Raw genomic sequence first — 243,793 nt, forward strand, 5'->3', positions numbered from 1 at the left:
GATAGACATTCAAGTCATCAGAGGAAATGGCCACACCTTGGAGAAAGAACTGGAACGGATGAGGCCCCAAGCCTACTGCCCCAGCTTGGTCAGCACAGGCTCTTATCCTGTCCTTCATTTCCTGATTAGCCTTCAACACTGAGGACTGGCAATTCCCTATGCCATGGCTGAGTTCTTGAGCTTTTGCTGTCCTAATCCTGGAGATGCAGCTCATGTCACCTCCACTGGGAGGCTGATCCTACCAGAGCATATCAGATGAACCAAGCAAGAAAACTAGAAATTGTCATATTTGCATGCAGTTATTAGCTCTACCCAGTAAAGTTTCAGTGTGTAGAATGGAAAACATTAAAATTAGATGGAATCTTAACTAGTCCAATACCTTCCTTGTATAGATAAGAAACTGAGGCCTAGAGAGTGGCAATTTCTTATGGAGATCACATCAGTGGTTAGAAGTGCAGCCAATGCTCTGTCCAGGTCACATGGATAGATGCCTAGTCTTCTATAGACTTCTATAACTTAAAGGGAACTGAGAAAGAAAAAAATGGGTATCACTGTTTAACTCATTGCTGCCAAAATTCAAGCTATATATTCTCAAAAGAGATTAGAAATAGTAATGGCATCTTTTATGCAAAGGAAAGCATAAAAATATAGGTATATATACTTAGAAATTTATTAATTTATAATAAGCTATATACATCTACTTGCTTCTAAAAATTAGCTCTTACAACTTTAACTTTTAACAATAAAATACACATCGTTAAAATGTCCATACTGCCCAAAGTGACTTACACATTCAATGCTATTCCCATCAAAATACCAATGTCTTGTTTCACAGACCTAGAAAAAAATAATCCTAAATTTCATCTGGAACCAAAAGACTCCAAACAGCCAAAACAATCCTAAGTAAAAAGAGCAAATGTGGAGGCATCACATTATTTGACTTCAAATTGTACTACCAGGCTATAGTAACCAAAACAGCATGGTATTGGTATAAAAGTAGAGACACAGACCAATGGTACAGAATAGAGAACCCAGAAAGAAAACCATGTAGCTATGACCAACTGATCTTCAACAAAGCAGACAAAACACACGCTGGGGAAAGGAAGCCCTATTCAATAAATGGTGCTGAGAAGATTGGATAACCATATGCAGAAGAATAAAACAGGACCCCTATCTCTTGCTATATACAAAACTTAATTCAAGATGGATAAAAGACTTAAATGTAAGGCATGAAACCATAAAAATTCTAGAAGAAAACATAGGAAAAATTCTTATAGGGGAACTTATGACCCCAAAAGCAAATATAGCAACAACAAAAATAAATAAATGGGACTTAGTTAAATTAAAAACCTTTTACACAGCAAAGGAAATAATAAATAGAATGAAGAGACAACCTATGGAATGGGAGAAAATAGTCACAAACTATACATCTGACAAAAGACTAATATCCAGAATCTATAAAGAACTCAAACAAATCAGCAAGGAAAAAACAAACAACCCCATCAAAAAGTGGGCAAAAGATGTGAGCACAAGTTTTTCAAAAGAAGATAGACAAATGGCCAACAAACATGAAAAAATGCTCAGTATCACAAATCATCAGGAAAATGCAAATTTAAACTATAATGAGATACTACCTTAATCTTATTGGAATGGCCATTATTAAAAAGTCAAAAACATTAGATGCTGCCATGGATGCAGAGAGAAAGAAATGCATATACACTGTTGGTGGAACTACAAATTAGTACAACCTCTATGGAAAACAGTATGGGAATTCCTCAAAGAAAGAAATGCAGACCTATCATTCGATCCAGCAATCCCACTGCTGGATATCTACCCAAAGCAAAAGAAGTCATTTTATAAAAAAGACACCTGCACTCGAATGTTATTGCAGCACAATTCACAATTGCAAAGATGTGAAATCAGCCTAAGTGCCCATCAGTTCATGAGTAGATAAAGGAAATGTGGCATATATACACCATGGAGTACTACTCAGCCATAAAAAGGAATGAAATAACGTTGTTTGCAGCAACTTGGGTGGAATTGGAGACCATTATCCTAAGTGAAATATCTCAGGAATGGAAAACCAAATACCATATATTCTTACTATTAAATAGGGGCTACACAATAGATATACATGGGCACAAAGAGATATAAAGGACATTGAAAACCGGGGGAGGGGAGTGGAAGGGGCAGTGAGGGATAAAAACTTACCTATTGTGCACAAGGAACACTATTCTGATGCTGGGCACATCAAAAGCCCTGACTTAAGCATTATACAAGGTATCCATGTAATAAAAACATTTGTACCCTCTTAATATTTTGAAACAAAGAAAAAAACAATAAAACACATATACAATAGAATAGTTTAAAAATAAAGATGAATAAATGAGACGTAGTATATCAACTAAGGAACACAGGAGATAATTAAGTCAGGAAACTGGAATAAGATAATTACTATGAGTATTAAATTTAACTCTGAGATTCTTAGCAGCCAATACAAAAAGGAAAACTAATGGATTAAAAACTCATCTGTTATCTGTTTAAAGGAACAATTCCAGTTCTTCCAGTGAAACAAACTGTTTCCTGGCACTTAATTATAAGAGGACTTCATTGCATGTGTTTTTCTTTAAAGGACACTAAATAATGCAACAGACAATGCCTTTGATACCATCATGTAGAAGATGCAGAACTGGTCTTCCTGTACCAAGTTACTCGGGTAGAAGTACAATATTAAATTCTGGGAAGACATTTTTTTTTTTTTTTTTTGAGACAGAGTCTCGCTTTGTTGTCCAGGCTAGAGTGAGTGCCGTGGCGTCAGCCTAGCTCACAGCAACCTCACACTCCTGGGCTCCAGCGATCCTTCTGCCTCAGCCTCCCGAGTAGCTGGGACTACAGGCATGCGCCACCATGCCCGGCTAATTTTTTATATACATATCAGTTGGCCAATTAATTTCTTTATATTTATAGTAGAGACGGGGTCTTGCTCTTGCTCAGGCTGGTTTTGAACTCCTGACCTTGAGCAATCCGCCCACCTCGGCCTCCCAGAGAGCTAGGATTACAGGCATGAGCCATCGCGCCCGGCCTGGGAAGACATTTTTAACACATGTGTAGGTTAGTATAAGGGAGCTGGCACAAAGACAGCAAACCTGGAAAGGAAGAATGATGCGGTGGGGAGGTAACATTTTAGATCTTGGATCCTTCTTTTGTGGCTAACAGGATGAATATAAACATTTGCACACACAGAGTGTGGAAATACAAGTTTCCCTCCACAGCCTCTGGAAATTTGGTGATGCTGAGAGCAACTGAGGCCTCATTTACAACTCTGCAACCTTGCAATGTTTGCTAGCTTGAGTGGTCGCAGGTATTTTGAATGCTACTCTTCTTGCCATGTTTACAAACTGAGAAGCTAGGGATATGGTACAATTAAAATCATCTGTTTCAGGAAGCAGGCGAAGTCGTGGTAGCATAACTTACCAAAATAGGTAAATTTCTACTTATCTCAAGGTATGTGGTTAAGAACAACCATTGTCAAGCCTGAGGAACTGGAGTGTGGGGTACTGTAGGGCAGAGGAACCAGCGAGTCAAGGTGGCTGGGAGGAGCAGAGGAGAGAGAGCAAGTTTGGTAAACAGCCTCTTTAAGCTTGTGCCTGGTCAGATTCACAGGTCCACTCCTGTGGGCCTTGAGTAAGGCCCATGTTCTTATGTGCAACTACTTTAAAGATACAAATCAAGCTAGCCAATAATAGATAGAATATGTTCTCTCCTTCTACCTTCATAAACACACCTTCAGAATGAGCTAGAAATTTAGCTTCAAATTTAGCACCTCAAATTCTGTGAGTCCCATAGGCAGCCCCATCTCTTCCCACCTTTGGCTTTATCCCTCATTGCAAAGGGCCTCATGCACATGAGTTTGGACATCCTAGTCTACGTGTACAAGCTCCTGTTGTAACCTCCTAGACAGCCACACAGCTGCCCCATTGGGCCACCCCATGTCCCTGGGATGCACAGAGCAGAGGCAGAGAAGAAGGACCCAGGTAAGGGGACTGTGGAGGGCTTGAAAGCAAGCTCAGGACATTTGAGCAGGGGATTCTGAGATTGTAGATGTTTAGAGATGGGGTATGGGTTCCACATGACACACACATCTCATGAATAAGGGTGCAGCCAGAAAAGGGCCATAGTAGAGTCTCTAGCCTTGGCTAAAAGTAGTGGTAAGGGACTACACACTGGTTGTAAGTACAATTTCATGCAATATTTGCCCACCAACATCCCCCTCCTCATCTCTGTTGTGCACCCAAGTTGATTCAGCTGATCTGGCTCTCTGGTGAGGATCTTGTACTCTCTCATTACTCTACACAAGTCCTTTCTAAAGCTGCACCATTAGTCAAAAATGACTGACATTATTCACAGATGATGGAGCATCTAGCATCCTCCCCTACCAGCACTCCCAAAATATCCAGAATGCTCCTCCTGCTCTGCCTTCTCACTCAGGGCAGCCTCGCTGGCTCCATCTGCCAGGTCCCTCATCCCAGTGTTTACTCAGCCTCCCATCCCTCCTGTGTGACCAGTCACCCACCCATTTATGGCAGCACCAGTGCTGTCCATGGTGCTGCTCACACGGTCTTGTTACTCTGGATGCTATGGCAATCCTGAGTACAGGTCAGTCCCTTGGGTCTGTCTCATTTGGGTGCTGCTTCTTAAAAACGCCCAAAAGATTTCTTTCCCTCGGGATTTTGCAATGGCAAAAAATGAATGAGTGAAGGATGTGGGCTTTGAAACAGATCTGAATTTGAAACCCAGATCTTCTACTTACTAGCTTTGTGAACCTCAGCAAGTTATACAAACTCCCTAAGCTTCAATTTTATCACCTAAAAAATGAAGAATACTCATTTTTTAGGTTTACTGTAAGAATTAGATGAACTAATGTATGTAAAATGCTTAGCTCACCGCCTGGTACATGGTAAATGTTTCATAAATGTCAAGATCCTCGCTTCAAAAGTATTTTTAATAAGGTCATTGCCTCTAAAATCTATAGATACTCCTCCTAAGTCTGGGTTCTCAGTTTAGCATTCAGAGCCCTTTGGCAGCTGCCTCGGTCCCCATCTCTTGTCTGTCCCTGAGATGACTTTGACTTTCTTGTTCCTGCCAAGTAATTTCCATACATCCCCACAAGTGACTCACACTTTCTGGCCTCCGTGGCTCTGCTCTTATTATTCCAGCTGCAGTGTGTTCAGCCCCTGATCTGCTCTTTTCACTGGACCTCCTCTCTCCAATCCCAGGTCTTCATTTATCTCAAGCCCTGCCTCAGCACTCACCTTTTCCAAAGAACCCATGCCAGACTTCTCTTTGCACTCTCCTTTCCCCATGCGGTAGATTGTGTTTCCAACAATAGCTGCAACTGACCTCTCTGATCCCACAACCTCTGTTGCAATGTGACCTTGACAACAGCTGAAGTCTATTTTTTCTCCCCAACCTGGGTGGGCTCTGTGACTGCTTTGACCAATAAGATGTGGTCAGATGTGGCTTCTTGTATTTCTGAGCCCAGGCCTTAGGAGGACTGGCAGTGTCCATGTTATACCTTAGAATGTTTACTCTGGAAAAGGGAAACCTTGTCAGGCATCTGACTATGCTGAGACTGCCATGCCATAAGGAAGCCCAAGCTAGCCATGTGAAAGCCCATTTGGGGAGAGAAGGGGCCTGCCCAGCTGTAGTAGCCATCTGTGGTATGCAGGCTCGAAGACAGCCTCAGTGATCCCCACCTCCTGGTATTTGCACTCTTGTCTGATCTCCTCCTATTATATTACAACATACAACCAGGATTGGTCTGTGTGACCAACAACACATGGCAGAAGTACTTATTGGTATATCACTTCCAATATTAAGATCTAAAAAACTATGGTCTCTCTCTTTTTCATCACTTGCTCTGGAGAAATCCAGCTGTCACTGCCATGGATGTTAAGTATTAATAAGTTGCCACAAGTCACTTCATAGCTCAGGCTGCAGGATTTCAAAGCCCAGATGATTAACTACATGTTCTATCTCCTGGTAAAATTCAGAAAGGCTCCAAATGTACTTTCTATTGCTTAGAAATAATCCCCCAACCCCACTCCACCTCACACATGAGTTCATGCATATTTTAGTTTCTGAGTGAAACGGCATTAGACTTATCATACTGCAAACTTCATTTAGTGAAGCCAAATACCACATAGTATATAAAGTTGAATTATTTATTTTTATTGTTTCCAGTGCTTGGCCCAAGAATCTTGTTTAATTTCTTTATCTACATCTTCAGGTCATTCCTTCTTCTGTAGTGTAAAACAAAACAAAGCCAAAAAAGGTAGGAAAAATATTTCAGTTAATAACATTGGTCAGTGCTCCTTCCTGACTTTTTTTATTTCTCCTCATTTCATTTTGGTATGCAGATATGCATTGAGTGAGTTAGCTGTAACCTTATGCCAAACAACATATAAATTAATCTATTATAACACAGGATTCTACTTTGGGGCTAAGATGCTTGTGCTCTTTTATGCCGCTAATGCCATGGTTTGGTTGCTTTTAACTTTATTGTATAAATCTATTTTACATTTCTGTTTTCTCTCTCTCTCTCTCTCTCTCTCTCTCTCTCTCTCTCTCTCTCTCTCTCTGTCTCTCTGTCTCTCTGTCTCTCTCTCTTTTGAGACAGAGTCTCCTGGGCTTGAGTGCAGTGGCATCATCATAGCTCACTGCAACCTCAAACTCCTGGGATCAAGCCATATTCCTGCCTCAGCTTCCTGAGTAGCTGGGACTTCAGGCATATGCCCCCATGACCAGTTAATTTTTCTATTTTCTGTAGAGTTGGGGAGTCTGCTTAGGCTGGTCTTCGATCCCTGGCCTCAAGCAGTCCTCCTACCTCAGCCTCTCAGAGTGCTGGAATTACAGTCATGAGCCACCAAAGCCAACTAGTTTATGTTGCTGTTAAGTATGAGTGTTAATAGAGTGGTAACTTGCTGTTGGCTTCTCAGTGGCCTCCTATTTGCAAAGCCTCCTATGCTATGCTCTGTGGGGGCTAAAAGAAGCTATATTAAGGAGGGATCTGGCCCTCAAAAAGCTTCAATCTGGTGGTGGTTAGTAAGTTTACCAGGCTCTCTGGGTGGGACAGGGGGAGGGGTAAAAAGGAATTCATTCATTCTCCAAATATTTTTGTAGCACCTGCAGTGTTGCAGGCATTGTTCAAGGCAATTGGAGCTCATGAGTGAACAAAACAAACAATGAGAATGTGAGGCTTACTCCCATGGGAGGAGACAGGCACTAAATAACAAGCTTAATGTATCAGAGTTATCTCCAGCTAGAAGGTGATACATATTTGCAAAAAAATATATAGCAGGATGAGGGGGAAGGGAGTGTCTTCTCTTTAGTGCCTTTTATAAATTAGACACTTCACAGGCATTCTTGATTATCAAAATAACCCAATCCTATAACTGGAAAAATAAGAAAATTTGAGTTCAGGGAAACTAAGACATTTTGATCTTTATAATCCAAAGGCCACCATATCACTATACCATGAGATATCCCCCTTTAAAAATGCTAAAATAAAGACACAGCACAGTTAAATGGAAGCAGATAGAAAGCAGTGAATTCTGAAGGAGTTGACAGAAGGCTTCATGATAGAGGTGACATCTGAGTTGGGTCTTAAAAGAAGAAAGGGAGGATAATGGCAGAGGGAACTTAATACATGAGTATATATCTATTTCAAAACATTGACTATTCAGCTAAAACCCATATGAATGTATGAAGATTTTATTATCTGAAACATGAAACTTCAAAAGGTTTTCCTGCTGAATGGGAACTTATTTTCTAAATGCCAACTGAACTTCACAGCACTTATAGCATTCAAATAAAATGCAAAGAACATAAAGCAGCGCTCTTATAATAAGGAATGGCCAAGTCAGCATTTTTAAAATTAAAAAAGCCTGTGGCTGTGAGCCAGAAAGACTTGTCCCAAGAAGGACATAGCTGGGACCCATGCTCTGCCTAGGCGTGCACTTTCAGATGGCCTCTCGCAGCAGTGACTCCAGGACTTTAAGGAGGGTCTGCAGTATGACCTCCCTTATTCATTCATTGTATGTTGCAGAGCTCTGCCAGTGGCTTCTCCCATTATGGAAATTGGAGCTATTTTTTTTTTCAGGTCTGTCTTTATTAATTGTAATGTTTTGGCTATCTTCCAAACTATCTTCTAAACTGAGTGCTTATATGCATTTGCTGAAGAATGTGAATTGAATTTTTTCCATTATCTGACCTGTGTTCTTCTTAAGTATGATGGACTTTTTTCTAATGTTTCTAATAGTGGTTTTCTTTTTGTTTGCTTCAATTGAAGTGTAATGTACATACAGAGAAGTGTAAGAATCGTAAGTGTACAGCTTGATGAATTTTCACAAAGTGAACACACTTAGGTAACTGGCGCCTAGATTAAGCAACAGAACTGTTCCAGCATCTCAGAAGCCCTCTTACTCTTCCCCGATCACTATTCCCCACCCTCAAGGGTAATCAGGACACAGCTTTTAGTAACAATGATTAGTTGCACCTGATTTGAACTCTACATAAATGTTAATGGAATCATATTGTGACCCATTGATGTATCATATAGTACAGCAGTCCTCAACCTTTTTGGCACCAGGGATGGGTTTCATGGAAGACAATTTTTCCATGGGAGTGGGCAAGGGGAAATGGGAGCTCTGGCGGTGATGCAACTGATGGGGAGCAGCTGTAAATACAGATAAGGCTTTGCTCACCAGCCGGCCCCATACTTCCTGCTGTGCAGCACATACACTCACACACACGCACACGCACTCACCATTCCTAAGTTTCATGGAAGACAATTTTTCCATGGACTGGGGTGTGGGTGGCAGGGGCCCCAGCGAAGCACTGTGGCTGGCTTTCTAACAGGCCATCACAGCCCAGAGGTTGGGGACCGCAGATATTGTACATATATACTATAGAGGAGAGCTGGATACTTTCTAGACACCTCTCGTATATCATAGAGTATATATTCTGTCCTGTCTGGCCTCTTCCACTCAACATTATGTTTGGATGTGCAGTTGACAGTGGCTGCATTTTGTGCATTCTCAAGTTGTATAGTGTATCCATAGTGTGAATAGGACACAAAGTATCTATCCATTCTACTGTTGATGGCATTTAGATTGTTCCCAGTTTAGGAAAAAAGCACTTGGTTGACTGCTTTATATTCATGAAATTTATATGTGATTGATAAGAAAAAAATTACTATGCTGTTAATGGATAGTCAATCGCTACAAGCAGAATTCTAACTTTAAAAAAATTGTATTAGCCAGTAAGCCCCTTGAAAACAAGATCTAGATAGGAAAAATAAGTTCAAGAGTTCTATTGTACAACTTGGTAACTGGTTAACAATATATTGTATTCTTGAAAAATGCTGAGACTAGATGTAACTAGTCAAAAGTAACTATGTGAGATAATCCATATATTAATTAGCTGTATTTGGTCATTCCACCATGTGGGGATAGTTACCTAAGGTTCTTGAAATAATACCTGACACACAGTAAGCACTTAATCAGCCTTTGTTATAAAGTACTATCACTCATATTGTAGACTTTAGTTAAATGATGCCCAAATCATTCAATTAATGTTCGTAAAATGTCTAGGGTTGAAAATATGTTGTAAACTGTATTATTTATTTGATTTCAACTCAGAGTGACCATCTTTTCTTTCATGAGTAAACATGTTAGAGAGGTTAAAGGGAAGTACACTAACCCAATGGGAAAACATCACTGGTATGTAGGAAAGAGAAGATACAGGAGAATCCTTTGAGTTATCTCTAGGGGATCTCCATTGTCAGAGCTTGGGGGATCATGAGCTGGATGAGATGAGCCCTAGATAATAACGGGGTTCACCCACAAGGGCTGGAGAATGCTGTAATATACATGGATAAAGCAGTATTCCTTTACTCATTTGTACATTAGTCACTCATCCATTTCTTGATTCCTCCCTTTTTTTCTATCAAGGATCTACCACCTTAGTATTACCCAATTCCTGATCAAACCTCTCCAGAGCATTAAATCTCTGACATTAAATCCTGTTCATAAGCCCCATTCTCAGTACATTCTCAGCATTTTATTTGAATGCACTGGAATATAAGCATCAATAGGAAGTGAACTATAACAATTTGGAATTGGACCAGATAATAGAGTAAAGCCAAGATGAATCTTTAATTTGGAAATATGTGATTTTCTTCCTGCTCAACAAATATAGATAAGTTAGTTCTCTTAGGAAAAGCCACAGGAAGGAATCAAAAGTCTCTACTATCATCTGGAGTAAAAAATAATAATAAACAGGCCATATCACAAAGTAAAGTTTTAATATATATGGCTGTATGCAAATGTAAAATGTTTGTAGTTTTTAAAATTAAAAGCATAGTCAACATAAAGAAAAATTAAACAATGGAAATGTGTAGCAAATATAACAAATAAAAGGTATCTTTATAAAATATTCACACAAAACATTAAGAAAAAAGGTAGACCTTAATATTTGATATGAATAAAAAATTCACAGAAGATACATGTAACTGGTAAGCTAATATAAAAAAATTTCAACTATACTAGTAATAAAGGAATGCTAATAAAAAGAAAATAACTCAGGGTCTTCAAACAGAATTCAACAGCACATCAAAAAGATAGCACCATGATCAAATGGGTTTTATTTCAGGGACACAAGAATGATGCAACATATGCAAATCAATAAATGTGATTCACTACATAAACAGAATTAAAAACAAAAACCATATTATCATCTCAGTAAATTCAGAAAAAGCATTTGATAAAATTTAGCATCCCTTCATGATAAAAACTCTCAACAAACTAGGCATAGAAGGAACATATTTCAAAATAATAAAAGCCATATATGACAAACCCACAGCCAACATTATACTGAATGGGGAAAAGTTGAAAGCATTCCCCTTAAGAAATGGAACAAGACAAGGAAGTCTACTCTTACCTGTTCAACATAGCATTGGAAGTTGCAGCCAGAGAAATCAGGCAAAATAAAGGAATAAATGGCATCCAAATTGGAAAAGAGAAAGTCAAATTATCTGTTTGCTGATGATATGATCTTATGCCTCCAAAACCCTAAAGCCTCCTCCAAAAGACTTCTAGATTTGATACATGCAATTCAGTAAAGTTTCAGGATACAAAATCAACACAAAAAATCAGTGGTATTTCTATACACCAATAATAACCAAACTGAGAACCAAATCAATAACTCAACTGCATTTACAATAACTATAAAAAATACCTAAGAATACATTTAACTAAGAAGGAGAAATATCTCTACAAGGAAAACTACAAAACACTTATGAAAGAAATTGTAGATGACACAAACAAATGGAAAAACATCCCATGCTCATGAATTGAAAGAATTAATATTGTTAAAATGACCATAATGCCTAAAGCAATTCATAGATTCAATGTAACTTATATCAAAATACCAACATCATTCTTCACAGAATTAGAAAAAACAATCCTAAAATTCATATGGAACAAAAAAAGAACCCAAGTAGCCAAAGCAATCCTAAGCTAAAAGAACAAAACTGGAGGCATCACATTATCAGACTTCAAATTATACTACATGACTAGAATAACCAAAACAGCATTGTACTGGTATAAAAACAAATATGTAGTAGATCAATGGAACAGAATAGAGAACCCAGAAATAAAGCCACATACTTACAAGCAACTGATCTTCAACAAAGCAAATAAAAACACACACTGAGGAAAGGACACACTATTTAATAAATGGTGCTGGGAAAATTGGATAGGCATATGCATAAGAATAAAAATGGACTCCTATCTCTCACCTTATACAAAAATTAACTAAAGATAGGTTAAAGACTTAAATGTAAAACCTGAAAATAGAAAAATTCTAGAAGAAAACCTAGGAAAAATTCTTCTTGTTGTTGGTATAGGCAAAGAATTCGTGACTAAGACCCCAAAAGCAAATGCAACAAAAACAAAAATAGACAAATGGGACTTAAACCAAAAATCATCTGCACAGAAAAAACATCAATAGAGTAAATAGACAACTTACAAAGTGGGAGAAAATATTCACAAACTATACAACTGACAAAGGACTAATATCCAGAAACTACAAGGAAGTTAAACAACTTAACAAGAGAAAAACAAATAACCCCATTAAAAAGTGGGGACAGGACATGAACAGACATTTCAAAAGAAGACATGCAAATGGCCAATAAACATATGAAAAAATGCTCAACATCATTAATCCTCATAGAAATGAAAATTAAAACCACAATGAAGTATTATCCTACACAAGTCAGAATGGCTATTATTAAAAAGGCAAAAAGCAATAGTTGTTGGTGAGGATGCGGAGAATAGGGAATGCTTATACACTGTTCATGGGAATGTAAATTAGTACAACTTCTATGGAAAATAGTACGGAGATTTCTCAAAGAACTAAAAATAGAATAGCTATTTGATCTTGCAATTCCATTACTGGGTATCTACCCAAAGGAAAAGAAATCATTACATCAAAAAGATACCTACACTCATATGTTTATTGTAGCACTATTACAATAGCAAAGATATGGAATCAACGTAAGTGTCCACCAATGGATGATTGGATAAGGAAAATGTGGTGTATATGTATATGCCATGGAATACTACTTAGGTATAAAAAAAGAATGAAATCATGTCTTTTGCAGCAGTATGGATAGAACTGGAGGCCATTGTCTTAAGTGAAATAACTCAGGAACAGAAAGTCAAATACTGCATGTTCTCGCTCATAAGTGATAACTAAATAATGTGTACACATGGACATAGAGGGTGGAATAATAGACTCAGAAAGGTGGGAGGATGGGAAGGGGTGAGGGATGAGAAATTATCTAATGGGTAAATATATACACTATTCAAATGATGATTACACTAAAAGCCCAGACTTCACCACCACACAATATATCCATGTAACAAAACTGCATTTGTATGCCCTAAATCTATAAAAATCTTTAAAAAATATTCCCCTTGATTAAGTCAGCAAATGTGTTTACATGATAAAACCCAGAGATATTGAAGGTGGAGGTGGTAAAGATGTAGATGAAAGACTAAAATAATATAATCCTTTGGGATTTAACAATATATGTCATATAGATGATTATGACTTTAGGTGCAATAATTCTATTTCTGTAAATCCATATTAAGTGTTCAAAAATCTATAAAACCTAATCAACAAAAATATCTATGATAGTATTTCTTAAACAGTGAAACATTCTCAAAATTAGAAGACTGATTATATATTCGATTCCATACAGCAATGAAAAATAATGTTTAGATAATTTGCAAAACGACAGAAGAGCTCTGTAGTAATTTTAAGTGAGGGACGCAGTTCATAAAATACAGCATGACTGCAATGATGTAAAAACCATGTTAACAACTAACTCTGAAAAGTCCATACAAATCTAGGCAACACATAAAAGACAAAATATATCAAAATAGCAAAAAAAAGCATTTGTTTCTGTGTGGTAAGACTATGAATAAGGTTTTCCTCCTTTCAGTTTGTCCATGATTGTATTATTCAAATGATCTGTAATAAAAATGCTTACTTTTAATATCAGAAAAAATTTTTTGGTAATTATAAAAGTAAACAGGAGGAAAGGAAAATGTGGGAACTTTCACTTGTTTGATTCTCTGCAGAATAATGGATCGATTTATTTTATCTGCATTGTGGCCACCTGGGCATTGTGAGGAGCATGTGTGTCAAATCCAGGTCACTGCCCAGGCAAAGTTTCTCTCTACTACAGCATCTTGGCCTGTAAGACCAAGTCCTGACACCATCAGAGGCCATAATTAAAAAACAAAACAAAACCCCAAACCTTTGATTGCTTGCTTTTTTGCAGTCAAGTCTGAGAAATTTTTAAGATTCATTTTTCTCTTTAGTATCAAAACCTCCCTAAGATTCTGAAGCCCCAAGGTGTCATGACTGCCAGGGACTTGAGACCTGGTACTGGGAAGAGTGCGTACTGTGTTTCATTCCTGTGAACCCATCTGATGGCCAGGGTGGGCTGGATGAGTGGGGGATGTCACACATTACCTGTGCCCAACACATCATGCTGCTCACGTCTCAGACTCTGTAAGTGGGGTCCCAACCAAGGTCTGTTGTCCTCACCAGCAGAGGTTCTTATTAAAACTGAATCCCTGCAATATCTCCCCTTTGAAATCTGCTTTCTTCCAACAAAATCCAATTTGAAACTAGCTGTTACTTCAAAATAAAGTATAAGAAATTCTGACTACTATAATAATGCTTATTAACCTCTCTTGGAGGGTTTATATTTATATTAAATGTTTATATATGTATATATTTCTATAAATTATATAATATATAATACGATACTATACTATTATAATAGTGTATATTATGTCATGCTAATATTGAAATATTAGTCCCAGATTTTTTAAAAACTTGCAATGGAATTTCAGACATTGTAATTAAACAACGGGAGAGAGATTTTAGGAGCCAGGACCTCCCACACATTCCATATCACACTCCATTGATGTATAGGCTGGCTTAACCTGAAAATTGTGCAAAATATCTTAATTCCTAATTTTTCAATACGGGCCAGAAAAAGGAGTAGAAATACTCAAGAATTCCGTACAAATATTGTGGATTCTAAAGTCTGTAACAAGCATCCATGCCTGAAGAAAGCTGACCTTTTTTGTTTCAAGTGTCATTCATCCTTTTAGCTCAACCTTCAGGTCATGAGTCTATGACACATTGCTCAACAAAACTCCCCGACTGACACAAGCTATGTGATACAGTGCTAGTCTCTGGAATTGAAATAAGAGAAATGTATTTTCAGCCAGAATGCGCTAGCTATCAGACCAACCATCAGATACTTGGATCCCATGTGTCTGGCGTTACATCTCGTTCAGCTCTTAGTCATGGACTGGGAGAAGTTAATTGATGAATGTGGGACACTGTGAAGTTTATCTGTTTTTAATCTAAGCTAAACTAGTCAAAGATCAAGTGTGACCTTTTTATCATGGTCCATAATCATTTTGTAGGAAATAATTTTATAATGGTTTTGTTCTTTACAATAAAAAAAGGATTCCGGCTGGGCGTGGTGGCTCACGCCTGTAATCCTAGCACTTTGGGAGGCCGAGGCGGGCGGATTGCTCAAGGTCAGGAGTTCGAAACCAGCCTGAGCGAGACCCCGTCTCTACTATAAATAGAAATAAATTAATTGACCAACTAAAAATATATATATACAAAAAATTAGCCGGGCATGGTGGCGCATGCCTGTAGTCCCAGCTACTCGGGAGGCTGAGGCAGGAGGATCGCTGAGCCCCGGAGATTGAGGTTGCTGTGAGCCAGGCTGACGCCACGGCACTCACTCTAGCCTGGGCAACAAAGTGAGACTCTGTCTCAAAAAAAAAAAAAAAGGATTCCATCACTAGTTCTTTTCTGGAGCTATCATTTTGACGAAACACCTATGGTGTTTTGGTTTTTGTTTGTTTGTTTGTTTTTAGGCAATTCAGTTGTGCTTCCTTAATACTAATTCTCTATTAATTTTGAGACAAGCTTTGGAGGGGCAGTGTGCATTTTGAGGAGATCACTGTGTTTTGGATCCATATAGCTTGTGACTGGCAAGTCAAAACTGTTGAGCTTCAATTTCCTTGTCCATAAGAAGATACCAGTATCTGCCCTACAAATCTCATAGGCCATGATGAGGATCAAATGAAATATTATGTGTTAAGGTATTATAGAAATGAAAATCATTAATAATAGTTAATAAATGTTTTAAAGGTTGAGGTAATTTGAAAATAAATTGGACAAACTATTTAATCTTTCAGACTTAGTTTCCTTACCTCTAATGCATGTCAATGCCTACTATTCAGGGTTTGGGGGAGAATTAGGGATTATAACACACATAAAAGCACAGAGCAATGTGTCTGGCTGCAATGATTATTTTCATTATTCTGGGTTAAATGAAGTTAAGGTCCCACCAACTGAACTAAAAATTTTGATCAAAGTTTATGGCCAACCTGGAAAATTATGGCAAACAGAAAAAAATATTTTTTCTTGAAATGGGATTAGTGTTCATGAGTAATTTGAATTATTCAATAACTTATTTTGCTGTGTCCTTTAGTTCACAGGAAAGTACTTTACAGGGACTATTTGATGGCCATATCTTTATTTTAGAGAGAACATTTCTTTTAGGTATGGTTTAAACTTGTTTCATGCAGAGATACCATTTTATGACATATTTGATTTCTCCTCTTATTTGCATTTATGTGTTTGATAAATTTACTTTGAGCCAGGCATTATGTCTAGATTAATGGCAGGAGTGCAGATGCATCCAGGAAATTGGCTATGGTGAGAAGAAAGGTATCCAGGAGAATTCTGAAACTGTTTCTACAGCTGAGCTGCCACAATTAAAATGACCAGGAATAACCAAGGCTTATTCTGGGTCTGATGTGAATATGGCCCTTTTCCAAAGGGAGTCCATTTCAGATCTTTGGTCTACCCTGGGATGAACCAAATCCCCCCATCAACGCAGGAATGAACTTGATGCCACACGTGGGTCTTCTACTGCCAGGACAACTCCAACCTGTCTCCTGTCCAGCTGTGACTTACATTCCAAAGCCAACCAGAACAAAGTCAGGTGTATTTGCTCCACCTGTCACATCTGATTAAATTCTCATTTCTACAGAGCAACAGCTTAGAATGGAAAGAAATAAATGTTGGCAAAGACACACTTATAAATGGTTATTAGAATATAGACATAGACAAAGAATTTCATAAGAGCTGAAGGAGAATATTCCAACAAGTGCTGAACATTCTTTCTTTTCATTATTATTATACACAATTAAATTTGGAACAGAATAAATTAGGAGATGATTTGCCTTATAATATTAACGTGCCTAGAAGTTAAAATTTGAAATCAGTATTACAAAGCAAATCTAATCACAGTTTAAAATATAAGCAAGAATACTTCACAGTCACTTCAGAGTATTAAGATATATACTTGTAGATTTTATAAAACTGTATTTTCATACTCTTTTATAATACTCTATGCATCTATTCAAATTTGGAATGTTTTTACCATGAATGCACAGGCATACCTTGGAGATTTTGTTCCAGACGCCTGGAATAAAGCAAATAACACAATAAAGTGAGTCAGATACATTTTTTGGTTTCCCAGTGCATATAAAAGTTATGTTTACACTATACTGAAGTCTAGTAAGTATGCAATAGCATTATATCTAAGAAAATAATGTACATACTTTAATTAAAAATACTTTGTTGCTAAAAAGTGCTGAGGATATCTGAGCCTTCAGACAGTTGTAAATTCTTTGCTGGTGGAGGGTCTTGCCTTGATGGCTGCTGAATGATCAGGTTGATGGGTGCCGAAGGTTGGGGTGGCTTTGGCAATTTCTTAAAATAAGACAACAATGAAGTTTGCTTCATTAGTTGGCTCTTCCTTTCACAAAAGATTTCTCTGTAGCATGCGATAATGTTCGATAGCATTTTACCCACTATAGAACTTCTTTCAAAACTGGAATCAATCCTCTCAAACTCTGCCACTGCTTTATCAACTAAGTTTATGTACTATTGTAAATCCCTTGTTGTCATTTCAATAAGTTCACAGCACCTTCACCAAGAGTAGATTCCATCTTAAGAAACTACTTGTTTTGATCACTCATAAGAAGCAGCTCCTCATCCATTCAGGTTTGACCATGAGACTGCAGCAATTCAGACACGTTGTCAGTCTCCTCTAAATTCTAGTTCTCTTGCCATTTCTACCCATCTGCAGTTACTTCCCCCATGGAAGTCTTGAACCCCTCAAAGTCATCCATGAGGGTTGGGTTAACTTCTTCCAAACTCCTGTTAATGCTGATATTTTGACCTCCTCCTATGAATCACAAATGTTCTTAATGGCATATAGAATGGTGAATTCTTTCCAGAGGTTTTCAGTTGGCTTTGCCTACATCCATCAGAGGAATCACTATCTATGGCAGCTATAGCCTTAGGAAATATATTTCCTAAATAACAAGACTTGATATTCAAAATCACCCCTTGATCAACGGGCTGCAGAATGGATGCTGTGTTAGCAGGCATGAAAACAACATTAATTTCCTTGCACATCTCCATCAGAACTGTTGGGTGACCAGGTGCATTGTCAATAAGCAGTAATATTTTGAAAAGAATCTTTTTTTTCTCTGAGAGATGTGCGACTCTTCCTTTCACTTGAATATTTACAGGCCAATTTTAATATTGTTATGTCTCTGAGAATAGGGAGGCTGAAGGAGAGGGACAGAGACTGGGGTATGGCCAGTTGGTGGAGCAGTCAGAACACACACAACATTTATCAATTAAGTTCACCATCTTTTATGGGCACAGTTTGTGGCACCCCAGAATAATTCTAATAGTAACATCAAAGATCACTCATCACAGATCACTATAGCAGATATGATAATAGTGAAAATGTTTGAAATATTGTAAGAATTACCAAAATGTGACAAAGAGACATGAAATGATCACATGCTATTGGAAAAATGGTGACAATATACTTGCTCGATGCAAGGTTGCCACATCGAGAACTATTAATAAAATAAAATCTTAAGCCCTTCAGATGACTGATGGAATGGACCCCTTTTTGGCCAAGGGGACCCTGGAAATACCCTAAAGCTGAGTTTTGGGCCATGAGAAGAGAGGTCAGACACACCCCATCATTCTCCTTCCCTTTTGGAGATATTTTTTGTAACAAGATACTAAATCATCATCAGGCTTAAGGCTATGCAAGGCAAAATGTAAATCACACCTGCAGGCCATCTATTTGCTTAACAGATCACTTGAGTTTTAGTAACTGTCTGGTGGCTTGCCTCTGATTAACAGACATCCTTGTCTTAAGACATTTTAAGCCTTTAGACAAAGCTTCAGTTCTTTAATTCATTGCAAATCAAACAGTCTTTAGACCTACCTATAACCTATAAGCCCCTGCCTTTTTGGACCAAGCCAATGTATGCCCTCTATGTATTTTCCTAGAATCTTTCATGTATTTCCTATTTCCATGAATGCATAAAACCAAACTGCAACCCAGCTACTGTAGGCACCTTTTCTCAAGACCTCTTGAAGCCATGTGCTCTGGGCTGGTCACACACACTGGGCTCAGAATAAATCTCTTTAAATTATTTTCAAGGGTTTGTTGTGGTAGTTGTTGTTAACTCCTTTGATTTGTAAAAAAAAAAAAAGTAATATCTGCAAAGTGGAATAAAATTAGATATGCTTGTATTAAATCATTTTCAAACTTTTGTAAGAGATCACAAATATTTTGACCCATGATAGACAATGGAACATTATGTTACATGTTTTTCTATTAGTTTTATTACCAAAGTTAAACAACTAAAATCATTTCCCCATATCATTTTCTAATAATTTCTCAAAGCCTGGATTTTCCACCTTCATTCTAGCAAGGAACCTGGTTCAGAAATAGCCAGGTCAGAAAGGAGATGAAACCCTGCTCTCTTCTCAGCCCAAATTGTATTCTGGGTAAGTGTAATAAAACCAGACTTTTCTTCTTTGTATTCTTATTTTGAGGATAAGGAAGCAAACATTATTACTTTTGTTAGCTCATATGTATTGAAGCATTATTACATGCAGAATTATTTAATATACAGCATACAGAGAGGCATGGAAACCTGACCCCTAAACTTTATGCTACTATGTTCATTCACTTGAAACTTTCTTTCCAAAATGGGCATTTTGACATAAATGTACATCAAGAGAATTGTAAAAAGGGGTCAAGTAATTAACACAATGACATTCATGCCAAATGCAAAACAAAGACACAATATTTTCTTCACAAGGAATTGTGTATAATTTGGCTCATTTTTTACCCTGTTAGTATATAAAACCAGGAAGCAATACTTAACTGAATAATTCAAATGTTCAGATGAAGTTTCTTCATCTCTGAATCCAGTAGCTTAGTGGCCCCTAAAACATTTATAAAACCCACAGCCATCTTTACCTAATAATAATTAGGTAGTTTTTTTTTTTGGTATAATTTTTAGAATATGGGAAAGAGAGAACAAGGTGTCTGATGGTTCTATGGTTTGAATGTTTGTGTCCCTTCCAAGATTCATACTGAAACTTGATGCCCAATGTAACAGTATTAAGAGGTGGGTCTTCAGGGGGTGATTAAGTCATGAAGGGGAAGCCCTCACAAATGGAATTAGGTGCCCTTATAAAAAGACTTGGTGGAGGGAATTTATCTCTTTTGCCCTTCCACCTTCTGCCATGTGAGGACTCAGGATTCTTCCCCTCCGGAAGATGTAACATTCAAGGCACCATCTTAGAAGCAGAGGCCACCAGACAACAAGTCTGCCAGCACTCTGATGTTGGACTTCCCAGCCTCCAGAACTGTGAGAAACAAATTTCTGTTCTTTATAAATTACCCGGTCTGTGGTATTTTGTTATAGCAGCACAGACAAAGACAGATGGTCACATAAACTTGAGTACCAGGGTTTGATTGTATCTGAAAACAAAAGAAATGTTGTTTTTCTATGTTCAATTTCTATTATTGCTTTATAGCTGTCTACTCTGATGACTTGGCAAAAAATTCTGAGAAGTAGGAAAGGCTCTTTATGGAGGACCACGTCATAGACTTGGGTCAATTTGAAGATGAAAGTACCAAAAGTAATATTACATTTCTTACCATGGCAGTCAGCCAAGTCATTGGGCTTGCTTTTAATTAAACCCACATACACTCTTACAGCAGTACAGAGAACAAAGCAATTTCTCTTTGGCCTACATTGGCTTTTCTGACCACAGAGCAGGCCTTCAGATTTACATGTTTTGGAGAAATGTGGAGTGTTGCCCCATTTATCTGCCGTGTTGCCCTGCCTCCTGAGATATAAGTGCTTCCTTCACAGTTTGGTTTAACTCTATGAACACTCTATATGGTCTGTTAACATGATGTGTTTCACACTGGAAAATAAAATTAGTCCATGCGTTCATGATATGTGATCACATTTATCCAGTGAGAAGGCGATTGTCCCCTTCATGGGACTCCCTTCCTCTCTGGAGCTGAGGAACTGTTTATCCCTATTGTAAGCATGTTTGTCTGGCTCTATTCTTCCATGTGTTTGTGAGAGTCTCTAGATTTTGTGTCCCTCCTTCCCTAGGGAGAAGCCAGGAACTCTTTCCCAGCTTTCCTTGCAGCAAATGCATAGGTATGCGTCCCAGGTTAGGCCAATCCTAGAACGCCTGTGTGAAAGGCTTCGCTTAGGAAGAAAAGAACGTGGGAAAACAGACACTGACTGTGCTGTGGGCATGTACTCGCAGAAGCAGTGGTGAGGATGCCTGGCTCTTTGAGGGCAGCGGTGGTGAAGGTTCTGGCCTTCCGCCAGTGCTGGGGTCACGGCTTCGTACCCGGAGTTGGTGGCTGGGGGATCTTCCCCTGAGCAGCCCGCGGTGTGGTTTGAGTGCTTACACCCACCAGGTAGGCTGTAAGCGGACCCTGTGTTCCTCTCAGAGATAACCGTGAGCTACTTAATATCCTTTAATAAATTCCTTTTCTGGTTAAATTATCGTATATTGTTTTATTTATAACTAAGAACCCTGAGCGAGATACAAATGGGTTTTAAAAATGTGTAAATAATAAGATTTTTTATTCAACACTACAATTTTATAACCTTGCCTCTCCCAGAGACTTGCATTTAATTCTTAAAGGGCCTATTCTTTTTGTACTCTGAGTGTTTTGAAAACACATTTGAGGAGATATAAACAACTTTTAAACAGTTTTACATGATACCCTTAGAGTGATTCAGAAAGGCAGATGTATCCTGGATGCCTATTAGTTTTGTCAATCATAACTTAACATAAACAATCTCTAAAGAAGAATAAAATACGTAGTGACAATAAAGGAGTGGGAACAAGGGAGGGAAAGAACAGAATAGCATGAAGAATGCTGCAGCATAAACAGGAGACTATCCTCTTACATTACACAAGTTTTTTGTGCCAAGTATTCTAAGCCCAGACTGCTGCAGAATGTGGAAGGGAGATTAAAGCTACTACTAGACTTCCAGATAGGACAGGAGAGTGTGGAGCAGAAATCTGAGAAAGCACTGGAGGAGAAAGCAGATTCCAGATCTCCAGGTAAAGGTCTTCTCCAGGGACACTATGGTGCTCAGGTTCTGGCAGTGAGAGGAGTTGCTGAGCCTTCAGCCAGAGCTTCTCCCTGCGTGCAGGAGCCTTCCGTAAGGGATGAGCGTGGCAGAAAACCAAAGCAGCACAATCAAAAAGAATAAACAATGTGTGCATCAAGCTTTCTATGTAAATAGCTGTTTCTACTTGGAGAGAATCCCTTGACTGAGGGTCTCTGTTTGAGTTTGCATATTGCATATCACTTGCTCCATCATCATCCACAAAAGCATTTATTAAATGCTCCTCTTTGTGGGGTATTGGGCTAGGTCTTACTCAGAGAAAATCAGGAAGAAGTTGTTCCTGCCCATTAGGAATTTATAATTCAAGTCTCAAGGAAGGACCCCCATTCCTGCTCTCCTTCTCCGAATCCCTCATAGTAGAAATCTACTTTGTATCTCAGCAAGAACTGGATTGAGATGATTGGAAGGTTGTGATCAACCTCTCCCTAACCTTTCCTTTTTAAAATATCAGTGTTCTGATAACATCAAAATACTCTATGAACTGCTAATGTGTTTTTCTATTGTTGAAGTGATTTTAAGATCAAACACAACTAAATTCTAAGAATAGTGTATTCTAAGAGTAATCAAAGGAGCGACATAGAAAGCTATTTTCCTTCCTTTTTCTTGTATTAGATCTAAAAGAAACTTAAAAAGGAAAACAAACCTTGTAATTTATTACTGTCTTTGATATGTGAAAGTTTGGTTTTGATGTTGATAGGCTCATTTAATATCACACTTTCGACTTCATGGGAAAAAAAGTCTCTGAATGTTCTGGTTCCCCAGAATTATTGCATATAATATAAACACAAGATTTCAAGTAAGAACAAAATACTGATCTGAATCTTCAGTGTATGTATCTTCTGCAAAGAAGAACATTTGTGGTTTTTAAAATCTTATATTATCCCTTGCCTGTTAAAATTTTCTTAGAATACATTACCCAAAAGCAACCTATAACTAAAAATATGAAATGGAATAGACTTTTTAAAAAGTAAAATATTTATTTTTAAATGCCTTGCATCAACATCTTTAGGATAGAAAACTAAACATCTGTCAGAAAATAGAAGACCAGAAATATTAAAAATGAAAGATTTATGAAAAAAATCATTTATCCTATCTCTCTATGCATGGGGATCAAAAGTATCAAGTTCATATAAGCACAGTGATTACATTTATTTAGTAAGCCATCTGCCTACTATGAATTTTAAAATTTATTCTTTCTGATTAAAAAGAAATACCTCATTTTTTATAAATAATGCAGAAAAATATAAAATAATGCTGGCTGGGTGTGGTGGCTCAGGCCTGTAATCTTGGCACCCTGGGGGGCTGAGGTGGGAGGATTGCTTGAGCTCAGGGGTTCAAGACTAGCCTGAACAAAAGTGAGACCCCGTCTCTACCAAAAAGAAAGGAGGAAAAAATAAAAACCCAGCCAGGCATTGCAGCATGCGCCCGTAGTCCCAGCTACCCAGGAGGCTGAGGAAGAAGGATCGTTTAGAGCCCAGGAGTTATAGGTTGCTGTGAGCTAGGCTGATGCCACGGCACTCTAGCCCAAGCAACACAGCAAGACTTTATCTAAAAAAAAAAAAGAGCTGGTGAGGTTTTACCAAACCTGTATAAGAGGGTAAAGTATAACTAAGACAAAATAAATCATTTGCATGGAAGTATCACAACTTTCACTGATACTAAGAATGAAAGAAAAACTCCTTGGGTTGTTCAACTTGAAGGGTATGCTGCCTGGCCTAGTGAGCAAAGCCCTTGCCACCAACCCCACACTATTGACATGGCTTTTTTTTTTTTTTTTTGAGACAGAATCTTGCTTTGTTGCCCAGGATAGAGTGAGTGCCGTGGCATCAGCCTAGCTCACAGCAACCTCAAACTCCTGGGCTCAAGTGATCCTCCTGCCTCAGCCTCCTGAGTTGCTGAGGCTACAGGCATGCACCACCATGCCTGGCTGATTTTTTCTATATATATTAGTTGGCCAATTAGTTTCTTTCTATTTTTAGTAGAGACGGGGTCTCTCTCTTGCTCAGGCTGGTTTCGAACTCCTGACCTCTAGCAATCCTCCCGCCTCGGCCTCCCAGAGTGCTAGGATTACAGGCGTGAGCCACCTCGCCAGGCCTGACATGGCTCTTATAATATCTTATGTGCAGCCTGATGGCATAACACAGATACATGAGCACAATTAGTGTAAAAGTGGCAAAATGCAAACTAAATAAATAAATAAATTCCGAAGGGGATAAAAAGGAAAAACATCTCAGGTATATAGTAGCTCTCCCAGATTGTCTGACATAACGCAGGTGTAACATTCAAAGTATCTGATGAATACATTGCCTGGTCTTCAAGTCCTTCATAAATATTTTTTTATGACACTTGTGCTTTTGATAAGAAATGAGCAATACAAGTTTTGAAGTTTGAATTGCTGTCTGCCAAGAATCTGGGGTGCAGATTTTCTACATCAACACCATATGCTTTGAGAATCAACCAAGGAGGACAGGGGCTGCCTCCTCTTACAGGCCATCTGGCTGACTTCATGGCCGCTCCATCTGTCTGAGCAGCTCCCCTCGTGTCTCCATCCTCAGGCGGAGCTGGGGCTGTGCGAGTGCTGGAGAGTGACCCTTGCCTTTGGGGGTCTCTGCACATTGCACGCTCTGCCTTCCCGTCAAGACTCTGACATCCCTGATTGTTACTGCACTGCCCTGTAGTGGAGATCTCTTGTCCTACACAGAACCCCTCCTCTCTGTTCTCACATTCCTCGGGGTCCTGGTGAACGTGTCAATCAGGGTGCTCTTGGCTCACCCCTTCACTTCTCATGTGTCCCAGGCTGGGCCTTTCAGACTCTCCTGGGAATTCTAGGCTAGTTGCAAAAGGACTAAATGCAGAGGTAGCTGAATCATTCCAAAAGCAGATCCCTGAAAGAGGCTTCTGTGAGATTCATCTCCTGGCTCCTGTCTTTCCCAATCCTGGATCTTCAGTTCTTCCTGTGACTCTGTTTTCTTCCAATCTCCCAGTTTTATTCCTATCACTCTCTTTCCTTTTTTGGGCTCAAATTAGTCTCAGGATCATTTTCTGTTGTTTGCAGACCCTACATTGATATGGGACACATACCTGGATCCTAGCTGTGTGTCGCCCCTTTGGGTTCATATCTCAGTTGTAATGTCTGCTGGCTTGTCCATTTGGCTGCATTCCTGGAAACTGTCTCCCAAGTCTTCCTCCATACTCTGCAATTTGGAGTCCAGTTCTGCCCCACACCTGAGACCAGCTCAGGTCCCCAGGGCTCCAACCCACTCCCAGGTTGCTAGGCTGCTGTCATCCTGGGAGAGGAGACTGCATTTTTGGGGGACTGAGTTCCTGGGGAGGCTGAACTCTCATCAGAACTCTGCTGCCCACCTGCCAATGGTCCAAGCAGAGTTCTGCCAACTTTCTGTCCTTACTCTAGAAATCCTCAACAAGTGCTCTGTTTATGCACAGGTATTTCCAGGTAGGAGGAAGAGGAACTACCCTCACCTCCCCCCAAGGAGAAAACCGTGCCTTTGGCCTCATGCCACGCTTTGTTCTATCAGGCAGGTGTCTACTGTCCCCAAGGCCACAGCCCTCTGTGAGGATATAGATAGCAACTTGTGGTGGCACTTTAGTCTCTTCTCCCCTGAGGGGAATCCAGATGTTCTCTGTAAATAAGAATAATGAGCTCTGCCTTCTCCAGTACTCTGAGGTCTCAGCACAGTCACCTCTGTGAGCATTGCCTATTCCTACTGATCTCTGAGCTCTTTGTCTCTGGGTGTCTGGAATTTGTCTTCTTCTGGAAGGGTGGTATGTGGAAGGCAGCTTTGGAAATTTTATTCTACCAAGATGATGTCTGGCCTGCACATCAAGTTCTAGCCATATTCTGGTACTTTATGAAGACTGTGCTCTGTGGTCTCCTGGTCTTAATCCAGCTGGATATGTCAAGAAAATCTCTTTGCTGAGCATTCTGAGAGCTGGTGATCTGGAATGTCCTCCACCCACTGTGCCACTTCTGCATTGCCTCTGGGACAACCTGAGGAATTGTGTCTTTGAGATTTCTGGTGAAAATCCTAGACCAACTCTGTTCTTCGAAGTGGTCCCTGTGCCTATATCCTCAGAAAGTCTTCAGAGATGAGCCACCTCTTTTGGAAATAGGAGTTATACAGCATTGAGGTGACATTTGAGGCAGTGAGCCAGAGGGACAAGAAGGAGCATTTTTTAGGGCACCCATTAGTAATGTCACCCCACTTCCCATGGGATGAATGAGAAAGAGGTGGAAAGAAGGGTAGAAGCTTTTCCCCCAGCACTTCTGAGAGAGCAGGCAAGTGTCCCAGAGCCCCAAAATACAGACCTTTTAGTAAATGATGTCTTACACCTAATGCTAAAATGAGGCTTCCTACACCCTCTCTTGGAATTGGCAATAGCCTAGGATAAGCTTGATTTGACTTTATTCAGTCACACAAGTGGGAAGCTGCCTTCTTGGGATTTGTAGAGAATCCCTGGCAAGTATGTGGGGAAGAGGCACTAAGCTTCATCTGACCCTTTGGGGACTGTTTATAAAAGAAGCTATAGTCCTGAGCTGCCGGTGCATATAAAAATTAGCTCAAATTACAACATGGGAAATTGAATGTCCATATATGATGCATTGTTATGCAGGAAATGGTTAACAGGGTACCCAGAAATCTACTCTTGGAATTGAGAGTGGAGTGAGGGGATGAGTAGTTTTTAAAAGCATTTTTATTAGCAGGAAACAGCATTAGTTTAAGTGTAGAGAAAGAGAAAACACAAATTAGACAAATGATCAATACCAAATGTTTTCATCATTAACATTCATGGTGTTTCTGCTTTCTCAAAATAAAAAGCCACTTGTGACCCAAAAGTTGGTCAGCACCAGTACCTATGGATTGTGCTAAAAATAGAAGTGAACCGAACTTCCTGAGAGCTCACCACATGCATCTTTTAATAGCTAGATCACGTAGGGAAATCAGTGTATCTATTATTAAAATAGAAAAGCCGAGTGTTAGAACGCTAATTTGGAGCAGGAAGATTACACAAGTCAAATTCTGAATATGAAAATGATAATTCTCCCTTGAGCAGGAAAATAATTTAATAGAACTCAATGTATTAACAGACCCGTGGTAGAATGTGAAGAGGAAAATCTAGCCAGTGGGGACTGTGGAAGACCCTATGGGAATACTCAGATGTGAGCTGTAAGTCACTGGGATAAAGAGGATCCATAATACTTGCTATAGAGCTTAGAGCAGTAGTAGAAGTCACTGAAAGAAAAAGAGAAAGAGAAAATTCAGAGGGATTACTCTTGTCACAAAGGGAACACCTGTGTTTTCTTAACTAAATCAAAGGAAAACTTCGGAATGCAGGAGGTTTCTCAGGATATTGCTGTGCTATTTATTTCCCCTCTAAAGAAGGAAGGCATTGCAGAATTTAAAGCTGTGAGTCTTTCCTATAGAAAAGACTCTTGATAATCCTTATTTTGGAAAGGAAGGCTTAAGAGGGAATGTAGATGATTAATTAAATGTTTGAACAATTCTTTAAAATGTATTTAACACCTTTCATATGGAAGGCATTGTGTTGGGAAGTTTGTGTGTTTTAATGCTCTACAAGATGTGGTGTCTTTGCCCTCAAAAGCTGTGGTACTACAGGAAATGAGATAGAATTATTTATAACTAAGCTGGTAAGTGATGAGGGCCATATATACAATTGAACCCGAGAGTTATCAGAGTGGAGAGCCGGGCAGGACACTTTTGCCTAGAATGGTTGACAAAGGCACAGTAGAGAAGGTGGCAGTGAGCATAGTTTGAGTAACTTTACACAGCAGGAGAGAAACTTGATGAGTCTTTGGGGTGTGGCAATGAGTTCATAATATATGAGGTATAAGATTCAGATTGAGAACACTGGGATAAAGGGCTGGGAAGGAAAACTGGTGCCATATTACAGACAGCTTTGCATGGCCGGTTGTCTTAGTTTGGGTTTAGCATCTGAGTACATGTAGTTTACTGGAGAATAGATCCTGTGAAGTTTCAGTTAGGAGGCGGGAAAGTTAGACAGCAAAGAGAGGGAAGTCAGTAAAGGATTGATTAATGGGCCAGTTACCACTACGGACAACTGGGCTCTATCCCACTGGAGACCCTCTGGGCAACTGTGTAGAATATTCCTCAGAATTGTCCCTCCTGAGGTGAAAAAACTGAAATGCTTATCCATTCACTCCTATCCCTGTTTGGTTGAGGGTTCGTGGGCCCACTGGGGCCCACACTGTGCAAGCACTGGGGTGGCCAAGGTCAGAGATGGGTCCAGCCATCCTGGCCCATAGTTGTTCAGAGCTTCCTCTGCAGCGAAGACTGTCTGGTGAGCATTGACTTGAGACATATGGACAGGCTAAGGAGTTCATACTTTATTTGGAGGTATTGTGAAGTCATTAGAGATTTGGAGCAGACAAGTTACCTACACACAGCTGTGCTTCTCCTAGGGGTCTCCAGTCCAATCACTGAGACCCCACAATTCTGTATGAAGCAGTTCCAGTCTTCTCTGCCACCATTTAGGTATCATGGCCTCCTTTTCCTGGAACTGAGACCTTGTATCTTATCAGTTTGCACATGCACTGAAGCTAGACATTTTCTGAGTGACAAAAACTTCCTTATTCTAGACGTGCAGGTAATATGGGAACAAATAACATAAGGGGGACAGTTATGGGCCCACAGAGCAAACCCATGGTACAACACTGAATGGCTTAGCGTGTACTTCAACTCATCTCTCTTCCTCTTGACAAGAAAGTCTTCCAGACATCAAATCTGCCTCTTTTATCAAGGAATGTCTCTTGTATGCCTTTCTACTCCCCTTTCCTATCTCTGCCTTAAAACAAACTCTTAAGTGACACACTACTGTCCCCTCTGAGCCACCAAAGGAGGCTAGAGACCTCTTTAGATTCTCTTTTGTTGCCCCCACCAGGGCCAGCTTCTTTCCTGGTGACTTGAGAAGATGCTTCCAGAACTTGAGTTTTCATTTTCAGCCTTCCACCTTGACTCCTAAAGTTTCTCTTTTGTATGCTAAGATCCTGGAGCCATTCTGGCTTTATGTAAATATTTGTTAAACACCCTCTATGATGTAGTAACTGTGCTAGAAATTTGGGATACGACAGATGGAGACATCCTTCTTGTTTTCCCAACATAAGTGAAGTTGACACACAGCACAGCTCAAATCAGTAAACATTTGTGGAGTATCTGTTATGTGCCAGGTACTCTTATAGAGCTAGGGAGAGTGGAAGTTTAAAAATGCTTTCAGCTGTGAGCAAAAGACTGTAACTTAAAGTGGCTTTTTTTAAAACAAGGAAATATATTACAGCACACCAGAGGTGGGGCTGTTCCAGGCATGGTACACCAAGGCTCTGGCTCCATTTCTCTGAAATTCACTTGGCACTTTTATCCTTCACGTGTTATGTCATTAGACTCCCTCTCCTCAGTGATTACAGGACATTTTCAAAAGGTCTGTATATCATATTCAGGCAAATAATGTCTGAAAACAGAAACAGGACTTCTTTTCTTCATTTATATTTTCAAGAGTGAGGAAATCTTTCCCAAAAGCTCTCTAGAAATCTTCTCTTCACATCATTGGCCAGAATTGTGTAACCAATCCATGCCCAGACCAATCACTGAAAAGAAAAATGGAATTCCATATTCCATGACCTATTTGGACCAATCAAAAATGTGATGAGGGAAGCCCTAAAGCACATGGCCATGTGGAAAACAGTGGATGCTAGTGTGCTGTGGGGGTCGGAGGTCCAGGTGGGAATCTCCTGAGCCTGAGGGAAGAAGAGGTAGTGGAGTCGTGCATTAGCTCTGAAGAAATTAAGGCACTGGAAACCTTTTGACCAAGAGTAGGCAATGGGGCACTAGCCACTGGAGCAAGCCACTTGCCAAACTGTGCGGGGATGGCAAGCTCTGTGGGAGCTCTGTAGCTCCTTGGGGCATTTGGTCACCTGTGCAATGAATTTTGGACACAGAGGAGGCTGAAGAGCACACTGAAGGAGAGAAACAGAGATGGGGCCCTTCAGGGTCTGAGTCTGGGCTTAAGCACCCCACTGACAGAACCTGACCGTCAGAAAGGGGACTTAAAAATTTTTTTAGGAAGTCACTCTAAAGCAAGGAACCCACCCAGGCATAGGTCAGGGAAACAGAGCTCTTGTTTGCCCAAGACTAAAGGTGGTACTGGTTGGAATAAATATCTTTGTGTACATTAAATTGCCAATGACTAAGGCAAGATTAGTGTTTAGGGAGTAATCTTGAGTCAGGAGCTACAATTGTCATGAAAGGTGCAGAGGGACTAGAGGTGTGAGCATAGCAGAAATATTTAAGAGCCTCATGTTCTACCAACTGAGTTAACTGGTTGCCAGCTGAAATATTTAAGACAAATCGGTGAATAAACTGATGAGGTGAGATTCAAAGCTGTAGGTTTTAGGGAGAAGGGATGAAGAATGTTCTGGAAGCAGCAGTCAGGAATGGAAAAGATGCCACCTTCCTACCTCCAGACACATTGATGCAAGAACTGGAGAGAAAAAAAAAAGCCATCACTTTTTTTGGAGAGGGTTCTGTGGGAGCAGTCTCTTTGGAGGGCAAACCAGACACCCATTAGAACAAGGAGGTGAAGAAAGCATTTAGAGAAGAGGTTGAGGATATGGGGCATTTTGCAACAATGGGCTGTGAATCCCAGAATGCATAGTCAAAAGGTCTCAGGAGTTGGATAGGGAGAAAGGGACAGAATACAGGATGTTCAGGCCTGATGAGCATTAGAACGTAGGAGATGAAAAATGCACTTGAGATTCTGAGGCTCCTTTCAGTAATATATGAATAGGCATTAAGGGCTTAATGAGATGGACATTGGTAGACTCAAGACATACAGTGCTGGGGAAGCTGTGAGTGCTGGAGGAAAGAGTAGGTGTCTGTGCCTTGCTTTTAATTCCTGATGGTGGAGATGAGGAGAAGTGGAGAGGCATGCACTTAATCCAAGAGTATGGGGCTCTCTTTAGACCTCCGTTGTCGAAGCCATGTGTTCCTGTGAACTTGCAGAGCATCTTACAGAACTAGTGGTCCAAATCTCAGCCTTTGGAAACCTTGCTATGACTACTAAACAGGGAACTAACATTTACTCTATACTGACTATGTGCCAGGCATTGTACTTCTTGGTTATATATTATAAAATTTAATCACCACAGCATCTGTATTAGTATGAATTATAAAGGTCATTAAATCAGAAATGTCTGATTTCGAATCAAAAGTTTAGTTTACTATATCTCAAACAAGAAGCAGTACAGTAATCAAAGTATACTCCTAAACCATCGAAGGAATATTACCATCTTAATGGTAGCTTGTTTATGACAGCAGCAAAAAAGCCTGGAGAGTGAGTGGCCATAAAATTGCGAAAAGCGTTTTCCACAGCTTGTTAAGAATGGAATATTTTTCCTTGCAAGAAATGGTCCAAATCCTGGAAGAAGTGGTAGTTAGCTGGTGGAAGTTCTGGTGAATATAGTGGATGACAGAGTTTCCAAGTCCAGCTTCTGTAATTTGAGCAGCATTGTTTATGTGACACATGGTCGAGTATTGTCATGCAAGAGGATTGGCCTATCTCTATTGACCTATCTCGGCTGCTTAGTTGCAAGCATCCTAATCATTTCATCCCGTGGTTGCAGTAGATGTCCACTGTAATCGATTGACCAGGTTTCATGAAGCTGTAGTGGATAATACTAGTGCTAGACCACCAAGCAGACACCACTAGCTTTTTTTGATGAATATTCATTCAGTTTTGGACTATTTCGGCACTTCATCTTTATCCAACCATTGTGCCAAATGCTTGTGATTGTCAAAAAGAATCCATTTTTCATCACACGTAACAATACAGTGTATAAATGGTTTGCCTTTATGTTGTGACAGCAAAGAAAGGCAAGCTTCCAGTCGATTTCACTTCTGATGCAAGAACCCATCTATCCAGCTTCTTTACCTTGCCAATTTGTTTCAGATGGTCCAATATTGTTGGAATAGTGACATCAAACCTTGCTGGTAATTTACGTGTAGGATGGATTTGCTTCCACTACAGCTTTAAGCTCATCATTATCCACCTTGGTCTCAGGTCACCCATATGGCTCATTTGCAAGATTAAAATCATCAGAACAGAACTTCTCAAACCATTGACATACTGTGTGTTCATTAGCCACATCCTTCCCAAACACCTTGTTGATATTTTGAGCTGTCTATATTGCATTGGTTCCATGATGAAACTCACATTAAAAAATAACACAAATTTTAAACTTATCCATAGTTTCACAAAATTTCTCTAAAAAATTTTGACAGATAATCACAAGCCAAAATGTGTGTTTGAAAGAATGAGGATGTACCTTCACAACAATAATATAATACTAAAAAAATAAAACAAAACAGGAAGTGTCAAAGTGAAATGTAAGATATATCAACTGTCAAACTTAGTACTTAAGGAAATTGGATATATCATACTTAATAACCTAATATGATACATAGATTATATATATATATATATATATATATTACCAAAACCCCCTTGCAGATGTAAAAATAGACCTTTCATGCTCATTAGGTGTCTTTGATGGCTTGTTTTCTGGCATCACAAGAAGATACCCTGCACTGAGGAATAAAAGTCCTGATTTGTAGAAGGGTTGTGATTTTGGAACACTTGGATTTTGTGGTGACAGGGCAGGTGTACCCCCTTACCCTCCCTCAGCTTCTACAAGACAAGTGTTTTTAGAAGACAGAAAACATGTCCTTATAGCAAAGGTGTGAGTAAGACTAGCCTGAGTGCTGGATCTAAGAGGTCCCAGGGCCACGGGGTGCACCAGGCAGGACACTAGAACCAGAGTTGCTTTGGAGGACAGGCCCAGGAACCAGTGCACACCATTGTCACGAGAATGTGTTTTTTGTGCTGCACAGACACAACGGTAAAATACCCTTTTCCAACACAATCTGGTCCTACAATGAATATTTCCTTAAACACACAATTGGGATTTTCCTAAAAGAGCTGTTACCCTCAAGTGCATCAAGACAAGAAAATCCACTTCTTTAAATATCTTCCATAGACATCACAGAAGATTTAAGGAGACATCATAGCATAAAGCAGGTTGATCATTTTTAAGGTTCATTTCATGGTTTTCTGAACTTCTGTTATTTGAAGAAACAATACATTATTCTTGTGACAATTGGGGGAGGTTCTCAAGAAGGTACCCATTTGGGAGCTCTGAATTACCAGCACATTTTGCAGTTGGGAGCTCAAAACTTTTTATATAATATGTGGGAAATCCAGATGAGATTTATGATTTTTTTTTGTATCATAATTTTATTTCTAATGCTGGATTCATAGGCACTCCCCTTGGGGTACATCTTCCTTCTCATGATAACGACACAATAATTTTAGCTTAAATAATTATTTAATATAAGTAAATTTTTTGCTAAGAAGAATCCACAAAATACAAATGAGCACAGTCACTAAATTTCTTGTTGCCTGACCATCTCACAGCACCACATATGGTTTCAAACTGCAAAGCCTTTAACCAAAGACAGAGCAGCACAAGGAGCGGCTCAACAGGACACGGAATCATAACTTAAGAATTCCAGAGCGTCTGAACCCGAGAGGAGAGGAGGGATAAAGAGAGGCCGAGGATTGTCTCCATTTTCTTCTCGCCACAGTATCGTGCACAGTCGCAAAGCTCAAGTTACAACACCGCCCGGGGCGAACCACCTCGTCGCCACCAGCTTCTCTGGGCAGGAGGCTCCCGCCGGGGCACATGTACGTGTAATAATATTTATATCCACGCAGCCATTCATTCAGTCATCCAGGCATATTTACACGGATGGAACACATTCGCGGAGATTCGATGTGTGCGTTGAAGTTCTATCTACTGCAGCCGTTACCCGCGCCGCGCTTTGTCTTGCTGCTTGTCACCACCCCTAAGAGCAACGATTTCGGGGAAGGCACACCGGTCGCTTCCCACCCCACCTGGGTTCCGTGTGAGCACCAAGCGGGTGGGGGCGGAGTCGTGGGGATGCTCTGCTTCCCGCAGCGTCTGGATGGCCCCGGGTTGGTGACGCCCTCCCATGCCGCCGCGGGGTGGGCGCGCCAGGCATGGGTGTGGCCTCCCAGGGGCGACTTTCTCTCCAACCGCCTGGCCCGCTGCTTTGGAACAGTGAAGCTCGAGTTGGGGTCTCTAGCACGCCAAGAGGAGAAGTGTTTGTTCCTGAGAACACAAGCAAAATTCTTGTGGGCTTTTTTTTTTTTTTTTAAATATTTGGCAGTTTTTCCCCTAAGGGGCCACTTCTAATGTCTGCCTGTGAGTCCAGTTGTTTGGCCCTACCCGGCATTGGGGAGACCTCAGACACCCAGCAAAGTTTCCTTCTGTTTGCTCCTGCCGTGCCCAAGTTTCCTCTCGACTAGTAAGACAGCGTGGGGTTGGGGGCTGGGGAAAACGGTCAACCTAGCCCTGCCTGGTGGCTCCCTGGAAGCTAAGTTAAAGTTAACAAGTCAGTCCCAGGCCTAGAAATAGGATGCAAATCCTCTTACATCCAGCACTAACAGGATCCAGCAGCCAGAATTCCCTAGCGTCTTGCTGGACTCGACGGGGGCGCCGCCAAGTGCGCCACGCACTGTCACACTCGGTGTCTAATTAAGGACTGGCGCCCCTCTCCTCCCAGCTGCAAACTCGGAACCCTGACTTCTTCAAAAGTACCTGCCACTTGGAGGTGGCCCCGCCTCCCTGTCCCTCCCGCCCTGGCCCCGCAGAGCAGCAGCGCCTCAGCACCCAGACTTGCCAGAGCGCAGCGAGTGGTGCGCCGCGCCCGCCTCCCCCGCGCGCCGTGCGCCCTCCCTGCGCACCGTTCGTACTCTCGCCACGCCGCCGCCCGCCACTGCAGCACCGGGGGGAGGAGGAGGGCGGAGGAGGGGGAGGAGGACCGCAGCGTGCAAGCCGGGAGCCACTTTCCCGCCCCTCCTCTCGGCGCTGACACGCTCGTAGGAGTCACCACTCCGCGCGCTGCAGGAGAGAGTGGCAGACGGAGGCGGCCCCGGGAAGCGAGCCGGAGCGTCGCCCGCACAGCGGCGGCTGCAGTGCTGACACCACTCGGTGTGGGGGGGTCCCCGACGACTAGAGCGGTGAGTGAGGTGCCCCCGGCAGCATTGCCGAGACTTCCTGCCGCTGTTGGATTTCCCTTCCCTACCTGAGCGCTGCAGCCTGGGGAACTTTTTGCAGCCTTTCAGAAACGCAACTTTGCCCCACCTGGCCCCAGGGAAGCGGCTGCAGGTGCCCGGGGCTGCCAGGCGGGAGCCTTTGTTGGGGCGGAATTGGAAAAGTCGAGGTAAAGAGAAGAAAGTGCTCCCCTGTTCGCGGGGTTAGATCAGGGGACGCGGGAGCACTTTACCCGGGATTCCCTGGGGTCTTGGGTGGGCGGCAGCAGGGATGCAGGGACCGCATCTGGAGGGACCTCCACGCTCCTTTGCTTGTGTGTTTCGACGGGCAGGGGGTGGCTGATTCAAAGGAAGCAGCCCAGGGCGCCCGCTGGGTGCCCGACCGGTCCCCTCACTGCAGCCCTGGGCTCAACTTTTTGGCGGGGATCCCTCTGCAGACGTGCGGGTGGCGGGAGAGTAGAGGCAGCCGCCGGAGGCGCCGGGGGAGCCTGGAGGAAACACTGATTTTCAAACCCTTCCATATAAATTTCTGAAACTGCTGTCTAGCGGCTACGTGAAAGCAGGAGAGGGATGGTCGGCAGGGGAGCCCCGCCGGGCTGTGGCTCTTTGTCCGTTCCTTCACTTCCCTACACTGCGCCTTCATTCAGCAGAAACCTACTGAGCGCCTACTGTGCGCCTGGCGCAGGGACACGACTGATGGGTGTGAAGCTCAGCTAGGGAGAGGGATGGTCCCCAGTAAATAAACTACTGTGCTACTTCAGAGGGCGATGAGGGCAGTGGAGGCGGTCAGCCAACCCATTTGATCCTTTCTCTTGGTGGGCTTTCCCCCCAACCTCCGCCTGGGTTCTAGACTAGGAACTCCAGCGCGTCGCGGGGACCGCCCTGGGCCGGGCCCAGGAGGACTGCGGAATGTGGGGAAGAACTTGGCTCAGGGCAGCTGGCACCCCGCAGCAGACGCACGATGCGGAGCATATCTGTGGGCTTGCGGGGACCTCAGGCGGCGCGTGCGGGGGCGGAGAGGGAGGGGCTGACTCACTGGGGCTGGAGGTGCCGCCTGGACGGCCTGAGCTGGGGGCGCTCGCGTCACCTGCTACGTGTGCCAGTGATGCAAATGCAGACCCGCGGGGGGCGGGCGTGGGCGGAGGTTGGGGGCTGGCGAAGGAGTTTCCGTCTGGGAGTGCGCGTGTGTGCGTCAAAGGCTCTTCGGTGATGGATGCCCCGTGGCGCACCCGGCGCGGACAGAGGCGACCCGGCGGGGCGGCGAAGGGCGGGTGGACTGCGGCGACGCGGGGCGGCGAGGAAAGCCCTGCAGGGCCGGGGCTGCGGGCGGGCGGGCGGCTCCGCAGTGCGCCGCAGTGCCGGGAAGGCGCCGCAGCAGCCCGGCGCTCCCCGGGGGACCGAAGAGATGAGGCGTCTTTTAAGGCCTCACGACAGGGATGCCCTGATGGTCTTCCCTCCCGCTGAACCTGCTCCCTTCTTACTTCACTGACTGACAGCGCGAGAAAGTAGTTTCAGTTTAATTCTTATCCTTCATCCTGGAGAATTTGGCATTAATCTCTTAGGCGTTCACTCATTTTCAGTGGCAAGTTCCAAAAGGCCTCGTGCTCGTGGCGAGTTTTCATGTGAAAGCTTCGGTGTTGGGGTTGGTGAGGTTCTGTAGTGCTATTCCATTCCTTCACCATTCTTTGGGATTTTTGGCAGGAGGCCTGGCCTCTAAGTGGAGTTCGAGAATGGCTAGGAAACAATGTGCCGCATTCCTCTTCTATAACATAAAAAGACGTGTTAAAAGCACTACTGATAATGCACTCGCTGGTGGAAAAATAAAAAGCCCAATCCACGTTCCATTCTTTTCTTTTTCTTTTTTTAAGACCACCTTCTGGAAACCCAATGACAAAGGTGTTTCAACTGGCTTTCCTCAATGACCCCACATCTGCAGTATGTGAGGCGGAAGGATGGAGGGGAGCCTGTCTGCAAGGAAGGAAGAAAGAAGGGGAGGAAGGGAGGAAGAAGCAGTTATCTAGGAACCCAGAGACTAAGGTCCCCAGTCCGTATTTTCACAAATATTATGTTACATCACCTTGGGCAAGCTACTTATCCTCTTAGGTTCGTCTTCCACATTTGAGAAATGTGAAAAAAATAGCCCTTATTTACCTTACAGAGTTGTTTTGAGGATGGAAGAGATCATTTCACAGAGCTTTCGGAATACAAATTCTCTATGAATGGAAAATATTATGAAACAAAGTCCCCTCATGAAAAAAGAAACAATTTTATCTTTTAAAAAATTCTGGAGACTTTTCCCAGAATTGTTCCTTTAATGAAATTTGGCCTTCAGTGGCAGCAAATGCAGACTGCTTTTCCTAGCAGTCTAATATAAAATCAAATGCTATTAGCTTCTGACTGTCTGGAGAAAGAATAAAAAAAAGCTGTGGATCACATTGTTTTTGGTGATGTAGCAGAGAAATCAAATTTATTTTTCATGACCCACTGACAGTGAAAGTAGCTTCCTCTGGTCTGAGCAGCAGACTAGCCTAAGAGCTTTTAGGTAAAAATCCTATTCATTATTAACCCTATAATATTCCATAAGTGTGTAAGATGCTTCAAAGAACAGGATGCAGTCCCCAACCTCCAGGACATTACTGCAAAGACGTCATAATGTGCAATAATATATTGCATGACCACAAGTACTAGAAAATCCATTTCCTATGATTAGGAATATTTACTCTTATCTTAAGTAAACTTATTGATGACATATTCTATGAAAAAAAATATGTGATTTGTCAAAATGCCTTCTTAACCAGACCATTATATTGTTATTCATATGATCCTACATAATGGTAGATTTCTGTGAATAGTGAAAGTGAAAATGCCATTTTTATTCTATGTAGTTGTATCAGGGGAAAAACCTACAATTTAAAAATGGGCTTCTTGGTTCCATGTTTTTGAAGTTTCTTTCTGACCCTGGTTCACAGCATGCATATCATCATTTATTTATACACAAAGTCATAATTTAGATTGTCTCTTTGTAAATCTAGGAGAGGCAGCTGTCCAGCAGTATGTAGTTTTGATAAACATTGTTACATTGTTTTTGGTTTTGCTTTGCTTTTTCAATCTCTGCATAATTGAGCAACTAGTGTAAAATGTTGCAGTGGATTGAATTTGGAGCTTCTTTATTTAAGACAGCTGAGAATAGCAATAGGAATGAAGTTACTATTTTATTCTTGCTAGAAATGTCTTAATGGGATATAAAGACATCATTGAGTTTTATCACAAACACCCCCTCATAATTAGGGATGGTGGGTAGTTGTGTACATCATGATAGATTCATCTGTTGGGAAGAATTGAACAAAATGAAATAAATGGACAGGAGTGAATTGGGTGGTTTGATCCTTTCTAGTTCTAATATTCTTTCCTTTCAGGAAATAGGGAAATATATGATGAGTTATATTTACATTTGAACTTTGCTTATAAGTAGATAATAAAAAAGTGGCTTTTTATTAACTCATGTTGAAATGTTACATGGAGCTATAGGGTCTGTTTTTGTAGAGTAAATGGTTTATTAGATTCTATATTATGCCATTAGAAGTACAGATTAAAACATTTCGAAAGGTAAAATTTGAAAAATAATTTCAGCTTAACATAAAGCAGATAATCAAATCAATTTAGCATAAAGTAGATAATCATATCAATTGAGTATGACATTTTAAATGTTTTCTGTTGGCCACCTAATGCATATCATGCTTGCTCTATCTTTTCTCATAGACAATATGGAATGCAAATGATTAAGAATGGACATTATAGTGATGGGCTTCAATCTTCTGACAATCTTATGCCCTCTTGTAATTCAAGAGTATAGTGATATTTATGACAAATGAGACCAAGCACTTTCTTTTACCATTTGCCACTATTTGAAAATCCTATGAAATTAGAATCTTAATATAGCCACATAGACACATGATTCTCAAATAGTTGTGTGTATCATACTTTCTTGGGGCTTGTTCTAGTGGAGGTTTCTGAGTACCATCCTAGACATTCTAAGTTAGTGGCTCCATGGTTGGTCCCAGAATATACTGTTTATGAAGCTCTGTCCAGTCGGTTGGGTACCATCATTAGGACACCACACTTCCAGGAGCACCTGAACGAGTACTAGACAGCATGGCAGAGACCCAGAAAGCATGGGCTTTAAGCTATATTGTTCTCTTTAATATTTATTGAGTATCTGCTGGAAGCTCTCAGATGAATCACATTCTAGCTGGCAAGACAGACTTAAAAGATAGCTTTGGTAAAAGTCACAGGAGGAGTGAGTGAGAGAGGTGGTTGGGAGGGACTCTATGGAGACAGTTGTATATAGGTGTATAGGTGGTCCCTGCCAATTATGTTGCTGGTCCTTTTAAGCTCTGCATATTTGTATACAATGCCTGCATCCAGAACATTATGTCTAATCTGCATGATGACTGTGGGCCTCTCATTACTCAGAGAACTTGTGATTTGCCCCAGACTCATGGCTTATAATCAACTAAACCAAGTAATCAGACACCTAGTCCCATTTTCTTTCCACTACCCCATACCTGTCTTCACCTGATTATAACCATCTGGTGTGTCCAGACCATTGGATGAACATCAGGAGAATTTTTTTTTTTGAGACAGTCTCACTCTGTTGCCCAGGCTGGAGTGCAGTGGTGTCATCATAGCACGCTATAGCCCCAATTTCCTGTGCTCAAGTGATCCTCCTTCCCAGACTTAGGTCTCCTATTAGGTGACTTCAGTGGGTCTTCCCTCTATTATTGCTCCTCCAATTGCTGAATAATAGGAACTTAAAAGTTCTCAGTCTGCCTTTGCAGACAACCAGGAATACCAGTAGCTTGTGTTTGAGATGCTATCTCCTCTAATATTCAGGTTTCAAAATCTGCAAAATCATGTGAGATAAATAGTGATCTTAGGGGGTTAAGATTTTTCTAAGAGAAATATCTGACATGTTTTGTTCTTTACTTTAAATTACCTAGCTGAGTCACGCAGCATGGGAACCTCTGCACCAGGGAAGAGCCATGCATTTTGGCAGTGGGTACAGAAGGTGACCCACTTTGTCATTTCAAGTTCCATCTAGCCTCTTTTAAAATATACTCATTTTAATATCACTTTTTAGTAGTTCTAAGCATGGTATTTTTTTCTATATTTCATTTTTGTGCTTATGTGTGTTCATATTTCAGAAGTGACATTCTAATAAATCCTTGGTGCCATTTTCATGTTTGCCCTCACATCATTATTTTCAATGCCTGACAGCATGCTCCAGTTAATGCACATTAAACACATTACTAGCTGCATCAAACACAAAAGTAAGTTAAGTATAAAGATTATTTTTTGAAGTATTCAGTTAAATCTGCAGTCTGTTTCCTGTTGGCCACATCAGTGTGAAGGTAGAAATAATAGACTCACAATAGCATCTGTATTCATTTCTCTGGTTCTATTCCTACCTCACTTGTGTATTTCCCAGCCTGCTTCAAAGATTTCTATAGTCTGCAGGGATCGCTCCTGTAGTTCTTGTCCCCTGCTCTGGTTACCTGCGGCAGCATTGCTGTCACCTGACCTGCCTCTCACTGCTCAGAATGCTTTGGTGCCAGCGTTGTGGAATCCGCTGACACTGCCTTGTGCTCTTAATGTCCCTGCCGCCTGGCAGGGGTAGGGAACCTGTGGCCTTGGGGTAATATGTGGCTTTCTGGATCCTTCAGTGTGGGCCTTTGACTGAATCCAAAATTTACAGAACAAATCCTTTAAAGGGATTTGTTCTATGAAGTTTGGATTTGGTTCAGGGGCTGCACTTGGGATCTGGAGGGCCACATGTGGCCTTGAGGCTGTGGAAAGTTCCCCACCCTTGGATGAGGGCTGGTGTGAGAATACTTCAAGTGATACAGTGTCCTGTATTCACAATCAATTGCCCCCTCTGATGCTGGCCCCCTGTCCTAGGACTATAAAGAGTATGCCTCAAATTGCCCTTTGCTCAGGGTGAGCTCTTTCTTGGGAGACCTCTTAGTCTCTCCCTTTTGACATGCACAGAGGTAGCAGCATACATCCAAATTTTATACAGGATGTTCATTGCATCATTATTTGCAGTAGTGAAAAATTAGAAGCAACCTACATGTCCATCAGAGGCTGAAAAGATCAATTGCGGTTCATCCTAATACTGAAAAACTATTGAAATGAATGAGATGAATCTACATGTTCTAAGATGGAATTATTTTGAAAATGTGGTTAATTTAAAAAATAGCAATTTATTGACCAGAGTATATAGTATGCCTCTACTAAAAAGAATTTAAGGTACAATACAAAGCCTAGAAGAATAACAACTAAGCCCTTATCTTTTGGGGGTAAGAGGAAAAGGACCTTACACATTTTACTTTGTGTATTTCTGTATTGTTTGAATTTTCAACAACAAGCACATATTATTTTTGTAATTAAAGCAGCAGTAGAGGTGGTAAGTATTAGTTTCAAGGTGCCCCTGTGATGCTATTTTTCAAATATGTTTAAGTATTAATGTTTTCGTGGCTAAAAAGCATTGCCAGTTTTTCTCATGGATACTTTTTCAAACATTAATATGGTAATGTCTGAAAAAGTAAGGTCGTCTAAGTTGTGAGACCATAAATTACTTCAGTACTCTATAAAACTATTTTCATTTTGAGCAAAAAAAGGAACACACCTAAAAACATCCGATACAGTGACCCTTGAGCAAAGATTGCTGATTGCTGACTCAGGTTATCAGAGCTGAGGACCAACCACTCCCCAACCCCCATCCTCAATTAATCTTGCTTGTCCAATAGCTGTCAAAAGTCTGTATTAATACCCTGAATATTTTGCTTTTAGGGACATTTTTCATTCTACTATGACTGTGTATTTGATGAAATTGAAGATCGGCAATTTTTTATCTTCTCTTGCCATGGGCCTGGAATGTCCTCCCTCCCACCATCTCTCCTCCCTCCCACTCCCAGCACACACACATTTATTTATGGAAAAGTTTTCTAGTTGTCCTTAAAGCCTCTGCTTAAAGAGGGGATGGCTAATGGGTACAAAAATATATTTAGATATCGGTAACACAGCAGGGTGACTCTAGTTAACATTAATTTGTTGTATATTTCAAAATAACTAAAGAGTAGAATAGGAATGTTCCTAACACAGAGAAATGATAAATGCTCGAGGTGATGGATACCCCAATCACCCTGATGTGATCGTTACACATTGTATGCTTGTATCAAAATATCACATGTACCCCATAAATATGTACAACTATTATCTATGCATAATAATTAAAAATTAAAAAAAAAACCTCCAGGTGGCTAAATATTTTTCGGTACCAGTTAATTTTTCCAACTACTGATAGAATAAAGGCAATTTTCTTTCTTTTTTTTTTTTTTAAAGTCCCTTTCATCACCCTCCACAGCAGAAGTAGGGTCCCTCTCTCGGTCCCTCCCAGGCCCTTGCAGCCGCAGCTGTTAGTGCTTCTCACACTGTGTCATCCTGGCTGCTTTATGTGTGTTTTCCTGCTAGACTCTACGGCCCATAAGCTTTGAGGGAAGAGGCCAAATCATTGAGATCTTTGTAACTCCTGGCACTGGACACATCATAGGTGCTGGAACTATTTTAAATTATTTTTAAACCTTTTTTTATTAAACTATAATATACAGAAAGAAAAGTGCACATATTACAGGGAGATAGCTGAATTGATGTTCACAAACTGAGCACTTTACTGTAAAGAGCACCCATTTATGAGACAGAGAGAATATTCCTAGTGCTCCAGACACCTCTTGTATGCCCTGCCAATCATGGCCATCACCCACTGTCCTGACTTCAGTCCTCTTGGTGACAGGTTCTCCTCTCCTGCTCCAAATCCTGCTGTTCTGTGCCTGTGGTCTGAGAAGCGGCTTGGTGGAGTCTTACTACTGCCAGTGGACATGAGGATGGCATGACTGTGCCCAGAATGTCGTCTCTAGGTGTCCAACCTTCCAGTCCACAAGTTTCCATGTAGAGGCAGAGAAAACAATCCCTAATTAATTCTAAACAGGGTCGTCTGGGCTGTAAAGCAGCTTTGCTTGTGGCATGATTTTAAGTCCCTCATGAACAGTTCTGTCATTCGACCTCCATGCCTTCTCCAGAATCTCATACAGTTGCTCTTCAACAGGCCTTTTTCTTCTAACCCTTCACATTTGAACTCATTCCACTGGGTCAGAAAGCAACAAACTAACTTCCAACCTCTTCAAATTCCTCTTCTATCAGCTGGTGTCTGGACCTAGTGGTCTGGATACTATGCAGTCCATTCACCTGTCTCACTATATACACTAGATATTCTTAATTCTTAGCACAAGATCAAGAACACTCATTGGAGAGCCCTGGCCTTCCATCACAGTATTTTTTTCCCTGTAGATTTGCTTCTAATGTATTGCCCATTGACATCACTATTCCAAGAAACAGTTTTAAGGAACTTCCTGTATGTATTTTAAGGCTGTTGTCCATTATATTACCCATTGCCCCATTCATGAGGATCTATTCAACAAATATTTTTGGAGTATCAGTACTATAAAAAAAACTGTGATCCTTCTGAGTACTGATTTTGTTGTATCAATTAAATTCATCATAGTATAGTTCTTATCAGTAGAAAACATAGATCATTAGTATGGAATTGTATGCATATGATAAATATATACATCTGTGTAACCAAAAGTATATCTTCATCACCTTAGAAAGTTCCCTGTGCCCCTTTTATTCATTTCCTCCTTCCCCAGAGGTATGGTCCTGATATCTATCATCAAAGATTAGCTTTGTTTATTACTTGAAATTCATATAAAGGGAGTCATACAGTATGTACTCTTGTGTCTGTTCTCTTTCATTCAACATAATATTTTTGAAAAGATTCGTGTTTTCATGTGTATCAGTAGTCCATTCTTTTTGGTTGTTCAGTAAATAGTATTACATTATGTGAATGTACCACAATTTGATTCTCTGTTCACCTGTTAGTAGATATTTGAGTTGTTTTGAGGTCAGGGCTATTATGAACAAAGCATCTGTGAACATTCTTATGTTTGTTTTGCCACATAAAGTAATAGTCACAGGTTCTGGAGATCAAGAAGTAAACATATCTTTGGGGAACCATTTTTCTGCATACCACGCCATCTGTATATCTTCTCTGGTGAGGTGTCTGTTCAGACCTTTTGCCCGTTTTCAATTGGATTTCTTGTTTTCTCACTGTTGAATTTGAAGTTTTCTTTGTATATTTTGGATACCAGATATGTGTTTAATCAGATGTGTTTTGCAAATATTTTCTCTCAGCGTGGTTTGTCTTTTTTATATTATTAACATTTGATGAACAAAAGTTTTAATTTTAATGAATTTCAACTTATATTTCATGGTTTGTGATTCTAGTGTCATATCTAAGAAACTTACCAACAAATTCAAGGTTACATAGATTTCCTTCCATGTTTTTTTCTAAAAGTTTTATAGTTTTGCATTTTTTATTTGAGTCTGTGATCCATTTTGAGTTAATTTTTGTTTAAAATGCAATGTATAGTTTGAGGATTTTAAAATTTTGGTTTGATTTATTTGTTTAGAGATGAGGATCTTACATATTGTCCAGGCTGCATTTGCACTCTGGGGCTCAAGCAATCCTCTTGCCTCAGCCTCATGAGTTGCTGGGACTGTAGGCATGCACCACCATGCTTGGCTTAGGTGGTTTTTTAAAAATATTAATACACATTATTTTTTTGAGTGGTTTACAGAGAAATTGAGAGTAAAGTCCAGAGTTCTTGTTGTGGCCTGTTTACAGGATGGAGGATGAACACAGAACACAAAGAAAAATGTGGACACACATACAGAGGGTTGACTCAAGTGTTAATACCCCGGTCAGTTTTATTTTTATACTCTAAAAAATTAAAGTTAGTTCCTTGTACGTAACCACCCAGGCATTTCAGCAATGGCCATAAATTCCAGAATACATAGCCTTAGGGAAGCAGGATATCCCCTGGCTCAGAATTTCCAGGTGGTTGCTGTAGGCGCCAGGCATAGATCACGGACCGAGATTAGCAAGGATGGACAAGGCAGCCACAGGGGGCATTTCTCATCCCCAACTTCTCTTAGGGTGATCCCTTAAGATCTTAGGCTGATCCCTGGCGGCTGTGCCTGGCTTAGGTCGCCCCTCCCTTGAGGAGTCTTACCCGTCATTGACTAACCAGCCATCTTATGGGGCTTAAACAGCAATCACAGGAACAATGTGTTTATCATGTGGCCTCCAGACCCCTAATGCCATGGGGCTGGGCAGCTCTTGCTTACTTGCAGCTCAGGTCCTTTGTTATGCCTCTAGGCAACAGCCTTGTTTATCATAGGGACCTTGTCCAGAACACATTACTTTTAAATGCTCTGGGCAGAGCATATATATTACTAAATTTAATTCTTAAACCAGGAAAATATAATGTCAGTCTCCTACAGTTCTCATATACCTGCCCCTGCCCCAGTTCCCAGTTTCCTGCATTAGTGTAGTACGTTTGTTACAACTGATGAGCCACTATTGATACATTATTATTAGGGTTCACTCTGTGTTGTATATTCTATACATTTTGACAAATATATAATAACATGGATCCACCATTATCATTCAGTATTATACAGTATAGTTTCAGTGCCCTAAAAATTCCTTGTGCCCCACCTATTCATCCTGCTACCCCCCCCCAAACCCCTGACAACCACTGATCTTTTCACTATCTCCATAGTTTAGTCTTTTCCAGAATGTCACACAGTTGGAATCTTATGGCACCATAGCCTTTTCAGATTGACTTTTACTTAGCAATATGCATTTAAGATTCTTCCATCTCTGTTCATAGCATGATAGCTCATTTCTTTTTATTGCTGAATAATATTTGTTGTATGGTTGTACCACAGTTTATCTATTCATCTGTTAAAATACATGTTTGTTGCTTCCATATTTTAGAAATTATGAATAAAGCTACTATAAACATTCATGTGCAGGTTTTTGTGTGGACATAAGTTTCAACTCATTTGGATAAATACCAACGAGCATGATTACTGATTTGTCTGTTTAGTTTTGTAAGAAACTGCAAAACTGTCTTCCAAAGTGACTAGACCATTTTGCATTCCCACCAGCAATAGATGAGAGTTCCTATTGCATTATTTCCTAGTCAGCATTTGGTATTGTCAGTACTTTCAAATTTAGCCATTCTAATAGATAGGTAGTGGTATTTCATTGTTTCAACTTATAATTCCCTAATGATATATGATGTTTTTATTTATTTTTATTTTTTATGAGACAGAGTCTCACGCTGTTGCCTGGGCTAGAGTGGCATAGCATCAGCCTAGCTCACAGCAACCTCCAACTCCTGGACTCAAGCGATCCTTCTGCCTCAGCCTCCCTGAGTAGCTGAGACTACAGGCATGTGCCACCATGACAGGGTAATTTTTTCTATATATTTTTAGTTGTCTGGCTAATATCTTTCTATTTTTAGTAGAGGCAGAGTCTCGCTCTTGCTAAGGCTGGTTTTGAACCCCTGACCTTGAATGATCCGCCCACTTCAGCCTCCCAGAGTGCAAGGATTACAGGCGTGAGCCACCGCGCCCAGCCTCCTAATGATATATGATGTCGAGCATCTTGTCATATGCTTACTTGCTATATGTATATCTTCTTTGTGAGGTGTCCATTCAGAGCTTTTGCCCATTTTTCAATTGGGTTATTTTCTTATTGTGGAGTTTTAAGAGTTCTTTGTATATTTTGGATACCAGTCCTTTATCAGATATGGGTTTGTCTTTATTATCTTAACTGTCTCTTGTGGAGCACAAGGCATTTTTAATTTTAATGAAGTCCAACTTATCAGTTTTTCTTTTATGGATCATGCTTTAGGTTTTGCATCTCAAAAATCATTGCCAAACCCAAGATTAGCTAGATTTTATCCTATGTTGTCTTCTAGGAGTTTATATCTTTGTGCTTTACATTTATGGCTACAATCCATTTTGAATTAATTTTTGTGAAAGACATAAGGTCTGTATCTATTAATAGATTCATTTTGTTGCATGTGAGTGTCTAATTATTCTGGTACCATTTATTTAAAGAGAGTATCCTTTCTCTGTTGAATTGCCTTTACACCTTTGTCAAAAGTCAGTTGGGCATATTTGTGTGGATCAGTTTCTGCATTCTCTATTTTGTTATACTTAGCTAGGTATCTATTCTCTTTCCAATACTATACTGTCTTGATTATTATAGCTTTAAATCTTGAAATCATATAGAAGGAGTTCTCCAACTTTGTTCTTTCTCAGTATTGTGTTGGCTTTTGCCCTCCTATATATATTTTGGAATATATTTGGAATCAGTTTGTTGATATCTACAAAATAGCTTGTTGACATATTGACTGGATTGCATTGAATCTATAGATTAAGTTGGGAAGAATTTATATCTTAATATTTCATCTTCCAATCTATGAACACAGACTAGTATTATTTTTTAAATTATATTTTTCAATTGTCTGTTATTGGTATATATAAATACAGTTATTTTTATATTGACCTTGTATCCTGCAGCCTTTATAAATTTATTAGTTCTAATAGTTTTTTCTCTCCCTTGGTAGCTTCCTTAGGATTTTCTATGTACACAATCATATCATTTGCAATGAGTGAGAGTTTATTTCTTTTCTTTCAAGCTTCATGCCTTTTTACTTCTTTTTCTAGGACCTCCAATACAATGTTAAATGGAAGTGGCAAGAGAAGATATCCTTGATTTTTTCCTGATCTTAGGAGGAGGACACATTCAATATGTCATATTGAGTATGATGTTGGCTGTTGGGTTTTTAAATTTTTTTTTCTTATCAGATTGGATGAATTTCCTTCTGTTTCTAATTTACTAAAATTTCTTATGAAAGCATATAGAATTGCATCTATCCAGTTCTGATTAATTAGCAAATCAATTTCTTTAATAGGTAAAGACTGTCCAAGGTTTCAGTTTCTCTTTATGTCAACTCTGGTGTGCTGCATTTAAAAAAGAAATTTGTCAATTTTATCCAGGTTGTTGAACTTATTGCATGGTTAATAATCACTGGTTTGTTTTTATCTTGTGGCCCCTGTGATTATTGTATGTTATTGTATTTCCTTCATTGTTTTGACTACTTAGAAGCTCAGTCAAATTTTATGAAAAGCCTTAATCCCTCCTTTTTGCCTGCCTTTACATCAGTTTGTCACGATATAGGAAGCTTTCATATTTTATTTCTCAAGATGATGGTAGGGGAGTGAGTTCATGAAATACACATTGGTATGATTTGTTGAAGGGCTTATCTAATACCCAGCAACTCATATGGGTAAGACTAAGTATTGTATGTTTATATAGCACTGGTTAACTTCTGCCTTTTCCCTGGCTTCCACCTAGTGTTTCTTTTTCTTAATATCCATCCATTTCATGTCCACATCATGAATTTCTTTTTCTTTTTCCACATGCGTCAATGCTATTTATACATCATGAATTTCTTATTGGCTTTTTCTATTCTTCTTTTAATCATATTTGCCTTCCCTCTACACTGAAAAAAGAAAAGAACATAATCTCATTTGTTATACCAGACATTCATTGCCACATCATGCTGCCTAATCAACCACTAGAAAAGTTTGTGACATAAAGCAATAGTCATTTAGTTTCACCCATGAATCTGTAGATTGGCTGAAGGCTAACTGATCTAGATTGAGTTTGGCTGAGTATTCTTCAAAATGCATGTTGGGTTCAGGTCTTTCATCCTCCTGGGCATAATAGGTTACCTAGTTCATGATGTTTGCATAGAGAAGGCAGAAGTATGTGAAAGTTAAGCAGAAATATGTGATGCCTTGTGATGGTTAATTTCATGTATCAATTTCACTGGGCCATGGGGTGCCCAGATATTTGATTAAACATTATTTCTGCGTGTGTCTATGAGGGTATTTCTGGACAAGACTGCCATTTGAATTGGTAGACTAAGTAAAGCAGATTGCCCTCCCCAGAGTGGGTGGGCCTCACCCTATCTGTTGAAGTCTTAAATAGAATAAAGGCTGAATAAGAAAAACTTCTTTCTCTCTGTCTGATTTTCTTTGAGCTGGCACATTGGTCTTCTGCTTTTGGATTCAGACTTGAATTGAGATTATACCATTGATTCTCTTGGGTCTGGACTTCTCAGCCTCCATAATTGCATGAGCCAATTATTTATAATAAATATCTTTTATTATATCTACATCTATATCTATACATATCTATATCCATATCCATATCCATGTCCATCCATCTCCTACTTGCCCTGTCTCTTTAGAGAAACCTCACTAATATATGCTTCTTAACTCTAAGCTCAGAGCTAGTGACTGTCACTCAGCCCACATTCCATCGACCAAAGACCTACAAGGCACGGGACAGTTCCACATAAAGTGTTGCCTTGCATATTGTACAACTTTCCAGTGTCTCACCTGACATCCATTTAGGCAAAAAAAAAAAAAAATTGTTTCTAATCATTTAAGCCTTAAATTGTATCCTGTTTTATATGTAAACATGGTATTTTTTGCATAATTTTGATATGTATTAAATTTTCCAGAAGTAAAACTACTTGTATATCAAGGGAAAACTATATTTAAAATCTTACTAAGAGTTGTTTATCATTTCTGCTAATCACATCACCAGTGGTAACAAATCCTATTTGCAATATTTAGTTGCTAATAAGCCCACCTATATTTGTCTACATTGGCGTTTGTTGCATTTGTGGTCAGTAGCTAGCATCTCATGTCTCCATTTTGTATTCAAGAGTTGTTACACTGGAACATTTACAGATTTTAAAACATAATTGGTTATTATTTCTTCTATTTCCCCTTATTACTCTTAGGGCATTATATTGCTATTTAAATTTACATGTGGAGGTAGGTTATTTTTATCTATGAATATTACTTAATAAAGCATTGCTCAATATATGTTATTACTAGTATTGTTGAACTGCTCTAAATTCTCTACATTTTGGCACTACATGTAGGAAGCTGACTTATATTCAGGGGTGGGAGGGGCAGGCTATAACACACAGAGCGCTCTTCCATCTAGCACTGCATCAGTGAAAACATATTCTTGCTGTGAAGATTGCTGCATTCTCCTCTCTCTGGCAGTAGTCGTGGAGTGTAGTGTGTGAGTGGCTCACCTACAGAGATGTGGTGTCTGGAGAACACGTACAAGCCTTTATCAGAATTCTACTCTGAGGCTCACCCGAAACCCAAGCAGTCTGAAGGGGTAGGCTGTGAAGGCCTTGAGTTTTTACTGTGCAGCTCTAATTTTGATTAGCTATGGGTAAGAACAGAGGAAGCTTAGGGCACAGAAGAAACAGATGTGTTCAAAGATGGCTGCTCTAACAACTGCGGGAGATACCCAGTAAGAAACTGGTGGTTTCTTTCTAACAGTGTTTTTTAAATCCTGTTGTTCTAGATAGTGTTTCCTGTGGGATTCCTCTGCCTGGGTCTTCTTTGCATGAGGGTGGGAGCCTTCTGACTTGCTTCCAGAAGAGAGTCTTACAAAGGAGAGGCTTAAAGCTTGGTGACCTATCTTGCTCCATAAGTTCAAGGATATAACATTTTCCTATCAGTTGAAACTGATTTAAGGGTAATTCAGAAGGGATAAATCAGAGGACATTGAAAAAGTGACCCAGGAATAGTAAATGTTGCTCTGTGTGCCTTTTTATCTAAAGTTGGACTATTGATAAAGGCATCATGCTCTTTATCTGCAGCATGCAGAGGACAAAGTTGTTGGGGCAGAGCTCTTCTCTTTTATTGGTAAATACATTACAGCTAATGGTTTTCCCAAACATTCATTACTGTGGACCTGGATATGTAATGACCGTGCCTGTTTTTGGGATACTGATGTGTATGCACAAGAAAATTCAATTATATTCAAAGGCAGTAAATGCAAACAAACAAAGAAACAAACCTGTAAAAGTTAACATCCACTTTCCAGTAAGCCTGAGGAGAAAAGCCAGTGATTAATATGAATAAATGTGAGAGTTATGAATACTGGCCATTCTATACCTATAGCTTTACGTAATACAAAAGAATAACATGATTATTAAGGGCTGACATTAAAAAAACCTAATGGCTGTGAAAGATTTGGAGGCATTGGAGCTCCGCCTAAAGTTTGTACTGATGTGGGGGGGAATCTGAGCCAAGATTAAAGGGATGTTTTGCAATGAATAACTAATTTATTTGCTCCCAATTTGGGGGCCTTATGCACTCCCTTATTATTACCGTGTTAGTTCCTATGTTGATTACAATGTCAGACATTTGGGGTAACATCATATTCTATTTAATGAAGCTCCCAAATAAGATGAAAAATAACAGTTCATGCTCTATCTGACCTGCTGGCTTAGAATTTGAAGGTTTTTTTTTTTTTTGTTTTCATTTTCTTACTAGACTATTTTAAAATTGGATACTGCAAAATTTAACACATTAATTGCCATATGGGTTGTATTTAACTTAGGCTAGTTTTGAGCCTGGGGCCTTATGAAGCATGTGAAGACTCAATTCTCCGAAACAAATTCAATAAGTATGTTGTGAGTCACATATAATTCAATTGGCGTGCAGTGTAAAAATTGATTCTAGCACTGTGTGAGTTGCATATAACTCATGCATAGAAGACAATAAAAATAACAAATTTGTCATCAAATTAGAAAGGATTATTTTGTTTTCCAAGTTTTTATTCTATTTTCATAATAAAGCAGCATGGCCCCAGGGAGGAAAAAAATTTTTTAGTATGGTAGTCAACGTGTGAAAAATCGTATAATGAGCTATCTTTTCCTAGATTGTGGTGCAATAAAATGTGTAACCTAAGCTCTTGAGGCTCCTGGTGATGTTTGTGAAGTTGCTTTTACTGCATCTTCTGCTTGCCCTATTAATGCTTTCTTGTGTGTGTGTGTGTATCTTGTCTTCATTTCCTCTTGCTAGTAGTGATGAGTTGTGACATCTTAACTCGGGAAACCATACATTGTTAAATGCCTTCTCAGGCTCTTCTGATCACATTGTACTTTTCTGCTTGGAGGGGTTTCCTCTTTCCCTGGAAGGATAACGAACCACTGATTTTAGGTCTAGCTGACATATGACAACACAACACTCTCTTTCCTAACAGTCTCCACTGTCTCTTTGACTGACAGCATTGGCAATCAGGATTTCTGGCTTCTCAGTGTAGCAGCTTCTCAGGCCAACCATTAGGCTCTTTCTCAGCCTGAAGGCCTTTTAGGTTTGTAGTCAAGATAGTTCAGCTTAACCTTCTGATAATGGTGAGAGGGGTACATATCATATTTTATGATCATAACAGGTTTTCCATGTTTTCGTCCAAGCTGGGTTTCTCACTCAAAATTCCAAATTTAATTATAAGAACTAGCATATGTCTTCGTGTGTGTATTACTTAGGCTAACAGATTTCGCATGTCGTAGAAGTGGTAAAATTGGAAGTTGATGGTCAGAATTTTGGCTCTTATTTGAATTTTTTAAAATGTGCCCAAAGTCTCTAAGTATACAGCCCTGTGTGTTGATAATTAATTTTATCAGTTGCTGCGCACAGACTTTTTCCTAATTTAAGCTCCATCTGCAGGACACACCACCACAAGCCACACCAGTTTTACTTACATTTATTAAGGCAGAAGAGAAAAAGGGAAAGTAAGAGAAAAGTACCACGGGGGAAGAACACAAAAGAGTAATCATACCACTAGGATCCCATTATCAGCACCGGAGGCTAATCATCACGGGCAGTCTCTCTCGGGCAGTCTCTCAGGCAGCGGTGAAGGCAACAGGCTGGGATGTCAAGCAGGCAGGCCACAGCAGGGAAATGTTAGACAGAGAAGCATCAGTGAAGAAGTGGCTCGGGGACTTTCTTATACTGTTTATATAGTGGTTTGAACAAAGGAAGGCTTTGGCGCCAAAAAGGCATATGCTCTGGTCACGTGAGGTCTCGGATCTGGCCAGGAACCGAGGCCTGTAGTGACTGGTCTCACATATCAGTTCCAAGCATGAGCCTAGGGTAAACATCCCTGGACAGCCCCGGATAAACAATCCTACGCAGCCCAGGAAGTCCAGCATAAACATCCCTGGGCACATAGCTCAGAGCTGTCAATTCCCATTTCCTCAAGAAGTGGCCAACTTCTCCAGAAAATGGGTACGTACCTTGAGCCTTGTAAATTTATATGACCCCAAGCAGGCCTTAATATTCTATACCTCAGTACACCCTGTCAGAAAATTGGCCAAAACATTTTATTTGTAAAATGCTCCGGAAATATTTATTATGTCAATTAACTACAAAACTTGCAAATGTTTATTAACATTATTAAATATTAAGATAATAGGAAGACAGGACACTTTAGATAAATCATGACATGTATTTTTTAGTCTTGGTTCATGGGCCTTTGAGTTAATTGAAGGTCAAGTTTGGCTATTTATTTGTTTATTAGCTCATAAACTACAGATATGCTAAATGAAATAAGTAAAACTCCACAGTATATAATCAAACTAGCATGAAAATTACATTTCATCCAATTCAGCACCAGTTATTGACCTTAAAGGGCACTGTTTCTTATGGGTTCATAAAAGGTACTGGAATTTATCTGGAGATAAGAAGTCAGACAAGTGATTTAATAACAGTCTTTATATTTAAAGGGTAAATGCACAAAAGATAATGTCTACCTTTTCTTCTCTTCTTAAATAGAAATAGAAATTTCACTCAATTTCAATCAACAAATTGATCATCTTCCTTGTGCTAGGGATATGCTATGCTCATTAGGGAAAATTAGGTGGGTGGGATACAACCTGTGATCTCAAGAAGCATGCAGAGCAGTGAGGGAGGGCTCAGACAAGCTGTCCATCACTACTATGAAACTAAGAGTGAGAGTTCAGTAAAAGCAGTCCAGAACTGCATGGTGGTTTGAAGGTGGCAATTGGACATGTGCTTCAGGCAGGGTTTCTGAACTTTAGCACTGTTGACATTTTGGACCAGATAATTCTTTGCTGTGGGGGGCAGTAGGTTAGCTGTAGCAGTTTGGCTTAATTTGAGCAGGAGTTATCTTTATCAGAACTACGCATTTAGAAAGATTAATTTGAAATCAGGTGTACAGTGGCTTAGGGCAGTGGCATCCTTGAGGTAGAGATACCAGTTAGGAGTAGCCAATTTCCATTACTTCTTAGAGATGAAACCCTGTTCTTCATCATGCTGCGAAACGGCTAGCCCACACAGACTTATCCCATCTCTGTTATGTGCTAGGCACTGCTCCACAGTGCTGCTGGGGGTAGAACTTCCTAACAGGGTCTTTGGCCTTCAGTTTTGTCCCTCTTCATTTCATTATCCTACCTGAGTGACCTTTGTAAAACACAAAACACCATATCTATTCTTGTGTTTAGTATCACCAGAGGCTCCCTCTTCCCTTAATATAAATTAGCAATTCTTTACCAGGGCCACATTGCACTCACTTGTGTCCTTTGATGGCACCATTATCCCCTTCCACCTCCTCTGATCCTTTCTTCCTGCCTGGAGGCTCTCCACCTCACCCTCCAACCTGCAGCTCACCTACCTAATCCCCACTCACCATCTCTCAGGACTCAACTAAAAGTCATTTTTTTGTGAAGTCTTCCCAGCTCCAGTTTAGGCACCTTCCAGCATACAACTGGAGCGCTTTTTCTTATCCAGTAATAGCACTCATGATTCTGTTTTGTGAATGTACCTTTCCTTGTCTGTGTTCTTGAAAGTTCACTCTCATGGACCCAGGAGGTGACACAGGGCTTGGCACAATCAATCAATATTTATGGAATGAATCAGCATTTGTATTTTTTGTTATTTCTGTAGATTTAAGGGGCACAAGTTGAGTTTTGTTACATGTATATATTATATGGTCAAGTCTGAGCTTTTAGTGTACCCATCACCTGAGTAGTGTACATTATACCCCATAGGTAATTTTTCCTTCCTCACTCCCCCAACCTCCCTGCTTTTGAGCCTCTAGTGTCCATGATACCACTCTCTGTGACCATGCATAGCCATAGGTTAGCTCCCCCTTATAAGTGAGAACATGTGATATTTGACTTTCCATTCCTGAGTTACTTCACTTAGGATAATGGCCTGCAGTTCCATCCAAGTTGTTGCAAAAGACATTATTTCATTCTTTTTTGTGGCTGAGTAATACTCCATGGTATATACATATATACCACATTTTCTTTACTCATCAGTTGATGGGCACTTACGTAGATTCCATATCTTTGCAGTTGTGAATTGTGCTGCAATAAACATACGAGTGCAGGTATCTTTTTGATATAATGATTGCCTTCAGGTCAAGGAAAGTAGTGGGATTGCCACATTGAATGATAGATCTACTTTTAGTTCTTTGAGAAATCTCCTTACTGATTTCCATAGAGGTTGCACTAATTTACATTCCTACCAACAGTGTATAAGCATTTCCTTTTCACCACATCTGCACAAACATCTGTTGTTTTTTGACTTTTTAATAGTGGCCATTCTGATTGGAGTAAGACGGTGTCTCATTGCAGGTTTGATTTGCATTTCTCTGATGATTAGTGATGTTGAGCATTTTTTTCATATGCTGTGGGCCATTTACTTGTATATCCTCTTTTGAAAAATGCCTGCCTCTTCATGTTATTTGCACACCATTTTGCCCACTTTTTAATGGGGTTGCTTGGTTTTTTTTTTTTTTTTTTTTTTTGCTGAGCTGTTGAAATTCCTTGTAGATGCTGGGTATTAGCCCTTTGTTGGACAAATAGTTTGTGAATATTTTCTCCCATTCTGTAGATTGTCTACAGAATTATTTCTGATATTGTGTAGATATTTGGATAGATATTTTTTATATTATATAGATAATTTTTAGTTTAATTAAGTCCTATTTGTTTATATTTGCTTTTATTGCATTTGCTTTTGGGGTCTTAGTCATAAATTCTTTGCCTAGGCCAATGTCCACAAGAGTTTTTCCCAGGTTTTCTCCTAGAATTTTTATGGTTTCAGGTCTCACATTTAAGTCTTTAATTCATCTTGAGTTAATTTTTGTATATGGTGAGAGACAAGGTTCCAGTTTCATTCTGCTGCATATAGCTATCCAATTTTCCCAGCATCATTTATTGAATAGTGTGTCCTTTCTCCAGTCTATGTTTTTGTCTGCTTTGTCAAATATCAGTTGGTTGTAGGTGTATAGGTTTATTTCTGGGTTCTCTATTCTGTTCCTTTTATCTATGTGTCTACTTTTATGTCAGTACCATGCTGTTTTGGTTACTACATCCTTTAATTTAAAGTTAGGTAATGTGATGCCTCCAGTTTTATTCTTTTTGCTTAGGATTGCTTTGGCTTTTCAGGCTCTTTTCTGGTTCCATATGAATTTTAGGATAGTTTTTTCTAATTCTGTGAAAAATGACACTGGTATTTTGATAGGAATTTCATTGAATCTGTAGATTGCTTTGGGCAGTCTGGATATTTTAACAATATGGTGAATCAGCATTTTAGAAATGAAAAGGCTAAAGCTCAGAGAACCTATGTTATTTGTTCAAGGTCACAGAGCTTTATCTAATGGATTTATACCTATCTGGCTTAACAACCCAGGTTTTTCCATACACCAAGGGATTCTTTGTGTTAAGTGGAGCCCTGTAAGAGCACTACAGAAACTCACTTGGCTTAGATGGTTTACTTGTAGCCTTGCTGAGGGATGTTCAATAAATATTCATTATTAATCAAACAGAAAACATGACCCTGACTTTAGCAGTCTCTTTCATTGATGTGCTTCTGTGATTATCACTAACCTAGGACTACCAAGGCTCAAGTCCTGTCTGTGCACATCTAGTGGAGAGATAGAGATTTTTTTCATTAGTTTGGTTCATTAATATTCTACTGGACATTTACACAAGTGCTTTTAGTTGCAGCACCTGGTATGCATTACTGTTCCCTCGCCCCATTCTCATATAGTTGTCAGTCTGCAAGATCATATAGGGATATATAAAAAAAAACCACCAAGGAGTATGTAATAATGCATAATTAAAACTGCTAAAATATTCAGTATGTTGTTTAATGGATTTCTAAACATCTTTGATTCATTATTTACCATTCTTTACTTAGTCCTTATGCCTTTTTGTAGTCTCTGAAATGCAAAGTGGACAAAGAAGAAAGTCTGATATATTATTCACCTGCATCTAAGTTCATTTCTAATTTAAAGACTGTAGTAAATAGCTTCACATTTTTCTTGAACATATAGAAATTTAAAGAATAATTTATAGAACAAAATATTTTGAGTAGTATAATGCCGAAATTATTTTAAATATTAATTCTCCTTCATTATGTGTCTTAAAAGGGTATATAATGATTGTAGCAAAGAAACCTAAAGTTCTTTTCTTTCAGATCTTGGTTAATCTCTGTGGTTTTCACCATTACCACTTCTGGCCAACCTAGTTGGGTTTGCATGTCAGCCTGTGGCATATAAAGACAGCCATAGCTTCAATGGGAAGGTGTATGCTCTGCTAGCAATATGCTAATTACTTATATTAAGTTGGATTAATAGACTAATAATAATAGCAAATATTTATTGAATGCCTGAGTGCTCTTTGTTAGAGCACCTAGACTGTTTATATACATTATCTCATTTAATCCTCACAATTCCACATGATTGGTATAATTAAACTTTAAAGTGTTTTCTGTTGAATTCTACTAAACATTTAAGGATGAAATAAGACCTATTATACATAAGCTTTTCTAGAATATAGCAAAGGAGAATACAATTTCCAACTAATTTTATGAGGCCAGTATTACTCTAATACTAAAACCAGACAAAGACATTACCAGAAAATAAAGCTACAGACCAATATCTCTCATGAACATAAACAAAAATAGCCTCAATAAAATACTAGCAAATTGAGTCCAGAAATTTATAAAATGGGTAATACATCATGATCAACTTTGTCCTTTGTAATTTATGGATGGCCCTAGAAATATGTTCATTTCCAAGGCACTTTAACTCATTTGCCAGCATCAGAGTAAAAGTCAGCAGAGGGGAGTGACAGGATTTGTGAAGCAGTAGGTAGCACTGTGAGCACTTTGTGTATGAATGAATGAATGTGATGGCTGTTATTAATAACTGTTCTAATGTCAGTCAGTATTGGCCAAGCCTTATTGGAAAGGAGCTGGCCAGTGTGCTGAAATGCACACCACCACCATTTCCCCAACTCATTTAATTATGGAACAGCTGAAACTAAATCCAGGGAATAATTCTCAGTTATTATCTTTCTTTACTTATCAGTAATTCTCACTATGTCACCCAGACTGGAGTGCATGATCATAGCACACTGCAGACTTGAACTCCTGGAATCAAGTGATCTTCCCACCTCAGCCTCCCAAGTAGCTGGGACTACAAGTGTGGGATACTGCACCCAGCTTGTCCCTTCCCTCTTGTGCTAATTATTAAGATACTGTCTCTCAGCTCCAAGCCTACCTTTCTGTTTATAATGCTGGAGATGGGACTCTGCAAACTAGATTTCTGAGATAGCTCCACATTAGGAGATACTAGAGGGAGATACTAAACGGAGCTGGAGGAGGAAGGGGGCTGCTCTTTCTCCTTTGCTTCCCATGAGCTTCTTGTCTGCATGTGGCTCTTGTGAGTGTCATGCCTTAGAAAACTTCTTCACCCGACAAGAGGCAGTTCCTTCCTGTTGCAGCAGATGATTGCAGTTCACAGGTGTTTCCCCAACAGTTGCAGAACCTGTCTGTGTGGGTTGAATAGGGTCCTCCAAAAAGTCATGTTCCCCAGAACCTCAGCATGTAACCTTATTGGGAAGTGGGGTATTTGCAGATGAAATTCATTACGATGAATTACTGGATTAGAGTGGGCCCTAAATCCAATGACTGGTGTGCTTATAAGACGTTTACGTGAAGACAGAGGCAGAGATCAGGATGATTCATCTTCAAGCCAAGATGTGCTAAGGATTCCAGGCACCCACAAGGAGTTAGGAGAGGCATGGAGCAGAGAGCAGACTCCCCCTCAGGGCCTCCATAGGGATCCTAGCCCTGCCACCAACACCTTGATTCCAGGCATCTAGCTTCCAGAAACAATAAATTTCTGTCGTTTTAAGCTACCAGGTTTGTGGCAATTTATATGGCAGCCCTAGGAATGAATACACTGTCTCATCATAGCCCCCTCACAGCCACAAGAACCAGATAGCTAGCACTCCCCCTTTTTAGCAAAGGCTTTCCAGAGCTACGGGATCCCTCCTTGGTCCCTCAAACCAGCCAAGCTGCACCTGCTTCTCAGAAGTCTGAGTTTTAACTCTGTAGGGCCCTCCCTCTAAGCTTATTCACTAACTAAAGCTCATACCTTTGCTCCCTCAGCCCCAGAGGTGGTAGTTTTTTCCTTGAAATGCTTACCTTCATGATACTTTACAGTTTTCTTTTTACCCTTTTTGTTATCTCTTTAGCAACTTAATATTTAATAATTACTTACATTAATACTCTCCATTCAGTCTCCTGGCTGAATGCTGACTTATGAGCACCTCCCGGATGCTCTTTCACCATTAATTTCCAGTGAAAGCATACTCTTTGGTCTTCTCCTGACACATAGGTCCCCTCTCAAGCTACTTTGCTGGTTTTTCCTCTCTTAGCCTTCCAGTGATCTGGGGTGCAATCCTCTCTCATCTCTCTTCTCTGCCTACATGCACAGTCTTGAGGATCTCATCTGTTCTTACGCCTTTGAAATCCAGCCACATGCTATTGGCTTTGAAATGTATACCTTTGGCCCAGTGCTCTGCACACTACAAGTACTACGTACTCAGCATCCCCACTGGATGTCTCTTCAATAGCTTAAATTCAATATGTCCAAAAACTGAACTGCTGGTACCTTCTCTGTACCCCCAACCAAAACCTGCTGCTTCTGTGCCCTACCCCATCTCAGTTGATGGAAAATTCATTCTTTTTCCTCCTCTCTTCCTCTCATACTCCACATCTGGAAGCCCTTGTGCTTCTACTTTCAAATTAAAGCCAGAACCTGACCACTAATTGCTGCCACCCCCACTACTTCTCCTCCTGTTTGAATCACCTGAATTCCTGAGGTAGCCTCCCACCTATCTCTCTACTCCTGCTTGGGTCCCTCTGGAGTCCATCCTCAGTGTAGCAGCATCCTCAGAGCAGTCTCTTAAAATGAAGTCAGATCATGTGCCTTCTCTGCTCAGATTCCTATAGTGTCTCCTCATCATACTAACAGCAAAAGCCAAAGTCCTTACAAATGTCCACAGGGCTTTGCATCATCTGACCCCTTGTTACCTTTCTGAGTTCATGTTCTGCTCTTTCCTTTTCTTACTCCGTTCCAACCACACTGGCCTCCTGTCTGTTCCTCTAATACACAAAGCATGCTCCTGACTTAGGGATTTTGTTTTGTCTTCTCTGCCCCGAACACTGTTACTCCATAGAACCTCTTGGATGACCCTCACCTCCTTTAAGTCATTGCCTAAATCCCTTCTCCTTAAGGTTTGCCCTGAATCCCCTAGTTATTACCACAGCCTACTCCCTCCCTACGATCACTCCCCCTTGCCTTACTCTTTTCTTCCAGGCATAGATCATCTTTTAATAAACTATATGATTTATTTTAGTATGTTTATTGTTTATTGTGTTTCTCCCTGTGCTAGCATGTAAATTCCTCAAGGCAGCAATCTTGCTTGTCACTGTTGCATCCCAAGTGCCTAGAATAGTGCAGAAAGTCAGTTAATTCTGTTGAATGTTAAAAGAATGAATGTATTCAGATCACCAGTAGAAGCTCAAGAGATGTGTTATACACTTAAGTTAAAGTAGACCACAAAAAAGAATCCACAAAAGAATTAAATACTGCCAGAAACAACTAAATAATCCAATGACACAATAAGCAATTCCAACATTAGACTTCTTAAGAAAACCAGTGAGCAATGAAAAATGAAATAATTAACAAGTTTTGAAGGATTTTAGTTCAGGAGCAACAGAATGTTGCAAAATGTGAGGATTATAAACTTTTCATTTAATTCCAACAAGTTGAGAATGATGAGACCTTGTTGCTTTTGTGAATTCTAAATGTTTAACATTCAGTTACACTTATTAATATTTCTCTCACCTATAATATACTGAACACAGTTCAAGAAATGTTTTATGGAATATGGGACTGACACATGAGTCAGACTTTGCACATACATATTTACATATAACAAGCAGATAATAATTTATAGTTTTCAGATGATTTTAAATTACATTTTCATTTGATACTGTGTTTGATGGTTAAGAATTAATTACATAAGATATATAAGAGGCTGGGCTACGTGGCTCATGCCTGTAATCCTAGCTCTCTGGGAGGCCGAGATGGGAGGATCGCTTGAGTTCAGGAGTTTGAGATCAGCCTGAGCAAGAGCTAGACCCTGTCTCTCCTAAAAATAGAAACAAATAATTAGCTGGGTGTGGTGGTGAGTGCCTGTAGTCCCAGCTACTCAAGAGGCTGAGGCAGGAGGATCGCTTGAGCCCAGGAGTTCGAGATTGCTGTGAGCTAGGCTGATTGCTGTGTTCGAGATTGCTCATGGCACTCACTCTAGCCCAGGAACAAAGTGAGCCTCTGTCTCAAAAAGATATAAAATAAGATGTATAAGAGTATCTGAAGGCCATAAAGAAAGAAATTTTCTTAACAGGTTTAATTTTTACAGTGTTTTGTTAAGGTCAATCATTTAAAAATAGTGTTTAATTCTTGAAATCAGTAAGATATCTACAGATCCGTTTAAACTTTACATTACACCTACGTATGCAAAAATCACATTTCCAAAAGGTCACTCACATTTAGTCTATACAACACAGTAGGCAAATGTTGCAGATATTTGTTTTCCAGGATACTTTTTGGATGTGTTTGTCTTCATGGAGCATAGGAAACCTTTTTTTAGGGTCACTGACTCGTGATTGGCAGAGGGTGGGAAATCAGCAAAAGGTCATGTGATGTGAAAGCAACTTAAGGATTTTTTTAGTATTTAGAAAGCATTTTTTAAAAAAATTCTCCCATTTTAAAAAGTAATAACAGAGACAGGGAATTATATAATAATACAAAAATACTAAAGTAACTTCTGTTCCATAATGTGGCCAGTTAAAAGAGAAAATGGGAGTGATGTCCCCCATGTAGGGATAAAAGAGGACACAGAGAGACTAGGCAAAAGAATTTGGAAGAGTCACACAGAAAGGCAATGATAGAAACATGGGACCAGAGAGTCTGAGGATTAGATATGCTAAGATTAGAGACATGGGCAATATTTGCAGAACTTGTTCTAAGGATGCTTTAAAATTTCTATATTTTTATATAAAATATTAAAGCATAAGTGTTCTTAGAATTCGGTTCTTCACCATATTAGAGGGGAAAGTGCCTTTCTCTTTTGAAAAAACAAAATTTTTTCTATAGAAGAAAAAAAATTTTTTTTCATTGAGTAATCATAATATCATTTAACCTTTTGAGGATGGGAAAGACAATGTTTTGGTTTCAAGGTAAAGCCTTAAATTATCTTTTGCTACTTGATCTAGGCATCAAATGGAAATAAAATATGAGTCCAGTATTCCCATCCTAAAGTAAATGGAGATAACTCATTAGTTTGGTTAAATTGTGATAAAACAAGTTGCTTTGGTGGTTTGGCATTGTGTAGACAAAGAAGAGATTGACTAACTTATAAGACATCTGCTGTTGTTGTTTTGTTGGAGCTCAGCATTGTCCTTTTGACTTTAGAGATGAAGTGAATACCAAGGTCCCCCAGCTAATAACTGGTAAACTAGGGGTGTGAGTACAGGCTGTCTGACTTTCTTTCTCTTTTGATGGTCCTTGTGAATATATGATTATGGAACCAACCATTTTGCTGTTAACTACTCAAAGGGAGAGACTCAAAAAAAGAATTTGTGTTAGAGAACTAATTTTCAAGTCTTACCTACTTATGGTATTATTACATATGACTTGAAGATACATGAAAGTTGCAGTAAAAGAGGAGGAATGAAAGGAGAAAAGGAAAGTGATAGGATTGTTCATACCTGCTCATAAATATTCTATTTTTCTTCTTTCTATTCTAATATCTGAGGAGGTGTAATGGGCTCAGTCTCTTGAGTTTATAAGAATCTTGCCTTTACTATGTCACATGAGCAGTATCTATCTGAAACTCAAAGTATCTACAGATCTCATTTTGAGATCTAAGAGGGAATGATTATAGGAAAAACACTAATGAAATATGTTATAATTCTTCTTAAGTATAATCAAATATGGGTTCCTTTCATATACAGTCAGTTCTGTAATAGGATGAGTGTTACAGGTTGAATTGTGTCCTCCCAAAAGATATGTTGAAGTCCCCAAAGGATATATATGTTGAAGTCCTAACCCCCTGTACATGTGAATGTGACCTTGTTTGGAAATAGGTTTTATGTAGATGCAATCAAGTTTAGACAAGGTCATTAGGGTGGGCCCTAGTATGAAAGGCTGGCCTGGGGCAGAAGAGGCCCCCTTTACTTGAAATGAAGGGCATAGAGTGTGATTTGTTGGGCTCATTTGGAAGTGGATGGCTTGGATGGTGGACAATATCATTTGGTGCCTCTTCTGTGACTGCAGGAAGTAGGGGCATGAATGTCCTTGGCAGTGCAGCATGATCAGAAATCCACTTGGGTAGAATTGCTGCATTTGCATATGAAGTTAGTAGGCAGGGCGCTCTCTCAAGCAAAGGCATGTTCCTGAGTGAGCTATTAATCTAATTCAGCAGACCCTCTGGGTTTATGGAGCCTCTGACTTGTAGGAATTGTGCTGAGGCACACATTTGATCACTGCCCTCGATGATGGGTGCAGAGTGAATTGTGGGGAGGGGGTGAGTCTTGCAGCCTATCAGCACCGACATTGCAATGCGGCTCTGTTCCCAGTTTGTGGCTTATGGAGAAATTAGAAATTGAATTCTGAAGTCAGGATGGGATGAAATACATCCGAAAGCTGGCACAGTGTAGCCTGCTTACCATTTCAGTGCTAAGAGCATGGGTGTTTGAAGTTCCTCATGGCTGGGCAGCTGAAAGAGAGCAGAATTCAGAGCCAGAAGTCTTAGACTGGGGTTCACATTGACTAGAACTGGCTCTATGTGACTCGGGGCCAGTCCCAGTACATCTCTCCATCTCAATTTCGTTTTCTATAAGATCTGCCCTAAGTACTTATGAGGATCAAATGGTATAATGTAGGTGACATTACTTTACATACGTTAATGTGCTTATGTAGATGACACCCCATGAATGCATGTCCCTGAAGATCCAAGGGCTAGGAGTTGAATATTGCCTGTACTGTGGTTTCTGTATTAGGCACCAAGCGAGGAAACGTTTTGGGTGGGCAGGGAGGGATGCAGAGGGAGCAAACAAGTCTGACTGACTCCGCTTACATTTAGAGAACCTTTTAGGATCTTTGAAATCATTAGAACAAAAAGCTCTCACTTAAGTAAAAAATTCAATTTAAAGCAGATGAAACCACTTCCTGCCAGGGGGAAAATAGCCATTTACTTTTTATTTTATTTTATTTTGCTGTTTTTTTTTTCCCCCCAGACTTGTAGGGCTAGTCCTAAAAGTCCAAATGTCTCAAATATTCTGTCAAAGCCCAAGTCACTGATCACTTTCATAGCAGCGAATCTTTCAAAGTCTGGTGCACACACCTACTGGTATTGCTTTCAAATAGAATCCACTATAAGGCAGAGCCCACACTCAGCCTGAAGACCTTTCTGCCTCCTAGCAGATGAGCAGAATGCATCCATCCCAGCCCAGGTGACCTGGCCCTTTGTGTGCCCAGCACCCCCACGGCATGCTGTGCATCTTCCAGATAGCAGTAGCAGGGTTGGAGTCCCTACTTAGAGTGACTTCTGAGGGCCCAGGCTGTGCCTCCTTGTTGGTCTCCGCACCGTCCCCTTCTCCTGCTGCTGCCGCCTCAGGCTCTCAGTGACTGTGCCAGACTGATGACGCCAATGGCCTTGGAGTTATTTTTTTAATAACCCTTTGGATGATAAGTTTCTTCCCAAATTCTTTTCTTTTCCTTTTCTTTTCTTTTCTTTTCTTTTCTTTTCTTTTCTTTTCTTCTTTTCTTTTCTCTCTCTTTCTTTTTAATCTAGACTTGTCTTTCTTAAAGAACCACATATGATTTTCTTGTGATTCTAGCAAAGGTGGTTATTAATGAGGGATATTTAAAACCACTTCGTGTGAATTATGCTAGAGAGATTGAGAGAGGGTAAAAGTAAGGCACTTTTTCCAGCAAAGAAATATATTTCGTCCTTCTCCCTCCACTCTGAGTATTTTCAGCAGTGTCTTTCCATTTAGAGAGTGACCTATGGGACCGCTATAATTAGATTCGTTGCTGCTGATGGAGACCGGAAGACAAAGGCAAGCATCTCTCTCCAGACCGTGCAGCCATGGCAGAAACCGTTTGCTACTCAGTGATAGCATCAGGCTAATTCGCCTCCCCAAGATTAGACCAGGAAACATCAAAGTTAATTTGCTTTCCTGGGATTGTAGGGAGAGGCAGTGGTGTTTGCCCTGCCCCTGTATTGTGTGAGTCATGTTTGTTAGCAAAGAAGGCTTTGGTCTTTTGTGAGTGGACCCTCTGTTGGCAACACCAGGAAAATGCTTTCATCCTTCATGTGGGTCGCCCCTAATGAGAGTTCCCTGACACTAGTTCTGAGGAGGCTTGTTCTAGAAGAGTCTTTCTCAGTGAAGCCCTTTAAGGTCAGATAAGTCTGGGTGATGCCACCCTTCCCCTTTCTTGGAAGGTCACAATCCACATTAGCACATCAAAGGCTCTGAGGAGGCCTGCAAAAAAGAAAAAAGAAAAAGATTTAACTTTGCTTAATTTAGTATTCTATTCAGTCATTTAACAAATAATTTTAGAATATGTCCAGCATTCTTCCAGGTGTTGGAATTTAGCTGAGAACAAAATAGAAAAAGTTCCTTTTCTCATGGAGACTATAGTTTATGAGGAGAGACAGACATGAACAAATAAGAAATATGTCATGACGTAGGGACAAGAGGATGGGACGTTAGCACCTGGAGTGTTTTTAGTAGGGGAGTGGTGTTTTCTGCCATACCTTTGGATAGGATTTCTCATTGCTGTTGTGATGAGAAGAGACTCAAAGGAGCAAAGGTAGAACCAGCAATACCAGTAAGAGGCCCTTACAGGGTTCAGGTGATAAGCGATGGTGGCTGGGGCCAGGTAATGAGCCATGGAAGTGGTGAGAAAGTGACATGTGTTTCCTTTGACATATTTGGCCCTATATCTTTTTTTTAGGAATACTTTTTAAATATTCCTTGGAATGAATTTCAGAAAACAATGTTGTGTATAGTCAGATGTCAGTCATGTATTTCCATCAATCACAAAAGTGCATTTATATCTTTTTCCAGGGTGCTAATTTGTAGTGGATAACAATGTCAGGGAGTTGAGACACTAAAAGCTAATGGAAGAAACAGAAATCTTTAATGTTGGAGAATATGGTCAAGGTTGAGTTACACTGTTGGCCCCAGAAGCATGACAGTTGGAGAAGGCATTGGAAGTCAGGTTTTGTTTTCACTTTTGTTTATTCTGCATCCAACACAGATGCAGGAGTGCAAAGGACTTTCAGTATATGTTTGTGGCTTTTTAAAATTTCAACCTATATCTATCCCCTAGGATTCCTACTATGTCCTTTAGTAAACAAGTGCTTGGTCAGTGAATGCCTCTACTTGTTCACCCTTTGCCTGGCTAGCTCAGTTTAGATCCCGCTCTGCCCATGATACCCATAATGCCATGTGCCAGCACATGGCTCTAATCCCATTGTAGGACACCTATCTGTTTGTTTGCTGGATGTTCCCACCAAATGGAAAATCCCTTGATGGTGAGGGCCTGTACCTTTAATTTCTGTATGCATACAGTCTAGGGACAGTATGCACCCTACTGTGTGGCAGATGCAAAGTAACAGTGCATTGAATGAGTGAATGAATGAATGAATCTTCAGCATGACCTTGGGTACTAAGAATATGAGGTGAAGCAAAACATGGCTCCCTCCCTTGCAGAGCTTGTAGTGTTACGGGGTGGATGGATGAACCCTGACTCCTCTTGTGACTGCTGCTTTGGGGCCAGGTCAGTTCTCATACATTGGTGGAATACGCAGTAGCCCATTTGGGAGGAATCAAACCAAGAAGTCCCTCCTGTCCCCCAATATCTATCTTATAAACCCAACTACCGTGCTTGAAGTTCCACAATTTACACATTTTCTTGGACTAAGGAATTAAAAAAGAAATACCTCAGAGAAGGAAGGAGTACTTTAGGAATTCCTTAACCATTTATTTATATGTTGGGTATGAATTAATTTAGCAGCTTTTCCCCCCAATGACAGTAAAGAAGAGGGTTTTTTGGAAAAGAGAGGAGAAAGCACCCATTTGCTCTCCTTTTATGCACCAACAGAACCCTGGGCAGAACACGGAAGGCTGAATAAATGAACGCTCCAGTTCTCTTCCTTGGCAGAGGGCTCAGTGGGGACTTGCACACCACTAAAATATCTTGGTCTCAAAGCTTCACCCTCTTATAGCTACAGGGCGCTGATGCGGCTGTTCAGAAAGTCTCTGGTGCCTCCCTTCTGAAGGCCACAAGCAAGGGAAACAATGAGTACAGCATCCCCTGGGGATAATGCCCTGGGGGTTAGTTTCAACAGGAGGGGCTCAGTTTCATCAGGAGTTGTGGAAGTAAACAAAAGCAGCTGCTTATATCCACCACCCCAGGAACCTTGCAAAATGAAAAGTTTACTAAGTCAAATGTAGACAAATCAAAGAAAAAAGCTGTCATTTCCAGGCAGTACAAGGAGAACAGTTCAAGCCCTGGGGGCTCTGTTTCCTCCCCTCGTTGACATCTCCGGGAGTTTCCTGAGGTCCAGGAAAAAGTGTTTTGCCCTTATCAATGTAATATGAAAGGGGCAGACTTGCTAAATCGGGCTTTGCCTTTAAATTGCATTAGAACTCTCCAAGTATGCTAATCGCATTGCCCTGATTCCCTCAGAAAAGGCAGACAAGTAGACATTCTTCTTGGAGCTTTCCTTTGCAGGCTGCACCCCAGGGTGTGTAGCTCAGCAACAGCAGTAAACACAATGGGTGAGCCTTTTCCGAGAAGGGCACGGCCAACTGGTGTTTAACAATCATTTTTCCTTTCAAAAAAGGAAATTGCTAGCATTATCACTGCTGGATGATGAATTATATTTATAAATCATATTCTTTTTATTCTTCTTCAAATTCACTTAATCTAGCATTTACTGAGTAGATACCACATACCAAGTTTTGCCTTTTGATGTTATTTCATCTTCACAATAGCACTGTCCTTTCCCATTTTGCACTAGTGTCCCAAAGCTAGTGGATGGCAAAGGCAGTACCAGAGCCCAGGTGTGTGTCTGACTCATAAACGAGATCACTGTTTATGTCTAATAATTTAGGTCATTTTAGCATGTCCAGGACACCTCAAGGGATGTTGTAGAGTTTCTGTATAAATTTAACAGCAACTGTGTGTTTGCTCCACTGAGGTAGTGTATGGATGATGTAACTGCTTTTGGTTTTCCATCTTTGGGTGTGAGGGCACTTCCATCTTTGGGCCCAGCACTGGAATTTGACTGGCTCTATAGCCAACTTGTAACTTCGTAAGTTAGGAGTATCTAGTTTATAGATTGTCTGAGTCCCTTTTTTTTCCTTCTACTTCCAGTGATGGGCAAGGAGAGGAAAGGTAAGCTAATGTTATTTTGTAAGAGCTCTGTTGAGAGATTGAGCGAAGGAAAAGGGGAGATGATCACAGGTACTTGTTAAGCACCTCCCAGGTGCAACTAAGAGTTGGCGTTTTCTCTTTGCTCTGTCTGTACTGAGGAACTTTCCCTCTGACTGTCTCTCTCCTTCCTCAAACTTGTCTTTAAAGACATTTAATAAATGCTGCCTTTATTTTGAAGTTGTCGTATTCATCATAAGATGATTGTCAGAGTAAAAAGGGTAAAAAAATGTGAAAGAGCAAGGCTAATGAAATCTAGTAAAAGAGAGAATCACCAATGTTTAGGTAAATGTTTAAAAGAACTCCTTGTTTTATACTCCACTAAGCTACATTCTTCTAGATCTTGTCACTGCCCTACTCTAAATCCATCTGTGTTAGACTAAAACCTAAGGCCCTTACTGTGACCCTCAAACCCTGGGCAGTCTATCCCAGCCACTTCCTTGATACCCTCTCCCTGACTCTGCTCTGCCACCCGGCCTCCTTGCCATTCTCAGCTCAAGGGCCTTTGCTCTTGCTGTTCTCTGTGTCTGGAAAACTCTGAGCCCCTGGTAGCAGCATGGCTTATGCCTTGGGTCTTAATCAGGCTTCTCTTCAAATTCCTCTGTTCAGAGTCTCCTACCCTGACTGTTCTTCCCAGAATAGCAGCATCTCCTGCATTTGCTAACTCTGCACCACCCAATAGAGTAGCTACTAGCCACATGTGGTCACTTAAATTTAAATTGCCCCATTCTTATTGGACAGTACAGATATAGAACATTTCCATCATCATGATTGTTCTATGGGATAGAGGTGCTCTAACCCCGTACCCTGCCTTATTTTTATTTGTAGCACTCACCACTGCACGGAATTACTTTTCTTTGTTTTGTTATGTCTTGCCTCTAGAAAGAAAGCTGTATACCCTCAGGGACCTTGTGTGTTTTGTTCAGTCTCTGATTTTCAGCTCCCTGAAGAGTGCCTGGCACACCATGGCTGCTGAATAAGTACTCGCTGAATGAGTGATTGGATCTTTAATCCCAGGGGAGATAAGCAAAATTGTTAAGGGAAGTCTCCTTCCTGGCTTTGTTTCTCTGTGAGTGTCCCTCACGTGATTCATTCGTCCCAGTGAAAGAGGAAGAACTGACCACATTCACTTTGAGTGGTCATTACCACATTCACAGTTGGTCCCTTTCAAATCTAGTGGTGTCCATTTTTGAATGCTGGATCCATTTAAACCATCTGCCAGAGTGTCTTTGGTCATTTCGAGGAACAGAATGCCTCACTGTTACCTAAGAGTAGGAGTTGTATATGACAGTTGGTTTTATCACTGCTTATGCTTTATCATGCAGATGATTTTGATGCTCCTCAGGCATTTGTCTTCCCCAACGGGTGATAGGGCCCTAGTAACTACTTAGGGATGGGAGCCTGAAGTCCTGTGCTGTCCCGGGGCTCCTCTGAAGGCACTCTCCCAGCCTTCTTGCAGGAGCAACTTTGCAGGGAGAAGGGCTCAGGTCTGCAGAAGGCTATGGAGAGGAAAACTGAGCTAGGACTGTCAGTGTGGTTGAGAGCCTTCCCTCTGAATTATCCTCTAGCAAGTCTGATGCAGTATTTGTAGCTCATCCATTTCTATGCCACGAATGAAATTCAGAGAGTTGCTTCCTGCGGTTGCTGATGTTTTACTGCAGGAGAGAGCACATTTCCTGATCTACCCAGTGGGTCTGGCAGAAACTAAAGTTTGTGGCCAGGATATATATCATGGTTTTGAGAAACCAATAGGAAACTATACAAATAAATATATTTTTTTAAATGTTTACTTATATATGTATATATGTATGTATCTTTTTCATTAAATAACTGACACAGTAAATGAAGAAGAAAACACCTAAACTTCACTGAGTTACATAAAAGACAACTTTGATAATAGCTATATTCTATTTCTGAATGAGATGACTGTTTTAATACTTTCAGTTCTGGAACTAATTTATACACTTAATACAATCCTAATGAACTAGGTGACTTAAAATAGAGAAATTTATTCTCTCACAGTTCTGGAGGCTGAAAGTCCAAAATCAAGATATTAGCGGAGTTGCACTCTCCCTGAGAACCTCTTCCAGCTTCTAGTGAACCCAGGTGTTCCTTGGTTTGTGGCAATGCTAATCTCTGCCTTCATCTTCATCTCCCCGTCTGTATCTGTGTCTTCTTTCCTTTGTCTTTATAAGGACTCTTGTCCTTGGATTTCCAGACCACTTGAATAATCCGGGATGATTTCATCTCAAGAACCTCAACATAATTATATCTTTTTCCAAATAAGGCCACATCCACAGGTTCTGGGCGTTAGTACATCCTTCTGGAGGCCACCATTCAATCCACTATACACCTCACACAAAAATGGATAAAAGATTTCACAAGAAACGTTCAATTTTACAAGTAATCGAATGCAACTTAAAATGTTAAAACATCATTTTTTTTAAACTAGTCTCGACTTTGAATTTCCAATCTAGGTGAGAACATGACCACATTCACTTTGAGTGGTCATTACCACATTCACTGTTGGTCCCTTTCAAATCTGGTGGTGTCCATTTTTGAATGCTGGGTCCATTTAGACCATCTGCCAGTATGGTAGCATCTGCCAGTTTGCAGTATTGGAAATAATGGCTTTCCTACGTGCTTCTGGAAGTTATAAATTGCCACAACCTTTCTGAAGGGCAATATGATATTATATATAAAAACCTTCACAACTAGGTCTTCCTTTTGACCTCAGAAATTCTCAGTAGGATCTACCACATGAGTATGCATCATTACATATTAATAATACTCAAATAATATAAACAAATACATGCCCCATGACAGGAGACAGGTTAAATGAATTATGGCACACCATAAATACAAATGGTATAAGGATATTAAAAAACCTGAGAAAAATGTCAATATAAAGGCACGATTAAAGCAGGTTTACATGTGTCAACCTCTGGGTCAAGATGGTGGATAGAGCACATGCTAAATCCCCTCTCCTCCATCTTACATCCTATTTCACATGCATGGATGATATATCAAAATACTGCTTGGATAGTAAATAGCTGACCTCAAAGGGAAGAAATAGAAATCCTCAGATGCCAGAAATGGGAAGGCATAGCAGTTTGTGGGCACTGACGCTACTTTCCAAGGTATGACAAGGACATGGACAGCAGGCAAGCTGAGAGCCAGGAATACACTGCCCATCCCCACCTAGAAGAAGGGACAGTCCACAACTGTGCACCACATACAGGTCACCCACCTGAGATACAAACCCTGAGCCCACCATTATCTCAGCACAATGTGGAAATCTAGAACTGAGCCACTGATCAGAAAACCAGCTCAGAAGTTCATGACCCCTACAAACCTCTAGCAGATGCAACCTCAAAACCCTAAAGGAAAATAACCCAAACAATAACAACAAAAAACCCTATAGGGAAGCCTCCACAATGCAGGGTCCAAGCTCTTCCTATAGAAGAGTGATTCTGAATTTTTTGTTCTAGTTTCAGGACTCATTTTTTACTCTTAAAAATTATTGATGACAAGGGAGCTTTTCTTGGGTTATATCTATTGATATTTACTATATTAAAAACTAAAACTGAGAAACTTTTAAAACATAAGAATCTATAAATAAAGCAATAAGGTATTGGATATTTAAAAATAGCTAGACAAGAGGTTTTTGATTGTTCTCACCACAGAGGAAGAATAAGTGCATTAGGTGATGGATACGCTAACAACCCTGGTTTGATCATTACACAATGTTTATATGTGTCAAAACATCAAATTTGTACCCCATAAATATGTACAATTATTAATATAATGTGCCAATTAAAAAAATTTTTTAAAGAATCTGCAAGTGCACATTTTATTAATCATCAGAGCAATGATGTTGCTATTTATCATGTAGCCTCTGAAAATGGCACTGTACACTCATGAAAAAATGAGAATAAAAAAATCAAATAACATTCTTCTGTTGTTATGAAAATTGTATTGACCTCACAGATTTCTTGGATAATCTTGGTGGTTTTCTGGGAATCCGGAGACCATACTTTTGAGAACCACTACTACCAAAGATGGGCTCACAGCCAAGAATTATTAAACGTGTGATAAAGTCCTGTCCTGTTTGAGATAGTCACTAACGTAACAAATGGGAAAATTCACACTCAAATAGTTAGAGATAATAGAGAAATCCAAGAAGGCCTTCAACTCTAAATGTACAGTATGTTCTAAATCAATCACTTCTAAATATTAGAAGTAAAATTGCTGATTGTTAAGAGTTGACATCTCTGGGTGATAGAAATATACATAGTTTTTATTTTATTCTTTAGGACTTTCTGAGTTTTCCAATTATTGCTTTTTTCCCAATTTTAAAATTTTGATAAAATACATATAACATAAAATTTACCACTTAACTATTTTTAAATGTACAGTCAGTGGTATGAAATATATTCACAATGTTGTACATCCATCACCACCAACTGTCTCCCTCTTTTCATCTTGTTAAACTGAAACTCTATATCCATTAAACAAGAACTCTTCATTCCTCTCTTCTCCCACATCCTGGCAACTACCATTTTGCATTCTGTCTCTATGATTCTGACTACTCTAAGGATTTCATATAAATAGAATCATACAGAATTTGTCTTTTTGTGACTGACTTATTTCACCTAGCTTAATGTCCTCAAGATTAATCCATGTTGTGACATGTGTCAGAATTTCCTCCTTTTAAAGACTGAATAATATCCCATTGTATAATGTGTGTACATCACATTTTGCTTATCTATTCATCAGTTGATGGACATTGGGTTGCTTCTATGTTTTAGCTACTGCGAATAACGCTGCTATGAACATAGATGTATAATAAATATCTTTTGGAGAACCTGCTCTCAATTTTTTGTGTATATACCCAGAAGTGGAATTGTTGGATCATATGGTAATTCTATTTTTTTTAAGGAACTGCTATAATGTTTTCACAGAGGCTATAGGATTTTATATTCCCACCAACAGTGGGCACAAGGGCTACACATCCTTGCCAACACTTGTTATTTTCTATTTGTTTGTTTTTTGCTAGTAGCCATCCTAATTGGTGTGAGTTGGTCCAATTATTTCTCAAAAAAACATGTTTTAGTTTTATAATCAGAAAGAAAATTTTTATGGTAAATTGAATTCAGATATTTCCTCAAATGAGGCCACTGCCCACTTTGACTCACCTGAGAATATTCCTTCTACTAGGAGGTCTAGGACCTTCAGAAAAGTTCATCTATGTACACGGGTTTGTTATTTGCATAAGGCCTTTCGATTTAACTAATCTGGAGCTTGTGGAAATTTGGACAACTGCTGAGGTCAAGTTTACCCTGGCTTAGTAGATCCATTCTTCAAAGAGTAAATTAATTGTGTCAAAATTGCATTTACAAAAGAATGTTAATGTTAATATACTTAAAGTCAAACTTTCCAGGCTCTTTGAATGACTTATTACTTAAAAATATGCAGATATGCTAAACACTCTATTTTTATAGCAAGTCTGCTTAAAAATTGTAAGCGATTACATTTGGAAAACTTAGTTTCAGTTTTTGATAGACTTGAAAGAAATAATGTGTTTTATTTTAGAAATATTATAATATTTTAATGTAGATTTTCTCGCTTTTATCCTGCTTCCCTCAATTAATTCTAATTAGAGAGTGTTACAGTATTTTATACTAGAGATGTTAGAATTTTAAAGGATTTTAGTGTTCATCGTAATATAGTATTTCCATAGTGTATAATGAGGATTGTTTATTGGCGTAAGGTTGACGGTGGGAAATTCTGTCATTAGGAAACTTTGGAGAAGGTGGAGTAACAAATTTAAGCAAGGTTCTTTATAACAGGCTTTGCATTGTGACTCTCCTAGAGAAGGACATATGAAATATAAGACAGAAACTTCCCAAATTTATAAGACCATAGAACTTTTCCCCCTCAGAGCAAATTACAAATTGTACTTTGGAGACTGCTGGTCCAGACAACCCTTCATAAAGAAAGGGGACATCAAAGAGTTGGCTCTCTTATGGTGCTTGTAACATTGCTTTATAGATTTATTCTACTAGGTTCCTGTTTTCAGGAAACTTACACTGTAATGGGGAAGACTATCCCATATATCGAGAAGCACAATGGAAGACATGGCTGAATGCCAGGAGGAAACCAGCTGCACTTAGCTTAGAAGGTGTGATTAGGTCGAGCAATAATGAAAGGAAATCATGTCATGAAAGAAGTGGCTTTTGAACTGCACCTTGAAGAATGGGAATTCACACATATGGGGAGTTTAGAGGGTTGGAGGGCAAGAGGCATCCTTAACTGATAAACATCTGAGGTCAAAGATTTGGATAGGCTGGGATGATGGGTCAATATCTATGTCTTCATCTCAAATATGTGCTCAGTGTGGAGAGCTCCATGGACAGCCTCTCGGACCCCCCCACCCCAGGAAGGAGTCCTGTGTAGCCCAGTCTACCTGAATTGGGAGGAAGGTGTGGTGTCAGCAATAAAGTTTGGGTGCAATTATTTGATCAACTGGCAATTCGGTCACCATTTGTCTGCTGTGTTGAATGTCTGCGTTAGATCCAAGCTTAGGAGGAGAGGAGAAGAGGGTTGGTATATAATGAACCTCTCTGCCTAATCCCAGCCCACTAGACACCAGCAAGTACGGATCCCTGTTCCACCTGAGTGTGGGCTGTCTTCCACCACAGCTCTGCTGTTTTGGCTCTGCTTTTCCAGTGCAGGCTCCCGTTTCCACTAAAAGATAGTATTGTAGTGGGTAAGTGCTTGGGCTCTGGAGTAGGTTTGCCGAGGTTTGAATTCTTACTAAGCAGGTTTCAATTTCCCCATCTGTAAAATGGGAATTTTAAAAGTGCCAACCCCATACTATTGTTGTGAGGATTATTTTGCAATGCTACGTCTGAAGGGCTCAGCACATGGCCGACATAATAAGAGGTTAGCTATTATTGCTATCATTACTCTATGAGTGCACAATGGCTTTAAAGCTGTATAGATAGTTATTAGAACAATAGACTTTCCCAGCCTCCAGAAGATTCTAGAATGTTTTGAGGATGAGGAGGAGCTATCTAAGATTTTTTGATGAAAAACATCTGTGTATGCATGAGGGTTATGTAGTTTGGGAGCTTGTGTAGGATAGTTTTGAAATAGTAAACAATGTTATTGGATACATACTGTTTGTCCTGAACCATCAAAGAAGAAAAAAAAAAAACCAAAAATGTGTCTTGCCAGAATAACTCTCATTTATGTGTGTAACTTATTTTTTTATATTTTACATACTTGTGCAAAATGATTATCATATCTTCACTATATCAGATACACTTTGCTGTGAATGTTATTTGGTTTAAACAGCGTTTCTATACATGTAGTTTTTGATCTGCCATGAGCCCGACAGCTCAGCACGATGAGCAGGGCATGTAAACAAGTATTTATTACGTGCATATTGTAGGAGGTACTGTCAATGCTCTGGCTCCCATTTGTGTCTCTGGGCTCTCCCCACGTGGCTTCTGTGTGCCTTTGCTTCCTCCCGCCAGTGCCTTACCTCTTCTTCAGAGGACTGTCCTAGGGCTGTTAGAACTGCTTTGCCTTTCTTTGCAGCGAGGGGGAAGCTCCTGCATTCCACCCTCACCCCTGGGGGGCCTCAGCCTACAGACTTGCAGGCTGCAGGCCTGGGGCTGTGAAAGCCCAGCACCTCCGCCTTGGGTGAGGAATGACGCTGAGGCCTAACTTACCTTCCGGAGTTTCTCTGCCAGATCAGGCTGAAGCTCCCTCCATGGGACTCTGCTTGAAATTGCAGTCCTGCTTCCATCGCCCCCTCCCCAGCCTGCATGCCCCCCACCCCTTGCACTTTGGTAAATGTTCTGCACCTGACTCTTGCAGCTCAGCCTGCTTCGGGGAAACTGAATGAAAAGCACTTACTATATTATGTCAAATTCTGCCCCAGAACCAGTGTAAATGAGTTATTTAATCTTTACAACACTGTAAGATAGTTATTACCCTTATTTTGTGGAGAAGAAAACCAAGTTGAGTAAATGAGAAGGGGCATCACGTACTTAACCAGAAGTTATTAGCGTTTCATGGCTTTGCCTGCTTCCCTGCCCTCCTGGCCCGCTAGCATCTTATTTAACGCAGCTGTGTCACCTTTTGAGGTACAGCCTCCATCTTGGGGTCATTTATCTGAACAAACAAGACCACATTCTGAAATTATTATCCATATAAAGCACAACACTGATGAAAGATATCACAATACTTCTCTTTATTTATGAACACACAAGATGATGGAGAGGAGAGGTTTAGAAGACAATGTCAGCATAGGCAAAGAAAGTGACCAGAATGAGTAGGAATAAGTCTGCCGTGTTTCATAAGACCTCAGTGAGGTCTTATGCGGTGGGTGAAGATAAGGGACAAGCATTTGACATCAGACTCATCTGAGCTGGAGGGCAGCACCTCCTCTGACAAGTTTTGTGACCTTGGGCTAGTTATTTATTTTTTTGAGACAGGATCTCGCTCTGTAGCCCAGGCTAGAGTGCAGTGATGTCATCATAGCTCGCTGCAACCTCAAACTCCTGGGCTCCAGGGATCCTCCTGCCTCAGCCCCCGTGGTAGCTGGGACTATAGGAATGCATCATATACCTGGCTGATTTTTCTATATTTTGTAGAGATGACGTCTTTTGTAGAGCTGATGTGTAGCTCAGGTTGGTCTCCAACTCTTGGCTCAAGTGATCCTCCCACCTCAGCCTCCCAAAGTGCTGGGATACAAGCTGGAGCCACCACGCCCAGCCTGGGCTGATTATTTAATCTCTCTAAGCCTTAATTTTCACATTTATAAAACAGAGAAAATAATGTTTATTTTGTAGGACTGAAGTGAGGTTTAAAAAAACAATAAAAGGATATACACAAAGTTCTTAGCACAGTGCCTGACATATAATATGCACAAAATCAAGGTAGTTGGTTTTGTTTTGTTTTTCATTGAAATAGTACCTGGCACATATTATGTAGTGGTAATTTATTTCAAAAAGAAAAGAGTATTTTCTGCAAATATTGACGATGCTATAAGCAGCTGCTGGTGGACCTTCTTACAGGGCACACCTGGTATATAGGCCCCACCTAGAGAACTCCTGCTTTAATGCAGGCGTGACCTTCCAGTACAGATGTCAACCCACCATTTTGCTAGTGATCTCTGGAATGAGCCAAGCTTTTTATCAGAGAGAGGTAACAGCCATAGACTATAACTCTGCCTCTGACTAATCTGCCTACTAGCCAAGCATCCAGCACATTTTCCAAGAATGCTTTATACGGATGATACAAATTTATTTCTGTGTGTGTTTAACTTTGTATTTTGAGATCATTGTAGATTCACATGTAGGGAAGAAATAATAGAGATCCCCTATACCCTTCATCCAGTTTCCCTCAATGGCGACATCTACAAGTATCTGATTTTGTATAGAATTTTAAAATGTCTTCACACTTGCCCTTGTTGAGGGCAGCACTGAAAAATCTTTTTTGCTTTAGTGAGACTATAAACTAAAAAGCCAAATCTTTGCCATCAAGGATTTGAAAATTTAGCTGGAGCTTTGATTTTGGGGATGAGGAACCTGGAGTCAAAAAGAGAACTTATGAATGAAAAAGAGAGAGAGAGAGAGAACTTATATACACACATGTCTTATTTTGCTCCAGAATTAAAACCAAGATTTTTTGCAAAAAGCATTTTTAACTGGAGATGGATGTTTAATCATGAAATTCTTCTTTACTTTATTTTTCATTGCTCGAGTGATTAGATTACTTTAGGAATTAGAATTGTCTACTTTTTAAGTCATAAACATGACATGTAAGACACCATGCCTGTTGCCTTTTATAGAAGTGGCTTCTACCCAAGGACCATTTGGAGGGTAAAAGCCCCTTAAACCATGTGATAAGAATATCTGTGGCTGAAAACAAAAGCAGAAAATCTAAATGCAGTCAATTTATTTACCATTTCTTAGAAAAAGCTATCGCAGAAGCTTTCCATTATGAACAGCACCGGGGTAGTGCATCATGGGGGTTCAGGCTCTACTTTCAACTCAGCTGTCTGAATCTCCCTCCATGGTATTCCCAGTGTTGCTTATGTGTCCTGTCTAATGTCATTGTCCATTTTATGGCTGGGATGGCAGTTTGTTTTATTCATTGTGTGAAGTATTTTAATTTTGCTGTTAATTTTTAAAGTAGGAAACATCTCTCAATTTCCAACATTATCCTCATTCTCCCTCTCCCTTCCTTTTTTTTCCTGCCTTCTTGGGTTTCTAAGCACCCCATCCTCACCTCTTCTCTCACCTTTTTCCCATCTTTTCTTACTATCCCTGTGGATTTTCCCATCTCTCCTTGCCTCCCATTCTCTTCCTCTCAGTTCTCCAAAAATAAAGAAAAGGGAGAACAAACAGGAAAATCCTTTATTAAAACATTTGGTTAAAAAAAAAACACCTTATAATCATGTTTATTTTAATTTCATTTTGTCGCCTTGCAAAATGCAGGTCATGCTTCTGTTTTGCCTACTGGGCATGTGTAGGTTTTCAGTGAAAATGGAACACAGTCCTTTTACAAACAAACATCTTTTTGTCTTTATTGCTGTGTTGGTTTGTGATATTTGGATACGTGGTGAAGTATGTGTTTGTAACATCCACTTATCAAATATTTTATAATGGGCACAAAAAGAAAAAGTAAAAATGACCATTGTATAAATCCATGTTTGGAATGGTGCTTCAGCTTAGGGCTTAGAGAATTAATGATTAATTAATTAATTTAAAGTTTATATCATCCACATGTAAGGATGGGCCTGACATTGGCTCACATGAAGCACTGGAAGAGACAGTTCAATGCACAAGAGAAATAAGTGTTAGCAAGAGGTCAGCCCGAATTTAAGGAGCCAAGACATGGAGGGCTATCAGTGGGAAATAAAACCAAATAACAGGCTGTGTATAGTGCAAGACAGCAGCTAACTGGAGTGGCAGTAGGACAAGGTGGGAGGGGGTGTGTGCATGTGTGTGTGTGTGTGTGTGTGTGTGTGTGCAGGGGGTGTCCAGAGATGAAGAAAATAGAGATAAAGCTGGAGCAGTTACAGGGTGGGGTTGAAGGTACATCACCTGGGCTTACCAGTCCCTGCTTGCCCCGGGGGTGGTTTCTGAAAGGGCAGACCCCCCACTGAGCAAGGCATATGCTCTAACTCAATATCAAATACATCTGTAAAATCATCCAGTGAATTCTGCCAGTTTCCTACAGGTATGACTGCTAGACTAGGGGAAAATACTCACTGTTGGTCTGAGGTGCCATGGGAGTCTCTGTTACCATTTGTTGGGAGGAAACACAATGAAAATCGGGAGGAAATGTAATTTTACAAATATAACTATGGTTTGATAGCAATTATATATGGAGCTTTTTGCTTGCTTTTTTTTTCCTAGTGTGAGGGAATAAGATCCAGCAGGATTTTTCTAATACTCAAGTGATTGCCTTTCAGTATGTGTGTGTGTGTGTGTGTGTGTGTCTGTGAGCAGTGACATTTTTCTCAAGGTATATCCATATAGCACTTTATAAATGTGTTGGGTGTGCTTTTAAAGGGACAAGATACTCTGTTTTATTCTCAGGAGAATGCCCTGGGGCCTTACAGGGTCATGTTACCCTTGGGGCAGAAATCCTTACAACAGTAACAGTAAAAACCCTAAATATTCCAAGTGCTATTCACACTTAAGCATAGAACCAGCATAAGATGTACTTGTGTACAGTGAGATCAAAAAATGAAAAGCTAATTCTGTGTTTTCGTCTTTGGGGCAGTAAAAAGAGACCAAGAAGTAGATGGTGGAAAGATATGGAAAAGGAATAATAAACATCTCCTTTGGTTCTTCTTCTTTTGCAGTTCTGTTTTAAACTCGAAGTGGATGATGCTGTCAGGGCTGAACCACTGAACAGAGCTTGTGAAAAAGTCCCATCTTCGCCTTGGCCAGCGGTTGAGATACGATGGAAGACTCTTACAAGGACAGGACTTCACTGGTGAAGGGTGCCAAGGACATCGCCAGAGAGGTGAAGAAACAAACAGTAAAGAAGGTGAATCAAGCTGTGGACCGGGCCCAGGACGAATATACCCAGAGGTCCTACAGTCGGTTCCAAGATGAAGAAGAAGAAGATGATGACTACTATCCTCCCGGAGAAACCTATGATGGGGAAGCCATTGATGACGAGGGCTCAAGTGAAGCTACCGAGGGTCATGATGAAGATGATGAAATCTACGAAGGGGAGTATCAGGGCATCCCCAGTATGAACCAAGGGAAGGACAGCATAGTGTCGGTGGGGCAACCCAAGGGCGATGAGTACAAGGACCGACGGGACCTGGAGTCCGAGAGGAGAGCTGATGAGGAAGAGCTAGCCCAGCAGTATGAGCTGATAATCCAAGAGTGTGGTCACGGTCGCTTTCAGTGGGCCCTTTTCTTTGTCCTGGGCATGGCTCTGATGGCAGATGGCGTGGAGGTGTTTGTCGTTGGCTTCGTGTTGCCCAGCGCTGAGACAGACCTATGCATACCGAATTCTGGGTCTGGATGGCTAGGTAAGTGCATTGTGTCAGTGAGATTCTGAAACTGGCCTATTTGTTGAGCACAGTTATCAAAGTATAGAATCAATACTTATCTAGAGCACTGTGTTTTTCCCAACCAAATTTTTATTAAGAAAAATTTTAAACATACAAAAGAATCAAAATAATTATACAATGAGCACCTAGTATATATCTATCCCTAGATTCAGTAGTTAACGTTACTATACCTTCTTTATCACCTATCTATCCATCAATCCAACTTGTATTTTAAGTGTTTCAAGATAAGTTAGAGTATATTTTAACTTATACTGTTATAATAGTTGCATTGGTTTCTCCTTTAACTTCCAAGGATATGCCCTTGGAATTTAATAAAGCTATTATTTGAAACTTACTTGATACCTTTCTAAATACAGAGGTTAATTCTATAAAACTTTGACAAATGTGGTTTCAAATTTTATGTATAATACTGTGGTTTAAATATTTTTAGATCCCTACTAATTTTTATTTTTCCTATAAACTATGTATATGTTTGCTTATTTTTTCTATTAGCCTTATTCAGAGAATTTTCTCTAGGCGACTTTTTATCTTTATCAGGGTTATACTTTTGTGCCTAAACTGGACAAACTTCATTTCCTCATATGATTTAAAATCCATTCCAAACCATATTAAGATTTAAATTATATGTTGAAAGTAATATGACCTCTCTATAAAATATCTCGACACAGATTTGATTTTTGTTTTAGAGTTACCATGCACTTAGATTCCTATTCTTACAAAGCTGTAGTTAACACTCCCTGAATTTGTGCAAGGGAAAATAAGAAGGCAAGAAACATGTACACAGAGAAATAGCCTCAACAGTTTAAGAGTCTACTTCAAACAATTGGTACATAAAATCACAAGGATTTTCAAACCCCTTTTGCACATTTATATCCATATTAAATCTTCATGTGTTTCAAAGTCTGTGAAAGAAAATAAGAATACTTAGTATCTATATTTCCAAGGAAATTCTTTAAACTAAAACTTGAAAAACAAAAGAATACAATTTTGTGGAAACCTAGTGACTTTGTTAACTGATGTTATAATCATTTATGCTGAGAGATGTGCTGTGTGATTAAAATTAAATGCCATTTCCTAACTTGCTCTATGACAACACAGGAGAGATAATCATGAATGAGAAAAGTATTTACATCTGTTATTCCTTCAATACTTGCTTATTTTATATGCTGCCCTCCTAGTATTTGTTTCTTTATGCTTAGCAAAAAGAAATGGGTCCACGAAAGCAGATTGTGAAATGTGAAGGGGTGGAGGTCGGGGGGCATATTTTGCATATTTTTGCTGCTAGACTCATTTGTGTGTTCAACTATCAAAATGCAGACATCACCCCCATTCAGAGAAGGGTCCTTAGTCATTCATCAAATTGATCATGTCGGCAGATGTGTTTTGTATCTAGCACTGTATTCTGTTTTTGTTTCTTTCCTTTGATGAGCAAGTACATGCGCTATACGCCTGGGTGTCAAAATGTTTATCAAGAGTTTGCTAAAGGAGTATATCAGCCGAATGTTTAAAGAAGATAGATCCTCAGAAATACATCCACACCAATGTTTAATAATTGCAGGCTTAAATTCAGAATAAAAATCTTTTCATGCTATGATCCTAGCTTTTATATTGGAAACATTAGAGAAAAATCTAAACCAAGCTTGCCCTTGTGCCTTTATCTTCTTGGTGCTGAATCAAAGCACAGTATTACATATGGTTCTCTTATCAGTCTATCCTCTAGACCCAGAAACCCTGAGGATGGCACACACCCCCAGGTGGCATTCAGAAGTGTAGATAATGCTGCAGAACAATTGGAGCACAGATATTTGCATCTGCCCATAAATGTTGCCTGCTTTAGTGAATTAAAAATGTGTCCCCAGGAGTGTATAGTTTCACTCAATGTTGTGAGTCCCCAACAGAAGCATTTTAATAGTTTCATAACTGTGCCTTCCAGACTTGCATTTCAATTATTTTGCCATTGTAATTTCACTCATAATTGCATTCTAACAGAGTCTTTTTAGACAAGCATTTAAATTGTTTCGCCATTTTCATTTCATCGAATAATAGCTTTGTAATATAATTAACACACTAAGTCATAGCAACAGGATCAAAATGCTAGAAAGATGGATGCATGACCCAGGTTTGGTGGCATTCTGAGGATGTAGATCTGCAAAATAATTTCTCATTTGCTTCTGAGCATTGTGTCATTTTCCTCAAGGAGGAACAAGAACAAAAATATGACCCAATTTCTGTTTTAATTATTTGGGAGATTGATCCTCCCTTTGTGTTTGCTACAAGATTGACTTAAAGGTAGCCAAGGGCATACCGTGTGTGTGTGAGTCAGTGTGTATGGTCTGTGTGTATATATAACACTGTTAATTGGGCTGGAAGAAGTTAGAGTAAATATTTAATTATCTAATGAAGCTCTTTGGGGACACCACTGCAGTCATTTTAAGATAATCCATTCTCTGTTGCCAAAGTCTATTTATTAAGCATTTATTGTGTGCAAAGCACAATATTACTGTAGGGGATAATAGGACAGAGAGACAGACAGACAGACACAAGGTTTCTCTATCCAAGGAAGTTATGGTCCAATATGGAGAAATCACAGATGTCTGCAGATTTCCAGTCTACGGAAGCAAGTATCAGTAGTCACAAGAGAAGTGTAAATAAAGAGACTTTGAACAGGGAGAACACAGTAAGGAGTAAAGCCCTGACAGAGGCAATGGAGAGAAGGAATGGACTTGAGAGCTGTTCTGGAGGTAGAATCAGTTAGAACACTCATTGATTCATTTGAAACAGGGAGGAGGAGGGCACTGGTAATGAAAGAAAAGCAGTTCATTAAATAGGTAATACACAATACAGGTTTTAGCAGGAGGGAGAAAGATGAACATATTTCGTTTTAGACATTCTCACTGCAAGGTCTTTGAGAACAATAGAAGAGGAGTACCAATGGGCTACTCCCCATGTGGGCTGAAATGCCCAGAGGTTTGGAAGTCATGTCATTTAAGACAACACTGCCAATGACCTTCACCAGGGAGAGAATGGTTTCCTGCTAAACCCTCTTTATGGGGCTGGGAGTAGAGGAAGACATCATTAAGGAGGCAGAGAAGGAGAAGCCAGAGAGAGAGGAGCAACCAGAAGAAAGGGGAGGTCTGGAAGTTTCTGGAAGAAGGGAAGGATGTGTAGCTCTCAGGTGCTGCAGAGTCTTGAGGTAAAAGCTGAAACCAGTTTCTCTGGTCTGGCTTTAAGAAGTTATTGGCTGTTGCAAATGGCTCTTAAGATGAACACAATAAGCACAGTAAACACAATGAGTCGGGCTGGGATCTTTTAAGTTTGTGTATTGAGTGAAGTGAAAACATGGCCTCAGGATTCCTAGCCCCTGGTCACAGAGCAGGGTTTTATCAGACATCAGGCTTCTGCTGTCCCATTGCTGTGGCTTAGAGTGGATGCTGCGGGGGGGAGTGAGCCCTCTCGGACCATGACTGACTTAGCTCCTGTCCCTGGGTTGTTGAGTGGGCACAGACTGGGTTACCTGCAATCATTTCTGACTCAGCCATACCGTGGCTGTAGCCCATTAGAACAGAGCAAGTGCCTTGCTGGTGGCTCGTCCCTTACACCATCGGAGAAGCTGTCCTCCCGCTCCCTGGCTTATTTCCTCCTAAGACCTACCTGGTAAAGCAGACACATTAATCATTACTGCTGGTTCAACTGCTTTCTTGCTGAGGGTTACAAAGGTGAGTAATATTTAGGAACTAAAACATCGTCATGGCCAGATGTTGAATTGTACCAAATAGATGGAAAACAACATATTCTAACCCGAATATACTTGATAACTAAACTTGAACTAATTAATAGCTAAATATCTTGTATGTGTTTCTTTTATCCTTTTCAAGGCAAATAGCAACTGTGACCCCTAATTCCCACATGCATTGGTAATTTTCAGGACATGAGTTTTAGCAGCATAGTTGGGAGAGAGCTAGATTTCTGTAGTATGAAAAGTGAATGGTGTTAAGGAAAACAGATGTAGCAAGAACATTTTATTAGATAAGCATTAACTGAGCACCAGCCATGAGCCAGGTACCTAGCAAGGTTACATTGGGAGGAGATTCTGATGAGTATGTTATGTTCTTTGTCAGTCAGGAACTTTTTTTTACAATGTGACAAATACATTTGTAAAGAGACAGATTTTAGTATACTATTTATTTTCTATGAGACAGATACTGAATAAAATGCTACAGGATCACAGAGGAGGTTTGCCGTTGGGAATTGGTGGAAAGTCATCTAGGAATTGAAATTTAAACAGGGTTTTGAGGGATGAATAAAAGTGCACCAGGTAGATAAGAGGGAGAATGGCTTTCCAGAAAGATGTTGTAGTTGTCAAAGGGCCTGGTATTTGCAGGGAACATGTGAAGCTCAGTGTGGCAGGGTGGTGGTGTTGGAGCTGACAAGTCAAGTTGTGGTTTGGCCGAGACAGACTCTAGAACACATATTCCACCTTTTAATCCTGTGTTCTTTTCCAGTTCCCTAATGTTTTCATTTGAAGTCCTATTGATTGGGATATCTTCTGGAAGAACACAAAGCTGTCAATTCTTGGCAAAAATACACCACTCTGGTATCTCAGGCATGACCTAGAAATTCACTCTCCAGCAGTCTAATCACCTGTTGAACTTATACATTTTTCTCTCCTTTCCAAAACCCTAAAATAGAGTATCTCCTGTTTTTTTTTTTTTGTATTTATAGACAGTACATAATGGCAACGGTCACAAATGAGAAATTTTATTGCCTCGGAGAATTAACCTATAAAATCAGCCATATTGCAAAGTCATCTTAAAGAGGCAGAGTAGAAGAAATGAAAATAAAGAAAAAGAATGTCAGACCCAGGGGAACGGGAGTTTTTGTCTGTATTGTTCACTTCTGTGTCCTCCCTGCCCAGATGAGCGTGTGGTGCATTGTAGGGTCTCGGCAAATATTTGTTGAATGAATGAATGGCAGTCTCTAAGATCTTTAACCCTTTGCGGCATCCTTGAAGATATGAATATATCTAAAGTAAGAATGTGTTATTTTGAATAGGAACTCCTCAGCAGTGAGGAACACAAGAATGTGAGGTCACAGATGCAACTATTGGCAGTGCCCTTCCAAATGCTGCTCGGGGTTAGAGTACCCTTAACCTCTGATTTGGGGGCCATCTGAATCTCTAATGGAGGGAAAGGTAATTAGGCACACTTGGCTTGGAGTTCATGAAAACAAGAATCCTGTAGCTAAGACCTCTCGTTCTAATCCCATGCTCCAAAGCAACTTGAAAACTTCAAGTTCAGCTTTCTCTGGAGTTTGCCCATCAGAAATGTGCTTGCCAAAACATGTCAGTCTTCTTAAAGGTTTTGTTTTTCATTTTAGTTGACCAGTTGGCATTCTAGTTTTTCTTCCATCAGTCTTGGTGCTTCTGAGAGATAGATCTGTCCTCAGTGCACTGACCCATCTGGTTTCTGAGCATGTAAGACTCAGGTCCAGACCAGGACCGAGAGGAAGTAGCTCACATGCTATAGAGACCCACTTGGGTGGTCACTTGGGTTTCCTGGAGAAATATCCCATCTGCAGTACATACTAGTTTTCCTTTAAAACGTCTGCAACATTAGCTAGAGTTGATTGGCACATTAAGTAAAAAGTCCACCAAGAACATCAAAGAATTAAGAAGCCTATATTTGTACATATGATTGGAATTTGACTTGATTTTTTTTTTATTTTTTAGAATCTCTTGAAAGTTTAAAAATTTTTTCTAAATAATTCTAGAGTAAATACTGATTCTTGCAAGTTTAGGATAGATTTTTTGATAGAAATATATGGATATTTTTGGATAGAAATATGTAATAGAACCATGGTTCATTTTCCTTAATACTTAATACTTTGCTATCAACTGTGTCAAGTCAGACTACTTGGCATTCCTATATCTTCCCTTGACAGCTGAAATGTTCATTCTACAGAAATTTATTGAGTGCCTACTATATGACAAGCACTGTTTAGCCTCCAGAAATATAATAGGAAATAAAACAGAAAATATCTCTGGTAGACCTTAAGTATGTCTTTCCACCTCTCTTTCTATAGTTTTTACCTAGGTGGGGGAATTCCTTAAAATATGCATCTCTTTTGCTTTGTTTGCCACTTATAGAAAGGGCAGGTTCCTTGAGGGCAGAGCTGGATAGATAGGACCTGAACCATCACTCCTTAATTTCTCTCTCTCCATCCTTCCATATGTTCCCTTATTCCTTTAGGGATTAACAAAAGAAATATTCCGTTGGGATTTCTAGCTGTTTTGTTGATAGCTATGTCTGAAAACAACCAGCTTCAAGTTTCTTGAGATCTCTCTTTTTTAATTCCAATGACTGTTGTTTTCCACTGGACCACAAGCAGAGTGCAGTGAGTAGCTCAGCTTGCATTGAACCAGTCTTTTTAGAGTGTGTATAACCCCGCCCAGTGTTGCCAGGTAGACTGGCATATCCAACCTGATAACAAAGAATGACAGAGTTTTTCCTCTTATACCTTTATTCCAAATTTTTGATCATTTGGCATCTGGGTATGCTTTAAATTTTAAGACCTGTAGCTTTGTACCCTAAAAGCATACACTGCAGATTTTAGGATCAGCAGCTCTGTACCCTGCCCAACCCCTTTGTCCTTGGCATCTACCTTGGTATCTCCGATGGAGCTTTGATCTTTGTTACGTATGGGCCCTCTGGCTCTGTTTAGCCTCTTGGTTGTCATGGGGATTCTAATTGGAATGAAAAGTTATTGGCTCACGAGTACATCCTGTCCACCAACACGAGCAAAATCTCATTTGGATTCATTATTGCAAAATTAGAAAAGAAGATTCAATAATTTGTCACCATCATGGTCCTGGGTCTTATTTCTCCTGGTCTTTGCATTGTCCTGGGAAGAGAGAGGCTTCCGACATCTGCGTAGAGTTGGACCAAGCAGCCTGAAAAGACTCTTGCATCCAAAGAGTCTGATTCATTTTCACAGGACAGAAAGCATACGGAAACTCCATGCCTCTTCTGGAAACTTACCAATAATTAGTGTCCTGGGACTGTGAGAGAGAGAAGGAAAATGTCCTCCTGCCATCCTGAGGGTCTTTGGGAACTTTCCATAATACAGCTTTCAATCTGAAGGCCGATTCCTCCACTCTTGCATCCTGGATTTCTGTATCCCTACCTCCTAGAACACTCTTGGGTAAGGATTCCAATTCCACAGGAGTACTGCCCTTATGTATATTGATTCGGACTGGGATTCTACCTAAAGTCACTGGAGAACTCACTGATATGTTCTCAGTTTGGAGAATTTGCTCATGTGGACTTTGGTTTAAATAAGGCAATCTGAATTGTTAATCATCTAATGAGTAGATCAAGCCAAATACAAATAACACTCATAGGTGTGATTTCCAACTATCAAGACACAATTGCACCCTTTCATGGAAAAGCTAACATTTCAGTATTCTCACATAAACGAGTAAGATCCTTTATAGCACCCAGTCTTCCTGCTGAATGCTTCAAAGAGGAGGAAACTATTCAATTTTACATTCATCTTTAGGAATTAGTCTGACAAATCACTGAAATAAATATTCATAACACATTTATTTATAAACTGACATTTTTAACCTTAAATTTAGAAATTTCTATTTGGCCTTTAAGATTGCATGGGGAAAAAATAAAAGAGGTTCATGGGTGTAGTTCTTAAACCTTCAATTTCAAAACAGAAGTCTCTAATTGAAGAAAATTATGAGGGAAATTTTGTAATGGAAGGAAGTTACTTAAAAATAGAAGGTAATGATTTTTACATTATTTTCACATCTCTCTGTTTTGATCCTAGTTAATTACTTATAATCATAGCTTCAACTATTATATAATATGGTTTAGTTGATCTTTGCTCACCTAACATTATTTCCCATAAACATTTTGGAGAATCAATACAGTTACTTATGGACCTTAGTGAGTACACAGCCATTCATATTTCACTGTTGCAATAACTTGCTTAGCTATCCTATTGCTGAGCATTTAAATATATCTAGTTCTTTGTTTATTATATGAAAATAATGCTCCAATTAATATCATTATTAAAATGACTCTTTTGTTTGGGACACTTACTTGGCATGTTTTTCCAAAAGTGGAATTGAAACAGTTATTAGTGAGTAAACAATATTTTACTTCCTTTTGCAAAAAACCATTAACAAAGTAATATTGAAAGAAGAAAAGAACATGAATATTCAATAATGCCAGAAATGCCAAACAACATAGGCCCAGGGGAGTAGTGAAAGCTGTGTAAGAAGTCCTTTGCATATTCCCCAAATATGGTGCCTTTTCAGCATTTTTTAAAGGAATTTGGTTGCAAAGATCATGATGAAAAGGCGTTAGTGCACACGAGGGCAAACCTTATTGGCCACATGATGAGACACAGAGAGGATAAAAGGTGTCCCATTTTATGTATTTACCCTCCAAAAAATGAAGTAGCCTCCAATCCCATACTGAAAACTAAGCTCCTTCTCCCACATCCAACTGTAAGCCAGCATTTCTCAACAGAAGCCCCTTAAAACAGGGACAAGCGTTTGCTGTGTGATGCTGTGTCACACGCTGTGAGATATTAAGTAGCCGTGGCCTCTGCTCACCACATGTGAGCTCTGCCTTCCAGACACATGCCTGAAACATGTGCCTTGATGCTCCCCAGACACAGGCCCCTCAAACACAAATTTCCAAAGGTCCCCCAAATGGGCAATAGGCCCAGGGTTTGGCCTGTGGTGGTGGCATTATCACAACAGCAGTGGAGACTGGAGTCTGGTGGGAGAGACAGAAGAATCATTTCTTGTGCTGGCTTTGTGCCCTCCTGGTAGTGGTTCTGCATCTTCTAGGATTGTGGTTTTAACCTCAACCGTCTCCTATTAGATTGAATATTTCCAAAATATATTGAATATTTCCAATATATATTGAATGTATCCACCTCTCTTGAATATTTCCCTAACTAATATGTGTTGGAAAACCAAGCAGGTCAACAACTGAGCTGTTCCTAGAGATGTAGACCTTAGAAAGAAGAAGCAATTTAGTGGTCACATAATCAAACACCCTCAATTTGAAGAAGTGGAAAACTGAGGGCAGGTAAGGGGGACATATCTTGCCTGGGGGCCCATTTCATTACTAGTGAGATAGGAATAAGAACTCGGTAATCTAGTTTCCAGGCTGGGGTTTTCTTTTTCAAAAAAGCGCACAGTCTCAGGTGGTGGTGATGGTTGCACAATAATTTGAATGTCCTTAACATCACTTAAACATGCCAAGTAAGTGTCCCAAACAAAAGAGTCATTTTAATAATGATATTAATTGGAGCATTATTTTCATATAATAAACAAAGAACTAGATACATTTAAATGCTCAGCAATAGGATAGCTAAGCAAGTTATTGCAACAGTGAAATATGAATGGCTGTGTACTCACTAAGGTCCATAAGTAACTGTATTGATTCTCCAAAATGTTTATGGGAAATAATGTTAGGTGAGCAAAGATCAACTAAACCATATTGTATAATAGTTGAAGCTATGATTATAAGTAATTAACTAGGATCATAACTAGGAATTGTACGCTTAAAAATGGTTAAGATGACAAATTTTATATTATGCATATTTTACCAAAATTAAAGAAAGGAGTTTTTCTATACATATTAGGAATGAGCAAATTTTTAAAAATATTAGAGTATTGTTTATGTCTTCCATTAAATTTCTTGTTTCACTATCAAGATAGAGCGTAGAAACAGATAAGCTGATAGTTGAGACACTGACGAAAACCCCAGTGAAAGCATTCTTCATGGCCAACATATGTTGTGGGGCGGGCTCAGGTCACATCGTGCCTTGGCTAGTCAGTATACAGATAGATTTAAACTCTTGTGAATGGCATTCAAAACTCTGCACAATCTGGGCCTAATCTACTTTTCCAATCTTACCTGCCACTCACTCTCCTCCCCCAGATACTCCAAGGTTAGGGTAGTCAGGGTTGCCTGACGAAATATAGGATGCCCAGTCCAATTTGTTCTATTTTCTGTGTCTCTAATGTTTTCGAACCCAGCTCAATTTGAATGAGAGAAATAATAGAATAATTTCTTAGTATGTCTCATGCACTATTTGGGACATTCTTATGCAAAAAAATTATTTACCTTTTATCTGAAATCTAAATTTAACTGGGCACCTCTAGTGGTGATGACAGCAGGAGGGAGGAGAGACTAGAGTTGTGTTTTGCCGGCTATGTGCCAGGCATCACCATATCAATCATATTAATTTCATTATCTCATTTAATCAGAATCACATCCAATCCCAGACCTTCTGAATCAGTGCTAGGGGAGGGGCCTGGGAAACTGCATGTATAATGTGTGTCTTATGAGCATGCCAAGTGATTGTTATCCCAAGGGAAGTTTCAGAGACACCACCACCTAGATTAGGGCTTCCCAGACATAACTGTGCAAAGAGTCACCTGTGGTTCTTGTTGAAGTGCAGGTTTTGCTGGTGCAGACCTGTGGTGGGGCCTGTGATTCTTCATCCTGACCAGTTCCTGGGGATACTGAGGCTGCTGGCTGTGAACCCCACTTTGAGTAGCACCGTGCTAGGCCCCGTGACCAAGGAGCAGCAGCATCCCCAGAAGTTATGATGACGAAGATTATAAAATGATATTATGATTTTACACAATCTGGGGATGTAAGTGGAAGGGTTTTTCTTATTCACCACAAATTGCAGTAACATCCATTATATGAAGGGTATCTTATGTACCATTTTTGAGGAAAGACTTTTTTCTAAAAAGTAAATGCCTTATTGACAGCTGAGGGATGCACATTTTTTTCTGTGCTCTGTGGGTATTGGCTTATTTGCACTGGTCTTTCTTCTACACAGGGGGGGACATCAGTCTGTAACATATTTACAGCTGTGAATCCCAGAATGGACTCCAGATGTGCAGGGCACAGTGTGACTCGGCTTTGTGGAAATAGTTTCTCAGTGCCAGAATCATGGTGATAAAATTATAATGTGATTCCTTCAGTTTTCTTCCTTCTCTTAGCTATGTGATATTGAATGGTTTTTCTGAGTATCTTAGTTTACTCAGCAGAATCTACTTAGATTAGAAATTTTAAAGGTACAACTGTGTCAAAGAACTGACTGAAAACTAGAAGAGGTAACTAATCTGCTCACAGGGACAACAGAAAGTCATGCTGTGGGAATCGCTTCAGGACACTCCCAAAAGGAGGCATTTTAGGGAGGTGACAGGAGGTCAGCTTCTGAGTGTCCTTTATCTGTTTATTTAATATCAATTTATTTTCTAATTAGTACTTGTGAGATGAATGGAGGCTAGATTAGAGACATCTTTGTGGAATACCACCTTTCAAAACTTAGCAGTTCTCACACAGAAGGAACACCGGCAGGGCCCCGTCCATTCATTCATCAAATTCTTACTGAGTCGTGTGAGACACTGCACTCTGTTGCGTGGCAAATACAACCATCAACCAAATACAAACTCTTTGCATAAGATGCTTGTCATTAAAATGGTACAGGAGCAGGAGGCCTGAGAGATTCCTTCTGGTTGAGGGAGGAGTGGATTATTATTATTATTTTTTTGAGTCAGAGTCTCATTCTGTTGCCCAGACTAGAGTGACAAGTCATCAATGTAGCTCACAGCAACCTCAAACTCCTGGGCTCAGGCGATCCTCCTGCCCCAGCCTCCTGAGTAGCTGGGACTACAGGCATGCACCATGACGCCTGGCTAATTTTTTCTGTTTTTAGTAGAGACAGGGTCTCACTCTTGCTAAGGCTGATCTTGAACTCCTGAGCTCAAGGGATCCTCCCGCCTCGGCCTCCTAGAGTGCTAGGATTACAGGTGTGAGCCACTGTGCCCAGCCTGGATTTTTAAAAAGTTTCAGGAGACTGTGGTATTTGAGCCACTCTTTGAGTTGGGGGTTGAATTTGGACTTGCAGAGATGGGGCTGGGGAAAGGGTGTTTCTGGGAACAAGCTCAGAATAAGCTGAGTAAAGGCACAAAAGGGTGAAAATCTTGGATTGAGTATTATAAATAGATATTGGTTCAATTTTGTTGAAGTGGGGCATGCAGAGGGAAGCAGTTGGACAGGTGCATTGGGACCTACCTGTTCATGGAGAGCTTTACATGCATTTACTCCAGTGCCAGTGAGAAACGGTTGACATGTGAGCAGAAGAGTGACATGGTGAGATGTCGTCTGGAAGACTGCTGTGTGTGGAACAGATTGGAGAGGGATGAGCTCCAGGCAGGGGAAGCTGGTGAGGCACATCTGGAGCAGTCCAGCTGTTAGGTGATGCGGGCCTGGCTGTGGGTGATGGAGAGGTCAAGGTGTTTGTGAGCGAATTCCTGGACCGTGGACTTTAACAACCATGAGCTCTGGGAGCAGGGGGAGGAATGTGCCATTTGGCTCTGGATGTTGTGCCTTCATTAGAGTTTGGAGCTGTGGGTTTGGTGGGGAGGAGAGGGGAGGCTATATGTTGGAAAGAAGTTTGGTTACCCTGGACTATAAGGGCAAGAATGAAATGTGTCTTCTTCGCAGACTACCCTTAGCACATGCAGCAGAGCTTGGGTGGCAAGTGGTGCCCAGCAAATTTTTGTTGAGTTTGAGTTGCCAACCAGGCTGTCCAGAAACTGCCCCAGAAGGCATTTAGAAGTGGCTGCTGGGGCTTGATGGGGAAATAGATCTCTCTAGTCTGAGGGCTGCCACAGAGCCCACAGGAAAGAGAGGGGGCTAGAGATAGATCTTTAGCGAATGCTTTAGCAAGTGAGAGAAGAGAAGTTGTAAAATAAATGGTTTGGAGGTAGGGAAAGTCTGAGATGTCTGGAGGCCAAGAGCAGAGAGGGGGTCAGGAAGGAGCAGGTGGGCTGATGAGTGCTTGGGGCGAGGAGAGACTCAGAAAAGGACACTGAAGGGGGCCCACAAAAGCTGTTCCAGAGGGTGGTAGGGACAGACATCAGAGTGGGATTAACTGCTCAACTCAGTTTGGCTGTATGTTTTCAAAGGGAAGAAAAATCAGTGTTTAAAAATTGGTTATATTCATAAGTTTCTTTGGCATATTTGTTTTTGGATAATACTTCTAATAACATAATTACAACCTAGACTACAGCATCTGAAACAATATTAGTCATCTTCTGCCAGGGGAATTTTGCGTATTTGTAGCCATTTTCTAGTCCTTCTGTGTCATTATGTGCCACTACCCACATCCAGGATATATATACAGGAGATAAATTGGCAAACAGGAACAGCCTGGATCAGCTGCTTTGCCACATTTTGTTTATTTTTCCAAATTGAAAAACTGTATCAGTCACAGGTACCTCTGGATTCAACAACAGAGTTACCTTTGCTGAGACGTTAACATTAGGTAGTCAAATAGCAATTATAAAGTGGTACGGCATTGCCCAGGGCAGGTGTGTGGAGGGGGAAGGCAGCTGCCAGTTGATCACTTCTTCCCTTGGTTTGAGCCAGCTCCCATCAGAGGATCCACACACTACAACTTTTCTGCTGGGTGGGTAAAGAAGCTTCCTCTCCCCCAGCACCTCCCAGCCCCGGGCATACTACCTCTGTAACGTAGGGATGAGGCAGCAACGTGGCTGTTTCGTGTGAGGTTTACCCCTGCAGACGGGTACCTGCACGCTACATATGTGGGATCGTGGGTCATATTTTCACCCTCGAAAGGTGGTGAGTTGTTCCCCTAGACATGCCATTATTTCCCCCTCAGATACCAATAAAGACTACAGCCATTACACAGGACTGCATCCTGGACGGACCACGCTGAAGCCTCGGGGGAAACCCAGGCAAGGCCAGGATATTGCCAGGTTCTCCCCAGCCTGGGGAAGGTTGCTTCCTCCAAACCCACCAGGGTGTCTTGAGGTTCTTTTTGATAGAGTCACCCAAGACTTTCTCCAGCTCAGACTCTGAAAGGAGTTCCCAGGAATGTGCTCTTTCCTACGCTTCCTTTCATCTTAGTGGATGGACTTGAGACTGGAGGGAACCTGTTGGGAGGCTGAGCCCAATAAAATGTGGACCACCCCATCCTTCCTGAAGTTGGATCTTCCTGGTAGCTCAGCATCCTTCTGGATGTCTCTCAGATCTCCTAATATTCCTCCGGTATCCTTCTCTCTACCTCCTAAAGAGAGACTTCCCAACAGTTGCCCTCTGGTGCTTGCTATCTGTGTGTGTTTCGTGACTCAAATTGTCTTTCTTTACTCAGTCATCTAGTGGATACTTACTTAGTGTGTTCTCTGCTCCAGGTTCCAAACTAGGTGGCGAAGTTGCAAAGATATGGTCCCTGTTCTTGGGAGCTTACAAGCCAGAGAGGGAAACAGACATGTAACAAATTAGGGCACCAGTACCAGGGAGACTCAAAAGAAGGAATGATTGGTACTCTGAAAGGACAAGGGCAGGACTGGAAAGATTTAATAGAAGCAATCCTAGGCTTTTCTGATGAGGGCCTATGGCTTCGAATGTCTTGTTGTATATTTCCATTAGGATGTGCAGGAAAGAAGCACAGAAGAGACAAAGGCTTTGAGGCAGAGCTGGAATTAAATCCTAGATCTGTCATTTAGGAGTTGTGAGCTTCAGTTTACTACTCTGGAAAAAGAAAATAAATAGTATTCTTCATCTTGCAGATTAAAAAAAAAACAAACCTATGAGGCCAGGCACGGTGGCTCATGCCTGTAATCCTAGCACTCTGGGAGGCCAAGGTGGGAGGATCCCTTGAGCTCAGGAATTCGAGACCAGCTTGAGCTCAGGAGTTCAAGACCAGCTTGAGCAAGAGTGAGACCCCGTCTCTACTAAAAATAGAAAAATTAGCCAGGTGTCCTGTTGCTCACCTGTAATCCCAGCTACTCGGGAGGCTGAGGCAGGAGGATCACTTGACCCAGGAGTTTGAGGTTGCTAGGCTGACACCATAGCACTCTACCCAGGGCGAGAGATCAAGACTCTGTCTCAAAAACAAACAAACAAACAAACAGCAAAAAACAACCATGATCGTCACTTTCCCAGAGGCTCTCATCCTTAGCTCCTGACCTGGGGTGTCAGTGTGATGACAAGAATAAACAGAGTAAAGGCTCTCAGGCTCCATTAGTGACCTGTCAGTAGTCATGGACTATGAAGTAAAGGAAGGATGGACTATAAATTTGTCACCTTAGAGAAGTGCTGTGAGGATTGGTGTATAAAACCAGCTAGGACTAGAACGGTACTAATAAATACATCTCCCACTCATTGTCAAGCTGCCGCCGGAGAGCCAAACGCTCACTGCCCAAAATGCCATGTTCCCTCCCTTTTCTTTCATGGCTGTCAGTACTAATACTGTCCTCAAGGGCCACTCAGCATTAGTTCCTGCCTTCTCCCTTTGCTCCCTTCATATTAACTTGCCTTCTCCTTCTGTTAATGCTTGAAACCAGTCATGACCTGATTTGAATGTGGAAGAAGTTGCGACAGTGGCCAGGGGCCATTGGGAGCTGCAGATTTGAGATATCTTAAACATCCGTTGTTTGGAGCAGGATTTTCCTACAGGAAATTTGTGCATTCGTTCAATGGGGATAAAATCACTGGATGACATCCATCATCTGAATCAAAATTCACCCTGAGTTCTACCTTCATCACATTCCAGAACACACGTGTCAGAATTTGCACTGCAGACTCCATGGGCACCTGGAACCCTTAAGAGGAGACATGAATGTTTCACTTCCACCATGATAGCATGAGTTCTGTGGACCTGCTCTACCTCAAGACTATGAAAATTATTAAAGAACAAGAAACCAAACACTTAAAGTCTCTGGAAGTGGCCATATGGACATTCAGCAAAGGAAGGAATATTTATTCAAAAAAATCTATTAAAAATCAGTGACAAGATGGAAATTCGTGGTACTTGAAAGAAGACTTCCACCTTTCTTCCCCAGTCCAAACTCAGGGAGATGGAAATTTCACTCCATGCTGGTGTAGCCAAGAACAGAGGGCTCCTTCTACCCTAGCTCCTAATTGGAGAGCTATCTTCCTGGGAGGGAGAGAATGTCAGCATTTCTCATCCTGCCCTCAGCAACCTGTTACTGAGCTAAGTTCCAAGCAAACGTAGCCCAGAGGTACAGGGTTCCTTCTTTCATCCAGCCTCCAACCACAGGACAGAGGCACTACCTTGGGCATGGCATGCTGAGAATACTGTTACCCTTGCCTTGCTTGAAGCGCTGTAGTTTCACACAGGGAGATGCGAGGATGAGAAGACCCCTTAGGATACTGCCCTCCCAGCACTGACAATTCAGCTACAAGAGTAGGGGTGTCACTCAGTGAAAAGCTGCAGCCCCAGCTCCAGAGCCCTAGCTCAGAGACTTTGCCGTGGGAAAGGTAGGTTGTAAAACTAAGAACTCCCAGTATCTTAAAGGAACTGACTTTGTTTGCAACAAAATATGGGGAAATTCATGCCTAAGAGTGTTCCCCAAAACAGTGAAGGTTACAGTGAAAGTCATTTGGGACAAGATTGATAGTTTCATTGGATATATAAGTTAAACTGTAACTACACTAGCCATGAACAATCTGAAAATGATATTAAGGAAACAATTCCAGTTAGTTAGTTAGTTAGTTAGTTAGTTAAGACAGGGTCTTGCTTTGTTGCCTGGGCTAGGGTGCAGTGGTGCAATCATAGCTTGCTGCAACCTCAAACTCCTGGGCTCAAGCCATTCTACCACCTCAGCAGGAGAAATGAGGATCCAGAAATGAACATACATCTGTCATTAATTGATTTTTGATTTTTGACAGGAATGCTAGGACCAGCCAATGTGGAAAAAATAGTCTTTTCAACAAATGATACTGGGACCACCGGATAGCAGCATGCAAAAAATGAAGTTGGAACTTTATTTCGCAACATATATAAAGATTAACTCAAAATAAATCAAAGATTTAAATGTAAAAAGTGAAACTGTAGAACTCTTAGAAGAAAATGAAATCGTCATGACCTTTGATTGGCAAAGGATTCTGAGATCTGACATCAAAATGCATGCAAGAAGAGTATAAATAAATTGGGCTTTATAAAAATTTAAACATTTTGTGCTTCAAAGCAACAAAGTGAAAAGACAGGCCACAGAATGGGAGAAAATATTTGCAACTTATATATCTGATAATGGACTGTATCCAGAATATATAAAGAACTCTTATAATGTAATAAAAAGGCAAATAACCCACTTAAAAAAATCGCAAGAAACTTCAATAGATATTTTTCCAAGGAAGATTTCCAAATCTGGAAAGCAAGGAAGCACACATAAAGACGCTTGGCATCATTAGTTATCAAGAAATGTAAATCAAAACCAGATAAGATACCATTTCATGCCCACTAGGATGGCTAGAATCAAAAAGTTAGGTAATAATAAGGATTGGCAAGGATTTGGAGAAATTGGAACCCTCATGCACTGCTGTTATGAATGTAAAATGTTGCAGCTACTTAGGAAAAAAGGCTGGCAGTTCTTTACACAGTTAATTATATAGTTATAATATGACCCAAAAAATTCTACTTCTAGGTACATACCTAAGACAAATGAAAACAGTCCATAGAAAAACTATACAAATGTCTATAGCGACATTATTCATAATAGCAAAAGGTGGAAACAACTCAAATGTCCATAAACCAATAAATGGATAAATAAATGTGGTATATCTATACAATAGGATATTACTTGGCCATGAAAGGAAAGACATGCAGATACATGCTACAACCTGCACAAACCTTGAAAATATTATGCTAAGGGAAAGAAGCCAGTCACAAAAGACCACATATTATATCATTCAATTTATATGAAACATCCAGAATAGGCAAAGCTATAGAGACAGAAAGTAGATTATTTGTTGCTCAGGGCTGAGGAGGATGAGAGGATGAGGGGAGGAGATGACAACTAAAAGGTAGGAGGTTTCTTTTCTAAGTGATGAAAATGTTCCAAATATGAATGTGGTAATGGTTGCACATATCTGCTAATATATTAAAAACAATTGGATTTTACCTTTTACATGGGTGAATTGGATAGTATGTGAACTATATCCCAATAAAGCTTTTTACAAAAAAAAAAAGAAGAGTAGGCATATAAGGTTGCTTGGGAAATTGCCTGCCTTGTAAATTTAGGCCAGGTATATCTGTGTAGATTCCTGTGAACAGTGCCATTTTAATTATTATATAAAATCCAGGACAGAAACAGTAAAGTGGTGGGATCTTATCACCTAGTTCTCCAATTTAAAATTAAACCTGTTACTCAGTTCTATTAGCTGTGGCCTACATTTCCATGTCACTGATCACTTTACTCTGCCTATTTATAGTCTTTAGACTGAGGCTCTTGGATAAGTTTGGCTTAGAAAGGAAAAAAAAGCTATTTTCAGAGTAATAAGTTCTATGAGCCAGTAGGTTAATAAAATTATAGCAACACCAAAGTATAAAACAAATTCTCATTGACGTGGTAATGGGAGGGGACACGGTCAGATAATGATATTCTTGAGGTTGAAGTAGTGTTAACTCTTTAGCCCTAGTACACTTGAATGTTTTTTTTTCTGAAATGTTCAATGAATGCTTCCAAGGAAATGGCTGTATATTTTATTATTGTTCTGATTTTTGATGTTGTGATGCTTAGAAATATTGTAACTCATTTTAATGACTTAGTGATGACGATAGCACCCATGGTACACTGAATGCCGTAGAGAGCAAATAAAAGACAGGTACTAATTCACTGGGGCCTTTGGGCTGGGAATCAGAAGTCCAAGGTTTCTTACTAACCAGGTCACTGATTGCCCTAGTCCAGACTCATCTACCCAGACTCTGGACTGGGTACATCTGGATTATACCAGATGCTTCCTAACAATCTTATCAGCTCCAGACTCTGTGATGCTAAGATCCTGAGAAAGATGAATCCTCTCTATGTATTTTAAGCAGAAGAAAGTTAGTAAAAAGTGCTGCATACATTTCACATGCCATCTTATCAGATAATTGGATATTTCTGAGATTTAACTGACCTTAGATGGGTTGAGCCCTGACTTGCTTGATCCTTTCTTTTCACTATGGATGCATTTCCTCCACCTCTTTAGCAGTCTGTAATCCTGATGGCAGTATTTTCCAAACTGGATCATGTAAGGTATTAAAGTTTGTTAGATCTCTTTACTGGAGGACTTCTCAGAGCCTTTAATATGCTAATTTGAGACAATTGATACAACTTTTTCAAAGTGAATAGACTATGATGAAGCCCTTTATTTCATAAACTACTATGAATACTTCACTGAACTAGAGTTTGGAGGAATCCAGTTTAGAGGCTTCTCCAAACCAATGTCAAAATTCACCTCCCCCAGGAAATGTTCTTTGGTTGCTCTGTGTTTATTCATCCTTGGGTCACCTGTTCTTGGCACAGTTCCTGACATTATAAGGCCTGGCACATAGTTATTACTCAAAGTATGTTTGTGGAATAATGATTGAATGAACAAATAAATGTGTACATGGTAGACTATTGCCAGCTATTCTCCAAGCTAATCAATATTTATGCATTAAGTTTGCATAGTACAAATTAGCTCTGCTTATGAATGATTTTTCCCATGAACCAGAGTTTCAAGTTTGAGGTCTGAAAGGTGCTGCCATGCCAGCTAATTTGTAACCCTGTTTACAGGGTTAAAATACCAGGTATTTTATTTAGTGGTGTTGTCCTGACCCTGCCCAACCCCGCCTTCCAGCCTCACGGGCAGAGCCCCTTCTCCATTTTGAGCTCTTTTGTTCACATAGATCAAGCATTAAAAATTTTCATAATGAAAACCAAATTAGACCTATGATGCCCCATTATTATAAATGTTCTGCTGTGTGTGGTCAACACCTTCCCTGGGTTCTTGAACCTCATGCTTTCCTCCTTCTGCTCAGAAGAAAGAATGAACTTTTATTAATATATATTCCTCTTGAGTTTCTATATGAGCGCACGAGGAAGAGTCTCTGCAAATGCAAAGGTAAATGTCTCCTGAGCCCTCGTGTTAGGTACAGTGGGGCACACATTGATGTTGGAGTTTCCTGACTGGCAGACTCCTCTCCTACAGTTCTCATGCCCAATAGGTATGCCATAAATACTTTCACCCTACTGTCTTCTGAGAATAGAGAAAATATTTATTCACCCGCATTTACCCTTCTTTCAGCAGACAAAGATGGGGATTGTTTATGCCCTAACTCAGTTGTCAAGTAAAAAACTCTAACTTCCTCTTTTCTTAAAGCCCTTGAAGCGTGCAAGTCATGTGGGAATAATTTGTTTTTAAGGTGCCATGTTTCCTATAAATACTCTAATGTTATTTAGAAGTGGTAAGGGTTATTTTACTCTGGCTCCTTTGATACCTTTCAGAAAGAAACTCATGAATTCTTAGAGAATTACCTTTTTCCTTTTCCAGATAGTTTCAAGATCATTTTCCACACAACAATCATGTACATTAGGGACTATTGCTCATGTCAGGAAGACATTTACAATCTATACAATAGAATAAAAACTATGTTGTAGAAAAAACAATTGCCAAGGGAAAAACCAGCCAGATTTGAGTGATGCGACAAATTTAATTTGTGTCACCTCAATTTTATGTGCATACAGTTTGAGTTCTGCCAGCTGAAGACATCACAGCTTAAATCCTCTGATTTAGCTAGTTTTATTTTTTTATAGCAAGACTTTTTCAACTTGACACTAAATTCTATTTAGTATTTTTATTCAGAATGCCATGGCCAGGCATTGTGGCCCATGCCTGTAATCCCAGTGCTTTGGGAGGCTGAGGTGGGAAGATCACTTAAGGCCAGGAGTTCAAGGCCAGCCTGGGAAACATAGTAGGACCCTATCTCTACAAAAAATTTTAAAATTAGCCAGGCATGGTGGTGCATGCCTGTAGTCCCAGATACTTAGGAGGCTGAGGCAGGAGGATCACTTAAGCCCAAGAGTTTGATGGTGCAGTGAGCTACAATCATGCCACTGCACACTAGCCTAGGTGACAGAGAGATACCCTGTCTCTATTAAAAAAGAAAAAGAATTCCATGCAAATAAATTATGGTTTTGGCACTCTGCTTGTCATCTTTTGTTCTTTAAGATATGCTACTGCTGGGGATGGGACTCATGGCCTTACTATTGAGGAGATATACACACACGCACACACACATACCTACACACATATACACAGTCATCCCTCAGTATCTGTGGGGATTGGTTCTAGGACCCCACAGTTACCAAAATCCACAGATACTTAAGTCCTTTATATAAAATGTGATGTAGTATTTGCATTGTATTGTTTAGGGAATAATGACAAGAAAAAAGTCTGTATATGTTCAGTATAGATGCAACCATCTATTTTTTAAAAAATATTTCTATCCAGTCAGTCAAATCTACAGATGTGATACCCATGAATACAGAGGACTGACTGTGTGTGTGTGTGTATAAATATAAATAAAATATATTTTTAATAGTTTAAGACTCACAAGAAGTTGCAATAACAATACAGAGAGTCCTGTTTACCTTCATGCAGCTTCCCCCAATGATAATATCTTACATAACCTTAGTGTATTGTCAAAACCAAGAAATTAACATTGGTATAATACTGTTAACTCAAATACAGACTTTTTCACCTTTTGTTTTGTTTTTTGGTTTGTTTGTTTCGGAGGAGGGGTATAGTTTTAAGAAATACAGGCCGGGTGTGGTGGCCCATGCCTACAATCACTTTGGAAGGCCGAAGCTGGAGAATTGCTTGAAGCCACGAGTTTGAGACCAGCCTGGGCAATGTAGTGAGACCCTAGCTCTACAAAAAGAAAAATAAAATAAATCTTATCACAGATATAGATTTATGTAACCTCACAGTACAGTCAGGATCCAGATTGTTTCATCACCACAAAGAAACTCCCTCATTTTACCCCTTTATAGTTATACCCTGTCCCCAACCCTAAGCCCATTCAACCATTAATCTGTTCTCCATCTCTATAAATTTTTACTTTGAGAGAGTTATAGAAATGGAATCATATAGTATGTAACCTTTGAGATTGGCTCTTTTTTTCACTCAGCATGAAGCCCTTGACACCTACCAGTTGTATGTATTAATTGTTTGTTACTATCATTTTTTAGGTAGTATGAATAATATCTATCAAGCTGCATTTCTTTGTTTGTTTGTTGTTAGGTAAGACTAAAGTCGGCAAGATCAAGCCAGGAGCTGAGTAGATTCAGGAACTGGGAGCAAACTGGGCAGAGGTTGGGGAGGCTGCAGGACAGAGTGGGAACTGGGTTTGAGAGGGAGGGCTGTGGCCATGTTCCACACAGAACCAGGAAGTGAGACCACATCAGAGATATGCCCAGGACCAGCACTCAATCTAGAATTAGGTGTCAGAGGCTGGATTTGAAGCCCTGCAGTTTGGCTCCAATGAGTGGCTGGTAAGAAAGAGACTTCAGACCCAGGAAGCAGAATCCTAGTCTTTCTCAGCTGAGTTATACCCAAGTTTTTGTTTTTAATTCTGACCTAGAGAAAGCACCTCACACCACTTTTTGGTCCTGAAATGATACAGGAAATTCAGGAGTTCAGTATGTGGGACAGAGAAAACAGCTCCTCTTCTTGAGGCTGAAGTCATGGAATCTACATTATTGGATATAGCCTCTAATTGCTTTCTCCTTGCAACGAAATCCAATCATTTGTAAATCTTGGTTGGGATGTGTTAGTGGGAGGGTCCCTGTGTTTCCTGTATAAATGTATACAGATGTCCAATCACCCTTGGGCCTCTTGACCCTGAACATAAACCACTGATCTCTTCTAGGCAGAATCAAAATCCATGGCCCAGAGACACCTAATCCCAGTCCTACACGGGGAGGGCTTGTCTTGACTGTGTTCACGGGAAGTTTCCCTCTGCAAGTGCAGCCCTTGCTGGCCCTCTCTGACATACCTCCCTTTAGCTGACTCAACCCCATGCTTGCCCAGCTATAATTGCTGCCAGACCCCTCCTGCCCACCATAACGTCTCACCCTGAACCCCTCCTCGCCCTGGGTACGGGTCAGAGAGTAACGTGTGGAACTCCTTTACTATATTTAACCATGTTGGCCAAAAGAAGCAGAAGAAATGCTCATGAAATTTTTAATCTCCATTTGGAAAAGGCGTCATGAAGGGTAATGGTGATCTTTGACCAAATGCCCAAGAGGCAGAGGGTTCCCTGCACTCTGTATGCTGCCTCGCTCTCTTACCCCCTCACTTTGCGTTCTCAATGCCCCGAGGTGAATATATCTTCCCTTCTTTGTCAGCCCTCATTTCCCTCTCCTAAATTCCATTCTTCTATGCATGCATTATAAAGTTCAGAGAACAAAGGTTCTCACCGGATTTAAAATAAAAATATAAAAGAATCTCCCTTCTCTGAAAATATGTAGGTTATAGGAGTTTTAGTAGTTCTGACATGATGTTCCAGGGACACTCCAGTGACAGATTTAACCCTGAGAAAATCCCCTCTCCTGCTCTTTTGTTGCTAAGACTGCCTGTAGAGACCATTGCTTAACTAATTCTTCTGGTGTAATATTCATCTTGAAGACCTCATTTGGTGCTAATGGAGCTGTGTTAAGTACCCGAGCAGGTCTCCCCTATTTTTCACTATTAATTAGTGAACTGTTTATATAAAGTATGGCTGACTTAATGGGGTCCCTGAGTCAGACAGTCCTACCTGGGCATGAAAGAAAAATATAACAAAATAAAAGCATAAAATATATTTTCTTGGGCAAAGTAGAAGAATGAATCCCTTCTAACCCTTTGAAGAAGAGTTCTGAATGTATGCTGGAAATAAATTCATCCAGGAACACAAGGTGATGAGCAGTTGGTGAAATCTGGCTGGTGGCTCCATTTAGAAGCACTCAGATTCCCAGAATCACTGTGACAATATGATGGCTGTCATTTCAATTTACTGATGTGACAAGACTGGCTGAGGTCTGTGTGAGTAGTGCACTGTACTTAGCATTTAGATATGATGTAATATTCACAGGAACCCTCTTAGTTGGGGAGGCAGTGAGCAGGATGGTAAAAAAACTAGGAATTAAGGATATTATAAAGGCTTAAGTAGGTGTATTTATCTCAGGCTTGTCAGTTAGGATTTTGTTTCTAAAGCTGAGAGAACTACCGGATCAAAGAAGATAGAATAAAACTGATATGTTCCTCATAGCACCAGGGGAATCCATCAACTGCATCAAACCATTACCTGATTAGCAAAAGCTTGGGAAAATCCTGTGTTGACTGAAGGCTAGCATATTAATGCTCTTAACTGGTTCCTTTACATGGAGCCAATTAAGGAAGTTGCCAGGCACTGCTGATGCTGCTTGGAAACCAGTCCTGGCAACCATAGCACGTGGAATTTGAGGGGATTGAGAAAGGTGGCACTAGACGAATCAGCTTGCTAGGTAGCAAGATAATTTGGCTGGTTGCGAGAACCATGCTGGTGGAATAGCGGTGTTGATCTGTGGAGAAGTGTTGTGGTTGGTAGGAAAGAAGTGGTTTCCCAAGAGAGGGTCAGAGATAATCTTCTGGAGCGCTGGGTGGCAGCTATTAGAAATCAAACTGCACATAAAGGTTGTTGGTCAACAAAACCTTTGCCCACAGATATGTTGATGTGACAACCAGTCATCACCTTAACCCCATTTTATGAAACCTACCTGCCTCTGGTGTTTATGTTGGAATGGGGGTTAGTAATGAAAGGGCAAGATCATCTCATAATGCACTTGCTCCCAATAGGCCTGCAATTTGTGGCTCTGATGGAGCAAGAAAGAGAGAGACCCTGAATCCTCATTGCCATGGGACTGCCACTCCCCACTAGGGCCCTAAGTACAGAGGATGCCATAGACTGAGGGTCCGCAAACTTATCTATGAAGGACCAGATAGTAAATGCTTTAAGCTTTTCAGGCCACCTGTGGTCTCTGTCACAAATTCTTATTATAGCCCTTTTAAAGTATGTTAAAAAAAACCCAAAACATTCTTAGCTCATAGGCTGTACAAACACATGGTTTTTTGGACCCTTGCTATAGACGTGTACACTCTTTGTTACTAGCTAAATATATGTCTCCAAATTTGGATGTGGTCTCCTACCCTGATGAGCTGGGATTCCCTTGTTCATCTAGTTTAACACCAAGGCGTCAGCTGCCTGCTTCATGCCTCCTTGGTCAGCACAAATGCTGATACCCTGGTTACTGCTATTGCTGTGAGTATTAATGGCTCAGAGCCAAGAGTCTCATGTCATCTGGCAGCATCCATGAAACTGGTAGGCTAACATACTAGCTTTCAAGTAAGGTAAAAATCTCAGACCCTTCACAGTTCTTGAGAGAAGCAGGAGAGAGTAGAAGGTTGGGGGGAAGGGAAGAAAAGGGGGTGCATGGGAGAAAACATTCTATGGAAGAGAGATGATCCAATGGAAGGGTCATATCCCCATCCCAACTACCCTGGCCTCATTTTTAAGTCTTCAAAGCTTAAATTTTGTCCTTCACAGAATCTCAGCCCTTCCTTTTGGGATAAAATGAGCCTCCCCTGGAGACTAGAGTTTGGCAACAGCAAGGTGGGTACCTGAAACACAAGTTGTGATCTCATATAGCTCTTTATTGTAAAACAAAAGGAAATCTGACCAGGATTAGATTTTACTCAAATGGCCCAGAGTTTAGGTATAATTCAATTAAAATGGGAATTTATCCTTTAAAGCAGGATATATATATATATATATATATACACATATATGTGTGTATATAGTTTTAACTAACTATATATATATATATATATATATATAACTATATATATAGGTTTAACTAACAAGAAAAATTGACACTGAATCTAATAGTGAATTTTAGACATTAGTGACAGCCATCACTGTTGAAGTGCAGAGAGAAAACTGAATCTAACACAGAAGGGTGTGTTAGAATTTCCGCCACATTCTAGACAACTTCCTATTTGTGGATGGATTTGCTGATGGAATACTCTTAACCCCAATCCTGAGTGCACTGTGCCTTAGAAAAATTATCCACAATTGTATTTTAAATTGCTAAACAATTAAGACATAAGATCTAGAAAATCACATAAAATGTATTATTTCCAACAGCTGAAATCAGAACTCTTGAGATAAAAACTAACCAATACAAACCAGGGATTTAGAGAGTCAGAGTCACTTTGGGAAAGGCAGTGTGTGGGCCCCTGAGAGGCAGAGTTGGAGTCAGGAATAAAAGCGTTAGTCCAGCCTATCAAACTTGCCTGACAGCACCGCTGTACCTCTGACAGCATCTCTATGATGGAGCAGGTTGCAGGTGGCGATGGCGTCATCCTGAGGTCTGAACGAGAAAGTGAATGCAGCACAAAGCCCTGCGATCCCCACCCCTAATACTGCTCCATTCCGCTTGGCTTATCTGCACGCACAGCTGTGAGGCTCCAGCCTGACCCCAAGGAGCAATTCGTTATTGTGACAACACTTTATGCACAATGCTCTCCCGTGCCCCAACACACACAGGGAGCCAAAGTTAAATACATTTAGTCTGATTTGTGCTTTGAGATTTAAATGTTTTTGATATTTAGGTGGTTACTGATTTACCCCACTGTGGAATCTCAAGATGAGAAAAATAGGAAGGGGCCCTGGGGGTTCTCGATTTGGGGGAGGATGGTTATGCAAGTAGAAAACCATGGTAGTGAATCTGCTTGCTGCCCAGGTTCCTAAGAAGAGCTGCTCTTCTGTCTCATCCTGTCTCTGAGCTTTATTAATCAGCCACGTTGCGATTGGCATGCTCCAGAGCACACAGGGTTTATGTCCTTGTTCGCTTCTCTCTAGGAGCTAATTAATATATTTGTTGATGAGGAAGTGCTCTCTACATACGTGTTTCTTCTCCTTGCATCATAATCAAGTCTCCTGCCTTAAAACCAAGTCACCCACCACCACCACCGCCAGCTATATAACACCCTCTGCTTCAATCCTGGTCCCCATTTACTTAGCCCCGATCTTTTCCTCACTGTAAAAACCCATTCATTAAAATAAAACAAAAACTCAAAAAATCTTTCCTAGGATTATGTGGAGAAGACGTGACAGGAACAGGAAGGAGAAATTTATAGCATCATTCTAGCTCTACTCACGATTTATTTTATGCCTTAATGTAGTTGCTTTTGATGTTTTTCTTTTGAAATAATTTGTACTATTAAAAAGAAATATTATTAATAACAATTAAACCATTTTGATCTTCCTTAAAACTGAAAGTGGAAAAATATATATAATTCGTAATACTGTAGTTCTTATAGTCTGGGCAGCCCAGTGAATGAAATGTTTTTACAAGCGTTTTAGGGTCTGGGCACAGTGGCTCACACTTATAATCCTAGCACTCTAGGGGGCTGAGGTTGGGAGGGTCACTTGAGGCCAGGAGTTCAAGACCAGCCTGAGCAAGAGTGAGACCCCATCTCTACTAAAAATAGAAAAAATTAGCTGGTGTGGTGGTGCATGCCTGTAATCCCTGCTATTTGGGAGGCTGAGGCAGGAGGCTTACTTGAGCCTAGGAGTTTGAGGTTGCTGTGAGCTAGGCTGACGCCACGGCACTCTAGCCCAGGGTGAAAGAGCAAGATTCCGTCTCAAAAAAAAAAAAAAGTGTTTTAGGAAATACAGCAGTCCCACCATTGAGTTACATCCCAAGACACTGTAGTGGGTGCCTGAAACCACGGATGGTACCAAACCCCTATATAAGTGAATTATGTTTTATGGCTTCTCGGCCTTTTGGCTAAGATCAAGTGTAGTACCTGTTTTTATTGGTTTAATGTTTTTTCCTTTACATACATACCTGTGATAAAGTTTAATATAAATTAGGCCTAGTAAGGAATTAATAATAACTAGTAATAAAATAGAACAATTATAACAATATAGTGTAAAAGTTTTTTAAATATGATCTCTCTCAAAACATCTTAATATTTTTGGACAATGGTTGACTGCAGACAACTGAAACCATGAGAAAAGCAAAACTGTGGCTAAGTGGGGACTACTGTGCTATTTCAGATGTGTGTTACTCTGTAACAAACTACCCAAAGTCTTAGTGGCTTTAAACAATAATCAGTTTATTATATCTCACATTCTTTTAGGTTAGGAATTTTGGACAAAGCTTGGCTGGGTGATTATTTTGTTCTTTGTGGTATCTAAAGAGGTCAATCAGTGGAGTTTTGCTGGTATTAATACATGGTCTCTTCTGCAGGGTCCAAAATGACTGACACCTTGGCAGGGGTGGCACCTCCCTGTGACCTCTTCAGCGTGGCAGTCTCGGGGTACTCAGAGCTATAGATGGTGGCTTAGGGCTCCAAGAACTATTGTTCTAGTAGGCAAGGTGGAGGCTATACTGCCTTTTATGACCTAGTCTTGGAAGTTACATAGTATCACTTCTGTCGTACTCCATTGGTTCAAACAGTCACCCAGAATCAAGGAGAGGTGGCATAGATGCCCCTTTTTGATGGGAGGAGTGTCACAGAATGTGCAGCCATGTTGTACAGCCATCAAACACGGACACAGGAGACTCTCTTCTATTACACGTTAGAGTACATTTTCTTTTCTTCCTTTTTCAGAGTGTAGTATTTCCAAAATACTGTTCTCAACATTTGAAGTTTTGTACTAGTGGCTCCCAGTCTTTGGGATTTTAAAGTCCAATTAAAAAAAAAAAAAAAGAATGAGCAGGATTGACATAGGAAAGCCAACTCTTTATTTTACTAAAGAAGGACATTTAAAATATAATTGCAACAACACAATTTTCTATACTATCATTTTATAAAACAAAAGGCATATTCACATCAAAATAATAGGAAGGACATATCCTTAGAATAAAGGACCTTTGTTTAAATGAATAAATTTATTTTTATGAAAAAGGAATATCATTTTCCTTGTTTTTTTTTCATCTCATGGTAGGCTGGTGGAAACTTTCTCATGAAGCCTGTCCTATGGATATGCATTTGAGAATCACTCATCTAGACAAAAGGTCTTAAGTACGCCATTTATCACACCTTCTTGGGACACTCAAGATTTGACAGTCAGAATTTCATTTTTGCACCACTTCCAACAATTGCATAGCTGTATGTGAGAAGGACTGCGGTTTGAGTTAAACCTCCTATGTTAAATTAGCCAGGTTTTGCTGATTATTTTAAATGTGCCTTAAACAGTATAGTCTCATGGAGTTTTGGAATAAGATGTTATAAGACACAGTTTCTGCCAGGGGCCAAATTGCAAATTAGCCATAGAGATAAGACTGATGCTTATGAAACAGTGACAAATAATACAAGTTAGAATGTGGGGGACAATATGTAGAAGTTGCAAACCAGAGCAATCTAGGTGTCTTCACAAAAATGTGGAGGTGAAGTTCAAGGTACAGGATTTGGATAAGAGGTAAGAAAAAGATGCTGCACGTATGATTAATTGAATAAGGATTCATGGATAAGAATGACTATGGTGTGTTTAAGGGACATCTAGGGGTTTGAGGGTGTGTTGTTTTTTTAATATGTCTTAGATTTTAGAGGAGAAAACAGAAAGGATTCAACATTCTTTTTTGTTGTCGTTTTTGACACACAATATAATTATTGATTAAAATTCCTACTTTTTTTCTTACTCAAAGTGATCACATTTTTCCCTCCTAAGCTGAGAAGCAGATACTAAATAACAGCTTCAGTCCTGTGGGTCAGCACCTGGATATTTGGGTGACTTTCCCTGAAATGCCTAGCTGTGCTTCTGACAGCTTGGGATTGAAGAGTCCATGTGTGATGCTTCATCACTAATGACAGAATAAATCTCAAGCTTCAAGTAGTGCTGCCCTGAATTCACCTGACTTTGCCAGCAGCAATGGATTAAGAGCAGCATCCATTAGTTCAAGGTGGACCCTGATATGTACTCACTCACTGCTCTGGGCTGACAACTTAGGCATCTGTCTATTTTGGGAAACAAAAGGTCATATCAGAGCATCAGAGATGGCCGGCTGAATTTTCTCTTTTGCCAGAATCTATTATGATCTAGTCTGTTTGTTACTTTGATATCTGCCTAAACTTAAACAACAACAACAATTAAAAACTTTACAGGTAATTTTTCAAAAGAGGGGTCTTGGAGGACTTGTGCAATTATTTTCTGATCAGTATTGGTCAAGCACTGTGTGATCTATGAGTCCATTTCAGGCCTGTTTCTCTGCCATGCATGGTCACGTTCCTGGCATTGTCTGGACACCCCTGACTTACACAGCGAGTGTCCTTGCCCTTCCAGTTGTTATAAAATATGAAAAGATTTAACAGAGACATAGATCAAAGATTATTTTCTGGTTCTGTTCCTCTAAAATACCAGTTCCTTTTAGATTGTTATGCTCTGTTTGATCACTGTGCTGACAAAAACCCTTTCACTGTAGCTATGCGTAAACCTGAGAAGATTAACACACATCTCATGAGACTGCGTTCGAACATTTTCTGGCATCAAGACACACGATAGCACTGTTCTTCCGAAACAGCCCACTTTTTCGGTAGCACAAGCCCTTTGCTGTGGTCTCTTATATTTGTGGCTTGGTTTCAGGGCAATCACATCTGTATTAATGTGCTTGGCGCCTTTCTTCTCTCTTCACTGCTATCCAGTACTGGTGCATTTGTTCCAGTTCCTTCCAGTCCAGTGATGTCAACCCTCTTGCTCCTCTGAATTGCAGTTGCACTTAGCACCATCCCAGCCACCCCTTTCTCACTGCCCACTCTTCTTTATTCTCTGCTTTCGTCATTCCTACTGGCCTCAGACTGCTCTTTCAGACCTTGCCAGTGACCTCTTCCAGGACAAGCCCAGAGGTCTTTCCTGAGCCCTTGTGCTCTGGGCACTGTGGGGCAGCCTTTCTTTTTCTCCTTTTCCTCCGAGATGTTCTCTGCTCTACCTGGACGCTCTGTTTATTTTCTTGTCCACACTTCCTTGTCTCACTGCTTTTCCTTCTTGCTCTCTAAATGTGGCTACTTCTCAAGGGTTCACCCTTGGGTTCCTGTTCTTTCTTTCATTTATTCTTGCAAGGAAATCGATGGTCCACACAGCTCTCAGTGGCCGAGATAGGCTGCCACCTCCCAAGCAAGTTTCTTGTTTTCCTGCCCCCCAGCCTTGGTGTTAAGCTTTATATTGCTCTCAGATATCTCCACTGCCTGTTCAGTTATTATACATCCACCCCCAGGCAAACTTTCCCACTATAGGCAAACTTTTCTTCTAAAGCAGGGGCTGCAGACTACAGCCTACAGGCCAAATCTGAACCTCCACCTATATTTGTAAATAAAGTTTTATAGGAACACAGCCATGCCCGTTTGTTTACATATTGTCTGTGCCGGGTTTCATTCTGCAACAGTGGAGTTTCATAGTCGTGATAGAGTTTCATAGTTGTGAACATCTTCCTCTCTTGTTTAAGACATGGCCCCTCTTGGGCCTGCCCTCCTCTTGTGTTTCCTTTATTAATTATATTACAACTTTATCCTAAGCTGAGGTCCTCAGTGTCAGCTTCTCACACATCAGTTTATAACAACTATGGGCTCTTTTTTTTTTTTTTTTTTTTTGAGACAGGGTCTTACTCTGTTGCCTAGGCTGGAGTGCAATGGCTCAATATCACAGCTCACTGCAACCTCCAACTCCCAGGCTCAAGTGATCCTCTTGGCTCAGCCTCCTGAGTAGCTGGGACTACAGGTGTGCACCACCATGCCCAGCTAGTTATTTTTATTTTTTTGTGCAGACAGAGTCTTGATATGTTGCCCAGGCTGGTCTCAAACTCCTGACCTCAAGCAATCCTCCCACCTCAGCCTCCTAAAGTGCTGGGATTACAGGTGCGAGCCACCATACCAGGCCTGAACTATGGACTCTGACTACTGAACATGCCCCCAGCCTTCCCTGTCTTCTCCAATCCTGTGCCCCTGCCTTAGACCATGCCGCCATCCTTTCATCCCTGGACTCGGAGTTGTCTGCTCGGTGATACTCCTTCAGCTGGTCTTCCTTCCGGGGCCGGGGCCAGGGTCAGGTGAGGAGAGTGAGGTGTGTGGGGTGCAAGAGGAAAGGAAGCACTCACGTTCAGGGTTGTGCAAATTCAGAGTCACACCTGAGAGTGAGGCCTCCTTAAATGTGGTGCTCCAGGCACTTCAGAGGCCTCCGTGACCTGCCCTAGTCCCACGAACCCTCCTCCTACCCCCCTCCCCTCCTCTCCATCTTTCTCCCTTGTGCTTTATGCTCTACCAGGGGTCCCCAACCTATGGTGAGTTGTATAATTATGTCATTATATATTACAATGTAATAATAATAGAAATGAAGTGCACAATGTATGGAATGTGCTTGAATCATCCCGAAAGCATCACCCCTCCCTGGTCTGTGGAAACACTGTGTTCCATGAAAATGGTCCCTGGTACCAAAAAGGTTGGAGACCATTGTACACAGTTGCTGAAATGGTCTTTTCAGGCATGGATGGTGTCCAATCTGTTTCTCAGTTGCGCAAAGAACAAAGCCCAATCTTTGAGTTGAGTCGAACTTGCCTTCCAGCCTCCTCTCACCTTCTCCCCCAACCCTGAATTCCACATTTTTATCTACCCTTAGCTGCCTAGAGTCTTGGGGTGCTGTGCTTTGACATTCCTAGAAGCCTTTGAATGGGATCTTCTTCCTTCCCTTGGAACTTTCCTTAGAGAGTTCCTTTTACTTGGAGACTTTTTATTCATTGTTCAAAATCCAGCACAACCATCATCCTCTATGTGAAGATTTTCAGAATTCCCCAGAACTAATTAAGTAGTTTCTTCCTTTTTTCCCCTTAAGCATAATATACGCACCTTAATTATAGCACGTGTTTCATTTTGTGGTAATTAATTTTTTGCATGTTTTTCATCTCCCAGGAAACCAAAAGATCAAAGCCCCAGCTTTATATTAGAATTGCTTGGGAAGCTTTTTAAAAAGTCACCTGAACACTACCCCAGACCCAGAACCTCTGGATGTGGCCTTGGCATCATGGTTTTGTTCTTTTAAAGCTCTCCAGATGATTCTAATGTGCAGCTGACGTCTGAAACCACACTGTGCTAGGCCGTGAGCAGCTGCAGGGTGAAGGCCGTGTCCTGTCCATATTCGTGGGCCTCTCCTCCCTTTCTGTCCTCATGCCTCGAAAGATGCCTGGCTTGCGCTGGAGCTTAAGCAAGAGTTGCGCAATGAATGACCACCTGCTGCATTTGTTGAATCAGTGATCCGGCTCATTGAGAACAGGTTTAGTCAATTACCACTTTGCTCCCTCGGCACAGAACTTGGAGTTCAGGAAGTTTGCAGAAACAGGGATCCCCTCGGTGTTGAACTGACATGTGATATTCATGGTACACCACAAGTGACTCGTTTTAATGTTCTTGATTCCTAAGACTTGTTTTTTATTGCTTCGAATACCAAGGGGTCATAATTGCCTTTTGTGGGGGGAGGGGTGCAGAGACATACACACAAAAAATTTTTTTTACTATTTCTTCCCCTATCCAATGGGTATACTGTATACTGGCCATTTGAGAAAAGATGTTGGAGAGTAGATTGGGCTTCATTTTTAGGACTCTTCTACAGTCTGCTCACTGGATTCAGCGAAAGTGCTTTTGAGTGCCCAGGTGGACTTAGAGAGCAAGTGGCACTTGCTGCCTGGCATGGCATTACCTGCCTGTACAAGCCACTAGCTTGAGTCTCTGCCTGGACTGGCAAACTTAAATGTCAGATTTCCAAACGGAAAAGTCAGAGATGTGTCGTAGACCACATCTGATATTTACAGTTCTTTCTAGCTAAGGTGAACTGACTTTTGTTATAAATATTCTCCCATGCAAATTAGAAAGGAGGTTGTTTCCCTTTTGTACATATGCCTTCGATGTTATTACTTCCTTTGGTTTTATTTGATTTTGTGAAAGTCTACAGATGTATTTGAATACAAGTTGGCCCTTACCTGTGGCTACTAAAAATAGTAATTGAAAAAAAGGGAGGGCTTGGTTTTAGAAGCCTATTAATTATGTATTTGGATAGTGTCGAATTCCAAAAATTTTAAAAACTAGATTATTCTCCCACTGTTCTTTCAGGTGACTTCTTTTGAGAACTTGAACTGAAAGAGGCAAAAATTGTCATATCACTTTCTCCACCATTCCAGAACCCTCCTTTTTTTCCTGTTGTTTCTTTGCCATCACTATTTTTGTTTTTCCCTTTTTCTCTTTACCTCACATCAACAGTAATATTAATAAATGTTGCTTATTGAACAACTATGTGTTTCACAGTACTGAGTACTTTATTCATTGAATCATTCAAAAATCCTGTGAGGTAGGTACTGTTGTTAGTCCCATTATACAGAGGAGAAAACTGGGGCACAAAGAAATTAAGTAACTTAAGGTCACTCAGTCAGGAACTGGTAGAACAGGGATTCAGATCTAGGTCATCTGTTACAAGAGCCTGGGCTCTTAACTACCTGCTGCCTGACCCAAAGTTCAGAGTAGTAAATGGTAGTGGAATAAATGGGAAGGATACTGCATTCGATTAAAAAGATAATAACAGTTCTTTTTCTTCCCCCACCTCAATCTCCATTGCTTTAATAATGGGTTTACTTCTCAGCCCCTTTAATCAAAGAATACATTAGAACAAGTATTGGACTCTCAGGATATCATATTATCATTTCTAAGTCAGGCACAGAATTCAAAACCAGCAATGAAAAGAAATAGCAAACTGTAGATAAAGAGGAGATGCTGCAGGCTTCTTAGCATTGGGCAGGGGCATGCGGGGCGCTGGGGAGTGATGGTGGCCCCTGGAATTCGTTTTCTACGGATTTTAACCCTGTGAATACAGCAGACTGTATCATTCTTTTCAACTATTTCCAGAAATATCATTGCTATTCAGAAAGATTTATTATTATTTCACTTTGACTTTTACAATTTTGTGTTAACCTAAGAAAATCCTTATGAAAGGTGAATGTGATTGTTGCCTCATGGAGATTATTTATTACTTAATTCAGAATACCACCACAGAGGTTTTTCATTGAAAATCAATTTACAGGCTGGGCGCGGTGGCCCACGCCTGTAATTCTAGCACTTTGGGGGATGGAGGCAGGAGGATCGCTTGAGCCCAGGAGTTTGGGGTTGCAGTGGGCTATGATGACACCATTGCACTCCAGCCTGGGTGACAGAGTGAGGACTGGTCTCTTAAAAAAAAAAAGAAAGAAAGAAAGAAAAGAAAAGAAATTCAGTCTAAAGGGTGCATTGAATTTGCCATGGATAACTGAAGTGTTTAAAACAAGTTTTAAAAAACCAATTGGCTAAAAGTTGCTATGAGAAAAACACTATATACCATTTCCTAAAATTGTTTTCTTTTGTTTAAATGTGGTTTAAAATGGTATTTGGGGGAAAGGCGTACACCCTTAGGGATTGTCAGAAAGAATCAAAAGCAGCTTAGCAAAGAGACAGAAATGGAAATGTGATATTTATCATGGGAAATGAGGGTATATTAAAGAAAATAGAACCAGCCCTTGTGTTAAAAAATGCCTTAATGAGGAAGTCACACTTGAGGCACTTTTTAAAAATTATTCGTATAAATTTAGGGGATACAAGTACAGTTTTGCTATAGGGATATATTAATTTTGATCAAGTCTGGGCTCTTAACGTAACCATCACCCAGATAATGTAATGTATATTGTGCCCATTATTGAGGTATCTTTGTTGCCTTCTAAAAGCCTGAGAAGTTGGACTGGCCAAGAATGGCCTTTGCCAGAGCTGTGGTAGGAAGAGCAGGTTGAGTTTATGTCTCAGGTCAGATTCAACCTCCTGAAAGCCCAGCCGCATTAAAATCTTCATTAAGTTCATGAAAGCATCCTAGAGTCACAGCCTGCCCTCTCTAAACATCTCTCTCCTGGAATTGAAGTGGAGGTCTGCCCCTCGTCCTGAGGAAGGCAGCTCCCAGGGGAGGTGAGCAGCTTCTAAGTCCACAGCTCCTCCTGTCTTTGGAGTGAAAATATTCTGCAGCCGGGATAGCCTCCCTTCAAACATGTAGTAGCCACATGCAAACTTTAAGTAAAGGACGTATTAGAGAGGTTATCTGTTTTAATGAAAAGCACTTTCGGACTCTAAAGTGCACACAGATCCCTTGGGGGTCTTGGTCAAGTGTAGATTTGGGGTCAGTGGAGGAGGCGGTGCCCTAAAAACCTGCATTCTAACAAGTTCCCCACGGGGACAGTGTTGCTGCTCTGGGGATCATACATACTTTGAGGATCTAAAGACCTGATTTCAAGTTCTGGCTCCCCACAACCTCAGTTTTCCCACTGTTAAAATGCAGGGCTTTGGAGTAAGACACCTTTTAATTCCTCTGGTCTGCTGCATCGCCAGGCCTGGAGAGCAGAGAAGGCTGGTGTTTGTCCAGGGCGCAGATCTGCCCTTGAGTTTCCGAGGCCTCCCTGTTTTAATGCTGTGAAGACAAAATGGAAAGGTGAACACACACAAGGCAGGAAATACAGTTTGTATTCTGACAGCCCCAGAGTGATTACAGTCACTCACATCATACCTTTGCCAACGTTCGGAGGTTTGGCTTTAATTAGATCACACGGTCCACAAATGAACATTCTAATTGTGCTGTGTGGGTTTCAAGTAAGCTGTTGGAGAGGCTGAATGCTTTCCATAGCATGCCCGGTGGAACAGCCCAATCTCCAATACGAATCCAGCACAGTCACAATAGATCACTACCTTTAGAATATTAAACATATTTTAAACCAGAGTAGAAGTGAAGATACAGCTCGATATTACATTTTTTATGCTAACCCTATCAGTTGTGGAGGAATTCAATGTCACCTTGAAATCTTTCTTATCCTTTGGATTCCCCTCAGATGTTCTCTTCTTAGTGACATCTTCCCAGAGGCCACCTCAGAGTCAGGAGCCACCTGCCCCTCTGCTCACATTTCCCCTCCTATGGAGAACACTCATCACAGCTGGGTGCAGGCTGGTTTAGTCCTGTGCATGTTTGTGTCCCTCACTGAATTACAAGCTCCTTGAGCCACCCTGACACAGTGGAAAGAATTTGGAGGACTTGGAGCCCAGGTGCATGAGTTGAGACTTCTGCATTGTCTGTCCTGGTTGGATGCCCCGTGGAGGCCGTGGAAGTTTCTCAGCCTTAGTTTTTGATAAGCTACTCTGCCCAGATTGTAAACTCAGGATTGTCCTCTCAGCAGTCTGAAATTCCAAGTGCCCCCAGGGCCAGGGTGGTAGGAGGAATGTGGGAAGTGGTGGATGTTGTAGTCTAGAGAATGGTAGGGACCTTGGTTAACCTGCCTTGCCCCAGCCACTCAGATTCACTTTCTTTAAACAGAATAGGGGTGAAGTCAAACAGATACTGTAATGCCCAGCTAGAGACCTGGCTTCCCAACACCTGGTTCCTGGTTTGCACATAAGGGTGCCCAAGTTGAGCTTAGCAGAAAGAACAGTGATGATATTCAAAATAATTAATAACAAGCCAGGCTTAGCCCTGGTACAGGCCTGTAGTTCCAAGTACTTGGGAGGCTGAGACGGGAGGATCCCTCAAGCCCAAGAGCTGGAGTCTAGCCTGGGCAACATATCGAGACCCTATCTCAATAAAAAGAAAAGAGAAGTAAAAGAAAGAATGAGCATAGCCTGGGAATCAGAACAAATGTTTTGTAGCACTAGGCATTGTCCCGCAGCAGTAGGTTTTAACGCTTTAGTTGCCAGATCAAGGGAAAGTTGGGGGTGTCCCAGTGGAGGGGCCCGGACAGTGGAGCCTGGTGCATTCCAACGGAATGTCAGCCCTGAGAAAGACCTCCAGGCTTTGATCAGAAAACTATTATTTCACAACCCTGATTAGCCACTTAGTGGCTGTTAGATCAAGTTGAACAATCTCTCTAAGTCTCAGTTTCCTCATCTGTGTGAGTGCTTAATAATACCCACTTTGTAGGATTGTGATGAGGATCAAATGAACCGATGTGTGGAACATTCCTCTAAGAATGCCTGGCACAAACAGATGCCATCAGGGGCTGTTGCTTACTATTATCATTAGAATAAGTGATTATTGATTGAATTCAGATAGCTTGCCTCAGTATTGCCCTGGATTTTTGTAGTCAAGTAAGTATAGTGGGCCACAAGAGGTCTTGGGTTAATGTTGGTGCCATGGCAGCTTACCCTGGGGAGTGGGGGTGTCTGTAGGAAATACGGGTATGGCGGTGGGGATGACTACAAGAAAGACCCCCTAGTCTTTATATCATAGCAGCTGTAGGCTGCTCCTCATCTATGGAAGTTCACTTCCTGATTTGTAGACATTTATAAAGACACAGATGTTATGAAGAGGAGCCTTAGCTACTTATCTTCTGAGAGGCATGAGTGGCAAACTTGAATCTATTATGCTATAAATAGGAGATGTGCTACACAGGCATTTCCCTGGGTGAATCTGTCTGCTTTTGGAATTCCTTGCATTGTGCTGACACATTCTTTAAATAGTCTTCTGGGCATGCCTTGGGTCTCATGACACCAGTAATCTCTATTGAGAAGGATGATCTGTGCATAGTCTGCCCTGCAGTCCAGAGAAAAACATGTCATCCACACCCAGGCAAAGGTTGACTATCACCCTCTTTGCAGTACCCCGGTCTCAATAAGGACAGCTTTTCTTTGGTCTTATTTTGCAATTGCCCCCAATAGTCACCATTCGTTTAGCTATCTGCAAAGCAGCATCTGCATGTGATTGATGTGAGTCAGGTCTCCAGACCTTGCCAAGCATTTTCCATTTTGCTCCATTAACTGTGTGTTTAGCAACCTAATTTGAGGGTAAATGTTTAAATAGGATATTTCCCAAACTAATCTAAAGCAATTAATAAGCCAATGATTTTTTACCTTCTAACCTCCATGCTACAGAGTATCTTGAATGTGCCTTTGAAAACAAAACTTGAATGAAGCAACAGAAAAACCAGAAATGGATGAGATGAGCATCTGCTTTAGTGCTACATCCAGAAATAACAAATTTCTGTTCATTAATTATGCCCTAGACATTTTACACCCTTTTAGAAACCCTCCTAAACTGACATTTACCACATCTAATATTATTTCATCCTGAGAAAGATCCTGGACAGGGTTTGTGAGGGTCTGATTTTTTTAGAAGAAGAAAATGAATTACAGAAATCAAGTGTAGTCTCACAGTGACACCAAGAGAGGCATCTATCTAATGTCCAATTTTCTGTTTGTTTCCCTTAAGGATCAAAGCTAACTATGATAAGCTTAGTATTTCCCATCCTTCTAACAGCTCTTTCCCTTCTCTTTAACCTCCTGTTTCCAAGAGTCTTCTCCTATGAGCAGAGTTACAGACTATTTTTAAATTAACTCTTGTAATCTCTAAACTCACCTTCTCTTGCTTCCTAGGAAGGGCCAGGGCTTCGAGAGGGACTAGAAAGAAAGAACTCACAGATTCTTCTAGGGGGTCTTAAGGGTCTGATCTTGGCACAGGTCATCTGCTACAGGCAGAGATTTGAAGCAGGCTGGGGAGACCCACTTTGACCTGGGAGCCCTTGACTCGATCTCCCATCTTGGCCTTGTGATGGTGCAAGCCTGGGCATCTGGACCAAAGGTGACTTGACTGTGAGTCAGATTCCAGGATTGTGACCATTTTGTCTTACTGTGCATGAGATGATAGAGGAAATAATTTTGCATCAGCCCTTGCAGTCAGTCATGGTGGCCAAAGGTAACCCACGGAGCTTGCTTCCCAACCTGACAGCTGATAACTGTGTCCTGAAGGATATGTTTTTAAAGGAAATTTTCCCCATGCAAAATGCTGGAATGTATTTTGTTCCTTGTTCATTTGCTGTTACGTGTGTCATTTACTCCCAGTCTCTGATGTCTCTCTGTTTTCTGTGTGTTGCAGGCAGCATAGTGTACCTCGGGATGATGATGGGGGCGTTCTTCTGGGGAGGACTGGCAGACAAAGTGGGAAGGAGACAGTCTCTTCTGATTTGCATGTCCGTCAACGGATTCTTTGCCTTCCTTTCTTCATTTGTCCAAGGTTATGGCTTCTTTCTCTTCTGTCGCTTACTTTCTGGATTCGGGTAAGGTTTTTCTCCTTCATATTTTATAGTAATGTGTTTATTTTTCATAATTGAACATGTTATCCGCTCTAGAGAACCTCATCACCAGAAAATTATCACTTACCACATCTCCCTCCCAATCTTTGTGTTAGCCTTAGAAGCCACAATGATGGTTCTTAGAAATATAATTATCAACCTTTAAATCCTGGGGAAAAGGGAACACACACCTATATTCTCATAGCTGATTGTTCTAATGTTTTTATTCTAGGAAATATTGTTTTAAATGCAATGCTGTTTCTATAGCAAAACGCATTCATGCATATATGTTTCTTCTGAAAATTTAATTTAAGCAGGAAGTAGCTCTGGTCCTACCTATTATGAACTAATTAAATGTTCAAACCATTCAAGCATGCTCTTAAATCTAGGATTTAGAGTGTCTCACATAAATGTGGTTTCATTGATCTATGCTAACTTAAGAGATTTAACTAGGTAGAAAGCCTCCTTGGGACATGGTAGGCTCTTTTTGCAAGTTCCTGACTTCTGTTGAATGATCAGAAGTTATGCTATTAGCCAAGTGCAGTGGCACAATAAAGCCAATGGTGCAGTCATTATAGAGCTTAAGATACTTATTACTATACTAAATGAATCCACAAGCTTAGGAAAACCCAATAGCTCAATTAGGAGAATATGAGAAACTCTGCTTTAATAAGGAAAAAAAATAGTTAAAATATAAAATGTCTAATTCATGCTTAAGAACTTAGAGTCATTCTTTTCAAGGTGTCTAGCATAAAATGAATCTATAAATATGATATAAAATTTTTCAAAATAAACGAAAGTGAGGGAGATAGGGCTGGGTTATGAATTTGAGAAGCTACCAGTTGTGGCTGTTGATGATACCACCTCACAACCTACAGAGCAGAACACAGTTTTGTGAAAAGAGAAGGACAGAGGACTACGGCATGTCTTTCTTAATTACGCAGAGTAATACTCATAGGCTACATTCCACACATGTTGACCACTTAGCAAATATTTGACTAACTTGCACAAATTTCAGGAGCTTTCCTTAGAGTGAGGACAATGCATTCCAGTAAAACAAGATGGTTGGAAATTTGGGGAAAGTGTAAACTATTTTATCCTTGGGAAAAAATGATCAGAATCAATCACTTGCTTTGCAGTGGTGGTAGTGGTGGGAAAGTTCTTCTCCTTTGCCCGGCACCCCTCGGTGCTCAGTCTGAGATTGGCTGCGTACCCCGCTGACTTGCGGAGGCATTTGGACTCACAGGGCTGCAACAGACCTAAATGTTGAATGAATAGAAATATTTGAGGAAGAATAGGTGTTATGTGGGTCTGTTTGTTAAAGGACCTTTTCAGTGAGTAGGTCCATAGGATAAGACATGCTTGCCACTAGGAAAGGCCAAGCCTTCCTTCTCCCTCTTATTACCTACTCATACCACTGGCCTGTCAGGAGAAGCCTGATAGCCTAGGAGCTGGACTTTCCAGTCCTTTCAGTTTGCAATCTACTCTGGGAAACTTCAGCAGTATCCAGAGACTCAAAAGTACATGACTGTGGTCAAATTACTATAGCAATTTTAATTGCCAACCTGGATTGTAACATGATCAACCCAATTGAATGTAGAGAAAAAATGACATTATGGTGGCTGCAAAATACTCCAAACCAATGGACTGTCCAGAAGCTAATTCAAGGGTGGTATAGAAGTGGAGACAACTTGGATATATTCTTAATATCATCCTCATCCCTATTGCAGACAAATCATCCATCCTTTAGCCCACAGGTCAGGGATGCTGGCCTCTAAGTAACACAGTTTACCTGGCAAAGCACAAGCTGTGTCTGGCTAACTCAGCTAGACTCTGTAAATTGTGGTACCAGAGGCTATAGCACTGTGCCTTTGTGAAGTTGGCACAGGACTGGGAACCAGGAAATCCAAGTGTGTCCTGCTCCTGCCCTTGACTGTGGGACCTTGGGAAGATGCCTTAGCTCTCCAGCCTGGTTGTTCTTTTGATCTAGCCCAGTGCAGTGGTATATACCTGTATTCCCAGCTACTCGAGGGGTTGAGGATGGAGGATTGCTTGAGCTCAGGAGCTCGAGGCTGTAATGTGCTATAGTCAGGCCTGGGAATAACCACAGCACTTTACCCTGAGCAACATAATAAGGCATCATCTCTAAAAAAATAAAAATAGCCAGGCATGGTGGCTCACACCTGTAGTCTCAGCTGCTTGGGAGGCTGAGCTGGGAGGATCGCTTGAGCCCAGGAGTCTGAGCTATTGTGATAGCTACAGTGAGCTATTGAGATGTGATCACACCACTGCACTCCAGTCTGAGCGACAGAGGGAGACTCCATCCTTAAAAAAGCAAAAAATTTTAAAAATAAATTAAAATTCCAAAAAAGAATAGACTGACTTGCAGGTACCTATGGCAATTGTCTAGTTAATCATGAAGTGAAATAAATAGGAAGTCTACTAAATTCTTACTTGATCTGTACAAACAAAGAAGTTCTATATCAAGTAAACAAAAATCTAACTTGAGTCATAAAAACAGTGAGTCATGGCTCCTTAATCAATTCCCAGACTGGAGCCAGTTTACAGACCTAGACTGTGGAATGAGGCCGGGTCCCCTTGACGAAGGACCCCTATGTACTGCCAAAAATGTATACTGTTAATTTCTTTTCTGGCCCTCCCCAAAAGGAACTGTGCCCTTTTAACAGGATGAGTGTGCATGGGGGAGAGAAATAATCAGATTTCTCAGAATTTATGGACACTAGGTCTGAACTGACACTATTTCCAGTAGACTCAAAGCATCACTGTGTCCAGCAGTCTGCATCAGGGCTTATAGAGGTCAGGTGCTCAATGCAGTTTTAGCTCAGGTCTGTCTCACAATGGGCCCAGGGAGTCACTGAATCCATCCTGTGCTCACTTCCCCAGTTTGGGAATGCATAATTGGAATAGACCTACTCAGCAGCTGGCAGAATCTCACATCAGTACAGCACCTATCCACCAGTTCCATTTACTGGCAACTTTAGAGCACAAAGAGAAGGAGAAGTTCTAGGTCAGGAAGTCCAAACTCTGCTTTTTGCAGATGGAAGTTCAGTGGTGGAGTCAGTAATGACTCAGCTAGGGCTCAAGTTGGAATGAAGTCCCTTTTAACTTGCAACTCTGTAAATAAGTAAACTGTACATCGTGAATGCAAGGTTTAGATGTCTTCAAGTTGGTTTTCTTGCAAATGCCACAGGTTTCCAGTTGTTTTATCCTATTTCATTGCTGAAGCATCATTAGCAATCCTGTTTCTGCATATAAAGAGGACTGGAGGCAGATCTTGTTTTAGACTGGGTTAATGATTTCGTTGTCTCTAAATGTGCTTTCATTTTAATTCACCACACCAAGTCATGAGTATATCTTTTTAGAAACATAAATATGTCTAGCTGTCATATTGTGTGGACTTTAAATATTTATTCAATACAAACTGATTTTTCTGCCCAGGGTCAACAGTGTTTTGTGGGAATGAGGAATAGGGCATCACCAATTAGTCATCTGTCTCTCACTTTCCTAAATGAATATCACACCAAGGAACAGACGCTTTCCTCCCCTCTTTTGTTACAGAAAATTAGAAAGATTAGAAATGGAGTTGGCATCATTGATTCATTTTCATTTGCCCCAGAATTAAATTATTTGTATCCAGTCACTGTTAATTATGGGAATTATCATTCTTTAGATGCCAGGCAATATCAGAATTGGATCTTCTCATTGAGGGCCTGGCACTGCTAAGCATGAAGGTCAGAAGAAAAATATAACCGCCAAAGAAATTAAAATGAAATTTCAATGTGTCTGTATATTGTAAGTGAAAGAATAGTCATTTCTCCTTCTGTGAATGGAGACTGACAAATGCACGTTTCATAGCTATTTGCAATATTCATTCATTAACTATATTAAGTTATAGCGAGAATGCCTTTGGCTCTGTAGAAATGATCACCATTCACTGAATTCTTCAAAGTGCTTTGTATATAGCATCTCATTTATTTTCATAATTGTTTTGAATAATTAAGTATGCAAAAATATTATGCCTCTTTTTTTAATTAGGAAATTGAGACACAGATAGATTACTTTCAAATGTTCAACAGATCCCTAGGTCTTCTGATTTTTAATCTGATTCCAAACTATAAAGTTTTCCCTTCAAAGTAGTTTTTCTTATAGATCCTCATAATGATCATTGCCATCGTTATTCATGGCACCTTTTAGGTGCTGTGAGAATGCATTCTTCCAAATCTCTTGATGGCTAGATAATTGTTTTTCAAGACAACATTAGAATCCTGGTCTAGGACTACACCATTTCCCTCAGTGGCACCAGATCTGCTGCCATGGATATGTAGACTTCCAAACAGGAGGTTCGGGGACTTAGGGCCCCAATCAGGTTGCAAACAAGGGTTGGGGAAGTTGAACTGAAGCTGTTTTCTTAGCAATGCACTGTTTTTACCCAAATCATATATTTACAGATCAATATTTTTTAAATAACCAAGTTTTCTGCCAATTATTCTATTAATAGTTTGCATAATATTGAGAAAATAACAACTTTCCATATTAATATTTGAATTGTGGCATTGGAGATTGGAGGACTAAAGCTACCTAAAGCATCCATCCTTTAGCACTGCCACTGGGCATAGGAGTTTCCCGTTCTTGATTTGACGATAGGCTCACTTACCAGTAAGCTCAGTAAGTGTTCTTCTCCTATTTCCATTTTGATTACTGATAACAAACACATGCTTTCCAATCAATACGGCAGCCTTATTTTCTGTGCCAATCTAGCCTATTCTGAGGCTGTTAGGTCTGTGCCCTTTCATCTAAGCCTCTGAACAACCTCCAAGGGCCTGTGATTCTATTTACTTTCATAAAGCAGAAGATACTGAAAGGTCCATCTTTGGGGCTGGTGCTTTAATTCCTTATTTCTGGGTCCCATTTAAAACAGAATGGATTGGTTCTGAAGTGCTATGCAATTTGCCTGGCAATTCGGTGTCTTCCTTTTTATTGATTCTGACTAAGGATTAAAAGGATATTTTTCATGCAAGTTATTTGTAGTTGTGATTCCCAGGATAGACTAGACTCACTATTCTTTGTATAAGTCCATAATACTTGTCTTACTAAAAGCTGCTGGAGTCAGCTCTTGGTGGACTCAGCCCTCTCTGCTTATTATCTGTATTGAACACATGACTTTACAATGATTATTCAACTCTCTCCTTAATCGTGTTCTTGCATAATACCCCACTTTCCAATGGAAACAGGAAATGGAAGATTGAGGTAAAGGACTGCTTGACAATCACATGGTGCAGTAAGTTAGAATGAAATGACTCTTTGTTACATGCTCACTGGAGAATTAAAGCAGAACAGAATTACACAGTGGAATCCCTCCTCAGGACAAGAAGTCGTCAGACATTCCAAAATTTCTCCCCTAAAATGTCATTCTCCAAGTCATTTTAAGTACAATTACTCCTTTTATCTATAACCTCCCCCTCTCATTGCAGAAACCTGAACCCCTCTCTGTCTTTGAACAGCCAGCATAAATCAGTATGATGAGTGTGTTAGTCCACTTGCCATGCTATAAAGGAAATGCCTGAGGCTGGGTAATTTATAAAGAAAAGTGGTTTATTTGGCTCACTGTTCTGCAAGCTGTACAAGAGGCATGGCATCAGCCTCTGCCTCTGGTGAGGGTTTCAGTCAAGGTGGAAGGCAAGGGGGGAGCAGGTGTGTCTCATGGCCTTCAAGAGAGGAACAAAGAGAGGAGGAGGTACCAGCTCATCTAAACAACCAACTCTTCAGCAAACTAATTAAAGGGAGAACTCACCCATTATCATGTGCAGGGTACTAAGCCATTCATGAGGGATGGGCCCCCTGCCCCACCATAACCCAGACACCTCCCACCAGTCCCCACATTCACTGGGGATCAATTTTCAACATGCCATTTGAAGGGGCCAAACATCCACACCATATTCACGAGGTTGCAGGGACAAATCATCCACAACCGGGTTGCCACCTGAACTGGAGCAATATGAGGCGTGGCTGGGAAATTTGCGGGAGTTAGGACAGTCAGGCTTCCCAGTTTCTCAGGGAGGTTGGTGCAGACAAGCAGTACTTGGCCCCATCATACTGCTGCGCTAAACTGATACAACTTACCTGCCTCACACTTCCCGACAGAGGATAGATTTTGTCTGTAGAAATAACACATTCTTTGCCTTACATATCAATCTCATTTGCCTTAGATTATTGAGGATAATAAATAAATATGTTTCCTGATATTTACAAGATGGCTAGGACTGAGCCGCGTGCAGACCTAGTGAGGTATTGTGTGTGTGCATCCATGTGCACACACGTGCACTTGTGGAATGTATTCAATACAGAATATTTTCGTTTCTTTACAGTTCTCTAATGAAAGTTGCCAAAACCTAAAATTAATATTAACTTATTAACTTAGAGAATAACCCCAACACTGAAATTCCAAATGTTAACATTCTATTTCATTTACGTAAATTCAATTATTTTGAATCTGACTAATCTACCAATATAGAGTGTGGATTTCAATTATTATTCCTTCTGTACCTCTAATACTAAGGAGAATTAAGATTTTACTTTTTAAAATAGCTAATGAAATAGGCTTAATATCCAATACTGGGAAAAATTATTTATAAGCCACTTGGATCTCATTGCTTCATTTATGTAAACATTCCATCAAAAATGAACTTTAAAAAATGAACTTGAGCATATTTCAACAGTAACTAACTGATCATTGTATAAATGAACAATAAGCTGTCCACATTATCTGGATTTAAGGCTGTGTTGCCCATGAGGTAATGTAAAAAATAATTTTGTGCCTTATATTATTGACTTTTACACAAAGCCAATTATGTTTCCCACATTAAGTCCCCATTGCAAGAGTTTCCCAGCCTTAGCACTACTAATATTTTGGGACAGATAATTCTTTTTGGTGAGGAGCTGTCCTGTTCATTGTAAGATGTTTAGCAGCATCTCTGGCCTCTACCTGCTAGATGCCAGTAGCATGCCCTGAGTTACAACAACTAAAAATGTCTCCAGACATCTCCAGATATCTGCAGGGCTGGAGGTGGGGCACAAAATCAGCCCTGTTTAAGATCTACTGATACATGGGGTTCAAGGGCTGCCATTTAAATATTTTGTATCTCTTCGTGTATTCTCGGAAATTATATCTTAGTGAAATAAGCAAACAAAACAACAAATATTGAGAATAGTAATGGGAAACTCCTTTTTTTAATTTATAAGATTTGATGGCTAGGGAGTGGCAGCTTTTTCTTATCTTCAAGAGTTAGCATAAGAGCCAAATCATACTGTGAGCAACATGAAAGCTCTTGATTTATCTCTTGTCTAAATTCTTCTTTAATGATTACCGCATCTGCAACATTTTTCCGAAAGGCACACAGGTGTTGTAGACACTCCTGGAGTGCCCAGTGGGATTGCCCAGTGTCTTCTGACCAGTTCCATGTGAACTCTCCCTGTGAGAAGGACCATCAGGACATCTGGTCAAGGAATGAACATAGCAACTGAGGACAGAGTAACCTAGGACCTCTTTAGGGGCTCCATTGCTGTCAAAACTTCCAGTCCAGCACCCTCAATTTCTTTTATGGTCGTGTTGACCCAGGAAGTAAGGTGCATGTTTCTATTCATTAGAGATGTTGAAGTTATCAGAACAGATGACTCCAGGAGACATGATGTGCCAACTCCAACACTGGAGAGTGTGAAATTCAGTTCTTTTGAGTAAACACTTAGTGCATGTCCACTGGGCCAGGTAATGGGATTCAAATATGAATATAGTCCCCACCTTCAAGGTGCTGATTGGGTGTGAAACACCAGTAATAATAATAATAATGATAGTTCTTTTCTCTGCTTAAAGGATATCATAGTAAGATGAGGAGTAATGTTTTCACCCAAATAGATGATCAGCTCACAAGAAGAAATGTGAATGCTTGGGATGTTTTACAGATCTCTGAGTCTAAAGAACTTCACAAGGATTTAAATAGAATCCTTCATCAATTCTGCAGACTCACTTATTCCTCAGTACGCTATTAGAGCTCTTCACTGTCTCCTTTATTGATACAAATAGATAGTGAGAGACGTCCATGCAAAAATAACCACCTTAAAAAGAGGTAGTGAATTAAAATCAGCTGGATTGCTTATAAATCCTGAAAAGTTGGTATTTTCTTATGCAACAGTGATTTGTTTAAAACTAACAGGCAAATTTTCCACTGGAAACTTTAGCCACACTGGAGTACATTTATCTTGGTTCAGAGGGACTGGCAAATCTTGACATGTAGTCTTGTCTTCGCAAAGTGTGAGTTTTAGCTATTACATACAGAACATTCTCAATCCTGATGAAACATTAATTAGGATGTGAAAAGTCAGTAAAAACTAGGACTCTTTTTATGCATTGAAAAGTGAAGTAGGGAACTGGGATTTCATGGTGCAGAGTGTAGAATTTTTCACATCAGATGAAAAAAAAGGAATAGCATTAAATGATTTATGACACAGACATTTTATTTCCCACTAAAAATTGTGTGTAATAATGAAACCATGTAAAATCTGCTCAACATATTGTTGAATTTTTAAATTCAACTATTAATCACTATCCATGGTATGAGCTCCTCAAGAAACTAGGCACGAGAACTATGTGAGTCTAATATGTTCTGCTCCAGAGCCAGCTCTGAGCACCCACCACATGCATTTGTTTCTTGTTTGAGGGTTTGGTTGATGTCCATGGACCTGGTTGTCTGCCTTGTGTGATGATGCTAAGTCACCATGTCTGCATTTGAAGACAGGTGGAGTCATACCTCTAGGAATTTTAGGTAGAATCACTGTTATCATAGCCCAGAGAAACAGATATAGATGCTTTAAGTCTGTGAATTTTAAACTCCTGAACAGCAACTCCCACTAAGAAATATACTGTGACCCATTGTATATTACATATATGATATTACACATTATAAATATGTTTATAACACAAATAAAAAATTTATGAAATGATACTTATGCTTATCCTTATTACTTGTGTGGCACTTAATATTTTCACCACTATCTCACTTTTTTAAATGCTGTTTACAGCTACTAAATTCATTTTGCAACCACTGGATTGAAAAACAATAGCTGAAGTGGTCTGCCCATATCCACTGATGGATAACTACAGCATCACTTTACTCAGAGGCAAACATATGAAATGGTGCCATATTTTGATGTACCAATTGATGCAGAATGACATTGTAAATCCTGTGGTTAATTTGGTACATCCAGTTTGCTGCAAAAATGGCCTTTCCCTAAATTGCATTTGGTAAGGTCACTGCCAGTACTTCCTTATCATATCAAAGGCTCTAAGAAAATCAATTATTGCCAAATGGATAAACAGTTTTCCTTGACATCAAATCTGCATGAAATGTCAATAGTCATTTACCTTACAGAAATGAACATAAATGAATCAGTACATACTTCTTAACCATTAGATCAGATGTCATCTTGACAACCTACTTATGTTGTACAACTTCTTAAAACATATTTATTTTAAGAATTCACGGGCACATGCCTGTAGTCCCAGCTACCCGGGAGGCTGAGGCAGAAGGATCACTCGAGCCCAGGAGTTTGAGGTTGCTGTGAGCTAGGCTGACGCCACGGCACTCACTCTAGCCTGGGCAACAAAGCGAGACTCTGTCTCAAAAAAAAAAAAAAAAAAATTTCTCTCAGGCCCAGTACAGCTGTAATCCTAGCTCTCTGGGAGGCTGAGGCGGGAAGATTGCTCAAGGATAGGAGTGCGAAACCAGCCTGAGGAAGAGCAAGACCATCTCTACTATAAATAGAAAGAAATTAATTGGCCAACTAAACACACACACACAAACACATAATAAGCCGGGCATGGTGGTGCATGTCTGTAGTTCCAGCTGCTCAGGAGGCTGAAACAGAAGGATCACTTGAGCCCAGGAGTTTCAGGTAGCTGTGAGCTAAGCTGATGCCATAGCACTCTTGCCCTGGCACCAAAAGTGAGACTCTGTCTCAAAAAAAAAAAAAAAATAATAATAATAATAAAGGACTTACTTACCACAAAAAGCAGGGTGGGAGAGATAATAATTTCTCTTTCTCTCTCTCTCTCTGCCTCTCTCTCTCTCTGCCTCTCTCTCTCTCTCTGTCTCTCTCTCTGTCTCTCTCTCTCTCTATATATATATGTCTGCTATAGACAGAATGAGAGACATAAGCAGGGAGGGACAGTTAAAAAATAAAGATAAAAAAAATAATAAAAAAAAAGAATTCACATTTGTTTGCAGTGATAGTAATAATTTTTCATACTACTTTACTTTTTGAGGCAGTGGTTCCTAAAACTTTAGGGTCAGGACCTATTTGAAATTCTTGTGAAATCTATAACCCATTTCCCTAGAATGGACAAAATTTTGATTCCAAAGGACCCTTGTTGACAACCCTTAACCTGAGTAGAGGTCATTGTTTGTGTCATCTCCTCAGAGTTCAGTCAGCAGCTCTTACAACTAGCTCCTACTGGAAGGAAGCAATGTACTCTGTTCTATTGGTATCTAAACCACTAGCTCCTTATTTGGTTCTACCAGTGTCCCTTCCACATGTATTCATTCAGAAATAATATCTACTCGATTGGGACTAGAGCTGATCTAGGAAGTGACCCCATTGGTTCTGTGTTTGTCAACACATCAGCCTTATTGGGTGCAAGACCAGCTTCTGTGGGGTAGCAGTGAGCAAGAATAGATCACTAGAAGAGTTTGAAGCTGTTTCCAAATTCCTACATCATGTGCAGAACATAGTAGGGCATCTCTTTTTAAAAATGAGTTAATTAAAATGTTCACTAAATTATACCAAATTATTGCAATTTTTGATAAATAACATGTGGAACATTCAACACTGAGCAGAAAACCCATCCGACTCTTAAGCTAAGCACTATAAACCACATGAGAAGGGCACCACTGCCACCTTTTGGTAATGTAGCTTAATTGCAGGTTTAAGTTTTTGGAAGGATAATAAACCGGTATTAAATATGAAGACTGTAATTTTAAAGTTATGAAATGATGGGAACTATACCTTCTTTGATATTCTGGAATAGGGAGAGAGCATGTATTGTCAGGGCTTGCTTTGGCTCTGCCCTTTGCATCTCACATTAGCTGTCCAGGCCCCAATTTCATGTATTCTCTGTATCTCTTGGCAGGATTGGAGGAGCCATTCCCACCGTGTTCTCCTACTTTGCTGAGGTCCTGGCCCGGGAGAAGCGAGGGGAGCATCTGAGCTGGCTCTGCATGTTCTGGATGATCGGTGGCATCTATGCCTCTGCCATGGCCTGGGCCATCATCCCACACTACGGTAAGAGGCTGGCCTGGCACCAGCTGAGTGGGCACTTGGTTTTGCTTCAGGTTCCATTCCCATCTCTTTCCTCTTCTAAGTGCTGGTTTGAGAACAACATTGTCATCGTCGTGTTCCTCTCTCATGGTGACCGGTTTCCCCCTCTGTACAGAGATCTATATAAAGTCGGACCATTTAAATGAATATAATAGGGAGAAAAAACTATTTATCTACTGTATTCTCACAACACTTCTGGTCATCAAAATGTGCAGAGGTGTTTTTCCCCACCAGCCAGTTGTCTAATAGCTGAGTGTCCTACAATTTAACTCAATTCTGACACTATATTCTGACACTGGGGTTACAGTCAGATCCCCCAGATGAAGAGCTCAGTCTCACCAGAGTGTCCCCAACTTCAGATGCCAATGCATGCCCCGGCCTCCAGAACTTCTAAGACTAACTACTATAAATTGGGGATTCCCAGGACTCCCCTCCTCAGATTCAATCATTTGGTAGAATGGCTCACAGAACTCAGGGAAACACTTAACTTACATTTACCAGATTATTATAAAGGATATTATTAAGGATACAGAGGAACAGCCAGATGAGGAGATACACAGGACAGATAAGTGGGAGGGGTGAGAAGCTTCCATGACTTTCCTGGGCTCACTACTCATCAGGCATCTCCACATGTGTTCAGCAACCCAAAAGCTCTCCGAACCCCATAGTTCAGGGATTTTTATAGAGGCCTCTTTATAAAAACTACATAGGCAGTCTCAATTATTAACTCAATCTGCAGCCCCTCTCCCCTCCCAGAGGATGGGGGTGGGGCTGGAAGCTCCAAGCTTATGATCATGGTTTGGTCTTTCTGGTGACCACCTCCCATCGGGGAACCCAGCAAGAGATACCTCATTAGAACAAAAGATGTTCCTATCACCCAGGAAATCCCAAGGGATTAGGAGCTCTGTATCATAAACCAGGGATAAAGGCCAACATATATGTTTCTCAGTATAAAGCACAATATCATAGTATACTATTGCATTTTGCTGTTTTTAAAGCCATAATTTTCATTTATTTCCTATGTGCTATCAACTCTGGGGCCTCCCCCGGACCCTCCAGCCTAAGTGGAGGTGAGAGGACACACAGATCACCATCAGCATATAAGGCAGCATGGCTTACAGTTGTTCTTGGGACTGTCATGCAAGTCAGACAAGTGCCTTTATTCATCCCCTCTGGCCCCAGTCAAAGCTCAGCCTGGCATCAGCCTCACCTCTTCCAGTGCCCAGAACTGGGATGGGAGCAGGAAAAATCCTGGCTTCTCATGGACCATGGATATGCAGAACTTCAGAGGTGACTCTACCCGTCCACGCTTTCCAGATTCCCTCCCCAGTTTCTCCTAAGCACTTACTGTTCCTGCCACCCCAGAGTTCTTATAGGTTTCATGGTACTGGGCAATACCCTCCTCCTCAGAAGCCAGAAGTTCCAAGTGGCTTTGTCCACAGTGAAATGCAAAGAAAGGTCAATAGAATCCAGGAATCCAATTCAATATACAAGGAAAGGAGAGGGAAGTGTTCTAGTTACATTTGTGTGTGTGTGTGTGTGTGTGTGTGTGTGTTTGTGTGTGTGTGTGTGTGTGTGTGTGTATGCGAGCAGACTAAAGTTTGCAAAATAGGAATACTATAAAAATTAAAACCACATGTGACTTCAAAAACTCACTCTGCTCCATCTAAAATTTAATCAATATAAAAAAATTAGATTTCAAAAACTCACTTTTGCTCATTTTTCGATTTTTTTGCTTTTGTTTTAGAACAGAGCAATTTTTTATCGTAAAACATAGTTCTGTTAGGAAACAATCTGAGTGAATTTGATTCATTGCTAAAATCAGACAGAGACTTTAGTATTCAGGTGCATCATAGTTTGTTTTACCATACTGATTGGTGATGTCACACTCTTTCTTTTGATAAACCTAAAAAGATACATGAAAACCAAAATTGTGTTTAACAAGTAGAACAAGAACAAGACATAAGAAATTGGTTACTTGGCCTGAAGAGAAGTTTTCTTGGATGAACATTTAAGTCGAGTTTGGGGTGCCAACCTCAAGTGATAGGTTTCTCATCTTCAGACCCTTTGGTCACTTCTGGACCAGAGATACCCTCACCCAGGCAGGTCCACATACCGACCATGAGGTTTGTCTTCTGTCACCATCTGAGGAATTAAAGGAGATTTTCCTCCTTTGTCTGGGACCTGAGGACCTCAGCCACCCTCAGAACCTTCCTCTGCAGAACAGCGTCTAACTTATGCCCCACTTAGCTTATGGTTCCAATGGGAAAGCCACTCAGGAATTGCTTTATAGGAACTATGTTTAAGGAGGTGAAAAGGAAGTGCAGAGCTGAGGCAGAGTCCAGCTAGACCCATCTTTACTCCCAGAGCCGCCACTGGTCCTGGTCCGTCCACAGGCAGCCCTTGTGCAATTTGTTAATAAAACAAAGGGTCCCCTCCTGGTGGATGCACTTGCCATCTCTGCCAGGTATTTGCACAGGACTAAACTTAGCAACTTTACACAACAGCATAATTACTTATTTTCTCTCTCTCTCTTTTTCCTTTCTTTCTTGATTCTTGGATTATTTCATGGTCCGCCTGCAGGCCAGTCTTGTTTTCTGTTCAGCCTCTGATGACAACATAGCTTCTTGGCTCTCTGGGTTCATTGCCTCATCCTTCCCATCCTCTCTTCCGATCACATTGCTCACAACCTTGCCTGCTGGCCTTCTTAAACTCATAACTCAGACTGGCTCCTGCAGTCTGCATGTGTCCACCAAGCCTGGGCATGACTGTTTTTATTTTTGGTTCTTTCTCACTGGGGATTTGGTTCCTCAGACTCTGCCCTTCACACATGCCTGCCCTTGAACTGTGGTTGGCACCACATTTTTTCTCTTGTCTTGCCAGCGGTCAATCAATGAATGAGCATGATCTCCACCTTTATTTTTCCAAAGTACATATAAGATACTTTTTGTTTCTAGCAAGAAGGGCTAATTCTTATACAACTGGGATGAGTGAGGGAAGGTTGGAAATCATAAACAATGCATGAAAAGTTACAAAAACTATCACAATACAACAGAATTAAATGTCTGAGGCTGACATCAACTTTTATGTTGACAGTACCTTGAGAAACAATGACCTGGTTAGAAAATCAGTAACATAAAATATTAAAACCTTACACCCTTGCTTTGTTGAAGGCTTTCCATGGCCAGAAGTGTTGCAAAAACAACAAATTATTTCAATCAATCCTGTCTGCAGATTAGAATGAACAGAGAAGGTCTTTTAAAATGCCCTTGCTGTTATACTCTTACAACTTGAAGAATTTTAAATTTTTTTTTTAAGTTTAACTTTAAAAATCCTGTGCTGCGACTTCTGGAGTGATAATGATGCTCTCTCTATATATCTTGATGGGGCTGGGGTGGGGGATGTTCTGGGGTATTCATTTGTATTAATAAAAATCATTAAAGCTGGGTGCTTAAGGTTTGTGCATGTTACTATGTGGATGTTATACTTTTTCATAAACACTTTTTAATAAATTTACCACTTTCCCCACACCCTGACAATACCCATGCTTTTGTCCTACCCCAGATCAATCAAATCAGATTCTCTGAGCTGGGGACTCAGCATCAAGAATTTTTAGGTTTTTTCCAGTTTCATTGAGAAATGATTGATGAATAAAAATTGTATATACTTGATGTGTACAACTTGATGTTTTGATGTAGGTATATTGTGAAATGACCACAGATCAAGCTAATTAACATATCCATCCATCACCTCGCATTGTTATTTTGTGTGTGTGTGTTTGAGGAGTGAAAACACTTAAGATCTACTCTTAGCAAATTTCAAGTATACAAGAGGTACAGTATTGTTAATTGTAGTCACCATGCTATATATGAGATCTCCAGAACTTATCACCTTGTAACTGAAAGTTTGTACCCTTTGACCATCAGCTCCCCATTTTTCCAACCCCCAGCCCTTGATGACCACTCTTCTACTCTGTTTCTATGAGTTTGACTTTTTTAGATTCTACATGTAAGTGAGATCATATAGTATTTGTCTTCAGCTTATTTCACATAGCATGACATCCTTCAGGATCATCCATGTTGTTGCAAATGGCAAGATTTCCTTTGTTAAGGCTAAATAATATTCCAGTGTGTGTGTGTGTGTGTGTGTGTGTGTGTGTGTGTGTGTGTACATACAAATTTATAGTTTTATAGCTGTTATAGTTTCAGGTCTTACATTTAAGTCTTTAATCCATTTTGAGTTGATTTTTGTGTATGACATAAGAGAAGGTTCCAATTTCATTCTTTTGCATATAGATATCCAGTTTTCCCAGCAAGCACCATTTATTAAAGAGACTATTCTTTCTCCATTGTGTGTTCTTGGTGCCTTTGTCAAAGATCATATATGCATGGGTTTATTTCTCAGCCCTCTATTCTATTCCACTGGTCTATGTATCTGTGTTTATGTTAGTACCATACTATTTCAATTACTATAGCTTTGTAATATAATTTAAAATAAGATAGTGTGATGTATCCAGCTTTATTCTTCTTGCTCAGGATTGCTTTAGCTATTTGACATCTTTCATGGCTCCGAGCACATAGATTTTAGGATTGCTTTTTCTACTTCTGTAAAATGACATTGGCATTTCAGTAGGGATTGCATTAAATCTGTAGATCACTTTGGGTAGTATCATTGATATTAATTCTTCCAATCTATGAAAACAGAATATCTTTCCACTTATTTGTGTCATCTTCATTTCTTTTATCAGTGTTTCACAGTTCTCAGTGTACAGATCTTTTACTTCCTTGGTTAAACTTATTCCTAAGTATTTTATCCTTTTTGATGCTTTTGTAAATGGGATTATTTTAATAATTTCTTTTTCAAATAGCTCATTATTAGTGTATAGAAATGTAACTGATTTTTGTTTGTTGATTTTGTAACTTTACTGAATTCATTTATTAGTTCTGTCAGTTTTTTTGTGGAGTCTTTAGGCCCATGGACAGAAGGGGCTCTTCCTTGTTTCTGAGTGTCACTTTTCGGTATTTGTGGCAGAGCTGTCAGTGCTCAGAGCCTGAGCCTGATGCCATGAGACTTGAATTCCGGCTCCAGACAAGCCTTTGATGCAAAGTCGACCTTGAGTGGGTTGCTAAGGATTCCAGAAGGAAATCTAGAGGGATTCTTGTGAAGTCAGCCGTGACATCGGGAAGGGCGTTTGATTGCTCCAACGGCCAGTGAGTTAAGACATGGGCTGTGGCCAAGAGCTGCTGATCGACAGTGGGGTCAAGCTGGCCCACTGCGATCTAACTTCTGTATGCGCCTGGGACAGTGATGGTGTGTCCTTCACATCACTGCTCTTGGAGTTGAAGATTTCCCCAGGGACAGACAGTTACCAACATCTGAAAGTTCCCAGCATAAATGCTCCTCTCCCACCTCTGACAAAGCCTTAGGAGGCTGTGGTTACACCCACACCTGGCCTGCCCGCCACCTCTGTTCAGGACTTCTGGCCTGCCTGTTTCTCCCCCTGTGGCAAAGAGCAGTCCACTAGAGCAAGGGAGGAGGAAGAAGAGCAAACCCAGAAGAAAATTCCCTTGCCTCAAAAATCAGATGCCTGCACCTACAGAAACAGGGTGTTTAGAAGACATGGCTCTTCCTCACCCATTCCTACACCCCTTCTCCAGCCTAGGCCTATAGACCCACAGTGGGTCTGGAAGAACAAGCCATATTTTCAAGAACAGATAGTTCAGGTGTAAAGGTTCTCTTTCAGCCTTCCTCCCCTTCCTCCCTCTCCTGAAGCTCTCTAATAATCAGGACACATCAGCAGTTAATGGAAGCCCATTGCCTTGGGGAAATGGGAACCGGAGCTGAATCAGAGGCACTTTCCTCCTTGGCTAAGAGCTTTCATTTAGGCCCAGGCTTTGGAGTTGCTGCCAGACTGCGACACTGTCCGCTCCATTAAACCCTCTGTCATCATGTTCTCTTTTAGATTCGCGTGCACAACAGATGAGGTGTTCTCTCTTGCTGCGTGCATTACAGTGTGTGGCAAGGACATTCAATTAGCTAAGTGGTAGGGTTCTCCTTTTAGCATGAAATGCCTCAGCTCTGAAAGCCCACAGAGCACTGGGCTGTACCTGGCACCTAGAACAGACCCAAGGCCTCTGTCTGGCATATTCTATCTTCAAGATCATAGTGTCACCCTCCCCAGGTACAAATAGCAAGAATCTGACACCCCTAACCTGCCGGCAAGTACCACCATGGACCCCAGAGGTTCCAGGGGCAGCAGCAGAGGCAAGCATTCTCATTAGCAAGGGCTCCAGGGCCCTGAGTCAGGCCATAGGTAGAGTGGTTAACAGCACAGGCTCAGAGGTGAGGCCCTGGTTCCAAGCCACCTCTGCTACTCTCTAGCTTAGTCACCTTTGGAACAATTACCTAGGCTCTCTGGTCCTCACTTTCCTCATCTATCAAATAGACATATTACTAACACTGTTACCTAATAGGATTGCCACATTATTAAAGGACTGCTTAAAAAGTGGTTACTTTGCACAGTGCCTGGCATAAATGTTCATTAAGTATAGTCTCATGTTTTCACCTGTGGGGCTGAGTTGGGGTTGGAGAGAAAGATTTAAAAAGAGAAAGATTAAAAAAATTTACTCACCTTTTCCTAACCATGTTTATTCAACCATTTGCCTATCATTTGAAGTTGTGGAGATAAATAAAAGGTACAGGAGCAGAACTTGTGAGGCATGCCAAAGTATTCTGTGCCCACTCCTCCAGGGTATCAAAGGAGGCCTAAAATGATAGCTGGGGTCCCCCTCAGCAGGACAGCCAGGACAGGCAGGTTACAGGTGGCCCTGAGCCCTGCCCTTTTTACTTTGTCATATTTCACTGAGTGTCACAACCCCAAAGATTTTATGCTCAAGGGTCACAGTGAGACATTACAAGGGGAATCAATTTGATACATTGACATATACCACTATAATTTCTTAATTTGATCAGTGCTATCTTTCATCTCAACAATATGATTCTTGGCTTCAGATTTCCTTCTCTCTGGTTCACTTTTCCTTATACAGTAATAAGATACATCAGCCAAACAGTCATAATAAAGTCTTTAAGAGCTTAAGAAAAATGCATATGAGAAAAAATGCAGGCCAGGCGTGGTGGCTCATGCCTGTAATCCTAGCATTCTGGGAGGCCGAGGCGGGCAGATTGCTCAAGGTCAAGAGTTGGAAACCAGTCTGAGCAAGAGCAAGACCCCATCTCTACTAAAAATAGGAGGAGATTAATTAGCCAACTAAAAATATATAGAAAAAATTATCCAGGCATGGTGGTGCATGCCTGTAGTCCCAGCCACTTGGGAGGCTGAGGCAGAAGGATCGCTTGAGCCAAGGAGTTTGAGGTTGCTGTGAGCGAGGCTGATGTCTCGGCACTCTAGCCCGGGCAACAGAGTGAGACTCTATCTCAAAAAAAAAGAATCTTCCTGGAAGTCCCACATAAATCCACCTTAATCTCATTGGCCAGAATTTCATCACAATAAAAGCACCTCTTGGAAATATACAGTAGCCCTCCACCCCAGCAGCAAGGAGAATGCAAATCAGAATAAAGAGGAGGTAAGGACGCAACTGGCCATCTGTGTTGCACCATTTCATTCTTCCTTTTGAAACTCTTTTAGGAATCCTGCTGCCTTTCTTAGTTTAAGCATGGTCCTTCCATGTTAGTCAGTTTTTGGATGCCAGTAACAGAAGGGTACTCTGGCTAACTTAGCCAGAACAAGAATTTATGGGAAGGCTATCAGGTAGCTCACGAAATGTCCAGGAAGGCTAGAGAATCAGGCTCAGAATATGGCAGGCACCAAGTGACTCATTCCTTAGATAGGCAACATGGCCCATCAGCAAACTCAAAATTTCAGCACTCAGACCCAAAGAAAACACAGCTTAAGAAAAATAAGACCAAATTATACAACTTCTGTTTATAGTGCACCAAGGAACTTTTTTTCCTTTTATGTTTTTTTTTTTTTTTTTGGTTGTCAAGGTCTACTTTACTTGGATTTTTAGTAGGTTTTATATTCCTTTTATGTTTTTAATATATTAAAAAGCAACTAGTACAAATGCTGTGGTAATAAAAAGGATCCATATTTTTCAAGGAATGAATTTTTATAAATTCTGCAACGAAAGGGAAACAATATCTTGATACATAAAAGTTTCCTTAAACAAGAATTTAAAATTTTAAAATCAGAAAATGTTAACTAAATTCTTTCAAAGTTTCAAACACAAAAGCAACCTGTACAATCTCCATAAAATGTGTTCTTGTACACGTGATGGGCACTTTGAAAATGTTAAAATTTTTAAAGTTTGAACGACAGAGGCAGCACTTACAGGCTTCCTGAATCTTTTTTCCAAAAAAGTATACTTGCAGTGAAACATTTTACCATTTTATATGACCATACATTGACATTTTTGTTCTTTCTGAAAAAAGGGACTTATACTAACATTGTATTTTCAATGTAAAAATATGCATATTGAGATATTTAACTTCCTGAGTGACTTCAGTGATACACACATAATTTAATGAACAAATTCTAAAATTTTAGAATGAAACAGTATGTGTAGATTTACACTTTTATGTTCACCTAGGGTAAAACTCAAGAGAACAGCACATAATTTATACTTAAATTCCCTAAGAAGTTAAGCAATATGATTTATCCCCAGACTTTACCAATAAGCTGGCCAGGTGAGGTAGCTCATGCCTGTAATCCTAGCACTCTGGGAGGCTGAGGCGGATCGCTCAAGGTTAGGAGTTCGAAAACAGCCTGAGCAAGAGTGAGACCCCCCCCCCCGTCTCTAGTAAAAATAGAAAGAAATTAATTGGACAACTAAAACTATATAGAAAAAATTAGCCAGGCATGGTGGTGCATGCCTGTAATCCCAGCTACTTGGGAGGCTGAGGCAGGAGGATTGCTTGAGTCCCAGGAGTTTGAGGTTGCTGTGAGCTAGGCTCATGCCACGGCACTCTAGTTCAGGCAACAGAGTGAGACTCTGTCTCAAAAAACAAACAAACAAACAAACCCCGAAACCAATAAGCTTTCTCAAATGTTAGTAAAATCAATCACTGAAAAGTTCTATTTTCTTATGAACAAAATACCAATAGCCATTTCAGACTGTCAACTTGGATGTTTTCTATGACATACACCAAAATCTGACTCACTAACAAGGAATTATTTGCAATACAAAAAGATAACAAATAATTAAAACATATGCTTTGTCATACAATCAATTTGTATAATTCACCCCTTCCCAAAGTGTCTAAAGTGATTAGGAATTGTGACACTTTCTTTTGCATAAAATCCTTTCTTCTTCATAAAACCCTGAGGCGAAAGGTTATTAATATGACAAAACTGGAACCACAATTCTTCTCATTTCTGTATTAAATTTTAACTAGGTTTTAAAAAATTTATAAATAAATGTGGCAACTTCTAAAGCTGCTCTGTACAGTTTTTCAACAAAATTATTTCCAGATCAACTGAGTCAAAGGGCCTAAAATGGCCCTAACAAAGTGTCTTTTGAACACTTGATAGTGCCGAGATGAATGCCACTTTCTGTATCTACTACTATCTCTTCCGTCATCATAGTCATGGCTCCAGCCTTCGTGAACAAGACCCTATCTAAAAAAAAAGAAAGAAAAAAATTAGTTTAAAAAAATTAACAGCAATACCAAATGCTGGTGAGGATGCAGAGAAACTGCATCTCTCATGCATTGCTGCTGGAAACAAAAAATAATAGGACCACCCTGGAAAGTGGTTTGGCAGTTTCTTAAAAAACTAAACATACACCTAAAATATAAGCCAGTCATTGCACTTTTGGGTATTTATCCCAGAGAAATGAAAACTTACATCCACACAAAAACTTGCACGTGATTGTCCATACAACTTTATTTGTAACAGCCCCAAACTGGAAACAACCAAAATATCCTGTGGTATAATACCATAGAATGCTACTCAGCAATAAAAATAAACAAACGATGGATACAAAGGCTTGTGTGGACCTCAAGGGCATTTTGCTGGGTGAAAAAGCCAATCTCAAAGTGCATTTTTATACAACATTCTAGAAATGACAAATACAGAGATGGAGAACAAATTAATTGTTAGCAGGGGCTAGACAGGGTCGGGGGAGGGAGTGGGTGTGACTCTGCAGGACTCACATCAGGGAGAACTTTGTGTTCATGGAATAGTTTAGTGTCTTGATTTCCAAAGTTGTTATATGTGAGAAAATGACATAGAACTGTACATACACATTATATTAATGTCAGTTTCCTGCTTTGGAAATTGTACTATAGTTATATAAAATTAACTATTTTTTCTTTTTGAGACAGGGTCTCACTCTGTCACCTGGGCTAGAGTGCAGGGGGCGAGACCACAGTTCACTGTAACCTCAAACTCCTGGGCTCAAGCAAGCTTCCCACCTCCACTTCCTCAGTACTTAGGACTACAGGCATGCACCACCATGCCTGGCTAATTTTTTTTATTTATTTTTGGTAGAGATGGAGGTCTCACTATGTGGCTCAGGCAGGTTTCAAACCCCTGGCCTCAAGCAGTCCTCCCGCCTCAGCCTCCCAAAGTGCTTGGATTACAGGTGTGAGCCACCACACCTGGCCTAAGTTTAACTGTTGAGAAAAACTGGGTGAAGGATGGGAGCTATCTGCACTATCTTTGCAATTTTATGTAAGTCTACAATTAATTCAAAGTAAAAAGTAGAAAACAAATGAGTAATACCTTTTAAAAAAGAATTTTTATTTATTATTTATTTATTTATTTTGTAGAGATGAGGTCTCCCTATGTTGCCCATGGTGAGCTCAAGTGATCCTCCTGCCTCAGCCTCCCAAGTAGCTGGGACTACAGGTGTGCACCACAGCCAGCTAATTTTTCTTATTTTTCGTAGAGACAAGGTCTCCCTGTGTTACCCAGGGTGGACTCGAACTCCTGGCCTCAAGACATCCTCCAGCCTCAGCCTCCTAAAGAGCTGGGATTACATGCACGAGCCATTGCACCTAGCCTATAAAGTAATTTTTACATATATCATCTTATTTATTCTAATAATTGTGGAAGAAAACCCAACAGTGTTATTCCCTTTTTATGAATGGAGAACCTGTTGCATAGAAAGTTAGTCATTTCCCAAAGTGACATAGAAAGTGGAAGATTAGACATTAGAAGCAATCTTTCCATCCTCATTTTTTAAAAATGTTCTCTAGACATGACAAAGCTAAGAAACTTCCCCAAAGAGCAACGCAGGTTTGGAATGTTGTCTGGAACCATTTTAACCACTTCTGCAGCGTGCAGATATGGCCCAGATGGCAACGCCCCTCATCTGTCCAGGTGATGCTCCCACTGCCCCTTTCCAAGCATTCTGAGACCCGAGCTTCAGTCATTTGCCATAAGAAAAGCAAATCACATGCAAAATTCTTTGTTATTGAAAAAATTATCTTGCTGAAGATTTCGTAAGAGACATCTATAACCCACATCTGGTCAATCCTCATTTGACACTTGTGTTTCCCTCAAGGGTAGCATCACATCTTCTCTCTCTTCCTCCCCACACAGCATGTGACTTAACTGGCTCCTCTCTCCTTCCCCCAGGAGTCTGACTGTGCTACCCATCCCACTCTCCTGAATGTGCAGAGAAATCAGCTCTGCCCAGCTTCTGGCTCCAAACTTGCATCCCCCACCTGTATTAGTCTGCTCGGGCTGACCACCCTGGGCAACAAAATACAATAACTGGGAGTGGCTTAAATGACAGAAATTTATTTCTCACAGTTCTGGAGGCTGGAAGCCTGAGATCAAGATGCCAACTGAGTTGGTTTCTGGACACCTTCTTGCAGTGTTCATACGTGGGGGGCAGGGGCTGTCAGAGAATGGAGGGAAGGGAAGAGGGGCATTGCTCTCTTTTTCGCTTCTTATAAGGCCACAGTCCTGTTGGATCAGGGCCCCACCCTTGTGACTTCATTTAACTTTATCTCCTAAAGACCCTATCTCCACTTTCAGCCACATTGGAGGTTAGGCCTTCAACACATGAATTTGAGAGACACAATTCAGGCCATAGAATTACCCATTGTGATCTTAGCAAAGGGCCCTCCAGTTATTAGAATTACCCCCCAACCCTTTGAAGGCAATAGGGGTTTTTCATTTTTTTCTAATGTTTTTATTGTTAGAGAGCTACTGCAAACCTCATTTAAAACACTGATCTCTTTCCTGTCTAAAATAAGGTCTTACAATAAGATTATGGTTCCATAAGAATTCCCCATCTCATTTCTCTGCACATTCCATATCCTGAACCAGACAAAATGCGTATGTGTACGTGCACACGTGCATTTCTTTGAAAAGAACAGTTCTGAAAATACCCTTGCTGGGCTGAATTTATCATTAACCTAATTAGATCCTTTATCCAAGGCTTATGATTAACACCATTACCAAGTCTTGGCATCTAACTGCTGTGCTTCTAAATTAACTTTCACCTGGAAGGACATAAAAATAGTCATCACTTTCTAAAATGTTCCTTGTTTGAGTGTCATGATCATTCCCCAGATTTTCATGAATAATATTGATCTGGCTTAGAGGGCAAGAGAGACTTACTGTTTGTGGAAAGGCTGAGAATACTTCCCTCATATCTCAGGGTGCAAGTTGAAGAACCTGGATGTCATTTTTCATCCATACACACAGTGGGATCCCCAGAAGGAATACTCCCTTAATTTGGCCATATTGTTAAGGTGAAAAATTGTGGAACTACCCACCTATTTTTTATAAACATGATATTCTCTCATTTGTAAATATTAAGCCAAATTTTACTTTTATATAAGCTACCAGCAAAGGCATGGGTGCTGAATGACCTATCAGGTGCCTGTTCTCTTATGGGCTTAGTGTTTATATTTGATGCAGCTGTCTTTCTGTCAAAATCAAGTGTAGATTTGCCCTGAGTTGCTTTTAGAGGATCTCGAGGGTCTCTGGGTATGGCATCTCAGTCAATGCAGTGAACCACACTGGACCACTGCCCCACACTGAGGATTCCTATATAATCCCTGAAAAGCACAATTAACTGCCTAGAATGGAGCCTTTGAAGAATAGTTTGTTAAATAATACAGAGTTTGAGGTTGAGAGCATGATGGGAAATTTAATTATGCAATGAAGTAATTTCTAAAGGGCTCCTCCTCAACTTTGGAAGGTGATTCTTTAGGAAGTGCCTGATCTTTTATGTAACATTGGAACATATTTCCACTTGAGGACAAATCAAATTGCATGATGCTCTGATTCCTCATTCCCATGCTCAATCTTCAAGGAGCCCTTCAGCTGTGCTGCCCATCACATTGTGGAATGTACAAGATGAAAAAGATTCAGTTGGGGCTTGGGCAGGACACTTGCAAAGAGTTTGGAAAACAGTGAGCCTAAGAACTGGGTAGCGGGGAGATGGCAGTGGTCAGCCTTGAAATCTGGCAAAATCAAAGGAGGCAAAGTATGACAAAAGAAAAAACAGTGTGTGTTAGAGCAGAGTGTGATGGTCACTATAGATCTTAACCAAACAAGAAAGTGCTCCTCTGTAATCTAGCCGTAGTAGAAGAGGTGAGCTTTTTAAGCCATTTGCGTATCCCTTGCCCTGTCTTCTCAATGATTAGCAGCATATGCTAATTAGGTGGCTGGCATGGGTTAGAAAATTGGCCATGGAACACATATATTTCTCTGTCTAAATGAGCTGATGAAGAAGTGGATTCTACGACGTTGCCTCCATTACCATGAAACAAACTGGGACTGAGCCTTCATTTAAATTACTTGGTGAGGATGTAATGTTGCATTTTAGATTTGGCAAACATTTATTGGACAACTGCTGTGTGCCTGGGCCCATGCTGGGAGCCAGAAGTGCTTCTAGGCTGAGTGGGGAGAATGGAGAAACATCTGCTCTGGGTAACAACCAAGACCCCTGAAGATGAAAAGCCTTGCTTCTCAGCCCCCTGTTCCAGCCTGTAGGTTCAAAGCACCCCCTTTCCTCAAATGCTGTGCTGGACTGGGGAGTTCAGCCTTGCTGGGGCCACTTGGAATTCTGCTCTGCTCTTTAATATACAATATACAACTGGTGTTACTAGTTAGAGGGAGATATACATCAGCTTGATGGGCTGGGTGGAGGGCAGGGGAGGAGCAGAAGGAAGGGAGGATGGATGAATTGGGAGAAGTCCAAGGAGTTTGAGATGACCAACTTAAATATCTTAGGGACCAAGCAGGTGACATAAATAAATTAAGCTGGCAGAAGAGGGAACAAAAGCAAACAAGAGAGCTCATACCCTCTCTGTGAGCTGCACACAGCAGATTCTAGCCATACAGATATTGAAGCCCAGTGTGGCCAGATCTGATTTCCCAGGAGAAGGCAGAATTCTGGATATTTATATGAAGTCCCTAAAATTTTTTAATTATCCTCATAGGGACATAATTTACACATGTGTTAGGTAGAATAATGGCTTTCCAATGATGCCCGTGTCCTAATCCCTGGAATCTGTGAATATGTTAAGTTCTTTCTATAGCAAAAGGGAATTAAGGTTGCAGGCGAAATTAAGGTTGCTGATCAGTTGATGTTAAAATAAGGAGGTTCTAGTGAATTAGCCAGTGTGCCCAATCTAATCACAAGTGTCCTTAAGACTGAAAGAGGGAAAGGGAGAAGAGAACCAGAGAAGGGGCAGCATGGGAAAGACTCGGCTTGGTGTTACTGGCTTCAAAGATGGAGGACGGGGCCATGAGCCAAGGAATGTGGGCACCTGTGAGAAGCCGGAAAAGGCAAGGAAACATATTCTTCCCTAGAGTCCATGTAAGGAACACGGCTCTGCCAACACCTTGCTTTTAGCGCAGTGAGACCTATTTTGGACTTGTGACCTCCAGAACAGTAAAATAGTTTGTGTTGTTTCAAGCCACCAAGTGTGCAGTACGTTGTTGTTGAGCAGTAGGAAACTAATAGCACATGCAGTGAAACTCACCAATTTTAAGTGACGAGCTTTGACATATGTGTACATTTGTGTACCTACCACGCCAAGCAAGATATGGAGCAGCTCCGTCACCCAGAAATTCCCTCGTGCTTCTTTGCCATCAATTCCCTTATACCACCCCTGGCTCCCGGTAAGCAAAGATCTGCTTCCTATCTTTTCTAAAATTTCCTATAAGTGGGATGGTACCATGTGTGATGTTTGTGTCTGGCCTCTTTGAGTCAGCATAATGCTTTTGAGATTTGCCCGTGCTGTTGGTATTTTGGTAATCTGCTCCTTCTTACTGCTGAGCAGTAAGTAGTCCATAGTATGGGTGGGCTGTAGTTTGCTGATCCATTCACCAGTTGATGGACCTTTTATGTTGTTTACAGTTTGAGGCTATCATGAATAATGTCGCTGTTAACATTTGAGTACAAGTCTTTGTATGAACAAAGTTTTTATTTCTCTTGGGTAAATACCTAGAAATGGGATTGCTTGGTCATTTGGTCAGTATATCTTTAGCTTGATAATAAACAATTAAACTGTTTCTAAAGGGACTCTTCCATGACCCTCCAATGCTTAAGTGTTGGCTACTAACTCAAAAAGTTTTCAAAATGCTGTGTGGACCAAACAGAATGCCTCTGTAGGCAGGTGCCTGATTTGGCCAGAGAGCTGCCAGGTTTAGGACAAGCAGAGCTGCACTGGCCTGGAGGGGAAGAGGAGGATGATGGAGACAGAGTGCGTCTCTCTTGGAGCCTGAGTTGGGGGAAGAGTCTCAGAATCAGGAGAAAGGCAGGCGTGACGCCCATGGGCACTGGCCATAGGGCACCTGGGATGATGCAGTTGTGCCTTAAACCAAAGGGAATTGAGCTGGGCCCTGGGAGGAAATAGTCCCAGGAGCCAGAGGGAGCAAGAGCTTAGGTTTCAACAGAGGGTGGAGGTGAGCCAGAGGTCAGCCAGGGGTGCCCAAAGGGGCAGAGCCTGTGCAGCAGCCTGACGAAGGGGAAGAGAGGACCTCAGGGGCCTTCAAGAAGGGATGGCAAGATGCCAGGCATCCGACTGGCAGGTGGTGACACCTAACATGACAATTACATTGGTGGTTTATGAGGATTTTCAGAAGCATCATCTCATGAAGCAGACATTATAAAATCAAATGACGGGACAACTGGTTCTACACAGAGGCTGGCCAGGCAGAGGACAGCAGCAGTGAACAAGCAGCAGGGTCAGCTCCTCTGGGGACCGTCTTCCCTGCCATGGATGGTTTGTGCGAGGATGCTCCACGCCAGTGGTACAGTCTCTGTCATGTAGTGGACGGGGGGGGGGGGGGGGGGTACGGTGAGAGAAGAAAAAGGAAAGCAAGGCAGTGGATGGGGCACCCTTTCTCACTCCAAGGTGGTACCAGAGGAACCAAGTAGAAGGAACCCAGGGGCTTGCCAGGGTGTCCTCCCACCCCCTCCTTGTGCCAGGTGCAGGTGCACACCTCTGCCTTAGAGAATTTTCTTCATAGCTGCAGTAAAAACAATTATAAGTTGCTTTAGTACTCTAAGCAATTTCTGGATTCTTCGAGGCCAGAGATGGAGTCTTAGTCCTCTTTGTAAACGTCGTGGCACTGAACTCAGTGTCTGAGCCAGACAGGCCCACAGTGAGTGAGTACTGGATGGAGTCACAGAGCCCTATAATAAATGACCCGCTCCAGGGTGTTGGTCCCCACCATACAGCTGGTTGAGACAATCGCTTCCGGTTCTGATCAGTTTTATTAAATAATCTTGTGCTGTAAGGTCCTTTTTTTCCTTTGTGAATTGGCATTTTTAGGAGTTAGTTCCCACCCTGGTGGTGGCTCTGGCTGACGGGCTTGCAGGGGTGGGCGCTCGTTTTGTTCCTTGGCGTCTCACTTAGCTCAGACCTCTGTCGGAGCTGCCGCGTGGACTAGCAGAATCACAAGCAGCTCTCCCACTGCCCGGGGTTTTGTCATCGCTAAGCTACTGCTAGATTATTGTAATTGAAAATGGTTCTCAGGCTTCTGGGGTTTTCTTTCTCTCTCTTTCTCTCTCTTTCTCTCTCCTTTTTTTCTAGCCCACGGCTCACATTTCAATTCTAAAGCATTGTATCAGTGGCCGTTGCGGGCTGCTCGAGGGAGCCAGACTGTTGCATTTATTTAACGTGTCAGGCATTCATTAGGCACTGCACCATCAGAGCGAATTTCCCTGCTATTAAGAGTCAACTCCAGCCAAATCAGATTCACTTGGGCGTTTCTTAAAGGAAAGCCTGTCAACATGGTAACGGTTCGAGCGGGGGCTAAGACTCATGGCTGAAGAATGACAGGGCAGAAGATGGGCTGCGGTGACCTGGGAGTAGTTGGTCTGTCGCTCACAGTAGAAGAACCGCACAGCGGAGAGGCCTTGGATGATCAGAAATGTGACTGTCGTGCGTGGTGGGAGGGCTGTCTGATGCTGCACTCTGGGAGTGCTTGGCAAGAGAGTGGGGAGGATGGAAAAATCCAGAACTGAGAAGCTAGAAAATTAAGACAAGGAAACTGTAAGTCTGCCCTCCAGACTTCATGGTTTTATGTTTGAGTCTGAGGCCACTCTCCCAGGGGGAATGAGAGGAACTGAGACGTGAGAGTATGGGAGAAACATCCCCCACTTGAATAAGAGATTTGGTGTCAGTAGCTTTCTTTACTAACATTTATTGAATGTTTATTATATGCCACACACTGTTCTAAGAATTGAATATATTCTCTAATTTTTACAACCATCCCATGAAGTAGGTACTGATATCTACATTTACAGGTGAGGAAACTGAGGCCCAGAGAAGTTAAGTGCCTTGCCCAAGGTCACCCAGCTAGTAGAATGGAGGAGCTGGAATTCAGATCCATGCAGCCTGTCTTCAGATACCGCACTCGTTGGCTTCACTGTTGTTTCCCATTCTGCTGGGCTGACAGCCAAGAAGCCACTTGTACTTCGTGTGGCCCATGCCCAGCTTTCTGTCAAAGACTCCTCCAGTTCAGGGGCAATGCACTTTCCCACCTCCCCCAGGATGGGTCCTCCAAATGGCCCAGCCAGGAGAGCAGGGAAATTTCTAGAACCGATATTTCCACAAATTGTGGCTGAAAGTGGAAACCCCACTGACACCCACTGTCCCCACCCCTGCCCCCTCTGTCTGCCAGGCTGAGGACCCCATCCTGGTAAGAGATAGCAACATGGCCATTCAGAGCCCTCCGCAGCCCCATCTGGCTTTGCAGTGCCCTTCATTGCTTCAGAGCCTGAGGATCCCTGGACAGACAAGCTTTGCTCCCAACTTTCAAGTTCCTTCCATCAGGCTGGATGATTAGAAACAGGCAGGAAGAGAGTGAAATGGACAATGACCAACTGCTCCTTCTGGGCGGTCAGCCCAAGCCCTTGGCCCTCTTATTTTCATCTGGACTTGGGGCAAGTCTTTTGGTGGGGTCAGTTACTAGGAGCCACATCAGCTGCCCCTTGCTTCTTTAGGACTCTTTCCCACCTTCATGTTTCTCTGCATGTAAATCCCTTCCTTGTCAGTTCTGAGCCTCCAAGTTCCAAAGCTAATGTGTGGTTGGCCCCTGTCCTTCCTGTTTAGAGAGGGCTAGATGACCCCAGCACAGGAGAGAAAGGATGTGTGTAGACAGTGCTCTTATCCCAGGGGGTCAACTGGCAGGAGCCAGAGCCCTCCCTTCCCCTCAAAGCCATGCTGAGGCTGGGCCTCAATGACTGAAAACTAAAAGCAATGGAGAGGATGAGGAGGCTCAGGGGAGTGGCTCAAACTGAGATTCTTCTAACGTACATGGGGGCTTGTTTGCTGGTGCAGTCATTCTGTAGAACAGTCTGGTGATGCTCTTAAAATATGTGAATATATACACACTGGCCAAAGCATACTTCACCCCTAGTATATACCCACAGAAATTCCTATGTAGATGCATAATGGGCCACATAGAAGGATGTTCACAGTGATGTTGTTTGTGAAAAGAGATAACTGGAGCAATCTGCCCATCACTAGGGGAATGGGTTTGTAAAAGGTGGTGCAATACTTTGTATATATACTGTAGAGTTCTACTCCACAAAAAACAATGGTGATCTAGCACCTCTTGTATTTTCTGGATACAGCTGGAGCCCATTCTACTGAGTGAAGAATCACAAGAATGGAAAAACAAGCACCACATGTACTCACCATCAAATTGGTATTAACTGGTCAACATTTAAGTGCACATATAGTAATAGCATTCATTGGGTGTTGGGCAGATGGGAGGGGGAAGGAGGGGATGGGTATATATACACCTAATGGGTGCAGTGCGCACTGTCTGGGGGATGGACACACTTGAAGCTTTGACTCAGGTGGGGCAAAGGCAATATATGCAACCTAAACATTTGTATCCCTGTAATATGCTGAAATAAAAAATTTTTTTTCTTTAGAAGCCATGTATAAATTTTTAAAAATACTTTGTATAAATTAGAAACAATTGTGGAAACAGCATATATCATAAAAACAGTGCTGAGTGGGGGGCGGAGCAAGATGGCGGACAAATAACACCGCCAGACAGAGGGTCTCTGCAGAAAAGACAGATTCTAGCAGAAACTAGAGGAAAGAAGCAAGAAGACGAGCATACAGCAGACAAGGGCCGGAAGGAGGGGTACCTGAGACCCCGGGAGACTCCACGGGAGGAGGCTGCGGAGGAGAACTGGAGGCTGAGACCACCGGAGCAGCCCGGAGACCAGCGGCAAGGGTAGGTGGATTTGCTGTTTCCCCTCCCCTGCATTCGGGACTGCTGGTGGGCTCCCCAGTGGGTGGAGAGACCTGCGGACACCAGCCCAGAGACTGCCGCCGCCTGCCAACAGTGAGCCTGTAGCAGACGTGGCACCAGGTTCCCAACTTCCTCCAGGCACCTCCGTGTGCACGGACCCGAGCCGTGCGGCAGGCGCCATATTGCCTCCTCCTCCCCTCCGCCGACCCTACCCGCGGCTGCCCAGAGAGACAATACAGCCACCAGCCGGAGGCACCTCTGGGAACAGGACCTTCCCGTTTGGGACCCCGCCCGCCCTCCCAGGTGCTGCTGGCACCATGTTCCCAGGAAAACGGTGCCGACTCAGAGGCTGAGAGACATAGACCCAGCTTGGGCTCCCTGTGGGTGAATTAGGACCGGAAATCCTCTCCCTGGTGGGAATACAGTTTGAACTCTGGGACCCAGAGGTCGGACCTGCAGACCAGATCCCCTGCACCAAAGGCTAGCATTGCCCGGGGCACAGAAGGGTTATACGTGAACAGCCTACTGAGGTCTGTGTGCCTCCAGGGGCGGATCGGCGTCCTAGAGGGCAACCCTCCTCCCAGGAGGAGGCCGTGCGCCCAACCCAGGTGGCGTTCCTGTGCAGGGAACCTCCCCGCCGGCATCACAGTCCGGGGAGGCCTGGTGGCTTGTGGTCTGGCCTGCTGGCAGAGGCCCAGGAGTAGCTGGGAGTTGGGGAGGGTGGAAAGAAGCGAGGCCTGCTGCAGACTGCGGGTCTCAGACAGCCCCACCCCCACACCCAGACTTTCTGGCTGAGCTGGACCATTCCAGCCCCGCCCTGACAGCTTTCCCCGGATGCAGAGAACAGAACTTTGACCCCTGCTAACGGCCTGAGGGCAGGCTTCCCCAACCCAGCTCCGCCCAGAACAAGAGCTGATAACAGGACTCAAAATCAACACCATAGCCTGTTCCTCCAAGCAAACACCACCTACTGACAGGGACGGCATCTTGCACAGCCTTTCCACGGCACCCACTGACTCAATATACAGGGAGTGGTCCAATTTCACCCACAGGCACCACCTAACGCCTCAGAATCTAAACAAGGTGTGTGAATACCCAAACAATAACCTAAGGAAAGAAACAACAACTGATCGACATGGGAAGAAATCAGCGAAAGAACTCAGGAAATATGAAGAACCAAACGGAAAACACACCCCCAAAGAGGAGCACCAGCCCCCTAGAAACGGACACCAACCAAAATCAGGCAACCAATATGACAGAAGAGGAATTTCGTATGTGGAACATAAGAACACTCACCCAGCTGCAACAACAACTCAATAACCAACACCAAGAAACCACAAAAAGTCTCCAGGATATGAGAAAAGAAATAGACACATTGAAGAAAAGTGTAACCGAACTCCTGGAAATGAAGAATCAATTCAAGGAACTACAAAATACAGTGGAAAGTCTCAAGAACAGGGTAGATCAAACAGAAGAAAGAATCTCAGAGCTTGAAGATAACACCCTCCAATTAAATAAATCAGTCACAGAAATAGAGCAGAGAAACAAGAGAAAAGAGCAAAGCCTACAAGAGCTGTGGGATTATGTGAAGAAACCTAATGTGAGGGTCATAGGGTTACCAGAAGGGGAAGAAGACAACACTCAAGGGTTGGACAAGCTGTTTGAAGATATAATAGAGGAAAATTTCCCAGGCCTTGCTCAAAATCTTGATATACAAGTTCAAGAAGCTCAGAGGACCCCTGGGAGATTCAATGCAAACAGGAAGACATCACGACATGCAGTCATCAGACTGACCAAAGTATCAACTAAAGAGGCCCTTCTAAGAGCTGTAAGACAAAAGAAGCAAGTAACATACAAGGGAAAGCCAATTCGAATAACATCAGACTTCTCTAATGAGACTTTACAAGCAAGGAGAGACTGGGGCCCCATTCTCACTCTTTTGAAACAAAACAATGCCCAGCCTAGAATATTATTCCCTGCAAAACTAAGCTTTGTATATGAAGGAGAAATAAAAACATTCTCAGACAAGCAAAGGCTCAGAGAATTCACCAAGACAAGACCAGCTCTACAAGAAGTACTTAAAACAGCGTTATGCACGGAACATCATAATAATAACCCACGAATATAAAAACAACCAAAACCCAAAGATATTAAAGGCCAGATATTACAATGGCTCAAGACAGAAATCATAGCAACAACATCCAACCCAACAGAATGATCAGCAATCTACCTTACCTATCAGTTATCTCAATAAATGTGAATGGCTTAAACTCTCCACTCAAGAGACATAGGCTGGCTGAATGGATAAGAAAATACAGGCCAAGTATATGCTGTCTTCAGGAAACACATCTAACCTGCAAGGATGCATATAGACTAAAAATAAAAGGGTGGAGATCAATATTCCAAGCAAATAGAAGCCAAAAGAAGGCTGGTGTGGCAGTTCTAATTTCAGACGATTTAGTTTTTAAACCAACAAAAGTAGTAAAAGACAAAGAGGGTCATTATATAATGGTGAAGGGCACAGTCCAACAAGAAGAGATAACAATTTTAAATATATATGCACCCAACTTAGGTGCACCCAGATTCATAAAGCAAACCTTACTGGAGCTAAGCAAATGGATTAATAGCAACTCCATAATCGCCGGAGATTTCAACACCCCACTGACGGCACGAGACAGATCCTCCAAACAGAAAATTAATAAAGAAATAATGGACTTAAACAAAACTCTAGAACAATTGGGTCTGACAGACATCTACAGAACATTCTACCCAAAATCCACTGAATATACATTCTTCTCATCAGCTCACGGGACATTCTCTAAGATTGACCATATCCTAGGACACAAAGAAAATCTCAAGAAATTTAAAAAAATAGAAATCATACCATGTATCTTCTCAGATCACACTGGAATAAAACTAGAAATCAACCCTAACAGAAACTCACATTTCTACACAATAACGTGGAAATTAAACAACCTCCTACTAAATGATTACTTCGTAAATGAAGAAATCAAGACGGAAATAAAAAACTTCTATGAAGAAAACGACAATGGAGAGACAAGTTATCAACTCCTCTGGGACACAGCTAAAGCAGTTCTGAGAGGAAAGTTTATCTCCATAAATGCCTATAACCAAAAGACAAGATGAGCACAAATAGACAATCTAATGAAACGACTCAAAGAGCTGGAAAAAGAAGAACAGACCAACCCCAAACCCAGCAGAAGAAGTGAAATCAACAAGATCAAATCAGAACTAAACGAAATTGAAAACAGGAAAGCTATTCAGGAGATTAATAAAACAAAAAGTTGGTTCTTTGAAAAAATAAACAAAATTGACACACCATTGGCTAAGCTAACGAAAAGCAGAAAAGAGAAATCTCTAATAAGCTCCATCAGGAATAAAAAAGGAGATATCACAACTGATCCCAAAGAGATACAAGATACAATTTATGAATACTACAAAAATCTTTATGCACACAAACTGGAAAATGTGGAGGAAATGGACAAATTTCTAGAAACACACAGCCTCCCTAGGCTCAACCAGGAAGAAATAGATTCCCTGAACAGACCAATCTCAACAGCTGAAATAGAAACAGCAATTAAAAATCTCCCTAAAAAGAAAAGTCCCGGTCCAGATGGCTTCACACCTGAATTTTACCATACTTACAAAGAAGAACTAGTACCTATCTTGCAGAAACTATTCCACAACATCGAGAAGAACGGAAACCTCCCCGACACCTTTTATGAAGCGAATATTACTCTGATGCCAAAACCAGGAAAGGATGCAACAAAAAAAAGAAAACTACAGACCAATATCCCTAATGAATATAGATGCAAAAATTTTCAACAAAATCTTAGCTAACCGAATCCAGACACTTATCAAAAAAATAATCCACCACGACCAAGTGGGCTTCATCCCAGGGATGCAGGGATGGTTCAACATACGTAAATCTATAAATGCAATTCACCACATAAACAGAAGCAAAAACAAAGACCACATGATTCTTTCAATAGATGCAGAAAAAGCTTTTGACAAAATTCAACACCCTTTCATGATACGAACACTTAAGAAAATAGGCATAGAAGGGACATACCTAAAAATGATACAAGCCATATATGACAGACCCATAGCCAACATCATACTGAATGGGGAAAGATTGAAATCATTCCCACTTAGAACTGGAACCAGACAAGGCTGCCCACTATCTCCACTTCTGTTCAACATAGTGCTGGAAGTCTTGGCTACAGCAATCAGACAGGAAAATGGAATCAAAGGTATCCAAATAGGGGCAGAAGAGATCAAACTTTCACTGTTTGCTGATGATATGATATTGTATCTAGAAAACCCCAAGGATTCAACCAAGAAACTCCTGGAACTGATCAATGAATTTAGTAAAGTCTCAGGATACAAAATCAATACACAGAAATCAGAGGCATTCATATACGCCAACAACAATCTAATTGAGAACCAAATCAAAGACTCAATTCCCTTCACAATAGCAACAAAGAAATTAAAGTACCTAGGAATATATTTAACCAAAGAGGTAAAAGACCTCTACAGGGAGAACTATGAAACACTGAGGAAGGAAATAGCAGAGGATGTAAACAGATGGAAATCCATACCATGCTCGTGGATCGGCAGACTCAATATCATCAAAATGTCTATACTACCCAAACTGATCTACAGATTCAATGCAATACCTATTAAAATCCCATCAGCATTCTTCACAGATATAGAAAAAATAATTTTACGCTTTGTATGGAACCAAAGAAGACCTCGAATATCAAGAGCAATTCTAGGCAACAAAAACAAAATGGGAGGCATTAATATGCCAGATATCAAACTATACTACAAAGCTGTAGTAATTAAAACAATATGGTATTGGCACAAAAACAGGAACATTGACCAGTGGAACAGATGTGAGAATCCTGATATAAAACCATCCTCATATAGCCATCTCATCTTTGACAAAGCAGACAAAAACATACGCTGGGGAAAAGAATCTCTCTTCAATAAATGGTGCTGGGAAAACTGGATAGCCACCTGTAGAAGGCTAAAACAGGACCCACACCTTTCACCTCTCACAAAAACCAACTCACGCTGGATAACAGACTTAAACCTAAGATATGAAACTATTAGAACTCTAGAGGAAAAAGTTGGAAACACTCTCCTAGACATCGGCCTGGGCAAAGAGTTTATGAAGAAGTCCCCAAAGGCAATCACAGCAGCAACAAAAATAAATAAATGGGACATGATCAAACTACAAAGCTTCTGCACAGCCAAAGAAATAGTCATGAAAGTAAACAGACAACCTACAGAATGGGAGAAAATTTTTGCATCCTATGCATCCGATAAGGGACTGATAACTAGAATATACTTAGAACTCACGAAAATTAGGAAGAAAAAATCAAATAACCCCATTAAAAAGTGGGCAAAGGACTTGAACAGAAATTTTTCTAAAGAAGACAGAAGAATGGCCAACAAACATATGAGGAAATGCTCAACATCTCTAATCATCAGGGAAATGCAAATCAAAACCACAATGAGATATCACTTAACCCCAGTGAGAATGGCCTTTATCAAAAAATCTCCAAACAATAAATGCTGGCGTGGTCGCGGAGAGAGAGGAACACTCCTACACTGCTGGTGGGACTGCAAACTAGTTCAACCTCTGTGGAAAGCAATATGGAGATACCTTAAAGCGATACAAGTGAATCTACCATTTGATCCAGCAATCCCATTGCTGGGCATCTACCCAAATGATCCAATGACACTCTACAAAAAAGACACCTGCACTCGAATGTTTATAGCAGCACAATTCATAATTGCAAGGCTGTGGAAACAGCCCAAGTGCCCATCAATCCAAGAATGGATTAATAAAATGTTGTATATGTATACCATGGAGTACTATTCAGCTCTAAGAAACAATGGTGATATAGCACATCTTATATTTTCCTGGTTAGAGCTGGAACCCATACTACTAAGTGAAGTATCCCAAGAATGGAAAAACAAGCACCAGATATATTCTCCAGCAAACTGGTATTAACTGAGTAGCACCTAAGTGGACACATAGGTGCTACAGTAATAGGGTATTGGGCAGGTGGGGGGGGAGGGGGGCGGGTATATACATACATAATGAGTGAGATGTGCACCATCTGGGGGATGGTCATGATGGAGACTCAGACTTTTGGGGGGAGGGGGGGAAATGGGCATTTATTGAAACCTTAAAATCTGTACCCCCATAATATGCCAAAATAAAAAAAAATTAAAAAATAAAAAAAAAAAAAGAAACAGTGCTGAGTGAAAAGAGTAAGAAAAAATGAGGACTAAATCATGTTGCTGTTATGTAAATGAAAAGACAGACAACTTAGTTCAAAAGGATTTATTCAATTGCAAATCCACAATTAAGACAATTGCCTTTGGGAGTGGGGGTGGAAGGGAATGGGAGTGGAGAATGTTGATAAAAGGGATAAATGATGATGTATCCTGTTTGCGCAGTGCTGTAGGTGGTGTAGTAGTGGAGAGGGTAAATAATTCAGTCCTCTGCTCCTTAGGTCCTAAGGTTGAAAAAGAAAATAAAATGTGAAGGGTTTCACTGGGTTTCACTACGTGAATAATATTATAATATTGTCTGATTCTTAGTCTGTATTTTCTTACCTACACTCCTGCATCCTTAGGTTCTCCAAGCCTCAGTCTTGACACACATCGACCAGAAAATGTTCACTACCTTTACTTGTAACATAACATTCTGAGGTCCTATGCTAAGTAATTTGTAAAGGTTGAACAGTGGATTTAGAGCTCTCTGAGTGACATTTCTCTGCCCGGTGCAGGAATCCACAGGGTTAGTTAGCACCTGTGAATATAGCATAGTCACAGTCATTTCCAAGGTTGCAAAACCTTCCCCATCAGTTTTCTTCAGGCTGCAAAGATGCAGGTGTTGTACTTACCATGTTGCTCAATAGATCACTAAATCTTTTTCCTCCAAAGTGAAATTGTGTACCCTTTGATAAGTATGTGAGGTGATGGATTTGTTAATTAGCTGGATGTAATCATCCCACAGTGTAAACATATTAATATATCAAATCATCACATTGTACCCCATAAATATATAACACATACAATTATTTGTCAATTAAAAATAGGCAGGTTTTAATGTATTGATGCTGCTATAGCTCATGGCTGATTTTATTTCATCTGGCATTGGGAAGTTTGTTATTGAAACTTTTTTTTTTGGTCACAACAATGAAACTGCATTAATTCACAACATGGAGGGACAAGCTTTTTTAGGGAGATTTCTGTATGTATAATTCTTCTAAACAAATGCTCTTTTGTTTCTCTAAAGTGTCATGCATTGACATAAGCCAGGATGTGTATGGACATATCAGTCTGATTTACAGTATTTGACTGTATTGTATTATTCAATAAATGCTTAAATTTAATGGAACTGGTAATTTAGAAGCATCTATGATACATTTCTAGAACTGGCTAGCCACAGCAATTTAATATTTTACTCTTTTTGATCTAACAAAATTAAGCGTATGTATCAGAAAGTCATACTGAGCAATACAGTCACCATTATTTCATATATGTATGTTTCTGAAGAAAATTATGACTCATTCTAAAGCCCAATTCCAGATAACACACCCATTTTATCAAACTCAGCATAACATATTCAAGATTTGCCTGCAATGGTCTTATACAAAAGCTCTAGCAAATTCTCAGAGGAAAAGTTTTTTGGAGTTTTTAACTCAGTAAGAATCAAATGCTTTGTGTCTTTGATACCGTAACTTCCAAATTGGAGGAATCCAAAGAGATGAAGTTTTATTCTGATATATTGTTCTGCTTCCTCAATGGAGCAGAAGTTTGAGCGGCAAATAACAACCTGATTTCAGGCCTCTGTTTCTACTGGTCGCCTGTAGCGTCATTGCCACAGTCCTGAAAAAACGAGCATCCTGGCACTCCGCACGAGTATTATCAATCATAGTTCATTTTAGGGAAAAGGTTATTGATTTGTTCATTTTTTGCCCTTCCCCCTCTGGTGCAGACTTTAGTGGGAAATTGGAGCTTCCTTTATGCAGTATATTATAGCCAATCAAAAGGGTGGCCTGTGCTTACCTGATTTATAATGAAAGGTGATACGGGTGAGTGATTTCACACTGCTCATCCTGCAGTGAGTGTAATCAAGAGATAAAAGCCAGAGGAACTACACCTGCTGGCCAGCCTTCATCTCAGTTATTTACTGCGTGTCCTAAGATAGGGGCATTTGGTATGGAAGAACTAACACAGTTAAAGGCAATGCATTTGTGTTTCATGTTGCTTTTATTTTTTTTTTATTTTGGCATATTATGGGGGTACAGATTTTAAGGTTTCAATAAATGCCCATTTCCCCCCTCCCCCCAAAAGTCTGAGTCTCCATCATGACCATCCCCCAGATGGTGCACATCTCACTCATTATCATGTTGCTTTTAAAGCCAGCTAACATTCAGATTTTTTTGTAGTTATTAATTTGGATTTTTGTTGTTGTTACTGTTTTTTTTCCCCATTTTTTATTCAGGTAGATTTAGGGGGTACAAGTGGTTTTTTGCTACTGGGATGAATTGCATAGTGGGGAAGTCAAGGCTTTTAATATGCCATTCAATATTTTTCCACAAAAGCATCAGAAAATAATACAATACAAAGGGAGATTTACCCATGGAGGGAAATAAAGTAAATAAGAAAGTGGTGATGAGATATTTAATGATACCTTAAAAGACATAGTGTCAAGGAATAAATGAATATCCTTAGTAGAATGCAGAGATGCCATGAAATGTCTTGGCAGCAGGATAAACAAGGTTTCGTTAGATTTTCTTTCCTGTGAGGTTATGGATTTTTCTGAGGCGTGATGTACATTGGTTGGTGAAGGGAAACAGCAAAGCTTTCTGTATCAATGCAGAGAGAAAGTATTTCTAAAGCTGTGACATTTGTAGTATGGTAAATATAGTCACGGAGAGAGATTGAAATTACAAAGAAAAATAATACAAAATGTTATAAAAATTTAAATTTAAATACAAAGAATACTGTATTGCAACTCATGTTTGTAGTGTGGGCAAAAACTCAGGACACAGAGTCTTGTCATTGAAGTGTATTATAAATGCTTATATTGAAAATCAGGCTATCAATTTCACATGGCATTTGCTTAGTGCAAAAACTGAATTAAGATTAAAAATAAGCAATAAAACGTCTGTTGGCCCATTTTTTGATCCAGAGAAAAACATCATGATTTTACAAATCCACATTTTTTTCTTTTCCATTTAGCTCACAGATACATTTAGTACATTTCATTAATTGTGTCTCCTGCAGCTGAGCATGACTGCCTTTGCATCTAAATTGATTAAAGTGGAGAAGAAACAGTTGGTGATATGAGCTATCTTCCCCCCCCACCACCAATCCTCTATGAAATTAAAGAATTTCTATATTTTAGAAGACAGAGAGATAGTAATCTAGAAACTGTATGCCGCTGAGTTCAGTTAGGGGATCCGTGTTTTCTTATAGAAAAACAAATCCCTTGCCTCGGCTGAACTGTTTTTTTCTCTAAGATAAAGTGAGATGACTTTTTGGTGGCAGCTGCTGCGTGCACCATGTCAGCAGCATGCTGACTTTAATACAGCTCCTTAATTATCGAGCAAAACTGGCTCTGTGGCACAATGGATAGCACATAAAAATCACTTTGCAGCTTCAGAATATATTTTATCTTAATTTTTTAAATCAAAGTAACGTGTCCATAGTCCTAAAAATCAAATACCACTAAGAGATTATAGCAAAAAATAGCAGTTTCCACCCTTTCCCACCCTGGTTATCTTCTCAAGGATAACTACTTTCAGCTCTCTGGATATATCCCCCACCGTTTGTTTCTGTTCTCACTTTCTGGAATGTCTATCCATCGGGTGTTGAATCACTTGGATGGATTCTCTAATATTTTGATCTTATCCTTTCTACTATCTTCTTTTTGTCTTTTTGTTCTACTTTCTAGGAGCTTTAACTCTACCTTCCAACCATTCTATTGTTTTCATTTCTGCTATTGCTGTTTTTTTTTTTTAATTTCTGAGAGCTCTGTGTGCGAGTGTTCTTTGCCCTTTGTCATGCAAGCTATGATCCTTTTGTGGCTGTATGTATGTTCTCTTACATCGCTGGGGATATTGACTATGCGATTATTGGGGGGTGATCAGTGTTTTGTTCCCTGTATCATCTGTTCTGAGTTGTTTTTTCCTTTTGCTTTGGTCTCTCTCTCATGGATGACGTTTAATGAGGTATCTGCAGATTTTCAGTTGTCTACTCATATTTAAGAGTGAAGCACTAGAAATCAGACCGAAGACTCTGGATAAGAAGCACTTGTTGACTACAGGTGGAGGGTGGTATTCTGAGTCAGGTATTCTGGTGACAGACAGGCAGCCTCTTTCATCAAAAGATTCTCTAAATGTCAGAGTCTGGCTTTAAAAAAAAAAAAAAAAGACTATTTTCTGAAGAGTTGAAAAATTCAGTTTCCTGACTAGGGGAATAAGCCTAACTTCTGAGGTTCTGGGGAGGAAGTTAAGGAAAATGCTGCACTCTTCATGCTGTTGAAAACTTTGACTTAAATCCTCTGTGTTTAGCCTCACGCATAACCCCCTTTCTCTAGGATTGATTTACCCAGCTCGGAACCATTGCAAGCATGAGGGAGGGTAGGTCCCCAACTGCTTGAGGGGCGAGGTCTGAAGGCCTGCTGCACTTACATTAGCCTGTGTCTCCAGTCCTCCAGGGAATGAGTAACCTTGCTTCCCCTTTTGTAGGCCCTTGGGCTACAGCTTCCTCAGCTCTGCCCCTCTGTCTGCTTAGTGTCTTTCAAAACTTTGTCAAGATCCCAGCCCTCATTATCTCCTTTCCAGTTTTCTTTGTTCCTGTGCTGTATTCTTTTATTTAGTGGTATCTGGAAAGGCAGAATGATATTCACTCTGCCATGTCTACCGAGAAGTCAAGAATAAATTCTCCATGTGGAATCAAGAGACATCAGAGGAAATAAATGCTGTATTAGTTATCTATTGCCGCAGAACAAATCACTCCAAAACTTTGTGGCTTAAAATAATAACCATTTGTTATTTCATGGTTTTGTGGGTCAGGAATTTAGACAGGGCATAGAGGAGATGGCTTATCTCTGCTCTCTGATGCCTGGGGTCTCGGCTGGTGGACTTGAAGGCTGGGGGCGTGTTATCATCTAGAGACTTGTCTAAGGCTGAAGGATCCGCTTCCAAGGTGGCTCACTTACGTGGCTACCAAGTTAGCCCTGGCAAGGTGGCTCATCTCCACATTGCCTCTCCACCCTGCATGAACGTCCTCACAGTCAGAGCTTGGGATCCCCCAGAGCTCACTAGCTCCGATCAAACAGTGGCCAAGGCACATGCTGCAGTGCCTTTTCACACCTAGCCTGGGAAGTCACACACTGTCACTCCCACAGCATTCTGTTAGTCACCCACCCAGGCTGTGATTCACACTGCATGAATCCCAGGAGATGCAGATCGTTGTGGGCATCTTGGAGGCTGGCCGTCACAAATGCTCCTGGGAGGGGTATCCTGCTTCTCTTCATTGCAACATAACTGCGTTGGAAGGAAATTAGAAAAAGTTTTCCTCCTTACTTTATGCTAAAATGTTGGAGGTTTTGGTCTTTTTCCTTATGTTTTTTTTTTCCCCCTGTATTGTTCATCAAATATTGTCCCCTTTTTCTTCAAAGTCTTGGAAGATGAAGAATGTGAAAGCAAAAGAGAGGAATCTAATGCCTACTGCTTGTTTTGGTGGCTTCACCACAGCATAAAATCGTGGCATGTGTGAGGGAGAACATGCCATTGGTTCAGTGCCAGCCAAAGGGGACTGTATCCCCCCCACTCCCACCCCAAATCCAGCAAGCAATAATGAAGCAGGCATTGTGTGATGAATTCTGCCTGAAGCAGATGCTTTTTCCCCCGGGTCACATCATCTGCCCCCTGATATCAGTGCAGCCTTGTAAACTGTAGTGTAAACAGTAATGTATATACTGCAAGCACCTGCTGAGGGTCTCCCTGATCATTTGCCTCAGGGCTCTCTCTGAAGACCTCTGGGCCCCACACAGATTCAGCCCTGAAGTGCAGGGGAAGTAACCGCCTAGGGGTCAGCTCTCCACTAACAGACAAGAAGAGCTACTACGGATCACTGTCCTCTGGAGAGACCATTCTGTGACACATTCTAGATGGTTCCTTAGAGTTTCGGGAGTGAGATGGAGCCTCTTATTGCCCCAGCAGTAGGCAGTTCAGTTCTGTGCTCTTTATCTGTTTTCCCTCCTTTCCTCTCACTCTCTCTGCTTCTTCACACCTGTGTTCCGGGCTCACCTCCTGCGTAAACTACCTGCACGTAAGTCCTTGCCTAGGACTCCATTTGGGGGAAACCAAACTAAGACAACACCTCTATACGTAGGATTTTGTGAAGCTCCAGATACCTCAGGAAAGTAATATATAAAAGTATATTAACCATGGTTATGACACTACAAGTAGATGCCAAATAAATAATATGTTTGTCATTAAATAGCTCCACTGTTATTAAAAGTCCAGGGTCCCAGATCCCAGCCCAGTTTGCACTTTTTCTTTTTGAGATGGGGTCCTGCTATGTTGCCCAGAATGGTCTCAAACTCCCAGGCTCAAGTGATTCTCCCACCTCAGCCTCCTACATAGATGGGATCACAGGCATGAGGCACCACACTCGGCAGTTTGTAACTGTAACATGGAACCCTGGTGATTCTGATGTAGGTGATCCTTGGGCCACATTTTAAAAACACTCCTAGTTTCAAGTCAGACGTGCTACGTTTTATTGTGAAGAAACAAAATGCTCCAAAGTCACACAGGGTGCAGAGCTAGAGTTCAAACCCAACTGTGTCTGACTTGAAGCTACAGCCTACACTGACCATCTGCATAACCTGGAACATTCTGTTTCTTTCTCAAGACAATGAAGATGTGGCATCTACTCGTTGGGTCAGCACTAGGATGAAACGAGAGGAGCCACGTGCAGTGGCTGGTACAGGGGGAGGCAGCACTGCCCCGGAAGTGGTAGCTAGACATGTGTGTGCGCATAATACACTTGCACTACAGAAATACACGGAATCGGGAAACTTGTGTTTTCTAAAAACAGAATAGTCTTCCAGGGACCTGCGAACCTCGAGCAAAGGATTCCACAAGGGCTCTCTCAAGTCAATTCTACAGTCGACAGACACTTATTGAAGGGATTTTATTTCCTGGTGTAGCTCAAAGACTTCCTGTGAAGCGTCCTCAGCTGAGCCCAGGATGGGGGCGGGAGCACGGAGCCAGTGCTGCACGAATGGCCTGTGGTGAGCTCGCTGTAATGCTTTTCACTGGGAAGAGTGAGTTTTAAAAGGATGGCTTTCCAGGGGTCTTTTTCAAATACACAGCAGGATTCCAAACTTATCCCATTGTCTTTTCCTGTTGCACACACCCTTGGATGCTCAATAAGTAACTGTTGACCAGAGCCAAAGCCTCCGAACTGGTCGCTCCAATTCTACATTTGTGCCCTACGGTCTTTTCTCAGCAAGGCAAGCGAAGCAATGCTTCAAAACTGTGGGTCTGTCCTGCTATTCCCTACTCTCGACATCCAGGGTCTTTTCGTCACACTTGGAAGTAAACCTCAAGCCCTCACCTTGCCACCCTCGGCCCTGCCTGATCAGGTGTGTGGCCCTGCAGCCACCCTGGCCTTGCTTGCTCTGCTGTGGACACACCAAGCACATTCCCCCTCAGTGCTGCCCCCTCTGTATGGAATGTTCTTCCCTCAGACATCTACAGGGACTGCCCCGTCACCACATTCAGGCCTCTGCTTCTTGGAGAGGCCATCCCTGACCACCCTGCCTAAAATTCCCAAAGTAGAAAAGCCCATGCCCCATCGCCCCCCATACTCATTTATAATACACACTCATTAGGGTGTTTCCAGTTAGAACGAAACTCCATGAGGACAGGAATTTTGCCTCATTTCCCGCTATGTCCACCTGGGCCTAGAACAGGGCATGGCATGGTAGGCTCTCAAAAAAATATTTGTAGAATGAATGTCAAAGGATGTGTTTGTAGATTGGGACTTGCTCACATGTGGGATGTCTTACCCATTTGACAAATATTTATGGAGCCCCTGTTACACACAGAACATAGTACCAAGGCAAAAGATAAGACCCAGCGCCTGCCTTCAAAGAGTCTTGGTCTAGCCCAGTGCTGTCCAATAGAAGTGCAATGTGAGCCATAAATGTAATTTAAAATTTTCTAGAAATCACATTAAAATAGTAAAAAGAAACATATACAATTATTAATAACTCTAATAATAGATTTAACCCAACATCCAAAATATTATCATTTCAACGTGTAATCTATACACAAAAATGAGCTATTTTACATTCTTTTTTGATTACTATACTTCAAATCTAGTAGTTTATGTTTACAGTGCATCTCAATTTGGATGCAAGTTTTCATTGGAAATGATCTGTATTTAGATTTCATATAGTTGTTGGTTGAAAATGTTGATTCATACCCAAGTTGATCCAAACATGCTTAACAGTTTTCTTTTTTCTTTTCTTTTCTTTTTTTTTTTTTTTGAGACAGAGTCTCACTCTGTTGCCCAGGCTAGAGTGCCATGGCATCCGCCTAGCTCACAGCAACCTCAAACTCCTGGGCTTAGGTGATACTCCTGCCTTAGCCTCCCAAGTAGCTGGGACTACAGGCATGCGCCACCATGCCCGGCTAATTTTTTTCTATATATTTTTAGTTGGCCAATTAATTTCTTTCTATTTTTAGTAGAGACAGGGTCTCTCTCTTGCTCAGGCTGTTTTCGAACTCCTGACCTTGAGCGATCCTCCTGCCTCAGCCTCCCAGAGTGCTAGCATTACAGGCGTGAGCCACCACACCCGGCCAACAGTTTTCAAATTACTGAATCAAATGTCAGCTTTTAAATTTAAATTTATTAAAATCAAATAAAACTCCTAATTCAGTTCCGCAGTCCCACTAGCCACATTTCGAGGGCTCCACAGCCAGCAGCTAGCGGCTGCCGTATTGCACAGCACAGGTCCAGCAGAGCTCAGACAGCGATAAACGTGGGGAAGTGAGCACAGTCATGAAGAGAAAATAGGAAGAAGAGAGTCAAGGTCTGACACTGTCTTTGCACATATCCTTGTCCAGACAGGAATCTGTCTCTTTGTTTACAACTCAACTTGTACGTCAGTTTTTCCAGGAAGCCCTCCCTAGTATCCCCACAATGAATTGGCTCCCCTCAACTGTGAGATTCCAGGGTATTCTGTACGTTTTCCATCTTTACTTTGTTGTGCTATGTTCTAATTACTTTCTCTATTTATATTTGTATTTCCTTCTAGTTTGTAAACATGTAGCCAGGAAGCTGTCATCATTGATTCCCCAGTGTCAGGCCCTTGATGAATATTTGTGGAATTAATGAATTAATTATGAATGAATGAACAGATTGAATGGCCAAGCCTTGGGGGGAGATAAAGAAGGACTAACCCTGTTAGAATGACAAAGCCAGGGTGTGAAAGGGGACCAAGGATGGCACAAGGATGGGGGGCAAAGAGAGAAGCCTGGGTGAAGTGAGAGGCGCTGGTGTCAGGTGCTTCTGAGGGGTCCAAGAGGTTAGGCACTAAGAAAAACTAGCAGATTTAGTAAACAGGAAGCCACTTTTTTTTTTTTTTTTTTTTTGAGACAGCGTCTTGTTCTGTCACCTGGGGTAGAGTGCCATGGCATCAGCCTACCTCACAGCAACCTCAAACTCCTGAGTTCAAGTGATCCTCCTGCCTCGGCCTCCCAGAGTGCTAGGATTACAGGCATGAGCCACGGCCCCCCGCCAGGAAGCCACTTTTCTGAGAGTCTACAGAGTTATTCAGACAAAGCTAAGCTCAACACTTATTTTTCATAAGTTCATGAGTTCATTGACATTCCTGGTTTAAGAGTTTTAGATATTTTAAATGTTGTGAATAGATGGGCTTCTAAGGCCGTAGCCCAATTTTAGTGTTTGGTCAGCTGTGATTCTTCCAGGGACTGCAGTCTCCACTAATGACAGCTGTTAAATCTGTATGCTAATTGAAATTGTGAGCGATCTGTAGCTGGCTTGGGGCGGTGTGTGATTTATGGGCATCTGATCTAAAGATATTAAAAGGATGGAATTATTGGAGCCAGGAAGAGAGATGTGATTAATCAAAGAAGACAATTTACTAAATGGCCCACGAAAACACTGCAGTATAAACTAAAACAGGGACTCTGGTTCCACCCATTGAGGCATGGCTGTGTGTGTGTAAGATGAACGGTGTACACAGGACATAAAATGATGTTCTTCCAGCATATGAGATTGCGGTTATGCGATTCTCAAGGGCAAAGTCTGCTTGCCCTGTACCCATCACCATCAGGAAACATAAGTCCCTAACTCAATGATTGCATCCTGAGAACTCCTGCGTTTCAGGGAAATCATTGGGAAGGGAAAAAGACAATGCCTTTTAGCCACATTCTTAAGGCCCAGTGTAAGTGTTAGTTTTTCCATCTTCCTAGGTATGCAATTCACTTTCATCACCCTGCACACCCTGTGTGCCTGAGGTGCCAAAATCACTGGCATTGAGAAGCCAGGATGCAAGTCAAAATTTCCTAGTATTTATCTAAATAGAAAGATGACCATCTACTGATGGTCATAAAAAGAATTGTCTTGAATAGTTGTTGATTTGTGCCATCAGAGTTAAGCTAGTCTTATGTTCCCCTTTCTCAGTGGACTGTCTTATTTATTGTTGAATAAATAAGTACTCTGACAGTAATAAAAATAAGTAGGTACTCTGACAGGTACCTACACATTTTTTTCAATAGCTACTGACCATCAAAACAACTGGTCAGTTATGTTCTTTCAGGAGGCAAATCTGTCTGGCTGTGTAAATGGCATCTTCTGGGTGCGAGCACCAGGGACCCTACGCATCAACACACACACACACATACACACACACACACACACACACACACAGCCATGTGTGAGACACTGTTCTTGGAAAATCAGAGTAGAAGCGGAGGGGAGGGAAGGGAGTGCTTTGGAGAACTTTGTCTGGACCCAAGTTACACCCAAAATAAAAAGACATAGTGGTGCAGCTCTCTTCCTCATAGACACGAAGACTCAGTGGCCCCACCTCTGTCAGCCTCCCACACACACATCCTTGCATTTCCACACTAACACCACTTCCTGTGTCAGCTCTGTGGTTAAAAAAATTGGGGCCAAGGCCGGGCGTGGTGGCTCACACCTATAATCCTAGCACTCTGAGAGGCCGAGGTGGGTGGATCACTTGAGCTCAGGAGTAAGAGACCAGCCTGTGCAAGAGTGAGACCTCGTCTCTTCTAAAAAAAATAGAAATTTAAAAATAAAATCAGGCCGGCCGCTGTGGCTCACGCCTGTAATCCTAGCTCTTGGGAGGCCGAGGCGGGCGGATTGCTCAAGTTCAGGAGTTCAAAACCAGCCTGAGCAAGAGCGAGACCCTGTCTCTACTATAAATAGAAAGAAATTAATTGGCCAACTGATATATATATTAAAAAAATTAGCCGGGCATGGTGGCGCATGCCTGTAGTCCCAGCTACCCGGGAGGCTGAAGCAGAAGGATCACTCGAGCCCAGGAGTTTGAGGTTGCTGTGAGCTAGGCTGACGCCACGGCACTCACTCTAGCCTGGGCAACAAAAGCAAGACTCTGTCTCAAAAATAAAATAAAATAAAATAAATAATAAAATCATTGGAGCCTAGACTAAAGGCTGCCATCCCTGCCCTGAAGGCTTGGGAGGGAACAGGTTTATGAGTGTGTCAACACTGTGCTATAAATTCTCTATTAAATTATTTGCTAGTCTTTTTGTGCATGTCTTACTGTAAATTTGTTTTTTATATCCAAAATAAATCTCCAGAAGATAAAAAGAAATCTGGGGCCTGAGTTAGGGAAACAGAAAGTAGGAGCCGTGGATGGTACAAGTGGAGGCTACAGAGAGTCAAGTAACATCCTCACCTTACCTTAGAAACTATCTATTGAGGAAATGACAAGGAATGATTTATATGATCTTTGCAGAATGGGAAGTGAAGAACCAGAGATTGAAAATCTCAGAATCTTTTAGCCCCAGAGTGTCCCAGTTTCCTTGTTGGTTAGACAGGGGCCAATGCTGCAGACATACTTTGAAGAAAGATTAACTAATAATCAGAGTGCTGTGGGGACCTCAGCAAATACTAAAGAGGAGAGGAAAATACAATGGTGTCGTATGACCTGCTGTGTGCAACAGATGGGACTCTAAAATTTTGCAGGTATTTTTAATTGAATAATGCTTTCCCATGGACATATGCTACAATTATTTGTATGCTTCCCGTTCACTCTTTATTTATCTGTGATTGTCACTCACTGACAACCAGCTTTCCCTTTCCACAGCTAGCGATAGAGGCTAATACCACGAACTGTGAATGAGAAAGAGGAGAAAATTATGTTTACTGAGGATAGCTCATTTTCTCCTGGGAGGTGATTATTTATTATCCGTGTGCTCATTTCAGATTACGAGTTATTACTGCTGGTAATGTCTGTTCCTTCTTCCAACTGCTGCACACTGGCACACAGAAACGGACATCAGATGCCAAGGGGAGGGCTATACAACATCCGGGAACAATTCTAACAGCCTGTGGGGAAGAAAGTCATCAATCTGTACATTTGAGTTTTGAATTTAAGTCAGAGTTTTTTAAAATCAAGGACCAAAAGGAATCTTTCTTTTGGTGTTAAATCAAAAAACAATTCAACCACCCATAGCCACCATGATGCCATTATCATTAGCTTCTAAGATTAAATCTGAAAATTAAAGACTCCATGCATGCTGACATTTTATAAATAAGTAGATAGTAAGTCATGAAATTCAAGGCATCTATCAGCCAGTCCTTCCCTACCTGGTGAGGTATTTGATGACAGTGATTATTAGGTGCCTGAAAGAAGAGAAGCAAGGCCATACCAAAGGGAGAAAATTAATTGCCCAAAACCTATAGAGTTTCTGATTCACATCTACTAATGGCCAAGTTATATACCTCTCCTATTTGCCTTTAAAATGCCACAGAACTGGAAATGCTCTTAAGAGAAGAACATCATTATGTCCTTTGGCCTTCCATACTCATATTTTATCAAATGATCATCTGTGATCATTCAGGTGCATAGCATACATGTTCATTTTCTAGGGCTGCCATAACAAATTATTACAAATTGTGTGGCTTAAATAATAGCTTATTTTCTCACAATTATGGAAGCTGGAAATCTGAGATCAAGAGGTTGGCAGGTTTGGTTTTTTCTGAGGCCTCTCTCCTTGGCTTGCAGATGGCTGCTGCCTTTATGCCACATCCTCCTAGGGTTGTTCCTCTGTTTTCTATGTCCTAATCTCCTCTTCTTAGGGCCCACCCTTACAAACAAACTCATTTTAACTTAATACCTCTTTAAAGGCCGTATATTAAAATACTGTTCTGAGGTACTGACAGTTAGGGGCTTTAATATATAAATTTGGAAGGGACACATTCAGCCCATAACAGTAGCCATCTTTCCAGCCCAGTGTGCTGCACATACTAGGTGCTCAGTAAGTAGTTGTTGAATGACTGAATAAAGAAGAATTAGCCAGAAGTCCCTGTGTTAAGAGAAAAGAGCAGGTATTAGGGGAAAGAGTGTGGCAATACTGTGGCTGCAACTGGGCCACTTGGAGAAAATAGCAATCCGTTTTTTTAAAAATAGTTATATCATTAATAAACCTGGAAGAAAAGTAAAATTCTAGATCAGCTATAAAAGGACAAGGAGAAGGGACTTGGATAGTTTTTGAGGGACACAGATGAAAGTACACACATAGTCGTCCAAGACTGCCTCTATTATAGATTGTGATTCAAAGCTCATTGCGAGCAATTAACAGCTGTTCTGAGTTTATGAAAATGTTAGGTGGATGCTCCTGTAGTAGATTTTGTTTACTCTAGAGTCCGCTGTCAGTTTTAATGCACTCACACAAACAAGAAATGCCTCATGCCAGATGTAAAACATTTATCAATTTTACATCCCCCCATATTCACAACATTAAGAAAGAAAAAAGACCATGGGAAATTGGAAAGATGTATGATGCAGTCCCATTATCCATTAAGCATTGGCTTTGAAAAATATCAGACCACTGTAATGTAAAGGCAGTCTGGGTAGCCTTTTAATAAGATTTGGGGCTTTTGAATAATCATGCCAGCAGCTGCTTTTATTTGGTGAGTAAGATGACTTATACCAGAATTAATATCTTTAACAAAAATATACTGAAAATATATTCATCTTGTTATTAAGATGTCCATTTGTACAGATTTCTCTAGAATGTGATGAGATAGTGTGAGGCCATCACTGCCTCGCTCTGCTCTAATGAAAGTGACGGCAGGTAGGTGTGTCGCTGACGTGGGCGGCTTGTTTTTGTGCAGTGTCGGGAGCAGCGCTAGCTGCACCGAGCTAGACCAAATCGAAGACTCTGCAGAGCCATGAGGTATATAAATCTTGAGCGTCTCCGACTCAGTCAGCCATACGGCAGCTCAATTTTGTGCCACAATCCTGGTAATGAGATTTTTCAGTAGTAGTGCCTTAATATTAACCCTCAGTGGGTTATTGTGACATTTGCTACAAAATGGGAACATTTTATTCTGAGCACTTGGTTTGCGATCTCTCAGTTCTCTTTCAAAGTCACTTCCCCCAAAATGTAGAAATCGGGTGTGAAATTCAAATGGTGGGTGATTTTAATTCTTCTTGTGTACCCGCGTTTCAAGGGTTACCTCCTTAGTCGAGAAAGGTTGACAGGTGCTCAATCTTTGCCTTCCTCTCTCTCCACTCCTTATTTGGGCTGTTCTTTTGTTGCAGGTCCTGCTTTTTAAAAATATGGTCAAGAAAAGTCCAAATCTAACTAGTAAATTAAATACCTAACATCCTATTATTTAACTTGATTTTTGTTTCTTACATATATGTTCAACAAAAAAATAACTTTACATTTTTAAAAAGGTTATCAGAAATGCACTGACTGAAAGCGTGTTTGTCTACTTTTGAGTATACTGTGGTTTACTGTTGTTGCTGTCATTTCACGTTGTTATTGTTTTGTTTACACCAAATAAACATCCTGTGGAGACAGCATCCAAACCCCATTAGCATCCAGTCTTTCTGAACCACCTCTTTCCACTGGTGTCCTAGATGTATTAAATAGGTTATATTGGAAGAAAGGAGCTATATGTCCACTTGGAAAAACAACTACAGACATTCTTCCGGTAAGGGAAGTAGTTCACCACTGCCCCCCATTCTGCATTTGATTGAGGTTGTGTGAGAGAGGTCTGGGCACTAACTTGACTTCTTGGGTGCGTGTTAGGAGCCTGGAGTGAGGGAGGGACAGGCTACACTGGCACAGCACTGAAGCAGAAAACCATGTAATCAAGAGCAAAATCCACTTCTTTGTAGCCAGGTGGGCACAGCTTAATCTCCCTTGAAATCTCTGGGGACATTTTTCTTTCTTCTGATTCTGTTTCTCTTTTTATAAAGTGGAAGACAAGAAGGGCTTCTTGCCCTTGCCCACAAGAAGAGCAGCCCTTAGCCTGAGTAGTGTGAAAGCTCTTAAAGTGGGGCTCTGAAAACTACAGGGTAGACCTGTGCCTGCTTCCCTGAGGTCCTGTTGTTTACCTGACACATTGCAGATACCAGTGGTGCATACTTCACCTGCACAATGAGAGGAGGAGCACTTTCCACCTCTGGGGAAATCCAGTGGTATGTTGAGTCAGAACTAATTCACTTTAAATGCTTTCTCTTGTGTTCTCATGTCTCCCATTGTTCTTGGAAACTTAGTAGGGTCCTCCACACACGAAACAAAGCATCCCAAACAGCAATGTTCTCAGACTTCAGTGTGCAACAGAGTCAAGTGGAGGGCTTATTAAAACACAGGTTGCTGGGTCCCATACCCAGAGTTTCTGATTCCCTAGGTCTGGAGGACACTGAAGAACTTGCATCTCTAATAGGATCCCAGGTGATGGTCACAGTGCTGGTTCAGGGGCCACACTCTGAGAACCAATGCTATCCAGTGTCAGAGCTAGCCACACACCTGGTCATTATTTTATCATGAGAAGTTGAGGAGACCAGGGTTTTGAGATTAATAACAAGGTCTCTTTGTTCCATGGATGGGCATTACTTGTATACATGACTCCTAGTCTTAGTTTAATTGTTCAGCTAGGATCATTGGTATCAAAACTAGTAATGAAAACAACAGTACATAATGTTGACATAGAATTTTAGTTTACAAGACATTTTTACTCATTCAAGCCATTACCTCATTCAAGCCTTCAGACAACCCTAAGGGTTATTGCTATTATTTCTATCTTGCAGATGAGAAAACTGAGGTTCAGGAAGAGTGAGTGCCTTGCTTAAGGTCAGTGAGGTAGTAGAATTAGGAGCATTAACCAGGCTAACTTCAGAGCCTTTTATTCTTCAAACAAGGGCATGCAAATTCACTGTCCGAGGAATACATATGCAGTGACACATTTAAGAAAGTCAATCTTAAGAAGCTCCACTTCCATAAGCGCACTTCCTGAAATTGATCTACCTGAGAACACACCCTTCTCCCACTCTACAAGAGAAGAGCGTAATTCTCACTAGTGTCAGGCTAGTAACCTCTAGACCCTCTGCACAAAGTGGCAATTCAAAATATGATTACAGGTGGTAAGAAAATGAATGACTCAAATGAGTAAGTAATACATCCTTTTGCAGTAAGGTGGTTTCTAATTCTTTGCTTTTAACAAAATTGAAGAAGGATCTAATCAAGTAAGTTGGTAGATCATTAATAATTTTGATGAAAAATAATTAAAGGAACTCAGTTCACAGAATTTAGTGATGCAGCTATAAGTAAAACTCCTTCCATTCATATTTATTTGTGTGAATAAGAATTAATGATAAACTGTCTCATTCTATCAATAAGCAGTATTCACCCATGGATATATGAACCAATTGGGGAAAAAACACCACTGTTTCATGTTATTAAAAGATATACTTCTCATAAAAAATTATAACTGTTATTACATTGATAAATGATGTAACAATAATTGTAATAGTGACTCAATCGATACAATTTTTATCACTTAAGAAGCTTGTGGTCACAAGGATTGTTTTAGGTTGTAAATTTTGATACTAATACATGTATTTGCTGCAGAGAAGTATGATAGGTTGATCAAAAAATCGAAATCATGATCCATGCATAAACATATTCTACATTAGGTTACAATGCTATGGAGAAAATGGAATGGAAATTCAAGGTCCAGGAGAAAGGGGCATCATGTAAAAATCTCCTTTTGGGCCAGGCAAAATGGCTCATGCTTGTAATCCTAGCACTCTGGGAGGCCAAGGCAGGCGGATCACTGAAGTTCAGGAGTTCGAAACCAGCCTGAGCCAAGAGTGAGACCCCATCTCTACTAAAAATAGAAAGAAATTAATTGGACAACTAAAAATATATAGAAAAAATTAGCTGGGCATGGTGGTGCATGCCTATAGTCCCAGCTACTCAGAAGGCTGAGGCAGGAGGATTGCTTGAGCCCAGGAGTTTGAGGTTGCTGTGAGCTAGGCTGATGCCATGGCACTCTAGCCCAGGCAACAGAGTGAGACTCTAACTCAAAAAAAACCAAACAAACAAAAAAAAAAAAACAAAACTCCTTTTGATCAAGAACCTGTCCGCGTGGTTTTTAAGTGGCTGAAGACAGGTTCAAAATTGCTGTGGTATTTAGATTTCATCAGCTTCATTTTAAAGAGTAACATCACTGTTTTATTTAAAGATGTCATTATTTACAATATGCCAGAAATTTTACCCTTAGCAATAAATATATCCAGAGCTATAACAAAAATGTAAATGTCAGTTTAGGAAAGTGGGAGGAGAATTGTTTCTCAGGGTTAGATGAGCATAAAGTTTGGTTCCATACCACCCACTTCTAATTCCCAACACAGTCTCTGGGACTGCTCCATTCCTTTCTGCACCACATCTCCTCTCATCCCCATAAAAAAAGAAAAAAAAAAAATCTTACCTTTCTTACCATGAGGATGTCATCTTTGTGAAATCAATATTTCTTAATTATTTAATATCACAAAGTCAAAATCTTTTAACTTTACCTGCAGGCATAATATCATTTAAAAACTATTATCCCCATGTATTACAAGAAGAAAAAAAATAACTCTCAAGTTAAAACTGCAGAATATTCTCATTGATTTTTTAAAAATCTCATCAGGCTTGGCAGGGGGTAGAAATGTAATGCATCTACAAATCTAGCCAGCCAGTGTGGCACAAAAGCAATATTAACACGCCCCTCCTTTTTCATCCATGCTGTGAGAGTGTGGGTGGAAGCAGTTCTGAGAGGCCGGAGTAGAGGGAGACATAATGCGAGCATTACTCAAACCTCCATATTTAGCGTAGGATCATGTTACTGTCTTGATCTCACTCTTTAAGCCCTTCTGAACTGCCTGTTTTCCATGGAAATTTCCAGGTATGTAAGGTAATGTCTGGTGCAGATATGCCCAAACATTCAATGTGAGTTACACAGATTGCCTCCAACCAAAATTCAGATTTTAAAAATCTTAATGAAGGAAGCTTCCTACTAATATTTTACCCGACTCTCACTAAATCTTCTCATGGCTTAATTAAATACTAATAATTATTTAATAAATAATAATACTATAATATTAATAATACTAATAAATACTAATATAATACTAATAAATACTAATAATAATTGTACTAAATCCAAAATGTTCATTATGTTTATTTCCGGGTGATGAAACTTGGGGTGATTTACTTTATTTTAAATCACTCTCTGTATTGCTCGAATTTGCCACATATACCTGTATTATTTTTGTAACCAGGAAACAATAGCACTGCTATTCGAGGCTGAAGGAAAATGATCATCCTAGATAGTTGTGGTGGTTCAAGGCCACCACTTTTCCTGGTACAAATGAGACTTTGGGAGTTGGTTTTTATTTAATTTTTATAAGTCCTCTCCCCAGTCCACCCCCAAGTTTACTTTGTCTACACTTTTAATACTCACTGTCAGGAAATACTCCGTTAACCTAAGATTTTGAGCTTTTCCTTTTATTCTGTACTGTGGAAAGAATAGCTGCTCAATAAAATATTAATAATCACTCTTAATATCATTAAAGACCATTAGTAAGCTCTGTAGATCTCTCCACTCATTTCTAAGAAGTCAAGGTGGACAGGGATTTTTTTTTTTTTTTTTTTTTTTTTTTTTTTTTACAGATACAAGAAAGATTTTTTCTCCCTAAGAGGGATTATCAAAACCATAATGCTTTACCTCTTAAAATATGTTCCTTGCTTACTCTTTTCTGTTTACTCTATTTTCCCGGCCTGGGATTCACAGATGCATTCTGCTGTACTTTGGTTATAACGACATCAAGTGGTCTGGAGGCAGGACTGGCAGGTCTTGAGACCATCTTCCCATGTTGTCCATTTCTCCTGTGCATAGGCTCTATCCTCACCCCAGAATGTTCATGGTTGTCCCTTTCACCCCAAAATGTTCTAGAGTCCTCTTCTTACTAGTCCTTGCAGAATGTATCACATTTCCCTCTTTACTGTGACCCTGGAGTTGCCCTTTGTCCTAGCTTGGGTCTGTGTCTGTTTAGTTAGGCATTCCTTTGCTCTAGCAGACTTTTCCTACCCAAATCCCAGTCTGTGTACATGTGCAGTACCAGAAATCTTTAGAAGTATGGTCATACCTGGCCACCTCACTCCCACCCCTTGGGTTCTGCCCAACTGCTGGCCCACTGCAGGTGGGACTGCCTCACCTGAGCCTGAAGCTGCCTCCCAACAAATGCCCAGAAACATGCAGTCCTATGTGCCTCTTCCTTCAACTTGGCTCCCATTTCAGCCCTCACAGGGGAAGAGTGCTCAGATTCTCCTTAGAATCTGCTATAGGAAGGAAATACAATATCAGGTCAGCTTTCCTGATGCCTTTTTAACAATTGTTAAAAGGGGCTGTGCTCACGCCTGTAGTCCTAGCACTTTGGGAGGCTGAGGCAGGAGTATTGCTTAAGGCCAGGGGTTCAAGACCAGACTGGGCAACATAGTGAGAACCTGTCTCTAAAAATACGAAGAAAAAAATTAGTTGGGCATGATGGTGCGTACCTGTAGTTCCAGCTTCTCGGAGACTGAGGCAGGAGGTTCACTTGAGTCCAGGAGTTTGAAGCTACAGTGAGCTATGATTGTGACACTGTACTCTATCCTGGGTGACAGAGGGAAACCTTGTCTCAAAATTTTTTTGATAAAGGAGAGGGAGTGCAGAATAAGTGTTAGGTTGTTTTTATGAAATTGTGGGCAAGGGTTTCCACTTTTTAAAATTATAATTGCTGCCCTCACTTCTGGGAGCACGTGCTTGACTCTTGGGTTCTTATGACCCTCCTCTGGTTGCTTGCTGCTTTGGCTGCTCGATCTCTGGCCCTCAGAGCCAGAGGGCAAGGCCTGACCTTTCAGACTTCACACCTGAGCCACCAGGGGGTACTAGCTGGGCTGAATTTTAAAATACAGCAACCAACTTAAAAGGAGGTCTCTAAGAGTGAATGGAAACCATGGAGGAAGGAAGAATCATAACAGCTTCTGTGGCCCCCAAATTTTACACTTTTAGGACAAACCCAGAGTCTTGGTTGCTTGGAATGTCCCCTTTGACTTGCAAACGAAAGTCATCAGGCAAGAGAGTATAAGTCTCTTGTGAACTCAGGGTGCCCTCAAGTGTTGGCTGAGGTTAAGCACAGCTCCCTGTTGCCTAGAACACCCTAGAACGATGTGAGTGATACATTTTAGCTTTGTGATTCATGCCCATTAGTCACAATTTTCTGCCATAAGCTTTTCCTACCTTTGTTACTTCTGAAAATTCAGCGTATCAAGGTTTGTGGGATATTTTTTAAAACTCACTTGGATTTGCCTCTGTGTAAATTGAACTCTGAAGGAGAGCAGTTTCCAGTGAAAGTCTTCTCTCAACAAGAATCCTGCCACCAAATCATTTTTTAATCTGCCTCCCCTTTTAAAATGTCATTACATATGTCTTTGAGACCTTCATAAAACTAACAAACACCCTCTAGTTCACATCTTCATTTTGCTTCCATAAGGCCAAAAATTTTATAAAATTTATAAAACAAACAAGTTCCTCCTTGTTAATGGGCTTGTCAGTTTCTAACACTTCATTTCAACTTCTATCTACCTCCCACCGAATGAAAATGATGTCTCGATGTCTGAAAGCCTTTCATTTTCTTTTTTTGGGAGGGAGTGGTGTCTTTCTTAATCTACCTCTATATCAAAGCATCTCTCTATTTTGTTTAGGCCAGTTATCAAACCCCAGGCATTTGAAATTTGGAGAACCCTGCACCCGTGTTCTGATGCGCCCCAAACTTCCAGAGCCACTGCGTTAAGCAAAGAAATTCCTTGCTGTTCCTATTTATTAATCTTATTGATTAACATATATCTTATGTATTAATCCTTACACTTGTTGCTGTCTCTGGGGCTAAATATTCTCTATAGCTCATGTGGGGGGAGCGTGTGAGTAATATGTACGGTGAGTGGTGTGTGAGGCTGGTGTGTGGGTGTACATGGCATGGGCGTGTGTACAGTGTAGGGTAGTGGGGGTGTGTCTGTGTGTAGTGTGTGGAGCGTGGGGACGGTGGTGTGGGTGTCATGTTGGTGTGGTGTGGGCGGTGTGTGGGTAGTGGGGGTGTAGTGTGTGGAGCGTGGGTGGTGTGCGTGTGTGTGTGTGTGTGTGTGGACTGTGCTTGTAAGGGAGACGGTGTGAGGTGAAGTACGCATTGAGATCACGAAGGCCAGAACCGCCTGCTCTGTGGCCTGAGCCCTTAGAAACACTAACCCTGCTGCCCACCCCTTTTGCGGATTGTGTTTCGTTAACCAGGGTGTTGTTTGTGTTTGATGGACACAAACTGGCTGCCACAGGCAATTCTAGGCTGAAGGACTGGGGCAGGGAGGGCAGCGGCCTCAGGAGATCTCTCCCTCTTCCCTGGCAAGGAGATCTGTTAGTCCTCCAGGCTGGACACCTCCTCTTCAGGAGTTACCTTAGTCTTGTAGACAGCCTGGAGATGGCCACACAGGGCTGGAAGGAGCTCGACCTTTGGTCACCCCTGCTGTAAACAGCAAGAAGTATGTTGCCTATTCAGATGCAAATGAATCCTTGCAACCAGTTGAGATCATGCTAAACCTAAAACAATTGGATTTTGAATGATTCCAAATTAGATTAGTTTATAAAGCGTATAGTGCTATGCTTGGAGCTTTGGTATTTTTGTAAGAATGCAATCTTGCTGCTATTGTATTCTGACCACTCTTTAAAATTGAAGTTGTAATATATATACAAAAAAATGCAAGAATTTTCAGTGTGTAGTTCAATGCATTTTGACAATCCTATATACCCAACTAACCACCACCCAAATCAAGATATAGAACATTTCCATCTCCCCAAAAAGTTCCCTCATTTTTCAGTCAATCTCTCTACTCCCCAGCCCAGGGGCAGCAACTATTCTAATTTTTATCACTGAAGATTAGTTCTGCCCATTCTTGAACATTTAAAGAAAGTATGGAATCTTCTGTCTTCTTTCACTCAGCATGTTTTTAAAATGTATCCTTGTTGTATCAGTTCCTTTATATTGTTGAATGGAATCCCTATCTAGCATTAAATAATTGTGATGCTATCCGGATACATTACAATTTATTCCTCCATCATCCTACTGATGGACATTTAGTTTGCTTCCAGTTTTTTATGGGTTTTGGGGGGAAGAGGAGAATGAATTGTTTTTAAGGCTGCTCTCTGAACATTCTCATACATGCCTTTTGAGCAGCCTCGCCTCTGCTTATGTTTTTATTTCTCTTGGATAAATACCCAGGGAATTGCTGTGTCAGAGAGTAGATGTGTGTTTAACCTAATAAAAAAAACTGTCAGTTCTCCGAAGCTGTACCATTTTATACTCCCACCAGTAATGTATGAGAGTTCCACTTGCCCCTTCCAAGAGTTCCCTTGCCAACACTAGGCGGGCATGGAATGGCATCTCGCTGTGGGTTCAATTATGAAGACTAGAGATGTTCAACAATAGGAATTCAATAGTAAGACTAAACTTTAAAATCTTCACTTTTTTAACCTCAAAAAAGGGATATGGCAGTTCCCAGGGGAGCCTGACCTGAGTGTTTTACCTGCACATATCTGAAAGGGAGGTCAGGTGTGCCCATGAGGACTAACCGCACAGGGTGGGGGACCCATCTGGGAGAGACCCCAAGAGACAAACACAGCTCGGAGAAGACAAGGATGATTGGAAATAGTGACGTTTCTTCACCCACAGATGTTAGTTTACCCTTTTTAAATCTGAACACCCATGAGAAGGAAGTTCAAGTGAACTAAAAAAGATGTCTTCAAAGAAATCATCGGAACCTAATGGAGCTCAAGATAGGAGAAAAGGGAATATCGACAGTGGGCAGAGAAGCCTTAGGGTCTAGGCCTGTCAGTAATGTCAGCAGGACCCGTGTCCGACACAGCAGAGGGCGTCAGCCCTGCCCGGCACTCATTGCAATCCTTTCAAGCTAATCCTCACAACAGCCCCACTTTACAGATGAGGAAACTGACATAAAATGGCGAGGTCGGCGTGGCAGCTCCTTAAAATATTCAACGCAGAATTACCGTAGGGTCCGGCAATTCCACTTCTGGGTCTACAGCCAAACGAATCGAAAGCAAGTACTCAAGGAGACACACAGGCGCAGCCACGCCGGAACAGCATCATTCACAACTGGCAAACGGCAGAGACAACCCGAGGAGGCGAGAGCCGCGAGAGACGTGAAGGGAACAACTGTTTGCCAGCGTCCTCATTGCAAGTCTGTGGAGCCCAGTGGGGTCCCCACCGTCTCCCGCCACGGCTGTCCTGGGGTAAACTTGTAGGAGCATGTGGTTGGTGCCAGGTGCTTTTGCTGAGGACGCCATCCCCCCATTCCCGAGCATTAGCAGGGAATTTTAAGAGCAAACTTCCCTTGCCTTTATGAAACAGGGATACAACTGCTTTAGGAGATATATGGTTATTACCCTTTCTCTGTAGTGATAACCATCTATAAACTGCGGGTGTTATCAGAAAGCCTTTGATGGAGAATGTTACGCTTTTACCAAAACCCCAGGGGAAACAACATTTCTTTGCTCTTTTATTGTGTGCCACCTTTACTTGTTCTTCGGGGTGCATTTAAAAGAATATGGAGAGGAAAATGACAGCCCCTATGGATCAATTTTATAGCAAAAACCCTAAACAATCAAGACAGCTTATAAGTTAATAGCAAAAACTAACATAAAAAGAAAGCACATTCATGCAGGAATGAAATGTAAGGTCTCCTAAGAGTCCCTTTCCACACCTCTGAAAACTTAGGTTTCAAAGTATCCTCAAGCTTTAGCTCTGTTAACTCTGGGTACCTTACTTGTGACAGAAATGGACCCAGTGACTAGTTCATAGCAAGATTTCTCAATCTGGGCACTATTGACGTTTTGGGCTGGACACTTGCTGTTTGAAGATGGGGGAGGCTGTCCTGTGCATTGGGAGATGTACTGGCCTCTACCCACTAGATGCCAGTAGTGGCCCTTCTTCCCAAGGCCCTGATGATTGAAAATGTCTCCAGACATCACCAAATGTCTTTTGTGGGATGGTTACCAGATTTAGCAAATCAAAATGCATGATATTTAGTTAAATTTCAGATAAATGACAAATTTATAAATGTATGTCCCAAAATATTGCATGGGACATACTTATACTAATATGTGTGTGTGTGTGTGTGTGTGTGGAGAGAAAGAGAGTAGGGAGGGGGAGAGAATCAAATTTAATTGGCAGCCTGTATTTTATCTGACCACCTTGCCTAGATGGGCAACAAGATTGTTGATGTATTAATATTAAACTAGATGATGTGTGTGAGGTGTCTGGCACATGGTGGGTTTACCATAAATATTCTAGAAATCGGCTGCATGCCTTGCCCCTCCCAGAGCCTGCAGTTGGTACTGAAGGCTTCCTGTCCTTTGCAAAACTGTAACTAGAGCAGGTGCGCTGTTGTGAGGAGAGAGGGGCCCCACGTGTGGATCTGCAGGTGCTGGGAACTAGCGTTGCAGTCAAAGCTGGCTTTACATCTGCTTCTGCCAGGTCATCAGTCTGCCTGTGCGTGAGGCTCCCTGAGTTATTAGATCATTTCTTGTAAGTAGCATCCAGAGAAGGTGATACCGAATGAAAAACTGCTGCATTAGTCCCAGACTCAGTTGCTCTGTGTTTGATTTTTCTGGCACCATAGCCCTAGAAAACCATTCTCCAGGATGCACCAAGACCAATCATTTCCACTGTTGGTAGCAGCTAGGAACTTATTTCTGGGCCAAGATTAATGACCCAAGTAGGCAGCCTTTCCAGAGAGCAGAGGTGAAATTTAACTCTGGGTAGCTGCCTGACATTTTGAAACAAAGAGGAAAGGGAATGAGGGATGAGGAGAAATAGCACTCGAATGTGTCCTGTAGGGTCATAAATCGTGATGGGCAAGAGTGAATTGCATCTCTGCCAACAATTTAATTGATTTGGGTTCCTAAATTTTCTCTTGAGACAACCTGAACAAAACATGCTTTAAAGATGTATTGTAAGAAGTGCCCCTTTGAGAGGTTATTTCCCATCAGCCCATGCACACCACCTTCCACCCTCTCTTCCTGGGTGCTGCCAATGGCCGTGGCAGCCGTCTCCTACTTGGCATCACGGCCACCCTCAAACCCCTTGTGAAGCCCAAGATCATCAAAAAGAGGACCAAGAAGTTTATCCGGCACCTGTCAGATCCATATGTCAACATGAAGTGAAACGGGCAGAAACCCAGAGGTATTGACAACAGGGTTTGGAGAAGATTTAAGGACCAGATCTTGATACCAAGATTGGTTACTGGAGCAACAGGAAAACAAAGCACATGCTGCCCAGTGGCTCCTGAAAGTTCCTGGTTCACAGCCACAAGGAGCTGGAAGTGCTGCTGATGTGCATGCAACAAGTCTTACTGTGCTGAGATTGTTCACAGTGTTTTGTCTAAGAACCGCAAAGCCATTAGTGCAAAGAGCCACCCAGCCTGGCCATCAGAGTCACCAATCCCAACGCCAGGTTGTGCAGCCAAGAAAATGAATAAGCAGCTCATGTGCATACTTTATTCGTATTTAAATAAAACCATAAAAACTGCAGAAAACCCATAAAACTGCCCCTTTGAGTTATTAATACATATCAGTTTTAATTTTCCAAAAGGAAGTCCAATTTGTGTGTGTGGTAGGTTAAAGAGAAAATATATTTATTGCTCTAAAGGGAAGCCCCTTTCCTACCTGGCTGCTGCGAGATGTATTGTTAGAAGCTGAATCACATCTCAGGTGAGAAAAAAACAAGAGTGAAGGAAAAAACAGAACCAGCTTCTGGCTGCCAGCAAAGCCCAAGAGTAGGCTGAAGATTTTCATTTGTTCAGTCTTGTTAGTAAACCTTTGTTGATCATCTCTGTCTTATAAAAAGTTGCATGTTTATAGGAGAGTGTTTTCAAACAAGGTAATAAAAAATGGCATTTACTATAGGGTAGTTTGGGGACATATCTAGCTGGAATGTGTATTGTGTCGCTGTACAAATGAGCAGATATGAAGCATTTTGTGGCTTTATTGTGCTACTGAACAGAAAGCTATCTCTTTTTATCTGTGTGATTTTTTAAAAGTTAAACTATTCCATGTGTCTTCAATGGTAATTCAAGTAATCATGGTTTTCTGTGCTCCTTCCTCCTCTACCCCACTGCTACGGACTCACCAATTCCTCAACATGATAGTGAACTCTGCCAACCATTATGACATCAGGTCATGGGTTGTCAAAGGAGTATAAATGTGTCTTGATTTAATAATAGGTATGTTGTTCCATTTCCAGTAATTTGATGGGCCATGTTATTGGGACTAAACTTCCTACAGAAAATAATTAAGAAGTGTTTAACATAACAAATAGGTTAAAAAAAACCAAAAACAGTAAGAATATAGAAGACTTGAACAACATGATCAACAAACTTGACCTGATGGATATATGTAGACAGTGCACCCAGTAACTGCAGAGTGCACATTCTTTTGGAGCACACATGGAACGTTTACAAAAATGCACCACATACTCTGCTGTAAAGCAAGTTCCAATATATTGCAAAACACTACCAGACATGCACGCTTAGCACAGTGAAATTAAGCTAGAAATCCACTTTTTTTAAAACTCCATATGTTTGAAAATTTGGAAACAGATATGTTTCTAAAAAGTCATTTTTGAATGTATTAGACAAATTCTGTGATTTTAAAAGAATCCAAGAGTGGGTTCTTTGATTAGTTAAATAAACGTTTGTCGAGTGACTACTCTTTGCCAAGTGGTGTACTAAAGATGAGTAAGACAGGGCCCCTTCTTTCAAGGAACAGATCTGCAGATAAGTAATCGCCCTCTGATGTGGTTTTTCTCTATGTCAGACATCATGCTAAATGCTGTGGAAATCAGTAGGATGCAGAGATAGCTCAGTGGGGAGAGCGAACACCTTTTAATGTATCCGAAAGAATACACAGAGGATATTCCTCTAGTTAATGGAAGACTGAAGTTTAAGAGTTCTCTGAATTGACAAGAGCGAGGGGGAGGGGTGGCAAAGGTCCGAAGATGTTGCAGCGCAGGTAACGTGACAATGAGCTCTGCCAGCCACTGGGACATCAGAAAGGGTATTGGCAAAAGGGATATAGCAAAGGGTGGAAGGAGGGACTTGTGAGGGATGTGGCTGGAGAGATGGGCAGAAGCCAGGTCTGGGGGAGGGGGGGGGTCTTGTGGACATATGAAAGAATCAAGACTCTACCCTGAAGGGCCAGAGAAGAACCACTGAAAGATTTGAGCTAATAAGTGATATGATCCACTTTCTATTATAGAAAGAACTCTTAAAGGTACATGGAAGATAGAACAGGCAGACTGGAAGCTCTATTAAAGAAAAGGGATATAAAAATTATTTAACAACAGGGCACTGGCCAGTCAGAAGAGAGGAAATCCAAACAGCTGGAGCCTGGAGAAACCCTTCCAGTTGCTGGGTCATGTAGAGATCCAAGACTCAGGGGATCTGGGCAATAACCATATGTGCACACTTCAATATTCCAGCCGCAACACAGTCGTACAGATCCATGCCAACTGTGCGTCAGCCCTCACAGGGTGACCCAGGCAAGGCATAACAAAGGCCTCAACCACAGAGATGGAGAGAAAAGAACAAGTTTGGGAGAAATACAGAAAATATAATAGAATTGCATTTCTCAGTGATGACTAAGAAGAGTAGAGGTTGACTCCATGTTTCTGGTTTGGAAAGCTCTGAGGAAGGTTAAGTGTCACCCCTTGAGCAAGGTTGAGTGTCACCACTTGAGCTGGAGTCTTTTGGGAAGCATCTGATGGCAATAAACTTCAGGAACTTAGGATGATCCAAAGGACGTGTTCTTGGTGGGGAAAAATTGGCTCTAAGTAAGTGAGATCTGACTATAAGGCTAATGGACTGGTCTTCTCTAGAGTCATGTTTCCATTCCCTGTACTCTGTGGGAGGGTGTGACATCCCCTCGGCTGCAGTGAGCTATGATCACGCCACTGTATTCCAGCCTGGGTGACAGAATAAAAGGCACAAGGACCAGAAATTAGAGCTCCCGGATCATTGTGGTTGCATGCATTTCCCACTCATGAAAAGTGGAATTTCTTTGACATAGATGACAAAACTCTAAGGTCATTTTGGGCCTGAGTCATGAGCTAAGCAGCTGTTTGACTTGTCAAGTGAAAAGTGATTTGTTCTGGATCAGAGGTTACAAGGCAAGAAAAGGGGCTAGGAAAAGGAGCGGGCTAGAGAGGCCAACAGTTAGCAGAGGTGTACAAGCGTGACCTTTGGGCATCAATAACAAAGAGCACTCCTGCTGACCTCTGCCGTCCTAAAGCTGGAGCTATTACAGCCCGCTCTTGTCCCACTCCCCTCTCTGGGAGGAAAATGTTTCCCCTAACAATGGGTTCCGTCAGAATCTCTGTGCTATATCACAGAAATCTGGGAAGGAACAGAAAGCTTTTGTTAATCATGAGCAAGATCTTGCTGAGGCCATGTGCATACAGCAAAAGGAAAACTTGATCTGGAAGATAATGAGGACCATGAAGTTGTTTAGAGCACTAGGGGTTTTATTGTTGTTATTAAGACTATTTTAGGGACTGCTTCTTTGAAAGCAGTTGAAAGCAGGTTGACTGCATTGCTAACATACAGAATAGCACCATTATTTTGCTACAAGTCCTCTACCAACTTTTGGACACTTACAAGTTTACAAGGTATCTTGTTTTGTGTTTTATTTTGAAAGTGTCTGTTTCTTGCCATGGATCAGTATTCAAGAGAGACTTGCTGGCTGCTCCGATGGTAGTGCGTTATCAGAACTTATTAACATTAGTGTCACTAAAGTTGGTATTCAACCCCCTACTGCTAAATTTGACTGGCACAAAAAAATACATAAATCAAAATTTAAAAAAAAGGCCGGGCGCGGTGGCTCACGCCTGTAATCCTAGCTCTCTGAGAGGCCGAGGCGGGCGGATTGCTCAAGGTCGGGAGTTCGAAACCAGCCTGAGCAAGAGCGAGACCCCGTGTCTACTATAAATAGAAAGAAACTAATTGGCCAACTAATATATATAGAAAAAATTAGCCGAGCATGGTGGCTCATGCCTGTAGTCCCAGCTTCTTGGGAGGCTGAGACAGAAGGATCGCTTGAGCCCAGGAGTTTGAGGTTGCTGTGAGCTAGGCTGACGCCACGGCACTCACTCTAGCCTAGGCAACAAAGCGAGACTCTGTCTCAAAAAAAAAAAAAAAAAAAATTAAAAAAAAAGAGAGAGACTTTCCTATGGCCTCATCTGATCAAGGAATAAGATCTTAGAATCAGAGGGAACCCTCACTCTGGAATGAGCTTTAAAATCTAGTGTTCCATGCTCACTTCTGGCAGCACATATACTAAAATACAGATTTTCTGAAACAATACAGAGAAGATTATCATGCCCCTGCAGGATGACACATAAATTCATGAAGCATGCCATATTTAAAAAAAAAATTAAAAAGAAAAAAAAATAAAGTCTAGTATTCCAACTTTCTACCTAATGTAAGAATTCCCAATATTTAGTTTTGTTTGCTTTTCAGTCACCTAAGACTGTACCTGTTCACAGAATGATCATAATTGGTTTGTTATTCATCCATGGCATCAGCTAATATAAGAGTTTATATATAAATATAAATCCTTAAGTTTATATGTAAATAGATATCTGTATGTTTCATTTAAATAAATATTTATGGGAATAAAATAGAAAAGGAAAGTTAATATGTACCTATATATGCTGTAAGACAAAATATACACACAATGCATCTAATGAGCAGACTTTTGTAATAAACTTGCATTTATAATAAAAAGTTTCAGTTGTTTATGGTCAAAATTTGACTATCCTGTAGGTTCTTGTAGTATAAATTTGCATAAAAATCTTGAATAAAATTTTGATTGACCTGTATTATCATAACATTAATACTATATTATTGTCTATCTACAAAAGAAAATCCCAGGCCAGGTGTGGTGGCTCACACCTGTAGTCCTAGCACTTTGGGAGGCCGAGGCAGGAGGATCACTTGAGCCCAGCAGTTGGAGGCTGCAGTGAACTATGATCACGCCACTGTACTCCAGCCTGGGTGACAGAATAAAATCTTGCCTCTAAAAAAAAAGAAAAAAGAAAAAATCCCAAAGGACCCTTGTTTAAAATATGGACACATATACATAACATGCACACTTTACGCTTTTTTCATAACCTCAGACTCATTGTCACCCTCAGTGAAGCTTGGGGAGTGCCATACTTGAGTCAGTCTTACATGCTGGAACCAGAAACCCTTTCTGGAAAGGTCATCTCATTCTCTCTTTGCGTATTTGGAGCACTCACAGAAGATATTTCAGAATAAATAACCCTGAAAAATAAGCCCACGAATTTGTGACTTTCAAAGGCCACCAGGAAAATATGCTTGTTCAATAGCATGGTTAGGATCACAAGTCAAATTCAGGAAGCAGAGGCATAATGTGACTTCCTTGCGCCGTTGGTCTCTTGCTCTGTGCATTCCAAAAGGCAAGACCAGAGCTTAGAAACAGAAATAGTGAAACTGGCAGGAAAGGTTGGCCGGTTGCTTGGGCATGCTCTTACAGACAGATGACTATTGGAGTTAGTTGGAATTTAACCCCTGGACTCTCTCCCTGGGACGTGTAATTGGCTTGCACTTCCTGAAGGCATGATTATGTGCTACAGGCCTATCCCTGCCAATTATTTTGATCACGATTGCTTTGTGCATTGCCGTTGGCAATAATGCTCACATGGTTACAGCCCATGGAGAGCTGGCCTCTGCCCCAAGGGTCCAAGATTAGAATATGACTGGGTTATAGGTCAAAAGATTAAAGGTCTGTGAATACTGTTCTCTTTCCCACCTAGAGACACTAGGGTAGTATCTGGCACTGTCTCACTGATATCCACAAATGAGCATTGTATTGTCAATGTTTAGATTTGTCACAATCAGAATTAACAACATTAGTTGAGTTCAGAAAAAATGTATAAATACTGAATAATGACACAGTCATAATTCCAATTGCCTTCTCCTGTCTTTTCCTTTCAATGCCTGTGTCTCAGAGAAATTAAAGGCTTGTGACTCTTTGAAAAGCTTTCTTTTTTCCTTGTTGAGTGAAAAGTAATATGAGATGATACAAAATCCAGACATTAACTAAGTGTGTCAAAAGCGAAAGTCCCCAGGAGCTCTTACCTCCTACCCTACGTAAGCATTTCAAACACTTCAGTGCACCTTCCTCCCACTTGTTTTCTAGAGCTGTTATGTTTTATGTGTATATAAAAATGAAATCACTATTATTTGCACTGTTTTGAAAAGAGCTTTTTTTCACTGAGCAATGTAACTTGGACATTTTCCATGTCAATTTAGAAAGTTCTACCTCACTGTTTTCCAACAGTTACGTGATTCATGACTATACCTTAGTTTATTTAACTATCTCCCCTTCACACACATCTCCCCACCCTTTTTTTAATTTTAATTTTTATTTTTTACCAATTGAGAAGGAGATGAACAATCTCCATGCGTATCAACAGCAGGTACTGTCCAGCTGATCTGGTTAAATCTTGTAGAGTCACAGATGGTACTAGATGCAAGACAATCTGAGTTTCTGGCCAAGAAGTCATATTTCATGATGATTATATAGTATTTATATTTTAAACCTGTGACATGCTAAAAGGATGAAATTTTATTTCTTGAGGAACAAAATCAGAAATTCATCTGATCATTGTTTCCCCTCTAAGCTCGTTAACCACTTGAGACATTGGATTTTTGAGCCACTTTTCCAAAGAGAATTTCCGTTGGCCAGTTGCCTTATGAGTGCAGACCACAGACAAATCAATACAGGTGATTTACTTCCTTAGCTATTGAAAATTGATCTCACATGTGACATTTAAGGTTACCTTTTAGAACTTTTGGATTTGTGTCTTGCACCTAAAGTTTGCCTTCTTACCAAAGACCGTTTCATTGATAAGATCACATAACTGACAGTCAAATATAGATCAGCAAAGTAGGTGCCAAGTCCCCAAAGCATCAGGGACAGAGCCCAGAAAAGAACATGAAAGCCAGCATTCTTCTATGTGTATCACACACTTCTGCCTGGGCACCTTAGAAGGTTTGAGACAGTCAGGCAACTGGAGAGGAAGCTGGTTTCTGCAGTCTCAGAGCACATCAGCTTGAGGCTGTAAATGGCCTTGATTCTTATGCAAGACACACAACACTCTTATTAGCCCCACGCTGATTAGTGCTGAGCCGGAACTGCTTTCTGTAATACCCTAATTGAGGTCTTTCCTTGCATGGAATTTACATTATCTGTAGATAAATCCCACAGTATGACATTTTAATAAGAGTTTTAACAAAGTCCAAAGGACAATTAGAACTGTCACCCACACAGGAAGTATTTTTTTTAAGACAAAAAGGGCGTGGTGCCAACATAAAGGGTTCATTTAAAAGAAATCCATTTTACTAACTGCAGATGAGTATCCCAAAACAACAACCCACTTTCCCAGTTGAATGTGGCTTGATTTCACAGTCTCATTCTTCACTCCATGTTGCTCTCTCTCCACTTTCTTTTTGTGGTGTCGGCTTTGTGTAGCTCTCAAATTCAAACTTAAGCCATCTTGAAACGGAGCTCAGGAGGGGCATGAGAATCCATGGCTGGGTGGTGATGGTGGTCAGTGTTTTACCCCTTCACTTTTTGACCTATTTTTCTTTCTTTCTTTCTTTCTTTTTTTTTTTTTTGAGACAGAGTCTCACTTTGTTGCCCAGGCTAGAGTGAGTGCCGTGGCATCAGCCTAGCTCACCGCAACCTCAATCTCCTGGGCTCAGCCTCCTGAGTAGCTGGGACTACAGGCATGCGCCACTATGCCCGGCTAATTTTTTGTATACATATCTTTTTAGTTGGTCAATTAATTTCTTTCTATTTTTAGTAGAGACGGGGGTTTTGCTCAGGCTGGTTTTGAACTCCTGACCTTGAGAAATCCACCCACCTCGGCCTCCTAAAGAGCTAGGATTACAGGCGTGAGCCACGGCGCCCAGCCTCTTGACCTATTTTTAATCCAGAGAATAACATTTGAGTTTCCCAAAGCACCTGCAGGGTCATTTCTCAAGATCCTCATGGCGTCTGCCTCGCACTGAAGCCACAGGACATCACTCAGTGGTTGTTGACCCCCCAGTCCCCAGGGCTATCATCATAAGAGGGGAGGCGCACCCAGCACCCTTCCCAGGACTCTGTCCCAGTCAGGTGGCTGGTGGGAGAGGGAGGATCAGTCCTGGCTGATCTGTACTTCCTAAGCACTCATTGGAATTCTATCTCTAACATCGACATTTGAAATTTAAGAACATGCTCTTTTTGTTCATAGGCCCAAATCAGAAAAGACATTTGGCGAGAACTGGCGTGAGGAGACTGGGCTCACCTCCGCTGTACTCCCAATGCCCTTTCTGCAGAACCCGTCCTGGCACGGGTCACACTGTTTATCGTGTCTGTTAAAAAATTGGCCTTCTCCGCTGGACTCTGCCCTCCTACCTCCATGAGGGCGGGAATCAATCTTAGTCTCCATATCGCAGCATTCTGACCGGCACATATTGGCACTTGATAAAACACGAATGAAGGGACAAAAAGTAAATGAAGGTATCACTAGGCATTAAGGAAATGTGAATTAAAATCATAATGATACCAATGGACACCTATTATAATGGCTTACACTTAAGGGGAAAAAAGGTGACAAAATAGTGGGAAGGCTGTGAGGCAGCTAGACCTCCCCTACCCTACTGGGAGGAGTGCGAAATGTGTACAGCCTCTGTGGAAAACTGTTGGGCAGTGTTTTATAAAGCTCAACATAAACATATATGACTCCACTATTCTTCTACATATTTCCTCAAGAGAAAAGTAAAACTTTGGGGGTACACATCCTGTATGAAATGACTACAGCAGCTTTATTCATAATCACCCCAAACTGGAAATAATTCAACTGTCCTTCAACTGCTGAGTGGTTAAACCGTGACATAATCACAGCATGGACTACTATGCAGCAGTGAAAAAACAAACTACTGATATATGCACCAATTTGCACAAATCTCAACTGTATTATGCTAAGTGTGAGAACCAGATTCAAAAAGCTACATACGGTGTGATTCCATTTACGTGATATTCTATTTTGTGTGTGTGTGTGTGTGTGTGTGTGTGTGTGTCTAGAAAGGTTTATTGTCCATGCGGGGTGGGGGGAGGGGAGTGGGAGCTCAGTCCTTCGTGGCAGCTGCTTTCCTCATGGTGGCCAGGACGTTGCTCAGCTCATCCCGCTTCCTCTTAGCACTGATGTGTGTCCCCACCCTTTTCTTGATGAACTTGAGAGCCCGTTTGTCCTTTGAGACCTTGAGCAACTCCATGGCGCGACGGGGCCGAAGCCACACACCTCCCGGATCTCGTCCAGCACGAACTTGGTGTGTTTGGTGAGGCGCCCGCTGCTGCTGGCTGTGCCTCAGTGTGCTCACGTTCTTTGTCAGCAGTTGCACACACACAGGAGGCTGTGTGCTGGTGTAAGATTCTGTCTCAGATCCTGGCGGGGAAGACTCTGATATTTTACTTCAGTTCTGTGACCTTGTGGAAGTTTTATCACCTTCAGAATCTCACTTGACTCCTGGGTAAATAATGAATAATTATACAGCTCTCCTGGGGACAGGATATAGACTACCGGACTTCTGTTCACAAAAATACCAAGCATTGATGTAAATTAAAATTTCGCCTCACATAATTCATCTATGCCGCTATAAATCTCCTCTCTGTTTTCAATTAGATTTGATATGCCTCATTATTTCTCATTGAGCACCGTGTTTGAATTTTGCTTTTATCCATTTTACATTCATTCTAATATTGGCTTTAATTCTTGAAGGGATTTCTGTTTATATCCTATTGTGCTTATTTTTATGTTGTAATAAAAATCTATATTTTTATAATTAGAAATTGAAATCCTGGTAATCTGTATGACATGTATATGAGGAGATATATAACTGCCAGTTCCTAATAACTGTATGGTCAGGGTGCTGGTAGGAAACTGATGACACCCTTAAAAAGGCCATGCAAAAGAGTTTAATGAAGGGACTACTTATGAAGATCTGGGAACTGTTAAGGGAAGCCGATAAGGAGGGATACAGCACCTTGGAGCCACCACTGCCTCAGAGCAGCAGGAGGGAGGTGGCTGGAACCTGACAAGAGCTGGGGCCGTAGGAGGAGGCCCAGGAGATGAGAGTGCCCACTGCCACACCTCCACCCAGCAGGGGGAAACCAGAAGGGAAGCAAGGGAAATAAATATCCTGTCCCTCGTCCCACCCTCTGTTCTTTGGCCTGGCTTCCTCTATTCAAAACTAGCTGATGGCCAGGCATAGTGGCTCACACCTATAATCCTAGCACTCTGGGAGGCCGAGGCGGGAGGATCGCTCAAGGTCAGGAGTTCAAGACCAGCCTGAGCAACAGCGAGACCCCATCTCTACTAAACAACTAAAAATATAGATAGAAAAAATTAGCTGGGCATGGTGGCGCATGCCTGTAGTCCCAGCTACTTGGGAGGCTGAAGCAGAAGGATTGCTTGAGCCCAGGAGTTTGAGGTTGCTGTGAGCTAGGCTGATGCCACAGCATTCTAGCCTGGGCAACAGAGTGAGACTATGTCTCAAACAAAAAAAAAACCACTAGCTGAAAGCCAGTGGGCAACGGAGCCAGTTGGTGCAGTCCCTAGAGGGCCATTTCCTGGCACACAGCAGGGTGGAAAACAGTAGAAAGTAATCTAAAAAAGCAAACAGAAGATACCCAGTACAGTAGAACGGTTTATTGGAAAAAGCATTGTCCCAAATTAATCTTGGCCTTTGGAATTTGGTCGTATACATGTACATGTTCCCCCATGCTTAGGCCCTGCCTCCTTTTGTTCCAAGTACCTTTGTTCTCAGCACTGCCGTCGGTGGTCTTACGACCATGAGCTGGTCACTGTGGCTGATGCCTGGATCAGCTCACTTCTCCATGGGTAGTAAGACTTAGCTGATCAACCCACAGGGCAGACACCCGAGATGACTTTTCCAGTGGGCCGTCTGGGAGGAGCTCTCCTTCACTCTTCTGCTCCTCTGTTTCCAGGGTGGAGCTTCAGCATGGGGTCGGCCTACCAGTTTCACAGTTGGCGTGTGTTCGTCATTGTCTGCGCGCTGCCCTGCGTCTCCTCCGTGGTGGCCCTCACGTTCATGCCTGAAAGCCCACGGTTCTTGTTGGAGGTAACAGATGCTGTTACAAATACTCAAGTAGCCCACATACATTGGGGAAAGTTCCTTGTTAATCCTAGGAAAGTTTGTTTGCCTCTTTGGGAGGTATGTTTCTCCTTCCTACTATGGAACTCTGGAGGGTTTGGTTTCATGGTGGCGTGCTTTGGACAGCCAGCATGTGGAGAAGCTGCCTCATGGCCAGAAAACATTCACGTTCCACCTTAAGCAAATAACTTTTTGCTCAATGAAGAGAACATGGCTTATTGCTTTGGAAATGGAATTTTACCATCCAAAGGATCCTAAGGTACTATTTCCAGTTATAGGCACATTCTTGAACTGCTAATGTATTCAGTGATACCCAAATAGTCCGTCCGTTCCAATGGGACACACCTAAACACATTTGCACAATTACTCGTCATTCGATCTGATAATACAAGATGGTTAATGGAAAATCAGGGAGGGTAAGTGTGTCACTCCTAGAGCTTCACTGTCTCCTCCCATTTCGTAGGTTGGGAAACATGATGAAGCTTGGATGATTCTGAAGCTGATTCATGACACCAACATGAGAGCACGAGGCCAGCCTGAGAAGGTCTTCACGGTGAGTCTGCTCTTCAGAGAATCCACAATGCCAGGGCTTGGGACATGCTTTCTGTCAAGGACAAGATTGCAAATATTTTAGGCATTGCAAGCCATAGAGTCTATCACAACTATTCAACTCTGCCATTGCAGCAAAAAATCAGCCATAGCCAATATGTAAACAAATGAGTGTGGCTGTGTTTCAATAAAACTCTATTGACAGAGATAGGTAGAAGGCTGTTTGGGGCCCATAGATTGCCAACTTCCTGCCTGTGCCTGTCTAGGACCCCAGAGCTCTATGGTTAGTCAAATGATAACACCAACCCAAAAGATGGGTTAGGTGGAAAGACTACATTTTCTTCTCAGATGTATTCTCTGATTCCCAGGCTCAGAACCTGAGGGCAGGAGGTCTTTGGTTGTAAGGACCACCAGGCGAGTCTCCTTGACTTGCTGTTAGAGGGGATCTGGCCTCTGTGGCTCCATCTCCTCTGCTCGGCCAGATCACTGTGCTTGTCCCAGCCACCCACCTGAAACTTGTTTCTACGTGCCGCTCAGCCAAGGAGCTAAGAGCACCCGTGGTTTCCTGGGTAAAGCAAATATATCTTGTCAGGAGGGTCAAATGAGATCGTGTATGTAAAGCACTTAGCATACTGTCTGGCACATTCTAAGTACTCTGTAAACAGCAACTATTAATATATACACACATCTGTATACATTAAGATAAACACATCTGTGTGTATATATATATACGTATATTTGCATATACACACATCTGTATATCTGTGTATATATATCTGTATAGATTATACATGTAATATACATGGATATATATATATATACTTAGATTCATATGTATGTCATACATATTAATATGTACACACAGATATGTGTATATACATATGAGTGTGTGTGTAGGTGTACAAGGGTAGTCAGAAGACAAAACATCATAAAGTTATGCTCTGTGGCACCACCATGGAAGCCCAAGACTCTTGCCTTTTTCCTGGCACCTCTTGATTTTTTATCTCATGAGACATTCCAGGTTTTATAGGCTTTCACTTAGGTTGTTGGAGAATCTAATATGAGCTCTTGTTCAAGATTTAACTGAGAGGTGCCAGGCCAGCAGTATGCCATACATAGGAGAAAACCTGCCTATGGGCTACACAGAGAAGCATATGCCAAACAAACCCCAGTAAAAACTTTTCCTTAATAAGAGTACGAAAGCTTGTGAAAAACTATGAAGGCCTTAAAAAGTTCTCTTGAAATTTCAAAACAAGACAAGTTCATTTCAAAACTAGACGCAAGAAGGAAATAGAAGGATGTTCTTATAAATGGAAGACCCCAGAAAAATATCACCCCTAGAATACTCTTGAAAAAATAACTTGGTGTATTCAAACCAAAATAAAACAAAACTAATAAATCAAGAAGTGAACACATGAGTGTTTTTTGTTTGTTTGTTTGTTTGTTTGTTTGTTTTTTACTCAGGTTTGTTTTTTTTTTGAGACACAGTCTCACTTTGTTGCCCAGGCTAGAGTGAGTGCCGTGACATCAGCCTAGCTCACAGCAACCTCAATCTCCTGAGCTCAAGCAATCCTTCTGCCTCAGCCTCCTGAGTAGCTGGGACTATAGGCATGCGCCACCATGCCCGGATAATTTTTTTTTTTTGTATATATATTTTTAGTTGGTCAATTAATTTCTTTCTATTTTTAGTAGAGACAAGGTCTCGCTCTTGCTCAGGCTGGTTTCAAACTCCTGACCTGGAGCGATCTGCCCACCTCGGCTTCCACAAAGTGCTAGGATTACAGGTGTGAGCCACCACGCTCGGCCCACTTGAATGTTAACATAATTATTTTCAATAGGCTAAGATCTAAAACAAATGTCAAAAATATTTTTTAAAACTTATGAAATAATTATTTTTTATATTCTATAGCAATTTTCTTTACCTAAAGCCACAGAAGTTATAAATAGCAAGAACATTCAAGAGTATTCTTATAAAAGATACTTTTGAAAAATTTAAAAATAACTAAAATTAGAGATTGGATATACTTTTTCAAAAATTTGAACACAGGAAAAAGCAAAAAAATGTAGCTCATATATAAGGAGACAGGAAATAAAATGTTTTTAAAATTAGAAGTCTTAGGGCAAGAGTGGAACTATTAGTTTATAATAAATGAAAATAGTGTAAACACTCCTATTAAAAGACAAAAAGGTCAGATTTAGTCAAAACCCCAAATTGACCATATGTATTTTATATGTGACAGTGTGACACAAAACACCCTCATTAGTGAGAATTTTGGTCTCTAGGCTTCCAGGTACATTTCAAGTGACACCCAACGCCCCGGAAGATGTACTGTCAAAGCAGCCTCATAACGTTTTCTCTAAGATGTCAGGAATAATGCTTCACAGCTCTGAGGCCTTAACAGACCTTGGAATACTCAGTAAAATTTTTAAGATTATTTACTAAAAGTAAAAGAAAAAAAAAGAAAGCCAGTAATAAATAAATGAAAAAACGAAGAGACCTAAGCAGCGTAACTGGTCATAAAACTAGTCTCTGGGTCTCTTGACAACCAAGGCAAAAGATAAATTTAATGGATCGTGTCATTTTTGACGTAAAGTAAATGGCAATGTAGCTGTTTTTCAGGAAAGGCCAAGTTTATCTAGTTGTAATTTGTGGGAAGTTTATTTATAGGCTATATTATAAGGGATATTGAACGATATAACAGACATTATCTTCAATAACACTTTCTACATAAAGGCAGGTATTTTACACATGGCCATTTCTTAGGTCAATAATTAATCAGAACTTGGTAAAGGAAGGTAGCCATGTGGGAAGCCAGAGAAAGGTAACTGAGGATGTGGTTTCCATTTGATGTGGCTTGACATGAACACAAGGCATAAAAGAATCAGATTTATCTCCAACATGTATATCTCATTTTATTATACATGCACAATGTAGGCACACACATGCATAACACACCCCGATTTCACTTTCTCCTGGCTTCCCATTGTTTTCAGGATAAAGACAAAAATTCTCACCTTGGACACCAAAGCCCTGTCCCTGTCTACTTTCCAGCTCCTCTCTGCAGCTACATTCATCTTCCAGCTCCTCAGACTTGGCATTGTACCTAATCTGCCGCACTGCCGTGCTGCTGCTGTTTTCTCTGCATGGAATGTTCTTCATACTCTAGTTGCAAAGTTGATTCTCAATGAGGAAAGCCAATCTAAATTAATTTAAATTGAATGCATGAAATTTTTCTGAAGTAGCAATAGTTTTTAAATCTTTTGATATATGTAGCCATACAATTAGACTAAAAACATTCTGTCTAAAATAGGTTTGGGAGGACATATGGTAAGACATAGAAGAAACCTAAGTAAGATCTTCAGTGGCTTATAAATAACATCAATTATAGTTCTTAACACATGTGAAATAGTTTCTGCTTAAACAGTGCCCTGCTATCTTATTTATGCATTTTATTTTTATTTAGAAAATAGGTTTTTCAAAATGTAAAGGTAGACTTCAATCTAACTTCTATCCAAATCATCACAGATTCTTAAACAACATTTTCTCTTCAGTGTAATGGAGAAGTGAAAATCAGTAATGACTGTCTTCAATGAAGGGCCTGGAAATTTTGAGTAGCCTCTTCTTTTGAGTAGATGTACAATAGAGGAAGAATATTTTTAAGTTAAAGGGTGGTCATAAAGCTGGAGAAATCTTGAGACATCGTCTGGATACTCATCACTTAACCTCTCTCAGCGAGATGATGATAAAACCCTTTATTCACCAGAGACCTTCTGAGAAAGCATCTCTGTAGGGCCTCTTTGCCCTACTTACCTGCCTTTTCTTCTAGAAGGGTTGAGTTACCAGGTCCACTCATGGTTGTCTGTGTTAATGTTATCATACTAACATTAGAGGAGATTAAGGTAGGAACAGTCCAAAAGAATAGATAATCTCAAAGCCATGTATATGTAACTTTCAAAGTTATCACACGAGTGTACCACAACAAATTTACCTTTTTCCTAGTTATGGCTACAATTCAATGAAGTGGCACGCATTCTCCTACTGTCTCCTTTAGAAGCTCTTCTTAGTATGCTGTTACCTTAAACATTGTTGTTTTCCAGGACTCTATTTTCAGTTAACTTCTCTTTTAACTGTATATACTCTTCTTAGCTTATCTTAGCCTACTACCTGCATTTCTGTCTCCTAATGCACAAATCTCCTGAGCTCCAGATGTGCCCACATTGAAGGTCTTTGTGGACATCCTTATAGATCCTATAGAACCTTCAAAAACTGTATCTCTAAATCTGAACTTATCACCTTAAGAACTCCCAAGCCTCATCCTTGTCCTAAATTCTATCAGCAAGTACTACTTGCACCACCTAAAGTGGGAAACCATCTATTTATTTATTTCCTTTTGCCTCATTATATCCCCAAAAAATCACTATGTCCTGTTCTTCTACCTCCTAAACATCACTCATTATTACTCCTTACTTTTCATTCTTACTGCCACTGATTTGGTTCAGCCCTCATCATTCACTGCCCTCTGTCCTGTACTATTCTTCAGGAATCCCAAACTCTTTTTAGTTGCCCTGCTGAGAGAAATACAAGAGAAACACTATTTCCTTTCATACCTCTGGACATTTGCACATGGTATTCCTCCCACTTGGAATGTCCTCCAAGCAACTTTACATGCATGACAGATAACATACTTCTCTATAAACCTCAGCTTAAATTCTGAAGTTCATGAAGCCTTCTCTTACACTCCCAAATCAAATAGGATATTCTGAACAGTATTTCTCTCCCACCTTATATAGACCTCCGTTAGAGCACTTTTCACTTTGTATGGTAACTGCTTGGAGGATATGATGTTTTATTTTTGCATCCCCACTAGGTACCAATGAATGAATGAACAAAAAAACAAACATTGATGAGTGGAGAAGAGGAATCCTCCCAAAAGTAATATGTTGAATTAAGAACATTCCTTTAATGTTAAAAAAATTTTTTTAATCTAGAGTATTAAAAAATAATCCATCCATGGATTATTTTGAGCTGACTGCATTTGGAATCCCATATTTAACACAGAAATTACTTTTCTTAAGCAAGACATCTTTGTCTACTTGGCTGTAAGGAAGCTACTGCCTACCTGGTATAACATGGAAGATGCCAAGGGTCCCCAAGTCACCTCTGTCAAAAGCTGGCCTTGATACCTGGCTTCTCACAATAGAATTGCTACTTTGAATGTTGGTAGGATCTCAAAAAAAATCTGTTCAAATCCCTTGCAGGGGTAATGTATGCACATTTCCATGTCCTCTCAGATTAAACAAGAACAGGTAAATCTTGATTAACAGGGGCAGGTAAGCCAGGTCCACAGAAGAACAATTCTTCCTTTTTTTCTATTTTCAGGATTTACTCTCTGTGTTGAAACCATTGCTTCTCTTATATTGTGGTTCTTTTCCTTAGCAAAAGCAGTCTAACCTAAGTCATAGATAGTAGCTTTTTTACACCGACCCTCCATCCTTTATTTCCCTTATGTGGCTGAAAAATCAGTGTTGATGCTTGCAATCGAAACTCATCCGTACAGCCTTGCAGCAGGGCCACCTGTGGGTGTGCGCTCACTCGCCACTGTGGGTACGGCTGTGGGGAAGGAAGGAAGGGCCATGGTGGTACTCTAAGAACAAAAGCTTTAAGAACTACTGTTTGAGGTCAAATTCATCAAATAAGAAGGTTTCAAAGAAAAGTATAGACAGTCATTTTAGTCCAAGCCAAATAATTCTTAATCCAGAAGCTATTCAACCTGGATGTTTTATCTATTAATACTAATGTGTGTGTTTGCAATAATGATCAAAGAAGGGCATTTTGGTTTCATATTTTTCCATTGCTACTTACTCTTCCCCCATATCTCTATGGCATTCCCTCTCACTCATTCTTTATTTGGTCTTTTAAGTGCTATTTGGACCTGTATGCTTATGGAGGGATTATCAATACCACTTCCTTTTTATTGGATTATTGGAGTCATTTTTGCTCCCATAAAAACAAATTGTAGGGCTGGGCGCGGTGGTTCACGCCTGTAATCCTAGCTCTCTGGGAGGCCGAGGCGGGCGGATTGCTCGAGGTCAGGAGTTCGAAACCAGCCTGAGCAAGAGCGAGACCCCGTCTCTACTATAAATAGAAAGAAATTAATTGGCCAACTAATATATATACAAAAAAATTAGCCGGGCATGGTGGCGAATGCCTGTAGTCCCAGCTACTTGGGAGGCTGAGGCAGGAGGATTGCTTGAGCCAGGAGTTTGAAGTTGCTGTGAGCTAGGCTGACGCCATGGCACTCACTCTAGCCTGGGCAACAAAGTGAGACTCTGTCTCAAAAAAAAAAAAAAAAAAACAAATTGTAAGCCTAAGCACAGCAACTTGAGAGAAAAGAACTCAGCACTTTGCATTTTGTTGTTCTCTACAGGTAAACAAAATCAAAACCCCTAAACAAATAGATGAGCTGATTGAAATTGAGAGTGACACAGGAACATGGTACAGGAGGTGTTTTGTTCGGATCCGCACGGAACTGTATGGAGTAAGTAAGGAGTCCTGCGCCTGCATGTCAACCCGTTGCATGTGAGGGCAGTCAGAACAGGGGTTGACTGCGCTTGTCCCATGAGAGAGGCTCTTCCCCGCTGCCCAGGACACCTGACTCCTGGACTGGGACCAGGCCACTTGCACCCTCTTTGGATCTGAAGTTACCAATACATTCCTCTATGGGACAGGGAAGGCATTAGGCCAGGGGTCTTGGTAGGGATGGGTGCCTTGAAGTCTTGAGTTACTTTGTCCATGGGCCTCCAGGAAGCTGAAAAATGATAATCCCAGTATTGGATTTCCTATGGCCTTTATCTTTTACATTTTAAGTTGAAATGAGTTCAACCCAATGAAAACTCAGCTTTTTTATAATTTGGTGTGTGTGTGGGGGGGATTGATTAAATAACTGCATAAGAAAACTAACTCTCTAATATTTCACAGATTTGGTTGACTTTTATGAGATGTTTCAACTACCCAGTCAGGGAAAATACAATAAAGCTTACAATTGTTTGGTTCACCCTGTCCTTTGGGTAAGTGATATTTAAATTCTTGGCAAGCAAAATTGTTGAATGTTCACATTGCCAACTCCCAGCCATACTGCCTTCTTCCCTTATACCACTCGATGCTGTTAACCTGCTAGTGAAGAATTTTCTCTTCAGCTTAGATTTGCTAACAGCTGTGGTTTTTATAAACCAATTATTTTATTTATCTTGTCATAAAGCCCGGGTGGCAAAACCAGGAGTGTTTAGAAAGCCCGTGAAGGCCCTGGATGATTTGCCCTGTGAGTTCTCCACCATCCTCTCTCAGCCCCAGCCATGCCAGCCTCTCTGCTCTTCTTGAACATTCCAGAACTGTTCCCATCACAGGCCTTTGTACTGGTGCTCTGCCTGGAATACTTCCCCAGATATCTGCCCTGCTCATTTCCTTACCTCTTCAAGTCTTTCCTCAGTTGTCACCTTCTCACCTTCCCTAAACACCTTTTTATAAATTGCAGACCTTCCCCACTCTCTATCCCCTTCTCAGCTCTCTTTTTCCCCACAGCGCTTTCCACCTTTGAATACACTTCTTTATTCTGTGTAGAGAATAGTCTGGCTTCCCTGTCTGGAAACCCCATGAGGACAGGGGTTTAAACTGCCTTGTTCACTGATATGTATCCCTGGCACATAATGGAAGCTCAATAAACAGTTGCTGCCACGGGAATAAAACTACCTTATATGTGTTCTAGGAAAAGAGGAGGTACGGAGAAAAATGTCAGGATTTGATGTGCCAATCACTGACGTAGTCAGCTTACAATGTGTGTGTACAAGTCTGCTGCTGCCTAATTCACTGTTTAGAAAAAGTGTAATACCTTACATTTTCAGGTCAGTAGGATCTTGGTGCCTGGTAGAGCCTAATATTTTAGCTGCAAGTCCATCTCTTAATGGCCCTAAATTAAAACAGGCAAGTGACCAAAGACGACTGTTCTTTCCCAGTGCTGAGTGAGGTGGGACATGGGGAAAGAAGGAAGTTGGGGCCTAGCAGCTCATTCTCTGGGTGACTTGGTTAGCTATGTGACTTGGGGACGTTACTTCCTCTCAGCTCCTCATTTCCAAATTAAGAGAGTTGATTTAGAATATGTAAAGTAATTCCCACCCAAATTCCAGAAAATCCATTAATCTCAAAGGAAGGGAAGGCTGGAAATTAACATATAGTAAGTGCCTACTGTGTGCCTACATGCTAGGTTAGGTATGAAGTAGACAAAAGTCCTACTGTCAAGGTGTCAAGAGTGGTAATCATTATCTGGCTTATTTTGTTTACTTATTCATTATTGACCAGATTTTAAGCCTTATGATTTCTTTACTGCTATATCCCTGGAACCTAAGCAGTGCCTAACATTTAGTGATTGTTTGGTAAGTGTTTGCTGAACGAATGAAAAAGTAGCTGAAACCCCTCCACATCATTGATGGTGGACATTTCAGGGCAATGTGCCTCCCTCATTATTGCCATTCTAAAGTTTTTCTGCCCCGTGTATCTGATGAGGGAGCAATGCCATAGATATTGCATCCTGAGTCATTTCTTATTCATGACCACCGTCACACGCCCCAGTAATGCATTCATGGTCTGAATCCTGATGACAATGATGATGATTAAAAATGACTCATATGTCCTTGGAGCACTCTCTATGTGCTGGGTGCTTTGCATGCCATTTAGTCCGAGCAACCGTCCAAGAAGGCGGCTCTGACCATCATTCTGATACTAGAGATGGGCAACTGGGTTTAGATAACTGGCCTGAGCTCATGCAGCTGGTAAGAGCCACAACCAGCATTCAAACCCAGCCTGTCTGCCTGCAAAGGTGATGCGCATAACCGCTTCTTTTTCTTTGCATAGCTAAGTGTCACTGGGGATAAACTAGAGTGGTGGTTTTTGAACTTGAGCGCACATCAGAAGAATCACTTAGAAGATTCCACCGCCAGAGTTTTTGATTCATCAGCTCTCAGTGGAGCCTGAGTTTGCATTTCAAACAAGTTCGTGGGTGATGCTGATGCTGCTGGTCCAGGGACCCTACTTTGGGAATTGCTACTTTAGAGCAGCACTGTCCCATAGAAATGTGAACCACAGATGTCATTTGAAATTTTCTAGTAATTGCCATGTGAAAAAAAAAGGAAGCAGGTGAAATAAAATTCTATACTTCATTCAATTCTTTATACCCCAAAGAGTATCATTTCAATATATGATCAATATAAAAATCTAGATACCCAAGAAGCTAAAAAAATAAATAAATAAATAAATAAAAATAAATAAATAAATAAAAATTATTAATGACTAATTATTCATTCTTTTTTTTCATAAGTCTTCAAAATCCTGCAGTATTTTGTATTTATGGTATATCTCAGTTTGAACTAGTCACATCCCAGCTGCTAGGTAGCCACATGTGATTAGTGGCTACTATACTGAACAGCACAGCCGCACAACACAACTGTTAGAATAACACATTAGAGGCCAAGAGACAGAAAGGAGAAATCACTTGGATTTTCAGATAACAACCTGAATGTCCTTTTCACAGTCTTGCACCATCTTGGGGAATGGGGCCCTACCCCTAGGTTTGCCATGTCACAGTAGTGTAGGAACCAAGAAAGATTCTCCATTACTGAAAGAGGTTATTCTTTAAGGGCTGTCACAGTTCTTGGATCCCAGGAGTTTGTACCACCAGACTAGGAGATAGGGTTTCTCAGCACAACGTGGGATGATGAGAAAGATATTGGGGCCAAGATGTCTTCATCCATTTGTGCTGCTATAACACAATACCACAGACTAGGTAATTTATAAGTAACAGAATTTTTTTAAAAAAATTTTATAGAGACAGAGTCTCTCTATTGCTCAGGCTGGTCTGGAACTGCTGGCCTCAGCCTCCCAAAGTGCTGGGATTACAGGGGTGAGCCACCATGCCCAGCCAATAACAGAAATTTATTTCTCACAGTGCTGAGGCTGGAGATCCAAGATCAAACCACTGGCAGGTTCAGGGTCTGATAATGATCCAGTCTCTTCTTCCAAGATAGCACCTTATTGCTGAGACCTCCAGAAGAGAGAAACACTGTGTCCTCACATGGCAGAAGGAATGGAAGAGTCAAAGGGGAAGGAGGCAACTCCTTCACACCTCTTTTATGAGAACACTAATTCCATTCATGAGGGCTTTGCCCTCGTGATCTAATCACCTCCTAAAGTCCCGACCTCTAATACTATCACATTGGGGTTTAAGTTCCAACACATGAATTTTGAGAGGACACATTCAGAGCATAGCACCATGCGTGGTATAGGGTGGGATTCTTTCAGCACATCTCTTCCCAAAGGAGGGATTCAGGAATTACATACCTGTAGTTCTCCAGCTAACCCCAGGCCATCTCTCTAGCTTGATTTTTGCAGATTAATGGAGGGCGAGGGCTAACCTGGATTACTGTATGATTTATTTATAATGTTATATGGAGCCAGCGCTTCTCTGGAAAGCACACTGCTCTGCAAACGTTAGGGAGGTGTTCATTGACTCTGGTGTGCTAGTGTCTTTACAAACTCACATTTCTTTGTCTTTCCAGGTACTATGGATTATCTGTTTGGTTCCCTGATGTCATTAAACATCTGCAGTCTGATGAATATGCATCGCTAACTAGAAATGTGGAGAGAGATAAATATGCAAATTTCAGTATTAACTTTACAATGGAAAATCAGATTCATACTGGAATGGAATACGACAATGGCAGGTCTAGAAACTTTGAAATAACTTAATTTGCTACCCAGCCACAAAAATTTATTTCTTGTTAGCCATCACTGTACTAAAACATGCATAATATATATTTTTTCTTTTTAGTTTTTACATGTAGTCACTTTCATGATGAATTTGAATACTTCCAAATTTGCTTTAAAGAAAAGGTACACATCTATCAGTTACATCACCTAAAACTATTTTTGAAACTCTAGTTGTTCATATTTATTAAAAAACTGAATTGCTTCATATTTATTAAGCAGTGGAATTGACCAAAATAAAAAAAAATTTTAGAGAGACTTTGAAGAGCAATGAAAAGAAGTTAGGGTAGAGAAGAGTGAGGAATATGAAGAAATAAGATGGGATTACTTAACTGACAGAAGAAATCTGAAATGTAATTTGATGAATCTTCTATTCCTGAGAAAGGGGACCACTTTTTGGAATTCTTCTGTACTATGCTAAATCAAGAATCGGAGTATATCAAGAAGAGTTTTGATTAGAGAAAAGGAATGATTCTCCAAAGTTAAGGGCTTTGAAAAGATGTAAGGCATGAATAAGGGACTGTTGAGAACAGGATCTGAAATGCTTCTTGCTGACAAGGGAGAACTGGCTCAGGGAGGTGGTTCTGGGTTATTCTTTCAGAGAGGGAAAAGAACAGACAAGGTATTAATACCTGTTTATATCTAGGTACTTGTCCAAACAAATAATTGCTGGTGTGAGTTCATGATCGCTTCCATCATTCTTAGGGACTTTTAAATTGTCCCATTTTCAAAAGTGAGAAAAGTAAAAATCTAAAATAATCAAAGTTGCCCAGGGCAAAAACCAGTCTGGAAAGATGAAAAAGAATTCTGTGGGATGCTTATGATCTGTGTAATATAAAGGAAAGTTACTAACTAGGAGGTAATTATTTGAATTAGTAATTCAAGGAGTGACCTCATCATAACCCAAGCCATATAGGATCACCTTCACTCTCCCACATGCAATACTGTACTTGTATTTAGCAGAAACCTTAGTGTCAAGTGCTCTGTAATTCTAAGGTGAAAGTTTGTTTAGCTAAGAAAGTATTGTTACTCCATTAGAAATTTCTAATATATATTAATGTCTCTGACAGTCATATTTTCAGTAATATTTGTTAAAATTCAAGCTAGATATTCAGTTATCACTTAGAATTTTATGTTATCAATATAATTATTAATCATTTTAATAGTAGTATTAAAATCCTTGTAAAACATATACATTATACATTTATTTTAAAAGATGATAGAAAAAATATTTTTGTCCTTCAGAAAATTTTGAAATATCCCTGACTTAATTTTTAGAAAATAGTTTTCCCTATTCAAGTTATAAAATGGCAATTCTTCCCATGCTGATATGGAGTAACCTCCAAGGCAAGACTATAAGGAGACAGGGCCGGGTGTAGCTAGCACCTGAGAAACTGATAGCAGTGGTTGCCCCAGGGCAGAGGAACTGGTTGGCTTGGGGATGGATGGGAAAAGACTTAGTTTTTCCATTTTCAACATTTTGGTTTTTTTGTTTTTTTTTTTTTGAGACAGAGTCTCCCTGTTACCCTGAGTAGAGTGCCATGGCGTCAGCCTAGCTCACAGCACTTCAAACTCCTGGGCACAAGCAATCCTTCTGCCTCAGCCTCCCCAGTAGCTGGGACTTTAGGCATGTGCCACCATGCCCAGCTAATTTTTTCTATATATATATATATATATTTTTTTTTTTTTAGTTGGCTAATTAATTTCTTTCTATGTTTAGTAGAGACGGGGTCTCACTCAGGCTGGTTTTGAACTCCTGACCTTGAGCAATCTGCCTGCCTAAGCCTCCCCAAGTGCTAGGATTACAGGTGTGAGCCACTGTGCCCGGCCAACATTTTGAATTTTATACCATGGGTATTTTGTGTGTATAATCCATTCAAAAACGAAAAATTATTTCTCCTTTGCAAATTCACTTCCTTTTCAAAAAATTGATTGTCTTAAAATGTGCCATTATTTAGCCTCTTTTATTTAGTGCATTTATTAATAGATGGTTTTACTCTGGGCCCCTGGAGTGGGAGTTGAAACAAGATTGTTTTTTTAAGCTCATTCATTGGTCTGTGAGGCCACAATGCATTTTGAACCAACAAATGCAGTCGGGCATTAGGGTGAGAAGAAATTTGAAAGTACTCAACAGTTAGTGAATTGATTTTAAGTCAGCTCACTTGCGTATAAGGATCAGTTCCTGGCCAGGCACGGTGGCTCATGCCTGTAATCCTAGCACACTGGGAGGCCAAGGCAGGAGGATCGTTTGAGCTCAGGAGTTCGAGACCAGCCTGAGCAAGAGTGAGACACCGTCTCTACTAAAAAAAAAATAGAAAGAAATTAGCTGGACAACTTAAAATACATATAGAAAAAATTAGCCAGGCAGGGTGGCACATGCGTATAATCTCAGCTACTCAGGAGGCTGAGGCAGAAGGATTGCTTGAGCCCAGGAGTTTGAGGTTGCTGTGAGCTAGGCTGATGCCATGGCACTCTAGCCTGGGCAACAGAGTGAGACTCTGTCTCAAAAAAAAAAAAAAAAAAAAAAAAAAAATCGGATCAGTTCCCTTCTGACCCTTATAAAAGAGATATTGATATAATTACTCCGTCCTCAGGTGAACAATCATTTTCTTGTCAATGACTGGCTCAGTAAACATTCATAGTCTCTTAATAAAGTACCAAATACCTTATGAAATTCACCTGTGCTTTTGGGAGTCTTTATCAATGCTGATAAGGCCTGAGTCACAGACTCTTATAAGATGTTATGATCATTATGACTATTATCATCTTCACCACCTAGAATTCCCCCTTATAATGCCTAAAAATGTTGATGTCGACCATGAAAGCGGTTAAAGTTAAGAAATAATACTCAAAAATCTATCTGAACAGATTTTATTTTGTACATGTTTCTGAAGATAAGCAGAGCTCTCATAATTCTACTTGTTTCAAGGAGTATCTGTTGGCTGTGAGTAGAAGGCTCCTGGAAATGAGTGTAACCTATGAGTTTCTTGACCCCTAATTCAGTCATTCTTCTCATAAATGAAACAGAATTCTCATCCTCTCTCTTCAGGATAACTGGAAGTTCCCACAGTAGAATGCAGAAGCCTTGGGTTTTCAGATTAGGAAATAGAATCTTATTAAAAGTTCGAGTAGGAGAACGTCTTCAAGTTACAGCCATTAACCCCAAATAGAGACTTTTCAAATAAAGGCATGCATGAAGAAACAAAAGGGTAAGGTTGAAAAATAAAGAATTAATAGCCACAGGTAATCTCCAAACTCTCTGCTTTCAATTGTATACCTCACAAAACCACTTACCAACATCTCAAAAAGCTAAGGGAAGTTATCATGAGTGTCATCTCTTCTCTTGGTGGAAAATAATATTGGTGAGCAATGAAAGACCCAAATAACAGGCTGGATGAGGAAAAAGCAAAGAGCTTAGAACATCCATGAACCTATGTTCTTTATAATTAAGAAAGTCCACAGTGGGGCATCACATCTCTAAACCTGTTTGACTTAGCTTTGAATGCTGATGGGCCTAAGTCATTGATGCAACTTTTTGTGTGTGTGTTGGACAGATTCCTAGGGGTCAAGTTCAAATCCGTAACTTTCAAAGACTCAGTTTTTAAGTCCTGCACCTTCGAGGATGTGACTTCAGTCAACACCTACTTCAAGAACTGCACATTTATTGATACTGTTTTTGACAACACAGGTAGGTGTGCTACTTAGGGCCCAGCTCTTGGCAGAAATGTGACAACCATGTGATAGGATGGGCGGAAGCTTATGTGGGAAATGGATATTAAAGAGTAAATGATCACGCCTGTAATCCTAGCTCTTGGGAGGCCGAGGCGGGCAGATTGCTCAAGGTCAGGAGTTCAAAACCAGCCTGAGCAAGAGCGAGACCCCGTCTCTACTATAAATAGAAAGAAATTAATTGGCCAACTGATATATATATAAAAAATTAGCCGGGCATGGTGGCGCATGCCTGTAGTCCCAGCTACTCGGGAGGCTGAGGCAGAAGGATCACTCAAGCCCAGGAGTTTGAGGTTGCTGTGAGCTAGGCTGACGCCATGGCACTCACTCTAGCCTGGGCAACAAAGTGAGACTCTGTCTCAAAAAAAAAAAAAAAAAAGAGTAAATGAACAAGTTCCCTAAATCAGCTTGGGTCAAACGTAAACTTATACTGTTTGCCTTTGTCAGATTTAATGCAAATGGGGCTTGCCAAAGTTCAAAGTTGGCAAAAAGAAAAAGTCCTTTGGAGAATAATGTTTAAAGCAAAGAATTAACCTGTAGCTTACTTAATAATCCTGGTTTCAAAATCTGGTGTTTGTGTAGGTGAGCATGCTTTAACTCTATAGTCAACAGAGATGGACAACATGTGACTGTGCTCAATCAGACACAATTTTTTAGCCCAATCCATATAAAGGAGTTTGAAAATCCCCTGAGGGGGGAAGAGGGGAAGGAAACATTGAATGAGCACCTACTATATGCCATTTCCTACTGTAGGTCACTAGACATTCATTATCTCACTTTTCACAATAGCTGAGGTTTTGAAAAATTAAGGAATTTGGCCATAATCATAGACCTACTATGTTTCCCCCAAAATAAGACAGGGTCTTATATTTATTCTCCCTCAAGAAGACACCCTAGGGCCTATTTTCAGGGGATGTGTTATTTTTTTTAAGTATGGTACAACAATTTACATTTATTCAAATATAGTTAATTCATCTTCTTCTGGAACATCATTATAACTCTCCAAACCCCGAATTCCATCCTGAATTTCTTGTGACTCTGTTTGCTATAGAACCATTGGCCCCAATCTCTCATGTTGAGCAATGAGCTCTCATGGGGCAGATGAGAAGTGCTGCTCATCTTCTTTACTGCTCCGCAACGAAATGCAGGGGTTGTGCAGATACACTGCCCATCACTAGGTCTTATTTTCAGGGTAGAGCTTATATTGCACAAATGCTTAGAAATCCTACTAGGGCTTATTTTATGGGTAGGTCTTATTTTCGGGGAAACACGGTAGTAACAGCTGGTGTTTGAACCCAGGTTTATCTGATTTCAGAGCCCATACTTTCCCACTCCCACCCATTGGTCTGTCCTATAAAATGAGTCTAGCATAACAGCCTAGCACTGGCAGGAGTATCAGCATGTACCCTGTTGCCAGCCCTGCCTTCCTGGTGCTCAGACAGGAGCCAGCTCTGCCCCGGTCCAAATGAGAATGGGATCAGCTGTCTCTGTTTTTTGGTTTTTAAACAGTGCTACCTATCACTCTCTTCTAACCCATTCAACCTAAGAAGACCAGCTTTTTTGGCAGATCTTGATCAGCAAGGAAGGTAACAGTTTTCATTCTCTGAACCTTTTAGCAGAACCCACCACCATCTGCAACCCTTCTTGGATAGTTCCCGGTTCCAGAAGTGAATGCTAGCGACCTTCTGACGAGGCTGACTCTAGTTCCTCAGTGTATTCCTCCACAGAGACCTTGAATTATAAATTCAGTCTCAAGGACCCACGGAAAGACCTGTTCCTTCTCTGTGCCTCAGAGTCCCATAAAATGGCAACAATAAGGCTGATTCATGCACATTCTGAAACAAATTGTTTTTATAATTGTATGTAAGCTATTAGTACTATAATGATAGTCTTTATATAACATAATAATTAGAACAAAGTAATATTGTAAAGGAGTAGACAAGTAACATAGTTAGCAATGGCCAAACATAGGAAATCAGAAGATAACTGGACTCTTTTACTTAATTTTCCTTTATTGTACAAAGGTGTCTCATCATTCAGCTACTTTGTAATGTGAGGTCCTGGCCTAGACCCTATGCTTTGGCCAGAAGAAGATACAAAAAGCCACGCCCGCCCAGGCACAAAAGCAGGAATTTACAAGACCACGATTCTTTTCTGAATAGGCTTTCTGGTGCTGGTGCACACTTGTTAAAAGCTTGATGAATTGTCTTTGCTGTTATTGTTGTTTCTACAGATTTTGAACCATATAAATTCATTGACAGTGAATTTAAAAACTGCTCATTTTTTCACAACAAGACGGGATGTCAGATTACCTTTGATGATGATTATAGTGCCTACTGGATTTATTTTGTCAACTTCCTGGGGACATTGGCGGTATTGCCAGGGAACATTGTGTCTGCTCTCCTGATGGACAGAATCGGACGCTTAACAATGCTAGGTATGTGCTTGGTTCCATGTCAAATAAAAGAGCTGCCCCTGCAATCTAGAGGGAGCCTGTTTCCCGCTGTACCCGCCCCTCGCTGTCCCGTCCCTTAGAGTTTGCATCCCATGAGGAGAATCCCTTAGACCTTTCATTAGGACTAAATTGTAGTGAAAATTATGTCTAATTACATTTCATTTGAGTAGTTTCCATGAGTTAACAGACCGAAAAACTAATTATGTGTAACTAATGTATATTTTTCCACTTAAGTAGCTGAATAATGGATGATGTGCATTTCTTACTTGCTGTGTTCAGAAGGTGGTTAGAGGGACCAACCTTTCATACAGGTGAATGCACCTGTATTTGAGCTTTATGGAGCCCAGTCTGCAGCTTCCATGTAGAATTTTCCCGAGAGATCTCAAAGACCCAAGGGTCCTTGCTCTATTAAGATGATGGGAAATATTCCAACCTTTTGTCTGCATTGTTGGCAGGTGGCTCTATGGTGCTTTCAGGGATCAGCTGTTTCTTCCTTTGGTTTGGCACCAGCGAATCCATGATGATAGGCATGCTGTGTTTGTACAATGGATTGACCATCTCAGCCTGGAACTCTCTTGATGTGGTCACTGTGGAACTGTACCCCACAGACCGGAGGTATGTTGATGTGGGCCTCTAGGAAGAGGCACTTCAAGTCCCATAGGACCACTGAAAAGTCATCAGAAACAAGCCAAACTGTCACTTCCCCAAGAAAGTGAAATAAAAAAAAAAAATCTGGCTTATGAAGTTGTAGGTTCTATGTGTATCTTTTAAAAAGAAAATATAGGCCAGGTGCAGTGGCTCGCACCTGTAATCCCAGCAATTTGGGAGGCTGAAGCAGGAGGATCACTTGAGACCAGCAGTTTGAGACCAGCCTGGGCAACACAGTGAGACTCCATCTCTAAAAAAAAAAATTAGCCAGGTGTAGTGACACATGCCTGTAGTTCTAGCTACTAAGGAAGCTGAGACAGGAGGATCACTAGAGCCCAAGAGTTTGAGGCTAGAGTGAGCTATGATGACATCACTGTAAACTGCACTCCACCCTAGATCTGCAAGACCCCGTCTCAAAAATAAAAAAAAAAAAAAAAAAAAAGAAAGAAAGAAAGAAAGAATAAAGTTTCTAGCAGGAATTAATAGGGCAACAAAACCAGTGGAGGAATTTAATTGAATCCATGACTTAGTTTGTTGGCTAACAATATGAGGAAGCTGTAATGAGGCAGTAAGGCTTAGGATTTAATAGCCTATCTTGGCCCACATTTTAAGAGGCTAATCAATCCTGAGAGGGTCATTATCTTACGTTTGCAGGTGTCTGCATGAGCTCTGCATTAAGCAACCATGAAGAGGTCTCTAGAACATATCTCTTGATCTTGGTTTGTTGGAAGAAAGCCCAACACATTTCTAGTTATAAAAAAACAAAAACAAAAACCAATTGCTCTCAAAATGGAGACCCAGAGACTCTGTGCCTCATATCAAAGAAAAGGCTAGAAGGTAGGGCTTTTGGGTAGAGCTTCGGCAGCTGAATAATTAAAGAATAGAAGCTCAGTTTTGCCATTTGCCATGAGCTAAGACAAAAGACCTTTGCCTTCTTTTATTTCACATACAACTCCTATGTTTTGTTGCCATGGAAGCCCTCTGAGCTAGAGGATGGAGTCAGTATTATTTGGACTTAGAAATGGAGGAGGATTTTTTCTAGAACTATGCTGAAACGTTTGGGATATCAATTTGCAACTGGCAACTGATCCTGAGTGCCTCCTCTGGGTTCATTTCTTTGGTTTATTGGCCCCAGTGGGGTACATTCTCTGTGTGTCCAGGTTCTAACTTATATTTTCTTCTCCAAGAACATGTATTACTGAGCTAGAAGGCATCCTGCAGGTACTCCTATATCCATCTCCCTGTGGAACATCTGACCCTCAAGAACTCAGGATATCTGCTTATCAAATATTTTCATTCAGACCCTCAGTGAACCTCCTATTAAATACTTTGTCTCTGAAAGGAACTGTGCAATCTATGTACAGCATCTCCTTCATTCATTCAACAAATGTTAATACTCTCTTTTGTGGGCAAGGTCCTGAGGTGGGTGCCTTGGGCTGTGGGATGGGGGTGCTGCCAAAAGCAAGATTAAGGCTCTGCAGCTTTCCCTGAGCTTGCTTTCATCAACCTCTCATTCTGCAAACAGGGCCCAGGTGCAGATTACACTGTGCATTTAATATAAACTCCTCAGTGTTACAGCAAGGCTAGGTCATGGCCTCCTTCCTTTTTGTTTTACACTATAAGGGTTTGCCACTATTTTAGATGAGTCAGCTGCCAATAAGGAATGGAAGGATGAGTGTTGTCCTATGACAAAAATTGGCTTTAAGAAAAGCACACATAAATGGGGCAGATAGAAGCATGGACCTACTATGTTTCTGTTGTTGGAAAGGTTAAACATCGACTGAAATAAAAACGAGTTGCTATATGTGTTAGCTCAAGTCCTTTGAGAAGCAGATGTCAAACCCGAGTGAAGGAGGGAGGAAGGGACAGTGCTGTGGCCTCACACCAGGCTAGTCAACAGCAACGGCTTCCCATAAACTTATTTAACAATGTGAATACCTTTTTCAGCCCCACTCTTTTCCTCTTCTCCCGCCTGAACTCCAGTGACATAAATTTTAGATCTTTTGGTATGCTCCTACTGGTCCCTGATTTTCTGTTATTTTTTTTTTTTTTTCTTAGTCTGTTTTCTCTGTGGTTCACATTGGATAGTTTCTATCGTTCCAGGTTCCAGTTACTGATTCTGTCCTCTGTCTCGTCCATTCTGCTGCTCAACCCAATCACTAAGCTTTTTATGTCGGCTATCATATTTTTCAGTTCTAAGGTTTCCATTTGGTTCTTCTTTATTTCTTCTGCTTCCTTGCTGAGGTTTTCTATGTTTTTCATGATGCTTTCTAGATTTCATGTCTTAAGAGTTTTCGTAATTGTTCACTAAAGCATTATTATGGCCGCTTTAAAATATCAAATAATTCCGACATCTCTGTCACATCAGTGTTGCTTTCTGTTGATTCTCATTTTTCATTCTGTTTGAAATCTTCCTGGCTCTTTGTATGATGAATGATTTTTGGATTGAAAGCAGTCATTTTCATATTATGTTATGAGTATTTGGATCCTATTTAAGCCTTTTGTTTTGGTTGGCTTTCTCTGACTCCTCTCTGGCAAGGGAAGGGGAGGTATTGCCTTGTCATTACCAGGTGAAGGTAGAAGTCCAGGTTCCCTACTCACCATCCATTGCCATCCGATAGGGAACGTCCTTGTTACTGCTGGGTGGGGGTTAGAGTCCTCACGATCATGGATGCTGTGCAGTGCGGAGGAGGGTGGGAGTCCCAGCTCCCTACTCAGCCTTCTCTGCCACCACGCCAATGATGGTACTCATGAGAGTTCTCATGAGAGTTCCGTGAGGGTGGAAGTCTAGACTCCCCACTAGATCTTTGCTGGTGTAGCTGGCGGTTGGGCTACAATTTTTTCTGCTGTTTGGTTGGAAGAGGGAGTTTATTGTCTAGAAGTTTTCTGTCTTGCTACACTGCCCTTTTCCTGGTCCTTTGGCTAGAGAGAGCAGGCTTTAGCGAAGAGTTTTCTTTATTTGTGGCTGTTGGCATTTCCAGGTTGCCAGTTTCTTCAGTTCCAGGTCTCAGATGAGGCAAAAAAGCAAACACCGGGCACTCATCATCCCCAAGCTCTCTAGCAGCTCTGCCTTTTTCCTCTATCTTTCCGAGTCTTTTCATGTTTATTTCATATATAATGTCCAGGATTTTTAGTTGTACTTAGCAGGAAGAATAAGAAAAGTACATCTACTCCATCTCACTGTGAATTTTAATATTGTTCATTTACTTTATTCAACAGGTTTTTTTTAATGCCTGTGATACAACCACGAGTAAGATATTTGTGGTCTTTATTCTCATAAGGACAAGTAAACATCAGTTACAAGATAGTATAGTCAAGGTCATTATGTGAGAAGCACATGTTGCTCTGAGGGCCTCAAAGCAACAAAGGTTTCTTAGAAGAAGTGACGTCTAAACTGAGACCTGAAGAATCTATGCCTACGACAGTAGGGCAGTAATAGTTTGCAGTTGGTCTTCAGCTATCACTGGGCTGACTCTTGCCCAGGGCCAGAACTGGCCTCAGAAAGAGGCAAGATGTCAGAACTGACTGCAGTGGAAGTTGTGGAAAAGGAAGGTGCCTCTCTGTTCACGCACTTACCCCAGCTAACCACCTCTGTCTTGATCCTAAACCTTCCCAGCTCTGCAGGAATAGCTTGGGATTCTTCCCACGCCCCACTTCCCAATGCCCACAGCTTCTGCCACAATGATTGAGATGCAGTGGTCTCTGCAGTACGGACTGTTAATTCTTAGGCATGGCCCTGGAGGAGCAAGGAATACTTGTAGTTCTGCAGGGGTCTGTGGAGTGAAGTGGGAAGGTGGAAAAAATAAGTGGTTGCAGTTGAATATTTGTCCTTGATTGTGAGGCTGGGAAGACTGGGTTGCATATGAGGGAAGAACTGGAGAATAGGGCAAAATGATAGACCTTTGAAGTCTGGGGCAGTATTGAATATACAAGTCAATGTATAGTATTTTGACAATTTCTGTATCAGCCCTCTCCTGTGTCAAAAATAAGCTAGGGCTTGTTACATGGAATGTAGATCATGGTCAACTGACATATTGTGAGATTCTTCTCATAGATGGGAAACATGGATGCGGCATGAGTCTGAGACAGAAGGGATTTCCCAGCTTGCTAGAGTTCCTAAAGGGAGCCCTGCCCGTCCAACACCTTAGTCCAGGAGAGCTTCCTTTTCCCTCATTTCTCCACCCCCAGGCCCTGCTGCTGCCAAGATTGCTTTTAACCCTCCTTGTGAGCTGGGCTGGGACACACCAACAGAAGATATGTTCCCTTTGTTTAGGGTCCCACCCCACCCCCCATACCCTAACCGGGGAAAATAAAGCAATTTTTCCTCATCTCTAGAAATCTTCAAAGAGAAAATGATAAGTAATGCTGGGTTGAACTGGACTTTCCCGTGTTTCACCTCCCCTATTTTTCTCCCCCTCTTTGTCAGACTTGTAAACCTCCCCAGAGTGGTAAGCGCTGTCCACGTGGGGCGGCTCATCCCGGTTCATCCCTGCTCATCCCAGCTCGTCGGGTTCTTCCCCGTCCAGGCGGTGACTTTCTGCTGCCACCGTGTGGCCGTGGCGGAGTCCCGCAGCTCACACTTCCTGCGAGCTCAGTGCCCAGTGGCCTTTTTCAGTCCCCCTCCGAGGAGGAGCTCGGGCCAGTAGCCCCACACCTAGGGAGTGATGCTGGCCTGCCTCACGGGGGTTCTCTGGCAGCCCATTCTGCCTTCCTCTGCCCTCCGGCCTCTGTCTTCCTTCCCCCGTACGCATGCACAGTTTGAGACATGACCTCAGAAAGGATTAGAGAGTAAAACCCTGATTGTTCACACCTGCTATTGCCTGCGAGTCCTGGGCAGCTGCTGCTGTCACCCGGCGCTGTCAGATTGGTCTCTGCCTTGATGAGCTAAAATCAAAACATCTGCCCGGAATTAACCAACCTAAGCCCCTCCCCTCAGGGCTGTTCTTGTTTAGACAGAGTCCTCTCATTTCCTCCCCATGCTCAATCCTGAAAGTCTGTAATCCTGGTCTCCGAGTGACCAGCTGCCTGACATCAGGGAGACCACTCAGGAGAACCGGGCCTCAGTAGTCTGAGATATAAAATGAAAAGATTGAGGCTGGGTGCGGTGGCTCATGCGTGTAATCCCAGCACTCTGGGAGGCCGAAGCAGGTGGATTGCTCAAGGTCAGGAGTTTGAAACCAGCCTGAGCAAGAGCGATACCCCCATCTCTACTAAAAATAGAAAGAAATTAATTGGCCAACTAAAAATATATAGAAAAAAAAATTGCCGGGCATGATGGTGCATGCCTGTAGTCCCAGCTACTCAGGAAGCTGAGGCAGGAGGATTGCTGGAGCCCAGGAGTTTGAGGTTGCTGTGAGCTAGGCTGATGCTACAGCACTCTAGCCTGGGCAACAGAGTGAGACTCAGTCTCAAAAAAAAAAAAAAAAAAAAGATGAAGAAGATTGAAATAAATGGTATCTCAGGGATTTCCTAGCTCTAGAATTCTCTTCACCATCATCATCTGCTATTCCATAATAGTGTAGCATTTATTTCTTGAATATATTCTGCATCTGTGATCATAAAGATCTCCCTTATTTTTGAAGATGTCGATATGAAGGAATCTTTTAACTATCCTGTGTAAACAACCCATGTAACACACTCTATCCATGGCCCTTTACTCTGCTTTATTTTTTATGTGCCTTATCATTACATTAGGTTTATATTTTATGTATATATTTTATAGTATATGTTTCTATTTATTATATATTTATATCTTATTTTCTTTATATGCATTGTTATTATGTATGTTATACTTTGGTCATTCAGCAAATGTCAGATTCCTTTTGTCTCTGGCAGAAGTGGAAGGTGAGGGGGTGGGGAACATATACTTCCTTCCCCCACAACCCAGCAGGTGGCATATTACAATGGCAGCAAATCCTGCCACTTGTGAAAACAGGCACAAAAGCAGTCATAAAGTCTGTTCTTGAGCTCTAGGGAAGTCCATCTCTCTGCCCTTGGGTACTGAACAAGTCCTTGCATGAAAGATCTGTGCATATATCAATATATATATATACAGAAACATATATAACATAAACATATACACATGAAACATAAACCTATCTAAACTATGTGGAAGTGATCATATATTGACAGCAGGACCACCAGATTTGTGGGCCAGTCGGGCAACAGAGTCCTTTTTTAAGTTCAGGGTGCAGGACAAGTGGGCTCTAGAATGTAGAGTCTAGACCCAAGAGTACCATTTCAACAATCTGAGGTTGCTGGGCTTGGAGGATGTTCGTATGGCCATTGTGCTAAGGGCAGGGCATTCCTTCCAATCAAGTGTATATCCTGAACAGCACTCATGTCACCAATAAAAAATCATCTCAATGGTCATTAACAAACCATCTTATGCAGATTTCTAAAATGCTATTTAAAATGCTAAGTAGCCATCTCTGGCCTGTTAAGGCCAGATTAATATCCTGATTAAGGTGCTTTAAATGCTATAGGTATATATTAGAGACAGTTTCTTTGTCATATTGCTTTTATATTGAAGTACTTTTACAGCAAATTACCACCCAGATCCTATGATGATAGGACATTAGGTCGTAGATTTGTTTACTCTCTGTCACCCAATTGAATGGGAGCTCTTTGGGGACAGGATTTTGTCTTCCTTATTTAGTGCTATAACTCCAGGTAAATGACTGAAGTACACTTTTTAAAATTCAGGCTGGGCACAGTGGCTCAAACTTATAATCCCAGCACTTTGGGAGGCTGAGGTGGGAGGATTGCTTGAGGCCAGAAGCTTGAGTTCAGCCTGGGCAACATAGTGAGACCACGTCTCTACAAAAAGTTTAAAAATTAGCTGGGCGTGGTGGTGTATGCCGGTAGTCCCAGCTACTCTGGAGGCTGAGCCAGGATTGCTTAAGCCCAGGAGTTTGAGGTTGCAGTGAGCTATGATGATGCCACTGTATTCTAGCCCAGGTGACAGAGCAAGACCCTGTCTCAAAAAGAAATAAAAATAAATTAAAAATTAAATTGAAAAATAAAATTCAGTTGGCTATGGACTATAGTTTTCCTTCCTAGAGGGTTCTCTCGGGAGTAGCATCTGGGCAGTGTGAGGGGAGCACGGGCCTGCAGTCCTCTCTGCTGCCCTTCTGTGTCCTCTCCACGTCTGCCATCACAGCCCGGCCTCGCGATCCTGCAGCTGTCAGCTCCCCTTTCCTCACATGCATTGCCTGTAAGAGACCCACCTCCTCTTCTCCCTCTACTCCATCAACAGAGTGGTGGAAAAAGCAGATACAGGAGGGGGAGGCTGCAGTTCACATGCAGGCAGTGCCAGAGGCTAGCTGGGTAACTTGGAAAAGCCCTCACCTTTCTGGGCCTTGGTTTTCTCATCTGTGAAATGGAGGGTGAGTCAGGCACTATATTGGGTATTTTAGATTGTTTCATTTAACCTTGTTTAATTCTCCCTCCAACCCTACAAGAATAGGTGTTCTTACCCCTACGGGCATAGAGAAAGGAAGTAACCTGCCCTGGATCTCTTAGCCTCAAACCCAGATGTCTGACTCAGGGTGCTGCTCCCAGCACAGCTATCCCTACCTTCCTTCCCAGTAGGTCTGGAAATCTGTTGTTAAGACACTTACCCGGATATCTGTTGTTAAGACACTCACCATGCTCATGAACCTTGGCCTTAGATGAACTCCAAGTTGCCTCCCATTGCTCAGTCATTCTATCACTATTTCCCCTGGCCAGGCTCTCATTCCCTAGCTGTGTTTATCAGATATGTGATAAGGAACAAAGGCTCCCATTATTACCTGTACATGAATATTTGATTTCAACAGGAACAAGCAATAGGAAGCCCCTTGGTTGGGTGGGTGGGAGAGGGTAGAGGGTTTCTAAGGGCCCAGGGATTCTTCTCCGCCTGTACTTCATAGGTGAGTCCTTCTCCACTGGTGTCAGTAAGGACAGCACCGTGTGCAGAGGTGCAGGATGCAATCTCGCCCTCATTGAAGAGCACACGTGCACACACCCACTACCCACTTGGGTAACACAAATTTTCTATCTTTAGAGATCAGAAATCAATTGGATTTAGTGTTTTCTGACATAAGGATGTGAAATTAGCCTTTTTTCCCCTGGGGAAAAACAAAACAAAACAAAACAAGATGATAGGTATCAATTAACAAATGTGACCCAGCCAACGTCCATTACAAGGCCTGGCGCGGTGGCTCACGCCTGTAATCCTAGCACTCTGGGAGGCCGGGGCAGGCAGATCGCTCAAGGTGAAGAGTTCGAAACCAGCCTGAGCAAGAGGGAGACCCCTATCTCTACTAAAAATAGAAACAAATTAATTTTGGCCAACTAAAACTATATAGAAAAAATTAGCCAGGCATGGTGGCACGTGGCTGTAGTCCCAGCTACTTGGGAGGCTGACGCAGAAGGATTGCTTGAGCCCAGGAATCTGAGTTTACTGTGAGTTAGGTTGATGCCACGGCACTCTAGCCTGGCCAAAAGAGTGAGACTCTGACTCAAAAATAAATAAATAAATAAAAATGTCCATTACAGAAATCCACTTCCAACATATTTGGAAGTCTTAGGAAACTCATTAGTTCAGCTTTTCATTTAACAAGTACCCTAGGCATCCCTGTGCCAGTCCTGAGAAGGGGCTGTACTGAGTGACGACAGAGACTGCCCAGCCCCACGCTCCAGATGTGGCTGGGACCTAAACCAGGCTAATTAATCCCAGAGAAGGAACTGCCCAAGATTGGTATAAGCCAGCCCTTAGGAGAGGAGTGAGGAGAGTGGCGTGGAGGGAAGTCAAGTCAAGACAACTGAGTAAGAGCTGGAAATGAAGGGAATGATTCAGGTTGGGTGAGAAGCTGCCACTGGTGAAAAAGAATTAAGCGGTGAGCTGTGAAAAGCAGAGTGAACAGCAGAGCCTGACAAGAGCAGGAGCAGGAAGGGAGAAGGTGGGGAGCCTTTGGGTTGGATCCCTCTCTCCCCTGGGGTACAGCACACCTTGCCGCCCTCAGCCTCCCCTGCACCACATTGTAAACATTTTCCCGTGGCTGGGATTCCCTAAGGAACGCATCCAGAAGGAGAAGTTCACATATGTGAAGTGTTAATTGCAGTATCGTTTATGTTACCCCAAATTCGGAAACCTGCTAATTAGCCAATGGTTTAGGTCCAGAAATAATGATTACATGCTATGTAAGTCATTTCATTTCAAACGAAATGTAAACAACACAGAATGAACAATATGAATGATTGAAAAAAAGCAGAAAGTGAAATTTTCTAAATCCTCTGATTTATTATGATTTATATGATTGGAAGTACACTAAAGGGAATTTAGAAATTAAAACCATTTGTTGGAGGGGTGGAAAGGATGTTTTGCTTTTGTAATTTCCTTTAGACATGTAAAGACATTTCCATATGACAGTAAAGTCCATTCAAAAATGAAGACATCTCTGGGGAGATAGGAGGGTTCTCAGCCCTGGATACACCTTTGTGTCACACAGAGCTTCTAAAAGGTACTAATACCTGGGTCCCCAGGAGAGCAATAGAGTCAGAGAGAGAGAGAGAGAGAGAGAGAGAGTGTGTGTGTGTGTGTGTAGGTATTGGTATTGACTCATAGCTACAGTTTAAGCACTGCCCAAGGTGATTCTAATGCACTCAGGCTTGAGCAACGCTAGGTGAGGGCATGGTTAGACGTGTCCATGCACCTTCAGATTGCTATCCTAACCCTAGGTTGAGAACACCTAGGCTTGAGGAGGTAGGAGACTTGTTTAGGAAGGAGGTAAGCCATTGGCCCTTAAGAAGCCTTTAGAGGCCACAGGCAGACCTGAGTAGGTGCCATGAAATAAGTTAGGGAGGTGTGACACTATTGTGAGAAGCAGAGAATGTCCCTATCTACATGCCATCCTTCACCTGGCAAGCTCCTACTATTCCTTCCAGACAATCCTATTCTCATCCACTCACTACAAGAAGCCTTCCCTCAACTGCACCCCACCCCCCCCAGCCTGAGATAACTTCCTATCCTCTTGCCCCCATAATACTCTGTGGATATCTTCATCGTTGCACTTAGCATGTGTGTTATCATGATCTTTTCTCATCTGTCGTATTATTAACTGTAGGGTCCCTGGAGCCAGTGCAATGCTTGACACATCACAGATACTTAATGAATGATTATCAAATGAGGAAATGCACAGGAGAATGTGTAAATTAGGAATGTATTAAGGACAAATCTGCTTATTAGACAAAAAAATCAAGGTGTTTCTAGTACTTTGTAGTCTGATAGCTCAGATGGATTCAGGGTTAAAATAGCTCTTCTAGGTAACCTGGAAACCTAGCCATCATTTATAATATTGTTTCTGTGAGATAAATGAAATTCATTCTGTGTTTCAAATAACCAACCTTCAGATATATCTTTAGATCACAGCGTATTCCTGATTTAAGGACTGCCTATGTATTCCAAAATGCCCCATGCTGAGTCCTGAGTATTCTAGCATACAGTGGTGTGATCATAGGTCACTGCATGCAGCCTGGAGCTCCTGGGCTCCAGTGCTCCTCCCACCTCAGCCTCCGGAGTAGCTGGGACTACAGGTGAACACCACCACACCCAGCTAATTTTTCTATTTTTTGTGGAGACAGGGTCTTGCTATGTTGCTCAGGCTGGTCCTCAACTCTTGGCCTCAAGCAATCTTCCCACCTTGGCCATCCAAAGTGCTAGGATTACATCCATGAGCCATTGCACCCAACCTACAAATATGGGAAGGAAAATTTTACTTGTCCAAGGAAAGGGCAGTCTTATTTTCTTTTCTTTTTTTTTTTTTTTTAATAGGCCAGCTCTGCCTTTCCTCTAGTCTTATTTTCTTAAATGCCAGCACTAACCTAAGGAGGCTGTGTGCTTTGCATCCACACCAGATTTTCATCTAACAACCTGCTTTTGCGTCGTAAATGAAATGAAGATTCCTAGGAAATAAGGATTTGATTGTCTTTTTTAAATGCCTCAGATACCAGAGGCTCCTAATGCATCTGTCTTTGGTGTGCCCAGAAATCTCAGGAAGTCATCCATTCCTCAGTTACGGTTTCAGTGATATAAGGAGATGGCTGCCTGCATTGTATACCCCATTCTGAGTTATACCAGAGGTTCATGGCTTGGGAAGTGTGGTTATTTTAACCCAGATATAAATCCTACCTGTGTTATTCTGCGCTTTTAGTGTTGAGAAACTTCTTCATGACAGAGAAATGTTTTCCTTTCTCTTATCAGCAACACGCACACTAGCCATTTTCCCCAGAAGGATACAGCTTATCTTACTACCCTAAAGTGTATTTGGTAGTTTATAACTCTAGGAACTAAAATGTAGTTTTAAAAAAGTGAAAGGAGCTGGGTGCAGTAGCTTGTGCCTGTAGTCCCAGCCATTCAGGTGGCTGAGGCGAGAGGATCACTTGAGGCCAGGAGTTTGAGACCAGGCTGGGCAACACATCGAGATCCCATCTCTAGAAAGAAAAAAATTGTTTTAAGTGAAAGAAGTCAGTCTGAAAAGGCTACATACTGTACGATTTCAACTATATGACATTCTGGAAAAGGCAAAACTATGGAGATGGATCAGCAGTTGTCTAGGGTTGGGGGAAGAGAGGAGAAGTTGAAGCACAGGGGATTTTAGGGCAGTGAAACTATTGTGCTGAGTGACACTGTAAGGGTGGATAAGTGTCATTACACATTTGTCAAAACCCACAGAATGTACAGCACCAAGCGTGAGCTCTAACATAAACTGAGAAATTTAGTTAATGATAATGTATCGATATTGGCTCATCAATTGTAGCAAAGGTACCAAACTAATGGGAGAAAAGTTAATAGGCAAAACTAACGGTATAAACATAAACTCCTTATTTTTCATTCAGTTTTTTTTCTTGTAAATCTAAAGCTGCTCAAAAAAAGTCTTTTCATTAAAAAAAAAAAAGGTGAAAAAAGACAGTTCAGCCTCATGGCATCATCTCCTTGGAGGTGGGAGAGATGGTGATGCTATCATTCGACTTTAGTCTTCTTTGGTACCCAACATGTAGCCTCATGCAATTTAATTTGAAAGTATTTATCAGTATATTAAATCTCCTTATCTTTTTAGTGGTTGTCACTATTACTAGTCTCTTTCTTTAAAAAAGAAGAAGAACACAAAATTAGCTCACTTTCTTCTTAAGAAGTTCTCCTTTCTTTCAGAGATTCCATTATACTTCTTCCACATTCCAGTTAGCAACTTTGCCATGCTTCTGAGTCTACTTACTCTACTTTCTAGGCATCTTAGCCAAAAAGAGGATGTGTGCTTTCTGCCCTTTATTAGGTGGGGTTTTTGTTTGTTTGTTTGTTTTGAGACAGAGTCTCACTCTGTTGCCCCGGCTAGAGTGCCACAGTGTCAGCCTAGCTCACAGAAACCTCAAACTCCTGGGATCAAGCAATTCTACTACCTCAGCCTCCCAAGTAGCTGGGACTACAAGCTTGTGCCACCGTGCCTGGCTAATTTTTTTAATATAATTTTAGTTGTCCAGCTAATTTCTTTCTATTTTTAGTAGAGATTCAGTCTTGCTCTTGCCCAGGCTGGTCTCGAACTCCTGAGCCCAAATGATACGCCCGCCTTGGCTTTCCAGAGAGCTAGGATTACAGGCGCGAGCCACCATGTCCGGCCTTATTAGGTGTGTTCTAGTCAGTGAAAACATTGGCTGTGCACTAACTCATGGACTAGGCTTATGCAGCTCATGCAGGAGTGTTTATTCCTTTTCTATGGAAGGGGGGTGGTTGGATAATAACCAAAATAAATATATTAGGTTGTAAGGAGTACACACATTATAGAAAATATTAGGAATAGTACAAGTAGTGAGGAGTGGTGGTTATGACTTGCCGAAGGAAAACCTCACACTTACAAACTTACAAATCAATTCCAAGAAAGATGTGTGCATTTTGCAACATGTAAGATGCATTTCCCACTCACTGGGGGTTTAAAAAGGGTATCCAAAAATAGACCTGCGTTCAATGTGCCTTTAATATGCACAGATGCCAACTGACAACCAAAAAGTGGTGAACTGGCATAAAGTCAGAAGGAAATTCATATTCTCTCATGTCAGTGGTATATGTAGTTTCCTGCCTAGAAGTTTCCACCTAGAAGGCCACAATAAAATCACTTAATATTTGTATATTAAAGGTAGTAAAACTTTTCTTTTTCAAAGAATGTCTTAATAAATGAGGTATGTCTTACTTATATGCCCATACATCTTAAATGCCAGCATAGAGAATGAACAAGGTCTTCTCTTGGCCTACAATCTGATTCTCTTCTCTAATATTTTCTTGGACTTGATTTCCCACAGAGAACTCTGATGAGGAGATAAGAAATGTTGCTCTAGTTCATTGGTAGACTGCCTGGCTCAGTACTCAGTTTCCACCTGCTACCAAAAGCATCTGGCCAGAAAGCATGGTATTTTACCTCCGTGGTACCTGAAAGATGAGGGCTACAATGCCATTATCCCTGATTTTCTCTGAAAATCCTATGAGCTTTCATTATTTAAAAACTAGTACAATAATTAAGTTAAAGGAAATAGGGAGTGAGCAAAAATCAAAATAAATATATTGTCATATATTTAGCTCTGGAATGAAATTTAAATTTCCTTTTAAGCATAGATGTTTCTAAAATCATGGGAATTTACAAAACAAAATAACAGGCCGGGCTTGGTGGCTCATGCCTGTAATCCTAGCACTCTGGGAGGCTGAGGCGAGCGGATTGCTCGAGGTTAGGAGTTCAAAACGAGCCTGAGCAAGAGGGAGACCCCGTCTCTACTATAAATAGAAAGAAATTAATTGGCCAACTAATATATATAGAAAAAATTAGCCGGGCATGGTGGCACATGCCTGTAGTCCCAGCTACTCGGGAGGCTGAGGCAGCAGGATTGCTTGAGCCCAGGAGTTTGAGGTTGCTGTGAGCTAAGCTGATGCCACGGCACTCACTCTAGCCTGGGCAACAAAGCAAAACTCTGTCTAAAAAAAAAAAAAAACAACTGTATATAAAACAAAATAACAAATCACTCTTGTAAAGAGATGAGAAGCTGGCCGGGAGTAGTGGCTCACACCTGTAATCCTAGCATTCTGGGAATCTGAGGCAGGAAGAGTGCTTGAGCTTAGGAGTTTGAGACCAGCTTGAGCAAGAGTAAGACCCTGTCTCTACAAAAAATAGAAAAAAAGAATTATCCAGGCAACTAAAAATATAAAAGATTAACCGGGCATGGTGGCATGTGCCTGTAGTTCCAGCTACCAGGGAGGCTGAGGCAAGAGGATGGCTTAAGCCTAGAAGTTTGGGGTTGCTGTGAGCAGGGCTGGTGCCATGGCACTCTAGCCCGGGCAACAGAGTGAGACTCTGTCTCATAAAAAAAAAGAGAGAGAGAGATGAGAAGCTGCTCTGCTCCATATCTCTATCCCAACCTTTCTATACCTTGCTTGGGGTGACAGGTAGGTGGCCCAGCTTCTCCCATGCTGAGCAGAAGTGACCTGCGTTTCTCTAATGACCTGTGCTTCATGTCTCTTTCTTTGTTGAGAGAAGGGTTTGGATAGGGTAGGATTATAGTTTTGATTAAAGAGACCCTTTCTTCCAATTCCATTGCGCCAAGAGAGAAGAGATTTTTCTTACTCCCTGAGATTTTCTTTCTCTTTCTGTTCACAATAAATTGGAATTTATGGGCAGAATAAGGGCCAACAGAGGTGGTAAGAAAGTCAAGGGGAGGGGCTGAAGGAACAATGCCAACGGCTGGGATTCTCTACCCCCAGATTTGCTAACAAGCATTGAATTATTTGCTCCAAGGATATATAACACAAGCTACTTGAAGATCATTGACAATTAACTCTAAAGAGTATTTTTGTCTGGAGTCGGAATCGTGGAAGTCATTGTCTCAACCTTGTCCGCATCTCTTTTCTTCTCAGGGCAACAGGCTTCGGCTTCTTGAATGCGCTGTGCAAAGCAGCAGCCGTCCTGGGCAACTTGATATTCGGCTCCCTGGTTGGCATCACCAAAGCAATCCCCATCCTGCTGGCTTCCACTGTGCTCGTGTGTGGAGGACTCGTGGGGCTGCGCCTGCCTGACACACGAACCCAGGTTCTGATGTAACGGGGGAAAAAAAGCCATCCTTCCTGTGTCTCCTCTTGCTGCCATGGGTCAGTTCTCCTGACTGACCCACGGCTTCAGAGTTTTCCTATATAGAAAGATGATCCACTATCAGACCACAAACTCTCGCTGTGACTTAAAATTTCAGATGCATATCATCTTGCCCCCTGAATGTGATATTACACAAGTTTTATTTTCATGCATTGTTCTCTTTTCTAACTGTGATGCCACTGCCTCCCCCCAGTCAGTGGAAGCATGTCTAAAATGCCCTAGTCAACCAGGCTTCCCTGGGCTTCTGTTCACTGAAGGTTTAGAAGCTAAGAGGACTGGGCTGGTGTAAGAAAGAGATCCTGCTCCTAATTCCACATTAACAGGAAATATAAGTTGGCATATTATTGCATTTGTGCTGAGGAGAGGGATTCTCTCTCTCTCTTTTTTTTCAAACAGAGTGATATTTCCTGTTTACTTAGAAAAGGACACCCAGCAATTCTTGCTGTTGCAGCAGAGCCTTTCAAAGAAAACCATGTGGTACCAAACAGGGCTGGGTGGGGCTCTTTCGTGAAAGACAATTAAGGTGACTTTGCTGACAAATAAAAAAAATAAATAAAGGCTCTGCAATTAGCAGTAAAAGTTTGAATGAGCTGCACAAAAGCAATATTTCTGTCAGAAAGCCCAGTTAAACTTCTGAAGAATATGAGGAAAAAGAACCGTAACAGTGTCTGTGATTGTGGCATGTGGTTCAGAGTGTCTGAAAATCATAGATCAGAGAGAGCTTCTGCCTCCACTTACCACCCCCAGCCCCGCAGCTGCCCTTGATCTTGCCAGATAGCAGATTCAGGGAAAGAAAGCTGCTTCTTAAAAACTGTGTTTGCCTACCCGATTCTGCCATTCATCTGAACTGTCTCACATCTAGAGATTGCCAGGGAATATCTCAGTTGTTGTAAATTGCAAATTAGGAAGAGATTTACACCTATAAGCCATTTGGAAAAGCAACACGGTACCTCTTTCTGGTACCTCTCTCCTGTGGGACCGTCCCATCCCGGCCCCCACCCTGCCCGCCCCCCCAGTTGACATTCAGCTTCCCAGCTGGCGTCACCAAAGCAGGACCTGTCCCTCCAGCTTCCCCAGAAGCAGTGGTCAGTGCACCCCGGGCTCCGCCTCTCTGTGAGATCACAGCCCGCCTGCATCCTGGGGGGCGTCTCACACACCGGGCAGCGTCTCCTGGTGGCTGCTTGGCTGCTCATTTTACCTCTGGAATCTGCCTGGGCTTGGAAGAAAGAGGTCAGCAGGCTGTTCCCACGGGCCAGCTGTCAGCTAGGCGACCTTCCCGCCTCTCGGGCTCCCCCTCCCCCAAGCCCGTCCTTTACACATCTTCTTTGAAACCTGAAGCCTCCTTGTAGACTTGCAGCCAATGACCAGCAGCCAGGAATAAATCCCATATTTAAACAATATTCCTTTTCTAACTATCGCTGTCTTGTTAGAGGGTTATCCTTGTGACTTATTCTAGGCATTTCCAGCAGGGCCACAGCCCTGGAGCCTCCAGGAAGGGAAAGCTTTTGTTTCCACCACTCATTACATTCAGAGATGGCCTCACTCCCCGGAGGCCTCCTCTGCCTCCCCCCTCCCCTTCCTAATGATCCCTCCTAGAGCTCAGACTACATGAAAAGCTTCTTTCATTAACTTAAGCCATTAATCGACTCTCCTCGAAGTGATCCAGGTCTGCAGAGGGGCAGCCTGGTGTTGGGAGGGGGTGGCAGGAAGAGGGCGGGTTCCCTGGGGTGTGTGCTCAGGGCCAGAACATCAGGAAAACTCAAACCCAAAACTGCAAAGGTGGCAGGAAGCAGGAAAATCGATACTGGCTAGACAAGATATATTTGAAAGATACCAGCAAAGCAGGGAAAGAAACAGAACTTCCTCTCATTTCTGCCTCCTGTCATATTATCGTAGAACAAAGACAGAAGTCAACCCAAGAAAGTGGCCTGTATGTTATTCTCCCAGATGTACTCATTTCCCCTCCTATCTATACTTTGATTTGTCTTCTTAAAAACATTTGGGGACCTGAGCAGGTCTTTTGGTTGAATGTAGCATGTGCAGAAATAACTGTAAAAGTAAGATTTGGGCCAGGTGCAATGCCTATAATCCTAGCACTGTGAAAGGCCGAGGCGGGGGGATCACTTGAGCTCAGGAGCCTGAACAAGAGCGAGACCCCGTCTCTACTAAAAGTAGAAAAAATTAGCCGGGCATAGTAGTGCATGCCTGTAGTCCCAGCTACTTGGGAGGCTGAGGCAGGAGGATGGCTTGAGCCCAGGAGTTTGAGGCTGCAGTGAGATATGATCACATCATTTCATTCTACTTGGGGGCGACAAAGTGATACTGTCTAAAAAAAAAAAAAAAAGTAAGATTTGTCTCTCCCTCAATCCATTCAGAAGAAAGATAGAAATGTGCATGGATGTCACTGTCTCTATTCTTCTGTGATTGATAGTTAACTTTACTTACTGGACTATCTTTACCTTTTAAATGTTTCTGATGTCTGGTATGAGTTCTACATGCATAAAATATCCCCCAAGCTGCAGAGTGCAGTTATTCAGAATTTTAACACTGGGCTGACTCAGCCCAGGATAAACCAGCAGAACCCCCATTCATGAGACTGACACCATGTGTCCCCTTTAGAAGGACCATTCTTGGCCTTCTTGTCACCTAATGCAACCCTCCCTGGTGGCCCAAGAAGGATCTATTCTAATCTCCTGGACAGTGTGTGGTCACAAACCTTCTTGGTCACCACCTTTTGTGCACGTTTCTCTGTCTCCCTCACATTGTACATCACTTTGATTTTCTGAGACAGAGCGCACTTAAGTTGTTTCCAATGTGTATGGTGTGGCCTGTCTGGCTTGTTCTGGATTTAGCTGGAGAGTAAGATACAGCCGGTAAATTAAACAGAAACTCCCAGTTGTATCAGTGCAGCAGGCCACCGGCCCCTGAATATGCAACTAACATCTCATTTCATCTACAGTAGAAGGAAAATGAAAGTCTGTACAAATATGAAAGCCTAGGAAAAGGTCCCACTTGCTCCTATAAATCTAACTCTTTTTCTAAGTAAAATTTCCCCATGACCATTTGGAATCAGTGCAGAATGCTCCCAAGTCTTGTTACCACTGAATCTTCTTGGTAAGAAAAGAAAAAGAGAACACAGCTGCTCCAAATTATAAATTCTGTCTGTATCACATTGCGGCCCAGGTATTGGGTCTTAGGGCACCCAACTCACATTCAGTCCTGCTGCCTGAATCATCTCAAACTCACAGTACGGACCTGAGAGACAAGGTAGATGAGTCCTGGCCCAAGCTTCACCACTAAGTGGCAGTGAGACCCAAGTCTGGCCTCTTGGGGAGAACAGAAGTCACCGAACGTCTCTGGTTCTCAGTTTCACAGTGTACAGAGCAAAGGATTGGGACTGCTTTGCTGAGATTCTAGAGTATTGTCATGAAAATTGCTTCATCTTATCCTTTGCTTTCTTGTGATGCTAAACCCATCTTTATAAGCACTGAAATAGGTTTAGTGTATAAAATGGAAAATTAGGAAATAGGCAAGCATAACAAGTGCTCAGGAAGTTGCTTGGGAAGCCCCCCTGGAACAGGCCAGAAAGCGCAGTTCCCATGTTGATTGTGCTGCCAGCTTCTCAGGGTCTGAACGTTATCGCTACCCAATGCCCGTTTGACAGTCATCACCGGGGCAGGAAAGGGGCCCGCCCTGCCAGATGGAAGACTCTCTGATCACAATGCTATCTCAAAAGCTGCATCCTACAGCCCTCTTGTTTATTTCACTATTTTCTTGAAACATGGCCTGAAGTAAACCTAGGCTTTCAGAAACAGAGTTTTTCAGTGATTCTTACCTAAGTTGGCAAAGTTATGAATCTCACCAAACCAGAGTTAATGTTTACACCAAACACTGCTTAGCTGTTTTTCAGGATATCTTCAGAGATCCGTGAGGAGGTGGGAAAAGAAATGTAGTGACAGAAGGCAGAGTCCAAAGATACCATTGATAAGGTTTCAGTGAGAAGATTAGGTTATGGTGGAGACTTTCTAAACTCTGGGATCATTTCTAGAGCATTCCATGGGAATATTTTCTAGTCCCTTCTGCCAACCAAAATAGAATATGATATTCTCCAATTTTTTCTGTTTCAGATCAAAATGGCCTTTACCTATTTCTTTAGTAAAAGCACTTTACCTGTTGATGCATTAAAGGCTCTGAAGCCAGGAACGTCTGAATTTGGCCGTTATCTGGTACATTGTTGTTAAGGGGCATGTACAGCTGGTACAACTGTACAACAATGTACAACTGGCACATTGTTGTTAAGGGGCATGTTGGATATATATTAGGTTTTCCTTTAATCCCCATTTTGTGCCAAATTTAGTCCAGTTACCAAACCTACATAAACACCAGTCATGTTGCAACAACAACAACAAACCTACTCCGTAGGGTACTCTGAAGTGGACTGTACGTTTCCTACAGTTTTTGTTTCTGCTGAGCAAAGTGTGTGTTTTGAGTAAAACTTCTCTTGTAATCTGTGTAATATAGACAAAAGGAAATTGTCAGTATCTCCTAGATATATTGTGTATCCCTTCATTGTTTCAAGTATGGAATGACGGTTCTCCTTGTAATTCTTTTGCTCTAAACGTTGACCATTCCCTTTGTCAACAGTCTCTCACCAACCAGTCACAGAGCCATTGCCAGAGCTTCCTTCGGTCTTTCTCACATAGCACCTAGATAACAGTTTAGTAATCCCAGGATTTGAGTTACAGAAAAATTCATGGGCCTACCTGTTGGCTATGTGTATGTCTTCTTTTGAGAAATGTCTCTTCAGGATCTTGTTTAAGGGTAGGAGGGTTGGGTGGGGAAGAGAGTTGGGCAGGGCACTCACTGATCTCTTGTCATGTCCTGTGGTCATCCAATAACTGTTGAGCATCTCCTGCAGGCTAGGTGCTGAGGTGCTGAGTTGCATGCAGGTAATTAACCCTTTGCAGGACTTAACAGCAAGGAAAACAGGGAGAACGAAAGAGAAAACACTCTCCCATTGACCCCCATTACATGTGAGCCTCTCCTTCCGTGCCCCTACCCCCATAAACACTGAGTGTTATTTCTCCAGGTTTAAAACAAATAATAGCCTCCATCAGGCAGTGCAGGAACTATTCAGTAATAATTACCTCTGGCAGGGGGAGAAAGCACCTTGACTGCCTGGACTTTGTTGGAGGAACTACTAACTAGTGCTTGGAAATGAGAAAAGTGGAACCACGCATATGCTATTGCTTTAAATTATCTCAGCAGGAAATTTCACTAAGACATTATTCAAGGACAAGAATCAGCATAGATAGCCCCACCTTTCTGGAAATGTTCATTTTTAAAGTTCTGGTTTTTTCTGGGGTGTTCTTTCCATAGCCCGAAATGAGAGACTGGGGCTGAGGAGTCTGTGGCCGGGCGGGCAGCACTGGAGTTTCTCTACAGACGCAGGGGTCCTCAAACTTTTTAAACAGGGGGGCCAGTTCACTGTCCCTCAGACCATTGGAGGGCTGTTGGAGAGTGTGGGGCACATTCCGCACATGCGCACTGTGGGCCCGGGACAAGTCGGCTGCTAAGCAGGACAGGCAGCCGAAGCAAAAACACCCCGAGAGCTGCATGTGGCCCGTGGGCCATAGTTTGAGGGCACCTACTCCAGAGCCAGGTCAGCCGGCCTGAAGCTGCTGCCACACCCCTGGCCTCCGCCTCCCAGGTATTTTCTTTCTGATTTTAAAGATTTGTGACTGAGTCAAACCATCTCTGCAGACACCCTAGAACAGCTTCCCCCCTCTCTAGCTTCAGCAGATAAGTCACCCTGAAAACAGGTTCTGACAGCCAGTGGTGGGGGCATTTTCAGGTTTCAGTTTAAAACTGGTACATGGTGTTGCAAAGTGTCTCAAAGCTGCAAAGGACTTTGGAGTTCTGGGGCCTCCAGGGAGGCGGAGCAGAGAGAGGGTTGTTGCTGGTGCCCCTCTACCCCCTCTGAGAGCCCATTGCCTTCTCCCCATCTCTCCCTTGCTTCCCTCCTCAGGGCAGTACATACTCTCTTCCTTTCTTCTCCTTTTGTTCTTCTTCCTCTTTTCCTTCTTTTGTCACCTCTTGACTCTAACAGTGTATAGAAGCAAGGCCAAGCCTTGCTTTCATGGGAGACTTGGGACTGAAGAATGTGCTGATCCATGCACAGAGGAGGGAGTAGGTGGAGAACAGGAGTGGGTGTGGGGGAACGTGCACCGTCGGCTTTAACATAGCTCTCTGCACAGGGCTGGATTTCCACCTGCTTCTCAGCGTCTGCACCCTAATAGCATGGGCAGGGCTGGTGTGGAATCGGAGCAGCCCATCTGGGGAAGAAGTCTGAAAAGTTAACATTTGACTCCTGAAAATCAAGGCTGTCTCCAGCCAGGTTCTCAGGATTCATTGACCAGTGGAGGCAGAGGGCACCTCTCCAAGTCTGCAGAGGGTCCTGTTTGGTGGAAGGCTAGGTGCCTTCCATTCAGATTTGAATGCTGAAATTGCAGAGTTCGCCTGCTCTCTGCTCATCCTACCACATTGTCACTCCCCTTAGAGCCAGGAGTGCCCAGGACTAGGAGGAGAAAGCCTTCAGCCCTTCGCTCAGACTCAGACAGGGTTGAACTCAAGCTATTGACCTACACCAGCAGTAGGGACGCAGAGTCCTAAGCAACTTTCAGGTGCCTGGAGGGTGAGCCAGCCTGTCCACAGGGGCTAACATCATCTAACACCGGTGACGAGCGGGCACAGGCTCAAACCAGTTCATCAGAGGCAGTTGTTGGAAGTTTTAGGAATTTTGAGAGTCAGTTGGGAAACATAGCCATTATCAAAAATAGATATAATTGTATCAATTATATTTTAACACAAAGGTAATATATATTCAAAACTCACTTCCTACTTATTTTACTACATTTTATTATTGTCTATGCCCTTGAGGTCACATAAACCTATCATATCCGCACGGCAGAAATACTGTGTCGTGGTGTACTACTGCACACAGCTTCCCTACTCCGGGCTCAGTCACATCACTTCTGTAGCCTGACATCAGCCAGGGTATTCATTTTTACACCTTGGAAATTGACAAACACTACATCATACTCCTCCTACCCACCCACCCCCCAAGACAATTGTTAAACATTTACCAGTACATGGCTATTGAAAGTCCTGGAGAATTCTTGGCCTCTTGCTGCATAGACCCAGGCCACACCTCTGAGTCCCATGGGTTTGTGGATCAGCATTGCTCCTAAATCCCAGGAAGGAAAGACTTAGCAACCTCATGTGGTTTCTTTCAGCATTTGTATTGACTCAGAACAGGACCCAGGGTGCAGAGAAACCAACATTTTCTATGGGTGTCATTCCTTCAGGGAGAATGTGAATTGGCTATTATATGCAATGGAAACAAAAATAAACTAGTTTGAAGTTAGGAATTGTCTCCCCTCTGATGGCCAAGTAGTCATCCAAGAAGGAAAGTCTTTCCCTGCCTTTGACATTCATCAAGCCTGCCTAGGTAGAACTTGACAGATTGGCTTAATTTCATTTCCACTGCTATTGTTACAGATTCATTGTACCAAATCTATGTCCTAAGCCAGTCAGGAGGAAACAGAAATGTTCTTTCTTTGATATGTACTTTCTTAGCATTCAAAATGCAATTATGTATTCTCACTCTGACCCAGGAACATATTGAACAGATCATATGTCCTTCGTTAATATCTAGATACCACAAATAAAGTAAGTCCTAGAAGAGTTTTCTTTTTCAGGTGGACTTCTATTTAGGGCATATGCTAAACCTACAATCCACTCTTTTTCAACAATATCTTGGCAATGGTCCTGTCCTTGGTTTGGATGTTTGGATTGTTTTCTTTTTCCTTTCCTTTTCTTTCTTTTTCTTTTTCTTTTTTTTCCCTGTTTTTAATGCTCTGTAAGATCTCCTGCTATGTATGTTCCAGTTACCCCTATTGTACTGCATATATGTGCTGCATGAGTGAACCCCAATAAATTCTGTTTCAGGTTTCTGGAGTTTTCATCTTAAGTACAGCTGGTGCTGTTGTGAACTCATCTTTCTGGTATGCTCCTCTGTGTCTGATTTCCAATTGCCAAAACATTTGAGCGAGTGTGTTTTCACACATATCCCGAGACAGCCATGCGTATCCTCGTGAAAGGGCATGCTCCGTGTGGGATGGCTCGTGTACAGCATAAATCTGTCAAATGTGGAAGTGTGTATACATTTATATGCCAGATAACTAATATTCATGTAACAGCTGCAAAGATATTTAATGTACATCAGATTAATAAAAGAGCATTTTTTGCTCCATTATATTCAAATAAAGATTGCCGTGTGACTGACTTCCCTTCGATGCATGAACTGACCCTTAAGAAATTAGCACTTTTTTATGTCGTTGGGTATAGAGAAAACCTGTTTCTCTGATTCAGGCTTATTTGAATTGTGTCTTTGGGCTGGTGTCATAAGTATTGATGTAAATTGTTGATTTTACAGGAACACTTTCCAATTGTTAGCCAGGGCCAACGGAAAGAAAATGTTTGTGGAGGAATTTGTGTCAAATCAGATGCTTGTGTTCTTTTGCCCTGGGGCAGGACTAGTACACAGATTTTTATCTAGCCTCTTAACTCCAGTCGATTGGTAGTGACTGCTTGAACAATGGTTTGAGAAGAACAATGAGAAAGGGTGCTGTATTTTGTGGCAGAAATACAAGCTGTAATACCACATATTTGCCATTCCCAAAAGAATACTTGTAACTGTATTTCACAGAAGATCCAAGTATCTTCATAATAAAGGGGGTGGTGCTATCCCAAGGTTGGTTCTGATGTGGCTTTGCAACATCACTGAAGACCCAGGTTCTTTCCATCTTTTAGATCTGCCATACCATCCTCAGCATACTGGTTTTTGTCCCATCCTGGGCATGAGATGGTGGCAGCAATTCTAAGCCTCACATCTTCACACAAAAATCTAATGGCCAGCCGGGCGTGGTTCACGCCTGTAATCCTAGCACTCTGGGAGGCCAAAGTGGGCGGATGTTTGAGACCAGCCTGAGCAAGAGCGAGACCCCATCTCTACCAGAAAAATAGAAAGAAATTAGCTAGACAACTAAAAACTACATATATTTTTTTAAAAAATTAGCTGGGCATGGTGGTGCATGCCTGTAGTCCCAGCTACTCAGGAGGCTGGGCAGGAGATTCACTTGAGCCCAGAAGTTTGAGGTTGCTGTGAGCTAGGCTGATGCCATGGCACAACAGAGTGAGACTGTCTCAAAAAAAAAAAAAAAAAATCTAATGGCCAGGAGAGGGACCATCTCCTCCTTATGATCTTTTTTAAGATCAAGAAGAGCATTCTAGAATCCTCCAGCAGACTCCCCTTATGTCCTTGGCTGGATTTGCACCATTTGCCTACACATAACCCAAATACAACCAATAGGAATATAATTACCACAACTGGCTTAGACTAATCAAGTTTCACCTCTGCCCACAGGGCTTAGAAGGAGCTCAGTCTCCCCTGAAGCATGTGGCTTCTGACTGCTTGAACAAAATTGGGATTTGTGAGCAAGGAGAAAGAAAGGTATCTATTGGCCAGGCAAGCCGTAAGCTCCAGAATCATGCTGGCCATTTATATTTCAATGTAAAATAATTAAAACTCAATTAAATCAAGAATTCACTTCCTCAGTCACACTTAGCCACATTTCAGGTGTTCAGTTGCCACACATGACTAGTGGTTACCATATTGGACAGTGCAGAGATAGAACATTCCATCACCCCCAAAAGTGCCATTGGCTAGCACTGCCTGGAGGTTGTGCACTCATTCACTTCTATAGGTTATTCCTTCTCCTGCAACCTTCTCTCACTTCTTCCAGGTTCTTTCTCCCAGGTAGATCCTCCGTCTCTGCTGGAGCAACTTTGTTCCCCTTTTTCTAATACCCAGCCCATCACCTGATGCAGGTCTTAACCCACCCTTCCAGATGTAGGTCCTATTCTGTATTTAAGAAAACTACTGTCTGCTCATTTTCCTTTCTTTCCTGTTTTATGGTGAAGATCTTGCATAAGGGGAAAAGAAAACTCCACAGGCTAAAACAACTCTAGGAATATCAGGGATGATGGCAAACGTGGGAACTCAGCTTGGGGTGCCAAGGTGCAGAGGAGTTGGGCACGAGTCACTGTGGCTTCTGAGGGAAGCCACAGCTGGCCTGGACCATGGCTGCAAGATCCCAAGTGTGAAATCCTTGGCAATCAGTGGGTTAGAACAAGGCAACATGGTCTTGAAGGTGAATATTTTCCTGCTTATTGATGTCCAATGCAATGACCTTGCTGTCATTATCTATGTTGTTTTCTAGGCATACCATAACAAATGAATCGCAGATTCGTGGCTTAAACAACCAAAATTTCTCTTCTTACAGTTCTGGAGGCCAGAAGTCTGAGATCTAAGTGTCAGGCATTTGGGTTCTCCTGAGGCCTCTCTCCAGAGAGGAGACAATTCAGCCCGTAATATTATTCTAAATGCTACTTATTTTATTGTGTGCATGTTACTGTGTACAGAATTTTATTGTGTGTGTACATTGTGCACAGAATGTGCCTGTGGTCACATGGGAGGGTAGCACAGGCTGTGTGTATGCAGTCACGCTGGTGTGTGCTATTCATTCAGAGGGGGAGAGAGAGAGAGGCCCAGGAATAACTCATGGGCCCTGCATTCACAAGCCAGAGGCAGGTAACTCTGGGGGAGACCCCAGGCAGCCTGGCCAGGCTATTGCTAGACTCATGGCTATTTGCCTCCTTCCTTCTCTCTGCTTATTAGATTTCCAGATGAGACCTTGCTCTCTTTGAACCATAATTTTTTTTTAATCTTGGAGTCAGTGGGTGCATCAGTCCTTTCTCTGCACCAGAGTCTGAGCAAAGCAGCCTCCTCTGTGAGCCTGTCGCTGAGGGAACCTTCCTCCAGGCAGTGAGCCCTGGTGCCTGCAAGGGGAGCCAGGGAGAGCAGCATTCCTGGAGCTTAGTGAGACCGTGTTGCCTGCTACTACTGCAATCTCTCTGTTTAGTGGGGAGAAAAAACACTGCATAGTCTCCTATCATTTGCAGTCTAGACATCAGGTGAAAAAGTGGAAACCACAAAAGGAGACAAATTTTTGAAGGAAAGCCAGGCTCTAGCCCTGCAGCTGCTGGAACTCCCTGAAGCCAAAATGAAGGAGGTTGGATGGTCTGGGATCATGGAGGACACAGTGAGCCCCAGCCCTGGCTCCAATCACACCAGTGGCACCTGCCTTCGGTCGGTCATGTTTCTGCATCCTCTGCTCAAGAGCCACAGGGAGGCTGAACAGCCTCGCCTCGCCCTCATATCTGCATCCTCATTCCTAAGGCAGCACCCAAAATGCCCTTTGCACTGAGATTTCCTTGGAAATGCAGGCTTGGGTAGGCTGCAAGGAAAGCTACCATACATCACAATGGCCGAGTGATGTATAAGTTGTCCCTACCACTCTTGTGGTCTTTGCAAACATGGATATGCCGCACCCCCACTGCAGGCTGCCGGTGCCCCTCTCTTGGGGGCCTTGCTGTGCTACTGCCCCGTCAGCCTCCCTCCTGTACTAGAGGACACCTACGGCACTTTCGGAAGTTCCGGAAACTCAGGCTTCTGCAGGCCTCAGAGCCCCATTTCTCCTTTCACTTTCTGAAGGACTGTTGAACCTTCAAAGGTGGAGCCAGAGTATCACTGTTGCTGAGAGCACGAGTTTGGGCAGGGTCACTTCCAGGTTTGGTGGGGGGCGGGAGGTGTCATCTTTAAGAAAAATTGTACGAAGTCCTGTGGCTCACACCTGTAATCCTAGCACTTGGGGAGGCTGAGGTGGGAGGATTACTTGAGGCCAGGAGTTTGAGACCAGCCTAAGCAAGAGCAAGACCCCATCTCTACTAAAAATATAAAAAAATTAGCCAGGTGTCATGGTGTGTGCCTGTAGTCCCTGCTACTCAGGAGGCTGAGGCAGGAGAATCGCTTGAGCCCAGGAGTTTGAGGTTGCTGTGAGCTAGGTTGATGCCATGACACTCTACTCAGGGCAACAGAGTGAGACTCTATTTCAGAAAAAAGAATAAACCGTCTACCCTAACCCTAACCTGCACCATTTTGCATTCCCATCAGCAATGAGAGTTCCTCTTGCTCCATATCTTTGACAGCACTTGCTTTTGTTGCCCAGTCACTTAACTCAGTACCTAGCTAGCTCTGCCAGTGAAGGCCATACAGCAAAGAGATTTGACTCTCCGTACTAAAACTAAATCTTCAGGTGTGTCCAATTCTAACTATAGGCGGGATAGCAGGAATGGTTAAGAATGTGGATGCTAGAGCCAAATTTTCTGAGTCCATTTCCTGGCTCTGTCACTTCCAGCTGGTTGACCTTGGACAAGCTGCTTAACTGCTCTGTGTCTCACTTGTTTTATCAACAAAAAAGGAGAAGAATAGTAACCACCTCTCAGGATTGTTGTGTTAATGTAAGGCACTCAGAACAGGCACATAGTAGGTGCTCAATAAATTTGAGTGATTATTACCAATGACATGTATATTTTAAGTTATTTAGATTGTCAGAAAATGAATGACAAGAAAAAATCCTTAAAAGTCTTCGCTCTCCACAAGAACACCTAAAAAGAAATGGATTTGTAGCCTTCATTTCAATAGCCACACTTTTAATATCCTCACACACAGTAAAGTAGTATATGAGATATAACAGAACAACAACCCTAGGTATTTAGTTGAAGACTTACTGTAGTAAGTAGAAGTAAGACTGCATTTCCACACCAAGGCAACAGAAACCAACTGCATGTTGATAATGGCATTGCAACCTTCCCACTGGTGTTCAGATGCTGGGTTCCAGTTTTTTGTTTTTTTTTTTGTTTTGTTTTGTTTTTGAGACAGAGTCTCTCTTTGTTGTCCAGGCTAGAGTGAGTGCCGTGGCGTCAGCCTAGCTCACAGCAACCTCAAACTCCTGGGCTCAAGCAATCCTTCTGCCTCAGCCTCCCGAATAGCTGGGACTACAGGCATGCGCCACCATGCCCGGCTAATTTTTTCTATATATATTAGTTGGCCAATTAACTTCTTTCTATTTAGAGTAGAGACGGGGGGTCTCACTCTTGCTCAGGCTGGTTTCGAACTCCTGACCTTGAGCAATCGCCCACCTCGGCCTCCCAGAGTGCTAGGATTACAGGCATGAGCCACCACGCCCGGCCTGGGTTCCAGTTTTATGGAATCTAGGAGACATGTTATCCTCTTCATCCTGAGCTATTCTGTGAGCTGTATGTTGAAAATGATGCAAGAATTAAGCAATCGCAAATCTGCATGTCCTAAGTGACTGCTCTCTCCAGCCCACCCTCCATACATGAGATCTGCCTCTTTAAGGGCCCTATAGCTACCAGAGAAAAAGATATGAGAGACAGAGATTTCCTGCCTGTCCACCTGGCTGCTAGCCCTCATTCCCTAGAAGAAGCAAAAAGGCTAGAAGGGAGAAGGAAGAAGCAGGAATATGGGGAACTCTTCAAGGAGTGGAAGCAATGCAGACTCCCCTCCTTCCCCAGAGCAACCCTTGTCCTGGGACCATAAATAATGCCACTCTCCTATTGAGATTCGAATGAACACAGCCATCAGGTTCTGTGTCTCGTTTTCCGGGTGTGAGATCCTTTGTTCAGGATGGCTTCCAGCAACAACACCCAGATGAGCCACAGAGGTCCAGACACCACAGATTGCTGATTGTTGCAAATGTATTTATCATTCGCTAAACATATATTTACTAAGGAACTAAGATGGACCAGAAGTGGCTCTAAGCACCAAAGGAAATATTAATAATACACACACGGTCCCTTTCCTCAAGGAGCCAACATTGTGATGGGGAAAGACAGACAATAAACAAGTAAATAAAGTAAGAAGACTCTTTAAGAAGGTACGTAGAACAGTGTGCAGAGCACAGAGCAGGGCAATGCATCCTGCATCACTGGGTCGTGCAACTTTAGCCGGGACAGCCAGGCGAGGTCTCTTTAGGGGGTGGCCATTGACCTGAACCACAAGAATATGTCTCAATGTTCAGTGCCAGCTAAAGAGCGTTGTGCTTTGGAACCCTCTGTACGCTAAGTCAAGGAGTGCGAACGGTTTTATAGCTCTTGTTAAATTGACTGGACAGCTCTCAGGAAAGATGGAGCCAATGTCCAGTGAGGGCGATGGTGGGAGTGGACCTCCTTTCTTAGATCTGCTTCTAAGCTTGGCTTTATCAATATAGGGAGATAAAATCATTGCAAACAATTTGAAGGAATTCCTTCTCTTATAAAACAATTCTCAAAGGCTCTCTTCTAATCCCATTTGCAGGAATATCTAACCCTGCTAGTCCACAAACAGACCACTCCATGCACCTGCCCCCGGGGCCTTTGTCTTTGCTTGACTCACTCTGGAATGTTCTCTCCAGGTGACTATGGGGCTTGCTCCCTTCCTCCACTCAGGTCTCTACTCAGGTAAAATTTA

At 41.3% G+C, this 243,793-nt stretch overlaps 1 protein-coding gene, 1 non-coding gene and 2 pseudogenes across 2 annotated transcripts; all 4 read left to right on the plus strand.

Moving 5' to 3' along the window:
- Positions 1–35,200: 35,200 nt before the first annotated feature.
- SV2C (synaptic vesicle glycoprotein 2C) lies at positions 35,201–238,230 on the plus strand. Its single transcript, XM_076008131.1, has 13 exons — positions 35,201–35,393; positions 81,089–81,772; positions 121,649–121,829; positions 133,045–133,196; positions 195,775–195,908; positions 196,405–196,494; positions 202,919–203,029; positions 203,470–203,558; positions 207,096–207,260; positions 210,858–210,991; positions 213,266–213,469; positions 213,943–214,102; positions 229,068–238,230. Exons 2-13 carry the CDS (start codon positions 81,190–81,192, stop codon positions 229,249–229,251), a joined length of 2,187 nt encoding a protein of 728 aa, XP_075864246.1. The 5' UTR covers positions 35,201–35,393; positions 81,089–81,189; the 3' UTR covers positions 229,252–238,230.
- On the plus strand, positions 109,516–109,639 carry LOC142874123 (uncharacterized; annotated as a pseudogene).
- On the plus strand, positions 182,453–185,242 carry LOC105856537 (large ribosomal subunit protein eL32-like; annotated as a pseudogene).
- On the plus strand, positions 189,014–189,118 carry LOC142874178 (U6 spliceosomal RNA). Its single transcript, XR_012921999.1, has one exon. It is a non-coding gene; the product is annotated as a U6 spliceosomal RNA (small nuclear RNA).
- Positions 238,231–243,793: the final 5,563 nt, after the last annotated feature.

This window comes from Microcebus murinus, chromosome 11 (assembly GCF_040939455.1).
Source record: "Microcebus murinus isolate Inina chromosome 11, M.murinus_Inina_mat1.0, whole genome shotgun sequence".
Taxonomy (NCBI): Eukaryota; Metazoa; Chordata; class Mammalia; order Primates; family Cheirogaleidae; genus Microcebus; species Microcebus murinus.

Coding starts and splice junctions, on each gene's coding strand:
- SV2C (XM_076008131.1), top strand. CDS start 81,190: ATGGAAGACTCTTACAAGGACAGGACTTCACTGGTGAAGGGTGCCAAG. Junction 195,909..196,404: donor GCCCACGGTTCTTGTTGGAG/GTAACAGATGCT, acceptor CCCATTTCGTAG/GTTGGGAAACATGATGAAGC. Junction 203,030..203,469: donor TCCGCACGGAACTGTATGGA/GTAAGTAAGGAG, acceptor AATATTTCACAG/ATTTGGTTGACTTTTATGAG.